General features: G+C 39.1%; 16 protein-coding genes and 2 long non-coding RNA genes across 36 annotated transcripts; 12 read left to right on the top strand and 6 right to left on the bottom strand.

The window, feature by feature from the left end:
* Window positions 1-10,853: 10,853 nt before the first annotated feature.
* Window positions 10,854-32,265, top strand: LOC134632975 (testicular acid phosphatase homolog). The gene is made up of 12 exons (XM_063481852.1): window positions 10,854-10,860; window positions 10,977-11,110; window positions 12,258-12,353; window positions 13,284-13,370; window positions 14,338-14,484; window positions 14,723-14,821; window positions 30,306-30,401; window positions 30,843-30,975; window positions 31,208-31,290; window positions 31,405-31,511; window positions 31,763-31,944; window positions 32,156-32,265. The coding sequence occupies exons 1-12, from the start codon at window positions 10,854-10,856 to the stop codon at window positions 32,263-32,265; spliced, it is 1,281 nt and encodes a 426-aa protein (XP_063337922.1).
* Window positions 32,266-32,492: 227 nt separating this feature from the next.
* Window positions 32,493-58,504, bottom strand: LOC134633179 (myosin-binding protein C, fast-type-like). 2 transcript variants are annotated; one of them, XM_063482046.1, is made up of 30 exons: window positions 58,469-58,504; window positions 53,143-53,157; window positions 51,281-51,301; window positions 50,071-50,094; window positions 43,621-43,689; window positions 43,365-43,513; window positions 43,147-43,264; window positions 42,987-43,035; window positions 42,742-42,798; window positions 42,457-42,629; window positions 42,144-42,276; window positions 41,482-41,606; window positions 41,234-41,339; window positions 39,471-39,637; window positions 38,965-39,130; window positions 38,746-38,852; window positions 38,620-38,649; window positions 38,371-38,513; window positions 36,697-36,856; window positions 36,456-36,560; window positions 36,182-36,370; window positions 35,936-36,070; window positions 35,635-35,802; window positions 35,434-35,522; window positions 34,948-35,143; window positions 34,664-34,803; window positions 33,606-33,765; window positions 33,074-33,210; window positions 32,800-32,986; window positions 32,493-32,614 (listed from the first exon to the last, which is right to left on the bottom strand). In XM_063482046.1, the coding sequence occupies exons 1-30, from the start codon at window positions 58,488-58,490 to the stop codon at window positions 32,592-32,594; spliced, it is 3,363 nt and encodes a 1,120-aa protein (XP_063338116.1). In that variant the 5' UTR covers window positions 58,491-58,504; the 3' UTR covers window positions 32,493-32,591. The 2 variants fall into 2 exon arrangements, with proteins under 2 accessions (XP_063338116.1, XP_063338117.1); XM_063482047.1 differs by having other exon boundaries at window positions 50,071-50,091; window positions 58,469-58,503.
* Window positions 58,505-79,789: 21,285 nt separating this feature from the next.
* On the top strand, window positions 79,790-82,510 carry LOC134632974 (stonustoxin subunit beta-like). Its single transcript, XM_063481851.1, has 4 exons — window positions 79,790-79,838; window positions 81,518-81,583; window positions 81,686-81,828; window positions 82,082-82,510. The coding sequence occupies exons 1-4, from the start codon at window positions 79,790-79,792 to the stop codon at window positions 82,508-82,510; spliced, it is 687 nt and encodes a 228-aa protein (XP_063337921.1).
* Window positions 82,511-87,793: 5,283 nt separating this feature from the next.
* LOC134632636 (pleckstrin homology domain-containing family A member 4-like) lies at window positions 87,794-101,893 on the top strand. Of its 3 annotated transcripts, none has more exons than XM_063481358.1 (24): window positions 87,794-88,074; window positions 90,030-90,093; window positions 90,219-90,317; window positions 90,441-90,513; window positions 90,607-90,707; window positions 90,863-90,981; window positions 91,070-91,282; window positions 91,395-91,689; window positions 91,966-92,022; window positions 92,194-92,343; window positions 93,065-93,124; window positions 93,236-93,316; window positions 95,161-95,313; window positions 95,435-95,533; window positions 95,737-95,845; window positions 96,287-96,348; window positions 96,661-96,762; window positions 96,852-96,942; window positions 97,146-97,201; window positions 97,679-97,813; window positions 97,896-98,303; window positions 98,914-99,035; window positions 99,139-99,248; window positions 100,187-101,893. In XM_063481358.1, the coding sequence occupies exons 1-24, from the start codon at window positions 88,034-88,036 to the stop codon at window positions 101,374-101,376; spliced, it is 3,990 nt and encodes a 1,329-aa protein (XP_063337428.1). In that variant the 5' UTR covers window positions 87,794-88,033; the 3' UTR covers window positions 101,377-101,893. The 3 variants fall into 3 exon arrangements, with proteins under 3 accessions (XP_063337428.1, XP_063337427.1, XP_063337429.1); XM_063481357.1 differs by having other exon boundaries at window positions 90,030-90,099; XM_063481359.1 differs by having other exon boundaries at window positions 90,030-90,099; window positions 99,144-99,248; window positions 100,187-100,295.
* A 1,102-nt stretch (window positions 101,894-102,995) lies between these two features.
* LOC134632634 (liprin-alpha-3-like) lies at window positions 102,996-128,833 on the top strand. 6 transcript variants are annotated; one of them, XM_063481352.1, is made up of 32 exons: window positions 102,996-103,238; window positions 110,628-111,440; window positions 113,767-113,868; window positions 114,298-114,462; window positions 115,195-115,269; window positions 115,361-115,420; window positions 115,635-115,763; window positions 116,528-116,620; window positions 116,966-117,018; window positions 117,535-117,628; window positions 117,724-117,858; window positions 117,977-118,060; window positions 118,177-118,308; window positions 118,397-118,459; window positions 119,008-119,087; window positions 119,429-119,612; window positions 120,742-120,935; window positions 121,022-121,265; window positions 121,357-121,496; window positions 121,585-121,733; window positions 121,878-121,974; window positions 122,214-122,295; window positions 122,779-122,979; window positions 123,063-123,125; window positions 123,486-123,512; window positions 124,296-124,471; window positions 124,567-124,664; window positions 124,763-124,938; window positions 125,049-125,117; window positions 125,472-125,634; window positions 127,494-127,588; window positions 127,705-128,833. In XM_063481352.1, exons 2-31 carry the CDS (start codon window positions 111,105-111,107, stop codon window positions 127,544-127,546), a joined length of 3,717 nt encoding a protein of 1,238 aa, XP_063337422.1. In that variant the 5' UTR covers window positions 102,996-103,238; window positions 110,628-111,104; the 3' UTR covers window positions 127,547-127,588; window positions 127,705-128,833. The 6 variants fall into 6 exon arrangements, with proteins under 6 accessions (XP_063337422.1, XP_065327663.1, XP_065327662.1 ...); XM_065471591.1 differs by having other exon boundaries at window positions 102,996-103,338; window positions 119,471-119,612; XM_065471590.1 differs by having other exon boundaries at window positions 102,996-103,338.
* Window positions 128,834-131,862: 3,029 nt separating this feature from the next.
* fgf21 (fibroblast growth factor 21) lies at window positions 131,863-132,556 on the top strand. The gene is made up of 3 exons (XM_063482246.1): window positions 131,863-131,947; window positions 132,078-132,181; window positions 132,266-132,556. Exons 1-3 carry the CDS (start codon window positions 131,887-131,889, stop codon window positions 132,554-132,556), a joined length of 456 nt encoding a protein of 151 aa, XP_063338316.1. The 5' UTR covers window positions 131,863-131,886.
* Window positions 132,557-134,805: 2,249 nt separating this feature from the next.
* LOC134633177 (potassium voltage-gated channel subfamily A member 7-like) lies at window positions 134,806-138,379 on the bottom strand. The gene is made up of 2 exons (XM_063482045.1): window positions 137,702-138,379; window positions 134,806-135,699 (listed from the first exon to the last, which is right to left on the bottom strand). Exons 1-2 carry the CDS (start codon window positions 138,377-138,379, stop codon window positions 134,806-134,808), a joined length of 1,572 nt encoding a protein of 523 aa, XP_063338115.1.
* A 4,466-nt stretch (window positions 138,380-142,845) lies between these two features.
* On the bottom strand, window positions 142,846-198,646 carry kcnc3b (potassium voltage-gated channel, Shaw-related subfamily, member 3b). Of its 9 annotated transcripts, XR_010094547.1 has the most exons (8): window positions 198,038-198,646; window positions 190,035-190,724; window positions 168,076-169,057; window positions 165,992-166,186; window positions 164,894-165,022; window positions 164,060-164,080; window positions 158,697-158,737; window positions 142,846-147,952 (listed from the first exon to the last, which is right to left on the bottom strand). XR_010094547.1 is itself a non-coding variant. In XM_063481346.1 (7 exons), exons 1-5 carry the CDS (start codon window positions 198,083-198,085, stop codon window positions 164,901-164,903), a joined length of 2,037 nt encoding a protein of 678 aa, XP_063337416.1. In that variant the 5' UTR covers window positions 198,086-198,646; the 3' UTR covers window positions 142,846-147,952; window positions 158,697-158,737; window positions 164,894-164,900. The 9 variants fall into 9 exon arrangements, 8 of the variants coding, with proteins under 8 accessions (XP_063337416.1, XP_063337415.1, XP_063337420.1 ...); XM_063481346.1 differs by lacking the exon at window positions 164,060-164,080; XM_063481349.1 differs by lacking the exons at window positions 142,846-147,952; window positions 164,894-165,022 and adding an exon at window positions 154,995-155,086.
* LOC134632633 (uncharacterized) lies at window positions 192,264-203,028 on the top strand. The gene is made up of 4 exons (XR_010094549.1): window positions 192,264-192,636; window positions 198,922-199,053; window positions 201,254-201,328; window positions 201,893-203,028. It is a non-coding gene; the product is annotated as an uncharacterized LOC134632633 (long non-coding RNA).
* A 629-nt stretch (window positions 203,029-203,657) lies between these two features.
* Window positions 203,658-208,601, bottom strand: rexo4 (REX4 homolog, 3'-5' exonuclease). The gene is made up of 8 exons (XM_063482044.1): window positions 208,139-208,601; window positions 207,693-208,024; window positions 207,440-207,604; window positions 205,635-205,828; window positions 205,447-205,535; window positions 205,286-205,360; window positions 205,119-205,193; window positions 203,658-204,728 (listed from the first exon to the last, which is right to left on the bottom strand). The coding sequence occupies exons 1-8, from the start codon at window positions 208,346-208,348 to the stop codon at window positions 204,582-204,584; spliced, it is 1,287 nt and encodes a 428-aa protein (XP_063338114.1). The 5' UTR covers window positions 208,349-208,601; the 3' UTR covers window positions 203,658-204,581.
* Window positions 208,602-208,845: 244 nt separating this feature from the next.
* On the top strand, window positions 208,846-210,296 carry pigp (phosphatidylinositol glycan anchor biosynthesis, class P). The gene is made up of 5 exons (XM_063482100.1): window positions 208,846-209,026; window positions 209,111-209,195; window positions 209,284-209,356; window positions 209,443-209,561; window positions 209,930-210,296. Exons 2-5 carry the CDS (start codon window positions 209,114-209,116, stop codon window positions 210,043-210,045), a joined length of 390 nt encoding a protein of 129 aa, XP_063338170.1. The 5' UTR covers window positions 208,846-209,026; window positions 209,111-209,113; the 3' UTR covers window positions 210,046-210,296.
* Window positions 210,297-210,799: 503 nt separating this feature from the next.
* si:dkey-197c15.6 (putative nuclease HARBI1) lies at window positions 210,800-213,606 on the top strand. The gene is made up of 2 exons (XM_063482043.1): window positions 210,800-211,713; window positions 213,086-213,606. Exons 1-2 carry the CDS (start codon window positions 211,026-211,028, stop codon window positions 213,514-213,516), a joined length of 1,119 nt encoding a protein of 372 aa, XP_063338113.1. The 5' UTR covers window positions 210,800-211,025; the 3' UTR covers window positions 213,517-213,606.
* Window positions 213,607-213,644: 38 nt separating this feature from the next.
* LOC134632616 (receptor-type tyrosine-protein phosphatase H-like) lies at window positions 213,645-224,253 on the bottom strand. Its single transcript, XM_063481317.1, has 17 exons — window positions 223,965-224,253; window positions 222,283-223,093; window positions 221,787-222,038; window positions 220,279-220,551; window positions 219,106-219,363; window positions 218,764-218,994; window positions 217,860-218,120; window positions 217,603-217,696; window positions 217,466-217,519; window positions 217,190-217,271; window positions 216,932-217,022; window positions 216,744-216,820; window positions 216,431-216,565; window positions 216,148-216,270; window positions 215,792-215,952; window positions 214,643-214,778; window positions 213,645-214,051 (listed from the first exon to the last, which is right to left on the bottom strand). Exons 1-17 carry the CDS (start codon window positions 224,025-224,027, stop codon window positions 213,893-213,895), a joined length of 3,261 nt encoding a protein of 1,086 aa, XP_063337387.1. The 5' UTR covers window positions 224,028-224,253; the 3' UTR covers window positions 213,645-213,892.
* A 3,594-nt stretch (window positions 224,254-227,847) lies between these two features.
* On the top strand, window positions 227,848-229,919 carry zgc:56095 (Ferritin, lower subunit-like). Of its 2 annotated transcripts, none has more exons than XM_063481341.1 (5): window positions 227,848-227,975; window positions 228,514-228,617; window positions 228,750-228,896; window positions 229,016-229,141; window positions 229,311-229,919. In XM_063481341.1, the coding sequence occupies exons 2-5, from the start codon at window positions 228,516-228,518 to the stop codon at window positions 229,458-229,460; spliced, it is 525 nt and encodes a 174-aa protein (XP_063337411.1). In that variant the 5' UTR covers window positions 227,848-227,975; window positions 228,514-228,515; the 3' UTR covers window positions 229,461-229,919. The 2 variants fall into 2 exon arrangements, with proteins under 2 accessions (XP_063337411.1, XP_063337412.1); XM_063481342.1 differs by lacking the exon at window positions 227,848-227,975 and adding an exon at window positions 228,276-228,371.
* Window positions 229,920-231,755: 1,836 nt separating this feature from the next.
* Window positions 231,756-237,918, top strand: syt5b (synaptotagmin Vb). 2 transcript variants are annotated; one of them, XM_063481336.1, is made up of 9 exons: window positions 231,756-231,945; window positions 232,792-232,995; window positions 235,417-235,592; window positions 235,741-235,839; window positions 236,083-236,250; window positions 236,472-236,639; window positions 236,752-236,869; window positions 236,987-237,120; window positions 237,211-237,918. In XM_063481336.1, the coding sequence occupies exons 2-9, from the start codon at window positions 232,797-232,799 to the stop codon at window positions 237,418-237,420; spliced, it is 1,272 nt and encodes a 423-aa protein (XP_063337406.1). In that variant the 5' UTR covers window positions 231,756-231,945; window positions 232,792-232,796; the 3' UTR covers window positions 237,421-237,918. The 2 variants fall into 2 exon arrangements, with proteins under 2 accessions (XP_063337406.1, XP_063337407.1); XM_063481337.1 differs by having other exon boundaries at window positions 231,757-231,945; window positions 236,755-236,869.
* Window positions 237,919-238,329: 411 nt separating this feature from the next.
* LOC134632623 (dynein axonemal assembly factor 3-like) lies at window positions 238,330-243,688 on the top strand. The gene is made up of 11 exons (XM_063481335.1): window positions 238,330-238,411; window positions 239,939-240,045; window positions 240,123-240,216; window positions 240,315-240,463; window positions 240,638-240,829; window positions 240,936-241,058; window positions 242,217-242,339; window positions 242,458-242,593; window positions 242,883-242,997; window positions 243,153-243,227; window positions 243,437-243,688. Exons 1-11 carry the CDS (start codon window positions 238,330-238,332, stop codon window positions 243,576-243,578), a joined length of 1,338 nt encoding a protein of 445 aa, XP_063337405.1. The 3' UTR covers window positions 243,579-243,688.
* A 285-nt stretch (window positions 243,689-243,973) lies between these two features.
* LOC134632973 (troponin T, slow skeletal muscle-like) lies at window positions 243,974-245,629 on the bottom strand. Its single transcript, XM_063481850.2, has 8 exons — window positions 245,576-245,629; window positions 245,370-245,486; window positions 245,126-245,203; window positions 244,918-245,031; window positions 244,695-244,804; window positions 244,476-244,566; window positions 244,353-244,393; window positions 243,974-244,019 (listed from the first exon to the last, which is right to left on the bottom strand). Exons 1-8 carry the CDS (start codon window positions 245,627-245,629, stop codon window positions 243,974-243,976), a joined length of 651 nt encoding a protein of 216 aa, XP_063337920.2.
* An 8,970-nt stretch (window positions 245,630-254,599) lies between these two features.
* LOC135933505 (uncharacterized) lies at window positions 254,600-255,515 on the top strand. The gene is made up of 3 exons (XR_010573773.1): window positions 254,600-254,761; window positions 254,915-255,018; window positions 255,155-255,515. It is a non-coding gene; the product is annotated as an uncharacterized LOC135933505 (long non-coding RNA).
* The last annotated feature ends 4,622 nt before the right edge of the window (window positions 255,516-260,137 follow it).

Raw genomic sequence — 260,137 nt, 5'->3', positions numbered from 1 at the left:
TATGGTGAGCCTGTGTGAACTGTAGCCTCAGTTTCCAGTTTCTTCTGCTGCTTAAGCTTATTTCACTCTACTCCATACCTTGGTTGTAATCAGTGACTATTTAAGTGACTGTAGCCTTACTGTCAGCTTAAAGCAGTCTGGGCATTCTCCTTTGACCTCTGGTATTTCACTCCTGAGAACTAAATGAACGATTTTCTCTTTTTTCTGACCATTGTCTGTACACCATAGAGATGGTTATGTTAGAACACCCCAGGAAAAACTCAAATACTCAGACCAGCCACGTGGCACCACCAACCATGTAAAAGGACATTCAGAGTTACTTAAGTCACTTTTCTCTAATATTTCGATATTTGTTTTTTAATGTCAACAGGTTGACTTGACCATGTCTACATGCCTAAATGAGTTGAGTTGCTGCCATGTGATTGGCTGATACTTGTATTAAACGGGTGTAGAATAAAACAAACTGTCACACACAAACAATCTATCTATCTATCTATCTATCTATCTATCTATCTATCTATCTATCTATCTATCTATCTATCTATCTATCTATGTCAAGGATGGACTCAAAAAATGATCTGTTACACTTTGCTGATTGAAATCATAAAAACAGATACATTTTTATCATTTATTTTGGAAATGATCTTTCTAGCAACATTGCAATTAAAGAACAAACATTTAACACAAAGTGCTCCACAACATCAGAAAAAAGAAAGTACACAAAGGTCTTACCACTAAGTCCATAATTAAGGTGTACTAATTGAATAAGAGGTGTTGGTGTGCCAATCACATTCTAACAAATTCAACAAAAAAAACCTAACAACTCTGGAATCACTATAGCGTGGAAACCACGTTAGTAAATCAACTGGTCCTTCGTGTTATATTAGGGTAATTATAAATTACCCACGCTGCCAATTTTTATTACTAGTATAAATTTACAAACAGGCTAAAAAAGGAAATCAAACAAACAAATCACTTCTTTCTGGTAATTAGACATTTTCCATGCAAGGCAACTGTGAAACGACTCAGTGGCTATGACACCAACATGAACAGAACTATGCGCCTGACACTGTGGCTTCTTCTTGTTCTGCATCATTATCACTACTTTTTTTTCTGAAAGGGTTGATTGTGTGTTCTAAAGTGTTCTTAAGCTAAGTGAAATGAGGTGAGGGAAACTGTATACGCAATCACAGTCTTGTCTGCAAGATGTATTATAAGTTCAAGCCGCATTATAAAACAAGTTCAAGGGAATAAGCACTGCAATAAGTGTTGCATCAGCTATGAGCCATAACCATGATCTGAATGTGTTTAGATAAAATGTTTGGACCTTACATCGGGGAGATTGTATCTGAAATATCTTTGGGGGCACTATGTAAAGTAATTTTCTTGAATGTAATTGTCCTTGGCTTGTACTCCGGTCTCCAGAGACCTCAGTCCCCACGAGATGTCTTACACATAATGTTAAAGGCTTGCACACTAAAATAGCAATAGACGACACAGCTTCAGTATAATATGGTTAGGCTCTATTGAAGTATTTGTGAAACCAGTAAAGACATCAAAAGAAATGTTCTGTAACACCATGAGAACACCATGAGGTGACACATCTTGAAACATATTATAATTATCTGTTCTGTAGCATTTTTCCTGTTTGTCAGCTTATATTAATAGCGAGCAAACATATGGTACGGAGAATGTGCAAGACTTGACTTGAATTTGTCCTTTTTCTGCCATGTTTGAAAAGAGCAATACTCACATGGAGCGAGGGGGGTGTGAGAGCGAGAAAAGAGTGTGTATGCTGCAGAAAAGAATGCATTAAAATGTGCCGAAGATGAAAGAGAAATGCTCAAAAGCGAATACATTTTTAGCATTCTGTGATCTTGGCGTGCATATAATGTAATGCAAGAGGGGTACATTTAAATTAGCAAAGGTGGAATTTAAAAATACCGGTTTCATCCCTTGCAGCAAGAAACAACCACAGTCCACAGGAGGTTTATATATCAACAAAAATCTCCACTTGTAATTTTAAACTGTGCTTTCTATTAAAAGGGAAAGAGGAAAACCTGATTTCTGTTTGCAAAATTCTCCCTGTGCAATCACATCTCCTTTGCACAGTTGTAGAGCAGTCATTTCCTATAAATCCACTGTGCCTGCACTATCCTCTCCTCTTCCCTTTCGATGTCTTCTCCCTTCAAATTCAATAACCTCCCAGCTGTGTGTTTCTCCAGGGATTCCCCCAGCTCCCCTGGCCCACAGACAGACTGCAGAATCTGTGGGGAACCTGACACAACATAAACTCCACTGCGAAGCAGTGGTGTCAGAGTCTGTGGGCTGCATCGAGGAGCCATGGAAATGCAAAGGCCTTTTTATTTCTTCACACTTTAAAGGTTGAAGTGAAAAATGCATGCGTAAAACACGAGAGTATAGTGTTCGATATGAATGTGTGAAAAAGTACAACCTATGACCTATTTATTCATTGTATTGTGAAGATTCACTAACTACTGTCAGGCTTAACTCTGGCTAAGGAAGCATGAGAAAAGCAGTATGGAATTATGAGAAAAATGTGACATTGACCCACTTGGGTATAGTTTGTGCAAGACAGGTAAAAGGAAACCAGTGGCCCTTTGATTTAAAGTCTGCTCTTTAAAGATTCATTTTTTGACTGTTACATGAAAGTATGTGCTTACTACTGATGTACTTTGAGGGCTTTCTTATACTGTAGTGAACATACAGTGCTTTGCTTTTATTTTGGTCTATATTTAGACCCCGTCAGCATCATTAAGAAGCATTGAGCAGATCTTTTTTGTTTGTTGATACAGTTTCCTTTTTCACCCAAAAGAACTCAATTATTAATCCAGGTATAGAAGATAAACAAACATACCATAGGGAGACTCTTTTTGCTAGACATGTATAGCCATCTCGTGTAACTTGCAAGCACTCAGGAGCCCTTGTAACCCCAGACAGTTCTTTTCCTCTACTGGGGATAAAACACTCAACCTGACCAACAAGACTTGTCACCCGGAAAAAAAAGCTGTATATCTTTCTCTCCACTGAATATTGCCAAATGGGTTTGGAAATAGAGTCGCTGCTGTATGTTTGTGGGGAATTAGGCTGATGGCGACTTATGTCTGGTTTGCATGTGTTCTAAGTCGTTTTTACTCATGCGCAAATACTTTTATTAAAATTAGTATTATTAATGACTGTTTTATATATAAAATAATGTATATGAGGTAGGCCTGTTCAAGATGTAAAAATAATATAAAGGTGCTGTGGAAATCTGACTATTATTAATAACACATCAGACCATTTTAGAGTCTAATTTTCTGTATTAGGTCAGAGACAAAAATATCTCTTGGTGATGAATCCAAATGACAATCTGAAATAGCCTCTTTGAAAAAACACAAAGCAGGCTTTGTTATATTGCTCTATAATCATGTTATGTGCTACCACAATATAACACAAAGAGACCTCACCAGTGTTTGTTACACTGTAGGGAAGGTATATGGTGGGTGAGGAGGTTTAAAGTAATTACTTTCCTATTAATATTCTCTTTCCAGCATACATCATAAACTGACACGTCCTGTATATTTACTGGAAGAAGATCTGTAGTAAATTGTTCCCCAGTGCATTCACTCCCACATACTAACACATTTTTCAGGCAGTGGAGCTAATGTTGTTATTAGATTATTACACTTACTTGAATATTGATTTGCCATAACTGCAGGTAGGGGCAATGCCTCTACTTTGCCTTGTTAATGTTGTGGCACTCTATGCATTTAATAGCACTATGAATTATGTAGAGACTTTTAGCCTACTTTGATGCTGTAGTGGTATTCAGATATTCAGCTCTAGCACTCAAGCCACTGAAGGAGCAAAATATGAAGCTACAGCTAGCAAGCAGATAGCTTAGCACAACAACTTGACATGAGCCAGGGAAAGGTATTTTGGATCTCCTGTCCAAAGGTAAAATCAGCTCACCTGCTACTCCACTGCTCATGAATTAGGTGAATAATTTCTAAATCTTTGAATTCATACTTAATTTTTTTTTCAAAAGTGGAAAAATTACACATTGTAGCAGTGGTTAGCCCTACAAAGCTAGCTTAGTTAGCAAGAGTAAGAAATAGCTCAGCTGATACTTGATGTACACTCATTTATCATTACATATTTTTATACATAATTGTTATGCACAATTATGCACTTAAAAAACATTCAGTGTTTGTGGCAAATGATGTATACAATTACCGTAAATTGTTTCCCTGTTTAAAGTTTGAGTTTAAAGCTAAACTTGTAACTATGTCCTTGAATCCTAGTTTTATTTTTAGCATAAAATACGGTATATTATCTAATAATTATTATTATTATGTTGATTGTGACAACCCAGGTGACAATGGACATGTCTGGACAGGTTGTCATCTCTGAGATAACAACTTGGACCTTGCTTACACTAATACTATACTGCCAATTTAGCAACACTGAATCACCTACAACATGTAACTTTGGAGTTATAAAAGAAGACATAACATCTAAGCAAGCTGAGGGAGAAAATGCAAACACTAGACAGAAAGCCCAACTGACAAGCACAGTCAAAACAGATCCATCTTAATGTTAAGCAACAAAGTGGCCTGAGTATTTGATCTCTAAAACAGTGGAAGAAATGATAATAAATGCCCAACAATATAACAGTGCAGCAGCACACATGTGACCAAGTCTGCTTATCCATAGCCATTCCAGCAAAGTGATTACACACGTGTGGGCTAAGCTTGTAGAAGAACAACAAACAACACAGTTTTCTCAGATTTGTGCTCTTCTCATGTTAGGGAGCTGCCTAAAGAACCAGTAGGTTAGGAAGCTTTGTCGAGCTTAAAGTCAGAGTTCTTTGTGTTATGAAAGCGGCTCTCTTTTTACCTGGATAAATCACTGTGATAAATTATACTGAATACACAACCTCAGTTTATATAGTGAGTTTCTGTTCGAATGGTCACCTTTTCACAGATTCTTTTGTTTAAAGAATGTTTTCAGTTGCATTGCCACTAGAATGTACATGTATTAATTTTGTTATTCATAAAATGTCTAAATGTTTTTATTCTTGATTCTAATCTGCTGCTTAATCTGTTTTACACTGCTGAAAGCTGCTAGGAAACAGGACACACATTAAAATCCATTCAGCCAGCTGAGGTTTGGGGTATTGTCAAGCCAGTTGTGTTGAACATTGTAGTATATTTGACAGTGACATTGTGCTGGTGCAGAGCCTGTTCTAGTTTGGTGCATTTCTTGCAGTAGTACCAACTTTGGGCCTGGCAATTTTGAGGATCCCTTTTGATGGGCTAGCTTTTGTTTAGTCAGCATGCGTGAAAAAAATTTTTAAACTGGTCATCAGCCCCATTTTTTCAGAAAAGGGGGTTATGATTTGAAGTTTGATTACACAAATAGTAAAATGAAAACAATAATTTAATAGCAGAACATTTCTCCATAGACAGGCAAAATTGATATCATTGATGCCCACAGATATAAACAGATACTTACATGTGTACCAAAAATATGATGTGGTGATCAAAATGTAAAAGACTGTAATATCTCTAATGAAGGATATACTGACTTTTGTGAGAGTTAGTGGGTGGTGAATATAAGTAATGAACATAATACATTATTTACATAGTAATATATAATATAAATATTAATTTCCTTGTAAGTTAATTTGTCAGAAATTGTATTTTTTTAAATTTAATTTGTATTGAAGATATTTTTGACACTGACCAGTTGTTTGTCCAGTTTTTGTATTCTTTTCTAAAATGCCTAAAGAGATTCCCAAGTCACTCTGACTCCAAGATAAATGATGTAAGCACAATTGTGACATTGTGTGCTATCAAAATGTGTTTCTATCTGATATTAACAAAGTGTTTTCTAAACTTGAAATATATTCAGAGGAAAATGTGTGTGTGCATGAAAAGAAAAGGTGGATTGTCTTTTTATTTGTATGAAAAACATGGGATTTTTCTTGGTATTTAAAAAGATGATTCATGGAGAATAGAATAAACTTACCTCTCCAGATTTTTAGATGCCCTCCCACCCATTTTGCTTATTCTCTGTTTTTCCTAAAGATGGACGTTTTTGTCCTGAGGGGGTTAAGAATATTGACAACAAGAGTTACTGACTGAGTAGACAGCCAGGTTGTTGACATGCAGCAGAGTACTCCAGGTACCTAACAGCCTAAGCAGTCATACGTGTTTGTGGGTTACACGATACATATTTGATATGATATATTTGTTTCACTTGGGGCTGATCTACTGAGTTTTGCACAAGCAGTCAAAAGTTTATAGAGGAAAGGGAAGGATGTGGGCGCTTGTTTGCAGGCCACATGAGCTTTGCTGCTTGCTTCACATCTTTACATATTGGGAAATTGATGCAACACTGCTTTGTTCTGTTGGCTTACGATATATATGAAGAGATAATGAGATTGTGTTCTGTTCTGATTGAAGGGGATGATGACATCGATACGAAATAGCTGTGGTCTTCCCATGGCTTCTGTGCGTGATCTACACAGATACATCTTTGTCTAATGGGTCGTTTGACCTGCACCAGTTTATGCTGATTGAATCACAGTGAAATAAGCATGTAGCAGTTTGGATCCACATTGCCAGCTAGATACCACGGGTAGGATTCTAGTCTGTTTCCTTTTTCTTCTTAACAATGCCTGAGAAATGATTGAAACTAGAGGCAACTTTTATAGATAAAAAAGAAAGAAAGAAAAAAGGAATCAAACGACCAAATGGTCTTCAAGTATCATTTTGTGCACGACATCAGTGATCATAAGAAACATACAGAGAAAATAGATTCTCAGTGACATTTATGCAAATGAGACTGTGGCATGTGAGTCTGCACCCAGCATGACGAGAGGGGAATTCACCATCACTTGGCTGCTCTACTGCTGCTGCTGCTGCTGCTGCTGCTGCTGCTGCTGCTACCATTAGCATTAGCATTGTTCACACATCCCCTCATCTTAGGCCGCTTCCACACCCCTCCTTCTCATCCTCTCTACCCCAACTCCTCACCGTGTCTCCACCCTCCCTGCACCCCCCCCCCCCCCCTCGTCTCTGCCTGCCTGCCTGCGTCCTCTCTTTCCTGTTCTCGCTGCAGTGTTGCTATAGCAACGGAGAAATGTGGGAATACCTCCGTCCTTCAGAGAGGGGGATGGAGGAGGGGTAGGGGGGAGATAGAGGCAGAGAGGAAGAGGGAGAGGATGGGAGAGAGACGGAGAGTTAAGGGGCAGACAGAAGAAGAGACAAGAGCAGAGGAGTGGAGGGAAGACTGTTAATTAAAAGACAGACAGAGAGGGGCTGCGACTCACTGAATGGACACCATTGCCTGTCACTGAGACTCCTGACTCACTTAGTGACTCCAACCGTTTGTCCATCTCCTCTGGCCCCTAAAAGCTACCCCCCCCCCCACACACACACACACCACACACACTACCACCACCCTCCCATTGATATTCAGTCTCTGCGATGAAGAAGACGCCACTGTTATCAGGCTGCAGAGGGGTGTGGGTGTCTGTGTGGGTGGGGGTGGGTTCGACTCAGATGGCATAGTGTCGCACAGCCATGGCGTAGCTTCACGCTGAGCCTTACGCACGCCATTTGTTTGACGATCCATGTGTTCTGGATGTCTCCATTTGTAGTGAGGCTGCAGTTTCCATGACAACGCCCAGACTAAAATAGCACCCCCTTCCTCCCCCCAACCCCCACCCCCACCACCAGCTCTTCTCTCATACACGCATAACTGTTCATTCCTGATCTTGAGGCTCGTTCTAGATGTCCCATACTGCTCGTCTCCATTCATCATATGGACTGAAGCACTAATACCGCCAACACCATCATCAGCTCCACACACACAAGTGCACACACACGCACACATACACACACACACATGCACGCGCACGCATACACGCCACTCATCACTTCTCCTCCCACCTCTTATCTCCCATTTTCAGTCTCTCGGTCGCCCTGCAACAGATTCTGTCAACACGCATCAACCTCTGCGTTGCCATGGCAACGGTCTTGAAAATCGCTGCAATTATTTCAACAAAGACAAAAAAAAAAACCGAACGAAAAGGAGAAAAAAAAGGGAAAAACCACACTATAGCCACTCGGGGGAGAGGGAGGGAAACTGATCGAGTGAGAGATGTCTGCCTGTGTGTATGTGTTGGTGCTTTATGTTTATGAGAGCAACAGAGGGAGAGAGTGTGTGCGTGTACATGCATGTTTTGTGACCCTTCAATGAACCAGTGTGTGAATTTTAGCATTTTTCGAACAAATATGCAAATGTGGTGATGTGATTTTACATTATATATGAGTTTCTTTTGGCCCCATATGGTAAAACACATTTATTATCCTCCACTAAAAACCCTAAATGGATATGCAAATATATGTATATGTTACTGTGAGATGAGTGCAGGTGGACTCACTGACCCATTTGTAAAGGGGTGCTTTTCAAAGCCAACCTGTACCAAAGTCTGTATCACACACATGTTGCCCGCATGCGTGTGTGTCTGTGTTTGTGTACCAGTGAGAGGATTACTGTGTAGTGCTGTGGTGTGGAATTGAAGGGGTTAAACAGATGTACACACAGAACACTGCACAGTATCAGAGTTTTAAATTAGTTCCGACATATGCTGAACGTCAGTGCACATATACGTTTTAAAAGCAGGCATTATAGTTGCTACAATGGACTTTATTACCAGTTCTTTAAGGTAAGGTTCTTTAATGGTCCCCATGCAGAACATTAAAAGGGACCAACAAGCAGGCAGTCAAATAAAATGTTCTTTAATGACTTAGAGAAAAATACAGAACAAAAGGCTCTGCAGGAACATGCAGAACTCTCAAGTGTCTCGCAGAGTTTCCAGAAAGGGAACAAGGAAACCAGGAAAGCAAATAACCAGGAATAAACAGGTAGATCACATGATGATATGGAAAAGATCAATGGAAAAGATTGACGGAAAACACGCAGATTACACACTAGGGAGAATGTTAATAAGGCTCAGGTGAACTGAATCAGACGCTAAAGTGGGTGTGAAGAGAACAAAGAGAGGAAGTAATAGCACAGAAGCATGTGAAGGAATAACCTTTAAATTAAGAAAAAAGCAGAAAAGAATAAAGTTGCAGAGAAACAAGAAGACAAAGAGAGGCGAAACATGGAAAGGAGAGAAAAAAAGGAAAATACTCGAAACATGAGGGCAAAACCAATTACACTAAGGTTACAAGCTAAACTGTGGCAACTAAAAATACTTTAAATCCAGTGTGTTTCTGTTAATACTGTGTAACACTGTAAAAATTACTATAAGGCAAAGAGATAATAATACCTGATTTTTTTGTCTTCTTGAAAATAAATCCCAGTCTGTATTAAAAGGACAAAAACTAACAGCATTTTAGTCTTTGCGTAAAGTACACATAATTAGTATTGCATACATATACAACTGAAGTGGCATTGTGGTAAAATCTACACGAGCCTTTAGAAAACACTTTAGTGAACTATACAAACAGAAGGATAAAGATATAAATTATCACCAAACTAAAAGCAGAACTGGATACATTTAATCTTGTTGTTGTTTTAACTAAGTACGCGGGATTCTCGCTCAGTATACAAGCTGCCAGTTATGCTCTTTTTTTCTTTGCAGATCATTATCTATAAAACCTAATTTAGTATCTAAAACATTTATGTTACTCTGACACGCCACCTCAGTGAACACTTTAAATTGCTTGTTACAAAAGATGCTATCTTACACTTATCAAACATGATGGCAACGCTGTATAGCTCTAAATCTTTACACTTACTAATCCCATTGTATCTCATAAAGCTACTTTGATACTAACAGATACTTACATGTGTGCCATGTAAGGGAAAACACTCCAGGCCCTGTAATTTTAGGGCAAAACCAACAGTGGATGACATAGCAAGTTATAATGAGTGTTTGTGGCCCTGGGCCAGTGCTTAAGTGAGGACATGTGTGTTTACGCATGCAGGAGTACAATTTTAGAAGCCAGGTGGGTGCATCTACACTTTGTCATGGCGCTATTGTAAAGCATCTAAATGTGGGGGTGCTTTTAAAGTGAAATTATCCACACAAGGGCCACACATGTTTTCATAAGATCAAAAGCTGACACAAAAATGCCTGCCGTGGCGGGCTGTCATGTCATGTGCGCAGCGGGGAATAGAAGGAGACAGTGACTTGGACTCCAGTTGACAATGGAGATAGACTGGGACCAGTAATCCCAGAGGAGAGGTGGAGAGAAAGAGAAAGAGGGAGAGAGAGAGAGAGCGACACCCACGCAAGGCCAGGTAGGGAGGCTATAAAAGCACTGCCTAAATTTACTGAAACATGCACTTAGTGTCAGCCTGGGTGTGAGTGAGGATTTGACACACCCACCCACACACACACACACACACACACACATATATATATCTATATGTCTGCGAATCATTTGTACTACAACACCAAAATATGTGAACAAGCAGCTGAGGTAAGTGCAAATCTTCATTTATATTTAAAAAAAGCATTTTGTTGCATGCATGCGCACTCTGCATATTGCATTTTAAAGTTTTAATTAATGTTTGAATCACAACATAATAATAATTTCTCTTAACTGGAAAGAAAGAACACTATTATCAATAGATCAGTGGCTCAGCTGTGCTTATGCACATTTACTGAAAGTGACTTCAACTTTTAAGAACAAAGTAACCCAAATTGAAAAAAAAAATGATTTCAATGATTATGTTACATGCTTAGTTGATTCCTCTTATCATATCAACATGTACTTAGAGTAAAAATATTAAAATAATAATAAAAACCATATGCTAAGATCATGATTGGTACACACAGCCCACTTTATCTCCTTCACTTCACTGTTTATGTTTCTTTTGTTCCCTTATTTAATGTGAAATTGTGATTTTATAGATTAACTTTCTTGATACTTTTCCTCTTTCAGTGAGAGAATTTTGTAAAGCAGGTGACGCTCGACTAGCTGAAAAGATGCAGAAGTTGCAGAAGAGTTTGGGCTGTTTGTTCCTTCTCTGCTGCATCTGTTTGACTGAGTGCCGGGTGCTGAAGTTTGTTGTAGCTGTAAGTTCCCCCATTTGTTATCCCCCCCCCCCCCCGTGTGTAACTAAAATGGTTAATGATGAAATTTGAACATTTCAGTGCAATTTCATATTCAGCTGTCAGTCAGCAGAGCACTGTAATCGCATACAAGATGTTTGACAGCATTTCTTTGTTGAATCCTGTGATTATTATATAATCTGGAAGATACTTTGCTGTGCATGGTCACTGATTGCATTGTAGTTTTCCTGCCCGATCAGTATTATTGTTTTTGCACTTTTTTGTGTAACAAAGGATTACTTTGAGCCTAAACTCCAACAGTGTCTAGCATATCTCTCCCACACACTGCAGCTTTATACATAAACCTCTTTACATAACACCTTATTACCCAACTGAATGATTTAAGAAAAAGAAATCACACTATTCTTATGATTTTTTTATTTTTTTGTATCCTTTAAAAAAAAAACAAAAAACAAAACTTGTATGTGTATGTTGCTTAAGTGCTTTAACCACTTACCTTGGGACAGCATACTATAAAATTATATATCTGCTACCTAACTATTACAGCTTAACCAACTGCTTGACAGTAAAAGTGTGTTATCAGCTAAATCCACTAAATTCCTGCTAGTCCTCAGCAAACTCGTATACAGCTCCACTGAATTTTATTGAGTTTAGATTCACAAATCTTTGGGGTTTTTTTTTTTTTGAAAACTATTATTTTTAGTTACTGATTTAGTTACTTTACATACATAAAAAAATCTCATGGTGTTGTGCAGCAGTTATATTCAAAAGCCTTTGGATCTTTGCTGACTTGTGTTTGTGTTATTGTGTTATTTTTATGACGTGTTTCACTCGAGTGGTTTGTAAAATTACTGTGGGATCAACAAGAGTGAATCAGATGTGTCCACAATCCCGTTAATTCAACCTTTCTGTTATGTCACGGCTCAGAAAGTGAGCTGTCAGGTAATAACACTAATGCAGCAGTTCTAACAATTGTGCCTTGATGACATCATCAGAATGACACTTGTGCCTCAAATCCTGCCCACTCTGTCCACAGTCACAGATCTCTATTTATTACCTCTGTCTCAGGGTGATAATCTTGTTTAAGTGTACAGTGTAATGCAAACACAGCAGCACGGCATCATGTGACAATATCTGTTTTGCTGTTCAGGTGTTCCGGCACGGAGATCGATCACCTATTGAGTCGTATCCCAGGGATCCATACGGGGAGGAAGTGTGGGCTCAGGGTTTCGGACAGTTGACTGAGGTACTTGATTTGTCATTGACATTTTGTTTTGTTGTTAACAAAACACGTGAAGAGATTTTGAGTGTATAAACCGGATTGTCTAATAGTTTTACTCTAGCTCTTATTTTACACAAAATCATTTGGGCTGTGGTACGGAGGCCCTAAAGTGCAGAAGAAAAGAAAATTGTAGAAATTGCAATACAGCATTTTAGAAAAGAGAAGAATAAAACAAAATACATAATAACAGCATAGCAAGAAACAAACAACAAAACAGTCAAAGCTGTTATTTATCTCAACAAACAAATTAGAAAATAACACCAAGAGAAAAAAATTAACTTACACAACAATACACAAGAATATTACATAAACCTTTAAAAAAAAAAAACCTGACATTTAAAATTAATAACAAAACAGAAAATTACATTTCAGTAGTTTACAAAGTATGTCCTTTCTAAATGTTTCTAGTTTTCTCTTTAAGGTTATTTTGTTTTGCGCTTTAAGGCCACCATACTTGAACTGGGGTGACACACAGTTCACTAAAATATAGGTGAAAAAGTAAAACAAAAGAAAAATAATAATAGAGACTTTATGCTTATAATCTGACAAGAAATTCATAAACAGGAGGATCACAGGCTTAACACAATGAATGCATCACTGTATTTCAAAAACTGCGAATTCATTTACTTAAAATCTTTCACTATAAAATACACTTTTAACAGACTTCGGGCTTTAATTAAATTCCTTCCTCCTGTGACTTTGCTCTGTTGTCGGGCAATTAGCTGCTTTACAGTGTATAAACTCATTATTTTGTGGTCTTTGAGAAACACTGGTAACGGGGTAAAAGTTGCTTATCTATGTAAAAAGGTTGATTAGGACCATAAATCTGCAGCGTTTTCAGTCAAAAGGTCAAATTCTGCTAAAAATGTAAAATGCTGGCAATTTTCCTTCCAGCTGGGCATGAAACAGCAGTTTGAACTGGGCCGGTTTCTAAGGAGGCGTTACGGAAATTTCCTCAGTGAAGACTATAACAGCAAAGAGGTAGGTGTATCTGTGTATGCAAACACATATGTGCGTGTTAATTGCTGTTTCCTTCCCCATCTTTGTTTAGGTGAACTCTGTTGTGAGCTGCCTAAGCCTCTTGTCATGCGTGCCCTTCGCTCCGAAATGTGAAATCAAGTGCGCGTACGAGCAGTCACCATCTGTCACGTCTGTAAAAACATACAATAAGTTAATGAGCCTGACTCATTTTGGTGAACTCACTGTTATGGCCTTGCAGTGTGCTAAACATGAGAGGGTAATGTAGCCCGTGGGCTTCATGTAAAGTACAGCTGTCAGCAAACATGCAGTTTCTGTGTGCTGGATCCTAAACATACTGACATTGTAAGAGATTTTAATTTCTTTTTTGTCTCTGCTTTGTTATACTCGTTACCTTCCTTTTTCTCTTGCTTTAAGTGCTCGTCTTTCTCTCTTAAATAAAACACAATTACCACAACTAATGACAGCTGTTCTCAGAACCTATACCTGACAATCTCTTGCCTAAATCTCAGTGAACTTGTGCCATACCTTTTCGCGTGTTGCCATGTCTGTTTTACTTTCACAAAAGGGGGGCAAAACAGAAGCACTCCTGGTATCACAAGAACATCCAACCTTATCAGCTTGATTTACGATGTGTAAAAACCTGATAGAGAGTGACAGAGAGATATAGAAGAGGGAAGACTGATGTCAGAAGAGATCACAGCAAGACAGATCGTACCCCCCTCCCCTTTCCTTCTCATTCATTTGGCTCTTCTATGACTCTTTGGGTTAAGGAAGTACCTCAGTTGACTTGGGATGACTACTGCTTGCAAAAATAAAGGGAAAAATTTTTAATGAGATTTCTAAATGTAGAAAAGAAATGTAAGCCTCATTTACCCCAGAACACAGCGCATAGTCGGATCAGTGAAACCACTCCAGTACCAGCATATGAATGCCTTTTAATGCCATGTTCTCTCTGTGATTACAACAGATATACGTGCGGAGTACTGACTACGACCGCACTCTGATGAGCGCCCAGGCTTGCCTTGCTGGGATGTTCCCCCAAACCAGACCCATCATGCCCCAGTTACTGTGGCGGCCTATTCCAGTGCACACCATCCCCAGAGCCCTCGACAAGGTGGGCTGCTGAGCCACATAAATATTTTCTTTTCACAGCAGCAGCCACGCAAAGCTGATTACAAAATTGTGTAAATTATTTTGGGCTTTTCTCTGTAGCTCCATGCGGCCATCTGTGTGCATCCCAGCTGTGATTCCCCACAGTGTTAAAGTGTGAAATGAGCATACATTTGTGCCCACAAGAAGTACCTGGAGTTAACGTTCATTATTTCCACTGATGTTTAACTGCTGTTTTAAAGTTGCTGAGGTCTCCAGGTAAAGACTGTCCAAGGTTCAGCGCTATGATGACGGAGACCTTCGAGAGTCATCCCTACCAGAAGTTCCTTAAAGCTCACCAGGTAAGACAAAGGCTGTCTCCACACAACCAGACAGACCTCTAAATACACTGTTCTGTAGCCCATCCTCAGCATCTGTTCAGTGACGTGAATGCTCACAGCCTAGTTTGTGTTCAGCATTTCTTTTCCGTGAGTCATGTGCCTGCTAACCAGTGAAAACTTGTTTGTAACCCCATTGTTTAATATCATCAGGCTTACACAATCAAAATTGCTGCAAACAAAATTGTTTCCTTACCTCAGCCTCTCCTGGTCTGCTTATCCCGACCCTAATTTGTAAATTAACTCACATGCTGAAATGCCTATTTCAGTAAGTATATACTTCACAGTTGTTGATGTCAACGTAATCAGCACCTCTAGTAGACGTGTTTGTTATGCTGAAGACATCATGTCCTCTCAGTGATTTTCTCAGGCACGGTGACTCCAGTGCCTACGAAAAGCTGCACAGTGCAATTTCTCTCACATTCTCAGAGACACTAATTAACGGTTAGATTGAATTAGATTAAGAATTACAATAAAATGGTTTTAATTAAATGGAGTCCCACGTGCGGCCTATTAGGGTGATGTTTGAGATCAGGCCAGGGCATCCTGCATTGAATTTTAACACCCTCTGCTGGAGGCAGAGTACCTGCAAGGTATATACACGAACCAAACTGGTGCCTTGTATCACCGTGTTATCTGACCAAAGGTTAAACTTACAGTCATCGCCACATTAATGAACTACTAATGCTAATTTATGCAATATTTGATTATAAACCCCTAAAATAGATATCTAATCAGTGTGCCTGGACAAATATCCATAAATAAATGGAATGTTACTCATAAAAATGGTAATTGTGTGGATGCTTTATGCATCCACACTATTGAGTTCCTGTTTCTCTTTATTCTTTATTGTGTGGATGCCCTAAAAGGGCTTCCACACTATTGAGTTCCTGTTTCTCTTTATTCTTTATTATTATTCTTCTAGTTGCTTCCGTACACTTTTTGGCACTTAACTACTTCCTCAGTTTTCAGCCGATTTTCTCAGTTCAAACTCTATACTGTTCTGCTCTTTCTGCTCTTTCCGGCAATGATTTTTGGTGTTTATTACTTTTATACTTTTTAAAATATTACACTTTTTTCCTTTAATTTGTCCCATTGAAATGAATGGAAATCTTCAGAAATTCTGCTAAAACTTGCTTGTTTTTGAAACTTAACTACTTCCTCATACTTTCACCCAGAAACTCCATTCAAACTTTAAAATGTTCTCAGATTATTGGGCTATTCCTGTATGATTCAGCTTTTTCAGATCTTCTACCATTTTAATTTTATACCTCTTTAAGTTTTCAGTTGCAAAATTGTGATTTTTCAGAAAATACATGCGTTGTTATGGTTGCTATGCAATTAACTCAGAGTGGACAGTGGAAATTTCTGAATTTTCTCTTCTTGTCTGAACAACTTCTTGCAACTCGCACAATTTACACTCAACCCCCACAAAGTATACATCAAAACGTAGGTATTTTTGCTGGCTTTCAGAAATTGTCACTATCATTGTTGTGGGACTTACAGAATTTTGGCACATCTCCTCAGAGCAACACAAAGTCTGTAAAGTCTCCTTAGAGAGTCAATGGAGAGTTTGTTCAAAATCAGCGCTGGATTTCTCTAATGACAGGCATTTTCAAATCGTCATATCTCCTTAATGAAACAAAGTTGACACATGACGCTTGTGCCAATATATCTTCAGACACCCCTGATGCTCACAATTCAAGAATTGTTTTCTCACCTATTACCGTTTGGCCATGAATTACATTTGTTTGAGGGTAGGAAATTCGTGCCTTGCTCAGATCTCTTCAGATTTCAAACTCTGGAAATGAGCAACTTTTTTCTCTCGTCAGATCTTTTTGATGGATTTCCACAGAGACCTGAAAATTCCCATGACTGTTCACCAAAGCCTGCTGTTTCTTACGGTGAAAGAATGATTTTGATGGTCCATATAGATTTAGAGTTACAAAACGTTGTTTGAGGGCAAGTCAAGGCAGTTTTGCTTTGCCTCTACTCAGTTACAATGTATTACAAGTCATATATCTTCAAAAAAGTATATTCTATCTCTGAATTAAGAAGACCTGCAGATTCCCCCATCTCTTCTGAACAAAACGGTGTCACAATGAGCATTGTAGCCCCTACGGTTAGGAAATTATGGCCATTTGTTCGAGGGGAATCCTGAATGTGAGAAATACACTGCAGAAAACTTATACCTCTCTGTGTGTCTGTGTGTGTAAGGGCTGATTACAGCAGGTGCAGCCAATTTAGCTGACCTAGATATACCAAGCCCAGAGTCTTAACAGCCACTGCTCCCTTTAGGCTCTGTGTATATGTATGTTTGTGTGTCTGTATCAATATTTCTCCCATGTTAAAGTATTACTCCTCCATAATAGTATTTCTGTTAAATCAAAGTGGAGAAGTTTTTACAGTCATCTTACTGTTGAGCCATATATTATGTTTGTTTGAAGGGTGGAAATCTGTCCTCCCTTTCACTTTTCAAACTCTGAAAATGAAGCCGTTCCTTCCCTCGTCATATCTCCGCGACGGAGGTACAAAGAGCAATGAAAATCGCAGTCAAAGTACACCAAAGTCCGCTGATTCACCCAGTAGAAGAATTATTCTGCTAGCCCTCCTAGTTTTTGAGTTACACGACGTTTTGTAACTCCAAAAATCGGCGTTTTACGCCTCACCGCGATCTAATTCTGACAGTTCATCTTCCCCTTTTCTAAGCCACTGCTATGCTTCCCAGTGGCGCAGTTGGTAATGACACCGGTATGCAGGCCGAAGATCGCCGGTTCAACACCACCTTGGTCATCGTTTTTTTCCCCCCTACAAATTAATGCACTATCACAGACAAGTAATTCATATTTTGTTTATTTATTACAATTCTGCAAACTTTTATGATTTTAGCAGCTTTCCTAATGGAAATCTGTCCTTCTCTCAGTCTTCAAACTCTGAAAATGAAGCCGTTTCTTCTCTCGTCATATCTCCGCGACGGAGGTACAAAGAGCTTTGAAAATCGCAGTCAAAGTACACCAAAGTCCGCTGATTGACCCAGTACAAGAATTATGCTTCTATCCCTCCTAGTTTATGAGTTACACGACGTTTTGTAACTCCAAAAAACGGCGCTTTTCGCCTCTCACCGCGATCTATTTCTGATTCCTGATCTCTTAGTTTTTCAGCTGCTTGCACCCCTCTCAGGTGGCGCAATCAGTAATGACTTGGCTCTGCAGCTCAAAGGTCGTGGGTTCAATCCCACCTTAGTCAACATTTCTTTTTCACTACAAATTTATACACTATCACAGACCTGTAATTTATATTGCTATTTTTTTTCACTATAAATGAGTAGTGCAAAAACATACTATGTCTGCAACATCACAGTATATCTGTTATGTTATAGTATTACTACTAAATCACAGTATTTCTGCCGGAGGCTGACTGTTACTAAGTGCATCAGTGTACATAGGTCATCTCTTGTGTTGGAGTGCCCTCTTGTGGCGCCTTTTGGGTAGTGCCTTAGTAAACGTGAACACTGCAAATAAGTGGTATCAGACTGGTTTGTAGTGGAGGAATTTGTTGCCAGTTTCTTTCATCTTTAATCCGTATTCATGTTGTAATGTAGTTACTTTTGTGGCACAAATACCACAATATGGCAGAAATACTATGTTTTGGCACAAATACTTTGATTTGGTATACTTTAGCTTCCTCACCCCTTTTCAGCAAAATTTTCATTTTTTTCACCCCTTTTCAGCACAAATTCCAGCTTTTTTGGCTGTTTTCAGAAAAAAAACTCTTTTCAGCAGAAACTCTGCTGATTCATCTCTTTTCAGCGCAAGTTTCTGCTTCTTTGCCTCTTTTCTGCAGAAATTCTGCTGATTCACCTCTTTTCTGCAAAATTTTCAGCCTTTTCACCTGAAACCTGTACTGAAACATAGTATTTCTGCCAAATCATAGTATTACTGCTATTTCATAGTATTTGAGTGAAATTACAGTGTTTCTGCAAAAACATTGTATTTCTGCTAAATCATAGTGTCTGCCAAATCATAGTATTTGTGCCAAATTATGGGATTTTGCCATTTTGGCTAAGTAGGAGGCTGACTGTTACTAAGTGCATCAGTGTACATAGATCATCTCTTGTGTTGGAGTGCCCTCTTGTGGCGCGTTTTGGGTAGTGCCTTAGTAAACGTGAACACTGCAAAGAAGTGGTATCAGACTGGTTTTGTAGTGGAGGAATTTGTTGCCAGTTTCTTTCATCTTTAATCTGTATTCATGTTGTAATGTAGTAGTACCACAATATGGCAGAAACACTATGTTTTGGCACAAATACTTTGATTTGGTATACTTTAGCTTCTTCACCCCTTTTCAGCAAAATTTTCATTTTTTTTTCACCCCTTTTCATCACAGATTCCAGCTTTTTTGGCTGTTTTCAGAAAAAAAAAACTCCTTTCAGCAGAAACTCTGCTGATTCATCTCTTTTCAGCGCAAGTTTCTGCTTCTTTGCCTCTTTTCTGCAGAAATTCTGCTGATTCACCTCTTTTCCAGTTTGGCTCAATGAGTATCTGAAAATTTTCAGCCTGTTCTGCTCTTTCAGAAGAATTTCAGCTTTTCCACCTCTTTTCAACACTATTTCAGCATTTTCACCTGTTTCGAGCATACAGTTCTGCTTCTTCCCCTCTTTTCACAACAATTCAGCTTCTTCGGCCCCCCTGCATATTTTTTCTCTCATCATATCTCTTGTTGGAACAAGAACTGCTTTGGCTCAGTGAGATGAGCAGCTACTGTGATTGCTTCTCTCCGTCTTTTCTGCAGAAAGTATTACTCCTCCATAATAGTATTTCTGTTAAATCAAAGTACTTCTACTACATCTTAGTACTCCTGCTCAATCAAAGTATTTCTGCCAAATCATGGTATTTGTGCCAAGTTATGGTATTTGTGCCAAATTAAAATTTCCGTTATGTTATAGTATTACTATTAAGGCATAGTATTTCTACCAAATCATAGTATTCCTTCAAAATCATAGTATTACTGCAATTTCATAGTATTTGAGCGAAATCGTAGTGTTCATGCAAAAACATACTATGTCTGCAAAATCACAGTATATCTGTTATGTTATAGTATTACTACTAAGGCATAGTATTTCTACCAAATCATAGTATTCCTTCAAAATCATAGTATTACTGCAATTTCATAGTATTTGAGCGAAATCGTAGTGTTCATGCAAAAACATACTATGTCTGCAAAATCACAGTATATCTGTTATGTTATAGAATTACTACTAAGGCATAGTATTTCTACCAAATCAAAGTATTCCTTCAAAATCATATTATTACTGCAATTTCATAGTATTTGAGTGAAATCGTAGTATTCATGCAAAAACATACTATGTCTGCAAAATCACAGTATATCTGTTATGTTATAGTATTACTACTAAGGCATGGTATTTCTACCAAATCATAGTATTCCTTCAAAATCATAGTATTACTGCAATTTCATAGTATTTGAGCAAAATCGTAGTATTTGTGCAAAAACATACTATGTCTGCAAAATCACAGTATATCTGTTATGTTATAGTATTACTACTAAGGCATGGTATTTCTACCAAATCACAGTATTCCTTCAAAATCGTAGTATTACTGCAATTTCATAGTATTTGAGCGAAATCGTAGTATTTGTGCAAAAACATACTATGTCTGCAAAATGACAGTATATCTGTTATGTTAAAGTATTACTACTAAGTCACAGTATTTCTGCCAATTCGTAGTATTTGTACTAAATCATGGTACTTGTGCCAAATCATAGTATTTTTTGCAAATCATAGTATTCGAACCAAAACATAGTATTTGTACGCAGTCATAGTATGTCTTCTAAATCATAGTATTTCAATAAAATCTCAGTAGTTGTGCTAAAACGCAGTATTATTGCCAAATCATAGTATTTGTACTGAAACATAGTATTTCTGCCCAATCATAGTATTTGTACTAAATCATAGTACTTATGCCAAATCATGGTATTTTGCCATATTGTGCATAGTTCTGCAAAAACATAGACTGTCTGCAAAATCATAGTATATCTATTTTGTTATAGTATTACTACTAAGTCGTAGACTTTCTATTTTAATATAGTATATCTGCTGAACATAGTATATGTGCCAAATCATAGTATTTAAAGCAAATCATAGTATTTGTGCTAAAACATAGTATTTCTGCCACATTATAGTATTTGTGTAAAACCAGAATGTCTGCAAAATCATCATACATCTGTTATGTTATAGTATTACTGCTAAGGCATAGTATTTCTGCAAAATCATAGTATTTTTGCAGAAACATAGTATTTCTGGTTAATTATAGTATTACTACTAAATAATAGTATTTCTGCCTAATCATAGTATTTGTTTCAAATCATAGCATCTGAACCAAATCATAGTACTTGTGCCAAAACATTGTATTTGTACAAAGTCGTAGTATGTCTTCTAAATCATAGTATTTCAATCAAATCTCAGGAGTTGTGCTAAAACGCAGTATTATTGCCAAATCATAGTATTTGTACCCAAACATATTAGTTCAACTTATTTAACTCTTCTCAACAGCCCAACACCTCTTCTTCACCGTTTCAGCAGAATTGTGAGTTTTTTCACCCCTTTTCAGCACAAATCCCAGCTTTTTAAAGTGTTTTCAACAGAAATCTCTTTTTTAGCAGAAATTCTGCTGATTCACCTGTTTTCAGTGCAACATTCTACTTCTTTAGCTCTTTTCAGTAGAGATTCTGCTGATTCACCTATTTTAAGCAGAATTTTCAGCCTTTCACCTCTTATCAGTACAAATCTCAGTATCTTCTGCTCATTTCAGAAGAAACTTTTTCACCTCTTTTCAGTACAAATTTGAACTTCTTTACCCCTTTGAAGCAGAATCTTTGCTTTTTCACCTCTTTTCAGCAAAAGATTCTGCATCTTCACCTGTTTTCAGCAGAATTTTTCAGTTTCTTTACTGCCATACAATTTTCGCAGCTTTTCATCTTTTTCAGTCATTTTAAGCAGACAGCTTCGGCGTTAAGGCATCCACACAGCATTTTCGCAGGAAATGCAAATTTTTCTAGTTCTTTATTATTCCTCTAGTTGCTTCCGTACACTTTTTGGCACTTAACTACTTCCTCAGTTTTCAGCCGATTTTCTCAGTTCAAACTCTGAACTGTTCTGCTCTTTCTGCTAATGATGGCTATGACTTTTGGTGTTTATTACTATTATACTTTTTAAAATATTACACTTTTTTCCTTTAATTTGTCCCATTGAAATGAATGGAAAACTTCCACAACTCTGCTAAAACTTGCTTGGTTTTGAAACTTAACTGCTTCCTCATACTTTCACCTAGAAACTCCATTCAAACTTTAAAATGTTCTCAGATTATTGGGCTATTCCTGTGTGATTCAGCTTTTTCAGATCTTCTACCATTTTAATTTTATACCTCTTTAAGTTTTCAGTTGCAAAATTGTGATTTTTCAGAAAATACATGCGTTGTTATGGTTGCTATGCAATTAACTCAGAGTGTGCACTTGTCCTTTCTGAATTTTCTCTTCATGTCTGAACAACTTCTTGCTACTCGCTCAATTTCCACTCAACCCCCACAAATTATACATCAAAATGTAGGTATTTTTGTTGGCTTTCAGAAAATGTCACTATCATTCTTGTGGGACTTATAGATGTTTTGCAAATCTCCTCAGAGTATCATAAAGTCTCAAAACTTTCCATAGAGAGTCAATGGACAGTTTGTTCAAAATCAGCGCTGGATTTCTCTAATGACAAGCATTTTCAAATCGTCATATCTCCTTAAGGAAACAAAGTTGAGGCATGACGCTTGTGCCAATATATCTTCAGACATCCCTGATGCTCACAATTCAAGAATTTGTTCCTCACCTATTACCGTCTGGCCATGAATTACATTTGTTTGAGGGTAGGAAATTTGTGCCTTGCTCAGATCTCTTCAGATTTCAAACTCTGGAAATGAGGCACTTTTTTCTCTCGTCATATCTTTTTGATGGATTTCCACAGAGACCTGAAAATTTCCATGACTGTTCACCAAAGCCTGCTGTTTCTTACGGTGAAAGAATGATTTTGATGCTCCATATAGATTTAGAGTTACAAAACGTTGTTTGGGGGCAAGTCAATGCAGTTTTGCTTCGCCTCTACTCAGTTACAGTGTATTACATGTCAAAATTTATATTCTACCTTTGAATTAAGAAGACCTACAAATTCCCCCATCTCTTCTGAACAAAACGATGTCAGAATGAGCGTTGTAGCCCCTACGGTTAGGAAATTATGGCCATTTGTTCGAGGGGAATCCTGAATGTGAGAAATACACTGCAGAAAACTTATACCTCTCTGTGTGTCTGTGTGTGTAAGGGCTGATTACAGCAGGTGCAGCCAATTTAGCTGACCTAGATATACCAAGCCCAGACTCTTAACAGCCACTGCTCCCTTTAAGGTATTACTCCTCCATAATAGTATTTCTGTTGAATCAAAGATGAGCAGTTTTTACAGTCATCTTACTGTTGAGCCATAAATTACGTTTGTTTGAGGGGTGGATATCTGTCCTCCTCTCACTTTTCAAACTCTGAAAATGAAGCCGTTTCTTCTCTCATCATATCTCCGCGACGGAGGTACAAAGAGCAATAAAAATCGCAGTCAAAGTACACCAAAGTCCGCTGATTCACCCAGTAGAAGAATGATGCTTCTATTCCACCTAGTTTTGGAGTTACACGACGTTTTATAACTCCAAAAATCGGCGTTTTACGCCTCTCACCGCGATCAGTTCATGTCCCCGTTTTCCAAGCTGCTTCTCTGTTTCCCAGTGGCGCAGTTGGTAAGGACACTGCTTGGCAGCCCAAACATCACGGGTTCAATTCCACCTTGGTCAACATTTTTTTCCCCTACAAATTAATACACTATCACAGACAAGTTATTCTTATTGTTCATTTATTACAATTCTGCAAAGTTTTATGATTTTAGCAGCTTTTCTAATGGAAATCTGTCCTTCTCTCAGTCTTCAAACTCTGAAAATGAAGCCGTTTCTTCTCTCGTCATATTTCCGCGACGGAGGTACAAAGAGCTATGAAAATCGCAGTCAAAATACACCAAAGTCCGCTGATTCACCCAGTACAAGAATTATGCTGCTAGGTCTCCTAGTTTTTGAGTTACACGTCGTTTTGTAACTCCTAAAGACGGCGCTTTTCGCCTCTCACCGCGATCTAAATCTGACAGTTCATCTCCCTGTTTTCCAAGCGGCCGCCATCTTCTTTCCCAGTGGCGCACTTGGTAATGACGCCGGTCGGCAGCCTAAAGATCACGGGTTCAACTCCACCTTGGTCAACATTTTTTTTCACCCTACAAATTAATACACTATCACAGACAAGTAATTCATATTGTTCATTTATTACAATTCTGCAAAGTTTTATGATTTTAGCAGCTTTTCTAATATGGACCTCAGATTCTTGTTAACACTCCATACTGTTCCCTTTAGGCTCTGTGTATCTGTGTGTGTCTGTATCAATATTTCTCCCATGTTAAAGTATTGCTCCTCCATAATAGTATTTGTGCTATATCTGACTGTTACTAAGTGGATCAGTGTACATAGGTCATCTGTTGTGTTGGAGTGCCCTCTTGTGGCGCCTTTTGGGTAGTGCCTTAGTAAACGTGAACACTGCAAAGACGTGGTATCAGACTGGTTTGTAGTGGAGGAATTTGTTGCCAGTTTCTTTCATCTTTAATCCGTATTCATGTTGTAATGTAGTAACTTTTGTGGCACAAATACCACAATATGGCAGAAATACTATGTTTTGGCACAAATACTTTGATTTGGTATACTTTAGCTTCTTCACCCCTTTTCAGCAAAATTTTCATTTTTTTCACCCCTTTTCAGCACAAATTCCAGCTTTTTTCGCTGTTTTCGGAAAAAAAACTCTTTTCAGCAGATACTCTGCTGATTCATCTCTTTTCAGCGCAAGTTTCTGCTTCTTTGCCTCTTTTCTGCAGAAATTCTGCTGATTCACCTCTTTTCTGCAAAATTTTCAGCCTTTTCACCTCTGACTGTTACTAAGTGGATCAGTGTACATAGGTCATCTGTTGTGTTGGAGTGCCCTCTTGTGGCGCCTTTTGGGTAGTGCCTTAGTAAACGTGAACACTGCAAAGACGTGGTATCAGACTGGTTTGTAGTGGAGGAATTTGTTGCCAGTTTCTTTCATCTTTAATCCGTATTCATGTTGTAATGTAGTAACTTTTGTGGCACAAATACCACAATATGGCAGAAATACTATGTTTTGGCACAAATACTTTGATTTGGTATACTTTAGCTTCTTCACCCCTTAGAGCAAAATTTTCATTTTTTTCACCCCTTTTCAGCACAAATTCCAGCTTTTTTGGCTGTTTTCAGAAAAAAAACCTCTTTTCAGCAGAAACTCTGCTGATTCATCTCTTTTCAGCGCAAGTTTCTGCTTCTTTGCCTCTTTTCTGCAGAAATTCTGCTGATTCACCTCTTTTCTGCATAATTTTCAGCCTTTTCACCTCTTATCTGCACAATTCTCAGCAGCTTCTGCTCATTTCAGCAGACTTGTCCCCTCTCTCCACCTCTTCTTTGTAAGAAAAACTTTGGCTCAGGGAAATGAATAGCTGCCTTGAGACCAGGAAGGCCAGGTTCAAATCCTGCTAGGGCGGCATTTATTTTTTTCACCACCTTACAACTTTTTGCAACTTTTCATCTTTTTCAGCTTTTCAGCAGACAGCTTCAGCGTTAAGGCATCCACACAGCATTTTCGCAGGAAATGCAAATTTTTCTAGTTATTCTTCAAGTTGCTTCCGTACGTTTTTCGCCGTAGAACTACTTCCACAATTTTTGTGCTATTTTCACCGTTCAAATTTTAAACTATTCTGCTATTTTTGCTCTTTCCGGCTATGACTTTTGGTATTTTTTGCTATTATACTTTTTAAAATATTAAGTTTTTTTCCTTTAATTTGTCCCATTGAAATGAATGGGAAACTTCCAAAATTCTGCTAAAGCTTGCCTGTTTTTGAAACTTAACTACTTCCTCATACTTTCACCTAGAACAACCATTCAAACTTTAAAATGTTCACAAATTATTGGGCTATTCATGTATGATTCAGCTTTTTCATATCTGTTACCGTTTTCATCTGATCCCTCTTTTAGTTTTGAGTTGCAAAATTAAGATTTTTCACAAAATACATGCGTTGTTATGGTTGCTATGCACTTGGCTTTCAGTGAGCCACTGTAAGTTTTGCAGTCTTCTCTTCATGTCCGAACAACTTCTTGCTACTTGCTCAATTTTCACTCAACTTCCACAAATTATACATCAAAACGTAGGTATTTTTGCTGGCTTTCATAAAATGTCACTGTCATTGTTGTGGGATTTATAGAATTTTGACAAATCTCCTCAGACCAACACAAGGTCGGAAAAGTCTCCATACAAAGTCAATGGAGAGTTTGTTTAAAAGCACCGCTTGATTTCTGTCATGAGAGGCATATTCGAATCGTCATATCTCCTTAACGAAGCGAAGTTAAGACATGAGGCTTGTCCCAGTTAATCTTCAGACACTCCTGACGCTCACAATTCAAGAATTTTTTTCTCATCTATTACCGTTCTGAAATGAGTTACACTTGTTTGAGGGTAGGAAATTAATCCTTCGCTCAGATTTCTTCAGATTTCAAACTCTGGAAATTAGGCAATTTTTTCTCTCGTCATATCTTTTTTTTGGATTTCCACACAGACCTGAAAATTTCCATGACTGTTCACCAAAGCCTGCTGTCTCTTACGGTGAAAGAATGATATCAATACTCCAAATAGATTTAGACTTAGAATGCTTTGTTTGAGGGAAGGTCAAGGCAGTTTTTGCTTCGCTTCTACTCAGTTATGGTGCATTACAAGTCAAATATCTTTAATAATTCATATTTTAATGATAAATCGTCAACACTTTAAGATTCCCCCATCTCTTCTGAACAAAACGGTGTAAGAATGACCGTTCTAGCCCCTACAGTTAGGAAATTATAGCCATTTGTTTGAGGGGAGTCCTGACTATGAGAAATAGACTGCAGAAATCCTGTCTCTGTGCTGCGTGTGTGTGAAAATAGGTGCACCTGTTTTGGCGGGAAAAAGTGCACAGCCTCTCTGATTGGTGGATTCAAATTTAGCAGCTCCCAGGCTGCTTGACTGACCTAGAAACTTGATTTTCTCTCCCTGTGTGTGTGTGTGTGTGTGTGTGTGTGACACAAAGAGAGAGAGAGAGAGAGAGCCTTTTTATGGGAGCATCTTATTGTATGATTTTAATTAAATATATTTAGACTGGTTGACTGAATTTGATCCTGTGTGTCTCTCTGTGCTTGTGTGTTTCCATATGTGTTCATATTTGTGATTGTGTGACTGTTATACTTTTTTTTTGCTGATTTTTTTTCATTTAACAATTACATTTGAGGGACCCTTAGCATGTTCAGCATTTGTTCAGCTGTCCATTTTGCCTTTCCAATTTTTCTATAGAACTTATTTGTATTGTGCTAAGTCATAGCATTTCTGCTGATTTACAGTATTTGTGCTAAATACAGCATTTGTGCTAAATCATACTATTTCTGCTATTTTATAGGATTTGTACTTAATATAATATTTCTGCTTAATTATAGTATTTCTGCCATTTTATAGTATTTGTGCTAAAACATAGTATTTCTACTAAATGCAGTATTTCTGGGTAATCATTGTATTTCTATATATTTCTGCCAGGTCCCCAGGGAGTCAGTCCTCTGTAAGGACTGTAATATTCAAACTTACCTATCAGGACCTGGACAGCTTCCCAGCCAGCCAATCATATCTGAGCCCTGGCACATTCAAATTTGCATATTGGGGCCTTCATGGCTTCTAAGACAACCAATCATATCTGAGGCCTGGCACATTCAAATTTGCATATTCTTGCCTTCATGGCTTCCCAGCCAGCCAATCATACCTGAGCCCTGGCACATTCAAATTTGCATATTGGGGCATTCATGGCTTCTAAGCCAACCAATCATCTATGTCATATATCTTTAATATTTCATATTTGTATTTTAAATTGTCAACATTTCAAGATTCCCCCATGTCTTCTGAACAAAACGGTCTAAGAATGACTGTTTTAACCCCTACGGTTAGGAAATTATAGTCATTTGTTTGAGGGGAGTCCTGACTATGAGAAATAGACTGCAGAAATCCTGTCTCTGTGCTGCGTGTGTGTGAAAATAGGTGCACCTGTTTTGGCGGGAAAAAGTGCACAGCCTCTCTGATTGGTGGATTCAAATTTAGCAGCTCCCAGGCTGCTTGACTGACCTACAAACTTGATTTTCTCTCCCTGTGTGTGTGTGTGTGTGTGTGTGTGTGTGTGTGTGTGTGTGTGTGTGTGTGTGTGTGTGTGTGTTTGTGACACAAAGAGAGAGAGAGAGAGAGAGCCTTTTTATGGGAGCATCTTATTGTATGATTTTAATTAAATATATTTAGACTGGTTGACTGAATTTGATCCTGTGTGTCTCTCTGTGCTTGTGTGTTTCCATATGTGTTCATATTTGTGATTGTGTGACTGTTATACTTTTTTTTTTGCTGATTTTTTTTCATTTAACAATTACATTTGAGGGACCCTTAGCATGTTCAGCATTTGTTCAGCTGTCCATTTTGCCTTTCCAATTTTTCTATAGAACTTATTAGTATTGTGCTAAGTCATAGCATTTCTGCTGATTTACAGTATTTGTGCTAAATACAGCATTTGTGCTAAATCATACTATTTCTGCTATTTTATAGGATTTGTACTTAATATAATATTTCTGCTTAATTATAGTATTTCTGCCATTTTATAGTATTTGTGCTAAAACATAGTATTTCTACTAAATGCAGTATTTCTGGGTAATCATTGTATTTATATATATTTCTGCCAGGTCCCCAGGGAGTCAGTCCTCTGTAAGGACTGTAATATTCAAACTTACCTATCAGGACCTGGACGGCTTCCCAGCCAGCCAATCATATCTGAGCCCTGGCACATTCAAATTTGCATATTGGGGCCTTCATGGCTTCTAAGACAACCAATCATATCTGAGCCATGGCACATTCAAATTTGCATATTGGGGCATTCATGGCTTCTAAGCCAACCAATCATCTATGTCATATATCTTTAATATTTCATATTTGTATTTTAAATGGTCAACATTTCAAGATTCCCCCATGTCTTCTGAGCAAAACGGTCTAAGAATGACTGTTTTATTCCCTACGGTTAGGAATTTATGGCTGTTTGTTTGAGGGGAGTTCTCACTATGAGAAATAGACTGCAAAAATCCTTTCTCTCTCTGTGCTGCATGTGTAAAAGCCTGCACTTGGTGCACCAGTTTTGGCGGAAAAAAGCACACAGCCTCTCTGATTGGTGGATTCAAATTGAGAAGCTCACAGCTGTTTGACTGACCTAGAAACACACTGTTCACTTGCTGCTGCTGTGTGTGTGTGTGTGTGTGTGTGTGTGTGTGTGTGTGTGTGTGTGTGTGTGTGTGTGTGTGAGAGAGAGAGAGAGAGAGACAGGGAGGGAGGGAGAGAGAGAGAGACAGAGAGAGAGAGAGAGAAAGAAAGACACACACAAAGACCTTTTTTAGGGCAGCATCTCATTGGTGGATAGAAATTTAATATATTCAGACTGGTTGACTGACATAGACCCTGTGTGTTTGGCTCTCTCTATGCTGCGAATGTGTAAGCAGTTGTACCTGTTTTGGCGGGAAAAAGTAAACAGCCTCTCTGATTGGTGGATTCAAATTTAGCAGCTCCCAGGCTGCTTGAATGACCTACAAACTTGCTGTTCTCTCCCTGTGTGTGTGTGTGTGTGTGTGTGTGTGTGTGTGTGTGTGTGTGTGTGTGTGTGTGTGTGACAAAGAGAGAGAGATAGAGAGGGCGAGAGAGAATTTCTATTGAAGCATCTTATTGTATGATTTTCATTTAATATATTTAGACTTGTTGGCTGAATTTGATCCTGTGTGTCTCTCTGTGCATGTGTGTTTCCATATGTGTACATATTTGTGATTGTGTGACTGTTATACTTTTTTTTGCTTTTTTTACTATTTCCGCTATTTTATAGGATTTCTACTTAATATAATATTTCTGCTTAATTATAGTATTTCTCTCATTTTTCATATTTCTGCTAAGTTCTGCTATGCTATTTTATTTCTGCCAAGTATTATGTTTCCTCTAAGATATTAGAGTTCTGCTAAGTTACTAGATTTTAGCAAAGTTCCTTTGCTTCTGCAAAGTTTTTACAATTTCTGCAACTTTTCAGCTAGTTTCAGCAGACAGCTTCAGCGTTCCAGCATCCACACTGCATTTTCGCAGGAAATGCAAATTTTTCTAGTTAAACTGTTGTGTTCCCTTGAGCCTTATTATTTAAAGAGTTTAAACTGATGTCCTTATTCTTTTCTTCCCTGTGCAGTACTTTGTGGAGGCTCTCTCCAACCACACTGGCTACCCCGTGTCCAAGCTGGTTGGCAAAAAAATATGGAGGGTCCACGACACTCTTAACTGTGAGGTATACTTTAAAGCAAGCCCACAAATATTTCTGCTACCTGTATTATGCACATTACAAGCTGCTACAAAACCCAGATGCAGAGAAGTGACAGAGAAAAACACAAAAAAGGAACAATAATGTGCTTTCGTCAAAGTATTTCCAGAGAAATAGAGCGAGGGTAGGAGTGCGGGGAAATCACTTTATACATACAGTAAAAGACGAATGGGGCAACATATTGAAATGATAATTAAAGCATAATGAGATGAGTGGATTCTAGGCCAGGTTGAATATGTTCATTCAAACTTGCAAAATGAGCATCTGTTATCTTCAGACTGGTGCTAAAAATAGATGGGATAATAGAAACTATGAAGTACGGCCATTTAAACCTCGTTTGTTGCCATGTTGTATAATGTGATTATTAGCGTAAGGCAGTGCCATAATGAACATTCTTCTCTTCTGCAGAGGATTCATAACTTGACTCTGCCACGCTGGGCCACCCAAGAGGTCTTGGACACCCTGAAGAGAATAGCTTCCTTTGAGGTCATGTACAGCATCCTCAGTCACAAGCGAAAAGAGAAGGCCAGGCTCTCGGGAGGTGGGAATTCACATTAGAGGCAATTAATTTAGAGCACTCAAGAGGAAAAAAAAAGAAGAAGCTCTGTTTATCTCATGTGACTGCTGGCCGAAGCTTTGTTTATTAGCACATATGAGCTAATGGGACAAAGATGATTACAGGGCCAAGACAGGATACTCAATAAGGTCAAAAGGATTGTCTTGGTATGTGAGAAAAATTAATTTGCACTGTTGACGTTGTGGTAATTCACCAGGGGTCCTGCTGAATGCCATCCTGAGGAATTTCTCTAAGGCTGTAGAGCAAGGGAGCACTCTCAAATTCATTATGTACTCAGCTGTAAGTGCATTGTTTGTGTACGAGCACACACTTATAATCTGCTGTGTAAACTGCTGCTTGATGTACTGTATCTCCTCGCCTTCTTATTGCTGTGGTGCTTGTTCCTCGTTCCAGCATGACTCTACACTCATCACCCTCCAGGCAGCTCTGGACGTGTATAACGGGCTTCTTCCTCCTTACGCTGCCTGTCAACTCTTTGAGTTCTACCAGGAGCATGATGGGTAATGACTTCCTTCCAGTTTTATTTCCTGCACTATTCTCTTTTGCATATTCAAGCACACTATGTAGGTCAGATGCCCACCACATTTTGAGGTATCGTGGTTTTCTGTTTGGATACCTTTCCTTTGCGATCTGAGGAAATTTGGCAGCTGCCCAGGACTGCAGTTGTGAAAGCATCACATAATACAAATACATTTGCATAACACTTACAGATGTGTGTCCTCTCACTGGATTCGTCCTAATAATTACCCAGATCCTATTCTGTGGAGCTGCACTACCACAATGACTCTCTGAACAACCCCTACCCCAACCCTGTGCCAGGATGCAACGGGTTGAGCCCTTGTCCTTTATCCTTGTTTAATGAGCTGGTGAAGGACGTACTGGCAGATGACTGGCAGGCCGAGTGTGGGTTTAAGACAAAATGGTCAAGCACAGGTGAACAAGATAAAGTTTATAATCTGTGTCTATGTCTGTATTTGGTGTTGCCACCAGGTTTCTCTGCAACATGTTTATTATTATTTTTTATTATTTTTGGAGGGGGGGGGGGGGCTTGTCTGGGATTATTCAGAACAGACTGCCTCATTTAAACATATCAAGGCTTTTGGATATTTGCCATGTGTAGCTAAACAGTTGTTGTCTCCCACAGGTACCATAACAGCTCTTGCAGTGGCTGTGGGACTCCTGGCGGTGGCACTGTTATTCAGTATAGGCGTGATAATCCTCAGGCGGAGAGGACAGTACTCCAGGGAAGTGTAGCAGAGATGATTGACACACTTGTACCATGAAATATATAAATATAAAAATGCTTCCCAACTAATGTTCAATGTAATATGATCGTGATAGTTATTGTGTGCTTGGGCAGATTTGAGGCTTCATAAAGAATACACAATATACATAAATAATCATGAAATAATTTTTTAACAGACATAAAATGTAATCAGAATAAACAACTTTTACAGCAAGGATCACTATATTTTATTTGATTCAATCTTGACAGTGTGCTCTCCTCATTGTGACGTCCACTGCTTACATTCACTGTTTGGCTCATAATTTGAATTTCATATTCGTTGCTGTCCAGTTTCTCACTTCTCTGGCTCTTTGTAAACTGTGAAAGAACAAGAGAGATAGTGGTTGTCAGCTTTTGTTAGATTGGAGTCCAAGTGTGATGGCAATCATTGTTTTGTTGTAAAGTGTTTAGCAAGACTCATCCTGTCCTAAAATAACCAAAGTTCCTCCTGTTCCTTCATCTGTCCTCCTCTACCCGCTCAGACGGTTGCCCAGTGTTCTTACCTCGGACATCAAGTGTGCACTCCACTTCATCCTTGCCCAGTTCATTGACTGCCATGCAAGAGTATTTCCCTCCATCGAAGGTGCTGGGCTTTCGAATGTTGAGGGTCAGAACTCCTTGATTGTTCTGCATCAAGTACTTGGGATCCTCCCCAATAATCATCCTGTTCTTCATCCAGACAATCTTAGGCTAAGATTTGAACAAGCTGAGTTAAGAAAGCTAAAGCTAAAACGTCTTGGCTAATTAGGGGACTCAATTTTTAACATGTGCTTTTACCTTAGGAAAGCCTTTGACAGCACAGCTGATGGCAGTGCTGTAACCAGCCACAACACTTCTATCCACCAGCGGCTGAGTAAACTTGGGAGAGCAGCACATGTCTTTCTCCTTGTAGGGCTTTGATTTGAGTTCCAAGCCTTCAGAAGAGGGTGGGAGGTAAATCAGGGAAAAAAGGTTGCAGAAATCAGAAATGAACTGTATGAACTCAAACATGCAGCTCACATGTTTAAAAAGAAAAACAAAAATACAACTTTGCCACTACAAATATAAAGCACTACTTCTGAATAAAATGCAGCATGAATATATGAAATCGAAAGTTTACTTATTTATTAAATAGTAAATCATTAAGGATAATATGGTTGGTATAAACTGAATATACACCAATCAACTAAAGACCAAACACCATTGGAATAAATGGCTTACATTGTACTTATAACTTGGCTAACTTAGATGTATTTAGATGACTTAAAATCAGCATTTTAGGCCTAAATATGTGTTCAACTGCATGTAAATATTGGAAACACTGTCATACCCGTTTTGCCAATCACAGCCGTGTTCTTGCTCATGCGCGGCTCCTCACTCAGGCCACAGAGATTTTCGCTGTAGATGCGGAACATGTATTCGTTGCCCATGACCAGATCCGAAACTGTGCAGTTTGTTCGTCTATTGTGCTCATAAACAGTGAACCATTCCTAGAAAGAGAAAAAAAGTGATAATATTATATTAAACCACAAAAATCCCCCACAAATCTAGCATGGAGAACAAACCAAGTGTTGCTAAAGGTAAAAGAAGCAGCATTTGGTAGCTAATGTTAGCAAACCCAAGATTCAAATTTGGCTCCTTCTTTGATGCAAAGACGACAAGAGTAAACAGGATTGGCCAGAACAAATCAGTGAATCAGATAAATAGCATGTTATTCTGTAATTCTCCATAAAGCACAAATAAATATGCTTTTGTGCGAATGCAGCCAAAGCACACACTTCATCCTGTCAGCTGTGATCTCTCTGCTTTGAATGCATGAAGCAGGTTGGTCAAACAGACTCACAAGACCTGCAGCTCTTCATAAATCCACTAAGCTATAAACTGTTTATATAAACAGATGTCTGCATAATCTGTAGGCAGGGGCCAAGATTTCTGGTTTGCTTGTATATCACGTTCTGTTGACCAATCACGTTTGAGCAGGCTTTGGCAGCATGCCGATAAAACAGTCTATGTGGAGAACAAAAGAGAGACCGCATTTGTTAAAAGGTTTTATTTTAACTTGGAGTTAGGAATAATCCTTGATTGCAAAAGTTAAAAATTAAGTTAAACAGTATATAACAAATAGCTTAAATAAGCAGAATGATATGTAGCACAATAAAATAAAATAGACCATGCCAAAAGAAACTAATCTGAAACCACAGTAGATGCAACAAAGTTAAATAAAAACATGAATAAAGTAAGAAAGCAGTGTCCCTGCAGGTAAAGTGAGTCATGAGCGATGATTCAGAGAGATAACGTCCTGCGTAGTATACAGGTCCTCGCTGGACATCTTGGCAGGTGACTGTGGCACTGACGAAGACTGAAAACACCCCCCTTTCCCTTTCTCACCTTGGTCTTCATGTCTGCCTTCTGGATAGTGTATCCAGAAATATCACAGTTGCCATCATCCTTGGGGGGCTCCCACTCAAGTGCTGCATTGAAGCCCCAGACGTCAGTCACCTTCACATTCAAAGGTGGCCCAGGCTTGTCTGTTTGGGGTTAAACTTCTATTAGTGTAAGCTTCTAAACTCTGATGAATATTGCATCATCTCGTGTGCCTTTTCTTTGATTTAATGATGAGTGAAAATGTAAAATGGGCTGGGTTAAGTCGTCTAGAGTCCTGGGAGTCATACCAACAATCCTGATGTTAATACTGGCCCTGTCCTCCATGTTCTCAATCTTCAGAACCAGCTCATATGTTCCAGAGTGCTCTCTCTCTGCTGAGCGAATGAACAGGATGCTGTCCACGTTTGAGTTACGCACGTTGACCATCTTCTCATCAAGCGGTTTGCCATCCTTGAACCAGGTTGCGACGGGGCGTGGCTTGCCCTGTGATGCAAAAACATAATTTACTTATTTACTTACTACTTAAAAAATGTAGCTTCAGGTTGTTTTTTTTCTACATACTTTCAATACTCAAATTATTAAAACGATGCAAAACAAAAAAACAAACAAACTAAAAAACTATGTTTTGTTTTCTAAAATAAGCTCCTAATTTATTATTCTAATGCTTTTTAGGATCTGAACATAAGAAAAAACTAAATTTGGTTTCAGCGGCTGCTCTCACTAAGATATCATTGTTACTGATTGTTAGTGCACAGTAGCTCATCCTTTCTAACCTGGAAGGGGATAGTCAGGTTGATCTTCTCTCCTACTTTCCTGATGTACTTTGTTCTCAGGTCACGAGGAAGGCGGATCTTTGGATGTTCTGAAGAAGAAACAGACATCCTGTTTAAACTTCTTATCATAACATGCCGTATGACTCTCTGTGGTCAACACAAACAAAAACTATGCTACATCAGTGAATCTGACTCACTCACCGACGATCTCACGGATGGTGACGGGCTGTGACATTATAGCAGGAGGACTGCGCCCGGCGATGTTTACTGCCACCACCCTAAAGTTGATCTTCTCTCCCACCGGGAGGCCGCGCACCACATATCCCTGTCTCTCGCACAGCTCCTGGTTTGCCACCACCCACTCAGTGTCTACGTTAAAAGAAAACTTCATGTAGTAAATTAAACTAAGTGTGATCTGTGTCTTGTCCTTTTCCTATCTCTTTCTTCTTTTCATTCATTCAGCTGTTTTCATTTATTACACGTAAATATACGGCATTATCACCTCCTTCCTTGCAGTATTCAATAACGTAGCCGTCGAGGCCCCCAGCTCCAATCTTCTCTGGGGCGAGCCACTTCAAGCTGCAAGTGCTGTCTGTCACATCGTGGACTGTCAGACGCGTTGGCTCGCTTGTTGGGGCTGAGGATGACAGGAAAGGAGACTCAAGAGAATCAGTGACTGGCTTCACTGAACAAAGGAGGGACAGGGAGTTGCTAAGAAAGAGGACGTAAGGACGCCTGTGAAACGTACCAATAGGCATGAAAGGTTTGGAGCTGAGACTTGGCTGAGACATGCCAATGCTGTTGACAGCGAACACCCTCATCTCATACAGAACGCCTTCAATCATCCTCTTAGCCTCGTATGTGGTTGATTCGTACACGTCAAAGTTGAGCTTTGTCCATCTGGAAGAGCCTTTCTTCTTCCTCTCCATGAGATAACCTGGTGGAGTAATAATGCAGTTACATGAACAGGTTGAATAATAATTTTGTTTTCCTTAAACAAATTAATGTAATGCATGCTCCACCTTTAACTGGTGCACCGCCATCAAATTTAGGAGGGTCCCAAATAATGGAGGCGCAGTCCTCTCCCACTCCTGTGCACTTGATATTCTCAGGGGGGTCGGGCACATCTGATAAAAAGATTGCAGTTTATTTAAATACAACAGAGAAGACAGGTCAAACTGGTATTTGCAAAAAAACATCCCTGGTCTGCTGGTCACTACGAGGGGAAACCAGCTGATGTTATCCTGTAAAACCTTCACTTACCCACAATCTTCAGAAACAGCACAGCCTTGTCCTCTCCGGCAGGGTTGGTGACAGTAATGGAGTAGTTGCCCTCATCGTCTCTCTCCGCCCCCTCTATGACAAAGCAGCTGAGGTCTTTCCTGGACTCCACCCTTACACGTCCTTCAGTGTCTGTGATTGGCTAACACACGATATTAAAGCAGTTAAAACATGCCTAACAATTAGGGTTTATTTGTAACTTAAAGTTGGGGTAACAGAGGTTAGAGAAGGGGTATTAAACATAAGGCTTCGGGGCCAGAATAAGCCCACTCACATATCCAAACCAGCTGAAGGCAAAATCTTCTGACTGTTCATTGTTTTTTGCATGAGGAAATATTGTGTTGCAAGTTTTTGAGAGTGGATCACATCATGGGAAGGGGCTGTCTGTGAACTGTTAATTTTATCCAAGCCAGAGGTCTGAATCATCATCGGTTTTACAGCCAAAGACATTACTCAGGGCCTGCAGTACCACACTGAAGTGAGGCGGTTAAGCCAAAGAGCTGTGCCAGTGCTTTTCATAAAGTTACAGCAGTAGTGTTTCTTTGTAATAAGACAGAAGACAGAGCGGGAAAAAACTGAGGCATGGCGTATTTATGAAGCTGCACTTCTTTTTCTGAAGACATCTCAGACTTTTCATCAATTTTTTTGTGGATGGATAGTTCATAAAGTGTGACCATTACAAGAATGTATTGTTTATACTAAAGGGAGATTTATCTTTTTTATTCACTTTTTACTGTCCACTTGTTCTGCCACTTCAGTCTGCTAGTGATGAAATTAGGCTGCAAGTGGCACATGAACTAAAACGAGTGTTAGCTGGTGGCACTTGTGCAAACCAGAAAGGCATGAATGGACCACTTGGACTGACCTTAGGTTGAGTGTAAAATAAGAAGAAGGGAGCTGTCTTAGTATGACACTGATGGCACCTAAGGTCTGCTCATAACCCCACATGTGATCATTAAATTATATTCTAAAAAGTTTTCATTTCCACACATCTCCTAATATTTAAGTTGTCAAGTTATGCAAACCAAAATAATTCATGCTTAGTTGCATACCTACCAGAGTTATTAAGGTTTTGAATTTTCTTATCAGTTTTTATTTTATTTAGTTTTTAATTCAGTTCAGTTTCAGTGAGTTTCCAGTGTCTCGTTATTAGTTTTAGTGTTAGTTTCTATACTTAAAAAAGCTGTTGACTCACAGACATCCAAAGTTTTAATATTAATCTCTATCAAACACTAACCAGGCAGTTTGTTCAACAAATTTTTACCAAATTTACAAATACAACAATTGGGGATTGTGTACTGGAATTTCAGGAGCAGGACCACGCCTTCCTCAAGCTGTTCGTCTCGTTTACGTGCCCCACCCTCCCTCACCTTTTCAGTTCTTTAACTTCTTCACTTCTATTTAGTACATGGGGACTTGCAAGGCCCAGGAGCCGCTGCCAGTCCCCTTGGAGGCTTTCCCAAAACTGCAGCTCAATTCATGTCCAAGCCATTCACCTTTACCTACTAAAATGCTGTCAAACTGAAAATGAGGCCCAGCTAGTGAACTAAGAATATTTCCTTTACAATTTTATCTCATTTTTAAGTTTGCTAAATCTATATGTCCATATATCTAGTTTAGTTTAAGTTAACTGCAGCAATTTTTTGGAGCCCTTACTTTATCTCCTTTGGACCAGACAACAGTTGGAGCTGGCTCTCCAGTGATCTCCACATCCAGACGAAGCTTGTTCCCAGCTACCACGATGATAGTGTTTTGGGAGACCATGTTTCCAGTGGTGTCCAAGTGGATTTTTGGAGGTTCTGGTTAAAATACAGCAGACAAAGAGAGTCATCAATCAAGTAGGCTGTCTTTGGGTTTGAACTATACACAGGATGTTTAATTATGATGTAAATTACAGGTACCTACCTTGCCTAGGCACATAGTCGATCTTAATTTCTGTTATGAAAGAGAAAAGAGGTGACAGTATTATCCAGGCTGCTGGTGACTAATGTTTCCACAGCAGCACCTTTATAATTGTTCGGTCTTTCTCACCCAAGAAGTTCAGTTTGGCAGAAAGTGACAGGGCATATCCATCAGGTACAAATGTGTAGTCTCCAGCATCCTCTGGCTTCACATTATCAATAATCAGTCGGTGAAACCTGAGACAAGCAGCGCAGAAGATATCATGTAGTTTTATGGAAACATCTATGTCAATAAAAAACCCCAACTTTGTTCACATAAAGGCAAAACTGTTTGCTGTCGTCTTTTCACCTTCCAATGTGGGTCATTTTGATGCGCTCGCTTGGCAAGACCTCCACGCCATCTTTGTACCACTTTCCTGTGACCTTGTCGTCAGACACTTCACACTTGAACATAGCCTGATCTGTTGCCCTGACTGTCAGATCAGCGATGTCCTGCAACACCTCCAGTTCCTTTTCTGAGGAAGGCCACAAAAGCATAGATCAGGCAGGAGACAGACTGTGTAAGTGTAGCAGGAGAGGAAATAAACCCACTGATCCACTCATCTTGACACCCACTGCCATGAGTCGTTACTTTGTTTTTAAAGAGAGGTGCTGAGCCCTTGGGCCAGCACTCTTCTGCAGTGAACGTTTAAATGACAGATACCCTTGGCTACTGTATATATATAGTACCTTTTGATACAACACATGTGTGAATGCTATAAAAATATTATTAGCTTGGCTTTTCTAATGGTTTATGTTTTACTCTCACTCAAAACTAAAATAAAGACGTGAGATTATTATGATTTCATGTGGTACCTTCCACCTCCAGTTCTCCTTTGGTATGACCCCCGTTTGTCCAAGCGTGGTACATTCCGATGTCATCCAGTGTAGCTTCCTGAATGATAAGTGTGTGCTTCTTTCCATCCTTCTTAAAGCGATATTTTGAATCTTTGTCTTTGTGAATCTCTTGGTCTTCAAAAAACCTGGAAATGAATATAAAACAGATATTTTTTAAAAATTGTCCCTAAAACTCTCTAAAAACAAACTGTAAGGTGAAACTAGCTCTAACTTTACAAGTCACGTTGCAAAATGGCTTTGGAAATGTATGATTTTAGATTAATCAAGATATTACAAAATAATATCAATCTGGCTGTGTATACCACGTTTTTAAAATTATAATTAATTTCATTCATTTGCTCTTTGTACTTTTTATTAGGTTTTTCAAAATGCACCTTTGAATAAAAAGACACAATACTAAATTTAGCGATGCTGTATCAAAATTATTTCAAAAATAAAAACTCCAGTGAAACAAACTGAAATAAACTTCAGAATTTGAGCTTGAAATGCTTTTGTTGACTGACGATGTTCAAAGCCATCTAACATGCAGACCAAAATCTACACATTCAGTTGAGTTTGTGACAAAATCTCCTGTATCAAGCACATCAAATAGCCTCCACACATTTTGACCAGAACCAAGATTTCCTACGATATAGTTTCATCTGATATGAAGATGAGAAGGTCAAAAATTAACTGTGGAATATTACTGAATGAAGTCCAGAGGAAAAGAAAGTTATCACAAGGCTGGAAACTTTAGCAAAACGAACTCCAAATAATCACTTTCTATATGATTTTATGAGTCTCTCACATGTTATAGTGAAATCTTCTCTTCTTTACAACGTTGCTTCAGTACATTGAGGTTTCATTTTTGCACATCTCTCTTAAGGTTCCAGCACAGCATTTTAGGTTGAAGTCTGAACTTTGACCGAGTCATTACAACACTTCCTGCTGTGCTTAGAATCATTGTCCTGCTGCATGACCAAATTTGGGCAAAGTCACCTCACATTTGACTTAGGAATACTTTAATATACAGATGAGTTCATGGTCAGCCAGATCATTAACCCTCCACTACCGTGCTTGAGAGTTGGTTTGAGGTGTTTGTGCTGATATGCTGTGTTTATTTTTTGCCACACATGGCCCCGTGTATTATAGCAAAACATCTACAATTTGGTCTTTGTACAATGTACATTGTTCCAGAAGTCTTGTGGCTGATTCAGATTCAATTTTTTACACCTAAGCTGTGCTGCCATGTTGTTTTTAGAGGCTTTCCCCTGGCAACCCTTCCAAACAAGCCACACTTGTTCAATCTTGCTCTAATCTTATTCTAATTAATCTTATCATTTTAGGTGCTAAAAGAGGCCTGTAGATTCATCTTTTGCAGTTTTGAGTATTGCATGGACTAACTTTGGGGCGACTTTGCTGAGACATCCGCTCCTGGGAAGATTGTGACATTGTGTTAACGTACATCTGAATGCTTCAGATCACCAAACTGCCAAATCTTTTCTCTTATAGAGCTCACACTTGCTGATTGATGACTAATTGATAACTAATCAAGTGTATTGTCCTCTTATGCACGTGGTAATGGTGTTCTTAAGTTTTTTGGAGAACTTTATGGCGTCCTGTGAAAACTATTGTTTTCTACATGTGACTTTAAATGCTTGTGTAAGAAGAACAAGTTAAAAAAATTTCAGCATATGTACATAACCTGAATCTTTATTGCTGATAATGTGAATTTCACTCACCACATGACGTGGGCACCCTCTTCCGACACCTCTATCTCAAACTCCACTCTTTCTCCCACAACCACGTGATAGTCATCCATCAGCTTGGTGATAGTCACAGGGGGCTCTGAACACAACAGAGGGAGACTTTACAATTCATGAACCAAGCACTGAAACTTCACTTTTCATGCTTTGGGACAAGACATGTGCTGCTTTACTGTATTCTCAGATCGCTACTGTTACCAAACATTAAAAAAGAGAAAGTGCACCTTTGACAAACACCTCTGTGAAACACTTGTCTTCTCCAACCACGCACTCATATGCAGCATCGTCTGCCAGGGTTGCCTTATTTATGGTGAGTGTTCTGACATTGCCGCTCGCCTCCATGATATACCTTAAAAAGACAGTGTTTTTTCATCAAAAAGAATACACCTCTGAAAGTATTTCCACTACTGTATAGTATCAGATCCTTCCTTTTTAAAATGTGGATTTGAATCAATCTTATGACAGTTGCAGTGGTACATATTTTGTCTAGCAAAGCCAACACATATATTACAATTTTCTGCCAGGATGCAGTATTTTTTCCCTAAATGGGACATTTAAGGAAACAGAGGTCTTTGTCCTGCTTGAGTTTCTGGATTTGGGGCATAAGATGTCTCGGCAGTATGACTTGCTTTAACCCACTGGGAGGCCCCTTATGACTGCCTAAAAATAAAACATGTTGATGGCAGCATCATTTCTGGGTATGACTGTGTCGCACAGATAATTTTAGCTTGATATTTTTAAGCACTGCCCACCAAGTCCATCTAAGCTTGATGATCTGATGATATGATACACTACTGTTTAATTAAGCCGTACCCTGTAAAAAGCACACAAAAAGATCCGTGTGGATAACTGGTGTGTGTGTGTGTGTTTATGCTTTTAAGCATACTTGGCTGAGGGTTTGATCTCCTGACCATTCTTCAGCCATTTGACCTGAACATTGGGATCCACCACTTCACACCTCAGGGTAATTTTCTTGCCCTTATCCACTGAGTAGCAAGATTCAAGCTTCTTCAGGAAAGCTATAGTTGAAGACACACAGAGAAAAACCTCAGATTAACTCATTAGCTCACATATGTCATGCCCGCTCAGCCTCATAGCGCCCATCCTCTTGCCTTCTTCTTTCTATCCTTTTCCTCTCAATCATATTTGCAATATTCCTCTACTCCTTCCCCTCGCTTCCGTTAATTGACCCGACTTACCCTCGCTATGTATAACAGGCTCGGCCTTCATTTTTTTCAGACGCTTCAGCATGCCCCTCAGGTCAGTGATGCCATACTTAAAGGCGATTTTCTCATACTCGCTTGGGTGGGCACTCTTAAGCAGTTCCCACACATCTATCTCTGGTTCTTCTTTTTCAGGTTTCTTCTTCTTCCTGGCCGAGAAATAAAAGGGGGTTTATTAGCAGGTAGGGCAGAAGAAGCACAAAATACAATGAGAAAATCATACTGTCTCCTCGATAAACAAAACAATGTCAAGATTCTCACTTAGCAGCTTTGAGCAGAGCGCTGAAATCCAGATCTCCCTCATCCTCTCCAGCGTCACTGTATGTACAGAATCAGACTAACTGTAACACACATAATGCATTTTGCCATGGCACAACGTTAAGTGTACTATACTGTCAAACCAATGTGCTGTGAGACATGTTCACACATATATACACGGAAAAACATTTTAAAAAGTCTATGCGTGCATTTTCCACGGGATGAAACACAAACCCCAGAGCACTTACGCTCTCTTGAAGGCAGACAAAATATCTGCCTGTTCGTCCTGATGTGCAGCTGTAATAAGAGAAGTTGCAGAGAACGCACATTATTCCTGGATCAGATCAAAACATCAGTATGTATAGAATCCGTGGCAGCCTCAGCAGGCGAGAGTCTGTTTTCACTCACCCTCAACAGAGATCTCAAAGGTGGAGCTGTCACATTTGTCTTTTGAAGTCACTTCGCACCTGTAACCACCAGCGTCTCCAGGGACCACTTTGATGATCTTCATTTCATAAGTATAGATCTTAGGGAGAAAATATTCATTACTTCTTAGCTATTTCCGAAGGAAGAGGATCATCCAACATGGTACAAAAAAAATATCTCTGTCTCTCTTTGACACACACTTTAGTATTTCTGTCGTAAGTTTCTTTGAACTGCAAATGTTTTCCAGCCTTGCTGCCAAGGTCCAGCCACTTGCCCTTCAACCATTTCATGGTGGGTTTTCTTGTCAGGTTGGTGGAGTCGACCTTGGCTATGAAAGTGACATCCGTTCCTGCCATTCACAAGCAACAGTTAACTGACATGACATTATATACTCAGATTGCATATTACGGATTCCTGGAGACAGCGATAACACAAGCATTCATTCGTGTATCTAACCTGCGACAGCGACTACATTATTCGGCGGTTTCTCGACAAAGAGCCCAGTGAGCTCAGTAGACTGAGGCTCTGAAAAGAAGGAGTAAAAAAGATTTGTTAAATCAGTAAATCATTAAAATCTGGAACCCATTTTTATAGATTCATTTAAGACATGTGCTGCAAAATAACATACAACAAAAAATAATGTTCAAAATGCCAAAGTGCAAGAGACACGGTGAATGGTTTGGATATATCTTTGCTTATACTGAGGATCTAAAATACATATAAAACACATATAAGTCACATTGTTTCTGAATAATGATACTTCCATGCACGATGGGGACACTTTTTGGACACTTGCTTGCTGATAGAGCAAGCTCAGTAACAGCAGATGAAGTGTCCTGCTTGTTCAGGCAAGCAAAACGTACAGAAATACACAATCACTATATAAAAATCTGAAACTATTAACAAATGCACCTGGTGTCCTTTATGCATCAGCTTTTTCTACCATCATTCAAGATTTGGCATTCAAGGTGCTACTCTACAAACAATGCACACTTGTAATTGGCATTAGGTTCTTTTGTTGCGTCCTACTCTACAGTGCAGCTATCTGCTTTGTTTTCTGACAGGGAAAATAAATGTGCCTAATAAATTCAGTTTACTAAACAATCACAGCCAAGACTTGGCTTGGAAGCCATGAGAAGCTACTCAGGAATACAATATCCTCTTTGAGCATGACCAAGACATGCTGGCACACGTCTGAATTTCATCACGTTTTCATGCATTGCATTGTCACAGTCCTGCACTGTGCTTTCACATCGTCCTCATTCTCCCTCCAGTGCAGGGTCTGCTACAAAAAACAATTATCCCACTTTCACATTGGAAAGTATAACAGTTTTAAGTTATACTGTACCATAAGTCAGTATAAACTCAAGGTAAGTAAACAACAGTTACACAATGATTATTTTAGAGTCATTGCATCGAAACAACACACAGTAAAATGCAACAATTCTTTCATAATGATAAGATCATGATCTCAGTAATCATGATCTCAGCTTCAAATAATCAGTGTACTTTTAATCATCAAACATCGAATCTAATATTTGAAATTATCTTGATTACTTCTGCTGGACTGATTTCCAAGGCTGCAATCAAAGCAGATACTTTACCCCACACAGAGCAACAACAGAACACCCCATGCTGCCTGAATAACACCCCCCCCCCCCCCCCCCCCCCCAAATATTACACAAAAATCCAAGCCAGCGCTGACTTTAATTCACATTCAAAGTGCTTAATATTTAAAAAAAAAAAAAAAAAAAGCTCAAGTATTTATGGGAAAAAAAGGTAGATCAGAATCCAGGTGTGGGTTACTGCGATCAACTGAAAAGAAGTGATGTCCAGTCAAGTGACACAGAAAGCACACACTGAGGTTTTATCTATTAGGACATTATTCCATAATAATAATTATAAATAACACAGTCCATACAAGGTTCTTAAATTATTTAAATACAACTCATGAGATATTATAGTGTCCCACAATTTGTTAATTAAATAAATAATCATTTAAAAAAGCATTTTAACTTACTTTTTTGTAAAAAGTAAGTTAAAATGCAGAAGCAATGTGTAAAGAGCAACCTTCTATGGGAATTAAGATGGTAAGCAGCAACCAGGTGTTGTTGATCAAATGCACTTGGTTAAATGTGAATAAATGATGAATGCAAAAATTAAAAGAACTTGAATTTATAATTTATATACTGCTTTGAAATAGAATCAAACTACAACATTAATGTCACATACTTCACCAAATAAATCACTGAAGTGTGATTTAGATTTAACTTTTTAAAAATCTATTTTTATCTCCTGTTCTTATAAGTTATAAATCTAATACGTAGTATAAACTTAGTATAAATTTTGTTGCAATAAATTCAACTAAGGGAATGTTGGATTCCAATACTTTTTTTTTTTTAAATTGGCAGTAACTTTTTTGCAGACATCCATTACTAGTATGAGAGCCCCAAAACAAACTGCAGTTGGCCAAGTGATGATAATCCCCCCCACACATTATACCCCTGTGAGCATGGCTTTAAACAGCCTTGGTATGATAAGCACTTCCCACACAGAAATTGACTCTTAAGAGATACATTAAAGGCAAACTCAACTCAGAGGAGTGGAATAAACTTTCTGTAGCCAGGACAGGGGATCAAAGAAACGGCAGACCTGAAAATATTTTTAAAATCTATAAATCTATATTTAAAATGTGGACTGTATACAAAAGATATTTGACCTCCTGATGATTCTTTGAAATTAAATTTAAATGCCCTGAGTAATTACTGCATGACAAAATCAGTGCACAAACTCAGCCATATGCCACAGTGTTGAGTCAATGATGTTATTCAGCCTGATATATTAATAATATTGATCTTTGAAAAGAAAAACAACTTCTCAGATCTGACTTAATGAGGATGAAAAAATATATTTTTTAGTGACATTATGTTGAATTATTAAGATAAATTAGTCTAGATTTTGATGTAGACATCATAGCTTCTACATTAGGCTGATTTTGGTACATTTCTTCAGATTCCCTCTGTTTCTATCTTCATCCTGGCTGTGTTTGTCTGTATTGCTAACCAGAATGGTGTGGCTTGGTGGATTCATGGTGGACGATGGTGATGATGAGAAAACTGTACTCCCAGTGTTGGGGTAAAATGTGGCCGACAGCTTAAGATCAGTGGTTCTTATGTTTCCCTTTGAAGGTTTTGCACATGTTCAAGGTTTTTTTGTCTTTGTTTCACGCTCCAGTTTTTCCCACTCACACTCTACCACTAAGCTTACCCTTTCTTCTCTTATATTTGTGCCATGCTGAGCTGTGTCTGGATCATCTGCAGTACAATGTACCTTTCCACCCTCTAGGCAAATGTTGTCACAGCAGGAGTAGCTTGCTGAGTCCCACATTCAGCGATGGGCATTCATGACATCAGAGGAGATGCACACTTATGAATGGTAGGAAAGGAAAAAGCTGTGGTCATACATCCACCACTGGCCACATTTGGCAGGAAATTTATAGAGGTGCCCAATTTAATATTCATGACCTCATATTGACTCTCGAGCCCACTTTTTGCTTGGCAGGCCACTACTTTCTGGTATGTTTCAGCACAGCAACCAGCCTTCCCTACATGGCTGCCTTGTTGTGAGGACACAAAACAGTCTTGACACGTTTGATAGAGTCTGTGACTTCTCATCTTTCCTTTGCATACCTTCACGTCCATCATCTGCGTATTTCCAACAGTCCAAAAAAGAAACACTTTGGCAATCGTCCTGGTAATGCTGGGATCGCTCCCAAGGTCCAGTCTGCCAGGCTTAACTCCAAACATATTCCTAACATATGACAACATGCACCGCAGGAAAGAGTTTACATTTCTCAGTTGCCACTAATGCTGCACCTTACCTCATACTAAGAACACATAGATGTTCAAATTGGAAAAGGAAAACCCTTATAAGTGCTGTGTTTCCCTGTTAAGCACAGCAAGTCTTGGACATTTTGCACACGTCTGAAAAAGTACACCAAGAAATTAGCACCCTTCAGCTCCCTGGGGTCTCGATGCTTCCAGAACCATTCCATGCGATCTCCATCTAGTCAGTCAAAATAGAGCAGACGTTCAACTGATCAGTCTGGCATCACTAAGGCAGATGGGGACAGCTTTGTATCAACAGCTCTTAAATTTTACTTGTAAAACCTGAGCTGCAGCGCTGCAGCAACACTTTTAGATTTAGCCTTTATGACACTTTTACGAAGTTTAGTTAGTCAAACATCTCAGATCCTTTGAGCTGATGAGACATGACCCTATATGCAGATCACGCGCTCTCTGGAGGAACCGCGTTTGATAATGTCTTGGATGACCGCACTACCTGACCTCTCCTTGCAGTTTCCTAATACAGCATAATGTTACATTTAAGAAGCAACCATAAAAAGTGTCATAACATCAGATGACACTTGGCACGTTAACAGCAACAGCTGCTATTGTGCCCCAATGAGTGCCGCACACGAACCACAGCTGTGTTTCCACTCTCATTGTTTAAATTGCCTGAGGGACAGAAGCACAAGAGGGTTGGTATCATAGGTCACAGATGGAGAGACAATAATTTTCACATGGAGAAACAAATTCTAAATTGCTGAAAGAACATAAACAAAATAATTTGTCTGTGAGTTGTCTGGTAGCATCAGTGGATACCACCAGTAGGGGACAGAAATGGATGAATGACATAAGAACGCTGTCACACACTAGGATGCCCACAGTGTTTTCTCTTTGAGACAGACGTAGGTCTGAAGAGTTCAGGAAAATACTTAAGACGTGATTCTGAAGCTGCTACTGAGATAGATACACAGACAAGCCATCTTTAAAAACACTGGGAGAAAAAGTGAATAACATGATTATCTCTGTACACTCCCACCTATCAAGGGGTTAGATATGTTAGGCACCAACTGATCTGACATATCAGGATGACATATTGCTGGCAGAGAAGAAAAGAGAAAATAAAAAGGAGCCAAGCTGACTGGGTCTCAACATATCAAATATGACAGCATTCTGGGATCCAGTCGTGGGTTGCCAAACAAAGTGTAACCAAGGTTGTCCTTCAGGAGAAGGACAACCTTCTACCACCAAGGTTGGTCCATGCAGTTAGACACAACGTGCCCTATAAGGTGATGGATGATGCACAAATATTTGTGCCTGTCACTCCCATCTAGTGTGATGGGGTGAATTTAAACTTTTCCTAACCTTCACCAAGTAGTTACCTAAAGATAAATATGTGGCATTTAGTGCCTAAACCTAATAAGTGAGTCAAAGTGAAAAGCTAAGCCTGTGGCGATAGTGTGACGCTCTGGGCAATGTTCTGATGAGAAAATGTGTCATTCATGTACATGTTTGACTCGTATCACATATCCCGTCAATTGACATTGTTGCAGACAAAGTAGAACCAGTTATGGTAATGTTATTACCTGACAGAGGTGGCAAACCTTCAGGCAAACATTGCATACAGCAGAACGTTCAAATTTGTTCATGAATTAAACATTGGAGTTTTGAGTGTTAACTCCATATTTCCCAGTGTTCAAACATCTGTGGGATGAACCTGAAAACAAGTCAAAACTATGAAGACCCTACCTCACACCTTACTACTCTATCTGACAGGAGCAAGGTATTCAATTGCCTTCAGGATCTCTGAAGGTAACTGAATCCGTCCTGCTAAGTCTATCCCATGACAGGTCAGAGGAAACTGTACAATATTAGTTTATTGTTTTAAAACTCATGGCTGATAAGAACCGAGAGAAGTAGAATCTCTTTTTATAATCCCCACGAGGAGCTCTGTGGCATACCACAGAATTTTGGTCAAACAGCTTCATGCACATTTTATGAGCTCTGTAGTGAGTGATACTTTGTCTTGGCAGACAGCAGTCTCATCACAGAACAAGAACCTTGTGTACAAACAACTTCAATCCAAAGAAGGTTTGCTTGCAACCAACTGGTTTTAATAATATATGTTGTAAAACTGAAAAAATAAAAAGCACTACAAAACCTCCACCAATGCAGCTCACTCTCTAGGCAGTGTTTTCTTTTAGGGGAATATTGTATTTTGATATAAATATTTTGGAGGAGCACATAATGGCTAATAGATATTAATTTGTAAATAATTGGACGTGAATAAAAACGAATATTATACTACAGTATATTTCTAACTTTCTTTAAAGATATAACACATTTAAAGTCAACTTGAAAGAAAGGCAGATGTGAAATGTCAAAATGAGGTCAGAGGTCAAATATGACATAATATTTGGATAATAAATATGCTGTAGAATTTTAAACAAACTTAAAGAAAAAAGACATTTTATGAAATTTTTTATCTTAATTGACCTTAAAGAAGAGGTTGGAGGTCAAAGTAAAGCATAGCTCTGTATAGCATAATTATGACTTTGATCTTCAGATCAATCTATTGATGTTAAAGGAGAGGTCAGAGGTGAAATCTTTGCATGATACTTTGTCGACAATACTTTTAAGATTCATACTTTCCAAGTTATAAGGCTTTTTGTCCATTTTCATCCAAAAATCATGAAGTTTATTTTGAAGGCCTTGGTGGATGTAAGAAAAACATTTGTTGACTGTTAACATGACGCAATTCTACAACTCTACATAGTTTTATCAGAATTGCGTTTACAGACAGAATGAGGCACATGCAAATGCAAGGAAAACAAATAACCTCCTAAAATTTAAAAAAGCATTAAATCAGTCCAAACTGAAGTAATCAAATGATTTCATCTAATAAACTGGACCCAGGCTCACTTAACAATATATTATGTGACAGTCTGACTAGCACATAATACCGATATTACACTGACATTAATCTTAACACTCAAACAGATGATTTAGAAAAATATAGTTTCAGCAAACACATCAACATAAAATGCTGCTCTTTTCTTACCATCTCCATCAGTTTCTGTATCTGCTGCAGACAAGGAAGCAAACAAAACTGAAAAAAGCAGCTATCAAGCAAATGCTTATTGTTGCACAAAAACCACATATTGCTGCAACAGAGACCAAGCAACACAGCAACACGGCTGTAACACAACCACCATGCACTGTCACATTTTTCATTAAAAATCGCTAACATCCAATCCACCTTGAATATGCAAATTCAAATATTTTCCTATTAACAGATTCAGAGTTCCTAGGTAGATAAACACATAAACTATGGAATTTTTTAAAAATAGAAACAGAAACATACTTTTAAATGATGTAAATAACAAAACTGTGCAGTTTTACACACTACATGTGTTTCACATGTTCAGCATATAAAGCTTAAGGTTAAAGTTGACCTATAATGCTCATTACCAGCTTTATTTCAAACTCTTCTAGAGTAGCTCTCCATGTTTCATGGTTCAAAACAACCCTCATTCATTTCCAACTAGGCCTTGGTGCAGCCACATTGGTCACCCTCTGTTTGAAGCAGCTCCTCCCTTTTTAACACCTTCCTCCCTTTAAGAAAACTTTCTAATGCTTAGCTCATCCTTGCAAGAAGAAGATTTGAAAAGCAGGTGGGATCTGGTGTGCTCACTACCAGAGCAGTGTATTTCCTAATAGCAGAGCAGATCTAATAGCAGAGCAGTTTAGAGAGCTCTGCTTACATGTACATATGGTGACCTCGGTATTTGAAACCATGACCATGTACCGAGGCAAAAAGTAAAGCATAGTAGGTCCACTTTAATTTCACACATAACATATACTATAAGGTATATGTATATAAAGTGTATTAAAAAATAGTCAGGTAAGAAAAATCATCACAACATGTGAAATGAATAATCCTGTTATTCATGTCATAACAGCACAGCAGTCAGATATGTTACAGTCGGTAACATATCGCTCAGTTCTGTGAAGAAAAATCTTTGTGAAAAAAAGAAGATTTAGCCCATTTCGAGAATACACAACAAAAAGTTACGAGGATCACCTGAGACCAACCTACAAACTTGCAACCTGAAGGAATCATGCACATACTGTAATTTTCACGCATTATGTCACATATGAACTCATATGTGAGGACATTAAATTGATACCACAGGCATATACATTAAAATATAACACTCAAGGTAAATTTAGTGCCTCCATGTCAGTTCATTCCCACGATTCTGCCTTACCTCCATCTTCAGCGGGTGCATCTAAGGAAAATGAAGGGACATTAACTTGGAGTTCCAATATACACTAGATATAGTTACTATGTGCAGTGAAAAAGAATGTCTTTGTGCATTATACAGACACTGGGCCACCTACACATTACACCTACAGGGAATGGAAACCCATGCCACGAAGCTCCCCGTGCGCAGTTTTTGTGCTGATGTTCAGAGGAGATTTGGAGCTTGGGAGTCTGAGCCTACTGAGTCGGCAGAACTATGGAAACTTTCATGCACAACCTCAGAACTACTCTGACTTTGCAATAATACTATTTACAGTTGATCATGGTTTATCCAGGAGGTAAGAAATGTCCTTCCTAGGTCTTTGATTTTATACTTTATTATATAATTTATGTGCTTTTGTGTTGTGACCCTGAATTGCATAAAAGGAAGAAAAGGAATGGCTGGATGAATGGATATACTTTAGTCCTTATAGTGTATTATTCCCTGACACTAATAGACCACCACATCCTCTTCAGGATGTGGCAGGGAGAAAATGAATAATGGTTAAGTAACTAATAACAATAAATGTTGAGACCTGGAAAATTTTACATTTGGAAACGCTGCAAATGTAACAAAACCAAAAACTCACAAAAACTCATACAGTGCATGCCTGCAGTGAAATGCAAACCAAAGGTCACAGTGAGAACTCAGAGTCTACAGATGTGGAAAATGCATCCAGTTACAGTCAGTCAATGAACTATGTTAAAATCCTCACAGATAGCTTGTCCTGTCTGCTTCACACACACAGTTCATTTCTGTACAATCCAAAACTATTCATATTAACAAAGAAAAGAACAGTTGTTCTGAAAAGAAAAAGGAAAAGAAGGAGAAAATACGATGATTATTTCCAGTTAGAGTGGTTATGAATATAAACAAACAAGCATGTTGCTTTGATATACACTGCATTCATGTGCAGATAACATGGTGTAATTTCCTTGATTTTACATAATCACAGTGTAATATTAAAGTGTCTGCTTGTAGTTAGCTCTGGTGATGAGATGTGATAGGCCAGCTAAAAAATGCAAACACACTAAATGGGAGTGGCACAACAATTTCATTATTCCATTCAGCAGTTTCCTGTTGTCTCATGATGTGATTGAATTTGAGGCCTGTCTTTTTGACTCAGTAATTGCTCAACTCATTATCTAGCAATGGCAAAACCATTTGTTCTGTATTCATCAGGTAATTAGTTTTACAGATTAGTTAAAATGCATTTTTCAACACTCAGTTCAACTCAAACCCACTCAGTGTCACTTATTAACAATGCATAAATCCTTAAAAGTCTCAAAAAAAGAAGCAAAGAAAGTCATTGTCCTTCTTCTTCTTCAGCGGCCTCCACTGGGGCTACAATTAGTGGATGTTTGTTGGACATAGAAAAATAAAAAATAAAACCATGACAGTCCCATAGGAAAACTAACATTAGAGACACATGACCACACTAAAATATGGCTTGTGGAAACCAAAGCACTTCTGCCAGAGCTCTTTCTGTATGGCTACATAATTTGAAGACAGTTGGTTGAACAACAATTTCATAATGCATTTCATAAAATATTCTCAAACACTATAAGATAAAAATAGAGACCACATAGTCACATGTAGGCATGCAGGAATAAAACGAAGATGCTCACTCGCTTGATAAAAAGTTTATGAATAAATAATATCAGTGGACACTGATTACACGCCATTATAAGCTGAAGCCTGCCTCTGCCTGACACATGCAGTTGACATGATATGTGAGTGAAAAGCGAAAATGTGAGAGCTATAATCACGTCACCACGTGATAATGTAAGACACGCAAAAGGTCAGTTGTGGAGCAGTTTACTTACCCACCGCTGGTTTCTCTGAAAAACACAAAAGGGGGGAAAAAGGGTTAGAAAGATAGATTCAGAAGTTATAGAAATGTACTGTGATCTGTTACATTTAAGAATCCTTTATCTGTTTTCAAAGGATCCTTCCTCTCAGGGAAAACGATATCTTTAGTAGACTTACTGTTTTGCGTCTTTAATAACACCTAGTCTGACGATGGTTAAAGGTCCTGTTTGTCTGAGGGTAATGGCTTTCTACAAAATGATTACGTTTAGCATGTATCTTATTTATTAGTGAAGCTACTAATCTCAGAATGTAAATTTTAAATATGGCGTACAGTAAGAAGATACATTTTAAAAAGTAGCCACTTTTTAAAAAGTAGCTTTAACAATCACATCCAATGTGATTGTTAAAGCCTAAATATGGTAAAAGCAACTTCTCAATGGAAATAGAGGCCTATAATACACCCGACTTCCACAGTGTCTTGCTGGGGGTCACTGGAGTAGCTGCTAAAGGCCAGGGATGGTGTCTTATGACCTCCCTGAAGTCATACCATATTCTCTTAGCTACACAAAGTTTCCTTGAATAGTCACTCCAACCTGACCTGGTGTGGTTTACTGTTCACATGTCATAAATTTCTGGATAAAACAGGTGTTGTGACAGAAAATATAATCATGATTTATTGTGTTTCTCTTTTTAAAAAGACTTTAAATGTGTAGAATACGATACTAATACATGCCTGCATGCCTCATAACAACATTATATTTAATGCTACAACTGCATTATCTCATATGACATTGTGCTATATCTAACAAAAGGAAAAAATAAGACAGCTTGATTTTTTTTTTTTTTCAGTAGAAGAAGCTGGAAACAGATATAAATTGAAATAGTATTCAGAGAAAAAAGAGCTTTTGGTTTTAGTACTTCATATATCCTGTTTGAGGATTTAAGACCTGCATTGAGTGTAAATCTGCACCGGCATCTGCTATGTAAGTCCACATGGAGCGAGAATCTTGATCATCTTCAACAAGTCTGTGATAAAGCAGTGTAATGAACTTCTGAACAGCTGCTTCTCACAGTCAAAATAGTCCCCTCAGAGACTTTCGGTGGTTTCATATGCAGTCCTGCTACTCATATAATTAGGAGATTTTTTTGAAGATGCGCCGATAGATGTTAATATACAAGTATATTAAAAAAAGAACAAGACTTACATTATCCTTATGACAAACACAATTATTGACATTTTGGTTCACAATGTCTGTGGTGCAAACCTGGCTAGCACTTTGGAAATTGGTTGCAAAGCAAAACAAAAAATAAAAAACAAAGAAAAAAACTATAAAATTAGCCCACAGTGATATATATTATAAAAAAAAATTTTTATAAATCTTTTTTTTAATAAATTTATAAATTTAAGAAACACGCACACACAAACAATAACAACAATATATATATTTTTGTGTGAAAATATAAAAACTTACATTTCATTGGTATAAACATAATACAGAGATGTCATCAACCAATAATTCTGGCAGGGCAAGGACTGCTTTTAACTGGCTGTGGTGACAGGAAAGAGGCGCATTTTCACACATGCATAGAGATCAGAAAGTGACACTGTTTACTGGAACAATGTGTCAGTGAAGCCGACACATTGTTCTCAAGAGTGTGAAGTCACACCATTTAATGCACGTATGTCCAGAGGCAAAGGGCCGGTGTTAAAAAAAAAATCATCATAATTCTTTGAATTGTTGACTTATATTCAAAGAGTTTGGCTTCTATAAGAGTCAGGCCTGTATTTATGATACTTAGGATACTTTTAAAACACAATTTTGATGACCTAGAATGCTTTTGTGAAAGTAATAGTAATATTTGTGTAATAAGTTTCAACTCAGAAATCCATCTCTGTAGTTTTTGTGATTTCTAGGTGATTTTACTACACTGGACACCTGGGGATAAGTAAAAAAAAAAAAGGTAAATATATATTTTATTATTTGGTTCTACTAGGTACTACACTTCATGCATTATTAAAAAATCCTAACAGCTTGTCATTACTTGTCAAACAGAAACACCAACTTTACACAGATGGTCAAAAAATGTAAAAAACTGGCAGGATTACTCCTTCATTTAAACAAGTTGTCTGTCCACTCCTGTCAAAATCTTCTAACTTGAAGTGACAGCTTCAGACAACTTGGCTGAAAGTCGCTTCTCTTTAGTACTGCCATCCATCTCTGCCTTCTAAGTTTATCTTTTGCGAATCAATACAAAAAATAAATCCGTCTGAACAAGACTATCCAACTCTACAGCTCTGCATACTTTTATAGCTACAATTCAGCCACAGAGATAAGTTGCCAATGTATATAAAGCACCTTGATGCCAGAAAACCCCTTGTTAATTTTGATATGCTTGCACTACTTTGCATATGAACATATGCTGTAACGTAGCCGACTGACAAAAACAGCTTTGTATAATCTTACACTGATACACTGACACAGAGTTTCAGAGAAGTTTCAGAGGATAAAAGTCATTTTTAATGAACTTACATCTTTGTTCATTAAAATCATGTAAGGATGACCATGTAATCATCCTTACATGATTTTAAACTAGATGTAAGGATGATGCAATACTAAATGCAATACTAAAATAATGTAAAACAACATATAAAATGTTAAAATAATAACAAGGGCTGCGCTAGTTGTACTATACTCACAGACCTCTTACTTTGAAGGAATTGATTTCTGTGGCCTGGAAATTGAACAGCTAGCTGTGGAATGCGGCTGTATTACTTGCAGAGGGAATTTTCCCGTCACTGCTGCTGCTATTTGAATTCAGTTTGGATCAATGCACTGCTTGGATTCCTCCATCAGCTGATGCAGAGGTCGTCCAAATGACTGTGGTGAATGGTTATGGATAATAAATGGATAACCCGGACCTTCCCCTGAACCAGGCAGTCAAACATGTTCTCTGATGTCTTGCTTCAGCACTGCTGCCAGGAAAGATACAAAAAAAACTTTCTTGCCTCATGCCACAATATCTGCATGTGTTTGTTAAATTTTGACGATTAAGCTGCTTATTGCGTTATATATGCAGTTAATGAAAGCTCTGCCACTCAGTGAGGAAGTGACAGTGGTTTCTAGTGGTGGTACTTTACTATATGGATTATGAAATCACAGATTTTGCCATCAAGAGTGACTTAAAGATAAATGTATTCATTCACCAAGTGGACATTAATCATTTCATCATTTTACGTTGAGGTTTTTGAACCCTTTTGAAGATAAACAGCGCTGAGGGATTGGAGAAACTTCACAGAGCAGTTTTGATTCAACTTGCGCTCATCATGTTTCATCAGGACACAGCGATGAAAGGAATTATGACCGTGAATCATACCATTGCTTCCAACCACTGACTAGAAAACTGTCACGCACTTGACTGACTGCTCTGGAGCAGTGCCACATTAAAGAGGGCATCAGGCCTGAAGACCAAAAAGGAACTCTTTAGGTGAAAATGACAGATTACATAATGATTTATCTCAGCTGGGACTCCAAAACTGTTAGGCAAAACCCGATACGTCAGGGTGTGTGAAACTCTATGAAAGTAGAAAAGGTCAGGGCTTACTGCAGAGTATTTTTAGCTGTTAGTTGAGGGTGTGATCTGAGTGCTGTTAAGTGAAGTAGCACAGAAAATCTTTGAACTTATGTGGAAATGTGAAAGGTAATTCAGTTTGTGGGTAAATAATAGTGTTGCACGCTAGGTAAAAAAAATGTTACCACAATTCTTTTTAATAAGAGTATTAGTTGAGAAAGTATTTAAAAAATATATTCCGTCAAATATTTCCTAGAAGCATCAAGCAGAGCTTAAAAACGAAAAAGTGCCAGGTTATCTGACCTTCGTATTTGAAGCTTTGCAGTTAAGTTTGGCTTGGAATGACAGAGCAGTGGGTGGTGCAGACAGAGTATGCAAAGTGGAATCATATTCATATTACTCAGATAAACACTTTGGCTCTATATGGTGAATAACAGCAGTGCCTGGTTAGGTTTCTGGGATAAAAATAAAAGGGCCATGATTAGATCTTTGAAAAGATTAGGGCAAGGACAGATGCTGTGAAACAGAATCAAATATTACAGAGTAGAATTAAGAATAATGTGTGAACAACTCCAGCAAAGCCTATGACATTCACTATCACAATGTGGTCAGCGGGAGTCCCCTTGGGGGAAAGGGTTTGAGAGGCTCAACACCCGTCAGCACAGTCTTGCCCTACAAAACTCGGCTATCCCAAGAGATCTATCAGGGCAACTGAGACTGTCTGCAACCTTAGCCTGCTATCAGCTTAGTCAGTTGATTTAAGGTGATACTGAATGGGTCAATGTTGAAGATAGTAGTGAAGGTCAACAGGCAATTATATATGAGAAGGCATGATGCAATCAAGGATGTCAAATCCCTATCCTATTGGGCATTACATAATCCAAAATGCAGATTATCATATATAATAGCAAGAACAGTTTTTTTTTCCCTGAACGCTGCATTGAAAACAAGTACTGTGTATATATTCTATGAAGTGAGTCAGTTACAGTGACACAAGCTGACCTTCATATAGGACTCACGTAAAGCTCCAGCAGTATTTGCTTATGAAGCTGCTGCAGCTGGAAGCTTGCCAGTTCAGTCAACAAGATAGCAATCTGTGCTCCGATGTCATAAAGATACTCAGTCTAGTGATGTAATAACAACTGGCTACGTCATTATTTACTCCGTCTCAAATTTTCTTTACGGACAGATAACAAGAAAGCAGACAGGTGAAATGGGAATATCCTTGACAAATGGGTAGTATCAATAGTGAATTATTTCATTTATAAATAAAAAATGATGGATATTTTCCATCATATTTTGTAGGAATCGCTTTGTAATATTAATATCGGGTTCAAACTCATGGTCAGTCTCACCAGTAGCTATAACATTAATACCTAAGCCACTTTCACCCCATTTAAGTTTGGTCATCTGCTTGTATTTTCTGCCATAACAGCAGACATGCTGCACAACATACTACAAAACCATCTTTCATAGTACTCTTGTTTGTTTTTCACAACCTATAGGATATGTGTAGTGTAAATAAATACGCATATATTATTTTTTAAAATAGCATTTCTCAGTTTTAGTGCACTATGTAATGATTATATATTTAACACTGAAAAAATGTGAAAACAAAACATAGGGAACAATTCATATTATCCATTAATTTCTACAACATTCATGTGAATTTACTGTTATTTATATTTTTCAAGTCAGCACACCTCAGTATAATGAAACTCTCTAAACTAATTACAATGAATTATGATGTTACAAAAAGTATCTGCATACCTTCAGGGACTGGCTCAGGCATGGTTATTCCTGTGTCTTCTGTTTGCCGCTGGAAGACTGAGGGCTTGTGGGGCTTTTTTCCTTTTTATTTCTCCCCTCTCTCTCTTTCTGTTATTCAAAGCTTTCCTGGCACTCAAGTCACCCACGCCCTCCAGTGAGCGAAGAGTTTTGGAGATATGACACCCTTGGGGAGTTCAAGAAGAGACGCACTCAGAGTGAGACCTTGTTAAGGTGGAGACAAAAGAGGATAATGTGATGTTGAAAAGGGTCACATTTGCAGGATGACGAGATTAATAGGCTGACTAAACCTGTTGAGCTTTTGAATCTTTGCTGGACACATACAGAATACACTGAAACGAGTACTAGGCGATTAAGTTTTTGACACTTTATCTAGCTCCTTGCAGTGTCAGACTAATCTCTCACTTATCACCTCTTATGCTCACATTAAAATTGAGGTCAACAAGCATTTGAAAGATTATCTTTAGGTTTATTTTACCTCACTTAATACTTTGTTAGATATGCTGTACTCCCTTAGATGTAAAGCCCAGAAGCTATATATGGTAATACATGGTTGACCCACCTAACATACATTAAATTATATATTTGATAGATACCTACAGTTTTTCAGAATTTAACAAGTTAGCAATCATCTAGCCTTGCATCCTTGTAAAACCTAAATAATTTGCAATTTTTTACACTGAGTACAACTATTTATAAGACTGTGTAAGAATATTTAGAAAATATACTTGATTTGCTTTCTAGTAGACAATTAGAGAAGATGCTAAATCATTACATATGAGAGAAGCTACTTACCTTAGCACGAAGATAGAACAAAAGGAAAAACAATTCCTCTTTAATTTCATAAAATCAAGACAATTTGCATATAAAGTAAGCATAAAAAAATGGTTTCTTTATTAGCAGTGGCATGTGTTTGGTGTTTTCCCCTACTGAGAGGCTCAAGCTATTTATTTATTTATTTTTGCTAAGCTAAGCTAACCCTTTGCTAACATTCCTTTCATTAGCCATCTCCTTTTATTTCCCTCAAGAATTGCGCTCAAGTTCTTACATAAGCAAAGGTACCAACATGTTGTCATCTAAAGTAATGTTAGTTTGTATTGTAGTGCTCCAAAACTTGGCTTTTCTTTTTCCTCAAGACAACTGAAAGCAACACTTAAGGTACAGGAACAATACCTGAAGCTTAGATGTTGGTGTGAACAGTTGCAGCATGTTTTTATAGGGTTTATAGAGTTACCCTTTGCAGCAGTGTCCATCTTCTTTTCCCATACATTTCTTTGTACAGATTCAGATACTATACATATCTTCATCAATGGATGCCTTCTCCTCCTTCATTTATCAGAAATGTGCATGCATCAGCTAGAGTCAATTTGGAGACAAGACCTCTGCCCCTGGGGTCAAAGTGTGAATCCCTGAAAGGGACAGGAATGTCAGCCGTGGGCCCAACTGTCTGCAAGTTAGATAGCCTAGTGGTCAGACAGGTGGTCCCTAACCTAATATAACTTTAGTACCTACTCTGCAGTTGAAGAGCCTGGCATATCTCTAGAAAGGGAAAAAGATCATTGGACTCAGGTAATTTATCTGATGTATGGTTATTTGGCTTTGGACAGGGCATCTTTATGCTGATGTAAGATGATGCTTGATTCAGTGTGCAGATTTAATTATGCAGACATTCGAATTTTTATCTCAGTTTTATAACAAACCTATACTTATTTTACAAAATATTGAAACAATTGTTTTTTTAAACTCTTTATAATGTCAAAAGCTGGTATAACTGAGTACAGTTCCTTGCACTATGATAACAGCATGTAAGTGGTGAACAGTAAAGCTCATGCATGGAAAGTAGACTGTGCTGTTTAAAATAACCCTGATGCAGGAAATAAAATTACAAAGAAGTTAGCGCTTGGCAGCTAGAATGACTGTGTGCATGCGCAGTAAGAGACAGATAAGTCCAGCATGTATATTAAGTTTCTCAGAGAACACTTTGTGCAGTTTAGCGCTGCAAAAAGCATTTTAAATAGTGATGAGATGATTAATTGGCAACATGAAAATAACCCTTCCTACTCAGCACCCAGTGTAGCTAATGTTATTAGTCAGTGATTATTCAGGAATATGTGATAGAGTTTTTGAGGCAGTGTCTGCAAGCAGAAATTTAAATTTTGAATTGAAAGCATTCTAGCTGATGCAGCATTTAAGAAGAAATGCTGAAATTACCACTTCATGCCTCTAGCATTCAACAGCTGTTAAACTGACAAAACCCTCGGGAGGCCGGGGATGCTCTCTTATATGGCTTTGTGTTATTCCTGTTAGGTTTTCTTCACCTTCTTACATTTTGAATTGCATCCTTCACTGTTTTTATCTAAACAGTGTAAACTGTATTGCAGATATTGACATACTTAATATTACCCCTTTTATTAATCTAGAGCCACAGAAGTTTGCAGATGATTCTGACGTTCGTGACTTTGTGTTACGGCAATAATTTTTAAACTTATACAAGCTTTCTTCAAATGCTCTCAACAATCTGATAAGAGAATCAAACGGAGGGAAACTAGAACTATCTAAGGACTTTTACTGATCGACAGTCGCAGATGTAATTTGTAATTTGCATTTCGTTCTCCTGAAAGAAAAGCACATCTTTCAACATCTGCTAATATATTATCACCCTGATTTACCAGATTTTATAGCTTTAGCTGTCTGACTTGCAGTTGTTGATAAGCTTTTATGAGGAGCCCCGGTGTGGTTACTGCTGAAGACACAAATAACTGTAATCTATGGCTGTCGTGCCAAAAGATCTGCCTAAAGATGAACTTTTTTCTTCTAACTCCTTCTACACATTGAATTAATTTCAAAGCAACAGGAACAGAATCTTTTTTATACCGTCTGTAATTAGATGGCTTAATTTAAACATAAAATTCAGTAGCAGTACTTCCCTGCACCGCAGCAGCTTGGTAATTTACACTAAAGACTGACCAATTACTTCACTGCCTGGTGGGCAATATAAATATATTAGGATTTGTTTTATTTTGTTTTGTTATGGTAACTCCATACTTTAAGTGCATAAAAATATATATATTTTTAAATCTATTTATTTTCACGGGGTGTCTTTATACTATATTCAATCTGAACAATCCATATTTTCTGTGCCTTTAAGACAAATGAAGGTTTATGTTACAAGTATTCACATAATGAACACTCTGTCATCTACATTCAATAAGTCTAATTGGATTTTCTGCCTGAAATGTTTTGTAATTGAATTAAATGTAATTGATATCAATATTTTTTCATTAGCAGAGTCGTTAGTCAGTCATCTGGAAAATATGTCAACAGTTTGGGGCATTTAAAATGTCTGAGTTTGTATCTTCCAGTTCAAAATGTCTTTTTTTAATCCCACTATTTTTACATAACATTGAAGGAATCCCAGCAAATAATTGCAAAATTATTGGTTAAAGGGTTCATTGTGTTAACCTCCGGCTAATGTATGACATGATGGCTCCATCTTGTGGTAATATTAGGAAATGTCAAATACAACTAGGAAGAACTCAACTCAGGTGACTGACAGTACATCAGTGATAGTTATGAAAGATTTGAGTAATTTCAGTGAATTTAAATGCCCATCGGACAGCTCAATTGCAAAGGCTTCATCCTATCAAGATTCAAATTTCAAGATATTTTGCATGATGGTGCTCAATTGAAAACATAAGCACAAACAAATACTTTAGACTTTACTTTTGTTTTACATTTAACTTTATTATGGTAAAGCACATACATACAAATACATAACATGCACAGCCTGAACTTAAGAACATTTTGTGCATTTGACTAAACAAATGTGCACATTTTCTTGCAATAAAATAATTGTCAGCCTGCAGTAAGATTGCACATCAAGTGAAACTCCAAAATAAAAATCTGATGCTACAAATATTAGTAACCAAATTTTCAATTTTGCCCACTTCCCTTTCTAAAAGCACAGGGCTAATTTATAATTTTTATTTGTTGTTGTTCTGATGCATTTTTCATGTTTTGTGAAGCCATAAAGCACTTATCAAAAATCATGTCTGGCAATATATACATTTGAATCTGCATCACTTAATTTAGTCCATCTAGTTATTATTAGAGCACCATAGGGCGAGAGGTGGGTACACTCTGGACAGGTCGCCAGTCTGTCGCAGCGCTGGAATAGCCTCCATGGATGGATGGTTATAGCTATAGAGTTGTCACATGTTGTATTTCACAGACAGGTGCCTCCACAGCACCTGCAAGCTGCTATAGAGTGTCTTCACTCAATGCATGAGCACCAAAGGTCCTGAAGCCTTCCAACAGTAGCAAAAAACAATTTAGATTTTTTTTAAAGAATATACTATCCCAATACTATTTTGATGTTTAAACCCACATACCTGAAAAGAGCCGTACAGCAGAGCCAGAGATCTCAGAAAGTTACCGAATCTGACACACGATGAAGAGAGAGAAATTAAAATAGTAAGATAGTAAGAACGATCTTCAGCTCTCTGGGGAATTACTCATCTGCAGTAACAAACCAGTTTTATTACAGATTGACAAATATGGGACATTCATGCTGATGAAGCACAGTTTATTAAAAATGATTCAATACATGAAATGCAATGGGCCTGGAGCTGCCAGGGAAGAAAAGATGTTTCTCACCTTTCAGCAACTACTACTTTTAATGGAACTTCAGCTTGTTCAGCTTGTTTTAGCGGACTGTTTTGGTTGTTTAATATTTCTGCTAATTTATTACAATTCTGCAAAGGTTTTATGATTTCAGCTTCTTCAACTGTTTTCAGCAGACAGTTCAGGTTGTTCTGCACTCTGCTCATTTTTTGTGTCATCATATCTCTTCTTGGAATGTGAACCGATTTAGCTCACTGAGATAAGCAGCTGCCCTGATACTGGTCGACACAGGTTCCAGTCCTACCTGTGGTCAGTAGCGGTTTTTGATATTGGCGGTTGCCCAGGGCAGCATCGTGGTGGGGGTGGCAGCAAGGGCATGGGCAAAAAAAGTTGCTCGTATTGATGCCAGCGAATTTTGGGGATGGCATAAGCATGGATCGGTTTTCTATCACCCATTTGCTGGGAGTAAGGGCGCCCTCCGTTTGCGAGGTGCGCCTGCTGTTTGCGGCACAGAGAGGAGAGGGCGGGGCGCCGGGGGATTCGCAGCATCTAATAACCTACCCGCAAAATAAAACAAAATAAAATAAAACCCAACAAACACGAGACATAATGATACAGATTTATAATTTGCATTGACGTTTTTTTGAAATTCTATATGCGAAAAGTGAGCCCTCGGTGCCTGCTTGCTGCAAGTGCGCCTGCTTGCTGCAAGTCAAAGTAAACTGTATTGTCATCTCCGCTACATATAGTACAGTACATAGAGAGACGAGACGATGAGGCTCCAGTTATGTATCCTGAAACAATCAGAATCACAATTAGAATACTTTATTAATCCCTAAGGAAATTATGTGGGTCACAGTTGCTTCAAGAAGAAATGGTAAAAATAGTAACAGTAACAGACTAAACTCCAAACAATACATTATGTTACAGATCTTACACATTTAAGAAATATCACTAATATATAGAGATTACTCAATTATAAATATCCAGGATTAACAGAGGTGATTATAAATAAATATCAAGAAAACTGACAAGAATATTACAGAGTAGAAAAGAGCGTGTGTAAAAAGGGTGTAACTACTGCAGTGTTTACAGTGTATTAGATGGAGGAGTTGTACAGGGAGATGGCCACAGGCAGGAATGATTTCCTGTGTTGTTCCATGGTGCTTTTTGGTAATCTCAGTCTCTCACTGAGCGTACTCCAGTGACTAGCCAGTACGTCATGGAGTGGGTGGGAGGTATTATCCATGATTGTCCTTATCTTGGACAACATCTGCCTCTCAGACACCACCCTAACGGATTCCAGCTCCATCCCCACAACATTACTGGGCTTTAGGATCAGTTTATTTAGTTTGTTGGCATCTGTGACCCTCAACCTGCTACCCCAGCAGGTAACAGCATAGAGAATAGCACTGACCAAAACAGAGATAGAACATTAATTAGTAGGGATAGTGAAAACTTCCGTTTACGTTTGTTAGCCACTTGGCTATGATAGTAAACAGTAGACACTAATGTAGCTTACTGAATCTTTTGGACTGTGTTCAGCACAATATTAATTAGTCATTGTCAATTGTTGATTTGTCCTGTTCTCATTGTATGACGAATTATGATGGCTGTTTGGTAGCCATTTGCATACTATGCATACTCTCTCTCTCTTCATATATATGTGTGTGTGTATGTTTCTCTGGTTAAATTCAGTATGGTTCTGACAACAGTTTTTACAATAAAATATGTTAATGTACAATCCTTAATATGTTTTATGTGTGGGTGGGGGGTGGGTGGAGGGTACCGGGGCACCAGAGGGAGTGTTCGCCTAGGACGCCAAACAGGCTAGGACCGCCACTGCTCGTGGCAGTTGCTGCACAGCTTCCCTGCTAGCGCTTGTTCTGCATTCTTGACACTCTTCACTGTACCCTTTCAAATAAAGCTGTCTTCAGCAAACAGTTCAGCTTCTACACCTCTTTTCAGCAGATATTTCTGCTTTTTCAGCTTTTTTTGGCAGATAATTTCCGCTACACTGCATTCACGCTGCATTTTCACAGGAACTTTTTCTAGTCTTGTTTAGTATCACTTCGATTCATTAGGACAAGAAAACATTTACTCCAATACAAGAGAAAAAGTGGAGTTCCCACTTTAAACAGTGTAACCTTTTGGACAAAACATACTTATGACTCTCCATTTAACATATTTCATCCAATGTTGACAAAGCATATCAACAGATATCATGTTTTCTTGTCCCAATCTGCACGTTTGTGTGATTTGTTGATATTTTGTATTCTTTTCCTATGGTTAACTAAAAAACTTTTGAAATGCTATATCCTGTTCCAAACAAGTTTGACTCTTGAAACATCTCCTAGAAACCACTTTTAAAAGGTTCAGTCAGCTCAGCTTCTCTCACAATAACACTACCATGTGGTCAGCTACATAGCTATAGTTCAGAACACACTGCCTGTCCTTTATATTGCATTCAGTCTTCTCCAAAGTTAGTCCATATCATTTTTGGAAGACCTCAAACATTACCCATATGTTTGATCTAAGATAAGTTTAAATATCTGGGGGTGATCATTCAAAGCAAAGGACAGTACAGATGAGAGGTGCAGGCAAGGTGGAGTGATTTCTGACAGAAAGGGATTAGGCAGCGCAAAAGGAAAAGTTTACAAGATGGTAGTGAGCCCGGCTATTATGCATGGCATGAACAAAAAGGAGGAACTGAAAAACAGCTTACAAATGTCAAGCATAAGGGTGCTATAAATATTGCTGCTTGCTGAGTACTGTACAAAAAAAGTTAACAAGTTTCACCGCAGTGTCAGAGAAACCAGCCAAAGAGAGTAAACCAGACAGTCTAGTTTCCACCACATTCTAGTTTCCTAAGAAGCCATTAGACCCTAATCATTTTTAAAATTGTTTAAAAATATGAAAAATATGAAATATGAAAATAAGTTAATAATGGCACCAAATTTAACTAGCACTAATAAACATGAAATGAGCAGATGGAGGTGAAAGATCTCAAGGTCTGGAAGGAGAAGTAACTATTTAGTTAGTCACCTGCCAATAAAAGAGACCAAAAGTTATAAAGTTAACAATTGAGCTGTAATATCCCAGGATCTCCGATCCCAGGATCAGAGAAATTATTATTATTAAAATATCATGTAGCTAGTTCAAGGTTATCTTAGAAAAAAAAAGGAATTTATAAAGTTCAAAATATGTGGAGTCATTTGAGATTCGTATGACGCTTTTATCTTTCAGTTGTGACCACTTGATGCTGTGTAGCTTCCTGAATCTACTTTGTCTTTATACATCGTGGTGATCAGATAAAGCTCACTGTCAGTTACCCTGTTAAAAGGAACTTGTGCAGTCAAAATGATGATCTCTTAAATATTAGTAGGTGTTTAAAATGCATCAACAATTTACAAAGAAGTGTTACACAGTGCAAACAATTTTTCTCAGTGTCACTAATCTACTATCCTTTCTTCTGAGAAGAAAAAGAGCATGAACATGGAAATGATGTAAAATCTAAATGCAGTGATATCTTAAAGACTACTTATATGTTGTAGTCTATGCAGAATTAATCAGTAGATATGGAGTTTTAATTTGGATATTACAGGAAAACATATACATATGTCACCCCTTTTCTGCTCTTAGGGTGCTTCTGACCCCACTACAGCAAATACACCAATAGTCAAATCTACTGGACTTTGTAATGTAAGAAAGTGATCAGTGAAACAAACAATGAAAGCAGCATAATCAATGCTTCAAATGTGGTGTTGACTTTTTTTTCTTGTTTTTAGTAGCATAACTCTCAGGATAACATTGCTAGGAAGCACCAAGTCCTGCCCCATCTCACCTATGGTGGAGTTTTTTTTTTTAAATGTGTAAACACACCTGTGTGCACTAATCTTCTTTGTTTGTCCCTCTCTGGAAGGATTATGTCATGGGGCAGTTTGAACTGAGAAGGCGTGGTCTGAGAGGGTATAAAGGTGGACTGTGGGCGAGATGGATAGGTCTCAGTAACATAAAAATGAAACTGGGTGTTACTGATTTACTGCAAAAGGACTCAAGAAGTGAAAGTTATCAGGCATTATTCCAGTATTTTAAAAGAGAGAAAATGGTTTGGGAGCATTTGAGGATTTGGGGTGGGGGGGAGTTGAGCAATGTTCCAGTCCACACCTCTTTTAGTCCACACTCCAGTTGGTGGCGATAATGCACCATTTTGTTGTTTGCCAACCGCCAATAAAACTTAAAAGAAGAAGAAGCAACGGATAGGTTGCCATTTTGGAAGTTGCTGTGTGGGGGTGTAAAAGACTGGCCAATAAACTCTGTTCCGTCAAGTCAGAGTGATGTCTGCTGTTTTCCATTCCACACCTCTCTGCATAACAAACGTGATCCAAATATATATAATATAATGGCAATGGCATCAAAATAATGCATAATGTCTGTTTCTGTCATGTCCAGTGCTGTAGCAGGCAGGATGGGGACCCAAACGCAGGACTCTGAACAACAGAATCAACAAAGGAGGCAGCTTCACTGCTGTAAAAACAAACTCCAAAACAAACTCATGACAACAAACATACACTGCTGGTGTGTAACATGTTCATGTTCAGCAGTGGCAGTCCTAGCCTGTTTGGTGCCCTGAGCAAACACTCCCTCTGCCCCCCCCCGCAAACGGCTACCAAACAGCCATCATAGTTCGTCATACAATGAGAACAGGACAAATCAACAATTGACAATGACTAATTAATATTAAAATCTGTAACATAATGTATTGTTTGGAGTTTAGTCTGTTACTGTTGCTATTTTTACCATTTCTTCTTGGAGCAACTGTGACCCACATAATTTCCTTAGGGGTTAATAAAGTATTCTGATTCTGATTGTTTCAGGATGGCCTGCCATTATCCAATGACACATCTGCTTACCTGTATATTTTGCTTGTTTCTCCTCCTCTTCTTTTCTCTTTTTTCTAAACTGAGCACCTGATGGCTTTGAACTTTTCTTGTCCATCTTCCATTGGTTTTAATTTTGCACTCCAGTATGAACACCCATCCCCCAACCCGAGTATCACCACAACATAACCTAATAGACCTACACCTTAGATTAGCGGTCCCCAACCCCCGGGCCTCGGACCGGTACCGGTCCGTGAGTCGTTTGGTACCGGGCCGCGAGAGTTGAGGCTCAGGTGTGAAATGTATGGTTTTCAGGGTTTTTATCGGTTTTCAGCGTTATTTTGTTATCGTTTTTATCGTTAACTCGGTTTTCCTGGGTCTTTTCACGTGTGTTATGAATAAATCTTCATTTTTTCGGTACCGGTACTAGTTTTATTTTGTTCTATTTATCCGCAACACCTTAAAGTGAAAATATTGTCGGGCATAAACCGGTCCGTGGCGCAAAAAAGGTTGGGGACCGCTGCCTTAGATCACAGATTCACTTTGTCTAGGGTTTATTTCTGGGATTTTGCACAACCCAGGATTCAAATCATGAATACATAATGGGCTTGGATTTACAACCTTATGAATGAAATGTGCTCTATTTGGGAGCAGCCGGGCCCCTCCCCTTTCGACGGGTTGTGTGTGAGACTTTAAATCATCAAAATGTAAATTATAAATTTTAAATTGTTATTGATCCCTTTACCCCTGGTCCTAAAGTGTATATTTATTTTCTTACTCTTCTTATATTTATTGTTTGTTTACTTGCACTGCTGTAACTGGAGCTTCGTCGTCTCGTCTCTCTATATACTGGACTGTATGTAGCGGAGATGACAATAAAGTTTATTTTGACTTCAGCAGCAAGCAGGCGCACCGAGGGCTCTCGCGCTCACTTTTCGCGTATAGAATTTCGAAAAAACATCGGTGCAAATTATAAGTCTGTATCATAATGTCTGGTGTTTTCGTGTTTGTTGGTTTGTTTTTATTTTGTTTATTTTGCGAGTTGGTTATTAGATGCTGCTCCAGTCAGCCAGAGAATCCCCCGCCGCCCCGCCCTCTCCTCCCTGTGCCGCAAGAAGCAGGCGCACCTCGCAAACGGAGGGCGCCCTTACTCCCAGCAAATGGGCGATAGAAAACCGATCGGTACCTATGCCATTCCCAATATGCGCTGGCTGATGTCGGGGCAGCATGAGTAAGAGCAATTTTTTTTTTTTTTTGGCCGATGCCCGTGATTCCGCCCCCCACCACGATGCCGCCCTGGGCAACCGCCCGTGTCGCCCGTATCAAAAACCGCTACTGAATTGTTCAGAACTGAACATGCTACACACCAGACAAGGAACTATCAAAATAAAACAGAAAACATGAGACACAGACTGAAATGCGGACTTGACACTGGGACCGAGGACGACTAGATGTGAAAGAAAGAACACAGGGGAGGCACAGAAACAAAACCTAAATTCTAGAAACTACAAAAATTAACTGAGAAACAAGAAGTACAAAGACTATGACATGAATAACACTAAATCAAAGAATATTTAAAAAAAACAAAAAACACAAACCGTGGGTCCCCAGACCCAGTATTGTGACAGTTTTTCTGAAGATGAACACACTGAAAATGTTGTTTTTGAGTTTGATTCTGAAATGTGAGTTTCTCAGTAACACACTGGTCATCCATAAAACGTTTGACTATGTATAATAAAGTAAAGAATGAACCTGAAAATATTCAGGTTGTGAGAAAAGCAAGGGCCACTTAGGCTCTCGGATCAATCAGAGATCCATGGCAGCTGTACACAAGTTCTCATAATGTCTTAACATTTCTGTCTTGAACTTTTAAAAAAAACTTTAAATCCTTAAAAGAAGTATTTTTTTAGCTTACAGTTGATAGCTTTGCCTGTGATTATACATAAAAACCCATTTTTATTTATATATAATAAAAATACACAAGCAGCATGAACTACCAGTTAGAAAAAATGTAAAGTGATTACCTTTAATAAACACGTAAAACAGACAAGTTGATTAATGTACCCTTGACAAGCAGCACACAGTTAATAGTAAAGAAATGGGCGGGGCAAAGGTCTCTGTATTTATGCAAGGCCCTAAAGGAGAAGCAGCTATTTACTTCACCACTTGCTAATATGGTTACAAGAGGAGCATAGGTAGGAACAGTCTGTGTTGGACAGTAACCGCCCAGGTGCTGAGAAATCGTTTGTGTTTTTGTCAAAATACCAGCAGAGGGGAATGTGCAGAATGTGTGCCAGTTAGGAGTCCTGAAGATGATGAAGCTTTTATCTCTTATCTCAGACCACTTGTTGCTCTGTGTCTTCCTGAGTCTACTTTGGGTAAGTTTTTTTTTTAACCTTCCACTTTGATGGTGATCAGATAGCGAAGCTCAGTGTAGGTTACCCTCGACAAAAGGAAACAGTGCAGTCAAAACCACAGTGAAGCCTAAATGCATGGCATGCTTCATTATGTATTTTAAACACTATAGTTATGTTTTGTGAAATACTGGTTTGTACAGAAATACAGGAACAACAAAATCTTGTTAAATGGCATGAAAATTCTGGACTTTTCCAGATTTTGAAACATGAATTTATTCCTTCTTTGCGACACCGATCTGTTTCCTCTGAGAACAAAAAGAGCATGAAGGACGACAATTGAACAATATCTTAAACACTTACACGATACAGACTTAATGATTTAATCAGATCAGATGTGGAATTTTAAACAGCATGTCTGAGGAGAAATGTGTTAGATATTTTATAGGCCAGTAACTGTAAGTAACTGTAGCTATAATATACAATATGATAATGAATATGATTTGCATTTTTAGTGAAAACAAACACTTAATACATTTTTTTGCCAGCTCTGTGATTTTTATGTTTTAGATGTTGCTATAGTTGGCAGGAGCTGACACATAAAATGCTAAAATAATTTGACACTGACTTATTTGTTTCCTGCACATCATTTTTTTATTGGAAGTTTCTGTTCTTATAAAGCAGAATGCAAAATAATATCTCTAAGTATTACTCCTTTAATCAGCCAGTCATGCTTCTGTTCACATAATGTTCATGATATAATGTAGATGTGAAATTAACAGCAGCAAACATCACTCTGTGAGACTGCCAAGCCTCATGTTAACTGAGTATTCAATTTCAATTTTTTATTTTTATTTTTTTACAGATTTTAGATTCTGTAGTTTTCACTCTTTTTGTGCTTTTAGGATACAACTGACTCCACTACAACAATCACAGCGACAGTGACAACAACAGTAACAGCAGGACAGCAAAGTACAGCCAAAACAGAAACAACCACAAGACTAACAACCAATCTGCTGACAGCTACAACATGGAAGCCCACTCCACTGGATCCTACAATACAAACAACCTCTCCAACAACTCAAACAACACAAAAATTTACTTCACTGGCTCCAACAACACAAACAACCTCTCCAACAACTCAAACAACACAAAAATTTACTTCACTGGCTCCAACAACACAAACAACCTCTCCAACAACTCAAACAACACAAAAATTTACTTCACTGGCTCCAACAACACAAACAACCTCTCCAACAACTCAAACAACACAAAAATTTACTTCACTGGCTCCAACAACACAAACAACCTCTCCACCAACTCAAACAACACAAAAATTGACTTCACTGGCTCCTACAACACAAACAACCTCTCCAACAACTCAAACAACACAAAAATTTACTTCACTGGCTCCAACAACACAAACAACCTCTCCACCAACTCAAACAACACAAAAATTTACTTCACTGGCTAATACAACACAAACAACCTCTCCACTGGCTCCTAAACTACAAAACACCACTTCACAGGCTCAAACAAGTCCCACTCCGCTGACTTCAACAGAACAAAAAACTACATCTACAACAACAAAACCCTGTAAGAATGAAAAACTATCCTTTGACTTTTGTTGGTGATCAGTGAAACTGAAGTGAATGTCATTCTGAGTTTTTATTGTGTTAAAAGGTTAACGCCACTCTTAACTCATCACAGCTCCTGGCGATGTAACAAAAGGCACAGTGGTACAAAGGACTGAAAGCAGTATAATCAGTGCTTCAGTTCTTGTTATTTTTTTTAAAACTAAATCCACTGTTTGTCCTCTTTTCTTTTCCAGCTCCAGATAATGTTGACAGAGTGAATGTGACCACACAAAATGAGAACAGTATAACTCTGATGTGGGAGAAGGTTAACGACATACTAACATACATCCTACAATATGACAGCGGTAATATTGTTATTGGCAAGAATGACATGGACGGATGCACGACATCAGGTGCATCAGTTACATGTGTGGTCTCTTCTCTGACTGCTGGGACAAACTACAATTTTACCCTTTTTACTGTGTTTGAGAACGTCAACAGCTCTGGATACAACTTTACTGCACCGACAGGTATGTAATCAAGTGGTTTTTTTTAACTATTTGTTTTCCTTGTGATACAATATATTTAATATATGGCAATATAAGTCCAAGTGAAATTTCCATGTTTTCCTTCAGGCCTGCAGTGCTATTTATCCATCCAGGCTATACCTGTCAGTGTTCCTGGGTCGTTGACCCAGTGTTTTCGGTTTTGTCATGTTCATTTTATTTCCCACTCATTCTCATTGCCTGTGTATTGTGTTCCACTTACCTCCATGTATCTTTACTCAGATTAAGTTCAGCTGTTCACTCACTGGTCTCTAATCACTCATCGTCCAACCTGTATTTAAACCCTCAGTTTCTCTCGGCCCAGCGTCTTGTCATTAACGTTGTCTGTCCCGCATGTGTGTTCCAGTTCAGTCAGTCTTTCAATCAGTCAGCCAGTCGTCTGTCTCATGTTCTGTTCATCCATTCTGTACAGTAAACACCGTCTTCTTTCCACACTAACCCGTGAGTCCTGCGTTTGGGTCCTCTCTTCCTCACCTCCACACAGCGAAGCCCTGACACTACCCACCAACTATATCTCAGTGCAGAAGGAAGTGTGCATCTAACCCTGATGATAGGCTTGTGGCTGTGATAGAGCAGCAAATATGAATGATGTGCTCTTAGCAGCTTAATTATTATATTTTATATGATAACTATATAATTATTATATTATTAGTATAAATTGTTATTATTCAGTTAATTAATTTTGACTGATCTGATCACCTGATTGGAAACATACATTGAAGCTGAGCCATTTAGCTCACACACCTACTCAGACTTAAAAGCTTGTGATAACTGAACTAGCACTATACTCCTGTATGTGACACAGTAACATGTAGCTATTTCACTCCAAAAGAAAAAGCTGAACAAATTCCACTTCTGAGTTTTGTTTTTGTTTTTTCAGTTCCACCAGTGGTGCCTTGGGTCAGTGTGACTGAACGATTTACTAACAGCATAACTCTAGAGTGGGAGAACATGAATGAAGCCTGGCAATACCAGCTTCAAATCAATGGTGATGTGTCAGATAATGTGTCAGAAAGCTCCTCAGATACAATCAGAAAAGTAGTGACATCTCTTCAGCCTGGAACAGAGTATGATTTCAACTTAACCACAGTGTTCGCTGGACTCATCAGCACTGCTTATGAGAATTTCACTGTAACAGGTAAAAAAAAAAAAACATTGTAACTTTTTCTTGTCTCTTTTCAATGAGTTGTGTAAAAAAAAAAAAGAATCAGTTTCTTGCTTGTAACTATTTTCTCATCCATTTCAGCCATCGACTGTGCCAGTGCAGACTGGAAAGTTACCAACTCATCAATCAAAGCAAAGATTGAAGGCTTGTTCTCGAACACAACCGCCCGTAATGGATCTAATGTTCATGACAGTGAAGGACGTGAAAATGTGTCGTTTACTGGACTTTACCCTGGTGCCACCTATAATATCTCTCTTGTCTATGAAAAGTCTTCCAGAGTTTTCCTGCAGTGTGAACACAAATTAACAATTCGTGAGTACAAATCAGACTTAGCACAACAAATGTCTGCATTTACAACAGAAACCATTTGAAAGACTAGTTTATTTCTAATCTGTAAATTAGTTTTTAAGATCTTTAAGTATTCAGTCATATTGGTTACAGAAAGATGATCTGTGAATTGATTTAATTTAGTTTTTAATTTTTAGTTTTTGCCCTTGCATTCAATTGTTTATTCTTAAAAATGTTTATTGCCGAAAATAAATTTTATATACAATCTACATACTACTGGTTAACACAGTTATATAATATGATTCAGTATTAATATGTGAGCTTTAACTCACTATCATTTTATTATTAACTGACCAATTCGATCTGATAAATTAGCTCAAGAAATTAAAAAGCTTAAAGCAGAAAATGAGTAATTCTTTCAATATCTAATGTGTCAATGTTGAGGTCTTTGTTTTTAGTTTTTATATGAAAATCCCAAAAATTATAATAAACTTTTTAAACTGTAGGGTACTGCTTTGAATTAAAAGTAAAACAAATAATCTTTCTATTTGAGAACAAATTTTAAAATGACAGGCACTTTTCATAGACTCTGTTCTATAGTATAAAATGTTTAATTATATTTACCGTAAGTCATATATTTTCTGCTTTAGTTGTGATTGTAAAACCTTTTTCTTGTTTTACTCAGTTCCTCCTAATCTAAATGCTCACTGTGAGTACTGGGCAGCTGGATACTCTGTTCTTATTAAATGGACAGACCCAGAGGGCGAGTGGACCAATGCGGAGGTGAATGTGACTGGAAAGACTCACACAGTAGCTAGTCCTAAAACTGAGATCATAATCAATGGATTCCAACCTGCCAAAAAATATAAGGTGTCTGTAACTTCACTGTCTGGGGTGAGGAGGAGTTCTGAACCGCATGTGTTTTACTGTCAGACTGATCCAAGGGGTGAGTAAAAGTAACTGCATTACCATGTTACTGCTTCATAACAATATACGGTATTTTCAACTTTGACTTTGAATAATATTAATGTATACTTTATTGATCCCCTTGGGGAAATTCTTCTCTGCATTTAACCCATCCACTCAATGAAGCAGTGGGCAGCCACCAGTGCGGCGCCCGGGGAACTTGATTACAAATCATATCATTTCACTCAAGTTTAAAAATAAACCTCTAAACTTTTTAACTTCGTTGTATTTTAATAATGCTTTTGCTCCCTTTAGGAGTTAATTTACTTGAGTTATCTTTGTCTAATATGAAATGTGTTTGGTGATCTGAAATACTCCATTTTAACAAATATGCAAAAAGCTTAGAGGTCATGAAGAGAGCACTGTATATTGTCCCTAAATGCCATTTCATTGACACAGCTATTAAATTTGACAAAACATAAATAGTGTGCTTCAATGCTACAGCACAAAACGTATCTAATTTAAATTTAACTGGCATCCACTCAGGGTCATTTGTGCTGAGACTCTTCCGCCATCTAGTGGTCTTCAGTCCTTACTGCTTTTCTACTGGTCTGCTTCTGTCTATCTACTGGAGCAGGAAGACGGCAAACAAACCAGATGTCTCCATGGAGATGACCAAGTGCGATGGAGGAGGTGATGAATTATATGAAGACCATGATGATGCCACAGTGCTTGGCACCGAGCATGACTTCTAAGCAGAAGAGACCAGTTATGTATTTGGTCATTGTACAAGTACTCAGCTTAGATGAAAAAGTACTCAGTTTTAGGCAAGAAAAGTAATAGTTTATATGGCTAAAGTACTGTTTTAGTTTAGTTTAGTTTAGTTTAGTTTAGTTTAGTTTAGTTTAGTTTAGTTTAGTTTAGTGCTCTCTCTGCCCTGTCTTAGAAACCACACTTTTTCCTGTGGAGGCAATGTAATCTGAGGAGCTGTCCAGTCAGCACTTAGTTTTGGCACAAGACACTGCCAGTGCCAAAGTGCCTTTTGACTTTGCTTCATGTGATCTGTGTGTTTGTGACCACTTAGGCTTTCTCTGAGGAGAATCTATGAATTGCTTTGTTGACCAGCCTCTGCTGTGTTTGTGCTTGTGTTAGTTAGTAGTAGCAGCCTGGCACATACTTTAAGAATAATCATTAATAAAAACCTTTTGTTTTTGCTCGTGATTGTGCCTCACTGTCTCCCTCTCTAGACAATTTTGTTACTTCTCCACATGTCCTGGGCTTAAGTGAACGTAATTCTTGGTCAAGATGAAAGCATGGCAATTCAGAGATTCCAGACCCTGGAACAGATGAGAAAAAGTCTTTTTTATGGTCCAGGTCAAATATATTTGAAATGCTTCAAAAATACATTTCCACACTGGCAATTTCAAGGTGATATACAGTGTTATTAAAAAGTTGTGATTATTGAATTCTCAATCTGGATAGGGGCTATCCAAGACACTTCAGTTCAAGCTTGTGAAGACTTTTGTTGGTGAAATCACACCGTTGGGCTGAAACAACCCTCAGTGTTGCAAATTTCATGATACTTCCCATGTCCTCTGTTTTCATCTATCGCCTTCTGAGCCTTGTTCAAACACTGCATGTTGATAGATTTAAATAAGAGAAATGTAGAAGCATCAGAATGAATGTCCTGTGATCAGTAAGATGGGAGTGTTACTGTAAAAGTTCACCCTGTGTTCAAAGAGGGGGGAAAAAAATTGCAATCGAAGCAGTTAAAAAGAATGCACTCCCTCGTGTTCAAGAAATCTGTTTATCTATGTTACATTATGATATATGATGAAAACCTTTTTCCAAATCAGCTCTATGGGAGTTTACTTTTATGTAATATTGTTATAAAACCCCTGACTTCTTCAAGTTATCCACAATTTTTGTTTTTATTATTTGCTTTTCTTTTTATAGAAAAATTTATGATGCAAAAATAGGTCCATCCAAGCAGAACAATTGCTGAACATCTGGCTGTATTGTAGAGGAGCTATCACAGTTTCCAGATTTGTTGGGACATGTTGTTCCTAATGACAGTCAGTAGGGGGAGACAGAGACAGCTTTTTCTTACCCACAAATAAAGCATGGTCCACATTTCTATTTGACAGTTTATAGCAGGAGTCACAGTGGCACAGTATCAGCAGTAAAAGAAGATATATTTAATGAAGTAATTTTGTTGGTTTCATATCCAAAGAAACTCAAAATAATAATAATAATGATGATGATGATAATAATAATAATAATAATAATAATAATAATAATGCTCAGATTATGACTTCATGTAGACTTCATACAGATCCCCGTGCAGTTTATCCATGAAAATTGTCCGTGTAATCCTGTAATTACTGATCTTCCAGTGTTATGAACATATGTCAGCACTAAGTTTGGGTCCATACCTTCTGCCTAATTTACCGCCTCCTTCTCTCGATTCCCTATCTACGTGCTCACGTGCAGCCTTGTTCACTCATCTGCTCTCATGTCACCCGTCTAATCCTCTAACTCCCCTGTTTCCTGTCAACAAGGTAAGGTTAAGAATGAAGAGTTCAGAGCAGCTGAGGTACAGTTTGAACAGTTCATCTGACACTGATGGATTAATTTTCCTAAGAAGTAATGCAGTTATACAAACCGACCACCTCACCAGAACGCAAAGCAAAGGTGCTTCCCCTTCAATAATCGCACTGTTCACTTTCACAGTCCCCAGGATCCATCACTTGTGCTGCTGCCTGCCTCCTCATAGACACTTATCCTAAATACCAAGATGGCTTTTTTGAAGAAACTCAAAAATAAAAATAAAACATATTATGATTTGGTAAAATATATATATATATATATATATATATATATATATATATATATATATATATATATATATATATATATATATATAGTTCATTATAAAGCTTTGGTTTTAAAGCATCAGTGTACACAATTCAGTAATTCCTTAAAATCTCCAGAAAACAAATCTAAACAAACACAATCTGAAAGAGACTTTTATTTATTTATTTAGGAGAGTATAGAGAAGGGGAAAAGAGGGAAGAGAAGAGCGAGAGTATAGAGAAGAGAGAAAGGAGAGTATAGACAGGAGGAAATCTCCTGGAACGAGAAGACAGACGTTAATGACATGCAGTGGTTGCAGCAATGAAGGACAAGATCGAGGAAGCGACCAGAGAAACCTATAGAGTCCCACAATGTTAGTGACATTACACACTGATTGTCATGGTCCAGGTGAGTGCTGGGTTTTTCCAGAGTCCACGTTTCCACCTCTGGGCTGAGTTGCTTTGATTTGTTTTGTTTTTTTGTTTGTTTTTTTTACATAATAGAGCTATAATAAATACAATCATGTTAATTAATGTGGTCATCCTGTCCAGAACAGAGGGGGCCTTTTAGAGATGGCGATGGATAAAAAGATAAACCTGGTTTATTTGGTTTCATTTGAAGTGGAACCAAATTCCACTGTTGTTTTAAAAACATTACTTTAAAGTAAACACATTTTTCTTTATTCCTTTATTACTACTTTTATATAGTACTTGTGTTCCCATTTTATATACTGTTTGTGGTAGATTTTTGGTCTTTTCCCACTAAGCAACATTAATAAAACACACTTATATGTATTTATTTAAAAGTTTCAAATGATCCATGCATTTGGTTTATTATCATCATGTCAGAGAAGACACAAAGGATTTCAGACACAGATGCAAACACATCGGGCACTCTGGGACACTTCTGACACCACAGTGCCTGGCATGCACGGCATGTACTATTTAATGTCAGCACTGCAATCAGCACTTCAGTGAGTCATCTGCTTGCACATGCAGGAACACAAGAATGATGAGGCAGCCTTGACATGAGGTTTGGCAGGTTGCCGGAAACAGTAAACACCTCAGACATGCAGCCTGCCGTGGAGAGCAGAGAGATGATCGCAAGAACGGGTTTACAATCAGCGACATGCTTTTTTCTTTTAACCCGGCTTGTTCACATTGAGGCATCTGTAATGATGAACGGTTTATGAGGAAGTGATGTGGGGCATGAGCACAGCTGAGCCTGGTACGATGAACCAAGGAACCTCCACTCAGGCAACTCCCCGTTGCAGTATTTGGGTCACACTTAGTCACATTAAATCTGGTTTTGAACTTGAACTAGTTTTGCATGTGTGCTGATATGTACAGTGATATGGATGTTGCATAGCAATTGTAAATGTATTTTAAAAAGTGAAAACAAAAAGAATCTATCCTCTTTTCGAGTTTAAGAAGAGCGGTTGCATTAGTATTTAAAGTAACAGAATTTTAAGTATAATATTTTAACATAGTGAAAAGCTTGGTAATGATAATAGTTTAAAACAGTTAAATTCATATCTAAAGCTACTTGTAACTGAATTTATTTATTTTTTATTTGTATTGCTGTAAGGAGATAAAGTATCATATCTAAAAGCTAAAGTTGTTTTTTTTAGATTCATACTTAAAATTTGTGTGTGCCTGCATGTGTGTGTGTGTTTGCATAGCTTTGCTCTCACATACATCCACCATCAGTACATCAGCACTGTCACTGGGCAATGTAGAGAGATCACTGGAGGTGATGTAGAGAGAATAGGGTGGGGTTTACTCGGTAAAAGGGGCGTCCTAGAGACGCTGAAGAATCCTTCTATACTTTAAAAGGCAAACATACATACACAGCTCTGATTACAAACCTCCTGCCTCCCCTTCTTTTCTATTGGTAACTTTTATCTCTTATGTCACCACTAATGATGATTCCTTCATCTCTGTCCTGCACCAAAGGTATATAAGCACTGCATTAAGTTGTCACATAGTCCAGTCAACGAATACTCTTCATCCTCAGTGAGACCAGCCACATCAGGTCGAGATAGACTCACAGCTAGCTCAGTTACTCAAATAGCAAGCTGGTATCAAGATGCCTACCACCAACAGAATCATTTCGGAGACAAGGAAGCCAGAAAAAGGTGATTTTTTAATATATTTTATCTAAAAATATATAACTTTTTTTTCCTTTTCAAACGAAGCCTTTTAAATGACAGCATGTACATACTACAGTGATATGCTTTAAATGTACTCGCTGATGTGAACCAAACTGCATTTTTAGCAGTGAAGTGTTCTTCATCCTCACAGGCAGATCCTGAGAGAACGGTTGACCAGAGTTTGTCTGTATAAAAATGTATTTAAGAAACCCCAATATTAATTTACAATACTTTCACATTTCTTTGCTTGTTGTTGATGGGTTTATAATGGTATTATTCCCTGGGAGCAATGGTTTAAAAACAAAAAGCATCATCTGCCTGAACCAGATGCAACCCATGGGAATGCATTTATGTATTATACTGTAAGTTAAAAGAACAGCTTTGAAAATGGTCATATGTTTTCAGCCTCCACTGAACAGATACTATCTTTACAAATAGTGTCTTTGCAGATCTTATCGTAGCTTATAACTTGTCTGTACTTATCTTAACTAATGCAAAAAAAAAAGTCAAAGGGTGAACAGAAACACAGTAAATGAATCAGTACCATAATTTAGAAAAAGCCAAAAAGAATACATTTATTACAAATCCAGGTATCATCTACTGTTTTTGTCTAGTCTGTCTTCTGTCACCACAATTTTCAGATATATTGCAGTAGATATTTTAAACCATTTAGATATGAATCAAATATTCACTATAATAAAAACAAGTATAAATGTGAAAACTGTGGATATTTCTGATAAAAAGATTTATATAAAGCAGCTACATGTTTGTAGATTAATATTCTGAGATGATGCGTGTTGATATAAATACATCCCATTACTTGTGTTTTTGGAGGTTCACATCTTAATGCAGTGAAGATTAAGTGTCCTTACCAAAACACTGAGACTGCATCCTTATGCGTGACAGCAAAGTATCACTTTCATATCTGGCTTAAGTGTAAAGCCTGTTATGCAACAATTAATCAGTTAGAAATTAAGAGGGAAGTGATTTTGCTAAAGACAGCCTTCTGCATTATTAATTTTAGGGATGCCCATGTTGCATGTGTTGCAATTCATTATCTTCGCATTAACTCTGACTTTAATTCAGCTAGGTGTGATTTGACACTTGGATGATTTTCCTATGATCTCGTGGCAATAAGCTAGCTTAGGATCTAGATCCCCAACTTATCTGATTTGCACGGACAGATCATGTCACTCTTCTCATCTCATAATCTGCTCTGAGCTTCACGCTGCGCTCTAGTGTGACTGAAGCCAACCCCAACAGCATCTGAGATGTCTTGGTCATTCCAACTGCCTGGCATGAATCAACCACTGACTCCAGAAAGCATGCAATCTCTGATGTGATGATCTGACAAAGGCAGATGCTTTTCTAAGTATACCCAGTTTTCCTGTGGTTCACTTCATCACCGCTTGAGATGCACCTGTCACCTACCCCCGCATAATATTTATACCAGTTAAGAATACTGATGTTAATAAAGGCTTCTTCGGTTTCAGGAAAAAAGGGCAAAGTGATAAAAACACCCACAGGTAAGACTTGAATCTTACCACAGGTTGGATTATCTTTTTGATTTTCTTTTTTAAATCATGTTGTCTGTAAAGGCTGACCCCGCTATGGTTCATCTAACTTGTTTAGTATCTCCTGACATTTATTGTTATTTTACTCAGCAGAGAAGATCCCAGTGTATGAGCCAAATATCCCTGAACCCAAATGGAGAGCTGATCTTATCAAATGTAAGTTTGTTTGTGCAGTTTTTTGTTTTTTTTTTTTACAATTTTTTCCAAGCACCCTTTGTTGAGTTATTGTTTAATATTATTTATTTTTTGCTTTGTCAGATTGGATTAACTTGTCTCTGGATGACAAAACAGCCAATAAAATGCTGTGGATCACAGAAGGTGGTGCCAAAGTGGCCAGAATGACTGATAACATCACTTGTCCTGTCTTGGACAGACCAGAGCGATATGAGTACGCTCCACAGGTAGAGTATGAGGATGCACTTAGCCTGAAATGGCATATATTACAAATGTATTTTCTGCTAATTTTAAATGTTTACAATGGTGTAAAATTAGATGTGCTTGGAAACAGTATGTACCCCAAGTTTATTTCAAACCTGAACCTACTGGTGTTGTATTTCTAAAAGGAGAAAGCAATGCTGCTTGAAATTCTCTTATATTACGTTATAGGATTAGCTCAGTGTGTATTATAGTGACATTATCACCTCTGTGCATAAGGTTCTTTGCAAAGAGGGAATCCTGGGAAGCCGGGGCTACTGGGAAGTGGAGTATTCAGGATGGGTTGTGATTGGAGTCGCATACGAAGGAGCTGGAAGAAGGAACAAGGATGGAGCCTGTGGCCTGGGAGAAAACGAGGAGTCCTGGGGTCTCGGCTGGAGTGGTTCCAGCTATCATGCCTGGCACAAAGGTCACAGTACACAGATTGTGGAGATTCCCAGGTGCTCCACAATAGGTGTATATGTTGACCAGCCTGCTGGTGTCATTAATTTTTATGCTGTGGAGGATGTGATTGAGGGAGGAGAATGCAATGGGAAAAAGGAGGTTAAACTTTTGAAGCAGTTTAAGAGCTCCTTTAAGGAGAAAATGATGCCAGGTTTCTGGGTAGGAACAAACTCTGACTGTGTTATCAAAAAGAAGGAGGAATAAAGGAGTGGAAGCATAGAGGCAGCTTATAATTATATCTAAAATTGAGTGGAGCTGAACTCTTGTTGGGTGAGGAGTGAAGTACTTTCGTCCTAAAGCTGCAATAAGGCTGTTTTAAACACAAAATATCCTCAGATAATAGGGTCATCCACATCATCAGAACTTATATTTTACCAAAACACTACAGTATCTCTGAGGAAAACATAGGGAATTTTTTAAAAAACATTTTAATCAAGGGAACAAAGTGCAATTAGAAGATATTCAGAAAAGATTCACCTTCTGAATGTTGGATTTTTCTGAAAACACAGGACCACTCGAGGTTTATACTAATATATATGTGTGTATTTGTATTTCTCTATTGTTATTGTTTGCTAAGAATGTATATTTAGTTAGACATAAGTGTATGTAAAATGTTAAATATGAAAAAATGTTAATCAAAAATAAAGTATGGAAAAAGGAGACTTTTTTTTCTTTTTTTACTAATGTGAATGTTGCTATAGTATGAAGACAGCAAAAGTATGCAAAAAAACAAAAATTAGGGACAAAATCAAGATTTAAGCAGTACATACGTACACTCACAAGGTGCATGTTAGACTCATTATAAAATCAGACCAAATACCAAATCTAATTGTGATTCCCCAGAGTGCTGCTATGGAAATTACATAAGGCTGGTGTCTAACTGTGTAGTAGGTGTAAAATTTCAATTGGCATAAATGAAATATAAAAAAATAAAAACCAAAAGGGATATTGCAACAGAATTAAAATGATGAATCTAAATATTTGAATTGAAGCTTATTTTCTTACCTGGCAGAGAGACTTTCTCTTTATTCCTATTATCTAATATAATTTGTATAATCTAAATTAATTAAACATGCAGCATATTAAAATTTGGATAAATTCGGGATTACATACAATTTATCTTTTTGAGATTTGTTTTTGGTTCTATACTGTATTGTAATGTTAATTAAGTACTTTACTATAAAAGTTAATGCGGAATCACTGAAAATGAAATTAATTGCACATTTTCTGTCTGTGGTCAATGTCTGAAGCTTTTTAAGTAGCTAAAATAAAGTCGTATGTACAGTGTTAAGCTCGCACAACATAAAACTCCTTCAGTGTTGCTCAGTAAAGAAGACTGACTACAAGCTGCTTCCCTGGAGTTTAAAGGGGCTCACTTTGACATGTGAGATGCTCCAGCTTGAACATTAGTTTCTGTCTTTGACAGCTTGACCTCACCTCCTACTGCTTTCAAAACTAAAGCATCAGCTTAATAGGAACTAAAAGTGGCACTCATTTAACTGTTATGCTGCCCACAAGGCACCCAGAGACGTCAGGGGTATATCAACTAAATATGTTGCAATTTTTTAATGTATGTGTAATACTCATAGTTCAGTCTACATCACATATGTTAAAAAAAAATCTACATTTGAATTTCATTTTATTCAAAGATGATATAAAAATGCTCAAGTCTGAGTAATTGTGGGTTCATTAAAATCACTTTTTTGACATTAAAAATATTTTCATTTTTATGTTTCACCAGATTATGGGATTATTGACTAAATATTACCAGAAAAAATACATACTAAAGGCAGTTGTACTTTGATATGAGCATTTCTTAAAATGGGATATTAATTAATCAGATATTAGCTTTTTGTATTGTTGGGGTCAGCCCCCCCCCCCCCAAATAAAATTATGAATTACCTTGTATAAATAGGCTGTTGATTTTCTTTACTCATTTCAGGTATTACCAGCAAAATAGTTGCATGTTTAATCATCTGGGAATTTACCCAGATTTATTAATTTATTTAGACAGAGATATTGACCCCCCCAATGTTAAGCACAAAGTTACACCGATGGTTGGGGTCCTTGGAAGACCCCAGCTGGATGTTAGACATATTGATATAGACTTAACAAGTGCCAAGAAAAGCCCCAGTAAGCAATGCATTCAAGTCATACTGGTATTTGACACACTTAAACTGTTGTCATTGCTTCTGCATACTGTACATACAATGACAGTCATGTCAGCGTTGAGACAGCAGAGGACATACAGACATTACCCTTCCAGAAGCAGGTCAGTAGAAATCTCACTCTTCAAAGGGGGTCAAAATAAAGTAATGTGTAATCAAATCAATGCTTTCTGTACTTTATGTGTTTACTTTAATGTTCTTTTTATTTTTTATCTTAATTAGTAATACTCAAAAACTCTAACTTTAGGCAGTTAAACACCAACCAAATTGAGCTTAGCTTAGTTTATTTAGCCTATTTCAGTGTGATTCTTGTGATGAGTATATATAAGAATTTACAGCCAGTACAGTTAAACCGATATGACAGGTACAAACATCCATCATTGACCAAAGAAAATGAAACCGGAGACTTGGATCCAAGAGTAATCACACCCACGGTGTCACCTCACTACGTGTTTTGGATGTGTATATGTGATCATATGATAGGTATGAGAGTTGGAAGAGAGAGTTGAAGAGTGGAAACTCTCTACTGGTGTCATGAGCAAAGTGATATATGGCACATATGGTCACACATATAGCATGGCATAAGGAGGATGCAGGGTGAGGGTGGGAGGAATGACCAGCAATCCCTGCTGTTGTGTGAACATGTTTTGCAAACAATGCAGACAGAAATTAAAATTTAAAATATCCCTTTAAATATTTTTGAATTGAATGTTAGAACATTTTATGAATGTATCTTCCTGTAGGAGCGTGATATGGTGAGAGTTGGATTTTCTCCAATGTCCTGTTTTCAAACACTCTCCGAGCTTTTTGTGTGCAGCAGATAGAACCAGTTACTGACCAGTACTAAGTTCTGTTTGTTCCAGTGTGCTTCCACAATATTATTCCTTCACGGTTCCACACCACCTGATCGACAGCAGAAGCTACTCAAGCATTCCTGTGATGAAGTTATACTGGTTCCAAAAGATTTGTTGTCATGTATCTGCTAGTCCACATTCACACTATCTCCAGTCTAACATGGACTGATAGGGTCACCAGTTTCATGTTGCTCTTTCTCTCCATATTATGCATACATAACACTTTACACTGTTGTGTCATGCTCTGCTGCTGGACAAATGTTTCACATATATACTTTTCTGGTTGAAAGTAGCAATTGTGGCTTTTCTTTTCCAATTGTGGCTGTACTGCTCTCTATTTACTATTAAAACATACAATAATACAGTATTTTAACATAAAGCTAATCAATGTAATTTTAAAACATATTTTTATATATTTATCATATATGCCCATAATGAAAAGTGCCCTCAGCAGAAACAGTGATTGACGAAATTATTAAACAGCACCACCTGCTGGATTGTTCTTGTCAGTACACCACAACAGAAAACCAATTCTACACGTAGTAAACCACGTGCACACAAAAATTGATTTCTCCTTTTTGAATCTTTCGTTTTTGTATGTAACATATAGAACATCATGAAACATGTTAAAGTGCTATTGTGTGCATTTTTTTCTCTAGAAAATTAATCATGAATGTTGTTTAAGTGAATATGGGAAAAATTATGTTCTATGTTATCACATGTAACATAGTGTAGATCACGAACTTTAACTATTTTAACTATTAGTTCACAACACAATACTTACAATGAATAACAAATTATTATCTAGAAAAATTGTTTCCATAGTAGGAACTAATTCAAAATTACCTTAAACCTTATTGTAGATATTGTAGATAATCTATGTGTGCATTATGTGAGATTTACATTATTAGGAAAAGTCTAATCAATTTAAAATTAAATGAATAATTAATTAACAACAAATTAAATAAATAAGTAACACGGTAACATCAAACAAGGTCAGTTTCAAAGGAAAATACCAATAACAAACCTTTGACCAGAGAAATCTTCTTGTGATTTAATCATCTGATGGATGCAGCTGAATAAAATGTTGTTGGTGTGATTTATGTTTGACCTTTGACCATACCTAAATAAAAGAAACTACATTTCCCATAATCCTATGAGAGGGCCCCACAGGTTGTTCAGCGTGTAACAGGAGACTATTAGTAGCCATGACGCTGTCTGTCACTGCGGGCGACTGCTCACTATGTTAAAAGGGAGTGGTCAATAATTACTGCAGGCTAGCTGATTTGTCCCATGTGAGAACGGGACATCCTGAGCATCCCGGGTCAAGACCTTCCTGGATAAAAGCAAATGGCCTGGACACGTGAGCTACTAATTATAAGACAGCACGATTATTATTGAGTGTTGAGAAATAGTTTGAGTGTTTGTGTCTAGGTCGCAGGATTCTGAAAAGCTCATTTCAGAGGAGATACTCTTAGATTAAAGTACTGCCAACCAGGCTTCAGGGCGCTCCCGCTTACACTTGACTTTTCTCTTGTCTCTCGTGTTCTTATCATACCGCTTAAAATGCTTTTGATATCTTACTCCTGCGCTACAATAACACCAGCTCTCCTGAGGCATGTGTGCACTGCTGATTATCAGCATTCACTTTCCGTTAGAGTGCCTTTCTTGCTGTTAAGCTTTTGTACATATACGTATATAATAGGCATAGCTTTAATTACTCTCAATCCGTTAACCTTAAAGCGCTGTACTTTCTTTCTTCTTCTTCTTCTTCTTTTTTTTTTACAGCTGTATTAACGGAACATCATTAGTTTTCTTCTGTACTCTCTACAATCAGCTATACAAGACGCTGACTTGGCATAGCAGGAAAAATTATATAAGAAGGGACCATCTGGCAAAATTATTTTTGCCTAATTGTGGGAGCCTTTCAAGTCTAGACAGGCTAATTATAAAATAATTAGTTATCTTATATTTTAATGCAGCTTCTAGAGGTTTTACAGCTGTTCTTAAGGCTTCTTTTTCTTTTAATAATTTAAACTTTAATAGATTTAAAGTGCCTAAACAATCCGTCAACCAAATGTCAAATTGCTTTCCTAACTCAAAACTTTACTTTGTCTTGCACATGGCATGGTTTTGGAAGTAAACCAGAGCCTTAAAGCCTTTGTCTCATTGTGCCCCTCATTCTCTGAATATTTTGGCTTTTATTGGGGGTGATGACTCAAGACTGGCATCCAAATCTCTGATTGTAGTAAAGCTACACTGAGAATTTAAATAATGCAAGGGGCAAAACAGAAGCACGAAAAAACAGCTGTTTTTTGTTTTTTTTATGTGTGTGTGAATTCTTGAGTCACAAACCCACACTCAGCAAAAGACAGAGAGGCTGTCAAGGGCAGGGCAAGAGGGAGGGACAGTGAAGAAGAAGAGGGGGAGGAAGAAAGAAGGGGCTCACAGAGAGTGCACTGTTAGTGGACAGAAAAACAGACTGAGTGCTAACAGCCAGCGTAGGTAGAGCACCAAGCGAGGACTGCTGCTACAAGTCAGACCAGAGTGAAACAGTCGACAACAGAGAGGGAGATTCACACGTCCACGGAGAGCAGCGGAGTGTAGCAGAAGAGCGTTGTGACTGTTTGGGCAACAGGAGCTCGTGGTAGCCAAGAAGAAGGCTGCCAAGCCTGAAGAGATGCTGTGAGGAACAGTGCCAAGTGATGGAGCTTGAAGCAGCCAGCAGGCAGGCGCGATTAGTCAGGTATATACAGCAATATGGCATCTTTATTAACATTTATGTCTCATGTAGTTCTAGATGGTTGCACAGTTGAACACCACACTTTCTTAATAATTTATCTTTATTTAATCTTTGGTCAATAATGTGACAAATTGTGAGCAAAAGTTGCTAAAGGTTAACAATACTGTGAAGCAGCTTTGTGGATGATATTTATTATCTGTGGCTGAAACACTCAGTGGCCCCCTGAGGGACTTCTTTAAACCTATGCTAAACTCCGGTAACTTAAGTTTTACTCTTATAAGCATCAACTTTATGGCTTCAACACCTTAAAATGTGCAGCAACCAGCAATCTCGTGTCCTCAGAAATGACAGCCCAGTTAAGAGTCGAGAGAGTGTGCTACGTCACTGCTTTGCTTATCAAGGTCAAACGTATTTTGATAGCTTTTGTTGGCTTTTAAAAGTATGAGAATGTGGGAGACATGCAAATGTTTTTGTTGATAGAGAGAGGGAGAGGATTATTTTCCGGGGCAATGTATTCAACATGGTCTGTGTCCAACTTCACATGATGCTTCAGAGTCCTCGGGCATCACAAAGCGCACTCTGTGTCGTGCACAGACCCACCGTTTGTCCTCCCCACCATCCCTCTTTAGCATTTTAAGTCTTCTCCTCTCTGAGGTGGTGACCCTCACTGATTAAAAAGGAGATTTTCCAGATATTTCACAACACCCACAGAACCCCCAGTGGCTATGAAGTTGTTGGTCTCTAACAAAGACGTGACTGAGTTCTCTCATTTACTCCGTGCTGCGCTTGTAGGGGAATGCGGTTGATACTGGCAGAGCTTGCGGATACCAAACCATATCAAACATCTGGTTCATCCGCAAGTGTTTGTGGTGGCTCAACGTGAGATGTTCCTCGTGATGTATTTTTTCATCTTCAAGTTCATCTGTATTAGTGTTTCACAAGGGTCATAAATGAGCCAAGAAGGCCGCAAAAATAAATCTTTGATAAGGAAGCTTGAGCAGGTGTAACTCGAAATTTCAGTTGTTTCACTATTGGAGTTATTTTGCTGTCAAATATTTATGGACGAATGCAAATGCAAATGCCTTACATAATATGCACACACAAAAGAAATGTAAGGAATATTTTGCTGTAGTACATGAAGAAATATATAAATATATACTGCACACTAATAGTAAAAGAAACAGTAATAAGAAAGTAGTTTAACATAAAATACTAGATGGACAAATTGTTGTATACTGTCACATATAAACATGCAAAAATTTTATTTTCCCTTTTATATTTAATTTTTTACACTACTGTAGCATTATTATTATTATTATTATCATTATTATCATTATTATTATTATTATTATTATACAAAGTAAACAACTTTTACTTTCCCACCACCACCCTCCTTTATTTGGGTTTTCTATTCTCAGCGATCCACACTGCAGTTATGCAGTTTGGACCCGATAGTGTCTCATACCAGCCCCGTCACTGCTGCCAGATTGGTTTTCACACAGTCCCAGCCCCTCCCTGCCACCACAGCGACGCAGCTGTCACCTGTCAGTTTGCATGGTGGGGATGCGCACCGGCCTGTTATGGCTCAGAATAGAATTGTGGGAGAGTTTTTCTGGAAGTATGGGGCAACCACACCAAGTCCTTGAGAGAATGAACAGTTGAGCAGGGAAAAATCTCAACTATATAGGAATGTGGCATATGTTACGTCGGAGCTTACAGGCCTGCTGGTCAGTGGAGTGACTGACTGCTTCTACAGAGGGGGACACTGATTCAGATTGTACTGGTAAGCGGTTACATCTTAGCCATACCAGCTTCAAGTAGCTCATTTGAATATGTGGGCAGAGTCATGTTATAGCCATGTATCTTGGTATTCAGGGGGTCTGTGTGGCACCTTTCCTTTTAACTGTTGTTTCCATCTTTTTCCTGTGGTCTGAACACATTTATTTGTCACCCTACAGAATGGATGACCACGACAGAGTAAGCCAAGCATCCAGCGTGGCCACAATATCCTATTTTCCCGTGGTAAAGGTTTGTTTTCAAATTACAAGGCTCCCGTCTTTGTACGCATGGGTGACCTAGTGTGATGCTGTTAATGCATAAGCACATGTGTGCACACAAATGTATTTTTTTCCCTGTTTTGGTAACAGGAAAGTGATGGGAAGGTGCAGACATTCGGGAAGAGGTGTCAGTCTGCCAAGAGAGACCCCAACTGCCCTGTGGTTATCAGAGGATGGCTCAACAAAAAAGTACTTTTGCATCATTTGCTTTCATGATCTACTTAAAAAGATCAACAACTTCACTGTTGCATGTGTAAGAGTGTGTGACTGAGTTTACTGAAGAACAGAGCCTAATTGATTTTCCTCCCACAGGATAGCTCTGGTTTGAAGCTTTGGAAAAGACGATGGTTCGTCCTCTCTAACTACTGTCTGTTTTACTATAAAGGTAAAAGATCGGCACTTTGTCTGGAGGAGAAATTCTATCATGTGTGGCGATGCATCCCTTCTTTTGTTCATGTCTCATCCATCCTCTTCTCAGACAGCAGAGAAGAATCTGTTCTGGGGAGCATCCCGCTGCCAAGCTACAAAATCCTGTTCTGCACGCCGAGGGAATGCAAGAACAGAAAGTTCACCTTTAAGGTACTATTGTTAAACCAAGTCATTGCAAGGATGTAAGGCATTCTCCAATCATGCGTATGTGCTCTTACATGCAATATTTAAGTCTATATGTAGATTAGGAAATATGAATTTTTAATAATAAAAAAACAATTTGTGAATAATATGTGTCAAACTAGGTAGTGCATCAGGGGATGCGCTCTTACTTCTTCAGCGCAGACACTCAGGAGGACATGTTGGGTTGGGTTCGAGCCCTCAGTCAGTCTGCTGCAATGGAGCCAGACAGCTCCATGAACAGGTACAGTTCTATTCAAAATAGTCATGAGGTTTTACATTCGGTCGTTTTACACCATTTTGACTCATAAGCATTTTTCTGATGCTTTCAGGCGCTGCTCAAGTTATCACGACTTTACGCAGATAGGTGGCAGCAGTGAATCAGTGGACCTCCCTAAATCTCCCTCTGATGATGAGGGTCTATCCCAGAAACACAGGCACGTCAGCAGGACTCTGAGTGAACCGAGTAAGCTCAGTGGTGGAAGGATGGGGAGATCGCACTCAGAGCAGAGGGAGAGGCGGAGCATTCATCAAAGAAACAGCAGGTTGTCAAGTCGTCTGTGTGTGTGTGAATGGCATATCCAAGTGGTTTTCTTAAAAGCTGAAACAATAACTGCAAAAGCTGCTTTGTGCTGTTTCTGCTATATTCACAAACAGAACACCGAGCCCAGATTTAAGCAGAAGAAGAGCTTGTGGTCTGAACAAGGAGGAGGATTTTCTCCCGGGTCAAATCGCACCATCACAAACAGATGTTATGGCAACAGGTTCATTGACCTCCAGAGGTCAGCTGGGATCAAGACCACACACACCGGTGGGAAGGGTTGACATACGACCCCATGATGACCCGATCATGCTGCCACATACTCTTTACTATGCACCTGCCTCACCGAATCTGGAGTTTAAATCCAATCCCAGCACTCCAGGCTCAGAAAGGTGGCAAAGTCTAAGCAAGGTTGGAACTTTCAAAAAAAAAAAATCTTGATATTTAATTGTTTCATGAGAGTCTGTATCTGTATAAAACCTAATGCCAAAACTCATCTTATCTCAGAGAAAAGGCCTCCAATACAGGGGGATTGGAAAGAAAGTATCCAAGTTGTATCACGCATTTTATCTAACTGACTAATACAGTGTATTAAAGAGCATCAGCTTGAGTGGAATGGCCCTTTTAAAGCACGGTTTTGTGTTAACAGCTCATGTTTCTCAACCCTTTCTCTTTCCCTGTCTTTAGCCTGCCCCTGTATATGGTTCTGTTCATCATAGCAGTGGGCGAAGACCTTTAGGGAAGGTAAGCAATTAAAAAAATCTTTGTTGTTATTAGTAATGTCAAATTTCATTGAGTAAAATCTTCTGAAACAGATCATTGAAGTCACCAATAACAGTTTTTACTCTCTCTGCACAGTAGCACAGTGTTTGATATTGTGTTCTCTTTTCGCATACATGCGGTCTCCTTCCTCAGAGTTACTCCACAGGGGCACATGCAGACTTACTGCCCCCTTTACCCCCCTCATCGAGAGCCTCACATTCTCCACACCCCCCACAACACCACCACCACCATCATCACCATCACCGCAGCCATTTATCTGTTTGTGTGCTACCGCCAGCTATGGTACAGCCCAGCCTGCTGAACTGTGCTGTATTCTTACAGCATTTTGTGTGGTACAACATGCTCAGTGGTGCTGTGGTGTCACGTGTCCTACCCCTTTATTTTAAAAAGAAAACATGCTCTAACACTGTAGACTTTTTCTAAATGTATTAATACAGTTGTCCTGTGTATGTCATTGACTTGTTATATGTCTATCACTGTCTTTTATTGTCACTAAGTCTGTTTTTTTGTTACTAATAAACTGTGTGTTTGTTATTGTAATTGTGTTTTTCTGTTTTATTATGTATTTATACTGTGTTTTGTCTGCCAAGATTATGCTACATGTACTATAATGACTATTACATGAAGTTGTTATTTGATCAGTAATCTAAAAATACATGTGTTTTAAGCATTTTCAACATTTCTGTCTCTCAGATTCATGGCAATTCATGCTATTAGCAGATGGTTGCAGTGTGCTAAAGCTTGTGCAGTGTTCTGCAGTGTTAAAACAGCTGAGTTTTAACATTCAGGCAGTAGAATTTAAGCATTAATCTATACATTTCCCTTAATATGATTTAACATTAGCAAGATTTTTTAAATAAATTTAAAGAAAATGTTAACATATATATATTTAGGTATCTAATGATACATCGAAGGTTTGTGAAGAGGAAGAAGAAATATTTTTAAATCGTTGTTCAAAAAAAAAAGTACTGTGAAACAAAAGGATGACTATGATGATTTTCAGGCCCCAAAACCTGACCCGAGGGAAATGCCACCACTCCGGCCTCTTGAAAGTGATGCAGACGTGAGTGTTCATAATTTCAGCATGTGGGTCTTAACAGTCACCAGACCAACGCAAACTGAAATAATTTGTTAGGTTTTTTTTGTAGTCATGAGTTTGATTTTCTCTCCTCAGGCTGTGTTAACAAGGTTGTGTGGGTGTGACAAACTGCTGCAGTCTCTGTCTGTAGAATTGGCCCAGCTACAAATGGATAAGGTTGGAAAATCTAAAGATTTAATTCTATATAGACAATACATGACCCAAGCATTTAATCTAAAGACACACACACACACACACACACACACACACACACACACACACACACACACACACACACACACACACACACACACACACATATGTAAACTTAGCACAAAAACCAAGGAAACTTTTGCGTGGTCGAGTATTTGTTTGTTGTAAAAATGCTTCTTGACAACAAATCTTACACCATTTATTTCCCCTTAAATGGTGCCACATTTGGAAGGAAAACGTATTTCTGGGTTGAGCAGCAGAGTTGAGTATGTGGATCGCACCCATAATTAACTTACCAAATCTTCTCTGCCAATCCCAAACAGCTGTTTCTGCTTTTGACTCTTGATTGGTGTCATTTATTGGATTAAATGATTGAAGCCTTAAAAAAGAAGGCATACTGGCAAGTTAACATTTTATTCATTTAAAAAACAGGGCCTCAGTAGCATGTGGAAGAACCATACACAGCAACAACAGCCTGGTGCGTCCTCCTCATGTTGGTCACCAGCTTTGTCACACACTGCTGTGGGATGGCATCCCATTCTTCAACAGCATTTGTTGCAAGTCAGTGGTGTGGTGTGATCGTGCTGATCACTCTGGCACGAATAGCACGCTCAAGCTGATACCACAAGTATTCAGTGGGGTTGAGGTCAGGACTGCAAGCAGGCCATTCCATCCTACCCACTCCCAAATTCTGGAGGTTGTCTCTGATAAAACCCCACTCTGTGGGGGCAAGCGTTGTCTAAAATCGCTTCTGAAGGATAGAGTTCGGTCCAGGACTGTGGAGATGTGTGACTGCCACTGGTTGCAGAATCTCATCTTGATATTTCTGTGACTTTAGTTTGCCTCCAATCATGACATGCCTTGTTTTTTCAGTTGCCTCCACCAAAAGCCATTACCCTATCAGTGCAGCAATCAGCATAACGTTGTCCACATCTTCTCCACACTTTGATCCTATAATCCACCTGCTGTAGGCAAAATCTTGACTCATCACTTGGTGCAGGTCTGGCAGTGAAGCACAGTCCTGGCAAGCCTCCTGGCAACCCTATGAGACCAGAGATTGGCTGCATGTAGGCTGTTCTGCATTGTCTGGGCAGAGAGTGGTCAGGCATATTGTCCTGCAAACCTTGACTATAAATTTGTAGAAGACTATCTATGGTGCTGACAACATGAGGAAATGGTCTTCTTGTGGTGAACTTCTTGGTCCTGTCTCTGGCATCCACTGTTATATGGAACTTGGCCTTCAATTTGGAGACGATACTGGGATTCACTCCAAATAATACTGTGGCTTGGTTTTGCAGAACACTAGCTTGAAATTGCCCTATGGCACAGGCTCTATCCATGCTTAGAGCAGACACTAACTGGCTGCTGTAGCAGGGTCCCTGCTCACAGGTGCAACCCACCTACTCAACCTACAAATGGATTTTCCTTGTAAATATGGCACCATTTAAGGGGAAATAAACACGCTCTACAAAGGAATAAGGTTTATTGGCAAAAAGCACTATTACAACCAACTAATAATCAACCAAACACCTATTACTTTTGGTTCCACTCAACTAATAGAAAGAAAATGTATTTTTAAAAATATATAGGTTCGCTCCCAGTACATTTATTTATTAGGACACTGTGACTTTTTAAGAACAATTATTACAGAAAAAATAGGACAGTCGTAAGAAAAGTCACTGAACTTATTGAGTAATTAAAACATTTGTGCAATTAAGCTACGAGAAGTACAGCCAGATTTTGTTTATGTTTATTTAGAACTTTTGACACATATAAAGTTCTTTTCCTCACATCTGCACGTGTTTCAGGACAATGTCCAGTGTGCTTTGGAAGTTTCCAGACTGCAGCTAGAAGAGTGGAAGAGCCATGGACCCCAGGCCCATGAGGAAGCGCTGACCGAGAAGGCTTTGTTACAAGAGGAGCTGGTGACAGTCCGGGCCAGAATGTGTGACGTATCACTGGTGTGTAAAAAAACAAAAAACTAAAACCCTCATATTAGATTACAATAATATTTCTTCATTGATGCTGAATCATCCACTATGGGTTATTGAGCTAATCCTCTGATATTTTCTTTATATTCAGGAAATGGAGCGGGTTTGGTGCCAGTATGAGAGGATGGAGAGTGAACTGTCTGTTGTCCGTTCACAACTTCAGCACATCTGTAACTTTGGAATGCCACAAGTAATTTTAAACTACAAACCAAATAGTTTTTACCTAATAAGACCCATGGCCTCACAAAGAAGCTTTGTTAAAGTGTGCACAACATCTATTGAAAAGTTTGCCTCAACTTTGAAGATTCTCATGTGGGGAGTGGGGCTCAAAATGTGAAACTCTCTTATATTTTGATGTTCTATGTGGATAATGTCCATGTTCTACCCAATCAGGAGCAATCTCAGGCTCAGAGAGAGCTGTGGATGATGGAGGACATACTCGATGGACTAAAATCCAATCGGAGTCACTTCCGCTACCTGCTGGGGATACAGAGACATCACTGTGAGCATCAGCTAGACATCCTACTGTAATATTCAGACTCTTACTGCACAACTTTGCTTTCAGCCATTTATAACAGTCGATCTTTGCCTGAATCTTCTCATTTCTGAACAATAACAGTACATTAAATGTGACATTTAAATGAAAAAAGGTTCAACAAAACCAGCTCATTACACTGTCTGAGCTACAGACACCCCTAAACTCATGTACTCAATAATACAAATGATTGAAATACCATGTTTTAAAGCAAGACACGTGATGTAGTTATTCAGCGCAGATCATTGCCACATAGCTAATTATAATAATAATTGCTCCTGGCTGCCACTTGGGGCCACCAGTGTATACAGCAGTTTCCTGGTGTAACCTTGATACTGCACATGGAACCTGACAATAACCTGACAATGAGCAGAGTCAACACTGTGACCTTTTCTGTCTCTCCCTCAGTGTTTCAGTCCACAGCTCCGCATCCTGGATCCCCTGGCTCTCCCACAGAGTGTCTTCCAGTGGTATGACACTTGTCCATTGTTCATTTGTCAGTGGCCCCTGACATTTGCGCTCTGCTTATGAACAAGCAGGGAATTGTTGTCCATTCAAGTCATTTTGCTGGCTTGCTGGCTACTTGATGTTTTTTGGCTTTACAGCATTTGATTTTAGTTATTGATAATATTCATCGTGTGAGACTAGTTGTTAGAGAGTAAAAACAGAACAGCAAGATTTGCACAGAGCAGCATTCATTTATATGACTATGTCTGGCACAGATAAATTGGCTTTTCCATAATAGTTCCACAGTGTTCATCACATTCCTATGATCCCTGCAGGACGTGGAAGAGGAGCCGCCAGTCCGCCCACCGTTACCCCAGGAGCTACAAGAAAGCCAGAGCAGGAACATGAGCCATGGATGGGCAGAGTCCCCATATGAGGTGGGCAATTTTTTAATCCGCCAGAAAAGACATTCAGGTTTGGTAATATTTTCATGGATGTTTCTGATATTTCTATGCTTATGTTTCAGGCAATCTACAGCCACACTGTTGATCCTGTACACAGAAGAGGAAACAGCCAACCTGACCTCCTTAATGTGAAAGCACATAGAGATCCCTCCGGTTGGCACAAATATGCTCACTACAGAAATAGGCTGATATTAATACACCGTGCTGTATATTAATCTTTTCTGTCATATCTATTATTAATAGCTTTAGTAGGTGTTCTATGCATAATGCTAAATTATCCCACAGTGGCTTTCTACCCTTACATTTCTTTATACCCATCCTTTTTCCACTTTCCTCTATTTTCATCTCATTTTTAGACTCTCAGTCTGGTTCAAAGTGGATCCCACCAGACACAGCCAACCAATCAACCAAGGTTTGATTCTTCATAATTTCCTGTGTGTTGGCATGCAGTGTGATCCAAAATGCTCCAAATATAGAAGCAGTCAAAGCTGATATTTCCTCATTGCAATCACAGCCAAATTCCAATTCTTTGATTCTCTCATCCTCCTTGCAATTAGGGCATGTTGCAGTACCTGTTCTAGACGAGAGGGGGAGGTAGAAGCTCACGTCTCAATGCAGTAGCTCAGCTCAACAGTAGCCACCCAACCCCCTCTTTCTCACCTGCACAAATGCATATATATAACAGTATATATAGACAGGCATAGCGAGCAAATATCCATTATAATTTCACATACACAGATTCTTCTGCACAAACAGATTCAAACATAAAGGCATTTTAATCATCTTTATAATGGCTGGCTATAAGGATTTCTGGCTTTATGGATCTTTGAGCTGCAGTCATCATAAATGACTCATATTCTAAACAGCCAATGGGTTTTTTTTTTTCTAGAAGCTGAAGATGAGTGAAGAAGAGCAGATTGAGAGAATGAAGAGAAATCAGGAGAGGGTGACTAATAGGAAAAAACCTTGTGTTCCTGCTCCAGGTGCCCAGACTCAGGGTCAAAGTTCAGAGCCAAAAGCAGAGGTTTGCCAAGTAATGAATGAATGAATGAATGACTATATTGTGTTGTATATGTATTTACTTTTCTTACTTGGTATTCTCTCAGGCCCCTTTTCCCTTAAGGGTGACGCGAGTCGTTACAGCTGTACTACCGTCTTCGCTTGTGGCCAGACGCGTTTCTGTCGAGGATCCTCCTGCTGAGCTTGATACTCCACTGGCTGAGCAGATCCCAACTGAGAAACAGCTAAATCTGGCTGAGCAGGGTAAAAAACTGTTAAGCAAACCACCCAGGAGGCCCTTATTGGAGAATCCTGATCAAAACTGGTCCTCAGTAGAGATGGACCAGGATCAGCCCATTAAGAAGACATACAAAGATCAGCATCAAGGAGCATCCAGGACCTCCATGAAAGAGTTACGTTCAGAAGTGAGCAGAACTGAGAGTTTAGAGACGTCAAGCAATCAAATTCGAGATGACGCCGGTTTAGAAAATGGAAGCGCAAGCTCAAATATAAGGGTAAGAAGAAGACAACATTAAGATTCATATGATTAATAAACTAAAAGGATGCAATACGATAAATCCAACACATTTTATTTCATATCAGATTGCAGATTAATTTAACTCAGTCTGAATGAGCTCTAATGTGCTGTTGACAGTAGATTTATCTCCTCTGTCGGGATGTATGACAGTTGCACATAAACCATTTTTCCTTTTGTTTTTTCAAAAATATGCTTTATTTTTTACTTTTTATTTTACTTTCTTGAACTTAATATTTGAACATTGCGTTAAAGTTTAATGCGGATATAAAGCGTGTTTAAACAAACAGCTGGAGATTCTAAATGAAGCAAGAGGGCTTTTATAAGTGTCTGTACAGTAATTCTGAACTACAACAGTTAATTCAGTATCACTTTTATAAGTGACTCAAAGCCTAATAAAATGTTAAAGTTGTATTTGAGCTGTTATAGAAGGCCTGATGTGACAGATATGTTAATATCACTGCATCAGTTGTGTCGTTCAGCAGTATTTATCAATACTGCATAGAAAATTATAAATGGCGCTCTTACAATTATTCTTTTAGTTAAAGTTATTGTTATATGTGCATTTTAATATAAATCTATCTCAACAGAAAGTGGAGCAGTCTACTGCCCTTCTGACCTCAAACATGGACTATGACCTCTGTCTGACCCCTGAACAGCGAGAGGCCAAGCTCCGGCGAGTGGAACGAATACGAGAGAGAGTCATAAGAAGGTGTGTGTGTGTGCGGGGGGGGGGTTGTTTTCTTTTTTACACAGTGTAAATGTGCTTTATATTGATGAAAGTCTCAGCAAATTGGCTGTTGTCTGTCTATCAGCGCAGTCAGAGAGAGTGCCACTACACACAGTCAGCTCTCGGTTATGGGAAAGGAGAAGGAAGTTCACCATGTTCCCCCTGATGCAGCGAGAAAACAAAGATTGAAAGCAGGTACTTACTAATTTAGCAATACAGTACTGATTTATATAGATTTACTAACATTATATAGTAGAGTTAATAATTAACACTAGGCATTATTATCTATTAAAGATCATTGAATGTATATAAAAGACGGACATGGACTAGGAGTCTGAAATTGACTGGAAGCATTATTTTTTATAGCCAGCAGGGGGCAACGCTTATGGTTTCAAAAATAGATTCTATTGAACTCAATTTCACTCAATTTATGACTTCAATCAGCATTTTCCTAATAAGTTTATGTTTTTGATTGCCAGTTTTACGGCAGTTTTAAACAAAAAGATGTTAATTTTGTAAATTGTTGTGACATTAAGAGGAAAGAAGAAAAACAGTAGTAAAGCAGGAAACAGCTTAGCCCTTGGCTACCTTGTTGCTATCGTACAAGACCGTGGACAATCTGATATCCCCATGTTGGTCTTGTTCCTACATCATAACAATGTTGGTTCAGGATGAACATTGCAGCTGAACAATCTCGTTGTCTAAGCAGTCTGTTCACATTAGCCAAGAAGTTAGCTAATGCTATTAAAAACTATCACTAGCAAACCAACACAAGTAAGCTAAAGTTGCTTAACAGCAAGCCTAACTTGATTCTATGTCTGTTATATTGCATAAATGAATTAAGAAAACACTTGTAATGTCTATTTGTTGTAGAAGAGAGTTTTACATAAACATTTTTTACTTATTCCAAAGCTATGATATTACAACAATGTGATTGGTTAGTTGCAATGTTGGTCCTGGGCCAACATTATAATGATGATACAGCAGCTGAACTTACAGCTTTTAACAGTAGTCCACTAGCCAGAGGGTGGCACCATGGTGGCTACGTCAAACTGTTATGATGGTTTCTATATTATTAGGAGTGCTAACTGCTAACTGTTGCACCTGACTGATTAAATCATCTGTGTTTTCAGGCCATGATTGCTATGGTGGCCATGGAAGCTGTGGGGATAACTTAAGAAGTTCTGGAGAGCTTCAGCTTTCAAGTGCAATATCTGAGGATAAAGAGGAAGAACACCAGCAACTTAATAATCAGGCCAAGTTAGAGAACAGAACACAGCACAGCGGGAGACCGGGGGTTGCCAAAAGTAAGATCAAACGTCCAGCTTCACCCTATCATATCTCATCCATGACTGTTTATCCGAAAGATGGAGGGAAGAGATTCATAGGTCTCAAAGATGATGAACAGAAAAAGGTTGAAGACAATCCTGATGGTGATGATAATGAAAGTGATTCTAAGGCCTCTGATCTGAGAGCCAAATGGTTCCTTTCCACAAACCAGTGGAAAGGATTCATACCTCTACAGATCCCTGCCACAGAAACACTGTGTAATGAGGAGGCAGCAGACAACCAGGCAGCTTCATCTGATGGCATTACTGATTCAAATGAAATGTTATCAGCAGTGAGTGAGAGCTTAGAGAAGATGAAAGAGAACCATTCACTCTTCTATAAGATTGCATGTGACATCAGTATTTCAGATTCAGACATAACAAAGAACGATGGGAATTCATGTGCTCAAACATCATCTGGCCCAGAAAATAAAGACCCACTGTTGATCACTGAGTCTGTGCCAGCCGATGCTGCCAGTAATGTTGGCCCTTCATCTGACCAAGAGAATAAGGATGTCACTCAGCCTGTGTCATCAAATGGTAATGAAAGTAGTGGGACAGCTGATTCCAAACCTCGAGATTCAACAGTGGACCTTCAGGAAAAAGCAACAAAAGATGCTTCTGTTTTTGAAAAGAGCGCTGCAAATGAATGTGAGGACAACTCAAGGTCAGAAAGCCAGCTGAAAGTTAAAGAAACTACTGGCAGAGTTTGCATTGGGGACACTGATCCCAACCAGACACTGGATGGAAGTGCAAGTCAGACAAGAGAGGAACGTAGTGGAACGAAAGAGTCAGGGGACAGGAAGTTTGGGCGAGTGAGATCGGAAGAACTGAAAAAGTCTGCTAGTTTATGTGAGGAGAAAAATGAGAATGTCCCAGAACAAGGCAACAAAAGCTCTGCTGCTCTATCCAGCTCTGTGCGTGAAGCCGGACGTGTGATTCGGAGTGCTTCTTTCGGAAAGGCGAGAGTAACAGTATTAAGGACAAGTTTATAAAAGAAAGCACAGAGACGGCTTAAGGAGCTTAAGTGAACAAACTCGGGAAGGACAAGAACTCAGTTTAGAGTGACTGCAGTGAAAAATGTTAGAAGAATTCAACTGACTGAAGGAGTCTGGACCTAATTTTAAATTACAAATTGTATAATGGGAACATATAGTATCAGAAACACCTTTAATATTTGGTAAGTTTAAACATTTCCACTATCCACTGTTGAACATTTATGCAAATGCAATGGAAAGTCTTAATATTTCATCATAACAAAAACTATGTACTGTATGGAAATAAAGTATTGTTCTTGCAGTGGAAAAAACCAAATACCTTCTCTATAGCCGCTGTCGATACACGCTCTGTGTTTGAGGCTAACATGATCATTCCTCTCAAAATATGCATTCAACATAGCGCAGGAGTCATAGCTAATGGCTGCTCGTGATTGGTAACCCTTTTGTTGTTCCTGCTGCAAAATGTGTTGTTGTTTTTTGTATCTCAGATATCCTGATTAATAAAAATGCTGTGTGCCACGTCGAGACCCAGACTCGAGCTTTGTATGTGCCAGAATCACATTTATGTTTTGCTCTCATTTCAGCCCTTTTTTTCCCACCCACTGAAGGTCCCCGCGGTGTTTAGGTGCTTTTCTCTGAGGAGACCTGATGCAGAATTACACGGGGCTGCTGAAAAAGCCTTTGTCACTTTAAATCCTTGCCATGTCTCAGTCGATGACATCATTGTCTGAGAACACATTACATCACCACTTCCCAGGCTCTCTCTCTTAAAGACAGCACCACCTTATGTTTACTGAGCCACACACATATACACACACATGCAGACATACACTGAGAGAGAGACCCACTGATCTGTTTACAAATGTGATATCAATATCAGCACGCATACTAATAACAGTGAGCATACACACTATGTATGGGCTGGTGAATTCATTTGGTGTAAATGGTAAATTAGGAACAGCAATCGTAAATATAACCAGTTTCTAACAGGGCTATTCACTTTAAACATATTCCTGCAGTCATTAAATATCATTGGCATGCATTCCAGACACCATTACAGGCTGTTAAATGCAGTCCTGAATACATTTAAAGGAGCAACGAGTAAGTTCTGATATAGGCTACAGTATTTATTGCGTGTTTGCAGCATAAAGTGAAAAAAGGTGGTGCTCAGTTTAGACATAATTGTGACTTTTAGAGGCTTCTTCCATAACAATCACAGTATATGCAGACATATTTAACAGTTAGCAACACATAGTTTTGAGATATATGTTAAACACTCATGTGGCTTTTTCTAATGAGCTGAAGTTGGACATCCCATAGCTTGCTTTTGCAGAATCATTTATATGCATATATATATAACTGCCTTCTATTTAACTGGTGACTGTGGTCAGACTGCAGCCCAGAAACACGGGCAGAATTCGCTAGTGTCAAGAAAAATGTCAGCTGGTTATTTGCTCTTCTCTGATATACATACACACTGTATAATTAATCAGGTGTGTGGCCGGCCCGCGAGTGCGTGTGAGTGCGTGGCGCGCGCGTAAATCAGAGAGATGCGGAGAATGCTGAGAGAATGTTTCTTTAAGACCCATTACCTTCCAATCCGACAGAAGGGGGGTCTGTGGTAAGGTGGCGTATCGTCTCTCTCCGCGTCCCCTTCCTCGCCGCTTAGCTACATGTGGGCAGGGAGAGACAGGGGAAAGGAAATAATAATAATAATAATAATAATAATAAAACATACACTAAGCTTTATTTCGGCTCTGGATGAGGGCACGCACGCCGAGGCGGGATCCGCGGGGGATGGATCTAAGGAATATTTAACATCAAACATGGACACTACAGGCTCCCCCCTGATGACTGTGGTAAGGATGGAACTTCACACCGCCCCATCGCAACCCAGTTTCAACTGAGAGGGATAACAGTGTTCGTCGAAAGACGCAGAAGAGGAGAGGGGAGAAAAAGGCATGCATGCACTAATATATCGGTGGATGCAGTGCGCGCGTGCAAGCGTGTGATAACAAGTAGGATGCCTTGCATTGTGTTGTCACGGATTGAGAGGGGGTGCTTTACATGTGTTTGTGTGTGAGTGTGCGTTTGTTTGCGTGTGTGTGCTGGTTGGGGGTGGGGGGCATGGTTGTATTTGCTAAAAGCACGGGCAGTTATTAGATAGACTATGCAACGCGGTATGTCGGTGTCGGGCATTGACAGGTGTGTTGGCAGCACACGCCAAGATTTATTTAGGGCGCGCTTGCTCGCTCCCGTTTGCATACAGTTAGGTGAGGCGATAGCTACTTGCGAGGGAGAGAGAGCGAGATGGGGTCCTCATAAGATCATAAGATGCCACTGTATATTGGCCTGCTATGTTTTGCTTGTAATTAATCATGGCTGCAACTAAGCTGTTTGCCGTTGGGAGCTTTGTAGTCAAACCACCCAGCTCCTCTCACTGCCTTATGGCCTTATAACTCCATAATGTTTGAGAAAAAAATTGGTCTGAAAATGTGCATTGAGTATTTATTTATTTAGTTGGTAGGGGGACATAGTCCACAGTTTTAGTCGACCAGGATCTCTGTGGAGCAGGCATGGATTTATCTTCCTCCTAATCTGCTTTGATGGCCATTTTAACAGCCGAAGTGACAGATCTGAGAGCTGCAATACACAACTGCCCTTTTTTTTTACTATGAGAATGTAGATGTGCGCGTGTGCGTTCGTGCGCCCATCATCAGATGGTCTTTCCTGCATACATTCAGAAATGGAGGTGCAGGCTTGCTACGGCTTGGTCGACCTGTCAGTTTCCCCCTTTAGCCTGGTGTGCAGTGTGAATGCCACTGCAAATGAAAGCATGCTGGTTCAGATCCCGGTGTTTCCATTCCTCCACCCAAGCTGCCGACAATCATTTATCGATTCCAGTGATGCGTCTCTTGCCCAGGGGTACCGTTAAAAGGGGAAGAGGGGGGTAGGCGTCCATTATTAGTGGCTATGCTCTGCTTTTAATGGAAATGCCAAGAATTCACTGGGCATGCATGCATTCTTGGCCGTGAATGTGATTTAACATTTAAGAGGATGTAAAACCGGCTGCAGAGCCCCTCATTCTTCAGTTTCTCATTGTTGGCGGCTGTGGGAGCCTGCAAACCCCTCTCCCCGCCCCAGTGTCTGGTGGAGGAGAGCTGTTTTTGCAGCTCTATCGCCCCCTCTCTCTCTTCCTCCCTCCCACAAACACACACTCAGAGCACACAGTTTTTCTTTGCCCATTTTTTCTTTTTTCTTTTTGTGGAGACAGGGAATATTTAGTAACATGATACCCCGCCTAATTAGGGGCCTTGTCCTAACTGGTCATCTAGTAATCAAATACTGTAAAGCCAGTCTGTCCAAGCCAGAGAAGGGAACCCATCAGAATTCAGTGTGACTGTTTATCACTTGTGATGATGATGATGCTGGTGTGGGCAATCACATCCTCGCAAGTACATTCGTTTCAGTGTGGTAAGACTTCAGTGGAGACATCAGTAGTGACACTGTGCCTGAGCTCACCCTTTACACCAATGAAGCTGATACATTTTAGGGAAATGTTACCACCAGCTCATTGTTTTCTATCTGCTTTTCATATTTCTACAGCAATAAGAAGAAAAGAGAAAAGGTCTAAGTAATGCTACTATGCTGCTAAAGCTTGTGGCATGATAACTATTCTACAGCAGTCTCTCTTGTTTTCTCTCTTCTGCACATGCTCATAAAGACACAGATCCTGAAGCCCAGTGACCTCACAGCTGACGCTTCAGTCAAAACTGCAGGCTGCACAGTTATGTTATGCCTGCACTGAATCAGGACTCCAGCTTTTGTTGCCGTTTTTCCACAACAGACTCATCATATGACACTGTAGGAATTCAGAGAAATGTTAATGTGACCTGTGCTTTGACTAGTATGGCTGAAGTATTTACTTTAGCCCTTTCTGAACTAATGCAAAGGTGCTTGTTAGGATGGGTTATACCAGCCAGCGTGGATGAAAGTTTAATTCAGTCCTTAGCGGTGGCCTTTCTGTGCGCCTCAGTGTATGTTTTGGGTAGTTTGGAACACAGAGTAACTGCCAGAAGCTGTTGTTTATGTTACATTGCTGGTTTAAAGGAACCACTCGGGGAAAAGTCTGAGCAAACATTTGAGGGTCTTGGTGCAATTTCATGAACAGCATATTTTCACTAAGCTATGTAATGGACCTGATTCATACACCCAGGCCAGAGGCACCATCACCAAAGGGTTTTCAGTTCATATAGTACATTTTGACAAATATATTTGGTCCTTTTTAATGTAAAAAAGATGAATGCTTTCATGTGATAAATAATTCTAAACAATGTAAAACCGCCAAAGAGAATGGTGCATTATTAAATTTCACAACAACAATGATATCAACGATTTTTTTAAAAACACCTAATCCAAGGAAATAAGTATAAACATTAATGGCTTTATTAACAGACAAACTTTATCTCTGATCCATACTGAGCCTCATCATCAGCTGTCTTAGTGCTAAGGATAGGCTGTAAATAGCAGCCACCGTCGTTTCAACCACTGGATTGTAAAATCCTAACATGCAGTGATAAGCTGTCAGTCATAGGGGTCATGCCCTAAATAAGCCCTTAATAATTAAGACCTAATGCAATTTTTTTTTCTCCTCATACTGTTCAGTCAGACAACTCATGTTTGAACTGACTGATTTTAGAACACGGCTGATTTACCGGCTCTGCTGCTCCCAGTATGTAACCTATTGCTGATGTATCTTTATCTGCATTTATAACGACTGATAAATCTAAATTAAAAAGTAAAGAGGAGAAACACTCTTCAGCCATATTATAGGTGTTGATGGCACATAGTTTGTCCACCTCATAGCACTCTACAACTTCCTTATTGGCAACACATGTTTGGAACCACAGAAAAACCAGCTGATCCATGCAGAATCAAGCAGCGGGTGAACGAGTAATCCACGAGTTGTTGTAACAGTAAAACAGACTCATAAATAACTAATAATGACACATAAAAATGCTAAGTTTATGCTTTTTGCGACTGAAAGAAAAAAAAATACCGCCATACAAATTAGATTTTTAAGTAATCAGATATTGGTCTTAGTTTTAAAAATATATCGTTCAGGGTCTAATTTATTTATTAAAGCTGGAGAGCCTAGTTTGGCATCTTGGCTATGAACTCATTCCTTTGCATAAATATGATGCACATAGAAATGGAAGTGATAAGTAAATCTCTCTCCCTGTAGTCTATAGGTGGATCCTGAGGTGGTGGAGGGGGTGAACCAGCAGTCACCCATGCAGGGCAGCAATGGTACTGATGTGTCAGAGAGAGAGATGGCAAGTTTTGTAGCTAAAATAGATTAGATCCAAATTATGGTGTATGATGGTGAAAGTGAGAAGCGTTAGTTACCACAAAAAGGGGAACTAGCTGGAAATTAAATGTATTTTTACAGCAAGGTTTAAGGATGTTAATTTATGCTGTAAAGTTTTGAATTTTAACATGTGGTTGTGAATGATTGGCGTTAGCATCATTTTGTAACCCCAGAGGCTATTATTGGTGCTGTGCAGATATTCAGTGACATTTTTTATATCAGAGAATTTCACACCTAGAGAAGTTCTCCCACTATGAAGCAGATTATCACCTTCTTATTTCCTGTGTCTGTGTTGAAAGGCCTTACCTAAAATCTCACCTTTTCTTAATATGGAACGCATACTGCGATCGTGATATGGTTTATTTTTGTGTATGTGGTCATCAGACTGCAGCTATTAATCTGTCAAAGAAGTTCAAAGCTGTTCCTGAATCAGATTTTTAATTTGAACTGTATTTTAAGGATATGCAGGCAATGCCAGGTCAGTCTTGCGTCTTAATTATCCACCAGTGGAGCAGGAAAGGAAGTAAGCTGTTTTTTAGTGGGACACACAGCAATATTGCCAAGTGCTCTAGCCAGCTCACCAGCATGAGAAGCTAATTCAGAGCTGTAACAGACCTTAAATTACCAACCAACAGCTACCCCATTTGTGGTTCCTGGATGCCCATATAACAACAATAAGCACTGATTTTACAGGAAAATCTGGACTATGCTGCCTCAGTCCCCACCGCCCCTCATTCAACCTCCGATATTCTGTAAATACATACAGTGCCACCCCTAAAGACAGAAGAATTTAATACACTCATTTACACTGCCTTTAAGATTGATGTGTATAAAGTGCTTTAAGTGCACAATATGGCATCTGAGCATATTTAAGATGCCCTTCTTAACATACTGTAATACCTCCACAAGGCTTTTACTGTGAGGTTTTATATTATTTTAATCAGTTTTGGTTGTCAGTGTTGTTTCTAAGTTGTTGTTTCATGATATCACATCACAAATACCCAAATTCTTTAGGCTGAAACATTTTGAATACAAATACTTCCAGTAATTTCCAGTCCCATTTCCACAGGTGAATTAAATTAAGCATTTGATATGTAATCTCCCTTTACAAAATTGGGTTGTCAATCAAGAATAGGTTGTTTAAAGAGCTCAGTGAATTAACAAGTCAGCCACAAAATGACAGACCACATAAAACTTTAGAGTGGGGTCGGTGAGTTTTGAGGTCCAAAGTGTGTAAAAGTCGTCAGCATGCGGCTGAATCAGTAACAGCAGAGTTTAAAGCCATAAACATCAGCAAAAAAAAGCTGTTTGCTTGGAGCTTCACAGTGTTGGTTTCCATGGCTAAGTAGCTCCTGTAGGTGTAAGTGGACCAGTAATTTTGTTCACATAGTGTTTAAAGCTATATGAGTACTTATCCAGTATTAGGATTATATAGAGATCCTCTGAATACTCCAAATTTAAGTAACATTGCACAATTATTAAAATGTACAATTACATAAACTAAAAATGTTTTAGGAGCTGAATTTTTTTAACACCAGTCTTTTTTCACCAGTTGATTCATTTATCAGCAAGTATATACCTTTTATTTTTGATTTTTTAAATTCAAATTTAGGGCTGTCCAAAATACATAGTGGGGGTATTTAATGCTAAACACCAAAGGTTTTTATAGATTGATAGATTTTTATCAATCCCCCATTTTAATTTATTATGCTGTCCCCTTTATCACAGAAGAGACCACTAACAGAGTTATTATCACTGGTGCTGAGCCCTGTGGCCTAAATATGGTTGAATTACAAAAAAGATGATTTTTGCTGAACTCTGAAATTCTTCATTGCACTTCCTGTTTTTTTTTCAGTCTCACTGATATAAAGAATTATGTGTAATTCACCACATGAGTCCAAACCACTCGAAAGTATAAAGTGCGAGCCCTTAAGTACTCCAGATAAGACATTAAAGAATATTTGTGGAAAGCAGACTCAAGACAAAATAATAATGCTGATTGCTTGGAACTGTACCATTTTGGCCCACTGTTTGCAGGATCAGACACAGGCCTCATTTGGTAATTTAAAAAAAGGGTAATTTAAGATATGCAGCTGATTAAAAGAAAACCAGTGCAGTGAGTTCACTTCTTCATACTTAATTGCCTTGTTTTAGAAAAGCCTTACATTCTCAGTCCATCCAGGTCACGAAAAAGAAATTCAGTTGCTTTCTGTTTTCAAGTTCTCAAAAAAGCTTTGGAATGGAATGTAAAAAAAAAATTAAATTAAACTTTTTTTTATTTTTCCAAAATCTTTCCAAAATTTCAAGATTACCTTAATGCTTTAACTTCACTAACATATTTGAATGTTTTGTTCATTTCTTTTTCTTGTGGCCAAGATCAGATTCCAGTATGAACTGGTCCAAAGCTCACCTGCATGCTTAGCAGAGCTAAATGACTCTTAGATTTCTCACTCAAAAGTTAAGCTCACCATAAAACAAGAAGAGGGTTAGGGTTGGACTGAGATCACACTGAGAAAGAATCACGTGAATGGAAGTGGCCCAAATCAGAATAAGAAATATTAGATACAGTTATGAGTTGTGCTCATATCACAAAAAGCAAACACTCTTGTTTGCTTTTGTAGCTAAAGTTAGAAAAGTAGACTGATGCCACTCTCTTATCTGTCCATAAAAATATAACGCTAGTGCATCATAATGCTAATGCAGCATTTTAGCATAAAAGCTAACACTGTTCCATCTGAAGGTAAAAAGCCATCTATCCACAGCTCAACGTGATTCACTGTGGTAGATTTTGGAAACACTGAATCAAGCCAGAGGCAACTATTTCAGTCTTTGGGGCAGATTTACTAAATGGGACAAAACAGTGTGCTAGCACAATCCCCAAATAGGGCTCATAGGTGTATCTAGTTTTTCAGTTGATGTGCAAAAAGGTGTGCGGTTTTCTAAACACAGGCACAGTCAGTAATTTTCAATGTCAAGCACAAAAAATAAGATGCTTTTGTTGGGGTGGAGTATTAGCACAATTAACAGTAAATTGAGTTTTGCAGATGTTAGGAAATCAGTTATGAGCTTGATTTAAATATATTCCTCCCTATATTTTTCAGTCTTCAGAAAGGAACTCAGAGAAAAAGATATGCAACTCTCGGAGTTTCCACCCTGCTTGGGTGTTTTTGTTTTTACACCATAACCCAGTTTACGACTTAGCTAGCTAATTTCTAGCTGGTACTTTACACTGTATTTCACAAATAGATATGAAAGTGACATCAGTCTTTTCATATTATAGTGCGTTATACCCCCGAACCTGTCGTGACAGATGACTGTCACGCATTGTATAATGGAGGTTTCTTCCTGTTAAAAGGGAGTTTTTCCCTACCATAGTCGCCAAGCACTTCCTCATAGGGCTTCTTCTGATTGCTCTGTATTACGTCTTCACCATACAATATAAAGCACCTTGAGGTGACTGTTGCTGTAATTAGAACTCTTGGTGTTTTCCAAAGTACTGAATTATTGTTTTAATTACCTTTTAAAGTCAGAGTCTATGTTTTGTGGACTATAACTGAGTTGAACAGCATTAGTTTAAATTCTCGCTCATCAAGACATTTCTCATGGTCCATGAATCAGTGTGAAATGTATTCAGATTCTGTTCATTTCATTGGAGCTGCCACTGCATTATTACATAGTTAGGTCAACCTGTTTGTCATTTTGTCAGAAATGCTAATTACAAATCAGCAGTTGGCATCATTGTCACAGTTCCTCAGATTTTCATTAGTCTTGTTGTCGCAAACTACCAGCTCATGCTTGCACAGTACTTTCACAGTTGTTATACTCACAGTGGAATTTATTGTGGGAGATCTAATACAATGTGTGCTTTGTTTTTCAGCTCTTACCAACGGCGCTTTGAGGAGCCCTGCCTTGTGGACACAATTTAGGTGCATTGGCCCTCCTTTGTCCCTTCCTTTCCCATTACCCCTTCCCTTCTTCACCCTCAGCCAATCCTACAGCCACCCACAGAACGGCTTTCCTGCAGTCCCTCTTATATAACAGGGGAACACATAAGCCTTCTAATCATTTGCCATGCAGGTTGGGACTGAGTAATGCAAGTCTAGTGAGCAAAGACATACAAAAGTAAGTGCAGGAGAAAACAATTAAAAAAGGCAATAAACACAGGAAGATGTAGGAGTAGACATAAACCAAAAGAATAATATTTTTGGAAAACAAAAAAATGTAAAGATTTATATTTTGTACATCAAACTTTTGGCTGAAGCTTAACAAAACCCAAGGCACGACAACAGGCGTTTTGCACGTACAATCCCCCATTTAGTTCTCTTTTATTACTTGACACACACGCCACGGTCTCATGATGATGTGCGAGGTGATGCCCACCATATCCGAAGATGGGCGAAGTGGCACCGGTGGAGGCCCCACCTCACCCGCCAGCGCGGGAATCGGAGGCCCGGGAGGAGCAATGGGTGGAGGAGGATTCAGTGGCAGGGAGCCCAGAGGTGGAGGAGATGAAGGAGGCAGCACAGGGAACTTGGAGTCTCTAATGGTCAACATGCTGACAGAAAGGGAAAGGCTGCTGGAGAACCTGAGGGAGACGCAGGAGAGCCTGGGTACAGCTCAGCTCCGCCTCCGTGAGCTTGGCCATGAAAAGGAGTCCCTTCAGAGGCAGCTATCAATTGCTCTGCCACAGGTAAATCTGTACACGTATATATTTACACTGTGCTTGTCTACGTGGGGTACTCCGTTTGGGTGTGTTTTCCTGATGCAAGTGTTTTATGGAACATTTCTGCCTGTTAGGTAACTTTTGCTTATTCTCTGCGTTATCAGAGCTGAGTTACATATGAGTCTGCATTTATGAGTGTGTCATCATGAAGCGAGCTCATGAGACAGTAAGCCTTTGCAGTGATGCCTCGTGGAGAGAGAGAGAGACTCAGCTCCAGCTAGAACAGGACATTAGACACTTCCCCCACTGCATGCTTAGAGTCTTCACTAATTCTGTTTCTAGTAAATGCTGTAGGTTGACGCTCGTCTGGCTGTCAAGTCCAAGTTGCATCTGCAAATTTCCCCTCGTTGTGTAATCAGGTTTTATTATGTTTGTTAATCATATCGTTAGTGGGTGATTAATGAGAATGGAAGATAATATGTGCTTGGGCCTTATCTGAACTTCAATAAAAATGTAATTTATTGGAATTCTCTGAGCTTGCCTGATAAAATTGCTTATTGATATTAACTGGAATTTAAAAGTTTTATCCTACCATTATTAAAAAAAACCAATCTCTCCTTTCTCCTCATCTAAAGCTGAATGTATTGTAATTATAGTATGTAGAATTTAATGTACACGTGACCCCTCTAGCCACTAATATACAAGGTGTGTCAGGACAAATAATAATAATATTTTTTTTAATTTAGTTAGATTCCTTTTTATGCCTTTTTGATAAAGTCATTTCTGACTTGACTGTTGTAATGGCTTTCTTCCAAACATTTAGGGTTACTGATGTTAAGTTAATCCACTGAGTTACTCACGGTTCAGTTTGGTGTCCAAAAGTAGTCCAGAGTGAGTAGGAAGTCAAAGAGTGTGTGTGGATAACAAAAAGATGCCGCAGCAACCCAAACTAAAGAAAGAGATTAATGTATGTATACCAACAGCATATACTGACCACGCAGTTTAACACAATACTTATTTATAGCAGGCAGTTTTACGTGTCTCTTTAGTATTAGACTCTAACACTCGTCTAGAACATCATACAATCTACATATACTCTCCAAATATTTTGATAGCTTATTATAGTTTGCTTATTTTGAACAAAAATACCACACATTTTCCCCTTAAATTTCCATTATAAACCTAGTTTAATATCATATACATCCTCCTACATGTCCACTATATGGATGTTGGAATGTGTGTCTTTGTTTTCTCTGCATTTCAGTTTTTCCATAAATTAATTTACTGGTTATAATAATAAGCAGTTATGGCCTTGAACACCTCGGAAACAAGGTTAAGTATTAATGTAAGAGCCACATTGTTGGATCGAATTCGAATGTACATGTGTTCATGTGAGTGCAGCATGAATTACAAGACAATATGTAATTTCTCCGCGACATAGGGCCACGTGCACTGTAGACCAGGAATTCAAATTTATTCAAACAAATGGAGGCCGTAGCCTGTAAAGATAGAGTGAGATGAAATAGAAACGAAACGACAAGGGGACAAGGAGAGCCAACTGCGAAGCTGACCCCTATCCAAACAAGAAACAATCCCATAAGGCCAAGAGCCAATAAACACGCTGTGTCACCATCTGTATAGATTTCTCTTTGGCTCTTTCTCTTTCCCCCCTTGAAAACACAAACCAGTTTCATATGCCTACCTTTAAGTGTTTTTGAATTCTAAAGCAGGTAATCCTAACCCTAAACATCTGCACACTGTCGCTCTTAAAAGCAGCTTCTAAGGCCTTAGATGCGTTTTATGGAAATAAAAAATTCTTTTATCGTGGATCCTATGAGTTTTTCTCACTGTGTAGAAATCGTGTAGTACTATCTCTCCTTTTTGGGCTCACTTTCAGCACCATGAAGGAGTTGCGAGCGCATTCCCAGTGGTGCTGTAAATGACATATCGATGCTGTGTTTTGGGGGTCTCTCCTGTGCATTCCAGAGCCGAGCCATTGTGTAACAGCGTGATGTAATCCATGCATGAATGCGAGTTCACAGAGGATGAGCACGATGAGAGCGGTGGTGGAAAGTGTGTCATTGATTTACATGATTATTATGTAGGTTTACATCATGTTTGTCCTCCTACATTGCTGGTCTTAGGTGTTTCACAGAGTGTGTAACTGTAAGCCTTTGGTTCTGTATATTTTTAGCACTATGTGTGCATTTCTGTGTGTGTGCATGCTCGTGTCTCGCCTAGATCAAAACTCACTGCAGCTGAACTGCCTGTGCCGAGACCACTTAATCTATTAAAGCCATACGTTTGTGTAGTTTGTTTTCTTGCCTCTGAACGCAGCTTGTGTGTTCCACAGGAGTTTGCTGTGTTGACTAAAGAGCTGAACGTTTGCCGGGAGCAGCTTCTAGAGAGGGAGGAGGAGATCGCTGAGCTGAAGGCAGAAAGAAACAACACACGTGTAAGATGTTTAGCAGCCATTTTGCTTATTAGCACTGTAACAGGCTCTGTGTTATCTTCCTCACCCATTGTGGTTGTGTGGGTGTCACACTGTTTCATTTGCTTCTGTTTGTTTTTCCTTCTCTTGATCTTCTTTTTTTTTTCCTAATCCACGCTCTCTTTTCTTTTCATGGCCCCTTTTCATTGTCCATATCTGCTTTCATTATGTCTTTTTTTGCTGTGCTGAACATTTCTCGTCACTCTTAAAACCCTCCCTGCTCAGTGTCGCCCCTGAGCCTACTCTCTTTTTTCATGATCCCGGCTGTTACCCTGTAATCTCTGCTCCTGTCTCTAATTCCTGCTCATTTTGTATGAGCTTTTTCCTTCAAACTGCCTTTCTTACCTCTCTCTCTCTCCATCCTTCTCCCAATTAACCCACTCAATCGTTCAGTTGTTGCTGGAACACCTGGAGTGTCTTGTGTCTCGCCATGAGCGCAGTTTGAGGATGACGGTGGTGAAGAGACAAGCCCAGTCCCCTGCAGGGGTCTCCAGTGAGGTGGAAGTCCTCAAGGCCCTCAAATCCCTGTTTGAGCACCACAAGGCCCTGGATGAAAAGGTGTGTTTGAAAGGCTGAGAGCAAGAGATTTCACTCACTCAGACCAAAAATTGAGCCAAAAGAATATTAAACTCAAAGTCATAAGTCACCAGAAACATGCTTGAGGTAAAAAGGGAGCTGAAAGGACAGAATCGGCAGGTGGCAATACAGCCCACTAGCAGCACTGAGATGTCAGAGAGAGAGATGGGAGACTTTCCAGATTAAATAGACCACCAAAGTGTGAGGGTGTGTTTGGTATATAATGTGAGAACAGAGAGGCAGCACATACATATATATATAACTTGGCTGCTCAAAGTAGCATTCAGGCTGCAGGTTTAGCTCACATGTTTCCGTATAAAATCAAATATTATTGCTTTATGACAACGAAAATTTACTTTGACGTTGTTTGCTGTGATGATCATATAAAGGTCCCACTTATAATGAACTGCTTTTCTCCCGAGTTAGCACTAGAGCATCATTCAGTGTGATAGACGTGAATAAATCAAGTCCTGTCAGCCTTAGCGATTGTCTCATGAGGATTGCTCACACCCAGTGCTGAGTTGGGTTCAATTAAAATGCAGTGTGGTGTGCAGAAATTCCCAGTGTAGCTTCCGTGGTGAGCCTCATCTCTGATGCGTGTGTTTTGACCTCTCATGAATTCTTATTTACTTATTCGGTAGTGATAAAAATGTAATCACAATCTTGATATTAATTCCCCGGTGCCATGCCATTTCGTATTGCTTCACCCCGCAGGTTCGAGAAAGGCTCCGTGTGGCCCTTGAGAGGGTGTCCATGCTAGAAGATCAACTCGCAGCGTCTTCTCAAGAGGTAAAGTCTAACGTGACGTGATTTGACGTTAACGACCGGCTCAGTGTGAAGGGAACATTAATTTGGATCGTCTGTTTGTCTCTCTTTTCAGGTAATCTCTTTAAGAGACCAAATTAAAAGACGTCAGCAAGGGGTGGACGGCGGGAAAGATGTAAGGGAGGGTTTTATGCATGTTGGTTCCAGTTGTTTTTGTGTATGTGTTAGCGTCCAGACAGTCAGTAGAAAGTAGATATTGGGTAACATGGTGTGTCAGTGTGATTTTTAACTCACCTACAGTTTCATTTACGTTTTTCTGCAATAACAACCCATTCTAACTCTTTTTTTCTTCATCACTCTCATTTCCTGCTTTATTCTCACCATTCCAGCGACTGCCCAATGGTCCTTCCTCTGGACTGGAAGATGGGGAGCTTGACAGACAGAGAGAAGGGGAGATAGAGCGGCAGAGAGCTGAACTCTCCCAGCTGAGGGAGAGGCTGGCCCTCATGTGCCGGCAGGTGGGTGTTTGTGGTCCTCTGTGTCGAACTTTGTGAGAATGGCTTCATATCTTAAACGGTAATCAGAACTGAAATACGCCCACAAATTCTCTGTCAAAATCCAATATAAAATATAAAAGCTTTTAGCAAAGTCCTGATTAAAACATTTACTACTGTCCACACGTCCACAACATGCCTGATCCATCCCAAATGGCCTCAAGGAAAGCAGGTGAAACAGTTTGAATTCCCAGCTATATTTCTGTCTCCCCATTTGTTTGTAAATTTGGTTTATTATATAACCCGCCCTGGCTATCGTAATAAATCAGTGCCAGCTCCTCACTAGCAATTCCAACAACGCAGCATATCCCAAGAAGGAGGATAACTAATCACAGTACTTCTCCTGGTCACCCTCTTCCCTCTTGTGGCCGGTTACACTACTGCAGCTGCTTTAAGACACCATATTCATCCCGTATAGTAGGCTATATGACGCCATTTGATTTTAATAGCTGTACGTAGCACAAAATCTTACATAAGAGATCAGAAATGTTTAGAGTAAAATGAGTAATGCTTTGCTCTAACCTTCAAAACATCTTAAAACCTTTTGCGTGTTCTGTGCGTCACTCTCTTAAGTCACCGCGTTACACCCCCAGAGTCTCGTGTGGACCCAACTGGCATTTGTAATCAGTCACTGTCTTGTCTGTTTACACTTAGTGCCGTGGCGGTTAATACTGGCTCACGTAGGTTCAATCTGTGTCATCTCTGGTCCCTTTGTGTTGTCACGTTAGGTCGGGGAAATAGAGGAACAGCTTGCCGCCGCCAGGAGGGAGGTGACGAAGTCAGAGGAGGCCAATCAGAAGCTCCAAAGGGAAGTGAAAGAGGTTTGTTGGGCCAGTCTGTCTCTTCATGGCCAAGACCCTGAGATCTCACAGCACCCAGGGTTCCAAGAGTACAACACAATGGGCATATGTATGAATATTTATTATTCCAAAGGGGGATGAGAGTAAAATTAACTGATATCAAAGAAATGCTGGGCTGAAATGAATGCCATAATAAATATTAATATACTCCTGCAGTCTAAAAATAGAGTGCTCTGTGCATGTATTCAAAGAAGCGTAGTAGAAATCTCTTACCTGGCCAGTAGTTTTCAACGTGATAAGCACTCATGTGTTTTGTATATTGCAAGTTTTATATTTATATCATTTTGTTTCATGAAATATTACCAGGCCCTTTGCCAAAGAGAGGACATGGAGGAGAGGATTACAACACTAGAACGAAGGTATTCTTTTTTTTTTTTTTTTTTTTAGTCTTCTATTTGTAGCTATCTTGTCTATTTGTCATCTATTTGTAGCTTGAACGAAGCTCAAGACCAGAAGACTAGAATTTCATGCATAAACTATAATGCACATAGCAGAAGGACCATATGTTTCACCTGTTGGCAGGCAATGTGTTGCAAAAGCATCGTGACGCCTCTTTATAGCATCTAAGCTAGTTTTACATAATGACATTTGCATTATATTCTCACTAATGATTCAGTGAACATTTGGACAGAAACAGTAATTAGTTTGGATGTATTACCCCCTAGATTTGATGTACCGGTATCCTCTTCAGTGTTTTGGGTTATATTAACATTTGTTTAGACTTAATACTCCGTTAACTATCTAAGTTCCTGTTTCAGATTAGTGCTGTTTCAGCACCAGCTAACTTAAAACAGTCACAAATATTGATATATGTCACGTTATTTTGATTTAGGACCGCTGCAGTATTCCTCTTTGATGGCGGCTTTGTGTTGCAGGTACCTCAGCGCCCAGAGGGAGGCGACTTCTCTACATGATATCAAAGACAAGCTGGAAAATGAGCTGGCGAGCAAGGAGTCCCTGCACAGACAGGTAAAGTTTGGCTCAAACAAGCCAGTATCCAGCTGTGTTGGTAACAAAAGTCACGAACGTTTCTGTGTCTGATCAATGCTTTCTTGACTGTCCAGAGTGAAGAAAAGAACAGGCAGCTACAGGAGCGTCTGGATGAGGCGAAACAGAAGCTCCAGCAGACCCTGCAGAGGGCAGAGACATTACCTGAGATTGAGGCCCAGCTTGCACAAAGAGTGGCTGCTCTCAACAAGGTCGGCAATCAATATCAACCACTAACTCTTTTGAATAGAATATTCCAGCTTTTATTCGAATCTCATTTCAAATATTTTAATCAGCATCTGCAAATATTTTTCTATTCTCACTCAAAAGGCTGAGGAACGTCACGGAAACTTTGAGGAGCGACTACGGCAAATGGAAGCTCAACTTGAGGAGAAGAACCAAGAGCTGCAGAGGGTGACATTAATCATATTTTCCTGCTGAGACACAGTCTGATGTGAATTCTCAGTTCTGAATAAAGTTAAATTTTATCTCTGCTTTTATTCCTCCTCTCCTTCGTGTCTTCATTCCAGGCCAGGCAGAGGGAGAAGATGAATGACGAACACAACAAACGCCTCTCAGACACTGTGGACAAACTTCTGTCAGAGTCCAATGAGAGACTTCAGCTGCATCTCAAAGAAAGAATGGCAGCACTAGAAGAGAAGGTAGAGAAAGAAGTGTATTGTGTTACCGTATAAACCACTGTACCACGTGAAAATGCATAAGTATATTTTTTGTTTTCTTTGCTTCTAGAATGCTCTTTCTGAGGAACTGGCCAATATGAAGAAAATCCAAGATGATCTTCTTGCTAATAAGGTATTCACTTTTGTATTTTTTGTAGTTACAGATTAGAGGTGAGACACCCCATGATATGATGTTATCACAAGACCTCACTCACGATACGATATTATTGCGCTTTTTTACAGTTTGCAACAACTAATACTGCGATGTGTAACCTTTTTTTTAAAGTTAAATAAGTTATCTCAATTAAGTTATTATTATGCTGCCAAAAGAGGCTGTGAGCCATAACTAACACCGTCACTAAAATCTGCCATAGAAGAATGAATGAGGTCAACTTGGTAATTACATGTAATTACATGTAGTCTGTTACTGATATTGCAGATAAATCATCAAAGCTAAGTGTTAGGTGATTTTTCATTTGAGACTATTTAATCGAAGCTCTTTTTAATTGTTTCCAGAGTGTTCGGACTTGTTTAATAAAATATTAATATTTGGTGTATTGATACACTATCCCCACGCAAAATTTCACGATATGATGCTGTATTGGTTTTTTCCCCTACACCTATTACAGATGTTTAAACCTTTGGCGTCATGCTAAAAGTGTTTTCTCCTCTTTATTTTAGGAGCAGCTGATTGCTGAGCTGGAGCGAGTCCAACTGGAGCTGGATCAGCTGAGAGGAAGGCCAGGCTCGTCCTATTCCAGGTTAGCCGACATGAACCCTCACGGCAAAGTATTTATGCACTGTGCCCTACATTTATGAATACCCAAAGTCTCCCAAAGAACACAGCACTTATGCTGAGTACACCATTTGTTTACACTCCTCTGCTTTGTAAAGTTGTTCACATTGTACCTGGAGGCTGTCGGGCTGTCTGATAAATACACAAACATATGCTTTATTCATAATTTTATAGCTTTTAGTTTTAAATTCCTTGTTTATTTATGGGGGAATCTTTGTGTGTGACAGTGCTGTGTGTTTGCACACTCACCCACGAAATGTTTTCAAGTGCTGCTGCGTAACATTTGAATTCTGGATCTCATCATAGGGCGGGCAGCGTGAGCTCACTTCCCTCCACCCTTTTTCGAAGATCTCTTCCAGGGAGTGCCTCGGAGCTGCGGTACCCTCAGGGTGGAGGCTCACTCCCAGCTGGCTATGGCAGCTCCTCTAGTGGGGTCGTGGTCAGGCGTCACCGTGGCCGTTGGGGGACTCCTAGAGATGATAGTAACAAGGTGTCGATCTCAGGCTGAGATAATGATGATGTGCATATATGCACAGTTATATACAGCCATCATAGGCTTAACTTTGTGGTCTGAACAATTTCTTTAAAATGTTCTTTTTCCAGGGTGGAATGATTGTACAAAGAAACAAGAACTGGGTGCAAAAGTTTGAATTTATTTGGGATTTTCTCTAATCCATGCACGGTTAAAAGTGTAGAAATACCCTCACTAATATTTCATATTCCAGAAGCCTAGTGGGTCAATACTAAACGTTTGCAAAGTTGCAAGATCATCAGTTAAAACAACTGTATGTAAGATTAAGTTATTTGGATTTGTCACCACTTCGTCAAGATCTGAAAGAAGACCCAAACTGTTACCTTCAGTTGAAAGGAAATTGGTTAGGATGCTCAGGAACGATGCAGGAATCACCAAGGCCTGCTATGAGCTGAGAACTGCCTTAAAACCAACATCACTTCCATAGTAAAGTGTGTTTTTCATCACTATGGGCTAAGAGGATACAGACTAAAATCGGCATCTTCAATTTCAATTTGCAGCTGCCCACATGGACAAGCCAAATGTGTTCTGTAGAAAGATTTTATGGCCAGACAGGATAAAGATTGAGCTATTTGGCACAATGACAAGAGCTATGGTTGGGGGCTTTTGAACGTAACAACACTATACACAAAGTGGATGGAATAATGAAGAAGGGGAAATTTAAATGAATTTTACCAATTCTGCCAAGAAGAGCAGTCACATATTCAGTCGGAAATATGCCAAAAGCTTATCGATGCGAACCAAAAGTGTCTGGTCAAGGTGCAATTTGCTAAGAGACATTTAAACAAATATCAGTAGGGAATGTGTATAGTTTTGATCCCGTGTAGAAAAAAATCCTAAATCAGTTCAAAGCTGTGCACCCAAATCTTGGTTCTTAAAGACTTTAAAGATGCATGCCGCACAATCATTCCACACTGGGACGTGAACAATTCAAAGAAATCATTCAAAGCACCAGATTACCAAGATATTAATGCTTATGATAAGCCTTTGTAAACATTTGACCACAACTGCATATACCGTGATATGGTGCTATTTTCTGAATGACACCATTGTCTCTATCCGTTCTATCGTTTTTCTCATTTTCCAGTATGGAGAGTGGGACAGCAGCACTATGCTGGGTCCTGGGTTTGAGGGCGGCGTGGAGGGAGGCTGCTCTGATGATGAAGAGGATCGGGAGACTATGTTCGGGTCAGAGCTGCTCTCTCCCAGTGGGCAGACAGATGTACAGACTTTGGCCATCATGCTACAGGAGCAACTGGAGGCCATTAACAAAGAGATTAAGTAGGTTTTATGTGCAACAGTGTGTAGATGAGAGATCCTAGGATTGTTTAGCCTACTGTTAAAATTCTTCTCTCTTCTCCTTTAAGGCTGATTCAGGAAGAAAAAGAGAGCACGGAGCTGAGGGCAGAAGAGATTGAGAGTCGGGTCAGCAGCGTAGCCCTCGATGCCTCACCTCTTCCACCCTCTTCACTGGGTGGACGTGACAGTGTCGGGAGGGGCTACATGACTCCCTCCATCACCTCGTCCACGTTGGCGTCACCCTCGCCACCCAGTTCTGGACATTCCACCCCCCGCCTGCCCCATTCACCCGCCAGGGAGAGCGATAAGCAGGTGCTGTCTCACTGCTGTTTTATACCAACAAATGAGTGAAGTTACACTGAATTTCCCCATATAAACCTTTTGAACTTTGTCCACCTTGCAGAACAACAAAGATGGTGAAGAATGCAGAGCACTCGCCCTGATTGACTCCACCCCTCCGCCTGTTCCTCGAGCCCTACGGTTGGACCGAATGACACACACTCACCCAGGGGCAGGCCTTGATGATCACCGTGAATTTCGCAGGTACTCAGAATAATATTAACATGCAGTATATTTGGCTCTGAATTTAGCCCTGAAATGCACTCAGTTTTCCGTCCCTCTGTTTGTCCAGTCTCTCTGCTGACGGTGCCACCACAGCTAGCCAGGATTCCCTTCACAAAGCCAGCAAAAAGAAAAGCATCAAATCCTCTATTGGTCGTCTCTTTGGCAAAAAGGAAAAGGGACGGATTGGTGCACCTGGACGTGAATCTGCCTCACTGGGTGTGTGAACAGCCTGGACACTAGTCATTCAAAATGCCGTCTCTCATGTCCAAGTCATACATTTATCTGTTTGCAGTGAGAGAATCCTCAACAGTGAAACCGATACAGAAAGTAATTATTATTTTTAACCTATGATCTTTACAGCCTCCACACCCTCTGATGACCTGGGTTCAGCTGATCCATTAGGTCTGGCTAAACTTGGAACTGGAACAGTGGAAAAAGATCGCCGCAGCAAAAAGAAGTGAGATCAGTCATCTTTCCACACGCTTCTCATGTTGTAGCGACATCTTTGATCCTAATGCGATATAGTAGTACATTTCGTAGTTTAGTATTAATTTAAACAGAAAAATGTACGCCTATGCGGTGCTGCAAGGCTGAAAAGTTTTTAACTTCTCATGTTGATTTTCTATTTATAAAAGAAGACAGTGGTAAGGTGAGATATGAAGAAATGAATCTTCTGTTTTCCACTCTCCTTGCCAGGCACGACTTATTAGAGGAGGCATGTCGTCAGGGTCTGCCTTTCGCCTCATGGGATGGCCCGACTGTTGTTACGTGGCTTGAGGTACGTTTCTGAGCCTCCGGACATAAAACCATCAGACTGATTCGGACCAGTTTATGTAAAGTTATTACATACTAAATTACCGACATATTAAATTACCGGAATATATATTGTATACATGATGGTAGACGATAATATTATTTAAAGCCAAAGCTTTAAATAATGAGGTCAGTGAATACACAGGTAAGCCTTATAAATCACGCTTAGTTTTGGAGAAGTCTTTTTTCCACTCTTGGTAAAGCAGCCCTACTCTACTGCTATTAAAACCTTCTGTCTGTGAAGGGCAACCAATCAGAAGGAAGCCAGCTTAAACGGAAGGTAGCCGGGGAGAGAAGCTAACAATGCTTGTTTCAGAAATAGGATGTCTTGTTTTTGGTATTTCACGTTAGGATTAGGCACAAGATTTTTGTCACCAAGTCATACTTTATTTGAAGAATGTTACTGTTACTGATCGTTGTGCACCACTTCTGCTTTCTGTTGTCCCAGCTGTGGGTCGGGATGCCAGCGTGGTATGTGGCAGCATGTCGCGCCAACGTGAAGAGCGGCGCCATTATGGCAAACCTGTCGGACACAGAGATCCAGAGGGAGATTGGCATCAGCAACCCTCTACACAGACTCAAACTTCGCCTAGCCATTCAGGAAATGGTCTCCCTCACCAGTCCGTCTGCACCCGCAAGCACTCGCTCTGTAAGCCTGTGTACAAATTCCAGTTAAAAAACACGGCACGGGGGGGTAGACACAAACTAATAATTTGTGTGCTGCCGTTGCAGTCAACAAGTAACATTTGGATGACGCATGCTGAGATGGAGTCTCTCACTGCTGCCACCAAACCAGTAAGATTATATTTCATGTGAAATACAGAGAAGCTGTTCTTATATTGCATTGATTTATTTGACACATTTTGTTATGTCGTGAGCAAACTGTCCCGTTAATAAGGTTTCTTCTTTTTTTTTGTCTCTTAATTAGGCATGTTTGGCTACACCTTTCCCTTGCTGTTCCCTAAAAATCAGTTTTGATGTAGTGTTTTCCATCTAATTCTCACTCACTAACAAAGCTTTTCCTCCTTTTGCCTTCCCTCTCCTCCTCTGTCCCGACACTGATTCATTACAAACACAAACACTCTCACTGGTGACCTTTCCCTCTCTTTGCAAATATCTGCTCCTTTCCTCTGTACGCTCGGCCTGAACTGTAAGGAGCAGAAGGAGTTCAGCTGGGATCAGGTGAGCTGCTGAGAATCCACAGGCCATCACATGATTTGCAATTTATTTTTAAATAAAGGCTTACCAGGAGACCAGGAGACACAGCCTTAAAGGGAAGAAGAGCTAAAACGAAGTCTTTAAATATGCATCTGTGTGTCTAACAAGACATGCTTATATAAATCCAGGTTTGAAGGTTGTAGACTGGCACTTATTTTGCCTTTTTTTCAGCTCTCTCTTTAAATAATCAGAAAGTGAAGGAAAACAAAAAGCAGCAGAAATACTTTACTTTCATAGGTCTAGAGTTAACACATAACTAATGATTTGAGACATCAGTTACACTTTAGCGGCGCATTTTTAGAAAGTGAGCCCAAATTGTTTTTGCCATTTTAGGCTACAAGTCTAATGTTTCCTGTTCCCAGTAATACAGAATTTGTGTCAGAGAGATGTTTAGCATGACCGCTGAGTGGCCAGCAGTGTATATACACGAGTGTGGTGTATATAGAGCCCACGGGAAGGAGAAACAAATGGAGAAAACCCTGCATGGCGGGGGATTTTGTTTTTATTACACTTTCAGGTTTCCCTTTTACTACTATTTTCTCTGCACTTTATCTGCCCTGTTCCAAAGAATTAAGAAATCACTAAATATTGTTAATACAAACACATTATAATTTTTCCTGTTTGATTATTTAGCTCAAGTGAAACACACAAATTTGTTTTATATTCAAAATGTTACCTTTAGGATTTTTTTTTTCATGTTTATTATGCATCTTGTTTACTCTCATGTCTATAAACCTTGTTCTCCAGATCCTGGCCTATGGAGACATGAACCATGAGTGGGTGGGAAATGAATGGCTGCCCAGCCTGGGTCTACCCCAGTACCGCTCTTACTTCATGGAATCGCTGGTTGATGCTCGCATGCTCGATCACCTCACCAAGAAAGAATTGAGGGGCCAGCTGAAGATGGTGGACAGTTTCCACAGGTGAAAGAAAGGGCACCCACGTTATTGGATTAATTTTATGTTCTGCATATTTCCACCCACTGCATGTCTTAGGTCTCTGTCCTTACTGCTTATAGGGTGAGCCTTCACTATGGCATCATGTGCTTGAAGCGCTTGAACTATGATAGAAAGGAGCTGGAGAGGAGGAGGGATGAGAGCCAACATCAGAACCAAGGTGAGACCTTTGGATAATGCCCCAAACTTGATTTCAAAGCATTAGTTTACTCACACTGGTGTGTTTTTGTCTTTGTCTTTGAATTTGTGTTTCTCCAGATGTGATGGTGTGGTCCAATGAGCGAGTGATGTGCTGGGTGCAGTCTATCGGTCTAAAAGAATTTGCTGACAACCTGTTAGAAAGTGGGGTCCATGGGGCCCTGCTGGCACTTGATGACACCTTTGACTACACTGACCTGGCCCTCCTTCTTCAGATACCAAATCAGAACACACAGGTAGACTGCCTCACGTGCTCTACAACAGCCGGCGATGTCAGATGCTCTTCTGTTATCCTAATCTGCAGGTGTAAAATTACCCGAAACATCTTTTCGTCTGTCTCTTGCAGGCAAGGCAGCTCCTAGAGAAAGAGTACAATAATCTCATCTCCATGGGAACAGAGAGGAGGCCCGATGAGGTACAACAACATAGACTTCAGAAAATATTTTTTTTGCCCTTTGTTTAATGCGCTATGAAAGATAAATTTCTTTCAGGGTTAAAAACAAAGACCAAAAACATGGCTTTTCCTTGTAAAGAAAGGCTTTACTGCTAGTGAACTGCTGGCAAGCCACAGTGGTTCAGCTGTGTTTACACGGGTGCTAATTGCTTAGTTACAGCTTGTAGGGCTAAAAACTGTGCAACTGTGGAATATTGTCACAACAAATACTGCTTTGTCAAATACTGCTTTGTTAAACCCCACTAATGCATAATGAATAAGGCCCAGTGAATGCTGTTGTTTTGAATCACTAGCATTATTTCCTTGTCTCCACAGGACGGCACAAAAACATTCACACGGTCACCGTCATGGAGGAAGATGTTTAGGGAGAAAGACCTCCGTGGCGTGACCTCCGATTCCTCAGAAACATTACCTGCCAACTTCCGTGCCTCTGCCATCTCGACCCCGTCTGTCACACTGAGAAAAGTCCAGAGTGAAGGTGAGGACTTGAGCATGATAACAACAATACTGTCAGGATCAGGGATTACACAGCAGTTTTTTCCTGTTTAAAAAAAAAACAAAGGAACAGTTCACCCCAAAATCAAGTTTCTATCTTTTATTTCTCTGACCTTTGCTGCTATTTATCATTCTGAAGTATTTGGGTGTGAGTTGCTGGGATATGGAGATATTAACTGCAGAACTATGATGGAACTGGGTGCTCCAAGCACCAAAAAACAAAACAAAACCATGCACCAGTGTCTCTTTCCAGAAATCATGACCTGATTACTCAGATGACTCTACAAACCTTGCTGTGAGCAGTTTCCTGTAGGAACTATTTTCTCTTTCACCGAACCACACCTGCCAGCTACATCACTCAGCAGAACCAAGCCTCCGTCTACCCATGACGAAAGGCTCATGCTTGTGACAGGACTTTACATTAATGGCATCTGCCTTCAGATGACCTGTAATGTTACCTATCTGCATGCTTCCTTTGTTTGGCAAATAGAGACAGTAGAAAGAAAATAGTTCCTGCATAAATTTGCTAACAACAAGGTTTTTTGTGATTTATACAAAGAGATATTTTGGTGCTCCACATGTACCATCTGGATAGATTATATTTATATTTAAATACAGTGCTGTGCAAAAGCCTTGAGTCACCCCTCATTTCTTTATAATTTCCTTCCAAAGAGCCAGACTTTTTTTCTAAAATGGACTTTTGAAGCTTTTCTTTGGACATTGGCTGCTTTGTCACTCATTTTCTCTTGTACCTGACCCTTTTCAGAGAAGTGATTTTTGTTTGTTTAAGTCAGTTAACATTGGTCTATGAGTCATTCAAGAATAAAAAAGATGCACCTAATTGATGAAGTCTATACATACCAAACATAACTGAAACATGTGCAAACATATATGGAAATAAAATGGCCAATCCATGCCCGATATGTTCCTGTGTGTTTTTCCACCCAGATATGCTTTTACTTGACTGTGTGTTTGGGGTCATTGTCATACTGAAAAATAAAGCCAATCAAATGGCATTGCATGGTGGATCTTATTTTGAAAAGAGCTCCAACACCATTGGCTGAAATGCCTCCACCATGTTTTACATGAAATTAACAGAAATATCCAGTATTTCTTTAGAAAACGGTTTCCTGCTCCTTTTCTTCATAACCAATGAAACTGAAGATGTCTGTAGACACTGATATGGTTTGGACCAAAATTTTCAAGTTTGGATTCATCACTCCAAAAGTGTCACATATCTCATCCTTACTCCCTGTTTCACTTTCTTAAGAATGGCTTCTTCACGGCTCTTAAGGAAGAGAAACAGCAGCTGCACCTATTTCCCATTTTCTTTGCAAAGTATAAAGCAATGAATGGTGATGCAAGACTTTTATATTAGAAACGCGTTATGCAGAAATATAAACAAAGTCTTACAGATGCTCCTACTTCCTTTATTTACACTACAGTGATAATAACAATTTAGCGGTTTCATTGGTTATGAAGAAAAAGAACAAGAAACTGTTTTTTAAAGAAATACGGGATAACTCTGTTAATTTCATGCAGAGCAGTAGATGAGACGTTTAACATGATTTGCTTTACAGTAAATATGAAACTATAGCCAGTTGTTGGTTTTTCCTGAGGAACAGTAAGCTTTATTAGCTTAACAGAGCAAAATCGGTGTTTCCCTAGGATGCTGTGTTTCTAAATAGTTTATATTTGCAATACAGAATTTAAAGCTTAGCAGTGCCGTTTTTTTTTTTGTTTTGTTTTTTTATAACATCAGTAATGTTTTTCTTTACTGACTTGTATCTGTTTGTCTTGTATATTTAACAAGGACTAATCACCTTTTTTTTCCCCTGTCAGCAAACTCTGGTCCAAGAGCAGAGTCGGGGTCTGTGAGAACATATTCCTGCTAAAAAAAAAGAAAAGAAAAATAAAGAAATAAATAAGCACACCAGGTGAGAAAAGCACTCTGATTGATCATAGCTAAAAATAGCTTGAGTGGATACCAAATCAGTCACGTCTGTACGGTGCCATTATGATTCTTTAAATGTCTTTTCTTATATTTTCGTAGAACCCCGCCTCCAACTCAACCCAAGGAAAAAACACATTTTAGAGGAAAAAAAAACTGAGGAACAAAAAACGAAACAAAAAGGACACTAGAAGATGACCAACAACCTTCGAGCCACATGTCTCGAAAAATCAAAGACACTGAGTGAATGATTTCTGAAAAGATGTTAAAAATGGAGTGAATGTCCGTTTTCCCATCAGTCTCTCTCTCTCTCTGTCTCTCTCTCTCTCTCTCTCTCTCTCTCTCTCTCGATCCATAGTTGTGGCATGATGCTGTTTGATTCTGTAGAAAGTGGCCTGTAGAAAGTGACCAATGCCTATCGTGAATTCATCTTCTGTTTTTTTTTTTGGGGTTTTTTGAGTGTAAGACGGCAATATTGACACAATGAATTTATAGTTTTTAAACTGGAAAATGCATTCCTGTTCCTATCAAGAGAACAATAGTCCAACACGCATCCTTTAAGTTGGTCTGACTGTGATTTAGATTGATTATAGAACATACTCAACAACGCCAAGTAACATCACAATACAGTATGGTGTGGCGAGGGGGGAGGTTTAAGGCCAGAATGTAGGAGTACACAAGGAGGACGATATGTATGTTCTTAAGCCATAACGGAGGTGAGATGCACAAATGTGAATAGGACAGACAATGAGACAATTAGCAAAGTGCTTTATGACAAAATCCTGTTGAAACTGGGGGAAAATGACTTGAGTTACGGAGCATTTGTGTTAATATGCATGCCAAATTCAACCATTTTAGAGTGAACGTCATGATATCGATCATCAAATGATGTGAAAGCAGGACTTTGTAAAATGTGTGTATTTTATTTTTATCATTTTTTTATGATAACTGCTATTGTATGTATGTATGTATGTACAGTATGTATGTGTGCGTATTAAACTGTACGTTCATTTCATACTTAGTTTTAAGACTGACTGTAATTTCATTTTAGGTTGACAAAGGAAATATGTTTTAAATTATGGACATTTAAGATATGCTACTTGTATGTGTACATTTTGGACAACAAATTGTGTTATGATTTCAATTCATATTATTGGAGAGTAGTGATGATAATTGATTATAATATGATAACAATAATGATAATGATTGTAAAAGCTGTAATTAAAAAAAAAACAGACATACCTGTATGAATGTTATTGAAGGAGTTATTTCAGAGTTTCGCCTTCACACAGCCCACAGAAGATCACATGCGGGTGAGTCAATAGTTATGAAGCTCTTAGTAAGAAATATGTTTATCAGACTAAAATATATATTTACATTTATATTTAACACACGTTTTCAATTTGTGGCACTTTAAATTAGATAAAACGATGACTGGAAAATTCTAGAAAAGTTACAAAAATTTCTTAATGTAAGTTCATCAGTGGGGAGATTTTATAGTGATATCAGTCACTTAAAAGTTTTAATGGTAAATGATGTTTTCCAGTAAAAATGTTAAAGTTAATATGTGTCTCACAAAATTGTTTCATTTTTTTCCATTTTCATTGTTTCATTAAGGAACATTTTTATACCTAAATAAATGAGAGAAATTGACTTTTTATGGCTATCCATAACATTTTCTGATATATGGCAGAACAACATCCATCTAATATGTACATGAAAGGAAATAGAAATTTTGAATCTGACTTTATATTAAATAATATTTAGTAATAAATGACAATGTCTGTTCTGTTTAAGCAAATTAGTGTACTGTATGTACTGTAGATGGATAATACCTTATAAAATTGAGTTTGTAAAGCAAAAAAATGGATGCTTTATGTAAGTAATCAAATTGGGAAGTTGCATGGTAGCACTTTTTTTTTTTAAACATTTATGTTCCTGTTGTGCTTGCCTGCAATTTGGTCCATAACAGAGTGATCTATAATAAGACATGTTGGTGATATGTAAACAGCCTGGTTTTTAATATTATATTAGAGCAAAGAGATTACTGTAGTGACACTATAATTGCAGCCTATGTTACAGGGTAAATTTAGCACCACATGACTGGAAATGAGCCAAAACAGATGGCGGATTATAGTGGAAGTTATAAATAGTGCAGGTCTGTTTATCACAAACAGTGGACAAATACAGATTGTTTTTTTTAAGGTGAGAACACAGAGGCAGAACATATTTTTCCAATCGTTTCACTTCCATAACTCATTCTTTTAGGTTATGGGAATAAAACCATCCAACATACGCAGTCTAAATGAGTCCATTTGCATATTTCAGGATACCATAAAAAGTGTGAGACAAAAAATAATGATTTTAATTTATGTAATTAACTGGGGAAGTTTTAGTTTGATATCTATTCCTTGAAATACTCACCCTCATCACCTGTAAATATATTGACACATTCATAAAGATCCTTAATATGTGGGGGTGGGGAAAAACGTGCTTAAATTAAGAGCATGATGGGTTTTTCTTACAAGTACTTCTCGCACACACACTGATGGGACTTACACCCCAATTTGCTGGAAGCTTAAAAGGTAAACAGGAAAATCCAGCATAAACATTAAGAAATATTTTTAAGTGTTTATGACTATGTTCTGTGTGTATTTGTACCATTTGATTGGGAAACAGCATGAAGAGTTTTCCATATAAAACAGAGGTATTTATTTACCTATATCTATTACTTATTTTATAGAAGTTGGAGATGGATCAGTACTAAAGGCATTACAAATCAGAGCTTTTAAGAAAGCATCATCAATTATTTCTTTGGCCTTAAGGGTAGTGTTTGCAGATGCTTCACATTCTTAACTGACCGATTCAGTATGACAGTGCAGTGAAATAAGTGATGGTGCAGTTTGAAGACGTTTCACCGTGATGCACCTTTTCCTAACTGGAGAGTTTCCGATCTGACGTGAGGCCTCTCTTGTGACTGCACAGCTGCATTCCTGTAAACACTCCGGCTGCTTATAAATCTGCTTCACCCACTCGTCCCCCCCATTCTCTCTCAAACACACACATATCAAAATAAGATAAACACCATAAAACTCAAAACACACTTCATCACTTCCCACTCCCAATTCATTGCTATTATTCATTCGGGAGATGACGCAGACACTTCGTGTTATATTTTCTTGCAGTTTTTAAATGTATAATTGGAGGGATGAATGGAAAAGCAAACAGCACACTCTTCCACACGTGACGAAGCAAAATTAGTGTTGTGCTCCGGTCAATTTTTACTACAATATTTCAAGGAAAACTATGAAAAGGAAAGAATTGCTACAATGTATTGTTGTGTAATCAAGGTATTTTGAAATATACTGAGTATATATGATGCTCTATCTAATCAAGAAGTCATGAATTGCAAATTCCAAGCAATACTAAAAACTCCTCACATAAGGAGGTTCTGTAAGGTGTAGGGCTTCAATTAATATGAACAGAAACAGTTGTTTAAATACTAATTCATATCAAAATGTGTCCTGTGCAAAAAAAGACTCTAAAATTCAGGTGTTGGTAAATATTGTGATTAAGTTAAGTGATGAAATCACTGGTTAACATAATTATGTACACATGTTGCACACGTGCATGATGGCTCAGAAAATACTTAGTCCACTTGAACTTGTGGGAGTCCAAAAAAAACACACCTTTACAACAACTCTTACTGTAAGTGATCTGAGAAGTCCATACACAGTATGAGAGCAAAGGTTTTCCCCGCAGCATTCAATCACACTAATTATGTAGAAATGTCTGACTCATGCGGTCATGAAGTAGGACCTCCTTCTCAAAGCTCCTTTATAAGGGCCAAAACTTGCTCCTGGAGTCACTAGTGCACAGTGGTATATTTCTTATTTAATATTTATTTATTTTTTTTAATCTTTGCAAATCTATTTATTTTTATTTATTCCTTATTTATTCATCTCTTTATCTTAAAGCTTCGTCAATCTTTTTTTGCCCAAATGCCTTTGTTTTTTCACCTGTTTTCTCTTCTCTTAATCATTCCACTTCCTGTCTCTATGTCGTTTTATCTCCCTGACTCCAACCCGCTTTTATCCTTTAATAATCAAGTCAGAGAAGTGCATCTTTACACAGGTATTTAAACATTTTTTCATTGCAGCAATTCACAGAATAATTGAATGCATGTGCAAAAATACAGACGAGGCGATGTCACTCTTATAAAACTCAAATGTTTCTGATTACTTTCCTTCATTGCTTCTTTTTGCAGATAACCACAGACGTGGGATGTATTTGCAGATGAACATGGATGGGAGAGTCACAGGAAGTGATGCTCAGACACCTTACAGTGAGTATTAGGAGGATAAGCTCGCAACAGATTGCATATTTGGCACTGACTGCCATCCACAAAAGACAGTGGATAATTTGAGGCCTATGTAGAAATCTAATTTTTATTATTACTATTTCTGTATCTTCAGGTTTGCTGCAGCTGAAATCAGTTAAACCAGGCCATGTAATCATTAAAGGACCATCATCATCTCTTTTTCTCTGTATGGATAGCGAAGGCAATCTGAAAGGGCAGGTAAGCTATAACACCGAAAACTGAATCATCCTTTTTTGCATCACTTTCTATCAAATCGTAACAATATTTTAACACTATTTTCAGAGTCACTATTCAGAAACCAGCTGCACCTTCAGAGAAATGCTGCTGGCTGATGGATACACCCGTTTCATTTCCTCACAATATGGATTTCCCATGTCACTGGCATCAAGACATTCCCCAGATCGACACGCACTTCCCTTTACACGGTTCCTACCACTGAGGAATAACTTGAAAACGGATAGCGTATCTGAGCAGATGCCAAACAATCAGAGACTTTTTAACGTGGACTCTGATGACCTTCTTGGAATGGGTCTAAATTCTATGGGCAGTCCTCAGTTTTCTATGGACAAATAAAAGAATGCACTGCACAGACTTCTCACAGATCGGCACCTTTATATCTTTTTAGATTCAGCCTGTAAACTTGATTTAGTTTTGAAATGAGTAGCTTTCTGTTATTTGTTCTCAACATGTTTTTGTGGAGGCAATACTAATGTAAGTTATTTATTTATTACTATGTATTGTGCATTTCAAATGGTTATTTATTAATTTTTTAAATTTCAAAAACTGTAACTGTACTTTGAAATCATGTTTGTAACATCCTGTTGATTTTGACATGTGAGGTTTCTGAAGTTTCCCTAACCCAGATGTGCTGGGGAAGCCTAAGAGGTTTCTGTTTGTACAACTCAAGTGTGTTTATCTTATTGGGGAGAAATTCTGAATTAAAACAAACATGATATAAATATTGCTTTTCGTTGTCAAATTTGTCATGAAAAGATTGAGCAACCTTATTAAATGGTTCAACAAACCAGAATGTACTTAAAAAACCAAGTATATATTTACCAAGTACACAGACCGGGAAAGTAGAAGTGGGAAAACAAGCGTATTGAAGTGAAAGCATGAGCACCCTCTGGTGGTACAAAATCCAATGAGAGGTAGACCAAGTTTGTGGGTGAATGTTTTTTTCAATGACTGTAGAAAACACGGACGATGCGACAGCTCCCCAAAAATGAAGCCAAAACGTCTCTATCGTCTGTTCTTTGTACAGTTATTGTTTTTTTGTCCCTAATGAAATTTTGCCTCGTCTTTGACCAACAGATTTTCTCAGTTTATATTCTCCGTAAAAAAAGTTTTATGTGAGTTTAACAATTTATATTGTGATTTATTTGATCTTTTTTTGTAAGGTTTAATTGTTCTCATTTTATATCAGTTCTTTTTTTTCATCGTGATCTATAAACAGGCATTGCAAATGCACACTTTCTTTGTTCATTACTTCAGGCCTGATTGCAGGTGACAATGATTACATTCCCTATAAAGATTAAAATAAGTGATCACAAGATTTGTATTTCATGCTATTTTCCATTATTATAAAGTAAACTGAGAGTTTACTTGTGGCGTTGTTTGAAACTCAAAAAGACATCTACTGCCATCCAAGCATTGCATCACTGACTAATCTATTCCAGCAGACAGGGATCCATTGTTAAAGACAATAAAAAAAGGTTTATTTTAATCTACTTGCCCTTTACTGACTGTTAAGCTAACATCAATAACACAAAGTAAAACACATTATTACAGCAGTTTACACAAGTGAGGTAACATAAGCACACATACCTTCCATGGATCATCACTGTGATGTGTTGGAAAGTCTTATGTGTTCCTGTGAATCTGACAGCAATGTTGTTGAAGGTATTGCTTATAACAGCTTAGTGGCTCTTGGAAAGGTCAGGCATGGACACACAATAGTGAAAACAGAGCCACAGTAGACTAAGCTATCAAGGATTGTTATATTTCATTTTCATAAATAACACTGCTGTAATAGACCTTTTCTTAACTGTTAAATACTGACTAAAAAAAACAACACAAGGAAACCACAAAAAAACAAAACAAAATGGGAAACTTAAGAAAATTATTAAAATATAATCTTTATCAAAAACACTGAATGTATTAATCAAGCAGATAAATACAGAACGTTTGCCATGGCAGTCAAATCAATTATTTAACACAGGCATTTTAGGTAATATATAAGCCAGAACTAAAAAAAAAAAAAATCAAATATGCATACATTATACTTATAGAACAATATTGAGAATGTGAAAGGTGTTGTATGAGAGATCTTAGTCTGTCCTCATTGACAGCTCAGCTGGTATTTGGTTGAGTTCTGAAAAGACGTGACATTCATATCGCTTATGATCTGTCTGCTTTCATTTCAAACTTTCAGGCACAAGTACTAAGACATTATAGTTTCAAGACACAAGACATTCAGGAAGTCATCTCAAACACAAGCTGACTGCATTAATAAATAAAAGCTTGTATTTCATTAATATCACAACCCTGAGAATGTAAAACCTTTGTTTTTTAAACCAGTGTTATGCAAAAGTTGCTTTTCAGTGACATTTGACTGGTTAGTGTTTCAGCAAATAACAAAGGCAATATTAGGTTGTTAGGAGGTATATGAGCATTAAATTGAAATGACACAAACTAGCATTTCTTGGTTCACTAGTTTGTCTTGCCAGGACTTCAGAACCTTTAAATACATTTTAATTTAATTGTGAATCACAAACTTTTCTTGCTTTTATGATTTTGTCAATGGATACAAAACTTCCTCCCTAAACTTGAGTAACCAGTGGTTCCCTCAGATACATATTTCCTCCCCTGTACTCTATACTCTGTCCTGTACACAGTCCACCAAGCAAAGTCCCATTTAGAGGGCTGCAAATACCTTCACTGGCATAATAATCTCCCTCTGGATCCTGGCCATCTTCCTCAAAATCCTCTCGTTCGGCCTCCTCATCCTCCCATAGGCTAGTTTCGACATGAGTGTACTCACTTCGGTCCTCGCATTCAGTCTCTCGATGGTAAAAGTAGCTGAAGTTGGACACAATGACAGGAACAGGCAACGAGATGGTAAGAACACCAGCAATGGCGCACATGGAGCCCACCATCTTGCCCCACACTGTTGCAGGGTACATGTCACCATAGCCTACTGTAGTCATGGTGACAACTGCCCACCAGAAGCCATGTGGTATACTGACAAAGTCTGTTTTGTTGTGGTCAGCTTCAGCAAAGTAGACAGCACTGGAGAAGAGGATGACGCCAATAAACAGGAAGAAGATAAGAAGACCCAGCTCTCGCATGCTTGCCCGCAGTGTCTGACCAAGAATCTGGAGGCCCTTGGAGTGACGAGACAGCTTGAAGATCCTGAAGACCCTCACCAGCCTGATGACCCTGATGATGGCCAAGGACGTGGCTGGAGAGGCATCATTGTCTTTGACCAGTTCTGTTCCCAGAGTGACAAAATAAGGCAGAATAGCACTGAAATCAATGATGTTCATGACATCCTTGAAGAAGTGCATTTTGCTGGGGGAGCAAGCGAATCGCATGATGAGCTCAAAGGAGAACCAGCATATGCACACAGTCTCCACCATAAAGAAGGGATCGTGGAAAAAACTTGATGCAGCAGGCATGTTCTCAGACATGTTCTTTGCTTGGGAGTGATGCTCCTGAGTGAATGACACAGGGCAGACAGGAAAAATGTAAAACATACTTGTGAAGTTAGAAGTAAAAAAAGACAATTTAAAAAATCAATAAATCAAAAAACACCTAAGTAACAAAAACATTTGCCAGCACCTTAAAATTAACAGGATTTGTCTTGATTGTTTGATCAAGTGTGCAAAAACTAAAAGTGCATAAGTTACACACACAAAGGGTGAAGTCCCACAGGATTTGTTGTAAATCAAACCTACATCTATTTTCTAACCACCAATTAAATACATTTGTATGTCTCTCAGCTGAAAATGCGTAGAAAACCCATGGAGGTGTGGGGAATACATTCAAACTCTACACAGAGATGTCCCAGCTAACCCGAACCGTCTTGCTCTAAGGAAACAGTGCTAACTACAAACTACTATGCAAAACCATGGCAAAAAATCTGGTGGGTAGCCATCCATAGAACAGTGAACCGATTTTAATATTATATGGATTAAAATTAATTAAAAAAAAAACTTTAAGCGTGCTGGCAAGATTTGTTACTTTTGATAGCACCAGGTTACCTGTTGTGATCAGTCTTTTTGCTAAGCTTAGTTAAGCTAAGCTAAGTGGGTCGCTATAGCTATATATTTAATCTATATATATATAAATGTATATATATATATGAATGTGGTATACATTTTATAATCTAAGTCTTTCTAAAACATATTAAGTAAACATATGTTCTTTTAAATGCAAAGCTGTTACTGTATATTGTGCTAGTATTTTACTTTAAAAAAATACTGCTGAGCTAGGTAGTGTTTGATACATTAAACTACAGTATGTTGCCCACCATGCTATTGGTTCTCACATTTGGCAGCATTGCAAGTGTTTGGCATCTGCGCCTTTCAATTCAGCTATCTCTTCTAGTCCACCTGTCATTCCATCATGTGTGCCACTTATTATTATAACACTGCATATTCAAGCATTGGCTGGTGGCTATTTAAAACATCTTATACTAAACATTCAGTTAACAGTATGAAATCGGATTGCATGGATTAAAATAGATGTGTTTAGTATGCTGTAATGGGTTGTGTGGAATATATAAAGCTCAGAGTAGTTTAAATAAACTTAGTGTATTCCTTATGACTTTCAGTAGCAGGTCAGTGACAGTGTTTATTACTAAAGGTGGACATCTATGTGTTGATTTGCTCCAAGGGCTCTCCTAAGACTATATTTAACCCAGTGAGATCTCTGAAGAGAAACATGAGTGTCTACTTGCACCACTCCTCATCCATCTCCACCTTCATCGCTATTCCCATCGCCCTGGCTGCCGAGGCCGTGTAACATTGCCAGTGCAGTTCAGTGAGTGTACCGCTGACTCGAACAGGAGGAGGTTACAGTAGTTTCCTGGCAGCTGCCTTGTGCAAAGGAAGTCTGCCACAGCACAGCAGTCCTGGAGGAATGTGTTAACATGACCCAAAACTATGCAACTCATCCTGTGAGACCTTTTAGTCTCTGGTTCTAAGCCACCTGGAAGGCCTTGGCTCACCTTTGCCTATATGTATGGTCACTTGTGACCTTTAATTAACACACTTAACTGTCTTCTCGGGTCTGAATATGCTTCCTATTATTTGTATTCCAATACCCACCCATTACTCCCTGTACCCTTTAACACTTCCTGAATCCGAGCGTATCAAATTTAACAGCCGACTAAAATAATCACGCCATAAGCTCTCGCTCTCTCTGGTCTGCTTCCAGACATATTGGCCAATAGTATCCTATGTCAGTATTTTTCCTCTTAGCACACTGTAGTACTCTTCAAGTGTGTGTTTACCTAAACAACAGCTTACCAAAGTATTGTGTTTCCTTTGACCCAAACAATCACATATATTTCATTCAAGACTTTACAACAAGATTTTGGGTTTCTCTTTTAGTGCCTTGATACCACCATTTTGTCTTTCAGGTAACCCTGCAAAAACCATCCATCTTTCACACCTTTCCTTTCCAAACATGAACTTGAATTAAATTTCCAACCTCTCTGTCATGTCTGAGGTCAGGCAGTGTCTCCAGGCAGAAGATGAGGATGGACACCACGATTACCATTACACTAATGATGGCGATGATGCGTGCACCCGATGAGGACTCTGGGTGCTCAAACAGCATCCACAGTTTTCTCTGGAGTCTGTTGGATGGCAAAGGCCTCTCCTCTTCTTTTGGAAAACCTTCGTCCTCCTTGAAGCGGTTCATGATGTCCTCTCCGAGCTCATAGAATATCAGCTCATCCATGAAAATATCCAGGGGTATGTTTGCAGGCCTCCGAAGCCTACCCCCTGACTGGTAAAAATACAGAATGGCATCAAAGCAGGCTCGATTGCGGTCCAGGAAGAGCTCGTTTCGAAGTGGGTCAAAGTAGCGTGACCTTCGTCTGGGGTCGCCAAGCATGGAGTCAGGGAATTGGGCTAAGGTGCGAAGCTGAGTTTCATAACGCATCCCTGATACATTGATGGCCAGTCTTTCACTCAGTGCCCATCCATTCCTCCATAGAGACCTCGAGCAACGCTTTTCTTTCTTCTTCTCTTTCTCGTTTCCCCTGATCTCCTTCTCTCCTTTCTCCTCACTGTCGAACTGGTCCTTCAGATGCTTGTCCTTCTCCCCATCGCTCTCTTTCCCTCTGCCTTCTCCTTCACTGGACTGTGGATCCCTGCTTTCCATCCCTGTTATTATCCTAACCGAGGGAATGCTGCAAACCACCCTCTTGAGATTTTGAACACCTGGACTTAAAAGAAAACCTGTTTAAAACCAGAGTGATAATTACATCAGCGAAATAGGTTTTCAGTTGATAAGCATTAGCAGCAAAGGACTAAAGAGGGGAAATTGACATTTCATGACAGATTTCATTACATTAAAAGCTAATTCATGGTTTTGTTTTTAGATGAACTGAAGGCAAAACAACAAACAATGTTAGTACCCAGTTAATGAATATAATTTACTCACTAAGAAAAACAGCTGCTGGCAGAGGCTAATGACGGGGTGAAAAATCACATTGTTTGTTTCCTGCGGCTCATCAGGTTGTCTCTCTTCCTCTCTATCATCGTGTCTGCCTGTCACAAGCACGAAGCCCTTGTTTGGCTATCTAACTTGTCACACAGAGGTTTAACTCTGATCAACTTTACACAAACTCTACTTCCAGTTATTTGCTCCAGGAACATCCAGGATCTCGCCCTGTCCCTCACTGCCTCACGTTGTCTGCCTTCAAAATTTGGGGGGGAATGCTGTCCTGTTGAAATTTGATCTGTGCTGGACCCCTCCACCCCCTTCGTGTCCCTTCCCTCCATTTTAGCTAGGGGGCATGTCAACCTTCAACCTCCCTATCAAATGTCACCTCTGCATGGTATTGCCCTCTCTAACAAGCATGGGCGTGTGAATGACAGAAAACCCTCACTGTTTTTCATTAAGTCGAAATGACTGGATTTGAATGTGCGTAGATTAAAAACCAAAACTGTGGAGTTTGAGTGTCATAGAACGAACATATAGAAAACACATTTTCAAAGCTTTCTAATTAATTCCATTTTCTAGCGTCTTCAGTAGGCTCCTCCAATTACACTCACTTAAACCAATGCTGCAGCCAGAGATTGGGGTGAACTGAAATATGCTGCAACAAAATTTCATGTTAAATTACAATAAACTGTTTGCCAGCATGAAATTGTTATTTTACAGTATAACTACCGTAATCAACAACAACAGTGTTGTAGTTACTAAGTTGCTCTAAATATGTTTTACTTTTTACATCACAGTCATTTATTTTTACACCAAATTTAATAAATTTTTGTAGTATACAAAAATGTAAAAGCACAATCACTTGAATTTCTTACAAAGCTCATATTAAAAATTAGCTTTTGACATATCTTCATTTATGTAAATATTGTTAGGGTTGATTTTCACAAAGTCCACCACTAAACTATTCCACAAGTTGGCAAACACAAGTGAAATCATCATCCATTATTATTTTATTTAATACATCATGTCACTGAAGACATTTTTTATGTACAAAAATGTCTTCAGTGACACGAACCTATTAGGTGAACTGGCTCACGTTTTTCTATTTGTGGAGCGGCACAATAATAAATTATTTACCAGTGTAGGTTTTATTTTGCTATATCACATATTCCCCCTCATTTCACAGATAATGATACTTTGAGTTCAAAGGAAATTGGACCCTTGTCTGCCTCCATCACCTCTAAATCAGGATCAGCCCCCACCAGACTCTCAATCTGTTGCTGACGATAGCTGTGCCACACAACAGGCTTCATGGGGGAAAAAAGAGCTACCGCCTACACCTTGGATCTGCTAGTTCATGCAGTTGGGTGGAAAATCATTCAAGTGTCTGTGACAACTTACAGGGGTATGCACTACAAACGGACAATACGAGAAGAATATTACTAAATTTGTGGATTTTTATTTTTTTGGACTGTCATGACTGTAGAGAGATAATCTACTAGAAACAATCAGATTCAAGCCATTGTTACATTTAATGACAGGGCTGTCTTCTGAGGTGTCACGAAAAAACCAAAAAAGAAATAATATAAAACTATATTAAAATAGATAAATGTGCCCTAGAAGAAGAATACCAAGCTGTTATTGTTTTCAGTAATGTGTCACATATTGTAAAAGACCACAGGTTATTTCTAACTGCACACACTATACTTGTGATGTTAACCTATCTCTACCAAAGTGGACTACTACTATGTTTTACCACCAGAGGGAGGTGATGTTTAGGCACAAAGGAGAAAAACTGAAAAAGGCCTCTGCAGACATTTCTAATAGCTGTTGGCAAAAAAACAAACTGCCATCCGGGCTGATATAATACACTGTCATTTGATCACAGTCTGCTTACTAAGAATCTGATGACCATTTGTTTTACAAACCAATACACTCAGGCATATACAGATACAAATATTTCAACGCTTTGTGAATATAAAGTATCAATAAAATGCAAGAGGGAATTCAGCTAGATTTTTTGTTTTGGGTTAAAATTGTGGAAATCAATCGTTTTGTGGTATTCTTGGTGTTGCAATATTCATCATAACCTGATTGCTCCTGGTTCTATATAGTGCCGTATAACTCTGCTGTTCGTGCAGCTATGCAGCACAGTCATTACATCTTGTGACTCCCATGGGATGGCTACACATAACCACTACAATTTCACAACACAGTTTGAAACCGACAGTTGGTAACCATGAGTAGAAAGAACAGCCAATTCATTAGATAACATTTTTATTTCTTAGCATGTGGCCCCTGCACCAGCTTCACTGCCTTCATTTTCCAAGCAGCAGTAGTGCAAATGTTATGCAGTAATCTTGTTCCACTACACAAGTTTTCTTTTAAGAGGTTCAACAAGCTTTGGTTTTTATAGCTACTTTCTCCCGGTAACAAATTTCACTCAAAATGAGGCTGCTTTGAGTTAAAAGTGATAGAAATGAGTACTGAACCTAGACAGCATATAAGACAGACGTAGCTTCCGGGTTGGAAAAATTAAGGCACTGCAGAAGTGTCTTAAATCTGCTTTCTGTCTACAGGCTACTAGATAGGTGACTGTGACTGCAAAAAAGACTTACAGTCCCATAGTAGTTTATTTTTTAAAATATTGTTTTAATTTTGTTTTGTAAATTTTCATTATATGTTGTTTTTTTAATGGAGAGTTGTCTGTGGTATGAATCCACACACTGAATATTTCTTATCAAACATAACTCATTAGCCAATGAGTGCACAGTTTCACAGTCAGACATATTCCTCACTAGTAGTTTTTTTCTCTTTAGCAAGCCAGATGGCAACGGAAGAAACACTCACCTCAAGGCTTCAAAAACACGACCTCAGAATCCAGTGGGTACCATCATGGTAACTACATCCATCTTTTATGCTGTCCCTGATGTTGACACAGACAATGGCTAGCTATTTGCTACTTGACATCAGCAAATTGAGTTGCTGCTTTCCGAAGCATTTAGCGAAATAAAACAGTGTGTCATATTGTTAACTATAGTAAAAGCCCCTCCAAAGAACTTTAGTAAGTGAAAATTTAGTATCTGTCAGTTAGTTTGCCTGAATTAATGGGTGTTTGCCTCTGTTCAATGCACACATACCAGTATATGGATGTAGGTTGCTAACAAAGCCAGCTAGCATTAGCTGATAACTTAGCAGACTGGCTCTTCGTTCAAATATGGTCACTTCGAGGTAAAAAAAACAACAACAACAGGCATGTGACTAAAATGCTTCAAAATGGCGCTTCACAACCAGGTTTCTAAATATCTGGGTTTTTTTCTTCCAAACAGTCCATAGTTGAGGTATAAAATATTACAGGTAGTAAGTAATACACTTTATTGCCCAAAATTTCGCCTTCACACGTATAACTTGAGTGATAATTCCATAGCATTTAATATGATGTTGGCCCACCCTTTGAAGCTATAACAGCTTCAACTTTTCTAGGAAGGCTTTCCACAAGGTTTAGGAGTGTGTTTATGGGAGTTTTTGACGATTCTTTCAGAATTGCATTTTTTAGGTCAGATGCGAAGGCCTTGTTCACAGTCTCCACTCTGATTTATCCCAAAGGTGTTCTATTGGGTTGATCAGGACTCTGTGCAAGCCAGTCAAGTTCTTCGACACCATACTCACTCGTCCATGTCTTTATAGACATTCCTGTTCCTCTCCTTTGGAACAGGAAGGGATATGTTGGTATCCAGTGTCAGGAATATTATAAGTTACAGTTATCTGATATCAAGCTGGGAAGATAGCACTTAGATTACATCCCCAATCTTAAATATCATGACACAATTACTGCTGACCTCATATTTATCGATTGCCATTATGTGACTGTTTCTCAAAGTAAAAGTCACTGACTTAAACAGAAACTTCTTGTAAATGCTGGCACTGATATACACCATGTCCTTCCAGTCATAAATTTAATGTTAGTCTCCAGTTTCTTGGACGGCTTTGGATTTCACTGTGTTCTCACTTCATATCAAATTATATCAATCACTTTATTGTGGTATCCTGTTTCCGACAGGCTGATAAACAGTGTTAACTGTGACAGTCGGTGCAAAATGTCACTCTATCAGTCATATTCAGCCGGTGTTCACAAACACCCACATTTGATCAGAAATCTTAAACAGACACACAAGTGGTGTTACTTTTTCATTTATTTTAAGTTAATTTCAATGATTTTAAGCAATTTTAATGTCTCTGAAAAAGCATCTCATGACTTTTAGTTTGTTATTCATTCAAGCTGCTATGAAGATTGAGATTCACATTAGATCGCATTGACATTCATACATTATAAGTCTCAATAGTAGAAATATGTTCAATTATGACACTTTATTGATATGTTTCTATTTTTTCTTCAAAATATAAAAAGATAGATCATGAACATTCCATTGAAATATACTTTATACAGTTCTTGATGAGTTGTTCTTTGTTTTACAACATTTCAAAAATAAAATCCGGCATAAGTCACAACCAGATAATCCAGTGACCACCTCTTCGCCCCATTCACTCTCCTACTTAGACCGCAGTACAATGGACTAGTACTTAAGTCTGTTTTAGACAGTTTGATAGCTTCTAAAATGAATATGTCTTCATCTTTGGATGCATAATGATACTATGTACTGTTAGTTCAACGTATATTGGGTATGCCTTTGTTTTAATCATTATATTTCTAATTAAAATAAGATATATGATATATGTTAGAAAAATGTAGTTAGTATGATAACATTGATAACAACTCTGTTATTATTAATTTGTAAAATAAAATATTTTTCAATTAGTGTGATTGCTAAGTTACTCTATGGAAAACCATAAAGCCACTACACATTGCAATCATCTAAACTGATGACAGAATATCTGTGTCTCAGGGAGCATACAGTAAGTGTCTATCAGTGGCATTCGTGGTGCAGATTGCATACCGTGTCCTCAACTTAAAAAAGAAAAACAGAAAAACATATTAAACATAAACGAGCATATAAAGAAAATGGTTACCATTGAGTATGTGTCATCCAAGGACCACATGACACTTTCCCAACACCTGCAGATGACATGCCCACATACATAATAGTCATTGTCACAACAGTTGCACCTCCTTACCATGTAAAGCAAATTTGTTCTTTTGGTTACGGTGAGTGTTTCTACATGAAATTTATAACATTTTAACAGATTGTAAAAATAAAACAGACTTAGCACTCTCAACATTGTAACTCATTCTCTTCAAACGTGTCTAAATCAAATGGCAGTATTATGCATTGGAAAAGGAAAGACATCTTTTTCAGCCTGGCATTGGCAGAGCAGCCACAACGTAGAGAATGAAGGAAATAAAGACTGTAACCATGAAAAATAAAAAGTGGAAAAGACACTACTTGGCCATAAAAACAAAAACAGCTGGGTGAAGCACAAGGTTTTTGCAAGTGTGCGCACCATTGCAAGAAGTTTACCTCTGAAATATTCATAAACATCTTTGTGACCATCAAAGCCATAGTAGCTTAATGCCTTCCAAAATGGGAACTGAAATTGTGAGTTTTAAAAAGATACGGGACCAAAAAAGAAATTCCATGGACCATTTAATGCAAATAGACAAAAGTTCTAGACCCTGTAAAACCAGTGTAGACTCGACAGAATTTTTGAAGGACTTCTACAGTCTACATCACACCACTGAGTGTCATATTCTGGTGAGCCTCCAACTGCAATGTACTAGGAATGGACAAAGAACCGTGCAGCTGCCTGAGCTAAGCCCTGGACCAGCAGGGCCTGAAACTCACTTGGAATACCAAGACAAGGATGAGGGGCTTAGAGAGCACTCAACAGTGACATTATTTTTTACTTATTACATCATTATCAATCTCCCCTTGGTGGACACTGGTATTTCTCACCCTTTCGTTCCCACTTTCTGACATCATTTTGGAAGCTCTGGGTCTTTTTGATTGGTACTCACATGACTGTGCTGTTTGCTGTAATAAGCTGCCAACTAGCCAGCTGGATGACGATAACCATGGTAAGTGACGAATGCAAAGACCTGACCATCTAAAAAAACGAAGACGAGCTACCTCTACACACTCATGCTGACACTGCGAGTGTGAGTAGTTTTCAGTTGCCTCTTGGAGGAAGACGTTTCTGCTCTACAACACGGCACAGTGTTTATAGTTATCAGGACTGGATTCATGACAAACAATGAGAGGAGGCTAAGGGAATATGTCAAGACTCTGTTCCCCCCCTTGAGAGATTATCAAGTCATAATGCATGCGTTTTTACACATCACTGTGAGGTGTTCACATTATCGTCGTCTATATACTAGGATTTTTTTTTATCTTAGAAAGAAAATAGCAAAACACCAACGTCCAAGCACATCATTGACACACCTGAGTCCTTAAAACCACACAAATTTTGGAATGGCAGTTGGTTCCATGCAAACCTGATATCTCCGACTATTTGCCAATATAGTATCTTTCGTACTGTTATTGGTCTTTATTGGATAACCTACACATCTACTCCCATGTTTCTATGAATGGAACAGAATTGCCTATCCTAGCAAAATCCTGCCATGGGACATCCAAGGCCTTTATAAATCTCTAACACTGAGATTTTAAAGATACTCCAAGGACTCAAGGTTCTCCATTTGACCTGCTACAATCTTGTGACAACTACTGTATTATTGCCAAAGAAAAAAGCAAACTATGAGTAGTATTCAAGCTGTCAAAGTTGTGGTATGGAGTGCTGCTGTTTTAGAACTGCTGCTGCTCTTGCTGCTGCTGCTACGTAAGTTGTGCAAATGAATCAAGGAGGAAAACATGGACCTAACAAAAAACCAAAGAACATCCCAGGAAAGAAAGCCTTTGCGCAGGTGCTATAGGCAAAGTCTTGAACGACCACTGTTGACTTAGAAGAGTTAAAAAATATACTGCTCAGTGCATTAGAAAATAAAACAGTGACAGAAAAGGTCAAAAACACTGGAATGACGAATGTAGGGCAGTAGTAGCAGAGAGATTTCATCAAACAAAACATAGTTCAGGGTGTACTTTGCAAACATACATGTTTCAATATTCACATTTTTTTAACTTTTCAAAACAAAATATAGCTCTTCTCTTTCATTATAATCTTTTTTAAAACATTAATTGCATATAACATTTTTTTAATTAATTTTATATATTTTTTTTTGTATCTCTAGCACCCTTGTCTTCAACTAAGGGCTTGCAGAAAAGACAGTCATGCAAAGTAGTCATGCTGGTAAACAAAGTTACAAAAATGCATTATCTTTTTTCTCCATTTGTTTATCTCATCGTCCATCCTCCATCATCCCTATGTCTTTGTAGGTGCAGTCTGTCATTGCTCATTGTCTTTCAGAAAACATTTTCTCAGTGCTTGTGGGGTAAACAGCTGTGCACACCCCTCATAACAGATTATTTTCTCTCCGTATTTTTATAGGACTTTGACTCCATTTCTTGATGCCAAATACTCAAATCACATTTGCATCTGACTCTATTTTTTTCTGTCATTCTGGACTTTTTTTCTGCTCAGAAATCTCCTCCAAAGTAATGGAGAGTTGTGGATTTGTTTATCAAAATATAGATTTGTTCTCTTTGTACACTTCCGCGTTTGCTCTACTCTTGGTCCACGTCTTCTGGTTTAACTCTTCGCGTAAGGGTCCCCGAAATGGGCCATCTTTATCTTGACACCGACTTGCCCGTGAAATCGTTCACATCAAGGGCAAGGGAGAGATGGGGCAGTATGAGTCCAGGGAGTGCTGTGCCTTGACTGGCAGTGACGGCTTTTGTGTTGAGGGAGAATATTTATCTGATTGGTCCCTTTCAAACATTGAAATTACAACCACTGGAAAGTGAATTAAAAACAGTTCTTGTAGTGGTATGGTCTTATTTGTCATTCAGGAAGGCTGCTATCCCTTGAACGATGAGGACTTCACCTCTCTTTACTCCCCATGGCTGAATGCTGAGTCAGTCAGACATGGGAAAATATTCTATATGTGCAAATCAGGATAGGGATAGTGGCAGTTAAATAAGTAAGTTCTATTGGGCAATGAATTGTAGGGCAAGTATAAAACTCAACCTTAATGGAATATTTCCTCAATCTACAATACATTAAAGAAGGTCATTCAGCAAGTGCATGCTACAGGACCTCTGGGCAAGCCCATGTCGGTACATGAGAGATAAAGACAAGTCTTTTCTCACTATTTTGTTGCAGTGACTGTTTCAGGTGAGTATAAATGTACAGTAAATGCCATATGTGACATGTTTGAGCAGATGCTACATGTGCTTTGTTTACATGTGCTTCACACTTGGTATAGTTTGTAGTTTTTTTTATATCAGTGCTGTGAGGAGGGCAGTGTTTCAGTCAGATAAAAGTTAATGGAAGACATAGATTCAGTGGCAAACATACTATACACGTGCTAAGCTTGAACAAGGGACCATATGGGTGTAATATATATATGTATACATATATACATATCAATATATATATATGCACATAGGGTCCCCCAAATGGGCCATATATATGTATATATATTTATGAATATATATATAAAATATATATGTGTGAATGCCAGGTGTTTTAATGAGTAAGACCAATCCTTTGTCTCTCGTGTACTCGTTTTTTGTTCTTGTTTTTTTAACTGGAAAAGGAACCCAAGAGGAAAATGACATCTAAAAGATCCCTTGAATGCATAAATTCCTCTCTCTGTGAACGGTTGATGAGTTAAGTCAAGTTATTTCCCAGCCAACAAATGCTACAATATGTTAGCAGAGATGCTACATTGTTCATTCAGTCCCGTTGAAGACGTGTTTTTTTTTGTTTGTTTGTTTTGTTTTTTCAGAAACTCAAAGTTGCTCAGTTGTTCAGTACTGTAGACAGCACTGAGTTGGTCTTCATACAAGATGGCGAGTATTAGTGTCAGAGAGATGTCATCTGGAATGTGAACTAAGGAGTCCTTTTTTCTCCCAAAAGTGTGTAAGTGCAATGCTCAGTCAGTTTGCCAAAGGAAAGGAAAAGAAAAGGTCAGTCAGACAGCTGTCAAAAGTGTGGTCGGAGTTCCGAGAGGCTGCTTTGGTAACAATGTGAGGAGCAGACCATATGATTTTTTAATTCATGATTAACCTCTGGTCTCTCTTGTCACCCCAAAGATCTCCTTTAAACTGTCCATCCGTGTCACACCTGTCGTTATGTGGCTCCCGCCGCAAATTTGTGTTTACCGGTTATGGACTCTTCATTAGAGAGAGGGCGAATGCTAGAAACTTAACACTGTAAAGAAAAGAACAGAAAGCCATTAATATCAGGTCCACAGAGTTTGTGAAATAGCATGCACAGTAAAACGTTATAAACAAACTGATTAATTTATAAAAGTGCTTAACTGATATAAACCAGTCTTAGTTGTAAAGTCATTGTTTTTCTTGTTCTCATATTCTGAATGTCAATAATAGGGACTTTTGTAATCCAGGTTATTAATTCTATTAATATTATGTAGAATAGGAAAATAATCAAGGATTGCTATTACCTGTAAACTGCAGGTTAACAGTGTCAGAATGAGGTTCACACATTTAAACTGTAATGACATCTACAACAAGCTACAAAAAAAACAGTCTGTCTCATAGATATGTACAGACAGTAACTTTGCATATAACTTAAGTTCTGCAACTCTGCACATAAAAAAATGAGTGTAGATGCTGCTATTTTTAGAACATTCCTGTGAAGTCCCATTCTGACAAATTGCATTCTGCATTTGTGATGTTAGCCGGATCTCCTCCGTTGTGTCAAAGGAACAGGGACAATGTCGCAAGGAGCCAAATATGGCAAACAGGATGGGTGGTGAGCGAAGACTGTGTCATTGCGGCACGCGCCACAGTTCTCTAGCAGTCACTGAATATATTACTCTGGGGTCTATGGTGATGCACAGATGCACAGATGCACAGATGCAGAGTGCAAGTACAAAGTGGACGTATAGGAAGCAAACTAAAATGACAGCATTGCTGGGTGTGGTCCAGAGCTGCACAAGGAGATAAACTTAGTGAGGATAGATTTTGCTTATTATGGGCAAAGTTGCTGTACTTTTTTGTAATCACACATTTATAATTTATACTCAAGTATCGGTGACGATAAAAATGACAGCTGACATTATTAAAAAAACAAACAATAGACTGAATGAAACTTGCTGCCAGCCAACTGACCAACTCAGTGAACATAGCAGTCATTGTTACATGAGTGAGTTATGCACAGAACATTTCAAAGCACAGAACATTTCAAAGTGAGCAGGATTAGGGAGACTCTAATCAGTTCTTCACTAGTCTGTGTAAGTGCGTGTGTGCAAACATTTTCATTTGAATGACATGTATACTTCACGGAAAAAGACATTTTTGACATTTTGACACATGGACACATAGAAACATACTGAATGCCATTCATGGAGGTTTTCACATCCACAAAAGTATTATTGGACTTTAGACTGTGAGATTGTGGCATTACTCCCAGACACAGTTTCAGGGGTTTAACACCTACCCTTAAGCTACACTTGAAAACACAGGTACTAATTCCAGAAAATGCTTGCCAACAACACCCCACTATGAAGTTCATTCATTTAACAATTCTAGCAAATTTTGTGATGCCATTAAACATCTTTCAAGAGATAAAACACTTCTGTTGTGGTCACACCAGCAAACATTGATATACAATACAATTATCCATTGTTGAACCTGTATAAGCTCTTCCTGTGTGTCCGTCATCTCTTCATTTGACTTCCTTCTTCTATCAGTATCCAGTAGAAAGGTGCCAGACAAAAAAAACCCAAACAAACCAAAAAAACACAGCACAGTTCATAACTAGCAAAAGTCACTTTTGTAGTAAATGTAGCTTACAAGCTTACAATTACTGCTCAGTACATCTTAATTTAACCAAGACATTAAGTGAAGTCACTGAACTCTGTTAATATCAATAAAGTATTTTTGTTGTTTTTTTAAGATGTATTAAATGCAGACATATAACCATTACTGTATATGGCTCTCTCCTATTGTCAAGTGAGAATTCCTGTGTATGAATATAAATACATTAGCCACTATTGGACAGTAAAACAATATTATTTGTCTGGTCATAAATTATACTTTAATATCTTTTCCCTCAATTTAGTACAGTTATGTTTGCAGACATCTTCCACAGCCTTAGACTCATACTTTGTGTATTGCCCAAAAATACACAAAAACACAAAATACACAGTGCACAAAGTTGAAGGAGGATGAGATTCGTCGTTATTGCTTTGTTTTCTTTTTTTTTCATTTTGATAGATATCGCAATAATATTGTTATTGTGACAAATCTGACATTGTGACAGCCTCATTTAGGATCTGATGTTTTGGGGACAAAATATGCAGTTCTGACTGTGTCTTTGTCTTATTCACTCATTTCCACACAACATAGCTACGCAGCCATAAACATGGAATAAGTAAAATAAAACAACAAGAAATATCTTTAACATTACACAAATAACAAATACAGGTGTCTTTGACATTATTCCTATGTTCTTATATTGCTCCAGCACTTTACAAATGTAAATATTACTGCCTGATTTGTTTAAAGGGTGGTGTATGCATTATTTTAATCTGTACATTAGTTATAAATCTGATCCCTAGGGCAAATTCAAGGAACAGTTTACCTAATTTTTCCCCTGTTGGGGATTGACATCGTTTGTTTTATTCTGCTATTTCCAAGACTTTGAGATTTTATTCACTCATCATCCACTTAATGGCCACTACAAGTTAGTCTAACTATCTTGTTATGCACAATAGTGGCACACACAGGCGTTTAACTGAATTCACAGTTTCACTTCCACCCTTCTCAAAGCACAAAGTTCAGCTTCATTCTCTTCCTTTCTAGAAGGTTTTTACAGTACAGTTCTGCATATTTTCCCACAAAGCTGCACATTTATCAAACGTTTTTTGATACATTAGTCGTGATCACTGAAATATTCATACTCATTGTACGTTTATATCGATTAACATAAAGCACATGTAGTCAAATCAGTTCTTATCAAAGCAAATACCGAACTTACACTCTGAACCTTCTTTCAAGCCATCATTACAGGTCACTGGATAATTACATAGATTAAAAAAAACCTAATCATGTGATAACAGTAAAGCAAAAGATAATAAAAAAAATATGCAAACATACGTATGTATTTATAACTGGAAACCAAGTTTGTGCATGGGACTTTTAGGATTTTTAGGGAAAGCCAAACATCACTTTACATGCATATGAGATCAGAATCAGTGGTTATGGAATTTCTTGCCCTCCCCTCATATGGTATACATACATAGGTTGTGGCTTTAATGTATATGTAGATACAGATATGTACATATTTAGTAAAAACCACTGACCTACTAAGCATTACATCAAAGGTCTAGCTAGTTAAATTTAACTTTAAGTTAAGCCTACAGGGGCCTCATAGAGGCACTTACAACATACTGCCTGTTTCGTTTACTTAAACAATGGGTGCTTCGGAGGATTCTAGGTTATTTGCATTTGCCACAACTACTTGTTTCTCTTTTTACTCAACATATAGTCAGTCGATTCAGAGGCAATACAAACTGAATATAAACAAATACAGTACTCTTGTATTGTTAATATTAGGATAAAGTTGTGTGAGGTGTGGTACTCCCCTCATTCGCTGTTAATCAGTTAAAGCATTCAAGCAAAACAATCCCCTGCAGACATTGTAAATGATGGATGGACATGTTCTTTTACTGTAACACAAATTTACATTCTACACAAAGTTGCATAACATCTGAAGTCAAAGCATCTGCAAACTATAACATCCACAATGGGGATGTTATAGATTGCGTAGACATTCTATGATAATACAGTGCAGTAAGTGGGCACAAAAAAGGTTTAATGAGCACTGAGAAGCGATGTGAGCAAACCTTATAGTCCAAAAGATTTGCTTGTGTGGACTAAGAACATCTTTGAGCATGTGATCTAGACCAATCAGTGATTCATTTCACTTCACAAAAGACTTCTCTGCAGGACAAATTAATTGAAAAACCTATCCCAGAGTTTTCCTATCTTAACTGTACAAGTTCAGTTTGACATTTTACATCAAGTATCTATCAAAAATGCTTTCATTCACAGGAGAACTAAATCTTGGCATGCGGTTTCAGATATTTTCAGACAACACTAAAATGTTGTAATTTTCTGACATCATAATCATGAAGTGAGTCAACCTAACACTACTTTGGTCTGAAAATATATGCGATGGCCTTCAAAACCAGCAACGGATGAAGCCAGGCAAGCATTACTTCTTACAGTGCCTGAATGTTAAAATCTACCCTAAGACAGACACTAAAACATCATTGGACAACAGATTCAAGCAAAACATTCAAGTGATGTCACAGCTTTCATGTAAACACTGCATATCTAGGTTCACAAATATATGGGGTCTGGAAGCATGTGGATAGTAAGACTTCAAAACAAGTATGGAAATACTTTCCTTTTACAATTGTCTGTAAAAACTAGTTCTGAAGCATTTTGATTTTTTATTTTTTCGCTCTCTTCAGTCTATGTTCCTGTTGGTTAAGAATCCTATGAACAATTTACAACATTGTATTCTTTTAATAGTTATTTTAGACAACCAGTGGCATTAAAATGTCATTTCTTGCCATGAAATACACAGTATTCATGAAAAAAATACAAAATCATTAAAAAACTAAAGCGATTTAAAATGACAGCCTGGACATCAAAAAGTCTATATACTGGCTTGAAATAAAAAAAAGAAAAATGGCTCGTCATCTGAATAACTTTTGTACATTTACAGCTGGTACAGCTAAATCAATGATAATGAGGAGATTGCCTGCTAAGTCTGTGCGTGTTTTAGATTAAAAATATATCTGTGTATTTACATATGTATGTGCACAGCATGTTTTCCAGCATTAAAGTAATGTTGCATGTTTATTGCATTCGTGAATGTGTCACTATTTTTAAATCGTTTTTTTGTTGTTTTTTTTGCTTTTGATTGAGATTGCTGAAGGTAAAATTATAGCGACAGCCCACCTAAACATGATGGTTTATTTGAAATTATTAAAGAAAATGTCAAAAAACCCTTCAAAGCATAAATGGTGAGGAAGAAATTAATTAGATTTAGAAAAAAGGAAGAGGCAAGTTTGATTAGGTGGTCCAAGGTTTTCATTGTATACTCGTTTTGTAATATTATCTGTTTCTGATGCCGACACACAAGCTTCAAGAGTGAGTAAATTAACAATGATTGTTAGTAAAGTGCTTGCATTTGATTTAACTGTATAGTTAATTAAGTAGTAATCCATATCTGACATTGTACATTTGTTCTAATTTTCTTGTTTATAAATACTTTGCATTTAAATTTCTATAAAACGTTTTAGACCTACAAGTGCATATTTCATTTATATCACTGTCCTGATTATACTTCAAAGGCCAACTCAGTCATTTGCTACCATAAAACAGAAGATTTTGCTCCTTTGCCAAAGGCCAATAACCAGTTAGCATGTGTTGAGTTAAGCTGTCCCACATACAGAAGCAAAGTTAACAATTATATATAGTTATTTGAATGGTAAAATTTCTCACATATTGCCTTTTACTATAATATCTTATCAAAAAGCTTAAAAAAAGACCTTGTGGATGTCTGCCTTACTGGTATAAGGATTTGGCTGACATGTGGGTAGATTTAAGGTTTAGATTTTGCTGTTACGTGGCGATTATGTGACAGTGCATTTGAAGGAATATTACAACGCAATGCAAAATGATCCAGTGGAACAATAAAATTATTGGGGAAATAAATTATCTTCTACAGGGAAGTAAATATGGAAAGCAATAAAATCGGATTTTTAAGCTTTTTTTTTCTTAAGTTAATCATAAGCTTCTTAATGCAATTTTCTCTCAAATCATTTAAAGTGTCTAATGAAACAATACTTTTCTTTGTGACTGAGTATTGGCCTTTGTATATGAGACATCTAGAATAACAACAATAGCAAGTGGATCAAGTGAATGTGCAAGCATCTAACAAAGGATTAGACAACAAGACAATGATCGTAAGTATTGGCTCCTAACAGCAATATAATATAAGAACTATTATTTTCAAGAGACATGTTCAGCCTCAGAATTAGATAGCTCTTTTGGTACAATAAAACACGTATTACTTTCATTTGTTTCTGATTTTGTTGACATCCCCTAACTTTGCTGTGTAAACTATCAGCATAAAGTGCCCAATGGCGTCACAATAAGATGCAAAATGAATTGAGTGTTAATTGAGTCTTACACAGGATTAGTTGTTTTTTTCCTCATTGTGGATTGCTTACGCTGCACTGTGTTCACTCGCTATATATTTATTATATTATCTATATATTTTTCTTTGTCTTTGGCTAACTAAACCAAATTACACACTATGGACAAAAGTACTAAGCCACTTACATGTAACACTTACTGGAGCTGCTTGACTATGACTTGACCATTTTTGTCTTGATGTTAATACCAGAGGAGCTTTGGAGGTTATTGACCTTTATGTGTGGCCCTGCTTTGTGACCATACGCAATACCACATTACAACAAAACAACTTACAGTTGATTATGGACTATCTTGGAGAGAAGACCTTTCACTGACTGACTTATTGCAAAGGTGGCATCCAATTACAGTATAACAGTTACATTTTTTAGAAGTGGAAAAAGTCTCTTGAAAGAGAGGTAAAATGTCTTATAAATTGTTTAAAAAATGTGAAGGATTTTATCCAGCTGTGGCAATGGGACACCTGAAACACCTGAATTCAAAGATTAAGAGATGTGGCTCAGTAATTTTGTTCATATCATGTATCTTGTTCCATGATTATTTCACTGTATGAGTGTTAGGAGTCTAAGTTAGTTTGGTCCAGAATGCGCAAAAATATTCATCTGAAAATGTAACTGAGCACATTTTTATAATACCTTCTTGATGCATGGCACTATTTTATTCACTAAGCAGTCCCAATCAGTTTTACATTACTTGTAATTATTTAAATAACCACGTATCTTTAAAGCTAAATTTTGCATTTAACTCCACCTAACATGCTTCATAAACCATTTGATTCACAAGACAAGATCTCATTCTTTCTACATTCGAGTTCATTGTATGTTATTGCTATTGTATTTGCATGGCGTACAATGCAAATGGAGGCTTCAACGTAATTGGTCCATGGCTAATCTGCTGCATCTCTTATCAGCCAATCATTAACACAATTTCTGCTACAAAATGGAGGGGATGGGGGAACGACAGCGCCGCAGAGGTCCTGGAGCCTCATAGGTCTCAAAAGGCGGGCTAGTAATAGGAGCGAGTCGCAGTGCTGACCCAGTCATTCCCGATATGTTATTAAGACTGCGAGATTTTTCGTAGCCGGTTGCTTTAAGACAATAAATATAATAATAAATCAGTTTAATAAATTGTTTGTATTTTTTTTTATGTCATGTGCGAATAAATGGAAAGAAAATCAGTGAAATGTTTACAGATAATATGAAAAATTCCCATATGCAGAATGTTTTTTTATGAAGGTTTCATAGTTTTGAAACATGAACATGAGGTTGAAGATGTTAAAAGTAGGAATTAAAAAAGAAGAATCACAAAAGTGAAGAGAAAAGAAAATGAAGGATATTAAATGAAAATCATAAAGACATATAAAGGACAGACAGACAGAGACAAGACAGACAAGACAAGAAAAGAAAATGCGAGTTATGATATGCCTTTTTTTTCCTCAAAAAACATAAACGCAAAAGATTTGTAGATATTAAAAAATTTAACACCAATAAACAGGCCATTGCATAAATTACCCAACACCTTGTGAACGGTAACGTCCGATGTTCAGGTAATTTGGACAACTATTTGGCCGAAAACGCACAATTTACACAACAGCAAATACTCTGATATCACTGATACATTGTAGTTGACCACATGAAGTTTATGTGGAATCATTAATTGCCTTGCATTATGCTTTGTCAGCAGCCCATTTTGTATTTATTTGGTATGAACTTCAAATGGCCAAAACAAAAATGTCCTCTCAGCCACATTTAAATCACTTTGTACCCTCAGTAATCACATCCTGTTGTGAGTGACTATTGAGTCACTTTCTATTTTGATTACAGTGGGAAATGTTCCATTACAAAGAAGTTCATTTAAAACTCTTTCCAGCTACAAAAGGACCTTTAAATTATAATGCATGGCACTTTGCATTTAGCTTAACAAATAACCAATTTATCTAAGAATAAGCACACTGGACTATGTTTCCTTTCCCACTGTATTTTTGGTCCAAAACACTTCATGCATATATTGAGCCCTCCTTATAGGAAGCAGCCAAAAACAGGATGTGTTGTGCTCACAGTGTTGTTGCATCAGCTGTAGTGAAAGGCCCCATTGTTAGATAGCAGCTATCTGTTCTAACAATGACTGACTGACTTATAGTGAGTGGAGTTTTATACATTTACTAGCAAAGTGCTCATGTTAGCTGAAATGAATGTAATGCTCTAACACTGTGATGCTGGAGCAGAGTTTGTGGTTTTTGCACACTTAAGTTATGTATGTAAATTTTTGTCAAACTCCATCCACCATAAGGCCGCAGTCAGACAACAAAGAACACACACTGATCCAGTGTGACACCCTTTGTTTCTTCCTGTTGCAATGGAAAAATATGACAACATTCAGGGTCAAAGTGGCCGATTCTACCACTCTAGATAACCAACCTTAAATCAAAGTATTTCTTTTTTTTTTACTCAAACACTTTCGTCAGATGGTAGCTCAGTGACATATTAATGATGCATATTTGCATCATTAATATGTCACTGTACTGGTCATCTTTGGCGTAACATACCACAAACACTTTTGAAAAGCTGCCTGGCAAATCTGATGCTGCTTCATTCTCAAGTTAAGTTAGAGGAACGTTTTTCTCATACCACGCAAATGCATCAAGACAAACTGTCAGTTTTCATCAAGTGGCAGCCATGTATAGAAAGACTGCTGACTGAGTACAACACGGGAGGAGAAAAAATAAACAAACCTGCTTTGTTGTTGGAACTGAACAACGCTTGATAGTGTACTTTCAGAGTGAGAGTTGAAGATCAAAACTCAAACATCTCTGCTTATTTATTCTTAATATTGTTTAACAGTTAAAATAGTCAAATTGAAATAATCTGAAGGTGCCTTTCCTATAGCTAACAAACAAAGATCTTTATATGACATAATGTATGCTTGAAATCCAACATGATTTTAAGTTTACTGTTCAGACTCACACGTAAGAAAATATGTTTTCTTTTCTTTAAAAAGGGAAACAGAATAGTCATAATCGTGAAGATTTACAAAAATAGTAAAGGCTGAATATTAGACAACTACTAATTTGGATTAATGCTCTGCAGACCTGAAGATATGACGTATGATTTATGGGGGTTCACAAAAAATAATCCTTTATAAGAACTTTTGACAAAAGTCGATTCTTTGATTTCAGTCACAAATTCCTTCCAGTATTTTCTATATATTGTTAAAGATCACCATGCAGCATGCTAAGTGTTCCACTCTGCTCACGTAATAGCTATGTTGTATATACACTCACTCACTTTATTAAGTACACCTTTTCAGCTGTTAAATATGGCAAGCATCTAACTAGCCAACCACATGTCAGCAAATCAGTTTATTTAGGCTTTTAGGATATGGTTGTTGGTGCCAGTGACTTAGCACCAAGCTGGTCTGATTTCAGAAAGTGCTATACTGGGATTTTCCCGCACAAACACCTCTAGAGTTTATGGAGAACAGTCCAAAAGAGCAAAAATATCTATTGAGCTGCATGTCTCTGGGTGAAAATGCCTTGTTGATGCCAGAGGACAATGATCAGACTGCTTCATGATGACAATAAACACTTGCTACAACTGAGGTATGCAGAAGAGCATCTCTGAAAGCAGATGTACTGCAGTGGCAGAAGAATAAAACGGGTGCCATTCCCGTCAGCTAAGAACTGGAAACTGAGGATATGATTGCCACAGGCTCACTAAAACTGGACAACAGGATATTGGAAAAACATTGTCTGACCTGAGTCTCGATTCCATTCGGATGACAGGGTCACAATTTGGTGTAAACTGCATGAACCTATGAATGGTTCAAGCTGCTGGTTGTGTAATGGTGCTGGGGATATTTAGTTATCCATCCCTTTATGAACATGGTCAGAAGTGTACCAATATTCTGATGGCTGCTTCCAGCAGGATAAAGCACAATGTCACAAATCTCAAATAATCTCAAAGTGTTTTCTTCAGCATCACAATGAGCACCTTTGGGATGTTGTAGAAAAGGAGATGTTCACCATAGATGCGCAAGAGAAATATCCAGCAACTGTGTTATCCTATCATAAAATCATCATCATCAAAATCGACCAGCAAGGGGTCAAACCCGGTATTAGCAAGATGCACCTAATAAAGTGGCCCGTGAGTGTATATTGAAATAAAGTTGGTAATGGTGGTCTTCTTAATTTCTGGCTTTAATATGATCTCATTGACATTTAATAAACTGATTCCTTCAATCAAGCTTTTTAATGTGATTCGTAACACTTGCCGAATGACATATCAGTAAAAATGGAAATTGAGAGACAGAAAAGCAGTTCCCATTTTTTGATTATATGAAAGGTGAAAGTGATAGAGAGCGGTGAGATCAGGTGGTAACATGGTTGTGATGGTTGTTTAGCTGACATTAGTTTGCTTTTGTCACATACAGACTTTGTTTAAAAAAATCCAAGAAGAAGAAATATTGTGAAATGAAAATAAAATAAGTTAATCATGTCTCGGCCACTGCAGTCTCTCACAGTCTGCTCGCCTCCTCTCTGGGCTATCTGCTGCATTTACAACAACAATCATCTGTGGTTTTGTGCTCTGGGATTCTCTATCAAGGGAAACGGTGAGTCTGGCTGTCACTGTATTCAGTGATGACACAATTCCTGCCCAAAGTCACACTTAATTTACACTATAGAGGGAGTATGTACCTACCTAGAGTCAGACTTTAGTTACACTTGCACTGCAGTGGCGGCCTGGGGATGGGATGGAGAATGAGTGTTAATCACACAAGGAGAAGGCTATGTCGAGGGAAGACACAGAGGAACAGAGACAGCACTGCAAATATTGTTGCCAGACTGTTTACCAAGCACATAATCATGTGAAATTAAGACTAAAAAAATAGCCTTAAAAAAACACACTGTACAGTACACACAGAGTGTACTGTATGCATGTATGAAGGCAATAACCTGTTTTCGATCACTGTTTATAGCTTCATTGACTGTTTAATTCTTTTCTAAGAATGGCCACATGCACACTGGTTCATTCTTACATGGTATAAAGATCATATGATCTCCTGTTACCAATAATGAAATGTACTGATTTGGTCATGACCATTACTGAAGCCTCAATATGTGCATACACTACATACAGTTCCTACTATATCTTCTAGAGAAGATATAACATCCAGCTGTATCCTACATCCTCTAGTTTGTAGCATGTAGGTCAGACCTATGCAGTTCATGTCGAACCCAATTAATATTTTATGTCCCTGCTTCTTGTACATATATGTGAATATACGCTGTGCATATATGTGTATCGGTAAAAATCTGGCTCAGAGAGAATATTTGCAGAGCATGATGGGGGAAACACAGTAAGACACACACAGTGGTACTGTTACAAATATCAGATCATGCATGGCAATGTAGAGCGAGTTTTACATACTGTGTCAACCGTAAAGAGAACACATGAGAGGACTGACAAGTGTTACCACATAAAACACACTTTCACAGGGGTTATAGGAAAAGGCTTTTAGGAGTTACTTTTAGAGATAGCGTGTAGCTCTGGTAATGGCCGCGAGCACAGACAGAAACAACAGACAGGTCTGTGGTGGCTTGAAAAATATTTCTGCCAACAGTTAACTTTAATCTAGAGATGGACCGATGCGATATTAAGTATCGGTATCGGTCCGATACTGACCTAAATTACTGGATCGGATATCGGCGAGAAATTAAAAAATGTAATCCGATCCATTAAATATCAAAAAAGCACCTCACAAAACTTGCGACACGACGTAACTCGGCTCATAACCGTAGCACGTCGAAGCAGTGTGCTCACGTGATAGAGAGCTGTGTTTATTTGTAGCCTCGCTAGCAATCCAGCATTTCATCTCCGAGGAAGTTATCCCAGAGAGAAGTAAAGCAAGTGTGTAAGTTCATCTCTGAATGTTTGTAAAGCGTACCTACGTTAAGCTTAACAACCGATATATGGAGCCTCTTCTCTCTCCCTCTCTTGCTGCTACTTCAATCGTGAAACTGCTTAATGATCAGCTGATCGGCTTTTCTGTCGTGAGTCCTTCTCTCTTCTTTGTTTTTGGCCCACTTTGCACCAGAAAGAGGAAACCAGCGGCTGAACAACAGCAGCACGTTTAACCTTGATAAGCTGTTGTTAGAATTTATTTAATATTACTTTCTAGACCAGGATCCTTTTCTACGTAGCTGACGGCTGGTAACTGTGCAGGGGCGGATCTAGCAAAGTTTAGCCAGGGGGGCCGATAGGGCATTAACAGGGAAAAGGGGGCACAAAGACATACTTATCTTTCTTATTCTCATTTAAAATGTCTAGCTTTTAATAAATAATTATCTGAATCTTACATCCAAAGTTTTAATCTGATGTAAAATGTATAGAAGTCCATTACTGTATATAGTAACTGTTAAGTCTAATATACCCTAGTAAGCTATAGTACTTTTTCCTTTGGGAAGGCACCATCTGTGCAGTCTGCAATTCTGTAGAAGAAAGATGTTGCATATATTTAATTATTCTTGAAAAATAATTTATTTCTGTGCATTTTTTTCACACTGCATCAAATTAAAGTTGATTACGTCGATTAAGCATCATGAGGTGGAGGGTGGGGGTGGTTCCCTTTTTTTTTTTTTTTGCTGGGAGTTTGCAACCCTATTAGTTAGGTTGCTTAATATTTCTGCTAAGTACTCTTTAAAATACCAGAATAGGAAGGATGGAGTAGGTTTAAGTTTATTAGATTGATCAGTATTGCTGAACTATGAAATATTTTGGGTGCAGTGTATTTTTTACATACAGGTATAACAGAATAGCTTTAGTGTTGTTGTTTATTTAAACTTGAGTATGAACTTATACAAAATGCAGCAAGATATTAAAAAAAAAACAGTTTTATTGATTAAAAAACACACTATATTGGATTAATATCGGTATCGGCAGATATCCAAATTTATGATATCGGTATCGGACATAAAAAAGTGGTATCGTGCCATCTCTACTTTAATCTGTGTCAAAATTAACAATATCAAACAATGGGGTAAAAAAGGAGCAGATGAAATGTCAATGAAGAGCATTTTTTTCCTGTAAACCTCAGCATCATATCTATTTAAAGTCTCTAAATAAATTATATACTTATCCTTCCATGAAAATGCTGCAGATTTACTGCACATAGTATGGATTTGCTAATAAGTATTAAAAAATCTAACACCAACTACCCAACACCTTGTGAACGGTAACGTCCGATGTTCAGGTAATTTGGACAACTATTTGGCCGAAAACGCACAATTTACGCAACAGCAAATACTCTGATATCACTGATACATTGTAGTTGACCACATGAAGTTTATGTGGAATCATTAATTGCCTTGCATTATGCTTTGTTAGCAGCCCATTTTGTATTTACTTGGTATGAACTTCAAATGGCCAAAACAAAAATGTCCTCTCAGCCACATTTAAATCACTTTGTACTCTCAGTAATCACATCCTGTTGTGAGTGACTATTGAGTCATTTTCTACTTTGATCACAGTGGGAAATGTTCCATTACAAAGAAGTTCATTTAAAACTCTTTCCAGCTACAAAAGGACCTTTAAATTATAATGCATGGCACTTTGCATTTAGCTTAACAAATAACCAATTCATCTAAGAATGAGCACACTGGACTATGTTTCCTTTCCCACTGTATTTTTGGTCCAAAACACTTCATGCATATATTGAGCCCTCCTTATAGGAAGCAGCCACAAACAAGGATGTGTTGTGCTCACAGTGTTGTTGCATCAGCTGTAGTGAAAGGCCCCATTGTTAGATAGCAGCTATCTGTTTTAACAATGACTGACTGACTTATAGTGGGTGGAGTTTTATACATTTACTAGCAAAGTGCTCATGTTAGCTGAAATGAATGTAATTTTGTAATTTAGGATTTGCTAATAAGTAGTGAACGTTTTGGCCAAATATGCTCTTGAGAATGCCTTTAACCAGCGAGATTTGCACCACTTTTCTGTTAATTCGTTCCGCTGTTTTGTTGGCAGTTTTGTTTGTCACTCCGATTCAGAAAAGACAGATCGCAGGTGATGGTGAAACTCAAAGGGGATCACAGCAAGAACACGAGGGAAGTCACAAAACACAAAACAACAAAAAGAACTTGTACAAAACACAATATCAAGAGAAAAACAAAACAAAATACAGAATACAGCAAAATATAATTAAAATTAACATAAACCAACTCAATCCACACACATACACCTCGAAACAATAAAGCATTCAAATAAATACTTCTTTTTTTTTTTTTTTACAAAACTGCTGGATAACACATCACAGTAATACTTAATAAAAGACGCACACAGCATGTTAGAAACACAGAACAGAACAAAAAAGAAGTCATATACATATATAGAGGAAAAAGTGTGGAGAAGAAGAGAGACAGAGGAAGAGAGAGACAGAAGCCAATATAAACTCCTTGAAGAAAGTCTGGAGGAGTGATTTGGAGTGAGCAATCAGAGGGGGGTGATTGACCGTTTGACCTTAGTGAGCCATGCATACAGCACTGGGTGCGTAGGAAGTCAAATGGCCAACAATCCAACAAAAGAATCTGAGAAGCTAAGAAAATAAGTTGGCAAAAACACCTTATGCATATATCTACAAAATAAATCACAAATAAAGCACACAAGAATGATTTTTAGTCAGCGTGGAGGAAATCCCTCTTTAAAAACAAGTGGAGAGCAGGGACTATCATAACTGTCATAAACCCAGTGCTTTTTGTTCATTTAATTGATATTCAAAACTTCTGATTCACAAATGTAACAGATTAGTCATATAAGTTTGAATGTTCCTATATAGCTATCTTTTTTTCCCCCCAATAGGAAAGAGGTAGACATCACCTTGGCCAGGTCACTTGTCTAACACGGGGCTTATAGACATGGAATCTTGTTATCAGATACTAGAGAATCAGGTGTCAGAGAAAGTAAGAAACAGATCAAATTTATTTGGTATTTACTGTAAGCACTTAGTACAGTCTCTTCCCTCAGTGCACAAGGCTCAACATTAAAATACACACTAAAACAATAAAGACTTTTATACATCGCTTACCTACAAATTACAAGCTCTAAGCAGCATCCTAATAACCCAAGCACTTGTTTTGCTCAATGGACTCCTGATTTGTTTTAAAGAGGGATCTTTGTAGCACCTAGATTTTATATTACATATAGAAAACCATTAAAAACTGCTGCGATGTCAGCAACCTCTAACTGAAAGGCTCGGACAGCTCGAGGCTCGCTTACCTTAGACAGCATGAAGCCGCTTTTTCGGTCAACTCTGTCATAGCATTTGTCTTTCTGTCTGGTCGGTAAGTGTTTCAGTCACCAAGTGCAGCTTATGTTCCTTCTGATTTCTCCACAGTACTCATACAAAAGGTCCTAATCTTTGGACTACACTAGGCACTGAAAGCACAGTTATACGGTCAGGGGATAGTATTTCAGATCCATTACACGCTTATTTTGTAAATTAGCACTCTGGTATTATAACTGATTTATAGGTCGATTTTTTGTTTGTTTGTTTTTTGATTAACACATTCTTTAAAATGTTTGGTAGTGTTAAGCGTGCCATGTTTCACAAAGTGATATCCCCTGACACAGATGGCTCCAGTGACCCCAGTTACCTTGGGCCTTGGAAAGGTGATATCCAGCACTGCAATCACAATGTGTATCAGTGCAGACCAGCTGATTAGAAATGGTGCATATGTACATGTAATTTTGCAAATCCTTGTGGCCACATCATGGCGTAGCAGGGACAAATGCCACTGTTAGTGCATACAACCAGTGTACATGTACATATTATATAAACAGGTGTAAATAGAAAGGTGTTGTTTATAGTCAAACATTTTTTTTTAAATTGCAGTGTGCACTTCTGTTTACCAAGGTGGAGGTCCGTGGGGTAGGGAGTAAAACACAATAGGAAGGGAAAAAACTAAATTAAGCCACACACGACAAACACAAACACAACACTCAGACGGCATTGAGAGGACAGAGACACAGTGTATAACATGTAAGAATGAAAAAAGCGCACATACACACGCGTGATATGACACAACCTGAAGAGAGAGACAACAACAACACAGAGGCACATCAGACAACAACATGACCCGCTGTTCCCATTGGTTCTTCTTCAGTGTCTTGCTTTATTAGTTATTGACACAGGACACAACAACGGGGTTATTTTTCATTTGAGCTTCTGGGTGTTATTTGCACATGTGCATACCCGCATGGATGCGCTCTTGCACTCTCATGACTGTATGCAGGTTTTAAGCTCTCACACAGACAAACAAGTAATTACTGAGTGTATATCACAGCGAAATTTTCACATTTTCTCTCCAGATTTTTTCTTTTCTTTTCTTTTTTTTTTTACATCTTGTACAGTGTTCATTGAGATTGTCATTCACAAACTTATAATAATAAGTACAACATTGGGCTGAGGTTAGGACTCATTGGATGAAATACCTCAGAAATCACAAGGTGAGCCCCGAAATACCCTTTGCAACCCAAACCTCAACATTCACATTGAAGTGCTACCTAACCTGAGCTCAAATGTTTGCATCTGAATGCTTAAAACCGGTAGCACACTTTCCACACGTTCAGGCACAGATCAGTCTTCTTACAGGTGACACAAAGGACAAACTCCATTGAACATTTAGACACAACACTGTGAAAACATTTGGTGTATCTGCATATCTTTTGAGGTCATGCGTAGCATGTGCAGCTGCATCTGTGTTAAAGTGGGCACTACACTGCTGTTTGTGCAATTAAAAAACATCCTACCTCTAGGACAGCCAGATTAAAAATTTCTGGATGTTTCCAGGATACAAGCTCCTTTATTAAAAAATTTTTTTGTTCTTTTTTAGTGTTACCTCTGGTCTATGGTTTGATCCAGGAAGATGTGGAGTTTGCATTGAGGTCCTGCTGTAACAGAGACCCCTCCATCTTATACCAATCCTCAGTCAGAGGGGAGTCTGGGCTGGGTGCCAGGGCTGCTGCCTCTAGTTTGTTGTCAACAGGGGGGTGTCGAAAGTTTGGAGGGAGTGTGGGGGAGTGTTTCAGTGCAGGTTGGTGGCAGTGGTGGTAGTTGGATTGCAGTAGTAAATGAGGTGTTGGGTTTTCATGAGCATGAAGATAATGGACATGGGGCAACGAAAAGGGAAGGCGTTATGGTGGAGCACAAAGGAAAAGAAGGGGTGAAATGAGGGCGTGGGTTTCAAAAGGGAAAGAGCGGGGACGGGAGGGTAGATGTGGGGCAAGTTTGGGAGGGTAAGTGGTCAAGGGGTTGAGGGAAAAGTAAATAAAAGGACAACACAAGGCAGGAGAGAGAGAACGAGAGAAACAGACAGGGAGAAACAGAAGTGACGAGAAGTAAATTAATGCATGGTCAACTGTCTGAGTCCAGAAGACAGAGAAAGACAGAGATCGTTTTTGAGCATGAATGAATGTGACATCATGAGACACAGAACAAAGTTCACAGACACCGTGGAAAGATGGAAGACATGAACGGCTGAGGCATTGTGAAGAGAAAGGAAAAGGAGAGAGGTAGAGGGACAGAGATTCTTGTCTGACAGAAGAAATAAAATGTGATACCAAGCGGTGATGGAAACACAGACAACATGAATGTGAAGAGATGGAAACAAACAGAGCAGAGCAGAAGAACTTGGTGTGTATGCATGTGTGGTAAATGACGACTGTAGATGTGTGGATGTTTTGTTGCTAGCTGTGACTGAAGTCTCCTAACTCAGTTTATAGTGTGCTGTCCCATCCAGCGCATCTTTCCTGCATGTTTGAATGTGACATTCAAAACGTATAGTGACCTATATGTAGTTTATCTGCATTGGCTGCCTCTGCACTTATATAATATATAATGTATGTTTACATCATACTGTGCCAAACATCTTGCTGTGTGGATCTGTTTACATAAGATGTGCATGTTTTGCATATCCGTCTCCTGGTGTGAAACATACCTTTCCGCACATTCCCATCTGTGGCACGGAATTCCCTGGTATTAAGAAGGAAGCAGGCTCTGTCCTGCTGGTAGCGTTCCCGAGTGGGGCCTCGCCCAATAGGACTCCTCTCATCCGGGCTCAGCACCTGGTCGATGGTGGGGCAGTCCTCATTAGCCAAGGCGGCTGAGGCTGCGTCACCATTCTGCTTAGAATCTAGTTGAGGCAAAGGAAAGTGAATAACACGCAAAGAAGAATCATTGTGTTACAAAATTAAACATCTTGTTTGTGTACTCAAAAAACAATTTCATATCTAATGCCTCTTTTCTGCCTACTCGGCTGTACTTGACTCGACTCTGCTCTACTCGGTCACAACTGGGGTAAGGTCGTTATAGTAAGGCGACCTGAAAGTCCTGTGACATCATTTGTATGTGACTAAGACACAAAACAACAATGAATGACATTGAGGTGATGGTTTAAGCACAGTGTTGGTTTGTTTGTAACCATTTCTCTTGTTCAAAAATGCTCTGTTTGATTTTTGTGAAGGAGCCGCTCTCATGACCCAGCCTGAGCCGTCACTACCTGGCCAATCAGTGGCATGCAGGCTGTCGACGTCACATTTTAAGCTTGATGAAGCTCGCTTGGAACCCTGGCTAACAAAGTACTTGGTACCAGGTAATACTACCTAATGGAAAACCCTAAAAAGCGAGTAGAGTCCAATCGAAAGAGAGGCTTTAATGTTGGCAGATGGCTTTCCTTCCTTAAACGTGGTTCTGCCAGAGGTTTCTTCTTGTTAAAAAAGGTTTTTCCTTCCCACTGTCACCAAGTGTTTGCTCATAAGGGGTCATCTGATTGTTGGGGTCATTTCTAACATTATAGGGTCTTTACGTTACAATATAAAGTGCCGTGAGGCAACTGTTCTTGTTAATTGGCATTAATAAAATTAAATTAATGTGTACTACTTTAGTGTAGGAAAATAAAGCATGTTCTGGTCAACCCTTCTGTTTGTAAGGGGAAGCCAACCAGAAGAAAATTTCTTGTTCTACGCAGTGAATGAGCTGAGGGCCGCACCAAGATTAATATGAATGATATGGAACTATGAGTCATGCAAAGATATGTTAGTAGACAAGCTTTGCATATAAAAATGTGTCTTATTTAAAATAAAATAAAACAGTAAATAAGGAATATATATTTTGAGTAGGTATGATTATTCATAAACCATGAAATCAGAGGACCGCCACATGAAATTTTTACTTGATTGTACTTTCCAAGTCTGGAGTCTGCTATCAAAAGTTTGACTGATACAACTTGCTAATAAAAACAAGGAAAAAAAGAAAGAAAAGAAGAAAGAAAAGACACCGCCCACAAATACCTGGAAAAAAGCCAAGCAGACAAGATGTAGTAAAAGCACTGAAGAAACCAATGTTTTCTGACTCACTAATGATCAGGCCATTGGAGTAATGCATTTAAGGTGCATTATTGTGGCATATGACTGACGCCTGATGCGGAAGCATGTAAAAAGCGCACCAAGAGCCAAATTACCTCGCCTCCTGATTTCACTGCTAATGCCAGAGAGATAATATGTGGGCTGACTTTCCTCAATTCGGGAAGTCAGCTCAAAATTGAGATGCATTAAGCTGTTTTAAAAGATAATTGAGGTCATTTTCCTTCCATAATGTTTGTTTTTCCCCCCCCTGACAGATGGAGGCCTTAAGGCAACTGTGAACCTACCAGTTGATCATAAATTACATATGAGTTGTGATGGGCCAGCAATTTCTCCAGGGTGGCTCAAGAATCAGCTATGCATCTCTTCTTGATGGCACTTTTTTCTCTTGACACTTTGGTACTCTTCATTCTCAGTTAAAAGTCTAAAATCCTTTTCTACGCCTCAAACTACCATGAGCAAACTGTCATATTGATTCCAATCATGCAAGTTCGTTTTAGATTGCTTATTTTGATTTTAAAGTGGTAAACAATATAGTGAAACTTGAATTTTATCTTGAACATACACATTTATTCATTCCTATCTTTTCAACAGTAAAAAAGATTGCATATTTTCTCATGATAAACATAAGCAGCATTAAAAAACAACAACAAACACTCACCTCTGTTGATCTCTATAATTTCTTCTTGGGCAAGAGGACAGTCACCTCCTATTCCTCCAGACCCCATCACTCCTCCTAAGACATTTCCCAAGATTCTTTGTGGTGATGCAGTAGCCATCGCCAAGGCATCTGGCTTGCAGTAGTTGGGGGACCCTGGTTGTGGCGCTCGGGGGATATGTTTGTTCTTCTTTTTGGGAAGCTTTTGTTTGGCCATAGCCAGAGAGTAGTACATGCCGAAGTTGTTGACAATGACAGGTACAGGCATAGCAATGGTTAGCACACCAGCCAAGGCACACAGCGCACCCACCAGCATCCCTGACCATGTCTCCGGGTACATATCTCCATAACCCAGCGTGGTCATGGTCACAACGGCCCACCAAAATCCAATGGGGATGTTCTTGAAGTTGGTATGGGCACTGGCTGTTGGGTCATCTGGGTCTGCACCAATTCGTTCAGCATAGTAGATCATAGTGGCAAAGATGAGGACACCAAGAGCTAAGAAGATGATGAGCAGGAGGAATTCATTGGTACTGGCACGCAGGGTGTGGCCAAGGACACGGAGACCTACGAAGTGGCGAGTCAGCTTGAAGATTCGGAGGATACGAACAAATCGGACAACACGCAGGAACCCCAGGACATCCTTGGCAGCTTTGGAGGACAGCCCACTCAGACCAACCTCCAGATAGAAGGGCAGGATGGCAACAAAATCGATGATGTTGAGGGTGCTTTTGAAGAATTCAAACTTGTCTGGGCAGAAGGTGACTCGAAGCAGGACCTCAATGGTGAACCAAATGACACACACACCTTCCACATATGTCAACCAGCTGTCAGTCACCACCTCATAAACTATCTCCTCACGAGTCATGTTGCCCACTGTGACGTTCTCTGTCTTGTTGAGGATGGTGTTGAAGGCCTCGTGCGTCTCCATGCAGAACGTGGATATGGAGATGAGGATGAAGAATAGGGAGATAAAAGCCACATACTGAAAAGAATGAAGAAAAGGGTAAATAGAAAGAGTTAATGTAGGAAGAGAAATCAGAGAAAGAGCAAAAGAAAAAAGTCAAATTATGAAAATCCAGCAAGGCAAAGGACATCAGAGAAAAAGTCAGCATTTTAACAGTATAAAACCTCAAGCCAACTGCAAAAGTAAATGCATTAATTATTCATTCAATTTAATTGCATTAAATTAAATTTAACAACCAGTGAATGTATAACACTTATACCCTTAAATAGTATACTATCAGTTAATACTCAACTCAATATTTAAAAAATGTCTTAATATGTCAATGTGTATCCTGCATATTCCAACTAATTACCACATCTTAACCAGAAAACAAAAAGTGTGCAGGAAGCTATAAAAAATATTTCAGAAGCATGTAGTCCACAAATAGAACTTTTAATCGGAAAGGATAAAATAAATAACTGAAAATATGTCTGCCAGATTACAGTCATGTGGAGAAAGAAGTTTTCACAGGACTTTATTCAGCTCTATGCAAAGAAACTAAGTACACCTTACTTAGTAATTAGCAGCCAGTGCTGATAATCAAATTGACCCAAATAACTGATCATTAGCAAGTGTGAGCACCTCTATAAAACCAGAGGTTTTGGCAGTTTCCCGGTCTAGAGCATTCAAGTGTGTGTTAACACAATGTCACCATCTTCCTAGTTGTGGACATCCCAGCAAATTCCCCCCAAAATCCAACTGTGCATGTTAAAGTTTAAAGTTCATGAAGGTGCAATGAAAAAAAGACTAATAGGTATGGCTTATTTGAAAGGGTTGATAAGAGAAATGCTGTCTAAAAAGAACTTGGCAACATGATTTAGATTTGCAAAGTTGCATCTAAATAAACTACAGACAGACACGACCAAAGAAAGTTTGGTTAAATAGACAGCACCGCGTTTGCAGAAAACCAAACACATCACCAAAAACACTTCATGCCAACTGTTTTGCAGCCACAGGACCTGGGCAGCTTGCAGCCAGTGATCTATATGCCAAACTATTAAATGTCAAATGTGAGGCCATTTCGTCCATCAGCTAAAGCTTGGCTTTACAATGTAACAATGACCCCAAACACAGCAACAAATCTGTTGCAACGTCCCAAATGTGGAGCTCAAACTGACTGAAATGATGAAACCTTAAAAGAGCTGTAAATAAATAAAAGGAAGAGTGGCCAAAATTTCCTCACAGTGACGTGAGAGACATACAGAAAACAATTAATTCAAGTTTTTCCTGCTAAAGGTCGCTCTGCAAATTAGCCAAAACAATCACTGGGTGTATTTAGTTAGTTTTTCACAGTACTGTTTGGAATCCCATGGTTATGAAGATTTCATTAACCTCACTGCTCATTTAAATATCATGCAGATGCTTTAAGGTAACATTACCCTTCACACAATCATATCATTTGGCCTACTTGTGTGTGTTTTTTTAAATTGGATATTTTGACGAGTCTTGTCAATACTTAATACTTGGTGTTCATATTCTTAATGCTATGGTTGTATTTGGCCTATTAAAACTAACAACTCACTTTAACTCCCATTTTTTTTCTTGAATTATTATGTTGTTATTGTGAACCTCTTGTGAGAAATGTATTGCTTATCTTTCCACAACCTGGATCCTTTCTATATACTACAATATTTTGCATCCCATGGGTTTGCCTCTTCACTTCAGAAATCTCTGCAGCTTTCCTTGACAGAAAGAAAAACAAGCTAATTTAAACCATCACACTGTCCCGCTTCAGACATCTCTGTTTTCCAGTTTGTTTCTAGCTCATCTGCGTGATCTGCAGTTTACTATATGAAGCCAATCTTTTCATTTCATTGTAACTTGTTCAGTTGTCAACGAATCAATGACAGTATTGTGATGACACCAGTGTGCGAGTGGCTGCTGCACAGTCTTTCCCCATTGTGGTCCATTCCTAAGCCCTGCAGTGTATTTATAGATGCAGTATACTTTGTGCATTACCAAATAAATAATAAAACACAACCATGGCCCGAGGAGCAAAAGAGAAAGGTAATTCATACTTGAGTGGAGTCCATATATATAAGAACCATGAGTGCCCTCAGCATATTGTGAGTGCCAGCCTGTATTTTTGGCATTATGCACTTATGTAATATCAAGAGCAAAATGTTTATAAGAAGAGGCTTTATAACTGGGCAAAAAGAGCAACCAGTGCCACTTATGTTTCTTGAAAGGTCTCCTTCCCCCCCACCATCCCTTTTCTTTGGGTTGGAAATTGGATGAGAGCCTACACATATTTTCTCTAAGTGCCTTCATGACAGAAACAGACTGGGCAGAAGGCTTAATACTGTGAGCGGTTGTATTTATTGAGGACATTAGCCAACGAGCATTTAGCCAAAGATTTGACCTTCCAGGAAAATCAGTAAGTTGGTGTCCATTCTGTAATTCTTTTTGATTGTTTCGACCATTCGTTGGTTGTAATGTTGTTTTATGTTGTTTAATGTTGGCTCAATGAATCAAGAAAGTGTAATTGCATTTTTTTTTACAGGCTACCTCTTTGCAGCCCAAATAGTTTGGTAATGTATATCATTAGATTTGCTCCTGTTTTTCTCTTTTGCTTTGGTCTGTCATTCTTGCAGCATCTGCCGTCCTTTCTGATCTGTTTTCCCTCCCGCTCTCCTTCTCCTCTACCATCTATGCTCTTTCTTTCTTCCCCTCTCTTTTCCATCTCTACTCTCTACCTCTTTTTTTCCTCTGCTATGTTTCTCACTAGTTGGTGTCTGACCTACTTTCTCAGATTGCTGCAGTACTCTCCTCCTCTGTATCATGAAAGCACACACATACACACACACTGAGGTTCTCAAACACCCTCTACACTCCCCCATCCTCCCCCCACCCCCGGTATCAACCCCCACCCTCCCGTCCCAGTGAAGCGGGATAGTACCAGTGGGACCAGCACAGGATGTTCCCTTATTGGCCGAGCACCAGAAAGTCTTCACAAGTACAAATCACAACAACGAAGAGAGTTTCACCCTGAAGTGTTGTGCTCTTTTTTTGTTTGTTTTTGTTTCTACTGTTCTTTTTATTCTTTACGACATCAGACATTACTGATGCAAGGATTATAATAATAATTATATAATTATAATAAATTATAAAATTATAAAAATAATTATAGTTAATAACTGAGTAGATGATAAGCATGGGCAACTGTAGAAAGCATGAGGATGCAGAGACTGGAAAAAAAGTGTGAGATCTTGTCTTCAAAGTGAGCTTTTTCATGTTGTCCTTTGCGCTTGTACGAGCTAACACATACACAAGAGACTGCAAAAAGAAACTTGTGGCAAAACCGTAATAACGCTGTATCGTTTATGTAGGTTACACAGGTGGAGACACAGGAGGGGGTGGACAAGTGGGAGGGAGACCAGACGATGCGGATCCATGCGTGGAGAAGCACAAAGGAAAAAGCTGAAGCAGTCCAGAAGCAAGGACATAGAGTAATACGAGCGAGGTGAGAAGGATGGACGAATGCCAAAACGGTTAACAAAACTCAGACATGTGACTGAGGCAAGATTTGCTCATTGTTCTGATGATGTTAACGTGATGTGACTGTGTGATGAAAAGACGACTTTTGCAATGACAAGCAAGAGGACAAAAAGTATGACGGAAATGATGGTGAGAGGAAGAGCGGGAGCCAAAGAAAAAGAAGCAAACCTAACAAGAGACTGAAGGCTAATAATAAATGACAGGCCTTAGCAACTTCTGTCAAACGGAGGGACAGATGGAGCTCTGTGTCTTTTTCCAACATGTTATTCCATACAAATGATTTCAAAGCTGCTAGGAACTTATGCATAAAGCTAGTTTATATTACTGAATCTCACACAAAGCTGAATTAGGTGAATGTCTGAATGTCAAATACGTCCATCTAATCGTTCTAGCACAAAAGTGGTAGAATCTACACTACCAGCCACTTCATTAGGTACACATGTTCAGCTATTTGTTAATGTAAATATCTAATGGCAGTAAATCAATGCATTTTTTAACCTCCTGAAGTTCAAATCGAGCATCAGAATGGGAAAGAAAGGAGATTTAAGTGACTTTGAACATGGTAAGGTTGTTGGTGCCAGAGAGACTGTCTGGGCATTTCAGAAACTGTTGATCGACTGAGATTTACTTGCACAACCATCTCGAGGGTTTAAAGAGAATGGTCTGAAAAAGAGAAAACATCCAGTGAGCAGCATCTCTCAAAAATGCCTTGTTGATGCCAGAGGTCAGAGGAGAATGATAGGAAGACAACAGTAACTTAAACAACCACTTGTTACAATCAAGGTGTGCAGAAGATTACAGCTGGGCTACAGCTGTGAGCCAAGAACAGGAAACTGAGAATATAATTTGAAGGGGCTTACCAAAACTGGTAAGCAGAAGAAACATTTCCTCTGGTCAGATGAGTTTTGAGGTCTGTGACATCGTTCGCGTGGTAGAGTCAGAATGTGGTGTAAACAGCATGAAAGCTGGATCCATCTTGCCTGGTATCAACGGTTCAGGCCAGTAGGCTGGTGTGGTGTTGTGGCAGATATTTTCTTAGCACACTTTGAGATGCTTAGCACCAGCTGAACATTGTTTAAATGCCATAGCCTGCCTGAGTATTGTTGCTGACCATCTCCAGACCTTTATGGAGATGGTTAAAAGTGTACAATGTACTGATTGCTGCTTCCAGCAAGAAATTGTGGCATGATGCAAACTGGTTTCTTGAACAAGATAGTCACCAGATCTCACTCAGTAGAGCATCTAGATCCTCATTATGGAAATGCAGTCAACAAAACTGCAGCAACTTTGTGATGGTGTCGTATCAATATGTATCAAAATCTGTGAGGAATGTTTTCAGCACCTTGTTGAATCTATGCCATGAAGAATTAAGGCAGTTATGGAGGAAAGAGAGGGTCCAACCCAATACGAAGCAAAGTGTACCTAATAAAGTGTCCAGTGGGTGTTTCAATCTCTTTTCACTTTTGAATTTAGTCTTCATGTTGTTGTTTTTTTCATTCACGTACCTCATATACCTATATATAATATAATTATGTGGGCTCAGACACCTTAGATGCATACACCTTAAGCTTTTATACATCATTTTAAAAAAGGCCAATTTTTATCTACTCACATATTAGCACCAAAATACGAAAGTTAAACAACTTTGTTTGAGCCGATCTGACTGAGCTCAGCTCACAAATTTAATACAGTGAAAATAATATTTCTGCTAAACCAAATGTAGCTGAGCGCACTGTTCACGAGCTCGATTTGTTACAGAATTTTGTCTTAAACAGAGCAGATCTGTTTAGATTATTCAAACACACACATCTAAAAGCTGATTTGATTCCAGCTGCAAGAATCACTTCTGTTTACACTAAATAACATTTTCTTTTAACCAAAAAAACAAAAATACCTCTAGTTAACTCAACATAAAGGGAAAACAAAACAAAACAAAGCAAAAATGAAAGAGTTAATCATCTATTTTCATCAATCAACAAAATGCGGTGAATGAACAAAACAGAAATCTAAATCAAATCAATATTTGCTGTGACCACCTTTGCCTTCATAAAGAGCATCAATTCTTCTAGCTACACTTGCACACAGTTTTTGAAGGAACTCGGCCGGTAGGTTGTTCCAAACTTCTTGGAATACTAACCACAGATCTTCTGTGGATGTAGGCTTCCTCACATCCTTCTGTCTCTTCATGTAATCCCAGACACACTTGATGATATTGAGATCAGAGCTCTGTGGGGGCCCTACCATCACTTCCAGTACTTCTTGTTCTTCTTTACGCTGAAGATAGTACATAATGACTTTCGCTCTATGTTTGGGGTCATTGTCCTGCTGCAGAATACATTTAGGGCCAATAAACAATCATTTATAATTCTGAAATCATTCTTTTGTTTACAGCATTTTTCACACCTGCCTAAAACCTTTGCACAGTATAGACAACTGTACCTGTAATGCTGGCACATCAACTCTTCAGCTGTTATTTTTAACTTATAAAAGACTAAATTAATACAAGGGGGAATTTAAACTGATATTTTGGGTGTTATAATTTAATCTGGAACAGTTTTAAAACTATACTTGATGTAATAAAATTCAGAGGCACTGTATATTTTTGATTCACCGTGCCAAAACCTTTAACACCTGCTGAGCTGGCACATAGTCTGACTGCTCTTAATGAGAGGCATTGGCTGACTTACAGAAAAACAGAGCAAGTTGAGAAAGGGTATTGTTTAAGTTTGTTTAAGTTAATTGCACATTACACCGTTCATTGTGCATTATATGTGTACATATATATTCTGCACCCAGCTAGAGTTGCTTGTAGTTGTAATGTGGTTGTAATCTCAGGTGTACCAGTACACTAATATCTTAAGGTATTACACACATTATGGGAACGAAGTCTCTGACCCCTCTCTGATTGCAAAATTGTAAGTGATGACCTAACAGTGGCTGAGGAGCCGCCATCGTCCACCTGGAGAACAAACAGGATTATAATAAATTATAGTCAGTGCCAGCTCTAAGCCCTGAAAATGTATGTTTTTATCATCTGTGTTAACCACATTGACTTCTGTTATATAATGATATATAAATATCATAAATATAAAAGAGTCAAATATAAATTTATAAATTTATAAAATGAAACTGCCATTAAGATGGACCACAAGAATGTGCATGCTTTAAATGTCCGAGTGAGTCTTCGTGCCATGTTCTGGCTGTTTTGTGCTATAAAGATGATTTCATTACAAAAATAATGATGACTCAATTAAGCATCATATGAGTCACGAGTCACAGTTCTTGGGTAAAATGACTGTTTTTCACTCTTTGACTTAACAAACAACAATATTTACTGACTCTTCCATCTTCCTTTCTTTACTAGCAAATTTCTTGCTTCATATTGAATTAAACTTTTGGAGTTGGATGTTTTTCCTAGTAGGAAATCTTATACACAGAGGAAAGCACTCTGTACTGAGAAAGCTTGACCTAACAATGACAGATAAACGTATTCAGCAGCAACAAAATGCAAAGACACATTTGGGTTTGGGTTTCATTACCCTGGCAGCTTGAACCAAAAGTACTGCAATTAATTTGACTGAGATGAGCTAAAAGCCACAATCAATTATTGCTCCTGATAAAACAAAGGTCCATTCATGTTTTCAGTGAGTAAATCGAGCCGTATTTACAGCAGCAGAGTACAGTAGATTGCACAGTAGATGCGAACATCAAATCAATACTACTCAATCAACATGGCAAGCAGGAGTTTTCTGGCTCTGAGGGGGACAGAGAAGCACTCAAACTGCTTGAACATTAATAAAATCTGCTTAAATCTATTCATCAAATCAGCCTGCAGCACACAGCTGCAAAGCCTGTGCGTGCATTCGATGCATATACATCTGTTGGTGTAAGTTCCTGGCACCAAACGTGTGCGTGTGTGGACATGACTCACAATGTGAAAGAGACAAACAGCCTATGGGCACAGGAGGTGTGTGCGCACACTTGCTGATCACAGATAGCAAGTGGTAGCTGCATGAGCACTGCATTGAAGTGATGGAGAGGGATGAGCAGGGAGACAGAGAGAGAGAGAAGTGGAAGAAGATGATAAAAGGAGGAGTAGCAATCTGTCACTTCACACTTATTTATCTCCTTGGGCGCTTTGTTCTCTCCCGCCATCCCTTTTTTTTGTTGCTGTTGTCCTCACAGCAACGTGAAGGTGTGCACTCCGGACGATGCTCTCGGTGCGTGGCACTTACAGGCACAGGTGCAATGTGGTCAATTCCCTACATTAAAGCTAACAATGACCTTCAAGGTCCAATCGAGCTCACCACACCGCCCCACCACCTTCCTCCTGACTCTCTAGACACCGAAATTAGATTTTGAAAGATCATCAACATAAATTTAAAAGAGCGGGAGTCAAAGATGGAGAGAGGAGCAAATGAAAAGAAGAGCCTTTTGAGAGAGAGAGAGAGCGAGAAACTGCGAAAGGAAGTTGATCACGGCGAGCGTTGATTGTGTTTTCGATGGATGAATGAAGAAGGGAGAGTGAAGGAATGGAGGTGGAGGAGAAGGAAAGGAAAGAGCAGAGGAGAGAAGACAATGAGGGGCAGCGGAGAGTGAGATTGCAATAAAGAGACAGGGAGCGAGGAAGGAGGAGGTGCTGGGAGAGCACGAATGTAAGCGATATAACCGAGGAGAGATTGTCGGAGCTGATATTAGCCCTACAGGCATTTTTGCATGCACGGCGGTGCGCTGCGCTCTTCCTTAACGGGACCCTAGTGGCGCTGTGTTTACTGCGGCACCATCCAGAAGAGCTTTATCATTACAGTATTACCACAGCCCTGCCTGGCTCTGTGTCACCATGACAACCACTGCGTTAGCCTCTGCTTTCAGGCACCAAGGACAAGACCAAGCCAAATACTGCTCCTACAGCTGGCGTAGAGGGCTGAATGTATACAGGAGCAAGAGCCAAATTGTGATCATTTGGTCCAGACGCTGATTGTCCAATCAAAGGCTTTAGTTTATCAAGTTAAAGGCGCGTGACCTTGACAGTGATACATAAAGGCAGGTAAAGGATTTCGCTTCTCGTTAACAAGGCTTTTGTTTGATTAGTGTTAGTATGACAATCAGGGAGCGGTGGAACGTGGAGTCTTTCCCAGCAGGGCAAAGCAAATGGAGGGGGGGGACCGCCGCTGCGGAGTCAGCACTGATAAGGAGACACTGAAGGATGATCTGAAATCTGCACATGAATGAGGCATGAAAAATGAACATTTGAACGATGTGAAATACAGAACCCTCTCCTGAAGGGCAACCTGAGCAGTGGCTCAGACCGGGATCGGGTGATTAATCTATTATCTTAGGTGAACGACCGCGGCCATCACTCAGAGACTTCCAAAGTAACCACTTAGCGTGCAGGGCGAGTATAACCTTGGGTGGGTAACGGAAATAGCCTTCACTTGTGCCATCATCATCATCATTGCTGCAGAGCAATACTGAAATTGATGGTTTTGTTTCTTTTAGTCCAAGATCATCAAAAAGAAAAAAGAGAAGAAAAAAAGAGTGAAACACCAAAACTAAAATGTCAGGAGAGTGCTCCCTTTACCGACACGTGAAGTGGGAGACTGTGACAAGAGATGAAGTCTGAATCAGAGAAGAGCACAGAAAACATGCCTTCCTCATTTTTCAGAACTGTATGTTTTCTTTTTGTTGAACTATGAATGACTTATGCCAGTTTACTTTATGTAGCTTATGAAATACGTCCATGTGAACCACGATTACATAATTTTGAATCCAGTCCATTGACATACAGCTAATGCCACAGTGGCGTTCCAACATTGCAGTTTAACAGCTACACTTTAGAAATTATAATCAAAGCAACTGCCATGTCTCTGCCAAGTCTTAAGCTGCCGGTCTTTTCTTTATGCTTTGCAAATGCAAATGTGAAAATATGTGCAAACATAGATGGACATACTTTATATAAGGCAACAACAAAGCTTGTTCAATTCTAACGAGCAAGCGTTGGGATGACTTTCTCTCACCCTCAGTCCGAGGCAGACAAACTAACATACACACACTTTTATACACATAACCTCAAACGTGCACACAGACACACAGCACAAACATGAGACAAGCAATCACCTCTATTGAGTAAGACCTGTTGTCACCGATTTTTAGGTCCAGTTCTTGTGTAATGCCGCATTCTTTTCTCCTCGTTTCCCTTCCTTAAGAATGGCTTCTGGACAACCACCCTTCCAGTGAGACCATTGCTGGCAGGTCTTCAGTGAAAAGCACAATCCACCAAGGTCCTGTGTCTGGTCCTTGGTGGATTTTTTTCTATTGTTTAGGGACATGACTTTCCTATACTGCTCATCTGCCTGCTGTAGATAGGCCTTCAATTTTTCTTTCTCCCCCCACTTGTCCAGTTTCCTCGTTTTTTTGTTTAATTACACACTTCACATAATGCCAAGATATATGCCAAGTTTTCATCTAATAGCATCTAACAAGTGTTCTCTTTGCCATTTTTCATAGATTCAAGTAAAGAAATAGGAACAAATTATGGAGTTCTGCAACAGGCTGCTGGTAACAAAGAGCCTAAAGATCTAAATTTCTTATTTGCTGAATTGTCTCTTATGTCTACCTCACACTGGTTCATCTCTTGAATTTAGAGACTATATTACACTTGAGGGATTCATAGGTCAGAAAAATATTCCTCTGAAAATGGTCAGGTAGAAGCACTGAACTGAAAATGAGTGAAAAAGCAACTAAAAATCTTCAGAAAACCTGGTGAACTATTGCTCAAGACGACACAGCACTGTAAGAAGTGACCACCAGCAGCCAGACAGCTTAGACTCCTCCCAGTCAGGAAACAGTCCAACAGAAACCTAATTTTACATTTTATTTAAAAAATATATAAATAAACTATCTGAAATCAAAACTGATGATTAAAAAAAGTTAACAGGACAGATTTAACAGAGATGGCACTGTCTAATGTTATCCTTATGAAGACAAGCCCAGTGGCATGTTTGAGATATAAGAGAGACAAAAGCCACCAACTGATAGGGAAAGGGGGTACGCTGGATTTATAGCACAAGACAAAATCAGGCCAGTGTTGCATAAGTGGATGCTGTTCAGGTTCCATCACATTTATCTTTGTTGACAACTGATGGAAGCCAAAACTGTAAATGAAAGTCAAGTTCCATTAATTGTCGAGCTTTTTTTCTCAGGATAAACAACACGGGTGGGGAAAAGTGGCACAGAGCGAAGAACATGCAGTTAAAGCCCCTACTAAGGGGTCACCCACCGCCCAACACGGGACACTGCGGAATTTGAAGGGCAGGAGAGGTGAGGCATGAAAATGATGGGCCTGGTAAATGTGGCACGTGCAGCAGGACAGCTACATATGTTGAATTATCAAACGCGCGAAACACGTGGCCACATCCCACGCTCGTACGGATGCTTATCAGGCCCGTGAATCCACGAGGACATGAAAGAGCAGAACGTTGATGGCTGGACCCAGGATGTGAGATATAATTAGCTTCTGCTCTGGTTAATCCTTGCGTATGTTTTATTTTCTGAGAGCCGGAAACGCTGACTTTCAAGGGTCAGTGCTCTTGGAATTGATTCAGGTAAAAATTCAATCACAACTCGCACTTCTGTTTCAAGAGATTCCCTGAATGAGTCAACTCCTTGACATGATACAGTCAAATCGGTAAGCTGTTGCACACACATACACACACTCTCCAGCTCTCTAGTCGACACGTCACAGTGTCGTACATGCTCTGCAGCATTCAGGTCTCCTCCATTTCATTCCCACTGCAATCCTGTTAAGCTGGGGAAAAAAAGAAAAGGAAATAGAAAGGCGCAGCATGGAGATAAACTGAGTGCATGTATGTTTCTTCTTGTCTGCTCCGTATTTGGTTCGGACTCTTTTGCCATATATTTCCGTTTCTCCTAGCGACGCAGCTCCAATCTCTCTCAGTCGATCTTTTTTTCTTGGTTCCTCACCCTGCAGTCTCCATCCATGCGCTCCTATCCTGCTTGTACTGTCTGAGCCTCTAAAGCGGGTCTATTTTTCTAAACCTCCTTTGTCCTTGCTTCCTGTTCTCTCCCTTGTCTGCCTCATTACTTTGTCCATATTCCACCTCTTATAAAAAAAAAGAAGAAGCGTCATGGAGTCTGAGCAAATGACAAACTGCTCATAGAGCACAATAACAACAAAAGAAGCTAGGAAACTTCTCCGAAAATTTCCTGATCTAAACAAATGTTTGCACACATTTCCATCCAACTCTACTCCAAAATCAGGCTTTTACACGCTTATATAGATCCTCTTTATATTTAAAATGGTCATATACACACACTCCACCTCGCCTCTGCTGCCACTTGGACACTTGGATCGCAAGTAAGCAGATGGTCACACAGGAATTGTCCCAGTGACGCCGTCCAATGTCATTTTCCAAGGGAATGAGCAGGGATACAGTGTGACTGTCTAAGTGCCGCGTAAGTGTGGTGAACCAAGCCAAGACACAAACCTCTTACTGTAAAAGTATACGCCTTAATAACCACACGCTGAATATCAGCACAAAAGGTATTTGATAATAAACTGTTCCTTTAGGTAATTCTATAATAATTACAATTAAATAATCATAATTACATTAAATTCCAAAACTGAACTGGTTGGGAATATTTTGTAAGTTATCCTAACCTGAATCTTGAATCTCTTTGGGTTGTATCCCAATGGCTGCCAACCTCCACTTTAGCCACATTTTGCAGGCTCTACTCTCAGGAGAGATGACACAAAATATAATTTGCCCCTCGAGACTGCAGAGATGTGGCAGGTTCTCCTTTGCATCCAGAGTTATGGAATATGGTACAACTGTATTTTAGCATTATATACTTTACTACCCTCAAGAAATCTTGAGGGTAGTAAAGTATATAATGATAAAATATAGTTGTTAAAATTAATATTTGAATGCTACTATCTTCTCAAATGTAATAATTTGCTGTATTTCTCTGATTTCTATCATTCCGTTTGAATAGTCAGCCAAGATAAGCTTTTTCAGGGAGTTACATTGTATTGGCTTAATCTAATTCTTAATAAAAATATTGATTAATTCCACCCTTGTGTGATTATGGGAAGCCTTTTTTTTTTGGTTTAATTTAATAGCAAACTAACATTCAGTTTGTTTAACGCTTTATCCACATGTGAGTGAGAGTGATCCACAGGATGACGTGCGGAGGCATGAAGTGATTTATCAGTGTGCTCTAAGTGCGCACACTCAGCTGAACGGTTTATGGGCAGCTACCCTTACAGTGTACAGGCCAATGTGTACATGTGAGCGTGCTCAGAATGATGTATGTCCGGCCAGGTGTTTGAGGGAGTCAAATGGAACATGCGTGCCATAACAGAAATGGATAGCGTGTTTCTCTACCACACTAAGACTTTCTCCAGATACTGCTGTATATCGTTTATGAATTATTGACTGCCTTTATGCTGTGAAAGGACTTTTGATTCAGCATGCAATTAAAACATTTTTTTTCTCCTGCCAGTATGTGCACACGGTGTACTCCTTTGTTTACTCATACATGTGAATGCGGCAGTTTGTGTGATCATTACATTACAGAGCACATCGCTCCCTTGCACGATTTGACAAGACTTGCCCCATTTAGTGAATTCAGACTCCTACCACTGTAATCGGCTCTGGCACTGTGCGAGCTCTCCTCCACGCCACTGTTCTGAATGTTTCCAATCCCAGAGAGCGCGAGAGCAAAATTGCCACAATGTTCAACTAATTGTGTGTGCAGTCCTGAAGACTGCTGATTCAGCACTTAACCAGGATGGCTAAATGGTCCAAGGCCGAGGTGAAGGAGGGAGATGGCTGAGACGGGCATAAAGAACGGGAACGTATTAGAAGTGCTTAATGCTTCTGCCTGAAATATGATGCCGTGTCTGTAGTTTGACATTTTGGCAAATACCCTTATTTGTTTTAGCTGCCAAGAGCGGAGAGATTGATACCGCTTTCATGTGTGTTGGATAAATATGTTGCTACAGCCTGCAGCATCAGCCATAACCTTAACTTAGAGACAGCTGACCTCTTTCAGTCCCAAACGTAACGAAATGAGCATGCCAAAACATGCAAAAGTCACCAATATTGTCCCATTTGTGTAAGCTGTACAAGGCCAAGTGTATAAGAAGCAATTCACAGTTTTCAGAGGGTTATGTGTCGGTCTAGTTCCTGGCTCGGAGCAGTTGCCAGGCAACCAGCAGAGCCTTCAGATAGTCACTGGTCCTGGCTAAGACATAGCTAACATAACAGCTGAAAGATTTAAAATCAGTGTTTTTACACTTTGATTTTTGTGCAGGTTACACAGAATGTGTTATTAAGTGACATTCAGAATTTGCTAGTATTTATTACTCAGACCCGGCCTAACTGTTTCCATCTGTTTTCAGCCTTGATGCACAGCTAAGCTAACCAGCTGCTGGCTGCAGCACCGCATTAACTGTACAGGCATGAGGGGGGTATCAGATGTCTCATCTAACACTCAGCAAGACAGGGGCTAAGCATATTTCCCAAAATCTTGACCTACTCACTTAACCTCTTCCTCCCTGGAGGTCTGTTTGTTGGGTCCGGGCCATATCTGTTATAAAAAGGGCAACAAATGCTTTTTTTGCTTTTTAAAGGCTTGGGGTTTTTAGAAGAAGAGTTAGAAGTCATGATTTCTAGAATAAGTTCAATAATGCTGGATTTGGGCTTGCTGATAAAAAGTTGCTACTTATTCTCTTATATAAAGTTTTAATTAAACTGAAGGAAAATTCATAATACTCAATAAAGTCGGTTTGTTTCTGTTTAAATTTCACTCTTATGACTGGTAATAATAAGCATAAGGACAATAAAATTCCCCAAAATGTGTCTTAAATACATGCTTAGTTTGTCCTAGCCTAGAGCAGGGGTGTCAAACATATGGTCTGTGGGCCAGAACCTGCCTGCCAAATGCACATCTTTATATACATTGAAAACTCTAGAAAGTTAGGGCACATATTGGGACACAGGAATGCAGGAAAAATGCAGGAATGTATTGTGTTGCATTTCCTGTGTTACAAGTTGCAAAAATAGCTAATGTCACAAGAGGCAGATGTCCCAAACTGTTTTGTTCTTCAGTAATTCTGGAGTAAAAATAGAATGGGAACCTCCTCACAAGCAGAAATTCTTTCATTTATTTATCTTTTTTTTAATTTTTGCATTCAGGAACAGATTACCCGTAGTTGCAGTGACCAACTGTGCGCCCACATGGTTAGGGTGTTGCATGCTCAACCTCTAAGTAACCACTTTCAAAATCAAGGTGATAACATAGGTCGCCTGGTAGACTGGACTCTGAATGTAAGCAGTTAATATCAGCTTCTGTTTAATGTGAATTTCTGTTTGTGTAGACAGTAACAGATATCAAAGTTAAATGCTGTCTTATCACAGACTGCATGTAACTGGGAACTTGACCCCACAGGTTTGACTTTGAAAATTTCACTCTGAAAATGGCAGCTGGCTGTGAGTGGGTGCAGACCTGGTCCCCATCTTCAAAGCAAGCATCAGAAAGGAACAAGACTGCAAGTTGCTTGCACACAGCTATGATAATCTTGGTCTTGGTAGTGTGACTGTAGCATAAACCAGAGTTATGTTTCTTAAGGCATCTGGGGCTCTTTTATCATCTGTTTTTGTTAATGCACAGTTCAATAAATGTGAGCTTTTTAAGAATGAACTAGTTGAAGAAAGGGAAAAATGTGGAGGTGTTTTATATAAGTTATCATTAGCAGTTTTACTGGCCCACTTGAGAGCAAATCGAGCCATGAACTAAAATGAATTTGACACTCATGGCCTTGTGTAAAAAAAGGTTAAACTGATACTATTTATTCAGTTTAGTCAACTCTTTTTTTCCCCTTTTACACCTCAGATTTAAGTGTAGGCATTCAGATGGCTTACTTACAGCTGCAATGTATGCGGTCCTATATATATGACTACAAAGGTTACATCAGGCTCTTTTTGGCCCTCTCAGGTGTTTTCTGCTTATTCAAAGGTCGTGCTTCTGTCCTTGTTATGAAACATCAAGCATTTATCCAGTTATGTATCGCCAACAGTGAGAGCTCAAGTTACAAGCCAGCAAACGGAGGGGACAGGGACTTCCGTCGATGCAAACACAACACGAGAAGGCCTGCGGTACAGAACCTTGTCAGTGAAAATTGAAACAGAACAAAATATATATTTACCAAGTGCAAGCAACGCCTCTACTTGATCTGAAAAAACAGTTTATCTCAATGAACTTGGTAACGCGCTTAAAGGTTTGGAGCTTTAGGTATTTTGAGAATTGTGGGGGTTTTTTTTGCTTATTTGCTGAATGGTCATATAAGCAGAGAGTCTTATCCTCTCTCCAGTAATGGAAGAATAGATTTGCCATCAAGAATGAAATTAGGGCCTCCTTTCCCTTTCTTTGCTATTTTCAGATGCAGCCCACAGGGAGGGGATCTAGAATGGAAGTGGGAAAATAGGCCTTTTTAGCAGGATTGCGTTTGAATGGAAGTAATTGGGAATCACTCCCACTGCTGAAGGTAGAATCTGAACTCTGGAGCCAAAAAAGTTGTACATTAAATAAAAATGCAATGATTTGAGAAGTATTTAAACATGTTATATAAATGGAAACATAACAAATAAGACACAGTATTTCTCTAGTATTCTGAGAAAAAATGGTTTAATGAAAATAAATGCTCATTTAAACTTTGATGGTGCAAGAACTCTTAAAAAGTTGGGAGAGGGGGATGTTTATCACTGTGTTACATCACTTCTTCTTTTAACAACACTCTGCAAGCACTTGGGAACAGAGGAGACCCACTGCTCCAGTTTTGAAAGAGTTTTGAAATAATTTTCCCATTGTTGCTTAATAAAGGATTTCAGCTGCAGGCTGGGCCCGCCACCGACACAGGATTTTGAAGACCGATACGACATGCGGTGATTTAGAAATCCAATACATGGGCCGATATTTTTATTTCTTAGCACAGAAACATAAACAGATTTCCCTAATTTCTGCTATGTTTAGTTATTTATGAGTTCTTACTAAGATGGTATGACAATGCGGTTTAAAAAATAATCATTTTCTTGTCACTAAAAGTCGTTGGCTACTTATTTTTGCTCTGCTAAGATCAGCAGGTTGTTCCGATTGTGGCAGGGAACTGGCTTTTATTTGCCATAGGAATTTGCAGACAATAGACAGTCACCTTCGCCACAGTTTCCATTGAGATCCTACCAGAATTGGGAGTTTCTGTATTTGGAGCTGTGTAGCTCTGGGGCAAACAGAACTGGTGCAAAAAATCTCACAAGACTATGCTAAATTAGAAGTGACCCAGTATATAGTATAAATCCTCTGTCAGTTAAAATCAAAAGAGGGCGACATGCTTTATTGAAAATTGATGTAATACTTTATCAAAGACCTTTTTACTACTGCTGTCTATGGAGCCAAATTAGACAACTAAAACACCTTTTTTTTGTCTTTGCATACATAGCTTTTTGGTGACCGAGTCTTAACTCAGATGTATTGTCTCCAACATAAACTTGTGATCTGCTTTAGGTTACATAAAAGCCTGTCAGTACATCCTTTCTGTCTATTTTCTGTCCAGTCCTGTCATTTTCTACCCGGAGACAACCTGTTCTCAGGCTGTGGCATAGCGGCAGGTCAAATTTGTGTTTATGACAGCATTGTGCGCTCCAGCACTGAACACGGTGGAAAAGAACTGCAAACAATGAACCACAAAACATGACCTTCAGGGAGAGGTAGGCTCTGGACAATCCCCCCCCCCCCCCCACCCCCACCTCCTTTCCAAAAAAAGACTCAAATACAGGCACACAAAGTCAGATTTGGTGGGGCCAAGGGGACGTCTTGTACATGCTGAGCGGCAAATGGTGTTTTCTCAGAAGACTGCTGACAAAGGCAACTGGGCCCTTTTTGGTTTGAAACTGGAAGTAACTGAAATACAGCAAAACCAGTGGGACAGTGGGGCTGTATGACAGGATTATAACAGGTAATCCATCAGTTAATAGCAGGTTGAAAAATAGATTATTTTAAACACAGCAAAATATTTGAAACAGTACAAAGAATAATTAGTTCAACATTCTTATAGAGATCTATGTTTAAGTGGTGTTATTGATCTGGGTGTCACATTCATTCAGATTAACTCCCCTAATCCAGGCTTTAACATCAGTCCCGTGTTTTTTAAGTGTCTGTTTAATTTGTTATTACACCATACATTTTTTAAGGTAACTAATAATTATGAATCAGCTGTTATTGTCTTCATCATTAACATGTATTCAACCTGTCGAGTGACAATTAATGACACTGACAAAACATTACTATGTATTAGTAGATTATATCTTATTCTTTTGCGATCGCTGCTGTTCAAGCAGACTTGAGTTTAAAACACTAAGTTGAGGAAAACATCAATAACAAAGGGAATAAACAGACCAAGATCAAAAATCTGTCTTAGCTCCGCTGGAAAATCTATGTCACCCAGGCCTGGATCAATAATGAAATCAGATGCAAATTGTATTGTATAACACCTCATCAAAGAGAAACATATACGTCCATAAAAATTGTCAATGGGTTAACCGTTTGTGTTCAGTGGCGCAGAATGAGCCCGAGCTTACCCGGAGTTTAAGAGCCGATTGAGAAAGAGGGAATTGCGTTAAAAACAGGCAACGAGAGAGGATGATCAATAAAATATCAATCAATAGGCAGGCAAGAGGGTCGGGGTAGGAAAATTGGATGGCTCGAGCCTTCACAGATAATCGAAGACGCTAAGACAAGGGTCCCCACCCCCATCGTGCGACGTCTTTCTTTCTGTGATTGTCACCCCCTCCTTGTTTGTCTCAGTACCCCTCTTTCACCTCTCTTTCTTCAGTGCACCCCCTCCTGCCAGTCAGTACCCCTCTCAGGCTCCCCTTCAGTCCCTCTTCCCTCGATGTCTCTCCACTATCTCACCTCTTCTCCATTTCTCTCTCACTCCCACCCCCTCCACCTCTTTTCTCTTTCTCCAGTGCTCCCCCTCCTTCCTCCCGCGTCTACTGCAGCAGAAAAGCCAGCACCGAGAAAACCAGCATGTGTGTGTTTGTACATGAGTGTGTGTGTGTGATACTACGGTAAATCCACGAGCTAGCCTCACACGATCGCCTGCAATGAAGGTGAAATTAAGAAAAAGCCCCCGCGTGCGTGTCGAACGCTCCGATCAAAACATTGATTGCTGGCGCGTTACATCACAGCCATGCAAACAAACCCCCTTTAAATCATTAGAGTAATGTCTCTCCTCCTGTCTCTCTTTATTTCCTCTCATCTCCCACTTCTTCCCTCTGTCTCTCTCTCTCATCTGCCTCGTTGTATTTCCACATCAGCATCTCATTTTCTTTTCTTTTTTTCCCCCTGTTTCTCAGCCCTTCTTCATCTCTGTCTCTTCACATGTAATTTGGATCCCTCAGGATTAAAAAGGTTCTGCCACACCGAACAGGACACTTTTAGAAAGAGCAAGGCTGGAATAGAAAAAGGAATGATCTGGGTCACATCGCTGTTTGACGTATGGCACTGGCATATTAGACCTACACAGCAAACTGGGGCTACATTCGCCCACAAATACAGCCAATGTTTTGCAGGCACTGAAACGAATCCAACTAATCGCACCTTAACACCCATGTAGTATCGCCAACACCACTAACTGCAGCCATTATGCTGAATGAATGTTTTTGTATGATTCATGTGGTCTTTGCCTGTAGATGTACTGTTTAACTGTACATTGCATAATACAGAGCATAACACACAGCATTCGAGCAACTAGACAGGAGCTACAGTAGCTTGCATCCGAGGTATGGCAACAGCAAAAATGACGCCTCCTTTTGCTAGGACCAAATTTGCATGTAAATCCAAACTATGTCTCCTTCCTGTATACATAACTACCCAGGTGAGTTGTTTCTATGGGATGGAGTGGAGGTAGACAGGGTTGGAGTAGCGAGAAATCAATCTGAGAGCGATTCTTAGAGAAGCACTTCCTGCCTGATCCCAAGTCCAGAGAGGCAGATCAGGTGGCCTAAACCCAGACTATGTGTCAGTCACCATCCGCCACTTTTCTCTTCCTCTGGAGGGAACTGAAGTCAGGTATGCAGATCTATACCTGGCGCCAGAAGAGGTGCGAATGTATGTGTGAGTTTTGAAAACAGGGGGAGTGAAGGTATAGTCTCATCTGTGGATAACGTAGATGTAGTATGTATTGCTGAGTGTGCAGTGATTTATGATTACATTTTTCCCCACTCAGCTATTTTCAGCATGATGGCATGAATGCCACCACTGCAGGTGTCTGCCGACTGTCTGGTTTAGAATGTGGACCTACAGTATTCATACATTCCACAGCACCAGTGGTTTCTCGCCTTCACACCTTCAAAACTGAAAATATCACTAGCAGCAAAAGCAGGGAGCAAGATGAGGATGATCAGAATATAACTCTCCATACACAAAATCAAAGCAGCTGTGATCAAACAGCTGGATATGCCTTTAAGTGAGAGGGGGGAGACCAGAAGCCAAATGTAACTGTTTTCACAAACCCACAGATCAAACCACAGTCAGGGGCACTTGTTACTCTTACACCTGTGTGATCAAATGCCATTAAACAGCTGCTTTTAGCAAGTAAATCATTAACTATTTACATGAAAACAATAAAGGCTATCCCAGCTCAGGAGTAAGTTATGCGTAACAGGAACAAGGACCGTGCGTAAAAGGCATGTAGCTTTCAACTGGGACAAGAAAAAAAAATCAGCAGAGTGAAGCACTACCAAGGGCAAATGTGTGAAAAGACATGCAGTACAACACTGACGTTTCGACGTCGTAAAAGCTTGCTTTCGGCGTCGTGCCAGAATAAATACGACCAACATGAAAAACGGCACAGCGACGTGCATCACAAACGGACAAGTATCACCTAATGAAGGCGTTTGGATGCAGGAGGCGCAGCGGATGCTGCGTTCGGAGGCAGATATGCATTAAACCTGCTGGAGCAGGAGAATGTGACGATGGAAATCATGATAGCGAGACAAATGTGGAAATGTGATTGACAGTCTTCACTGTTACTTCGTCTAATACCCATTTACCAACACAGCTGACATATAGTTTTCCATTTTTTGTCTTGCGCTATCAGCATTAATTATTCAATAGCAGTAAGTCTATATACACCAACATTTAACTCGAGCTATACTGTTGGAAATAACACGCCAGCAGTCATAATTCTTCACGTAATTACGAGGGCTTGATTTTTCTGCTTTTGCAGGTAATGTTAACTGGATGACAAAAAAAAAAGTTTTTTTAAAACTTATCATGACTCAGGCAGTACTCTGAGATGTCATTAGTCAGAATATGCAACAGTAGCCTATGCAGAAATAAGTTGGTCCCTCTGAAAGAGACGTGGGTAACTCACCCGGGCATATTTGGAGGAATAGGGGTCTTCAAAGAGTGCCCATATTCTGGGTTGCCAGGTTTTCCACCAGCCCGCTTTCCTCGCGTCCTCTTGCATGCACAGTCTTTTCAAGTCACCATCCGCACCACCCAGCGCCGGGTCGTCGTCTGGCGCGTCCGGTTCTGGAGTTTCGAAGCTATCCAGCGCCTCCTCCGCATCCCGATGCTGCCGGTAATTCATCCAGCAACAAGCCTCCACGTCCGTCTCATCGATGCCCCAGAAGGCCAGCTCCTCTTCGAACAGGGGACCGCACACATCGTTGGGACAGTGCAACTTCCCGGTGCGGTAATAGTTGAGGATGAAGGAAAACACCGACGGGTGGCGGTCGAAGAAGAACTCGTCTAATTTGGGGTCGTAGTCGAAGTTGCTGAACGCGTCCGGCTCGGTGAGCCACGACAAGCGGGTACCGGGCAACGTTTTTAGGGTGCTCCGGTAGGTCTCATGCCGCACCCCCCCGCAGTTTATCACGATTTTCTCGCTTTCCGACGGACAAGTCATGTCTGCGCTGTAACATGCTTTGTTGGACGACTTGTTCCCACCCTTGCGCCCTTTAAAAGAGGATACACACACCGAACTGAGCATAGAGGACCGGGGGGAGGGAGAGGATGAGAGAAACCGAAGGGAGGAGGAGGAGGGAGGAGTCTGAGGAGTCTGCGGGAGAGAAAAAAGGGCAGAAAATTTCAGCAGAAGGGAGAAATAGATGTGGATTATCAACATTGCAATACACATTAAAAATCACACGCTAATGCCAGCTGTATGTGCAATCATTCACTTGATAATCAGCCGGTGGAAGGGAGGAAGACGACCTTGTGCAGGTGCAGAGGGAACAAGGAGAGCAGGGATGGAATTGATGGGTAGCAAAGTTGTTTTGTTTTTTTTAAGCACAGCATACCGGAGCACACAAACATGCCAGAGCAATAAACAGGTGGCTTAGAGCACATTCATGAGTCAGCAACCATATGGGCTGACTGTTGACACCAGAGTGATGAGAAGATCCCAGATCCCAGTCTGGAGTTACTGTGCTGTGTAGCTTTAGGGTCTCTATACTGATCTGGTTGATGCTCAAGTCAGTGTTCTAACTGAGCCACTCAACTCAGCTTCACCCCTCCTGCACAAATGCAGAAATCCTGCTCCTTTACCAAAGAGTCATGTGTGAACATAGAGGAGATCTGGGGATCTTTCTTATTTTCCCCCCGCCTTTCCTCACGAATGCTGCTCTGACACGGTGGTGTGTGTGTGTGTGTGAGTGTGTGTTAATTGCCTCCCGAGAGTGCAGTGTCCGTACTAATGTTAGATCTCCTCAATCAGCCTATGCGTGTGCTACACACACTGCTGCAGCCCCCTCCGACCGCACTGAGATCCATGCAACGCACAGTTATGCCGATGCTCTCTCTGCTGTTCTCTCTCCCATGTACTCTGTGTGTGTGTGTGTGTGTGTGTGTGTGATGGCATGCAGGGATAGATAAGAGGAGGGGAGTGAAGTAAAGGTGAGAGGAAAAGGACATAAATCCGATTTTTCTTTCTTTCGTTTTTTTAAATCCACCAAAGGGTCGAAAAGGACAGAACAATCAGGAGAACGAGGCTCAGACAATGACCTTATGATGGGGGACAAAGCAGGGAGAAAGGGTGATTTTTTGAGAGAGGGGTGGAAAAAGAGACAAAGTGAATGCAGCACTCTCACTGGGGGCATTTACAGCGAGCAGCTACTGTAATATTGTCTCTCCTCTAGTAATGGAAGAAGGGGGTAGAAGAGAGTGTGTAAGGGGGCAGGAGGAGGAGGAGGAATTGCAAAGGAGAGTGCTCTATAAAAGTGAATGAATTCTGCTGCAGTAAAAAGCCAGAGTTATTTGCTCGCACTCTCCCTCTCTTTCTACTCCAGGTGAGGTCGGATTGTTCACCCACGGGCTGCTCTGCCATCCAGAGGGGCTCGCGATGTTTCAGAAAAGCCACGTGATGGCAACCGCAAAGGCCGTACCTGCACCACATCCATGTTGTGAACCTTTTTTTTTTTATAGTCAAGGAAATGCACCACTCTCCTCCTCCCCCTCCTTTCCTGCAAGCTCTTAGTAGCCCTCCCTCCCCCCCACCCTCTGCCTAGTTCGACTCTCTCCCTCACTTTGTCTTCCTCACTTGCGCTCACATTCCGCATAAAGGAATCACATTTCATTGGAGGAAGGGGATCGGGGCTTCACTTCTTCTTCTCGAGTGTACCTGTCTGTCTCTGTCTTTCTCTCCAGTTCTTTCTACTACCCCCCCTCCCTGTTTTCATTTACTCACTGCAGTCCTAAAGTCTAATTCTCTCTTCTCTTCCATTTCTCTCATCTTTGACTTCGCTCACCTCTTCCTCTCTTTTTCTCCTTTCCCAAAGTAAGCTTCCTTTCCTTCGGCTCCATCCTTTCCTTCTCTTTCCCCCTCTTACTTTTTGCTATCTTTCACACGGGATGCCACTTACTACGTCTCTTTCGCTTTGCTAGAGTTTAATCCTGTTTTTTGCGCTTCTTGTCTGAAGGAGCAACTTTTTGGTTGTCCATGGAAAAGTTTCCTGTGTCTTGGCAACACTCAGGTAAGATCCAGCAAAATCAAGGCTACTGCATGGATTAAGCACTAACTGTGGACAGGAGACAAAAACTTAAAGTAATAGATCCTAATTTCACAGATCAGAAAGCAAATCCAAGTGTTAGATGCCTTAAGTTTTTACTTTTTTTTCTGTGGCAGTCTTACTTCTTTGCAGTTTTGTTTTTCTGCTGTTTTTTGGTTTGTTTTTGGGTGCAGGAGCATTCAAACTGCTTACTTGACAGAAAAGAAAGAAAAAAAACTGTGAATTTGTTAGTTGCACTGCATTATCGTGCCAAAGTACTTTTAGTTTGATGCTTTAAATAGAGCCTGAAGAAATATCTGCAACAAACAGAATGTCTGGAGTGATGAGGTCAGAGAGGGAGAGTGTAAAAAGATCTTAATCCACAGTCAGCTTTGTCCGGTGGGGCTTCCCAGCAGAGAACACTTGTGTTGTGGGATGGATTATATTTCAGCACCACGGACAGCGGCACTCTTTCACTCTCTCTGCTCGGGAACTTTTAAGAAGCAGCTTCTGTGAACTCCCTGTGAAACTTCCATCCTTTAAATAACTTTTTGCGTTGTTGCAATTTTAACTTTGACACATTGCGCCCTGACGTGTTCTTCACAGGCAGTTATGGGATATAGTTGAACTTCTGAATATTTTATACGTGGACAGCCGCAAGCCTGTCACTGCAGTTAAATGCCTTTTTGTTCGCTCACACTTAAACATGGTGGGACTATTGATTCTCATTAACCATTCTTTCATGTACCAGAACGTCTAGGTTAAGTGGGAAAGGGCTCAGCTGGGTTCTCTCTCACACTTTTTTGGGGAGTCGTTAAAGCCTTTAAGTTTGAACTTGAGTGAATGTTGCCGTCATTGTGACAAGATTGCCTGTAAAGAGTTTAGAGGTGAGGTGAGTGCTTTGCATTTCAGTTCAGCTTAATACAGGGGAGGTAAGCACTTCTCTTTAAGAGTCAGCATCAGCACCTTCAGCACTGACAGCAGCAGCACAAAAACACACGGAAGGGGGGGGGGGCTAAAAGTGGGGAAGTAAGGCTACAGAAGGTGCAAAATGAAGACAGTAAAAAAGCAGCGGTTATTAAAAAAATGGTGGAGAGAAAGAAGAGAGAAAGGTTCGAGAAAGAGGATAAAAATTGAAGGAGAAGCAAGTAGGAGGAGGAGGAGGAGAGTGCTGAGGGAGCAAAGTGAAGGAACAATCCCCTCGCCTCCTCTCTCCTCCCCTCCAGCATCACTACTTTCTTTCTCCTGCAGCTTTTCCTGCCTTGGCCACCATGTCCTGCGCCACCCTGCTACTACTGCCTCACCACTGCACACATACAGAGGGGAAGAAAGCGAGAAGGAGAGGGGAATGAGGGAGGGAGTGAGGGGAGGGGTACACTCACACTCACACTCACACTCACACACACACACGCTCACCTGGCTACAATGAAAAGGCTGAGAAAAACACACACACACACATTTTGGAGCCGAAAAGCGACTTAATTTTTCTAAACCTTTTAGGGCAGGAGATCACTTCTGCAGATAGATATGGAGAACGGGTCTCAGAGAGGAGGAGCGCACGCGCGATGCTCGTGCACAAAGACTGCACTGACGCTAATATATATTAGCAGAAACACTGCAGCAAGAGGGGGAGGGAGCACGAGATTATGGGATGCATTGACTGTGAGGTACCAGCAGCAGCACCGGGGTGGGGGGAGGGGGGGGGACGCTAGAGAGAGAGAAAGAGAGAGAGGAGGAGGAGGAAAGAGAGGAATTTGGAGGAGTGCTGACTATGCGGAACAGAACGAGCAGTTGGCAGAAAAAGCAACAAAAAAAAAGAACCATTACCAATTGCAGAGAGGGAGATGGGAAGAGATGAGAGACACTTAGATGTGTTGGAGAAGGAGAAGAGGGAAAAAAGTAGGGGTAGGGAAGGTATAGGACAAAGTGGAGAGTGATGGGGCAATGAAAGAGAGGAGCCAAAAACAGGTGGGGGAGGAGAAGGAGAAGCACAGAGAGAAAGACCTTGCAGTGGTTCAGGATAGCACCTGAATGTACGTGAAGGCATGTGTGTAGAAGGAGAGGGAGGGAGATGTCCTGCAGTACCAGCAAAACGCATGAAAACAGCAGAGTGATTAAAAGAGGGCGAGCAGAGGAAGGAAAACCAGTGTATGGATGTAAAACAGACACACAGCTGAGCTGAATGGCAAATGTGCCGCTCGGGTGGGGGGAGAGGAAGGCTTTGCAGGCAAGTGTGTAATGTATGTTTATGTATGCGTGCGTGTGTGTGCGAGGGAGAGAGAAGAGACAGCGCAAATTACGTATGTGTTTCTGGTGTGCAGCCATTTTTTTCCCACCAGCTACCTCATCAAAGGATGTAACCACAAGGCTTCACGCTGTTCCATCCATATCGCCTCCCTCCCTCCCTTCCTCGTCCCCCCTCGCTCTCTCCCCTCTCACGCACTCCCCAGTGCTGAGGAGACCCCAGCAGGAGAAACCGAAGCACTGCAGCATGGTAAAAAAGCACTGCGGTCACCTCCCCTTTTAGTGCGGTGTCACACCACGCTCTGTCCTCCCCCCACCTCCCCCTTTTCCACTGTCACTGCACCTCATGCTCTGACTCTCTTCCTGCCAGGAGAACAGAAGATGTGTGTGGGTGTTTGTGTCTGGATAGTGGCACGGGGTTGGGTAGAGTATGAATAGATATGAATAGCAGGAATTACATGAATGGATGCAAAGGAAGCAACAACAACAAAAAAAGAAAAGAAAAAAGGGTGTGTATGCAGAGAAAACAGGGCTCTGAGCAGCTCTCAGACAGCTTAATCTAATGAAAAATATGAGGTAAGCGGGCACCACACATCAAAAATAATAATAACAATGACAAAGCTCACTAGTGGCCAATTCCCAGAACATGAATTAAAGAGCCAATCAATTAAGGAGGCATAAAGGAAATGGCCAATCAACCGGAGGCATCTCCTCCACTCAGCAACACCAGTGTGTAGATCTCCCGGGGGCTGACCAATCCACAAATACCGCAGCACCAGCACCCCCGAGGGGGGTCTTGAGCCTTGTGCATATTGGTCAATCACCCCAGCCAGAACCATGCAGCAGCAGCTGCTCCCTTTCTTTTCAGGAAAGGAAACATATCCCTGGGAACGGTTGTTTTAATGATGGGGGGGGGGGGGGGGGGGGATTAATACATAAAGTCATTTTCAGGAATAGACTGGCTGCAATGAAGCCTGTAATAGAACTCCGAAGCTCAGTCAGTGTCCATGACTAAAATCTTTTCTGCCCACAGGACGATGAGGGCTGACTTTTTTTTTCTTTTCTTTTTGGATAGATCTGGGTGATACAGCATGTAGGGTGAAGGAGGAGTGATGGAGGAGGAGGTGCTTCAAGGAGAGGTCGAAACAATTCTGAAACAGCACTGAGCACAGGGGGGGGAAAAGGCACAGGATAGTGTGTCATGTCGGGAATGAACTCTATTTTTGGACATGGATAAATCTGAGCGAACATCCTTCAGTATTCAAACTTTCTTGGAGCATTTGCATCAGAAGCAGATAGCTTCATCCCCCAAACCTCCCGTCTCTCTCTTAGGTAATTTAAACCTGTCTCCTCCTAATTAATGACACTGCCCTTCCTGCATGATTAGGACCATTACGATCCAGCAGTGCAGCGATGTGGTACATGAGGCCAGACAGACAAATGGGACGAGGGAAGAGGTATTACTGGACTAATTTCTGACCTGTGAACTATCCAGCGATTAGACATAAAAGCAGGGCAAGGTTAAGTCACAGATGGGAGTCTAAGCAGGTGGGGAGTAGGGCGAGAAGTTTTAAAGCAGAGCTATAAAAACAAGATGGCACGAGAAGAGATGACATGAAAGGTGATCTCGAGGTGAGCCTCAAGGTCAAGTGGTGGAAAGAAAGAGGGCGTAAAAACCGGCTAGGCTCAATCAGGTGGTAAATCAGATGAAAGACGGGAGGAAAGTTCTCATAACGGAAGACGGGAAGCGAGAGAAACCATCAGAGTCTCGGAGAAGAGACAGGGTCAGAGGCAGGGACACACACACACACTAAACCCAGGACACGACAGATCAGTAATTCAATCACTGCCTCAAAATAGATTATCCCCCCCCCCCATTGCTTAAACAGCAGCGCCCTCCTTTTCAAGCCCCATCACTACTCTGCCAATCGCATCAACCAACAGCATGCCACCGTCTTTGGAGTTTTTCCCCTTTTTTTTTCCTTTTTTTGTGCTAAAATAGAAGGGGGTGTTTTCTGGGTTACCCTTAATCTAAAAATAGCACCAGCTGTAGATTTATAATGCAGGATGTTGGGGGCAGAAAAAGAGAGTGCAAATGGAGGAAAAGATGTAGAGTTCCCATTAGGAGGAGAGCACGTTGGAGCCAGTTGGCAGGAAAAGGAATGCATGTGCTGGATAAGTGACGGCAGAAGAGGCATTATGAAACCAGAGACTTTGTGTGTAATGCAGTGGAACGTGGCAGAAGCAGATTGTCAGAGTATAGGTGAAGTGGTGGCGTGGTGGGTTGTAGGGGGAAGAAGAAGAAGATGACCATGTCTAGACATTTAACTGCCCCGCTAGACTTCCTGGATGAGACGCTATAACCTTCCAGTAGTTCCACTCCAGTAACCCACCCACCCCCCACCCTTCATATCGTCCTCACAGCATCTTCTCCTCTGTGTGTTTGTGTGTCAGCCCTCTCACCCTACTCCTATAGTGCCTTTATCAAACCTCCATTTCAGGCCTTGACACTTACCCAGTGCTGCCACGATGCACAAGCAAACACACAAACACACACACACTGAAAGCACATGCAGGTAGGACAAATGCATGCCTGTAAATGCGCAAAAGCAGCACACACATGGAGTTATTTACTCATGCAGACAGACACAAAATGATGCAGAGAGGAATGCATACACACACACACACACACACACACATAGATGCACACACACACATTCCCCTCAGAAGCGTGAAACTGCTCTGATCTAGTGGTGTAGATGGGGAAACACCCACCATTTGTGCAATGAAGGATGTTAGGAATTATAAAATGGAACAATTCTGAGGCGTCATATCAGTGGGCAACACTAAATCAGACTGAATTTCTCTTATAGCAGCTAGAGGGAAAAAATAATAATTAAAAGAACAGAACATATCCTGATTTCTCCACGTACTGATTTTAAAACATGAAACAGGATACAGAAATATTTTGCAGATATTGTGGGAAAGACACGATACTTGTTGAATGCAGGTTAGAGGCTGCATTTTCGCCTTTTTTTAAATCCAGGCCAATAAAAACCCTCTTGATATTAGGCGGATAAAACGCAGAATATAAAACCACCATAAAAATACAGACATATACACAGACACGGTTAATACTCACTTGCTTTTGGTTCTGGTTCGATTCGAGTGCGCGCAGAAACACGCACATCAAGCTTTAAAAAGATCAATCAAAATGTAGTTTTCTTTGTTAGATCGCTCTTTCTTACGATTTCACAGAGTATCCAGTTTCTCGCAGGCATTCAGCTGATCTGTTTTTGGGGTTTGTTTGTTTTTTTCTGTTTTTTGTGGAGGGTTTTTTCCTCCACACGATTATAATAAATCAGAAATAGGATTGCGCGCGACTGTTGCTGGAAATCTTGTTTTGATAGCGTTATTGCCGAATGTTACTTAGAGCTTATGGTCATGCTGATGATGGCACGGGATGAGTCTTTCGGATGAAATGAAGCAGAAGTCCCCCTGAAAAACAAAAATCTGTCTTTTGGCTATTTCCCCTCGATTTCAGAGCCCCTCTCCCACCTTTGTTATTGCCAAAAACAAAAATAATTGCCAGCCTTTGTTACAGTGTCTCTACGCTTCCAGGCGCAGGGTGTAGCTACCATTCAGCTCTTCCTCTGTCTCCCCCATCCAAATGTTTCAGTGGAGATGCAGCCTGTAGACACCTCGCTCTCTTTGCCTTTCCCTCTCTTGTGCCTCTCTCTGTTCCTTTGGAGGAGCGTCACCTTCTGCACTATTTTTTTCCTCAGACGATACATGTGGGCGGATTAGAGAAGAAGACAGAGGGGTGGGAGGACCCCGGTGAATACAGAGGCTAATTTCTCATATGGCTGGTGAACTTTATAAATACATATGCTGAGGAGAGAGAGAGAGAGAAAAAAATACACGCTGGGCTATAAAAAGAATAAATGCGCTGATTTATTTTCATCTGTTTAACTGCCTCTTTTTCTCTCCCCCCCCCCTTTCCCCCCCTTCACTTCCCCACTTTAGCCTGGAGCCCACACATGCTCACTCTGCTGGACGGACGCACAAACACCATTTTGTCTACAGGTTCGCAGCCTTGACTCTGCCTTGGCTGACATCAGCAGTCATGTGGTACAAGCTGGTGGATTATGTGACAAAGTATGTCTGAAAACAGTAAAAATACAGAAAAATTGGCTTTTATTTCATCTATGCTATCATACATTCAAAGAAAAAATCTGAAAATCTTGAAATAAGTGAAGCTGCATGGAGAATATTCCCTTTATGTATGCCTGTAATATTCTACAAAGTGTCACAGGATTAACAACATGATTTTTAGGTGAATCTTGGGAGGGAAACTCTGCTTTCTACCTGCTGCTTTTACAAGAAGACTAATGGTGTGTGGAGACGACTTCTAGCAAAAGTACAGAGATCAGCAGGATATCTTGATGGTGCACTTATTGGCAGGAAACTGTCAATGAGTGCTGCATCATCTCATGAAACTTACAAGGAAGAAAAAGTCCTTTGACCACAAAACATTCTTGTAAGAGCAAAGTGCAGGCAGAAAACCAGTGAGCTAAGGAGACAAAGGAAGGTGGGAGATATTTAAGAATATTTACTGATTTTTTTATGGAATCAAAACTGAAAACTGTAACATCTGAACTCTAATGTGATAGTTTATCCCATGCATCCCATGCAGTCTGTGCAAGGAAAAGGGGCTTTATGCTGTAGGCAGGGCATCAAAATATAAATACAGTCTGCTATTCTGAACAGGAAGCCTGAGTCTTTTTTTTCTTTTTCTTTCTCCACTTAGTTGGAAAATGAAACGATTAACGCAGGAGCAATTTGTGTCTTGCAAAGCTGCTTTTAAGTCCTTTTTCAAGAAATTTTTCAAATTAAGTCACCTTTTACGAACCTTACAAATCTAAGCACAAAATCTAGAAGCTGCTTTTTCCTCCCTCAGGGAACACGCCTTCATTTACACCTCTAAGAGCCCTGCGGCATTGTCTCAGATCAGTCAAACGTATGATTTATAGAGGTGTCAAACTCCTCTACACCACAGTTTTTTATCATAAAACCATCTATAGCACTTAGTGTATTGGCAGTACTATGAGTCTTTGGCCAAGACAGCAGCAGCTTTATTGGGCTTTACTGGACAAAAGCCAACATTTGCATGTTTTCATGTAATGCTCTCAGTAATGAAGCTGGTGTTTAGCACGAAATATCTACCAAATTCATCATTTTAGCATTTAGCCTGAGGATCGTTATTCCATCTGCAGTCATTTCAGTTTGGTGGCACAGCTCTGCTTTGGGACTTCCCCACCCTTGCATAACTGTGCATGGACAGCCTGAGGCAGGGAGAGAAGCGACAGGAGGGGCGTTTCCATGATTTTTTTTTTTTTTTAATGGGATGGCAAAGGGAGGATCCAACAAGAAATCAGAGAATTCTATGAGAAATAAACAATAAACTAAATGTTTTCAATTGTACTGAGTAGTAGCAGTACATAAGAACTATAAACACAGATCCTTTGTTTACAGTTTGCAAAGGAAAGCAGTCAGAGTACAGTAGGAACACAAAGGACCGCTGTTAGGTACACTTGGGAGAGCCTATCTTTTAGACCCTATGAATTTATATAGCTATAATTAAAACAGTAGCTTTCACATCCCACATTATTTAGCCTTAGATAAGTATAAATTCACAGTGATACACTGAGGAGGATAAAACTGGTCATGAAACTAAAGAAAAGTCTTAAGTGATTAAAGTCAGTATCAAAGAGTTATACACACTATTTCTAATGCCTGGATATGGTGTTAGACAATATGTAGGTATTAAATAAAAGCTTGACAAGTCATATAATTCACAAGACATTTTACTGCAAATTCTGAAAAATCTGTGTTAATGAAAAGGCCTCAAATGGCAGATTTTGAACTGACTACAGGGCAATTAATTGTCTGAAATAATCTGTCCAGACTGAAATAATCCAGTCTGGACCAAAATGGAGGAACAATCAACCATCAGACTCTTCTTCTTCTTCTTTCGGCTGCTCTCTTTAGGGTCCGCCACAGTGGATCACCTGCCTCCATCTACCACTATTCTGTCCTAGCGTCCTCCTCTGTCACATCAACACTCTGCATGTCCTTCTTCACTGCATTGCCAAACGTCCCCTGTGGTCTTCCTCTTTTCCTCCTGCTTGGCAGCTCCATCTTCAACATCCTTCTTCAACTACATCCACCATCCCTCCTCTGCATGTGTCCAAACCATCTAAAACCTTGCTTCTCTAGCTTTGTCTCCAACATGCTCAACCCAAGCTGTCCCTCTGATGTACTCATTTCTAATTTTGTCTATTCTGGTCACTCCTAGTGATCATCGTAACATCTTCAACCACTGCCACTGCTTGGTCTGCTGTCTTTTTGTCAGTGCCATACGTCACAGCAGGTCAGACTACCATTTTATAAACCTTTTACTTTTTACTTTTACTCTTGCTGCTACCCCTTTGTCACAAATCACCCCTGACACTCGCTTCCACCACCTCCACTCTGCCCACACTCTCTTCTTCACCTCTCTTGTGCATTGTCCATTGTTTTGTATAGTGGACCATTTGTAGTCCTTGCACCTTCACAGCCACATCTGTCTACACATATTCTGTTTTGCTTCTACTGATTTTCATTCCTATTCTCTCCATTGCATACCTCTAGCTCTCTAGACTCTCAGTATAGATTACAGCATCATCTGCAAAGTCCACTAAGAGTCTTGCCTGACCTCATCTCTCAGCCTGTCAGTCAACCCTCATGTAAACCCACCCCCACCTTGAACCAATATGCCACATCTGCCACACACCTCACCACTGTGTGGCTGTCCCCATAAATGTAACCAACCAAAATACCCAAAGCATGGCCCAAAGTCAAACAGCTGCTAAGCTAAAACCTAATGTACCAACTATGTCCAATAACAACAAGACTATCAATCACTGCTCATCAAGGCACCATTTTCTGCTTTCAGTTCAAAGTGAAGCCTCTCTTTGTGGCCAGAACAGACGAGCAGGAAGTCAGCCACAGAAAGTAGCTGACACTGTTTCTTCATCAACCTGCATAAATACTGAATGCTCAACTTTGTCCATACTAAGAGTGAGCATTAGTCATCACAGACACTCGCAGTCAATCTCTGGGCGGCAGCATACCGCAGCTCATGCATAAGGAAGCAGGTAGCAGACCTGAGCATACATCGTGTGGACGAGACAAGATTTCCTGCATTGAGAAAGAAGCTGTGAAAATACCCTCAATCTTATAGGTTCAACACAGTTTCTAGTAATCTATTTAGGAGTTATTGTTCCTACTGCAGAGGTGGATGTTGAACACTTTACGTAGTTAAAAAATGAAAGAGGGCAGGACTGAACAGCCCGTACACGTATATACCGGTCTTTGCACATATGCGTATAAAAGAAAAAAGACTGCTGGTCTTCAGAATACGATGAAGATGACAAATCTTTTTTAACGTTGTCTCCCACTAATTGAAAAAGTGTCCACTCACTCAGGGGTTCCCATGTTCAGAATGAAAAATAAGACCTCCCGAAGCGATCTTAAAGCGTTTGATGCATTTTATGTTCGGTGGAAGGTGTACGAGGATATACAATTGGTTCTGGTAAGGGAACGAGACAAAACACACAAATCAAACACTGCAGAGCTGCTGTTTGTATGCTGTGTGGGACCAAGCACCAGATGTCAACAACAGCCGCAGCAAAGTGCAGTAATTGGGAAGACTATAAGAAGCCTTTTAAAGAGTTACTAACTAGTGGCGTGTGAGCAACAGCAGTAATGCCTCCAGTCTCATAATGTGATTTATGAAATGAGTCAAAGCAGTCTTATTATCATGGTGTTTCCTACACTGCTGTTAATATCGCCTCGAGCTGACTTGTTTCTATTGTTTATTGGGCAGTGTGCAATTATCTGGTTCATTCAAGATTTTTTTAAGGGAAAAAAAGAACTATTGTACTACTGTAGCTTTAAACAGTGTACACTCAGACACATGCAACACATATGATTAGAGGTGGTTTGCTTTTCTGGACATAAATCTTGACCTTTCTTTATAATAATGTTTTGGACCTGGTTGCACAGAGGTGAAAAGTGCAATTGGGGATGCCCAGCGCATCAGTGTTTTGTAGTAATTACAGAAACACAATCTGTTGCATTTCTTCAACTTAAAATAAAGAAAAAGTATCTTGGTGTAGTTGTCTTTATTTCCTGTGTGTTTGTGTTAATTTGTCTAGACTGGTGACTCATTTATGCAAACTGTTCCATTGAAAAGGTGGAAAATCTGGAATCACATCACTGAATAGACAGTCCTCGCTTCTGTTAGCTATTATCTTGTCCTCGGAAGTTAATAGAAGCTATGTAACAGCCACCCCAGGAGAGAAATATTGATTAAAAGATAGGATAGTGCTAAACTTTATCAACACACCTTCAACAGTTACATTAAATCCAATGCAACTTGACGCCTCCCATAAAACCTGACTAAAAGTGTACAGAGAGCGCTGCTTTTCAATTTTAAGGCTTTAGTATTTAGATAGTTGAAGCCCGGACATCCAGTAATGGATTTTTTCCTTTAAATTCAGCTGTCTGTTTGCTGTAGTATATACTGACATGTGACCACCGGGCAAGGCATGGTTACATAGTTTGAACTGTCAGCATAGTGAAACTGCTGCTTTATTACATTACAACCAATATATACATGCAGAAAACAAAGTCATGCTACCATTTGTGTCAACATATTAGTGCACACCAGCATCTGCTGTGCTACCTGAATTTAAAGCCCGGAGGCTGCAGACCGAGGGCGCGTGCTTCATTTCAATAAAGTACAGCGTAGAGTGCATCGGCTCCCGGGCTGCAAATCACGCTGACACACTGCTGGCAGGCAGGGGATTTCTTACTTTATCACCACGACATAGTAAAAAGAAAAAATCAAAATAAGGCCTGCGTGGGATTACGTAAGGAAATACTGGATTTGAGTAATAAATGATTTAAGCTGCACATTTGGTTGCACTCACAGCAAATAGTAACATTTGTCCTCTTTAATGGCTTTTCTGATGTTTGTCAGAGAAATGGGAAATGAAGTCTCAGTAATCATGAACTAAATGTGAGGCAGCAATTCATGTCTTGACATTAGCTTTCATTAAATGCAATAAGTTTTTTTAAAAAAGAGTTTGCATTGCTCTGAACCTCCTGTGGTTGTATTAGACTGTGAGGACAAAAAAATATGCTTAGCAGAATTAAATGAATTACATCTTTTGTTTTATTTATACTTTAAAAACAGACATTTTTACAAACTTTGTATATAAAGACTCTCTTCTAATCCCTGCATGAGTCAGTCTGGGACACTGAGGAACAAAACTTCTTGATTTGCAACTCGATAAAGTCTTTCACAGCCTGCAACGATCTCCCCGAGCGACTTAGGCTGATGAAACCGGTCACTATCTGCGAAAGCATTTAACACGCTTTTTGTTGCGCCAGATCTCACAAAAGCTTGGGAAAGTCACGCTTTTATACAATCACAGGTTCAATATCCCTCACATTAAAATAAACAAAAAACATAGTTATCTTTTCTTCTTAAAAGAATCCTCTGATCACTTCAGTCAGCTCTGCTCTGATCAGGAGATCATCTGTCCTCTTGCGTGCTTGTTTTGAATTTATAATCCTCAGTGATTCAGTGAGTCTTTGGGAAGCTTGGCCTTTCTCTCGCTCTTCTTGTCCAAGAATTTGTTTTTCCTACTCACTTTAATCTCTGCCTCCCACTGCTTTTTCACCATTGTGTACAGCCTCATGGTGGCCTGTGCATCTTGGACCTGGAGAAAGCAACAGGCAAAGATCAGCCCAAGTGTTACTAACATTGTTGGGCAACAACACACTGGTTGTTTCTACATGCTGCAGTACTGTTGGGTCAGTGATTTTAGTCCACTGTTGGATGATGACATCATGAGATTAACAATAAAGTTTTCTAGATATAGAATAAATGTTAATGTCATGAATATAAAGTGACACGATGTTTTTGTAAAATGCTACAAGTGCTAAAATGCTGCAAACTGACCATTTGGGTATGTGGTTGCTAACGAGAATATTATTATTATATATTATATATACTATCTTCGGGCCTTGACGGGTCAAAGATATACCCGTGTGCCAATTTTCGGTCGCTCAAACCTGATGATTTAAAAGGAGTTTATCGAATGACTTACAGATGAATGTTCGCCCTCTTGGACCTTCACATCGAGGATTTTTCTACAAAGGAGTTTGAGCGAGGGTCGACCGCTCTAAAACAAAAAGAAAAATGCCTCGTTATCAGTTATAATTCACTCACACATTCACTGCGTAAACTGTTGAGACATTGGTGACTGCATCATACCTTTACAATCGTCTTAAAGGGTTTATATTTCTGAGTATCTCTGATTTTCTTTTTCGGATGATCCAAGAGCAGAATCTGAAACGGGAGATAGTTTGTGGCTGCTCATAATCAGGCTGAAAAATATTACATTTGTTCCATTTCAGATATCACATCCATGCTACCTTTAGATCATTGTGTATGGCGTGTCCAACCACTATTCTCCCTTCCAGGATGTTAGCAACCTCCCTCTGTACAATCTGTACATCCGCTCCTGCAGAGAGACAAACGTGGTTTAAAAAACATCAGAAACAAAACATAAGGAACAAAGAGACTTTCAGTTGTTTTTTGCAACTCATTTCATTTCTCTCACCATCTTTGATGTCCTCTGGTCGGATGCCGCTGACAGCTGTCCTGTAGTCTGTTACTTTCTCTGTGGGCTTCACATATTTGTCATAGATGCACTTCCCAAACTGGTTCACAATTGACACACGTGCCAAGATGCTGTCCTCTCCGTCAGGACCAACTCCCACCATCTCACAGTCAATGGCCACCGCTTTAGTGAGGCTTAAGGTGAATGACAAAGTGACAAGAAAGGAGAGACATTACAATCATCATCTTCTGTGTCAATGTAAACCCCTCAATGTGAAGGCCCCAGTATACCAAATGCAATGCTAACTTCGCTCGCTGCAGCAAGACCATTTCACAGTCAGTCGTATTTATACCCGCCATGAAGGCGCAGGAAGCTGCTGCAGTATTCTCCTGAATGGCAGGTGTCAGCAGTCAGACAATATCATTACATAAGCGCTGACATAGGAAGAGAAGTTGTCAAAACCGGAAGCCGAGACTTTGTCGAGGTTTTTTTTCACAGTTTTTCCACAAACTCAAGTTTTCACACTGTTCCTACATCTCCATCTCTGTATATCTGCATGTCTCTGAGATTTTGTAGCAGAATATCGTTAAAATGATGGTAAAAACTGACACGATTTTACACTTGCATCTTTAACCCTTGCTCGACGCTTCAGGCTACAAAAATTGAGAGGTGCACGACCAGCAGACACAGGCTGTGATGTCAAATCCGGCACATGACACAGCGAGCATAATAGGGTCATACCTTTTGTGACCTAGCTCAGAATGCATCCATCCATTCATCCATCAGGGGTCACAAGTTTTTCCACAGCATTTATCTGTATTATCAGTGATTTTCTACAGAAACGTAGTGAGCTCTGAAGCGGTATTGACAGGTTGCGTCACCACAAAGTACAGTGAAGAATTTGAATTGTATAAATTCCATTTTACAATTTATCCATCTCTATATCCCACAGAAAACATTCAGCAACCATGTTTAGTTCATGCTCTGTCCAGTCAATTCACTAAAACATACAATGACAAAAGTATTTATCACAGACTATATGTAATATTTGACTCCTTGAAGGAAAGTTCCATGAAGCTCTCCACTGAGGGGGAAAAAATAGTTTCCATCTCCTTTGGGTCATTCCATCTCATCAAATTCATCAAATTAAAAAAATAAAAATCCCACCTGATCACATCTAAATGAAGAAAAAAAATTCCTGTGGAACGATACACTGTTCATTAGTGTATCGTTCCACAGCAGGTTTCTGCTGTCATTAGATCTTTCAGAATATATGGTGGTGGGGGTGTGTTCGGTATTTTTCAGGGGTTCTGTGAATATGGGCTCTCAGGAGTGTCGCTCAACTTCATACAGAACGAGTCTCTAAAATAATTGGATGTCTGATCTTTGACAGGAGATCCAGAGAACTGGAGAAGGTAAGGGGGGGCTTGATAACGAGGCACATGATGTTGCTTAAACAGGCCGAGCCAGTTGAGTGGTTTCAGAGATATTAAAGTCTGAATTTTGGGAAAAACACATTTTGTGTGACATTCTCCAAGTATGACATTATGTGCCAAATTCACATTTTTAATATTACATCCACAGTTAATCACAGCCAGCTAATCACACCACAGCAGCAACGTTCCTCTGAAATACTTGTATTGAGATAAGTAATGACATTAGGGACTTGATATTTTTTATGATTGCTGTTAAGGCGTGCATCTTTCCCCGGGAATATTTTCAGGCACTTTTCTAAAACGGCATCAAAGCTGCCCGCTGTATTCTGAGTGCGTTTCCCACTGTACACTGAATGCACAGCGACTTACCCTTCAAAAGCATTCTCCTTAACCAGGCTCTTCTCTGTGTCATTAGCCGAGGCACCAGCCGTACCCTTGGCCTTGCCCTGCTTCTTCCTCATGATCTCGGCTGCTTCTGCTCCCATTGTCGCCTCAATGTCATCCGGGTCCACGTCATCAAACCAAAGGTCCTCTCTGCAACAGCAGAGAATGAGATGGGATTATCAGACATATTTATTCTTGCTGAATAAATGAGTCAACGTCAGTGCTAATATATACATACTCTGTGGGCTTAATCTCCTCGGATTCAAGCTTCTTCTTCTTAGCTGCCTGTAGGCTGTTTGGTTTCCCGCTATCCCGCTCTCTTTTTGGAGCAGTAGCATGTTTAGTCTTCGAGAGATTCGACACCTTTGAGTTGACCCCAGTCTTACCGGACACAAAACTCTTAGGAACAGTTTTGTGATCTGCTTTTTTCTCAGTGTCTCTCTGGCTTGGTTCAGCATTGTTCTTAGAAATTATTTTAGAAGTATTTTCTTGGACATTCTTTGGCGAGAAGCCGTTCTGATGTTTTGGTGCCGCCGGCTGCTTCTTCTCTGACTGACTGGCCTTCAACACCTGAAGGGAGGAAAATAGGGGAGAAAAACCTGTGGGTAATATTAAACACAGGCACACAAAAACCAAAGTGTGTGACAGGACATGCATGGAGCTCAAACTACTGCACTCACTAACCTCTTGAAGTGCTTTCCAGTTGGCAGAGAACTGCTGGGAGTCTTTTGGAGGAGCAGTTTGTGGAGCTGTAGGCTTTTCCTGCTCCTTGTTTGCAGGAGCTGAGTAAAACCAATGCCTCTCGTTCTTTTTTAATATGCCGTTTTTCTTATTAGGTTTCCGCTTAGATGCTTTAGCGGGAAAGTGTTTTTTCTGTTTCTCCACCTTAGACATTATGATCACCTATCTCACGTATCCTCACCTCCTTATATTTTTCTTGGTGAGGTGTGTGCAGCCACGCTGGCTTGTCAGATGTCCGTTACTTGAGTTGCCAAACAACTTCAGACAGTAAGAAATGTCTCCCCCAGACTAAGCTCACCTTTCGTCCAGCACACGAGCATCACTGAAGCACGTCCCTGAACTGTACATAAAATCGCTTACTCGTAAAACTTCACTCACTCCGAAGCCATGCCGTAGAGTGTTTTCCCACGATGTGCAACAGTGAAATATGTCCGCCACAAACATGACGTCGTGCTGTAGCGCAAGTGCGTCACGTCAGTAAGATATGAAAAAAAAATCTCCGACCGTGCTTTCGCTTTACAATTATATACATGTGAAATTTTATATAATTAACGTAAAATGTCATGTATTGACGCTTGTTTTGTGGGCGATTCAAAGGCGGAACTAATGTTTTAGAAAGGGTTTCGCATCGTTCTGAGAAAAAATGACGGACCGTGGCGGAAGGCTTCATAGCACTAATGTAAAAAAAAGCACAGTGGGTTTTTATAGACGTATTAAACCCATGTTGTATTACTCTGGATAATCATCAGGCATACAATTAACGTGGTAATTAATGTTAAACATCTGAGTAAAGTTAGCGTTTAAAGGAGCAAAGAAAAAACGTATTTCCAGGTATGTAACTTCTCTTTGGGGCCTGAATGTATTATTGCTGTCTCGTTGCTCTCTCACACGTTTCTGTCTGTGTTTTGGTTGTAGATCATGGTGGAAAACTCTCCATCTCCTCTGCCCGAGAGGGCCATTTATGGGTTTGTTCTCTTCCTCGGATCACAGTTTGGTTTCTGTAAGTGAAAATCGCGTCCCCCCAGTCCAAAACACAAACAGGAGTTCAAGCAGTGCGTGTCTGTAATACTCACTGCGTCTCTCCACAGTTCTGTATTGCTTATGGGCTTTCGTGCCAGAGGATTGGCTTCATTCAATAGGGCTCACTTACTGGCCTCAAAAGTAAGTAGAACTGCTCTGAGATAAATGGATCACTGGGGAAGCACCTGCACAGTTTCATGACAGTGTCAAATGTGTGTTCTGTGTAGGTACTGGGCTCTTGCGATGCCAATCTACTTGCTGGTCGCAATAACAGTCTGTTTCATTCTGCTATTTGGTGTGAACATGAGCAACACGGCACCGCTGGACTCTGTGGACAACATCACAGGTGAGGACGCTGCACTATTTAGACTCTGACTGCCTGGTTAGGTTAGCTAACATTTAGAGTGAGAAGAAGAAGAAACTAAAATTGTACTGCGTGAGAATATACATGTAAACAAGCTGAAAATAAAATGCTCTTCAGTATATTACACTGATTGGCCATTTTATTAGGTGCTTTCTTATAACAAGTGGTTATCTGAGTTACTGTTGCCTTCCTGTCAGCTTGAAGCAGTCTGGCCATTCTCCTCTTGTTGTGTGGGGAAAATCCCAGTAGATTACCAGCTTCTGAAATATTCGGACCAACCCGTCTGCCACCAACAACCATGCCACATTTTCAGAATTTCCTGATTCTTAAATGTCTTTTTTCTGTCACAGATGTGTATGCACAAGGCCAGAGCTCTCAGTCCTGCCGTAACGGAGGGATACCCCGATTGAAGGATGTGTCCATTACTGAAGTCAACAAAATGTTCTATTTATCACCCAGTATGTAACAAACACAGTCTGATACTGCTGTGGACAAAGCAGAAGTAAAGCTGCAGGGGTTTTATTTTGGTGTTACTGTTTGTCTTTTTTTATGAAATGTTTTGTGCCTTATTTATAAGAAGATATGTTCTGTTGACTTTTTTATTGTTTAAGCGTCTTTATAATGGTTAAATGTGAATTCTGTATCCGAATACACTGGTCACAATAAGATGTATATTGAATGAAAACAACAGTAAATGGCTGTACTGTCTATGTTAAAATACAGAATGTTTATATTTATTATTCTGTGCAATAAACATGTCATAAATAATCATATTTTTATGTTAATTCTTTTATTTTTAAGTCCACTGCTAGAAGAAAGGAACATCTTATTTTGTACTAGTACTTTAATGCCTGTCAGAAATGTGTGTCTAAATTAAAAGTGGCTCCAGATAATTATTTATGCCCATCCAAATCTGCATCTGAATCATTACTAAAGCTGCAAATGAACATCTGCACTTGATTATCCCAGAGAATAAGAGGCAGTTTTTAGCATTTTATCCCACAATAAATTTTTGGTTTTTGGTCACCAGCCACTTTATTAGGTACACCTGTTTAACTGTATGTTAACACAACTGGATTACACATTATGAACTGCAGTCTTTTTCAAATATTATTTTATTGCTGTCCACTAGGTGGCGATAACGGATCGCTTTAGCCTAAACGTTAAACAAAGACCAGGCAACCAGGACATTTGTTGTTGCGCTTTAATCAACCTGCATAACCGGAATAAGATTACGAAGTTGGGCGAGTGTCCGCATAATCCTGCAATATGTAACAACACAGAGAGCGCTGTCAAAACAGGGACACAAGTGAACAGCAGAGGGCAGCAGCACGCCGCCCAGCGTCCAGTCTGCCAAGCCAAAGGAGAAGAAGACGTTGTTTGGGAACGATTTCGGGCACGCCGTGGGGGATCTTTGCTTGTTTAAATACATCGGAGTAAAAGCTAATGGCTTTCGCCGTGCCTGTGTGGCTTGCGGTCCAGGAGGAGCTCCTGGCACAAAACGAGGCAGACTACGGAGCTTCGAGCTGCTTTGACACTTTCGACGATGAAGCTCTTTTTCAGTTGTTCCACCTGAGCAGACCCTGCATCCTGTTCATCGCAGACGCCGTCCGCATCCGCATGAAGGACGCCGCCCCCAAGAAATCCCAGCTGCCCGTGGACGACATGGTCATGGTGGCGCTCAATTATTACGCACATGGGGTCTCCACCACTGCCGTGCTGCAGAAAGCCGGACTGAGGCAGACGGACTGCCCAACGACTGTGGTTGGTACAATCTCGGGAGTCATAGCAGGGATGTCCGATGTATTCATCTCGTTCCCACTAACCCTGGACGCCAGAACTAACGTCGCATTAAAGATAGAGAAATTCTGCGGAATCCCAAACGTGCTGGGCGTCTTAGCTCCTGCGCACTTCAAGATCAGAGCATCTCCATATGAAAAGGACGCCTTCAGGTCTTTTATCAATGCCCTGGGTTACACATCGGTTGTAAGCCAGATCATATGCGACTGCGACGGCAACATACTGAGTGTTGAAAAGTGCTGTGTTGGTGGCACGTTTGAGCAGGAGATGTGGGACTCCTCCTTTAAAGGAAGGGAAATGCAAGAGGACCTGCACAGCCCGTTTTGGTTGATTGGTAAGAGCAGTCATGACCTCTTGTGCAAATGTTTATTTAGAAATGTAAACTGGAGTGACAACACAGTGAGGTATCAAGTCAAGCATAAAAACCTACAAAACTATCATCTGTTTGCGTCTGACGATGACTGGTTGCCTAGCAACAAGAAGACGCCCAGGAAGACCCCACCCCATCATCTAAACTACCTGAAATTCTGCACTTCCCCTACTTGGGTCACCCAGCAATAACCCTTCCAGAAAGGTGTAAAGATCCCTTGATTAAGTAGAGGTGTATGAGGGGATGCAACGATACAGATATAAGTTAAGGCAATGAATGCAAGGCAGTTATTCCCAAAAAGAACGGACCTGCTCTTTAGTGTTTCTATTCCCAGAAAAAGGCAAAATTGACAGTTGGCAAAAGTATTAACTTCTGGGCAAACAGTTGATTTCGCTGGAATATTTCATTCTTTTTACATAAAACACAAATAAAATAGTGTTTTAATTTCTTACACGTAAACTTACTGGGCATGTTATTAATGCATTATTACGTTATTATTCATGGCCTAGATTCAACAGGGTGATGGAAAATTTCGTCAGAGATTTTGGTCAAGGTTTCTTGATTCATATCAGATTGCTGCAGATTTGTCAGCTGCACATCCATAATGGGAATCTCCCTGATCACCACATCCCATTCTTCTGTCGTCCAGTTTCGATGAGCCAGTGCAAACTGTGGCCTCAGTTTCCTGTTTTTAGCTGAAAGCTGTCGCACCCATTGTGGTCTTCTGCTGTAGTAGCCCATTGGCTTCAGGTGTTTTCACAGATGACCTTCTGCATACCTCAGTTGTGGTTACTTTTGCCTTCCTATCAGATCAAAGCAGTCTGGCTATTTTTCTCTGACTGCTAACATTATAAGCTGTTTTCTGCCAGGGAACTGCTGCTCACTGGATAATTTCTTTTTCCTACCATTATATGTAAACTCCAGCGCTTGTGTGAGGAAATCCCAGCAGACAGTTGTGAAATACTTAGACCAGCCCATCTAGCATTAACATCTCATGTTCAAAGTTCTTTCTTCAGCACTTTTAGTTGTGGAGGCCATTTCAGTACAGGGAACTCATTTTCATGCTCAAGAAAACAGTTTTACATGAATTGAGCTTTGTGACATGGCGACTATCTTGTCTAACGGAGTCACTAGAAGATGGGTACACTGTGGTTATAAGGGGATGGACATACTCAGCATCAATATTTAGATAGGCTCTGGCATTTAGAAGATTCTCAGTTTGATCAAAGTATTCCAAGAATGAGCTCTCACTAGAGTGGCACCTGTGTGGTCCACATTGTTCAGAGATGCTCTCCTGCTCTGATATTCACTGCATTCTCTTATGTTTCATTTAAAGGTGGAAAAGGCTACCACTTAAGCAAGCACGTCTTGACTCCTGTATCACTGCCCGCGAACAACAACGAGATCCGCTTCAACGAGGCCCACGCAAAGATCCTCGATGTCATGCAGACGACACTGGATTCCATGAAAAGGCGTTTCAAGTGTCTGATGCAACTTGGTTTTGCACAAGAAGGCTCACTTAACAAACAGTCTAACATTATCAAAGCATGCAGTGTGCTGCACAACATTGCTAAAAAGTTCTCTGTCCCTCCCCCACCTGACGCTGGTAAAGCTGAGCCACTATATCCTGGCAAGCAGCAGTCAGGGCCAGTAGAGATCAAGCAGGAGGCCCTCAAAGCCAGACAGGAAGTTATTGATAGTAAATTCTCTGCTGTGTCCAGCAGTCAGGACCCCTCAGGTAGCAACGTCACAGAAGAAGATGCATAAAGGGTTGTGTTTCTGGTCTAGGAAAGAGGATCAATGACACACTGAAACCAAAACTCAGCTTTTATATTTCTGTGAATGTGAAATATTATATTTCTTGTAATTATTCTTTTGTTTTGTACTTATTTTTAATAAATTCATTTTTTAAACATTTTCAAGTCATCAGAGTGCTATTTTCTCACATAAAAACAATGACAACAAAAATAATAATATTACATATTTATAAGAGATTCAAACCGAATAAGATCTGAAGTGTGCAATGCATATACAGAAATAGTTAAGATGTAATAGTTTGTATTATTAAGTTTAAAACCAACATATTGCTTATAGACAAATAGTTTTTCATTAAGTGCATGAAAGATTGAGTGCAGGGTTGACACTACGCATTTGCGTTTTGCCGACGGAGCTCTTGGAGGGCAGTGGCATTGACGTATATCATATCTGCGTTCTCGTACGTGTTCTCATAAATGTTCTCTTCATTCGTGTCTTTTGGTTGCAGACTGTCCATCATGCACTGGTGCAGAAAAACGTACTGAGACTGAAAAGGAAATACCAGAAGTTGTTGGTCATTTGAAATGCAGAACTTCTGCCAGGGGAGTTTATGATAGTTTCTTGCAGGCAACATTGCTAAACAGTTTCACAGTAAAGCATTTCATTTTTTTTTAATCAGAAACAAAAAGGTCCAATAAGGCTTTGTTTTATGAAAACAAATTTTCAGCTCACTTACTTAAAAAGATGTAGACATAGAGAGAAATGCTGGCTCTAATGTCACAAACAGGACTATAATAAAATTTCATTCAATTGTTTTGCTGTCTAAACTACTAAGTAACAAGTGCAATTAACAAACTGGGCATTAAATATATTTTAAGCAGGCATCTGTTGGTAATACCTACAAAGTCTGCCTTGTGAAAAGTTGAACAATAGAAAAAATCCTTTTTAAACTCATATTTTAGGATGAAATGATCAAAAATGAGGACCCCAATTTAAAAAAAAAAAAAAAAAAACTGCATGTCTTATGATGACTAAAATGCTGTCTGTGTATTGTTTCACCAGCTGTGGCTATAAAGAAATACATGGTTAGCTAATTAAGGAAGTGGTGGCTCAATCAGAAGCAGTTTAATAGAGTTACCTCTGTCTGCACCATGTACGGTCGGTTCAGTCTCATCTTGTGTACGAAGGCATTGATGCCGACTGCTTGTTCTTTCTCCAGCTGCTGAAGCAGCACATCCAGGGAAATGATAGTGCCAGTTCTCCCGACTCCAGCACTAAGAGAGACACAAGCGTCATAATAAGATAGCAAAAGGTTTTTAAGGTCACATAGAAAGCTCTCATCACTGTGTCTGTGCCAAAGTTATTGTAGTTAACAAAAACTAAACTAGAACATACAACTAGATGTGAAAACTGTTAAAATGAAGAATTGGACTTTTGAAAAAAGCGAAAAACTATCATGTGCAATACTGTTCCTCCCTATTGAGGAAATTTCTTTAATTGTAATCGTTGCCCTTTTGGTCAAAGTTGTCATCACAGTGAGGCTTTAGTGTATGTGTTTGCAATTTGTAATGTAATATCTGCTCCAGACTTTTAAAAATATACCCCTGACAAATACCCTAAATGTTATAATCATAAAAAACCCACAGAAACTAACGAAAGCTAAACTAAAACGGAACATTTCCAAAGAGTAAAAACCAAAGTGAAACTAGTAAATGCAAAATGAAGCTCAAGTGAGCTGAAAACAAGACATCACGACAGAAAGAAAAATGGATTAGAAAACACAAAACCTGAAGGACACTGTTCTGTCACACAATTTTAATTACAGACAGGAGTGTTTGGGAGTGTGGGAAGATACCAACCCTTCACCTGCTCCTAATACGCTGCCTTGAAACATCACATTATATTTTTACAGTATCAGTCACACACTCTATGTGCTGTGTTTCTGTCACATATAGTAGAGTTTTTATGTGAGTATGTAGTAATTGTTAATGTTGTGGCACAATTAAGTATGCCTCCTCTGCAGATCCCAGAAGAGGTCTGACTATAACTGTAACACAGCATGGCAATGGCAGCTTGTACATCCTGATAGGCACCATAAGGTATATAATGAACAGTATATACAGGTTTTAGAGCACCACTTTCAGATGAATCTCTCAGAGGTCCTGCAAGTGGCCTACTTTAGTTTAGCTACTGGTCAAGTAAAGTATTAGAGAGTGTGACTTTAGCTGGGTGGATATTGTATAAAAGCAACCCTGCATCCATGTAAAAGGAAACACTTATTTCGTACCTGCAGTGAACCACAGTTGGTGCTTTGCTCCCTTCTCTCTCTATGTGCTGTCTCACCAGTCCTCTGAACTGGATCAGGACCTCTGTGCACGCTGGGACTCCATGATCAGGCCAGGCAGTAAAGTGGAAATGTTTAACTGTCCGTTCTTCTGAGGTTTTTCTCTGTGAGGAACATTCATATACAGTTACTTTAGGTCTATGTCTTGATATACAGCATAATATTTTAATTATTAATCAACCATTATTCTTTTAAAAGCAACATTAACAGTTAAAGCCTTTAATGTTTTCTATAAACATGTTTTCTAGTCTTAGTACCATCTACACACACACTCAGAAGAAATGGGTAAGTTTTTATACATCTTTCAGGTTGAATTCTCTCAGCGTCCAGTTGGTCTCCTGTTGCTCAGATCTCATGGTGACCAACAGCTCTCCATAAAGGCATGGCTTGCTGTCTGCAGGCCAGTATTGTTCACACTTGGTCTAGAAAAATGATCAAAAATCAAAAAAATACATGTACAAAATGTATATTAATCATAGATCTTGATCTGTTCTTTGTGAAGTAACCAGTATGTTTCCTCCTGACAACCACTTTCTTGAAAGACTAGCAATAAAACATTTTAAGATTTTCCTGAAGACTTACCCGCCCTCCTTCAATGCAGTTGGTTACCATAACGATCCTCTTAACTCTTTGTTCCCAAATCATTCTCCAGAAATCATTAACAGTAGAGGGCAGAGGGCCCTGAGTGGCAATGTACTCTCTGTTACTGGTGTAGCCCTGAAAAGCAGTGGACAAAGTTAATATGTAGACTAATTTAGCTTGTATATCTTCTGCTCGTTATAGAAATGAAAAAAGAAAGCTCATGAAATCACACAAAGGTGCTTGTTTATATGCTCTCTGTATGGTGTAGTTATAAAGAGATCTTCACTGAACTTTATTTTAATGTAACACTTACCGGCATGTAATTGGCATTGATATAGTCTGAAATTCCATCAGGATCTGATGTAGTGAGCTTCACACGACACCAGTCATCTAATATGAGAAAACAGGTGATTTAACTCCAGTGCACCTTCAGTAGACCTGACATAGACTGCTAGAATGAGCTCACAACAGCACGGTTCAACAGTCAGAGGAGAGACTCACATGGCAAGACGTTATTGAAACGATTCTTCGCTTTGTTTTCAGGTAGAATAGCAGTCTTTCGTGTCTGGTCTGTTCCAACAGGAGCGAGGCACTGCATGAACGTGGCAGATAACAAAGCATGAAACTGAGATATTGGCTGTCATAAAACAAATAAAATGGTAAGATATAAAACAGTCAAGACACAAAAACAGGTCTGACATAAAAACAGGAACACACAGAAGCAGAAGAGGAAAAAAAAATCTTGATCTTTTTATGCACCTCATATTCCTCGCTGAAGCCTCTGTTCTCATCCAAACTCAGCTGATGGAAGTGGTCAGGAAACTTTGCAGCAGGAATAGATCTAAAAATAAATAAATAAATAAAACATAACAAAAGTAGAATTAATCTTACCTTTGTTTTGACCTAAAGAAATAATAAAAAAATTATATGACAGTACTTGACATTAATGATTCCCTCTCAAACGTATTCATTAATTTTGCCTTAATTAATGTTTTTCTTCATTGTGGGTAGTTGTCATTGTATAGAAACACTTACTTGCTCTGTGTGTTTGGTACTTTGGATCCACCAATGAATGAAGACTTCTTTCTGCTGCAGGATCGAATTTAAGACATTAAATTTGATAAATGTCTTGATTTAACTGACTTTATTCTTGTCAGTGAAGTGAGACCCACCTAATAATATCTGGTCTTTTGAGGAAAATGAAGATAACCAGACAGACCAGGAGACCAAAAAGAAGCACGCCAAATACGGACCCTGCAATAACTCCTAAAGGGAGCAAAAGCATAGTTAGCAATAAAATTGAAAAGTTTAGAGGTTTATTTTTACACTTGAGTGAAATGAAACAATTTGTAATCAAGTCAAAGTTGAAAATACTGTATACTGTTATGATTACAAGCAGTAACATGGTAATATAGTTAATTTTACTCACCCCTTGGATCAGTCTGACAGTAAAACACATGCGGTTCAGAACTCCTCCTCACCCCAGACAGTGAAGTTACAGACACCTTATATTTTTTGGCAGGTTGGAATCCATTGATTGTGATCTCAGTTTTAGGACTAGCTACTGTGTGAGTCTTTCCAGTCACATTCACCTCCGCATTGGTCCACTCGCCCTCTGGGTCTGTCCATTTAATAAGAACAGAGTATCCAGCTGCCCAGTACTCACAGTGAGCATTTAGATTAGGAGGAACTGAGTAAAACAAGAAAAAGGTTTAACAGTCACAACTAAAGCAGAAAATATATGACTTACAGTAAATATAATGAAACTTTTATACTATAAAACAGAGTCTATGAAAAGTGCCTGTCACTTTAAAATTTATCCTCAAATAGAAAGATTATTTGCTTTACTTTTAATTCAAAGCAGTACCCTACAGTTTAAAAAGTTTATTATAATTTTTGGAAATTTCATATAAAAACTAAAAATAAAGACCTCAACACTGACACATTAGATATTGAAAGAATAACTCATTTTCTGTTTTAAGCTTTCTAATTTCTTGAGCTAATTTATCAGAACGAATTGGTCAGTTAATAATAAAATGATAGTGAGTTAAAGCTCACATATTAATACTGAATCATATTATATAACTGTATTAACCGGTAGAATGTAGATTGCATATAAAATTAATTTTCTGCAATAAACATTTTTAAGAATAAAAAATTGAATGCAAGGGTAAAATCAATTAAATCAATTCAAGATCATCTTTTTGTAACCAACATGACTGAATACTTAAAGATCTTAAAAACTAATTTACAGATTAAAAACAAACTAGTCTTTCAAATGGTTTCTGTTGTAAATGCAGACATTTGTTGTTCTAAGTCAGATTTGTACTCACGAATTGTTAATTTGTGTTCACACTGCAGGAAAACTCTGGAAGACTTTTCATAGACAAGAGATATCTGATAGGTGGCACCAGGGTAAAGTCCAGTAAACGACACATTTTCACGTCCTTCACTGACATAAAACTTAGATCCATACTGGGCGGTTGCGTTCGAGAACAAGCCTTCAATCTTTGCTTTGATTGATGAGTTGGTAACTTTCCAGTCTGCACTGGCACAGTCGATGGCTGAAATGGATGAGAAAATAGTTACAAGCAAGAAACTGATTCTTTTTTTTTTTTTTTCACACAACTCATTGAAAAGAGACAAGAAAAAGTTATAATGTTTTTTTTTTTTACCTGTTACAGTGAAATTCTCATAAGCAGTGCTGATGAGTCCAGCGAACACTGTGGTTAAGTTGAAATCATACTCTGTTCCAGGTTGAAGAGATGTCACTACTTTTCTGATTGTATCTGAGGAGCTTTCTGACACATTATCTGACACATCACCATTGATTTGAAGCTGGTATTTCCAGGCTTCATTCATGTTCTTCCACTCTAGAGTTATGCTGTCAGCAAATCGTTCAGTCACACTGACCCAAGGCACCACTGGTGGAACTGAAAAAAACAAAAACAAAACTTAGACATTGAATTTGTTCAGCTTTTTCTTTTGGAGTGAAATAGCTACATGTTACTGTGTCACATACAGGAGTATAGTGCTAGTTCAGTTATCACAAGCTTTTAAGTCTGAGTAGGTGTGTGAGCTAAATGGCTCAGCATCAATGTATGTTTCCAATCAAGTGATCAGATCAGTCAAAATTAATTAACTAAATAATAACAATATATACTAATAATAAAATAATTATATAGTTATCATATAAAATATAATAATTAAGCTGCTAAGAGCACATCATTCATATTTGCTGCTCTATCACAGCCACAAGCCTATCATCAGGGTTAGATGCACACTTCCTTCTGCAGAGATATAGTTGGTGGGTAGTGTCAGGGCTTCACTGTGTGGAGGTGAGGAAGAGCAGACCCAAACGCAGGACTCACGGGTTAGTGTGGAAAGAAGACGGTGTTTACTGTACAGAATGGATGAACAGAACATGAGACAGACGACTGGCTGACTGATTGAAAGACTGACTGAACTGGAACACACATGCGGGACAGACAACGTTAATGACAAGACGCTGGGCCGAGAGAAACTGAGGGTTTAAATACAGGCTGGACGATGAGTGATTAGAGACCAGTGAGTGAACAGCTGAACTTAATCTGAGTAAAGATACATGGAGGTAAGTGGAACACAATACAGAGGCAATGAGAATGAGTGGGAAATAAAATGAACATGACAAAACCGAAAACACTGGGTCAACGACCCAGGAACCCTGACAGGTATAGCTTGGATGGATAAATAGCACTGCAGGCCAGAAGGAAAACATGGACATTTCACTTGGACTTATATTGCCATATATTAAATATATTGTATCACAGGGAAAACAAATAGTTAAAAAAAAACACTTGATTACATACCTGTCGGTGCACTAAAGTTGTATCCAGAGCTGTTGACGTTCTCAAACACAGTAAAGAGGGTAAAATTGTAGTTTGTCCCAGCAGTCAGAGAAGAGACCACACATGTAACTGATGCACCTGATATCGTGCATCCGTCCATGTCATCCTTGCCAGTAACAATATTACCGCTGTTATATTGTAGGATGTATGTTAGTATGTCGTTAACCTTCTCCCACATCAGAGTTATACTGTTCTCATCTTGTGTCACAGTCACATTGTGGACATTTTTTGGAGCTGAAAGTGGACAAAGGATGATTTCATAAGATACAAAATCTGAGACATATTTTTAAAAAATAAAGTGGGTCAGAAGCTTAAAGAGATGTTACTTTTTGTAAATTCCATTCAAGACAGTCATAGTGACAAAGCAACACACATATGTTAATAAATCAATGAAGCTCAGGTCTCGCTTAGTCTGATTCAAATGCAATTGCTGTGAATTATAACGAGCTAAAGATGAAATAAAATCAATTTTACAAAATCTAACTCACAATGTTGCATCCTTAAGTAACCATTTTGGTTTCCTAAGCTTTTAGTAAGTATAAAAATCAAATTTCACGTTTTAATGTCTCCTGTCTAATGTTGTAAATGTATATCAGACAAAAAACACCTCACCAAGTTCCTCTCAAGGGCTGACTGTTTTAGATGTTTTAAATCTTTAACCTTCACCAGGTTAGACATAACCAGTCTAGCATTATAGGTAGAGGTAGTATTTGACATATTCAGTGTAACAGGGTTTATGTTATGAGCCTGTATATAAGCATGTTCCAAAAAACTGTAAATGTAAAAACTATTGCAAACATTTATTTCCAAATCACATACCATCCCTACATAAATATATATTTTCTACAGAGACTGAATTTTCATTCAGTTCATACATTAAATTATCACAGTCCAAAATATTAAACATTACCCATCTGTGGTTAAAAAACTAAATACAGGAGTTTGTGGGAGGATTTCCACAACTAAAACATCCAGTAACAAACAAGTCTTCACAGCAGTATCCAGTAAATGAGTATCCAGTGCTGCTGACTCCCTCAAACACAGTGATGAGAGTGGAGCTGGACTTTGTCATAGCAGTCAGAGGAGACACCTCATATTTAATGGGCCCCTCTTGAGAAACACTGATATTTTTTCAAATGTCAGTGCCATTAAGGTACTGTTGGATGTATTCTGGGATGTTTTTAACCTTGTCCCACTCCAGTGTTATACTCATCTCATTTTGATGCACCACAGTCACATTATTAACACTTTGTGGAGCTAAAGATAACAGAGGAAAGTGTCTTTGACCAAACAAAACCTCTGCATCCTGGTTTAGTTATCTATAATAGAGAAAATATATCTTACCAGTGACTGCAGTGCAGTTTACTCCACTGCTTGTGACATCTACAAACTGTAACAATGTTCCCAACAAAATCTTGTTTTTGTTTATGTTTTAATTAGACTGAAGGTTTTGTTCAGTGCTCACCAACCTGTCACAGCACTGAATGTGTATCCACTGCTGTTGAGTCCATCAGACGTGAAGAGAGTGAATGTGTAGTTTGTCCCAGCAGTCAGAGAAGTGACCACATGCTCTATGGGTCCTTCTTCAGCTTTATTAATATCTTCTGTTATATTACCATATCGCAGGATGTATGTTGAGATGTTGTTAACCTTGTTCCAGGTCAGAGTAATGCTACTCTCATTTTGTGTGGTCACATTCACTCTGTCAACATTATCTGGAGCTGGAAAAGAAAAGAGGACACACAGTAGATTTAGTTTAAAAAAAAAAGTTTAAAAAAGAACCAGAATTGAAGCACTGCTTTCATTCCTTTGTACCACTCTGCCTTTTGTTACATCATCAGGAGCTGTGATGAGTTAAGAGTGGTGTTCACCTTTTACCACAATAAAAAATAAAAACTCAGAATGACATTCACTTTAGTTTCACTGATCACCAACAAAAGTCAAAGGATAGTGTTTCATTCTTACGGGGTTTTGTTGTTTTAGATGTAGTTGTTTGTTCTGTTGAAGTCAGCAGAGTGGGACTTGTTTGAGCCAGTGAAGTAAATTTTTGTGTTGTTTGAGTTGGTGGAGAGGTTGTTTGTGTTGTAGGAGCCAGTGAAGTAAATTTTTGTGTTGTTTGAGTTGGTGGAGAGGTTGTTTGTGTTGTATTAGCCAGTGAAGTAAATTTTTGTGTTGTTTGAGTTGGTGGAGAGGCTGTTTGTGTTGTAGGAGCCAGTGAAGTAAATTTTTGTGTTGTTTGAGTTGGTGGAGAGGCTGTTTGTGTTGTAGGAGCCAGTGAAGTAAATTTTTGTGTTGTTTGAGTTGGTGGAGAGGTTGTTTGTGTTGTATTAGCCAGTGAAGTAAATTTTTGTGTTGTTTGAGTTGGTGGAGAGGCTGTTTGTGTTGTAGGAGCCAGTGAAGTAAATTTTTGTGTTGTTTGAGTTGGTGGAGAGGCTGTTTGTGTTGTAGGAGCCAGTGAAGTAAATTTTTGTGTTGTTTGAGTTGGTGGAGAGGTTGTTTGTGTTGTAGGAGCCAGTGAAGTAAATTTTTGTGTTGTTTGAGTTGGTGGAGAGGTTGTTTGTGTTGTAGGAGCCAGTGAAGTAAATTTTTGTGTTGTTTGAGTTGTTGGAGAGGTTGTTTGTATTGTAGGATCCAGTGGAGTGGGCTTCTGTGTTGTAGCTGTCAGCAGATTGGTTGTTAGTCTTGTGGTTGTTTCTGTTTTGGCTGTACTTTGCTGTCCTGCTGTTACTGTTGTTGTCACTGTCGCTGTGATTGTTGTAGTGGAGTCAGTTGTATCCTAAAAGCACAAAAAGAGTGAAAACTACAGAATCTAAAATCTGTAAAAAAAAATGCAATTGAATACTCAGTTAACATGAGGCTTGGCAGTCTCACAGAGCAATATTTGCTGCTTTTAATTTCACATCTACATTATATCATGAACATTATGTGAACAAAAGCATGACTGGCTGACTAATGGAGTAATACTTAGAGATATTAATTCGCATTCTGCTTAATAAGAACAGAAACTTCCACAAAAAAAAAAAAGAGGGAAACAAATAAGTCAGTGTCAAATTATTTTAGCATTTTATGTGTAAGCTCCTGCCAACTATAGCAACATCTATAACATAAAAATCAAAGAGCTGGTAAAAAAATGTATTAATTAAATGTTTGCTTTCACTAAAAATGCAAATCATATTTATTATTATTATATTGTATATTATAGCTACAGTTACTTGATCACTGTTTTATAAAATATCTAACACATTTCCCCTCGGACATACTGTTTAAAATTCCACATCTGATTTGATTAAATCATGAACACTGCACCGTGTAAGTGTTTAAGATATTGTTGAATTTTCTTCTTTCATCCTCTTTTTGTTCTCAGAGGAAACAGATCGGTGTTGCAAAGAAGGAATAAATTCATGTTTCAAAATCTGGAAAAGTCCAGAATTTTCATGCCGTTTAACAAAATTTTGTTGTTCCTGTATTTCTGTACAAACCAGCATTTCACAAAACATAACTATAGTGTTTAAAATACATAATGAAGCATGTCATGCATTTAGGCTTCACTGTGGTTTTGACTGCACTGTTTCCTTTTGTCGAGGGTAACCTACACTGAGCTTCACTATCTGATCACCATCAAAGTGAAAGGTAAAAAAAAAACTTACCCAAAGTAGACTCAGGAAGACACAGAGCAACAAGTGGTCTGAGATAAGAGATAAAAGCTTCATCGTCTTCAGGACTCCTAACTGGCACACATTCTTTGAACTTGTTCAATTCCTTTGTTTTCCCAAGATAACCTTGTAGCTGCTATTTTCAGCACCTCTGCTGGTATGTTGACAAAAACCACACTTAAGCTTCTCAAAGAATTTCTCTGACCCTGCACTATGATAACTTTAATTCAAAGTTGTTGACTTTTAATTCTTAGCTACATCCTCCTCTCGTAACCTCTGGTCCCTTTTCATATTGGCAAGTGACTAAGTAAATGGCTGCTTCTCCTTTCTGGCCTTGTACAACTACAGAGACCTTTGCCCCGCCTGCTACTTCCTTATTAACGGTCATGCTGTGCTGCTTGTCAAAGGTACGTCAATCAAGAGCATTTGCCTCTCTTACATGTTTAGTGGAGGTAATTGCTGCATATCAGCTGCTATTTATCTGTTCATGCTTGTGACCGCCTGTGTGCCTTTATTATGGGCAAATAAAAGATGAGAAGTTTTTATTTATGATCACAGGTAAAGTTGTGAACTGCTACTTTGAATAAATGATATTTGTGTTGTGTTTTATTTTAAGAATTTCCAGGTTTTTTTAAGGTTTTAAGTAAAATCACTGTTTAGGTTCCTCCGCTGATTGCTTTCACAGCAGAGTGGATCTCCTTCTTGTGTCTTAGCACTGTCTCAGAAAGTTGTGATATTTATAGCTTCCTTGTGGTTGATCTCAATAAGGAACTGCGAACAGAAACTTACCCTCGTACTGTTAACTGCGGACAAAGTCATAACAGTCTTTATGGTGTCATATTTTGAGTAGTGCTCAATAAAAGTGCTGATATTTCAAAGAAAATTGTTGTCTACTGTGGAAACATGATGGGGAAGTTAGGATTCATAAATGATAATAGTTTTCCTCATCTGTTAATATGGAGTCATTTCAATTTTTGAGCTTCCGTGTTATACTAAGGATAAAGATAGCTCTTTTTAAACAAGTGCATGCATTGACTATTCATAGTTAAATAACAGTATTTTATTATGTAGGGAGCTGTCAGCACAATCATTTGCATGTTATTAAGACTTGTGAAAGTCTTAAAAACAAACGTGCTTCTGTTTAGCATGGTGCTCGAGTTTCATGACGCTTTTGCAAACCACATTCTGCAGCTTTCCTTTAATATAGGTGGTGGCAGTGCTCTTCTACCACAATTAGAGCAGCCTCTTCTGTTACAATAGTTTGAATGGCAATAAATGTGTCACCTGCATATGCTATCGTGACACGCCTCACTGAATCTACTTCTCAAATCTTTCAGCCCTAACCGCATACAATAGATGCAAACCTTTTACCTCTCTGTGTGAACACTTATATGCTGGCCTTTGTTTCGCTGCAGGAGGATAAAGTTTTCATGATGATGGTGAAGACTACCATCAAACACATCAGTGAAAATCTCTAATCTCCCTCAGTGTAGGGATCAAAGCTGCACCTGAACAACTTCACAGAAAGTACTAGAACTCTGCCCATCTTCCTTGCTCAAATCACATCCTAAAAGAGAATCGGGAAATATTTTCAAACCACATCCCTTGTTCCAGTAACTGGAAGAGATAGTTGCCATGGTAAAGTAATAAATAGCATATATTATAGCTCCTACAACCACAAACGCTTTTATCAGAACTCTACCCTTAACTGTAGGGGGAAAAGCAATGCATGTTTAATGTTATGAAATATGTTTACTATCTTTAATTGTTTTAGCCGGTGATCATATTGGTAATTGATTTACAGAAAACAAATATACTCACTTGTACAGTTTAGAATTGGTTCAGTTTAGAGCACTCTCAAGCCATTGTTCTCAACACAAAAAACAGTGTGTGTACAACAGTTTCATCAGTGCCACCACTAACTGAAGTAGTCCAACACAAAATTGTTAGCTGCTGGAATGTGTGTCCGATCTGTTGCTGCAGCCTTGGATGTCCATGAGAGCACCACCTCTAATGCAACTATTCTTAGTGGAAATCTAACTAGACAGAGGTACCGAGATTAGTACTCCAACCTGTACTTTTGCCATTTTTGAATCAGCACCCTGCTTGTGGCTGTTTCAGCATGTCACTGCGAGAGTAGCACAGATCCTTAAGGATCAGTAGTAAAGCCAGACAGAACCACATTTAGTTGTGATATGTTTCTTACTTGTACAGTCCACACCTCATATTAAACATCTTGTATATATGTGTATATCATAGTGCAGGTGTAAAAAAATCTATTTAAAGGCGAAACCTGTTTTTTTTCCAAAGCTGAGCTCCAAGATAGTTGTGCTTTAGGCCAAGAGTGCTAAGAACTCTAATCACAATATAATGTAGTAGTATTGACTACTGAATAGTAATGGGCCAGAACATGAAGATGGTGAATGTCACAGCTGGTCTAATCCTATCACAAGGTAGTTTCTAGTGTAGTGCCTATAATCAAATACCCCACCAAGGGTTGTAGTCTGATGTATTTGATTTTATTTTGATTGATCACTTTATAGTTATAAATATTATAAATCAAGAGCTTATGTAATATTGAATTAAATGCATCAGTAACAGCACAGTTAGAAATATTGAGTTATTTTTACTACAAATGATTGGAACAAAGCTTGTGTTACATTTAGTTATTTAAACACAACATTTTAGGTCAAGTTAAACAGTTGAATATTACATGAAAGAGTTTTGTTCACCTGTGGGACATCCTCTAAATAAGTTATGGGCATTACCTTTATTGGTAACTTTACTGAATCGAGGAAAACTAAAATCAGTGTTGAAAAATCTGCAAAGTTGGCCTTTATGGTCATAAATAACCATTTGGGTTTATGCAAATGTGTAAAAATGTTTTCAAGTATTCAGACAAGAGTTAGTTGTCACTGGGTTTTTATTGATCCTGGATTATAAGTTAAACAAGCTGCAAAACTAACAGTTGCCCTTTTTTCCTTATCCTTTTTCCCCCCAAACTTGTACAGTTTCTCTTTACAGACTTAATTTATGTGAAAGAACAGATCCTGCATATTGTTACATTAAAGAGACTGTTCAAGGCTGTACTTATGGGGAGTCCAAAACACTAATTACCAGCTTAAACAAGACGTAGCTTAAAGAAGCACTGCGAAGTGATGACAGGAATAAATAGAGAAAGTAGGTCAAATACACACCAAGGAGTAATAATGTCATAAGAAACATGAGAATCAAATTAGACGATGACAAGGGTGGGGAAAGAACAAAAGGGGCGAAGTTCAAATCCAGAAAGTCACATGGATCTAACTTTCAATCTAAACCAGGAAGTGAACTGAAAAAGGACCAGGCCCAAGCTGAAACCGAGAGACACAAGGCAAGGGGAACTGGGACAAAGAAAACACTTAGCATATTAGCTTAACTACATGTTTGGTGTGTTTGGATGCCAGGGAATCAATTGCAGTGTACACTGCGGGGGGTATATTAGGAAAACAAATAATCTGGTGAAAACAAAAGCAAAGCTGTAATAAAATGAAAGCCAGAAAAATGTGCCAGGTGCAATGGAATAACAAAACTGTATATAAATAATCCAAAGAGAGACGTGTCCCGTTTTAATACAGCGGTTTGCAGCAATGAAAGAATGGGGAAACATAAAAATAGAAGTTGTAAAGTATACAGAGAAGGGAAAAGGAAAATTTTAAAAATAAAGACGGGAAGTGTAGAACAGACGTATAGAAAAAACCTCAAGCCATGAAGTATTTGTATAAAAAAAATTATAATAACTTCTGCTTTCTCTCTCTCTCTCTCTCTCTCTCTCTCTCTCTTCCATTGTGCTCAGGTTAAAGCCTTTGCAGGAATCATTCCGACCACAGGGGCGGCGCTGCACTTCAGTGGATCTCTGCCATTCAACGACGAAGAAGAAGAACCGGACGCTTGTGGCGTAAACAATAAACAATTTTGTGCTGGGAAGATAGTGACATTGGGGTCACGTTGGTGTCACAATAAAAGGTAGGTAACAAAATGGTAGGGTGACACTGACCTGGAATAAATTTATAAAACTTTATTCATAGTCTGGCGCATCTTGCGGTTTATTAACAAGCACTAAGTTGCTGCAAACGTAGCTGAAGTTAGCTAAACTGCACCCTAATAGCATCAGCAGGTATTTCTTGTTTAAGTGGGTACAAAAAGTGGTGTTTAACCGAGCAACAGTCTTAATAACGTGTACTAACGTAACAATCACCTGAACCCAATCGTTTGATGACACACGGCGGCTGTGGGGCAGGCGTTTCTCTGAGCTCTTAAATATCAGTTGCATTGTGTTGCTGGCTGATAAATACGTGCTTAGCTAAAACGAGCGCATTTCAGACGGAACGTCTTTGCTAGTTTGAACGCGAGGAAGAAGCGGTAGGAGATACTTAACTTTCTTTTGGACTTAATTCTACTACGAAGGAGAAATCACTCCTATTTGTCACTTGTTTCTATTGTTCTTTCCGTCTTTTAAGCACAACACTAGTCGCATTCGTTGCTTTCTTTTTCTGTGTTGTAGACATGCAGTCTGCGGTGAAACAAAACTTTCATGCAGAAACTGAAGGAGATGTCAACAAACTCATCAACCTGAAGTTAAATGCATCCTACACCTACCTTGCCCTGGTATGATTCTTGTAATTGTAACACTAATACCTAGCAGTATAGTACCTGTATGACTCACAATATTGTAATCTGTACTATATTTTACTAGATATCATTATTGTTTTTCTTTTTTGTTTTGTTTCTCTTTTTTAGGGTATGTATTTCGACAGGGATGATGTTGCTTTGCCAAACTTCTCCAGTTTTTTCCTGGAGCGTTCAGCCAAAGAGAGGGAACAGGCTGAGAAGCTGCTGGAATATCAGAACATGAGAGGCGGACGAATTTTGCTTCAAAACATCTCTGTACGTCCGGAATGTTATGGATGTCAATTTAAAGATGTTATTGTTGAGATGGGTGTATTTGTTGGTACACACTACTTTTTTTTTTTTTTTCCCAACAAAGTGTCAACATTTTGTTCTAGAAACCAACTAAAGAAGACTGGAAGGGCGGTCTGGATGCAATGACCTTTTCCCTGGAATACCAGAAAACCCTAAATACACGTATCCTTGATGTGCACCGCAGAGCTGGCAGCCATACGGATCCCCATGTATGTCTGTGTTGTGTTTGGTGTTTTTTTTTGTTTTTGTTTTTTTTAAATTTAAATATCTAAATATAATTCTTGTGCTATTTACACAAGAAGTATATTTGGTCTAGAAGATTTACGAGTGTCATAGTATGAATTATTTTACCACTTACTCGTCTAACTTCTCTTGTAGCTGTGTGACTTCCTCGAGCAGCACTTCCTCGTCGACAGCCATGACACCATCAAGAAGCTGGGCGACTACATTGGCAGTCTGACCCGCATCACTGCGTCTGAGACGACCGGTGCTATGGGAGAATACCTCTTTGACAAGCACACTCTGTAAAAGGTCCTGGGAGAACAGTGAAAAAGGTCCACATTTCAAAATATACAGAGATACAAAAGGCAATAATCCACACTGTCCTTTCCCATTAAAACTTTACAAAATTGTTACAGTCAACCACAGGTATTATCCAATGCACTAGACCAAGTTAAATCGAAATGCCTCAGTTTTTCTTTAAAAACAAAATGGAAAAAAAAAAGAAAAATTCAAATGTGTTGGGGAAATTGTTCTCATAAACGTGGTGCTAAACACTACCACTTTTCTAAGCTGTTACAATGAGTAACTTGTTCATGTGGATTCCGTTTTTGTTTTTTTTTTGTTTTTTTTTGTTTTTTTTAACCATGTGTCACACATTCCATTGTCATGTTTCAACCCACAGAATATTTTTATAAATGTGAACAATTTTTGAAGAAAAAAAAAAACAAATGGACATTTCAAACATTCAATAAAGTCTCATTGTGCTGACAAATCTCTTGTTGGTGTCTTTAAAAGTTAGGTTCACGTGTGTAACTGTTATTTTCAGTTGCTCTGACAGGTAGTTATCTGACTCGTCACAATGTCTGAGCACATTATCTAGGTCACGTCTGCATGAGATAACAGTGGCCACATGCCTACTCCCAGTTGGGTGGTGCTAACGCTGGGCTGCTGGAGAGTTTGTGGTTAACGATTTCCAAGCTGCTTCTTGGGTAATTATCTGTCAGCAAAGATAAGTCATGTGACTTACGCCAGAGTGGATCCCACACAGGCATGGGTCTTAGGCTACGTCCACACCTACACGGGTATTTTTGAAAACTGAGCTTTTTCTATGCTTTTGAGCCTTTAGTCCACACATAAACTGCATTTTCGATCACTGAATAAACTCTGTTTTTGCGTTTAGGTGTAGACGAGGAAAACAGATTTAGTCACGCAATGCCGAAGGTGTGCACCTTGACGTCATGCTGTGCGCCACATTATTGTTTACATGAGATGAATTTCTACAGTGGCAGATATGGACAAAATGCTGTTGCTGTTGATCTTACTATCTGCAGTTTTTACACGGTTACATATGCATACTCAGTTACTGTCACTCCATTTAGAAAGACAGAGGCGTTAGAGTGAACTTCTCCATTCAACACAGACGCTCTCACAACGCAAATCCCAACGTCGTCTTCGGGTTTGAATATTTTTTTAATTAAATTTATGTATGCTGTATGCATTTTGTTCATTCCTAAGCTGTGAGTCTACACAACAGCCAAAATACTGTCTTTGGTTATTAACATTTGAAATGATGAAGGCACTTGAAAAGTAACACAAAATTAGTTGCCTTTCCAGAAAAACAAAAACTTTTCAGAAGTACTTAAGGTTTGCATGAAACCCTGTTTACTCTTTTCCTCCCAGGCTTCTAGACTTCTGATTGGCCATTTCTACACAGTTAGGATTTGGCATGTTCTTCACAGTGTCTGACTGCGTCTTTTGGTGTTTACATGTGGACTGAGGTATTTTTTCAAAAACGCACGTGTGGATAGAATTTCTTTTAAACTAAAATGGAAAATTTTTGTTTTCAAAAATACCTGTGTACATGTGGCCGTAGCCTTACTCACTTGTTCAAGTGTCATTTTGGTTCTAGTGGTTTGAGGTAGAACACTTCAGCTTAAGGAAATGACAGACAGATTAAGAAACCACAAGGGTTTGCACAGATTTTCCCAGGTTTTCACCAAGTGTGAAAACATTCGTAACTTGTGTTTGTGTGGTTTAATGTATTGCAGCATAAAATGCAGAGTTCTTTTAAGTGCCCGCCCTAACTTTATGTAAGGCAATTATGTCATGCTCATCTGTCCCCCCCCCTTCCCCCTTCCAACAAAACAAAGGCACATATAAATATGCCTGGAGATTACTGTTTACAGTTTGATAAATATGCGTATGTGTTTTGTACAGTAAAATGGCAGGCTACAAGGGTGGGAAACTACATATCCAAACATACATGCACAATATCCACTCGCAGTACAAGTTGTTGTTGGACGATCGACTGCGAGGGCAGCTATGCTGAGGAGATTAGTGAAGGGCTGGATGTACGACAATCTCTTGAGTCTAATGGATAAACACTGCCATCAGTGTAATAAACAGTTTTCCCCTGGCACAAGGAAAAGCTTTGAATACTTCAACATGTTAAATTTACCAACCCTGCAACTACAACACAATAAAAGGTGAATGGTGGTCTATATTTTTCTTTAGTCAGACGTAAAGCAACAGATGTGTTGTCTGCCTTCTAATATCAGTAGGAGGGGGGGAAGTGGGGGGATTAAATGACAACATTTCTCTAGTGATTTGCCAGTGCTTTAGCTTTGGTGGAAAGGGTTGCAGGGAGCCTGCCAGTTCTAGTCAACAGCATACCCAAGGATTGATAGGTGTGCAGGGTCTTCAACAAGCCAGAGGAAAAGCCACAAGAAAGACACCGAACTAGAAGTTGCCTCCTTTTGGTGTTGACAAAATTAAAGGGAGATATCGACAGGTAAGATAAATATTCAGTAAAATTTCAAACACTGTTGTTATGATTAAGTGGAAAAATCCTTTAAAAAAAGTCTAAACTGAGGAGAAAAACTGTGTTTCTGGGTGTGTATATTCTTCCAGTTGGCTTTGAACAAACAAATTTAAAGGACCACTAATATTGCCAATGGTTCATTTGACATACTTTAGTTTCCTATTAGATGTCACATCATGTTTTAAATTTTAATAAATGTCCTTCTGTGATCATTTAATTCCATTAAGTTATATTCAATTTCAATGTTCAATTATTAAACACAGTAAATGGGTGCAGTAAAAATTACTTTTACTGCCATTTTTGTTTGCTTTTAAAATGGCAATACAGCTCATAATAACTACTTATTAAAAAAAAATTTTTTTTTTTCAAAAGTTGCCTGTGTTGCACTAAACCTCTTTTAAATATTGTTCTAAACAGTCAATATGACAGAAACAGTGGCTTTATACAAGGCAAACCAAAGGATGATACCAACCCCTATTTTTTAAAGCTTTGAGAATCTGTGGTTTTGGATTAATATTGTAGAGGCATAGTTTAATCCAGTCCACAGCAGAGTCAGTGATGAGAGAGAAATGGGGATGGGCTGAACGTGGGAGTGAAAGCGTGGGCCACGAGATGGAGGAGAGCATGAGAGTAACAGAGGGATTAGGGTCAGCCATGTTGAGCATCTGGCTTAGAGTTGTCCTATGCTCTTCAACCTTCCTGCAACACATTAACACAGGGATTACACAGCATGCATGTAAAGTTGTGTTATCATTCAATGTGGCAGCCAACTTAAAAACAGCGTGAATAACTGTAGTAATTCTAATGTTTTGGCAGCTGACATGAGGCTGGTCGGTGCTGGGGTTCGAGTCCGGAGGGCCGCTGAGCCGTCTGAACCAGAATCGGAGGAAACAACAGAGCCTGCTCATCATGAGCACTCTCATTCAGAACACCATGAGCACTCACATACAGAACATCACCCTGGGCACGACTACAACCACATGAAGGAAAAGTTCATGAATGAGCTGAGTCATCTGTCAAGTAAGCTACTGTCACAATCTGCAAAATGATTTAGAAATCCATAAATCAGTGATGAAGTAAACTAAATGTGTCTATTGGGCAGGAAACTATCCCTGTGCAGAATTTACATTATGTCAAATTTATACTCATCAAAGGGATTTATAATTTATTTATTGAAAGGAGCCATCTGAGGAGGTTCGGGCATCTGATAAGGATGCCTCCTGGGCACCTCCTGGGTGAGGTGCTCCGGGCATGTCCCACCATGAGGAGGCCCCGGGGCAGACCCAGGACATGCTGGAGAGATTATATCTCTCGGCTGGCCTGGGAATGCTTTGGTTTTACCCCAGACAAGCTGGAGGAGGTGGCCAGGGAGTGGGAGGTCTGGGCTTCTCTGATTGGCTTCTGCCCCTGCGACTCGGTCCCAGATAAGCAGAAGAAGATGGATATTTATCAATGTATTTACCAGTTATGTTTAGGAGTTATGTTTATAGTCTTCCACAAAAGTTAAAGCTAGATGTAAGGAGAAATTTCCTACACTAAATTTCTCTTTTTAACATAAGTGATGTGGCATAAAGAATGATTTCAAAGAACGTCAACAGTTTAAGTGTTTATGCCTACAATGACAGAACACGAAAACGTGCTTCTGAGTCATTTTGCCGAGAAATGAAGAACTACTGCTTATGATGCTAAGAGTAAAGCATTTAATGAGCTTCTGCGGTTGGTGGAGCAACTAGTGGTGGCTGTGGGTTTACAGACTGTTATTATCTCAATGCTGACATGTGTGTTTTTGACATAACACAACATTAGCAAAACATAGATAACGAAGTGCTTAATATATAATTTTGAGAAAGTTTTAGTAATTGTCGTAAAAAGAAGAAATTATGATTTAATTTGACATTATGCATTACACCTTTGGTTCTGTCTCCGAGCTCATGAACAGCTGTTAACGTCTGAAGGGGAACTGTTATGTTTTGCTTTTACTTTCTGAAATATATTTACTGTTACAGTGGCAGATACTCATAAACAACCATGAGCAAAGTCTGAAAAAAAAAGAGGTAATCACATTCAAATAACTGTGAGTTATTTGACCTATTTCAGATTAAACATAAACTAAGCCTCTGCGCAAAGGCCCAGTATTAGAATATTTTGAACTTTAAATGAGGCTTCTACACTACTCTAAGAATGCATTCCAGTGCAAAAATCTTATGCCATCTCTAATTTACTCATATGTTGCTTGGATTCTCATAAACTATATGAGGCAATAATCAGGATTTGTACAATTCTAAAGAGCTTGAAAGGTAATATTTAATATGAACACCTTAATTCTGCAACACAGTCTGAACTCTCTTAAGCAGCTTTCTTGTAATTTCCTAAGTAGTCTTCAGAAATAGTTCTCTAGGCTTCTTGAAGGACATTTAAAGCTGTTCTTTGGAAGTTTGCTTCCTTTCGTTCTGTTCTCTGTCAAGATGATCCCACACTGCTTCAATAAAGTTGAGGTCTGGGCTCTGGGGAGGCCAGTCCATGACTGAGAGGGCTCCATGTGTGTGTGTGTGTGTGTGTGTTTTAAATCCAGGTACACTTTTACTGCTAGTATGTTTGGGATTATTTTTATGCTGAAAAACAAAGTCTTTCCAGATGGTACTGCATGGGTGATCAAAATCACTTTAAAACATGTTGAGGAGGTAATTTAGCTATTTAAATCAGCTGTGCTCTATCAAGGACACATCTAAAACCTGCAAAAATACTATTTTATGCCCATCAAACTGTGCTATCTTTGGCATTTTTTCATATATTCAACTAAAGAATTCCTTCTTCGCTAACTTCTGTGTGTGGACAAAACACTGGTTCATCTATTGTGTTAGTTTTAGTTTTTTTCTTCTTGAATGCAAAAAGGCATTTGTTTGAAAATGCCCAAATACAAGGACTGGACTGAAAATGAGTGAAAAAGCACCCAATGTCCAAAGTCCTTCAGAAAGTCTGGAGAACTAATGCTCAAGACCTGGCAGCTCAAAATCAAAATATCACATATGAGGGGTGGCTCCACACTTTTGCACACTACTGTAAAAAACATTTAGGTGGATAATAGGTCCCCTTGAACAATATTGTTATAACTGATTAACCTGATACAACTGAACACTGGGAAAAAGTGACTTTCCATAGTTTTTTTTGTAATTTTAAGATATAAAAAAGTTCAATCCTCTGCTTAAGGTACGAGATCACCAAGCTTTTAAAAAACCTTCCATAGAGAGAATTGAAAAGTGAGGATATCAATCTGAAGTTCTGATTCATATTTGTTTGATGAGGTTTTGGTTGTTGTTTCAGCATTGTGTTAGTTTTGTATATGTATACAGCAAAGGCGGATCAGAGATTTCCAGCACTTTCATGATAACCATACTTCTATAATATCCACTGATGAGCCAACCCATATCTCTATTTTGGCAGTTCCCATGTGGGCAGTGGGAGCCATTGTTGTGGTGGTTCTGGTCTTGGTGGCATGCTTCATCTTCTGCATTTTTAAGAAATGCTTTGGGAAAAAGAAAAAGCCAAAGAAAGCGAGGGAGGGGAAGGCAGGTCGCCGCAGAAAGGCAAAGGAAGGTGAAGGAGAGACTGGAGAGAAGGTACCCCATCACTGTATTTTATTATCTTATCTTACCAGCTCAAGAACTACAAGAAAATCAGGTGTGTGTGTGTGTGTGTGTGTGTGTGTGCGTGCGTGCGTGCGTGTGTGCGTGCGTGTGTGTGTGTGTGTGTGTTTTAATCTTATAGGAGGGGGAGGTGAAGAAAGAAGGGGAGGAAGAGGAGAAAGAACAGGAAAAGTTGGGTAAACTGGAGTTTTCCTTGGACTACAACTTCACAGATGCTCAGGTAAGTCCTCCATGGAAACATCAAAATTCCTACCCTTTTTCTTTTTGACCACTTAAACCACTTCAGACCTGTTCTGTCCAGCTATATTAAAGTTCTGTATTTTTAAGTATTTCTATTTCATTTACAGTTTAGTTTAGATTTTTATTCCAGCTAACTAAAACATTTTTCTCAACTAGTTTTAGTCTTTACTTATAGATAACTCTAATAACATTGATTCTGACACTTGTTCTCTTTCCTCTAAAGCTCATCGTGGGTATCCTTCAGGCTCAGGACCTTGCCGCTATGGACATGGGGGGGACTTCAGACCCCTATGTCAAAGTTTTTTTGCTGCCAGATAAAAAGAAGAAGTACGAGACCAAGGTTCAGCGCAAAAACCTGTGCCCTGTTTTCAACGAAACTTTCATCTTCAAGGTACTACTTGTCTTTGTCGACTTGATGCTGTCAGGGTTTTGTCTTTGTCACAGCTCGAGTTGGTGCTTCGGGCTGTTGCTTTTCACGCTTTGCTGGGCACAAGTCTCCACTTCCTCTTCAGACTTTTCTTCCCCTTAATCGACCTCAACCTGGCCCTTCCCCCCAAAATACCAATGCAGTATGTTTTGAAATGTCTTTTAACATTTTCCCCCTCTTTTTAGATTCCATACGCAGAGCTGGGTGGAAAGACTTTGGTGTTGCAGGTTTTTGACTTTGATCGATTCTCCAAGCATGACATGATCGGTGAAATAAAGATTCCCATGAACAGTGTTGATTTGGGTCAGCCAATGCAACAATGGAGGGACTTGGAGAGTGGTGAGAAGGAGGAGGTATGATGTACTGAATCTTTGTTTAAACATGTTTCAGGTCTTCAACCGTTCAATGCTAAACATCTGGATAATAACCCTTTTTCAATATTCTCTTCACAAAATTTTATCCTAGCAGGAAAAACTGGGTGATATCTGCATCTCATTGCGCTATGTACCCACTGCCGGGAAACTGACAGTGAACATCATGGAGGCAAAGAACCTTAAGAAAATGGATGTTGGAGGTTTATCAGGTAATCAGGCCTCATGATTTTATCAGTCAAATAAATTAATAAACAAATGCCCAAGTATCATAAGGAATTGAAATAGACATGCATGATGCAACTCACCTTCACTTCCTCTTTCAAAAGACCCATATGTGAAGATTGTTCTGCAACAAAATGGGAAACGGATTAAAAAGAAGAAGACAACAGTAAAGAAAAACACACTCAATCCTTATTTTAATGAGAGTTTCAGCTTTGAAGTCCCCTTTGAGCAAATACAGGTACCCTTTATTACCAGTAATCAGTTTTGAAACACCAAGCACTGTGTGGACAAGCTTGTCTGGGTCATTCGTATTTCTTTTGCCTTTCAGAAAGTGCAGGTTGTTATCACAGTATTCGACTATGATAAACTTGGAAGCAACGACCCCATTGGAAAGACCTTTATGGGTTATGGAGCTACAGGAGTCGGACTGCGCCACTGGTCAGACATGCTTGCCAATCCCAGACGTCCAGTAGCCCAGTGGCACACTCTTCTGCCTGAAGAAGAAGTAGATGCTGCACTCAAAGCAAAACCTCGTTAGAGTCACACCTGAGTAGTGACTGCTGCCAGTATGCTACTTGTTGTTAAACCCGAAGTTTTCTTAATTTCTATTTTCTCCTTTCCATTTTGTTTCCTTTGAGACACTTTATTGCGTGTGTGTGTGTCTGTAGGTGTGTATATATGCACCTGTCAAACAATGTTTGATATTTGGCTGTTATTAAAACCTTGTCTCCCCATATTTGCCTCATACCATAAACCAAAGTGATTGCATTTATAAGCCTAGAAACCACATATCTGTAAATGTGCATCTCTTGTGTAGGCCCATGCAAGGTTATGTTAAAAATTGATGAAAGAGAGTTTATTCACATAATTACTCAATGATGTGAACTTTGTTGATTTTTAATGTATTTTGGGCCTTTTTGCTCACTTTCTAGTGTTGTGGTGCAATACCGTCGTGAAAAATACAAATAAACCTACAATGGAATGTTTCACATTAATGCTCAGTTTCTTTTAATAAATTGAATAAACTTTAACAATGAAGGCACTCATAGAAGTACTGTGTAATTCATTCTTTTCACCAGTAGATGGTGTCTACGTAGCCAAAAGTGTTGCCTAGCAATAAAACCCAAACTTACTTTCAGCTTCACACTTTTTACAGCTGTCGTCACAGTGTCTGTCAGGTGAGGTTTAACAAACAGTTTTTTGATATTATCTAAGGTTTTTTTTAAATTACAGAATTAAAGTCAGAGACACGCTTATGCGTTTGAGCAATAGCTGTATTTTCAGGGCACCATTTAAAAGTTCTGTAGCAGTTGGCTAGCATTAGTTGAACTAAGCTATTTTATATTTTTACGCTTTGTGTTAAGATATGGTCCCTTGCCTACCGCCGTTTGTTTTGTCTTGAAGCAAACCAACGGGGTGCACGTCTTCGTTTGCCTTTCTTTGCAGTATGAGTGCTGGACGGGCATCTGAGGGTGCGGGTTGCATCACTTGGTGGGGCTTCAGTCCTGCACGCGACCTGCTCCATATCGGTAAGAGTCTTGACTGCACGAGGATCCTGTGGGCCTGCGCACGTGCATCAGAGCAGATAAAGGATTGTACGATTTGCTTTGATGTTTTTCAAGAGTATTCATTTATTATGCTGCGTTGAGTGTGTTTAAAATAGACAGCCACGTTTTAGTTTCACACACATAAATACACAATACACGTGTAATATCTCAAAATTAGGTACAGTCAGTCGGGTTTTGTTTTTTTTTGGTTGTTTAATAGAAAAAATAAAGCTGTACTCATAAATATAGATTTATTAGTGTGTAATTATAAATGTGTTTTACATTCCAACAAATAAAGAATTAAAGCATTAAAAATACATAATGAAAGCTGTCATGCTGCCTCTTGAATATAGTGATCCCGATGGACAGTGCTGTTCCGCCTGAGCTTATGTATGTGGCTAGAGAATTGCCATATATGAGGCAGAAAAGAAGTTAATTTCAGGAGTTCATGTGCTGTTTTAATTAATGTTTGCACCTTCATACTCAAGATATGAAGAATCATACCTGTCTTTTATTATCTGAGCAGGGATCCTCTTCAGCAAAGAAGTGAAAGCACAAAAAAGAGACAACACAACCAGCATCTGAATAAAAGTTCATCCTCTTCCTCCTCTCAAACCTCATCTCCTGAACTGAAGTCAGGAAGACATGCATAAACATGCTTATTTATTCCTGATATTGCTGCAGTTACTGATCATCAGCAGATTAAACATGCGACCCTCCTGTCTCTGGACAGCTGATGATGAACCAGATAAACAAAAACACCAGCTGGTTATAAACTAGCATTGTGCCGGCTAATAGTAGGCCTCAAAAGTACATTTTCCTCCGAATAAACTGTTTGATTACATTCTTACGTTGCATGAGAGTCCAACAATTCTTGATCCACTTAAAAGAAAGTTTCACTAATGCCAGCTAACAGCAGCTAACAGAGGCAAAAATAGCACTGATGATCAATAATTTGTCACATTATAATTGGTCACACTGATGGAAATAGTGTTTGTCACAGTTGGATCTTGGAGTTGATGGCAGTATTTGAGTGAAGATGAGGCTGAAATGATTTAAAGACTGTAAAACAACTAAATGCATTTTTGAGTGAGTTTTTTGGTGCAGCTGTAGACAGTTTGTCTTCTGAACATTTTGTGGAAATTTGTTCAAAGTTTGAGATTTGACATTTGAAAGTTGTGGTGTCTGATCCTTGACATATTTTCCACTCAAAATCACGCAAATCAACCTCAGTAAATCGACCCAGAACTGGATACACCCAATGGATCAGTAAACTGTGTCATCCATCAGTCGTGTTTTATCATCTGATACTGTCTCCTACACTTTGTCTCTGTCAACTCTGTCAGTATCACAGGTCCTTCAGTAAACATCTGAGCTGTTTCTCCAGATTTTTATATTCAGTTTCTGTCACCTACAGTTTGTCCCTGTCAGGTTAAATGTACTGAGGTTCCTTATCCAGCAATAGAAGCATAATATGTGTTCTCTCTCTCTCTATCTATCTCTTACCAGGCCCTGAGAGATGTGAAGGAGACATCAATGTTTTACTGGTGGGCAGTGGAGATCCACGACATATTTTAAAGACCATTGCCGGTTTGCAAGACAAACAAAGTGTCCATGTGAGTCTAAGTCTTTTTAAACTGCAAATGGCTAACAATACTTTGAGCTACAAATCACTTCTTTTGCCGCACTGCAGATATGGGTGATAGAAAACAGCATGGAGGTGGTTGCTAGACAGCTGCTGCTCCTCTACCTGGCACTGATTCCCCAGGACAGCATGGGGATTAATGGTACGTGGGAGTTGGATGAATTATTCATTTTATTAAAGCAAAATTTGGTGTTGTCCATAAACCAGTCAGGTTTTTTAATCCTTATTTTAAATCTTTAGAGAAGACCGAAGTTTTCCTAGAGGTGTTTGGAAACGCAGAAATCCGCAGTCAGACAGAGGAAGTACTGCAACGTGTAGCATCACAACTTTCTCTGTCTGTTACTGAAACGATGGCAATGCATGCCTGTCTGAACACAAGTCTCCTTAAGGTACAAACATCTGCTGAAGGAGCTTATTTTTACCTAAACAGCCAGACACTGCGGCTTGCTCAGTATAACCTGTAGTGCACTGCACATAATCATTAAAATGTGTAAGTGTAAGTGCTTTACACATTCAGAAAAAGCTTCCAAATTTTATTCACTGAGTATGGACACTTTTTACAGTTTAAGGAGCGAGACGAACTGGACAGGATATTTAAGTCATGGATCCAAACTCGGTCTTCATCACCAGAGCGTCCTGCTCCTATCATGTCCAAAGCTTGGGATTATCGGGTCAGGCAACACCTCGGGACACGCTATGACTCCAAGAAGGGCTGCTTTGACTGGGATCTTACAATGAAGCTTCATGAGAAAGGGGTATCTGAGTAATTTCTGCACATTCCTCTGGTGTGGTCAGAGATATTGCAAATAAGAAGTTGGTTAAAGAAATTCAAATATATGTTTGTGTACTGGTTGTCTGCAGTGTGGCGTCATCAACAGACAGCAATACATGCAATGGAGGGAACAGGGACTGGCATTCGAAATGAGGGAAGGCGTCTATCAAATAACTAATCCTAGTTTGCTGTCTTCAAGAGTCTTTAGTCAGGTAATTACATATTGGTTTTTCTACATCGCTCTTCTACAGTGCCATGAATAAGAATTTTTCCCTTCAAACGATTTTTTTTTTTGTCACGTGTTTCACGTTTCAGATCATTAAAGAAATCTTAATATTCGACCAAGATACCTTGTGTGGATACAATATGCAGTTTTTAAATTATGATTTCATTTATTAGGAGGAAAAAAAACTATCCAAACATACCTGGCCCTGCTTGAAAAAGTAATTGTCCTCGTATTGTTTTAATTCAGCCACTGGAGGATTTTAAGTATGAACAGACTTGTTTAAAGCTTGTCAAAGTAACTCAGTCTGATTTTAGTCCAGACAAACTTTCCAAAAAGTTCAGCTTTTGACTCATCATCAGATGTTTTTTGGCAAATGTGAGAAAAGCCTGTTCTTTTTGGTCTGCAGTGGTTTTCATCTTGGAGCTCTCCTATGGATGCCATTTTTGCTTAGTATCTTTCTTATTGTTGAATCATGAACTCTGACCTTAACTGAGGCAAGTGAGCCCTGCAATTCTTTAGATGCTGTTTTGGGTTTTTTGTGCCCTCTGGATGAGTCATTTATGTCCTCTTGGAGTAATTTTAGTTGGCTGGCAAGGTTCCCCCTGTTTCATGTTTTCTTCATTTGTGGATAATAAGGACTCTAACTGTGGTTCACTGGAGTCCCAAAGCCTAAAAAAAATTCTTTGTAACCATTTGTAGATGATAGATAGAGAAGCCTGCTCTATCTATCACTTAAACAGAACAGACAGGTTCTGTTTAAGTGATTTCATGATCCAGCAGGTCTGGCATTAATCAGGCCTGAGTGTGAATCAAGAAATTGAACTCAGCCTTCTAAAGAATGTGGTTATCACAGTTCATTCATGATTCAACAAAAGGGGCAATTCCTTTTTCACGCAGGGCCAGGTAGGTAAGCATAACGGTTTTTCCCCTAATAAATAAGACCATCATTGAAAACCTGCATTTTGTATTTACTCGGGTTATCTTTGTATTATATTTAAAATGAGTTTGCTGAACTGAAACATGTAAGTGTGACAAATGTGTGAAAAACCATATCAAGAAATCAGGAAGGGGCCAGCTACTTTTTCACTTCACTGTAAACAGTAAGTTGACAAAGGAAGCTAATTTTGGTCATGTGTCTGTACAGAAAGGAGACAAAGTAGCCATCAGGGGATACTGGGGAGACATTGTTTCTAGTCCTTACCTGTCCTTTGGCATTGAAACTGATGACAAGAGTCTGCTGAAGACACAGAATGGGCAACCCATTAAGGTAAAACGTACAAAGTTTTTCGGTCTTTTTCTGTCTTCATTGCTGGAATCAGTTTGCGCACATTTCTAAACACATTGCTGTCTGTCTGTTGTCATCCATCCTGTTCTCACATCCACAGACCGCCCAGGATATCTCTTTCGCAAATCTGCAAGGATTGTTCCAGTCCCTGTCCAGCAGACGGGGCTGCCCTACTACTTCTCAACCATACACAGATGCAGAGGACGACACATCCATACGGACTGTCAGTATTAAAGGTGAAAGACTATGAATGCTAAAAGGCCTTCAGCTTTAGCTTTGATTAAAACCAGAGTGTAAAACCACTGTGACAAAAAGACCCTTAAAGTGATGTGAAAGGTTGGTTTCTATTTTTATATGTTCTTTTATTTTGGTTTTTTTGGACAACTTTAAGAGAAGTTTAAAGGGGAATGAGGTGCTCCAGCTATTTACTATATTACTTCCTGTCTTTATGCAATATGTTTTGATGTTTCATTTCCAGAAAATAGCAACTAAAACCAGCACTGCGTTTTCTCTAATCCCATTCAGACTTGATGTATCCAAATGCGATCTCTGTCACCTTCCTGCCTTTGGACTCATTTCACAAACTGCCTGAGAAACAGAAATATTCCCAATTCTTCAACACCATTTACTTCTCCGCCAGGTGGATTTTTCTTTAAATGAATACGAAATATATTAAGTCATCTTGAAAAAATATTCCTTTAGCATCCAGTCACCTGGACTGCACACTACTGGTATAACTGCTGACCATGTTTCGTTTTCTGTGTTTTTGCTTCCTTCTCTGCCTCTGCTGTAAAGCTTTGTGCACCAGTTGGGCCCGATGATGAGACAGATTGCAGCACCAGACGCTGTGCTTGTCGTGGAGTTGGCCAAGTGAGGGTTTTTTTAGTAACACAGGGCTCGTTACCATGGCCACCAGGACTACAGTGACTGCCGTGTATCGGCATTTGCATATGTGATATTTTGAGTTTGCCACATATTCCTTATAGATCAATTGTGACACTGTTCTTGAAAGTTAATAGCGACAGCGATTGCCGTATTTGGATTCACAGTGCGTTCCTGTGTCATTATGTGTGTCTCAGGTACATTTTGGATCTGAATAAAGAGCAAGAAGCTGGCTTTGCAAAGAAAGTAGAGGACATTGCTTTAGAGGCTGGATTTGAACCTTGGCATGAGGGGACCAGTGATGACGTCCATGCCATCTTCGTACAACAGATAAAGTAGAGGTGTTTGTATCGCAGCATAGCTGTTTACCAAGATGCGAGAGACACTTAGCATAATAAAGCCATACAACAGAGACATTTCACATCTTGTTTATCAGCAGTTTGCAAACCAACTAGGAGGAGCTGTCAGATGCTTCAGATAATAATTCATATTTGTTTGGTAGCAACTATGAATTAATAATAATATTTCACATCTTGTTTAAATGACACCAGTTCAAATATATTTATATGTGTATTTTAATAGCCACAAATGTAAGTATAAGTTGATGTATTCAAATAAACCCTACAGGAAGCCATTATTTGAACACTTCAAAGTTGCTGGAAGCTTGTCCTGGAACTAGTGAACCATCCTCTTGTTTGTTTATGCTTCCTGTGTGTGTCTATGTGTGTATGAGGTCACTTCCAACGTCCTCCAACTTTTCCCTTGCCATGTCCCTTTTTGCTGCATTAAGAAAATAGAAGATTAAAAGGAGATCGTAAACAGTAGTTCACAGAAGATCAGCGAAATGTAAGAGAGTAAAGTAGTGCTATTTCCTCTTTCTGCTCTGTCTCTTTATTTAAATATATTAAATAAAGTGTGTGTGTGTGTGTGTGTGTATCCTGTTCAGAAAGTAGCAAGATCTTAGATTGTTGTGTTTCCTGTGCGCGTGTGGCTGTTGCCAGTGACCTGTGAAATCTTTGCATAGTCAAAGATGTGCAAAGAGTTGATCTACCTACAACCCTGCACTTAGCTCCCTTGTTTTGTGGGTAGATTGAGACAAGCCGTCTGACTCACAATTTCTGAGCGTGTTGGATCCTGTTCAGGAGGACATTGATCTGAAAAAGAAAAAGTACATAAGAATATAATGTCTCCGATTTCTAATATAAAAATCTTAAATATTCCCAAGTAAAGGCTAACCTCATATTTCTGTCTCTTCATCTTCTCAGTCAGATCAAACTTTTCTGACTCCAGCTGGTGGATCCATTCCCACATCTCCTTGGCTCGCTCTCTAAAACACAAAAGGCATTACAGCTTGTGTCTAAGACTTAAACAATTGTTTGCCTCAGGCTTATCCAGCTGGTATATCTATAACATGTAGCTAAATAAAACTGTAATCCAGTGAAGGCTTTAACTGACCTCAGGCCATCCTCTTTCAGGCTCTCAATTGCCAGTGGCTTGCGTCTTTCTGCCAGTGTCTTCTTTTTGATTTCCCTTGCAGTTTGTCTTTTACCCCGTTTCTGCTCTGCCTGTAAGAAACGACCGCTCTTGCCCAGTCACATCAGCCTAGAAATGCACCCCACATATTTGCAGAATATAGCAGCATGCCTGCCCACAAATGAATCACTTCAATCCCTCTGACCTTTGCTAGGAACCCTCCAAAGTGAGCTCCCATGTTGGAGAGAACTTTCTTCTTCTTGGCCTCATCATCTGCTCTCTTCTTTGCCTCTTCATCCTCTTTCCTCTGCCGCTCCTCCTGAGTTGCATCGTCACTTAAATTATTCTTTTCTTTGTTGGATTATTGATATTTTCATGGAATAAGCAACATATGTGTTAACATAATTCATTACCGCTATCCGTGTCTGTCTATCCCGCTCTTTTTCAGCCCTTACACGCTGCTGCTCAGCTCTTTCTGCCCTCCGGCTCTCCTACATTGAAAAAAAAACAACTCTGCTGGACATTGACACATGGCTCTTTTCTCTCTATTAGCTTGAATGGTGACTGCACAGTGACAAATCCCTTTTTCATACAAACAAGTGAGGGAAAAATAGACAAACATGCAAAACAAGAAAATAGTATGGGAAAGGGCATTACAATTCTTGCTTTGAGTCCAATCAATTCCTCTTCTTCTTTCTTCCTCTGCTCAAAGTGGACCTCAATCAGTGTCTGTAGTTCCAGAAGATCTTTTTCCATCCTTTTCCTATGGATATCCTAGCATGGGAGAAACTTACTGGGATTACTTATGTTTGGTTTTCGTGTAATGTATTTCTTTTCTTAAACGATGATATTAAGGCGCATACATCAAAGTCAACCCTCTCTCCCTCTGGGATTTTTGGTGCACCGAGTTGCGTCATAAGTGGCCTGTAAAACCACATGAAGGCGTGCTGATTTGTTATGCTTTGTTTTTTACTAATCAAATCATTTTGAAAGCTCACAGTATAATATTCTTGTATTTTCTTACTTGTATTTGGGCCGTTCTTCTTCAGCATGGCAGCCAGAAAAGTAATGAAACAGTAAATCAGTTATTATTATTATTGTTATTATTATTATTATTATTATTATTATGGTGACAGCCCCACCTTTGCCAGCTTTGCCTCTCCAAAGCATGAAATGGTCATGCATGCAAAAGTTGTGGTACTGCATGCAAAAGTTGCAGAACCAGAAAGGGGAGATAATATATTTAACCCTGTGAGACCCAACCCATCAAAAAATAGCCAGAAAATTCAGATTTTTTGGAACTGAGATGTGCTTATAACAAAATCCACAATTTTTTTTCTGTATCATGTTTATGATATATTTATTATATATTTTTTGTATCGCATTTGATAAATTGGGTGTGTTTGGCAACTTTTTGTTAACAACAATGTTAATTTTAGACAAAAAAAAGAGTTTTGTCCATAACATTTTGAAATTATGGCAAGTATTGATCATGTTGATGAGATAGAGGTCTCAGAAACTCATGTAGCAAATATGATACAAATGGCATTATAGGGTTAAAACCAAGGAGTGGCTAGTGAGCAAGGAATGTATGAAATACGCTCCAGGTCCTTAATCACCAGAAATAATTAAGCTAGGCAGCTAATGTGTATTCACATGTAAATGTGTTAGTAATATCTGTTTAAATGCTTTCCAGTCATTTTCATGTTTGCTTTAAATAAAATATCTCCCTCTGCTGGTGCTGCAGCTTACAGGCTACCTTAACATGCGTGTCCAAATGGACCAGCGCATCTATTACAGATTTTGCCGTGATACTGGGTTGTGTACTAAGGTAGTGATTATGGACTACCCACAGAAATACAGAATCAACACGTAAACATTAAATCAATTACAGGATTTAAACCATATTCACAATTGTGTGGTTCTATGGGGTGTCTCTACTACTGGATTGCCAAAACAGCTGGTAGTTGATGTGTTATCTCCAAGGTATGCTAAATATAAGCAACCCACACTGAGCCTTCAGTCTCACCTCCCTCTCCCTGCTCCTCATCTTCTTCTGGAGAAAGAAAGAGTCACAGTCTGATTGAGTTGAGATATGAATTGCAGCTTATATATTTATTAAATGAAAGAATTACTGCCCTTACCCTCGTGATGCCCTCTAAATCAAAAGAAATTGAAAGAATGCATTAGACGTGCCATAAAACACAAGTTAATGAATTATAACTTTCTGGACTGGATCGACTCACCCTTGTTCGTCTAAGTAAGACATGATGACACTGGAAAGACACATAAAAATCAGTGCTATTATGTATAGTTATAATGCACCACACTTCTTTTTCCAAACCTTTGAAATTAAAAAAGCAACATCCAGTGTAAGATTTTAGTTTGGGGGATAAGATTAAGTGAAAGGCCATTTGGAGCTAATGATCTAGGAATAGAAGAGGCCACAGGGACACTGGATTGGAGCAGCATCCAATTACCCGGGATCAGAGTGAGGTAACAGCTGTCCAGTCCATCTTGTTTAATTTGATTTACAAGAGAGAATGTGGGATAGAAAGGGATTAAGCTGGTCGGCTAGCTGCTATTAACACCAGCCAAGTCCTCTATTATCATTTGATCTACATGCAGTCTCAGTCAATTGAAAGGATCTTTAAATACGTGTGTAGCCTCACAGATATTTTAACCATTACTTCATAGGCTTATGCACATGTGTCACTGTGAGATGTTGCATGAGTGCAAAACCACATTTGACTGATCAAATAGACAAAAACCAACACAGGCAAATTTGGGATATTGAAGTCTTATTCCTATGCAAATGTATGATGCTACCTGTTTACAGGCACAGATAAAAGTGTCTACAATACCTCACTGGTCACTTTTAGGAAAGATTTTAAGGTGTAAGTGTGTAAGTCTAGATAAACAAGTATGGACGAAAGGACTGAAGGATTTCAGGAGGATTTTATTGCATTAATTGACCAGCAGAGTTATCCTGTGCATTATAGATAGATGCAGAGTCCAAAGGCACCGAGAATAACTGGAGCATGTTTATTCTGAGAAATGTTACACCTTTATCATCACCCACTAACACACTGGTGGGTCCAGTATTTAAATACATTATAGAATTGTTTTGATCAAGAATAAACCACTGAGTTTTTTCACTTCATGACAACCCAAACACCAAATGCTGCACACTGGGTGTTTATATTTCACTCAAAATAACCGGAAAAGACACTGAATATAACAGATAAGTCATTTCCAAATCCAAACTCACTAATCTGAGCAAAGTTTTTAGTGTCTTATCATCAAAGTCTTTCCATTTATTTAAAAACGCTCGATTTTTCATAGCTGTTAATTTAGCAACACTAAGTTGGGCATGTGCTCAGTGGAAACTGTAGCTCGAGCTGATTATCTTATCTGGATGTGGATGGTGCTATAATTTAAATGTCAGTTTAGATATCATAGGAAAAGGTCAAAGTACATACCTGAACAGCAGACAACAACACTGATGTTGAAACGAAGAGCAGTAACAAGTGCCAGGGAAACATGGCTTTATATGGGGTCCTCTGGGTGACAAGGAGGAGTGTGTGTGTGTGTGTGTGTGTGTGTGTGTGTGTGTGTGTGTGTGTGTGTGTGTGTGTGTGTGTGTGTGTGTGTGTGTGTGTGTGTTATTACTCATACGGTGGAAACAAATGTATTTTCACAGTCTCTGATTGTTTCACTATTGGTGCATGACGGATGTTATGCCAGGAATTCTCTAAAGTAATGAACATAATACTTAGTGCTTTCTGTTGTGCACCAGTTTGAGCTTAAGACCTTGAGGTCATTTTGAAGATTTTAGGACATTTTGGCAGCTTCTTGCTGTCAGACAAACCTTAAAACAACTGTTGGAGAATTCAGAATTGCTTTGGTGGTGAACTTAGGTTAGAAGTAGGTCAGCATTAGGATATGAAATTTAGTTTTGATGGTTAAGATGAGAAAGGAAGTGGGATCGTGCAATGCCAATAACTGTATTTACATGCTACAAACATGTGAATATGGGTCATAATTTAAAAATAAGGAACAGGGATTGAATGCGGACTATTAGTGGGTATTGAGGGCATAAGCTGAAGTCTGACAGGCAAGAAAATGAGAAGAGTGTTTGATGCTGACCTCACTATTGAAATTGGAGACACAAAGACAGGTGGCAGGAGCTCAGATGAATAAAAACAGTTTGTCCCAAAATGGAAATAAAGTGTGTTGGTTACATTTGGTTTTTATAAAGATGATTAACACGAATCCATAATGCTGAAGAACAGTTTAAGAGAGAGCATTAAATTCCGTGCTTTCTATGTTGTTCCTCTCTATGTACTCTCTGTGGCATCACTTGAAAAAAAATACACTACACATTTGTGGAATTTCTCGCCTTCTTAATGGGCTTGGGACCATCAGTTGTGTTGTGCAGAAGTCAGGTTGGTACACAGCTGACAGCCCTATTTGACAACTGTTACAATTCATATTATGGCAAGAACCAATCAGCTAAGTAAAGAGAAACGGCAGTCCAGCATTACTTTAAGCAAGAACTGAAGGTCAGTCAGTCTGGAAAATTGCTTTGAATGTATCCCTAAGTGCAGTTGCAAAAACCATCAAGCGCTACAATGAAACTGGCTCACATAAGGAAAGGAAGACCAAGAGTCACCTCTTCTGCTGAGGATACATTCATCCAAATCACCAGCCTCAGATATCACAAGTTAACAGCACCTCAGGTTAGAGCCCAGATAGATGCCACACAGAGTTCCAGTGCCAGGCACATCTCTACATCAGCTGTTCAGAAGAGATTGTGCGAATCAGGCTTTTATGGTCAAATATCTGCAAAGAAACCACTACAAAGGAAAAGCAACAAGCTTTCTTGGGCCAAGAAACACAAGGAATGAACATTAGATCAGTGGAAATCTGTGCTTTGGTTTGATGAGTCCAAATTTAAGATTCAATTCAATTCAATTTTATTTATATAGCACCAACTCACAACAATAGTTGCCTCAAGGCACTTTATATTGTAAGGTAGACCCTACAATAATACATACAGAGAAAAACCCAACAATCATATGACCCCCTATGAGCAAGCACTTTGGTGAAAGTGGGAAGGAAAAACTTGCTTTTAACAGGAAAAAACCTCCGGCAGAACCAGGCTCAGGGAGGGGCGGCCATCTGCTGCGACCGGTTGGGGTGAAAGAAAGAAGACAGGATAGAAGACATGCTGTGGAAGAGAGCCAGAGATTAATAACAGGTATGATTCAACAGACAGATCTATTAATACATAGTGAGTGAGAAAGGTGACTGAAGAAGAAATACTCAGTGCATCATGGGAATCCCCCAGCAGCCGAGACCTATTGCAGCATAACTAAGGGAGGTTTCAGGCTCACCTGGTCCAGCCCTAACTTTATGTTTTATCAGAAAGGAAAGTTTTAAGCCTAATCTTAAAGTAGGGATAGCGTCTTTCTCCCAAATCCAAACTGGAAGCTGGTTCCACAGAAGAGGGGCCTGAAAACTGAAGGCTCTCCCTCCCATTCTACTTTTAAATACCCTAGGAACAACAAGTAAGCCTGCGAGAGCGAATTGCTCTAATGAGGTAATATGGTACCATAAGGTCATTAAGATAAGATGGGGCCTGATTATTTAAGACCTTGTATGTGAGGAGCAGGATTTTGAATTCAATTCTGGATTTAACAGGGAGCCAATAAAGGGAAGCCAACACAGGAGAAATCTGCTCTCTCTTTCTAGTCCCTGTCAGTACTCTTGCTGCACCATTTTGGATTAACTGAAGGCTTTTCAGGGAGTTTTTAGGACATCCTGATAATAACGAATTACAGTAGTCCAGCCTAGAAGTAATAAATGCATGAACTATCTATCCATTCTTAATATAGGATATTTCTAATTTTAGAGATGTTGCGCAAATGGAAGAAAGCAGTCCTACATATTTGTTTAATATGTGCATTGAAGGACACATCCTGGTCAAAAATGACTCCAAGGTTCCTCACAGTGTTACTGGAGGCCAAGGTAATGCCATCCAGAGTAAGAATCTGGTTAGATACCATATTTCTAAGATCTTTGGTTCCACCTGCTGTGTCTTTTTTTTGATGCAGATGAGGTGAACGGATGGTCTCTACATGCCTGTTTCCCACTGTGAAGCAGGGAGGAGGAGGTGTGATGGTGTGGCGGTGTTTTGTTGGTGACATTGTTGGGGATTTATTCAAAATTGAAGGCGCACTTAACCAGCATGGCTACCACACCATCCTGCAGCGACATGCCATCCCATCTGGTTTGCATTTAGTTGGACCATCATTTATTTTTCAACAGGACAATGACTTCAAACACACCTCCAGCCTGTGTAAGGGCTATTTGACCAAGAAGGAGAGTGATGGAGTGCTGCGCCAAATGGCCTGTCCTCCACAGTCACCTGACCTAAACACAATCGAGATGGTGTTAAATAAGATGGACCGTAGAATGAAGGCAAAAGGGCCAACAAGTGCTCAGCATCTCTGGGAACTCCTCCAAGACTGTTGGAAAACCATTTCATGAAACTCATCGAGAGAATGCAAAGAGTGTGCAAAGCAGTAATCAAAGCAAAGGGTGGCTATTTTGAAAAATCCCCCCAAAATAAACATGTTTTGAGTTATTTCACACTTTTTTGTTCACTACATAATTCCATATGTGTTCATTCATAGTTTTGATTCCTTCAGTGCGAATCAAGCACCAAATGTGAAAATCAGTAAAAACATATATTACCCACAGTTTTTTATTGATCGTCTTCAATGTTCACAACAATATACTAGGCCTTGGGGGACATGAGTACCTAGGTTGGCTAAGCATTTTACCTTGATTGTTAGCACCCAAGATCAAAGTTCACCTTGAAAAGGATTTTCAAGAAACCATGTCAAGGAATGTATCATATGAAAAGGCATTGAGAGAACTGTACAGCACAATTTTTATATTTTCAGCCCTTGCACTTCAGGGGGAATTGTGCTCTCTTGGTCTCAACCACCTTTTCTCGTGTCTCATATGGACTTGTAGTCCATATGTGGCATAGATGTACACTCACAGGCGCAACCCACATACTCAACTCTTCTGCTCAACTCACAAATGCATGGCTTTCCAACCGTACAAGATTTATTTCCAAGAAGCATTGTTACAACAAAGACATAATAGACCAAACACAAATTCCTTACTTTTTGTGCAAAATTATATATATATATATTAAAAATCATATTGCATAAGCATCCTGTCCTAAGGAAGGCAAATATTCTTTTGCATCTTTGCTAAGCTTCAATGCTTCATTTTCATAAAGACAAATACAAAGGCTACTTGTTAACAAACAAAACACTAATACATGGAAGAATGAAGTAGGATTAACAACTGCCTATTTGTCCATTTAATCCTTTGTAATAAAATATCTTCCCATCAGGTAAGAAGAGAGTTGTTTCTAAAAAATATAGCAGGGAGTTGATTATCTGGGTGGAAGGCAACTGCCATGTCATGATGTTAGGTGTTGTCAACACAAACACATTAGTAATGCTAAAGCATCAATGTAATTTAAATGTTTCTGAGAATTATGGAGAGTTAAATTATATGTAAAGTGTCTCTTGACCTGGAAAAAATCTGTATGTGAATTGTTTCAGGATTGCTGGATTTTCTGCTGGACTCAGTTTTGGATTCTTAGTTAATACAGCTGAGTCTTTGCGTTGGTGCCTGTTCTACTTTCTAAGGTAGTGTATTTTTTTTTTTGTTGTTGTTGTTGTTGTTAGTTCTACTTACTGTCTCTGTCCTCCTGCTTATTCTTTGATTGTTCTCATCTGTGTCTCTTTGTAATTCTCTAATCAGTCTATGTGTTCTTCTGTATCAGGTTGTCCGTAATATTAATCCTATTTGAACTTTTCAAGAGTGAAAAAGCCAAAGATTTTTATACAAAAGAAAGAAATCTTTAACTGTCAAAGTTTAAAACCTCTTTTTCATCATTACTTGGTGTGGCTGGTAATTGTATCTAAATAATGGGGCTGCTCAGTTAGGTGATTTATCAGAGGGAGCAGGGTAGATATGCAGACGTGGGCAGTTAGAGACAGGCATGTGTCCATGCCACTAGCTTAAACATGTTACTGCCAATTCTTCCTAGGGTTAATACCCTTTATGAGCAGAAACTCGGATCGTTAGATGACCATTATGCCCTAACTATACTGTACAAGTATAGTTAGGACATAAGAGTAATTATGTAAGTAATTAAACAATTCCCAAAATAGTTTCAAATTTGTTGTCTGCCAGAACAACAAACAATTCTGTTCTTAAAGTTTAGTATTTGTCATTTAAACATTTTTGACTTATTCAACAAAATAGCTTCAATTCATTTAAAGCCAAAAAATAAGTGTCTTTGAAATACATTTAAAAAATAAGTGGATGCTACCAAAGTGACTCATCTGTCCTCATTTTTATTTGCTTTAAGCACTGTCCTTAAAACTACTGCCTGTAAATCTAACCACAAAACTTAACAACAAAAACAACTTAAAAACAAAAAATCTGTATTACTTCCATATTGATTTGATTAGGCACAAGACGCCAGTTATGCTTTGAAAGGGGAAAAAACTCCCTCAAAATGTTATAACACAATATTGTCACCTTCTTTGATGACTGGTTGATTTATTTCATTTTGTTGTCGCATACATTTGTTTTGGCACATTTGTTAAATGCTCTGGCTCTGCATTCAGAGACTTGTGATTGTAACATTAAAGTAAGTAAGGCAGGAAATGCTTCAATTTCATGGGTTTTAAAAAGTTTGAGACTGAGTGGACTACCACTGAATTAGAAATTCTTTAACCACTTTAGTAGGCTAATAAATGCAAACTGATTTTATTGCATTGTATAACATTTTCTATTTTACATCGTAGAGAAAATATGGTCCTTAAAGTGATTTTATTGCTAGTTTCAGGTAAGTGTCATAAGTGATGAAATCCATTCATGAATCCATTTTCTTAACTGCATATGATGAAACGTTCATGCTGAAGTTAAACAGTGTTATGATGATGCAGTCTTCCTTTGTTTGATGTTTGGTTGGTGCACCTGTACAGGCTATGTTACTCTGTGTTCTCCCACTCATCGGGAGTTCTACCTGATAAACGGGGCTAAAATCTGGAATGATGCCCAGAGTTACTGCAGGAGCAAGTACACCGACCTCGCCACGATTGGCAGCCAGGATGACATGCAGAGGCTGGTGAACATGGTATCAGCCAGTGGTGTGACAGCAGAGATGTGGATCGGTCTGAGAGAAACTGGCCCAGCGGCCTGGCTGTGGTCTGTGGGAGAAACTCAGATCAGTGATGGAGTAGTTGAATACACTAACTGGGCCAGTTTACCAAGTTCCACTGACAACTGTGGAGGAATGAGGGACGATGGGAAATGGTTCAGCGCACCCTGTACAACAACGCTTCCTTATGTATGCCAAGGTCAGTGCATTCATGGGAAAGATCATTCAAAATACACACAGCTCCTCTTTCACATAAATACAAATGCGAATAAAATAAACTATTTTACTATGTAATTATTCATGTTCGTAGATCAAAGGTCAGATGTCAGCATGTTGTCATAAAATCATCATAAAATGTCAAAGTTTTAGCCCTTGCCCTTCGAGGAGAGTTGTGCTCTCTGAGTGATGTTGTTTAGATTTTAATCTTTCTTGTTGTTAATGTTCACAGATATTGGTTCCAGTGGGTTGTATGTTGTTTTTCAAGGGACAAGCTGGCTGTATGCCCAGCAGGACTGTCGCATGAACAACAAAGACTTGGCCAGTGCGAGGAGCCAGATGGAAAATCTGGCATTGCAGCAAATAATCAATAGCGCTGCGCTGTCCTCAGTCTGGATCGGTTTGTTCAGAGATGAGTGGAAATGGTCAGATCAGAGCAACAGCTCCTTCAGATACTGGGCCACTGGTCAACCAAATAACGACGGAGTCTGTACATTGTACAGCCCATCTCTCACAGGATTCATGGACAGAGGCTGTACTTACTCTATACCCTTCATCTGCTATGAGGGTAAGGATATAATTCCACAGTGTATCATGTACCAGTTTGACTTCTCATTGTTTATTTTTATAGCGAACAAATGTATCTGTTCTTTTTAGTTACTGCCCTTCTTAACATGGCAGCTTATTTAACAAATTAAATGCATGTGAATTTTATGTCAAGGTTCTGCCAATCAAGAAACAAAACACACCAGAACTGTTAAGGTGGAATTTAAGTCATCTTTGAACTTAAATGACTTCAGTGTGAGTGATGCCATTCTGCAGCAGGTCAGTTCTCTACTCTAAAATGTTCCATTAATGTTGCTTTTTAAAGTTCTGATATAAGTCAAGAAGTCACTTTTACTGGATTCAGGCACTTATAATCGTAACACACTGTAACTAGCTCATTTGAATGCCTCCGTAGATCCAATCAAAGTACCAGAATGCCAAGGTTCAGTGGAGAGTCCAGCCTGATGGGAAAATTTTCCATAAGGAAGAGGAGAAGGAAATCAAGGATGCCTGTTAGAATACGACATGAAGTTTTCCTGCAGTGAAAAATTACTCACGATTTTGCATGTAGAGAATAAGCAAAACTAGCCTAGCGTTAAACGACTAGAGATAAAGGGAGACTTTGTTTTACTGTTTGTTTTTAAAGTCTGCTCACATTATATAATGGAATGCTTTCATTTGGAGGGTCTTTTTTAAGCATGTGGCATATATAATATGCATATGTGATATATTAAATATTCATTAAAAGTCAGTTAAAAGTCTGTTGATTTATTACTCTGTAACCTACCTAAGGGTAGACATGAACTTTCACATTTTTTCACATGCTGTCTTTTGCCTGAAAGCGTTATAATAAAGAAACATAGTGAATCACTTTGTTTGTCTTTGGGATTTGTATAAATTAGTTGCATATGCCATATAGATGTTGGCACTGACAGGACGCTAGACAATGTTTATTCAAAGTTTCATCAAGATTGGTCCGGGATCAAATAGGGAACATAAATACATAGGCTACGATTATTATAGTATGATGATTAAAAATATTTTCATTCCCCTCATAATATTGCATCAGCTATAACAAAATAATAAGAGAAGGTGCTCTGGAGTAAAAATATCTAATCGATATCCCAGCACTGCCTAGCACTGGATCATTTCACATAATTTTCATAAATACAGCAATCTGGATACTGCTTTGGCCACTTTTCTTTATATAAGGAAATATTTGTAACTCAAGATAAAATAGTGAAAATGGTGACAATGTTATAAGAGAGGATCCTATAAGAAATGTTTGAGGGAGGAAGTCTGACTGAAGAAACTAAAACATCAGCGTCTCTGGAGGAAGCCAGAAAGAAACACCTCCCATTTCATATCATGAAACTTTTTTAATCCCAAAGAAATGCGTTTGCATGGTCGTCAGCTGCTCCCACATAGATAAAAGAAAACTGTCACGCTGTTAAAAATTAAATAAGTAAATAAAATAACAATTTTTTTTTTAAAAATTAAGCAATAACAATCAAGAATACTCTCATTACAGTCAGTCCCATTTTGAGGTTTATCATGACAGTGAGTGACCTCACTGCTGAAATAAGAGACAGAAAGACAAGTGGCAGGAGCACAGACAGATAGAGGAGAGGTAACAAAAGGACGAAAACAAGCTCATTTCAACCCCCCAATGGAAATACAGTGTGTTGGTTACATCAAGTTTTTGGCACCTGTGATAGCATCTATCAATTTAGATCTTTACAACATCCTGGTCAGCTCCTCACAGCTAAATTTGTTTATAAAAATGCAAATATGTATTCCATAGGCCATCAATAAAAACACCAACACACTATGAAATGGACAAAAAAAAAATAGACTTTCAGAAAGGCAGAAGGACAAAAAGCAGCGACCTGCAGAAGCGCACTGTATCTTTTGCTATGAAAGATCTGGCCATCAGGTAAGAAAAACAATTGCAATGAGTGGGTGATCTGGGTGCAGCTTGGTGTTAGCTCACACTAATAAATTGTTAAAAGACATTCAGAATGTGTAAAGTTTAGACTTCAGAATTAAATCTGCCAAGGCCTTCATGGTCAATATAATGATTTATTGGTTGGAAATTAACCAAAAAAAAAAAAAAGCCTTATAATTTACAAACAATAATTCTTAATTCTTAAAAGTGTGGTGTGTGTTCTTAACATATGAAAAGATTAAAAATATTATTTCCCATTTGGCCTCTGACCTCTCATTCAAAGTCAGTAGATTCTGAAGATCACAGTGATAATAATGCTACATAGAGGTATTTAAGACTGTGTTCCTTGCAGTTACTATTGGATTGACAACATTCTAAATATCACTTTTTTGGACCTCTGACCTCTTCAGATAGTGCTTCGAATAATCAGTGTCAGTTTTTAAGCAGACAGCAGAAAATTTAAAAAAGCAACGTCGATCTCAAACATTATTTCATTGTCATAGTTTCAAAAAGTTTGAGACTGAGTGGACTACTACTGATTTAAAGACTATTTAAACACTTTAGTATAATAACATGTAAAAAAAAATATTTTTTTGTATTGTATAAGACTTTCTATTTTACATCCTAGAGAAAATATGGTCCTTACAGTGATTTTATTGCTAGTTTCAGGTAAGTGTCATAAGTGATGAAATCCATTCATGAATCCATTTTCTTAACTGCTTATGATGAAACGTTCATGCTGAAGTTAAACAGTGTTATAATGATGCAGTCTTCCTTTGTTTGATGTTTGGTTGGTGCACCTGTACAGGCTATGTTACTCATCGGGAGTTCTACCTGATAAACGGGGCTAAAATCTGGGATGATGCCCAGAGTTACTGCAGGAACAAGTACACCAACCTCGCCACGATTGGCAGCCAGGATGACATGCAGAGGCTGGTGAACATGGTATCAGTGGAACTTCACTGACAACTGTGGAAGAATGAGGGATGATGGGAAATGGTTCAGCACACCCTGTACAACAACGCTTCCTTATGTATGCCAAGGTCAGTGCATTCATGGGAAAGATCATTCAAAATACACACAGCTCCTCTTTCACATAAATGCAAATGCGAATAAAATAAACTATTTTACTATGTAATTATTCATGTTTATGGATCAAAGGTCAGATGTCAGCATGTTGTCATAAAATCATCATAAAATGTCAAAGTTTTAGCCCTTGCCCTTCAAAGGAGAGTTGTGCTCTCTGAGTGATGTTGTTTAGATTTTAATGCTTCCTTATGTATGCCAAGGTCAGTGCATTCAAAATACACACAGCTCCTCTTTCACATAAATCCAACATGGAGATCATTTGCTTATGAGTGATTTGAAAAGAATAGTCTGGGGATTTCCCACAAATGACTAGTTAGGAGCAGCCTCTTAAAAGTGAAAATGCTTCAAATCCAGTCATAAAATTTCCTCGCTTTTAAATATGTTAGTGGTATTATAACAAAGTGGAAGTGATTGGCAACAAAGGCAACTCATTTAACGTAGTGGGGGTCAGCGGATGTTGAGGCACACAGTGCACAGGGGCCAATTTTCTGTAGAGTCAGTAGCTACAGACCTCCAAACATCACATGGCCTTCAGATTAGTTCAAGAACAGCGCGTAGAGAGCTTCATGGAATGAGTTTCCATGACTGAACAGCTGCATCCAAGCCTTACATCACCAATGCAAAGTGTTGGCAGCAGTGGTATAAAGCACACAGCCACTGGACCCTTGAGCAGTGGAGACATGTTCTCATGAGTGATGAATCACGCTTCTCCATCTGGAGATCTGATGGATGAGTCTGGGTTTGGCGGTGGCGAGGAGAACAGTACTTGTTTGACTGAATTGTGGCAAGTGTAAAGTTTGGTGTGGGGTTGTTTTTTAGAGTTTGGGTTCGGCCCCTTCGTTCCAGTGAAAGGAACTCTTAATGCTTTAGCACACCAAGACATTTTGGACAATTTTATGTTCACAACTTTGTGGGAACATTTTAGGGATGGCCCCTTCGTGCTCTAACATGACCACACACCAGTCCATAAATCAACGTACATAAAGACATGGATGAGCAAGTCTGGTGTGGAGGAACTTGACTGGCCTGCACAGAATCCTAAACCTCAACCTGATAGAACATCTTTAGGATAAATTAGAGCATAGACTGTGAGCCAGACCTTCTCATCCAACATCAGTGTTTGACCATTCTAGAAGAATGATCAAAAATTCTGACAGAAACACTCCCAAACCTTGTGGAAAGTCTTCCCAGAAGAATTTAGGCTGTTCTAGATGCAAAGTCTGGGCCAATGTCAAATTAAACCTTATGGATTAAGAATGGGATGTCTCTCAAGTTTAAGTTCAGCAAATATTTTTGGCTATATACTAAATTCTAATTGTTTCACACACACACACACACACTGAGAGCTAAACTAAACAAAGAGACCAGCAGATTCAGAAAAACACAGAGACTGTAAAAAGGCTATAACAATAAAACAAAAACACAATGAAAAATAACACTGCAATAACAACAATCACAATTCTAGAGCAACGAAGAAACCAAATGCAAAAAACAAAAACAAATAATAAACAAGGATAAAGAACTCAAAACCCAGAGAGCATGACTGTTTTCTTTAGCTTTCCAGCACATCATTCCCATTTCTTTCACCTCATCTTTGACAGTTTTGTCACAGAGATGAAAAAAGAATCGTCAAAAAAAAATAAAAAACCCAACTTGATGCCACTGTGTGTTTAAAAGATGTGAAATGTGTTTAAACTGTTCGAAGCACTGTGTATTTGTGCTTTGTTTGCTTGTTTATCACCATGGATCCCCTGTAAAAACAAAAAAAATCTATGATAGATGGTGGAAATCAGGAACATTTCTGTTTTTTAATTATTTATCTATTGCATAATTACTTTGGCGTAGTATGAATGGCAATGGGCGAGGTCTTTAACAATAGGAAAAGATGTAAAACCTATGAGAATACAGTTAAAAGTTCAAAATTATAGCCCTCCTTCATATTTTATAAAACTGTCCAGTGGCCTGAATTGGAGTCTTTGCTGATTCTGGTCCCCGGGCCTTATGTTTAAAACCTCTTTCAAATTCGTCTTTGTTTTCACCTAACAGCATATAAGCCAGCAGTGATATGTTGTTTTCTACATGTAATCGAATTTTTCTGTGTAAAAAATATTCACACATATTGGCTCCGTTGGGTTTTATGTTGTTTTTCAAGAGAAGAGTTGGACTGACGCCCAACAAGATTGTCGAGCGGTGAATAAAGTCTTGGCCAGTGCAAGGGGAGACACTGAAAATCTGGCATTGCAGCAAATAATCAATGACAATAACAATGGCTCGCTGTCCTCAGTCTGGATCGGTTTGTTCAGAGATGAGTGGAAATGGTCAGGCCAGAGCAACAGCTCCTTCAGATACTGGGCCACTGAT

The sequence above is a fragment of the Pelmatolapia mariae genome, linkage group LG8, assembly GCF_036321145.2.
Source record: "Pelmatolapia mariae isolate MD_Pm_ZW linkage group LG8, Pm_UMD_F_2, whole genome shotgun sequence".
Taxonomy (NCBI): domain Eukaryota; kingdom Metazoa; phylum Chordata; class Actinopteri; order Cichliformes; family Cichlidae; genus Pelmatolapia; species Pelmatolapia mariae.
This window is presented reverse-complemented; position numbering and strand designations above follow the sequence as displayed.

What these genes read in the sequence shown, in the direction of transcription:
- LOC134632975 (XM_063481852.1), top strand. An exon ending in AAGACTATAACAGCAAAGAG is followed by an intron (nt 13,371 to 14,337) that starts GTAGGTGTATCT and finishes TGATTACAACAG; the next exon opens with ATATACGTGCGGAGTACTGA. An exon ending in AGTTCCTTAAAGCTCACCAG is followed by an intron (nt 14,822 to 30,305) that starts GTAAGACAAAGG and finishes TTCCCTGTGCAG; the next exon opens with TACTTTGTGGAGGCTCTCTC.
- LOC134633179 (XM_063482046.1), bottom strand. Translation starts at nt 58,490, where the DNA reads ATGCCTGAGCCAGTCCCTGAAG. An exon ending in GCTGTTTCTGAAGATTGTGG is followed by an intron (nt 36,561 to 36,696) that starts GTAAGTGAAGGT and finishes TCTTTTTATCAG; the next exon opens with ATGTGCCCGACCCCCCTGAG. An exon ending in TGGCGGTGCACCAGTTAAAG is followed by an intron (nt 36,371 to 36,455) that starts GTGGAGCATGCA and finishes TTACTCCACCAG; the next exon opens with GTTATCTCATGGAGAGGAAG.
- LOC134632974 (XM_063481851.1), top strand. Translation starts at nt 79,790, where the DNA reads ATGCCTACCACCAACAGAATCATTTCGGAGACAAGGAAGCCAGAAAAA. An exon ending in GAGAGCTGATCTTATCAAAT is followed by an intron (nt 81,584 to 81,685) that starts GTAAGTTTGTTT and finishes TTGCTTTGTCAG; the next exon opens with ATTGGATTAACTTGTCTCTG. An exon ending in GATATGAGTACGCTCCACAG is followed by an intron (nt 81,829 to 82,081) that starts GTAGAGTATGAG and finishes TCTGTGCATAAG; the next exon opens with GTTCTTTGCAAAGAGGGAAT.
- LOC134632636 (XM_063481357.1), top strand. Translation starts at nt 88,034, where the DNA reads ATGGAGCTTGAAGCAGCCAGCAGGCAGGCGCGATTAGTCAG. An exon ending in ATTCATCAAAGAAACAGCAG is followed by an intron (nt 91,283 to 91,394) that starts GTTGTCAAGTCG and finishes ATTCACAAACAG; the next exon opens with AACACCGAGCCCAGATTTAA. An exon ending in AAAACAAAGATTGAAAGCAG is followed by an intron (nt 99,249 to 100,186) that starts GTACTTACTAAT and finishes CTGTGTTTTCAG; the next exon opens with GCCATGATTGCTATGGTGGC.
- LOC134632634 (XM_063481352.1), top strand. Translation starts at nt 111,105, where the DNA reads ATGATGATGTGCGAGGTGATGCCCACCATATCCGAAGATGGGCGAAGT. An exon ending in ACAAGGCCCTGGATGAAAAG is followed by an intron (nt 114,463 to 115,194) that starts GTGTGTTTGAAA and finishes TTCACCCCGCAG; the next exon opens with GTTCGAGAAAGGCTCCGTGT. An exon ending in CACCCGCAAGCACTCGCTCT is followed by an intron (nt 122,980 to 123,062) that starts GTAAGCCTGTGT and finishes CTGCCGTTGCAG; the next exon opens with TCAACAAGTAACATTTGGAT.
- fgf21 (XM_063482246.1), top strand. Translation starts at nt 131,887, where the DNA reads ATGTATTTGCAGATGAACATGGATGGGAGAGTCACAGGAAGTGATGCT. An exon ending in TGATGCTCAGACACCTTACA is followed by an intron (nt 131,948 to 132,077) that starts GTGAGTATTAGG and finishes CTGTATCTTCAG; the next exon opens with GTTTGCTGCAGCTGAAATCA. An exon ending in AAGGCAATCTGAAAGGGCAG is followed by an intron (nt 132,182 to 132,265) that starts GTAAGCTATAAC and finishes CACTATTTTCAG; the next exon opens with AGTCACTATTCAGAAACCAG.
- LOC134633177 (XM_063482045.1), bottom strand. Translation starts at nt 138,379, where the DNA reads ATGGAAAGCAGGGATCCACAGTCCAGTGAAGGAGAAGGCAGAGGGAAA. An exon ending in ACCTCAGACATGACAGAGAG is followed by an intron (nt 135,700 to 137,701) that starts GTTGGAAATTTA and finishes TCATTCACTCAG; the next exon opens with GAGCATCACTCCCAAGCAAA.
- kcnc3b (XM_063481344.1), bottom strand. Translation starts at nt 198,085, where the DNA reads ATGTGCGTGTTTCTGCGCGCACTCGAATCGAACCAGAACCAAAAGCAA. An exon ending in AGATGGGAATGTGCGGAAAG is followed by an intron (nt 164,081 to 165,991) that starts GTATGTTTCACA and finishes CTCTCTCTTCAG; the next exon opens with GTTGTGTCATATCACGCGTG. An exon ending in TTGTGTCATATCACGCGTGT is followed by an intron (nt 155,087 to 164,059) that starts GTATGTGCGCTT and finishes ATTGTCTTAAAG; the next exon opens with CAACCGGCTACGAAAAATCT.
- rexo4 (XM_063482044.1), bottom strand. Translation starts at nt 208,348, where the DNA reads ATGTCTAAGGTGGAGAAACAGAAAAAACACTTTCCCGCTAAAGCATCT. An exon ending in ACTGGAAAGCACTTCAAGAG is followed by an intron (nt 208,025 to 208,138) that starts GTTAGTGAGTGC and finishes TCCTCCCTTCAG; the next exon opens with GTGTTGAAGGCCAGTCAGTC. An exon ending in CCATACACAATGATCTAAAG is followed by an intron (nt 205,361 to 205,446) that starts GTAGCATGGATG and finishes CTCCCGTTTCAG; the next exon opens with ATTCTGCTCTTGGATCATCC.
- pigp (XM_063482100.1), top strand. Translation starts at nt 209,114, where the DNA reads ATGGTGGAAAACTCTCCATCTCCTCTGCCCGAGAGGGCCATTTATGGG. An exon ending in CTCACTTACTGGCCTCAAAA is followed by an intron (nt 209,357 to 209,442) that starts GTAAGTAGAACT and finishes TGTTCTGTGTAG; the next exon opens with GTACTGGGCTCTTGCGATGC. An exon ending in CTCTGTGGACAACATCACAG is followed by an intron (nt 209,562 to 209,929) that starts GTGAGGACGCTG and finishes TTTCTGTCACAG; the next exon opens with ATGTGTATGCACAAGGCCAG.
- si:dkey-197c15.6 (XM_063482043.1), top strand. Translation starts at nt 211,026, where the DNA reads ATGGCTTTCGCCGTGCCTGTGTGGCTTGCGGTCCAGGAGGAGCTCCTG. An exon ending in CAGCCCGTTTTGGTTGATTG is followed by an intron (nt 211,714 to 213,085) that starts GTAAGAGCAGTC and finishes TTTCATTTAAAG; the next exon opens with GTGGAAAAGGCTACCACTTA.
- LOC134632616 (XM_063481317.1), bottom strand. Translation starts at nt 224,027, where the DNA reads ATGAAGCTTTTATCTCTTATCTCAGACCACTTGTTGCTCTGTGTCTTC. An exon ending in TCTTCCTGAGTCTACTTTGG is followed by an intron (nt 223,094 to 223,964) that starts GTAAGTTTTTTT and finishes TTGTGCTTTTAG; the next exon opens with GATACAACTGACTCCACTAC. An exon ending in GAGAATTCAACCTGAAAGAT is followed by an intron (nt 215,953 to 216,147) that starts GTATAAAAACTT and finishes TGTTCCTCACAG; the next exon opens with AGAAAAACCTCAGAAGAACG.
- zgc:56095 (XM_063481341.1), top strand. Translation starts at nt 228,516, where the DNA reads ATGCAGTCTGCGGTGAAACAAAACTTTCATGCAGAAACTGAAGGAGAT. An exon ending in CCTACACCTACCTTGCCCTG is followed by an intron (nt 228,618 to 228,749) that starts GTATGATTCTTG and finishes TCTCTTTTTTAG; the next exon opens with GGTATGTATTTCGACAGGGA. An exon ending in TTTTGCTTCAAAACATCTCT is followed by an intron (nt 228,897 to 229,015) that starts GTACGTCCGGAA and finishes ATTTTGTTCTAG; the next exon opens with AAACCAACTAAAGAAGACTG.
- syt5b (XM_063481336.1), top strand. Translation starts at nt 232,797, where the DNA reads ATGAGGCTGGTCGGTGCTGGGGTTCGAGTCCGGAGGGCCGCTGAGCCG. An exon ending in ACAACTTCACAGATGCTCAG is followed by an intron (nt 235,840 to 236,082) that starts GTAAGTCCTCCA and finishes TTTCCTCTAAAG; the next exon opens with CTCATCGTGGGTATCCTTCA. An exon ending in ACGAAACTTTCATCTTCAAG is followed by an intron (nt 236,251 to 236,471) that starts GTACTACTTGTC and finishes CCCTCTTTTTAG; the next exon opens with ATTCCATACGCAGAGCTGGG.
- LOC134632623 (XM_063481335.1), top strand. Translation starts at nt 238,330, where the DNA reads ATGAGTGCTGGACGGGCATCTGAGGGTGCGGGTTGCATCACTTGGTGG. An exon ending in TGAACACAAGTCTCCTTAAG is followed by an intron (nt 240,464 to 240,637) that starts GTACAAACATCT and finishes CACTTTTTACAG; the next exon opens with TTTAAGGAGCGAGACGAACT. An exon ending in ACGGACTGTCAGTATTAAAG is followed by an intron (nt 242,594 to 242,882) that starts GTGAAAGACTAT and finishes AATCCCATTCAG; the next exon opens with ACTTGATGTATCCAAATGCG.
- LOC134632973 (XM_063481850.2), bottom strand. Translation starts at nt 245,629, where the DNA reads ATGACGCAACTCGGTGCACCAAAAATCCCAGAGGGAGAGAGGGTTGAC. An exon ending in GAGAGAGGGTTGACTTTGAT is followed by an intron (nt 245,487 to 245,575) that starts GTATGCGCCTTA and finishes CTCCCATGCTAG; the next exon opens with GATATCCATAGGAAAAGGAT. An exon ending in TTGGAGGGTTCCTAGCAAAG is followed by an intron (nt 244,805 to 244,917) that starts GTCAGAGGGATT and finishes CGTTTCTTACAG; the next exon opens with GCAGAGCAGAAACGGGGTAA.